The 268,253-nt window shown below is 48.4% G+C and overlaps 7 protein-coding genes and 1 non-coding gene across 11 annotated transcripts; 3 read left to right on the top strand and 5 right to left on the bottom strand.

Moving 5' to 3' along the window:
• Window positions 1-9,107: 9,107 nt before the first annotated feature.
• On the bottom strand, window positions 9,108-27,966 carry SLC6A7 (solute carrier family 6 member 7). The gene is made up of 14 exons (XM_068980420.1): window positions 27,934-27,966; window positions 22,800-22,983; window positions 21,010-21,141; window positions 20,628-20,862; window positions 18,843-18,981; window positions 17,091-17,225; window positions 16,100-16,203; window positions 15,853-15,977; window positions 15,044-15,156; window positions 14,593-14,724; window positions 14,004-14,103; window positions 13,711-13,811; window positions 12,968-13,135; window positions 9,108-9,317 (listed from the first exon to the last, which is right to left on the bottom strand). The coding sequence occupies exons 1-14, from the start codon at window positions 27,964-27,966 to the stop codon at window positions 9,108-9,110; spliced, it is 1,911 nt and encodes a 636-aa protein (XP_068836521.1).
• Window positions 11,286-11,448, bottom strand: LOC138086729 (U1 spliceosomal RNA). Its single transcript, XR_011145434.1, has one exon. It is a non-coding gene; the product is annotated as a U1 spliceosomal RNA (small nuclear RNA).
• An 8,138-nt stretch (window positions 27,967-36,104) lies between the features above and the next one.
• CDX1 (caudal type homeobox 1) lies at window positions 36,105-52,481 on the bottom strand. The gene is made up of 3 exons (XM_068981492.1): window positions 52,037-52,481; window positions 37,124-37,269; window positions 36,105-36,311 (listed from the first exon to the last, which is right to left on the bottom strand). The coding sequence occupies exons 1-3, from the start codon at window positions 52,479-52,481 to the stop codon at window positions 36,105-36,107; spliced, it is 798 nt and encodes a 265-aa protein (XP_068837593.1).
• Window positions 52,482-62,940: 10,459 nt separating this feature from the next.
• On the top strand, window positions 62,941-100,111 carry PDGFRB (platelet derived growth factor receptor beta). Of its 3 annotated transcripts, none has more exons than XM_068979619.1 (23): window positions 62,941-63,304; window positions 78,946-78,991; window positions 80,093-80,416; window positions 80,947-81,213; window positions 81,924-82,051; window positions 82,167-82,338; window positions 83,133-83,325; window positions 84,016-84,131; window positions 85,476-85,599; window positions 86,034-86,245; window positions 88,536-88,630; window positions 89,544-89,676; window positions 90,203-90,307; window positions 90,667-90,777; window positions 91,785-91,944; window positions 92,956-93,116; window positions 93,649-93,767; window positions 94,005-94,127; window positions 94,896-95,007; window positions 95,418-95,517; window positions 96,070-96,175; window positions 97,024-97,256; window positions 98,559-100,111. In XM_068979619.1, exons 2-23 carry the CDS (start codon window positions 78,952-78,954, stop codon window positions 98,734-98,736), a joined length of 3,312 nt encoding a protein of 1,103 aa, XP_068835720.1. In that variant the 5' UTR covers window positions 62,941-63,304; window positions 78,946-78,951; the 3' UTR covers window positions 98,737-100,111. The 3 variants fall into 3 exon arrangements, with proteins under 3 accessions (XP_068835720.1, XP_068835719.1, XP_068835721.1); XM_068979618.1 differs by lacking the exon at window positions 62,941-63,304 and adding an exon at window positions 68,385-68,446; XM_068979620.1 differs by lacking the exons at window positions 62,941-63,304; window positions 78,946-78,991; window positions 80,093-80,416 and having other exon boundaries at window positions 81,003-81,247.
• Window positions 100,112-153,296: 53,185 nt separating this feature from the next.
• On the top strand, window positions 153,297-184,751 carry CSF1R (colony stimulating factor 1 receptor). Of its 2 annotated transcripts, XM_068981464.1 has the most exons (21): window positions 153,297-153,449; window positions 158,156-158,413; window positions 158,836-159,120; window positions 161,137-161,273; window positions 161,938-162,097; window positions 166,616-166,802; window positions 169,512-169,627; window positions 169,760-169,880; window positions 169,956-170,143; window positions 171,738-171,853; window positions 177,283-177,409; window positions 177,548-177,652; window positions 178,087-178,197; window positions 178,880-179,042; window positions 180,952-181,043; window positions 181,146-181,243; window positions 181,820-181,942; window positions 182,012-182,123; window positions 182,723-182,822; window positions 183,655-183,763; window positions 183,852-184,751. In XM_068981464.1, the coding sequence occupies exons 1-21, from the start codon at window positions 153,401-153,403 to the stop codon at window positions 183,987-183,989; spliced, it is 2,895 nt and encodes a 964-aa protein (XP_068837565.1). In that variant the 5' UTR covers window positions 153,297-153,400; the 3' UTR covers window positions 183,990-184,751. The 2 variants fall into 2 exon arrangements, with proteins under 2 accessions (XP_068837565.1, XP_068837566.1); XM_068981465.1 differs by lacking the exons at window positions 183,655-183,763; window positions 183,852-184,751 and adding an exon at window positions 183,540-183,654.
• A 248-nt stretch (window positions 184,752-184,999) lies between these two features.
• HMGXB3 (HMG-box containing 3) lies at window positions 185,000-245,208 on the bottom strand. The gene is made up of 20 exons (XM_068980091.1): window positions 245,074-245,208; window positions 241,860-241,998; window positions 240,805-240,979; window positions 237,061-237,558; window positions 235,389-235,487; window positions 230,053-230,184; window positions 225,582-225,988; window positions 223,371-223,546; window positions 223,136-223,233; window positions 220,558-220,656; window positions 218,846-218,995; window positions 213,530-213,831; window positions 212,896-213,023; window positions 196,419-196,550; window positions 195,310-195,494; window positions 191,229-191,448; window positions 189,898-190,031; window positions 189,028-189,144; window positions 187,134-187,343; window positions 185,000-186,199 (listed from the first exon to the last, which is right to left on the bottom strand). The coding sequence occupies exons 2-20, from the start codon at window positions 241,994-241,996 to the stop codon at window positions 185,732-185,734; spliced, it is 3,867 nt and encodes a 1,288-aa protein (XP_068836192.1). The 5' UTR covers window positions 241,997-241,998; window positions 245,074-245,208; the 3' UTR covers window positions 185,000-185,731.
• A 3,299-nt stretch (window positions 245,209-248,507) lies between these two features.
• Window positions 248,508-250,466, top strand: TIGD6 (tigger transposable element derived 6). Its single transcript, XM_068979584.1, is given in 7 exon segments — window positions 248,508-248,659; window positions 248,728-249,038; window positions 249,345-249,725; window positions 249,728-249,883; window positions 249,886-250,059; window positions 250,062-250,134; window positions 250,136-250,466. Coding segments are annotated over 7 exon segments (1,578 nt in total).
• A 12,330-nt stretch (window positions 250,467-262,796) lies between these two features.
• On the bottom strand, window positions 262,797-266,474 carry SLC26A2 (solute carrier family 26 member 2). The gene is made up of 2 exons (XM_068981459.1): window positions 265,791-266,474; window positions 262,797-264,317 (listed from the first exon to the last, which is right to left on the bottom strand). Exons 1-2 carry the CDS (start codon window positions 266,472-266,474, stop codon window positions 262,797-262,799), a joined length of 2,205 nt encoding a protein of 734 aa, XP_068837560.1.
• Window positions 266,475-268,253: the final 1,779 nt, after the last annotated feature.

Below are 268,253 nucleotides of genomic sequence, written 5' to 3'. Positions count from 1 at the left end.
GCCCAACCTCACAGACAAGGCCCCAGGCCCCAGAAGCCTTGAGAGGGGGAGGGAGAGGAAGGGTCTCTTTACCTATAGACTGTATATGAACCTAGAGTCTAGGGCAGAGGCCTTGGGGCTGGAGAAAGGCGTGGAGGAAAGGCTCCACTGGGGGAAGGGAGGCCACTACCACATTAGAGGCTAGTTGGTTCCCTGACCCCCAGTTGGTCAGGCTGACCCAGGATGGTGATATAGAGGTTTCGGCCCCCTCAGGCCATGACAGGGTGACCAACCATTCATTGCTGACATGAATTTTCAGTACAAAACCCGACAGTCTCATGCAAAACAGATGAGTTGCTCACTGTAGGTCATGCCCCCACCTAAGAGATGTAACTTGAAAAAAAAAAAAAGCACAGTGTTTGAGAGTTGCAAGGTAAGTTTTATTTGGCAGCAAAATGAAGACAATATCCAAGGAGACATTTCCGATAGCGCTGAGAAACTGCTCCAAAGTAGTAGAGGGGGAATCAGTATATATGTGATTCTGGTGAAGGGGGAGCACATGTGATCAAGCACATACTTTTTGCAGAAGGTTTCTGCTAGTCACGAGGAGCACCTGTCACCATGAAGGATGTTGGTGCTTTTCTAGACAAAAGGAGATACAAGAATTGGGCTCATAAAATCAGCACCTAAAAATATCTAACAATCTGAAGACCCGTTCTGCCAGTTTTTCCCAGAGCACCAAGTTCCTAATTTCTGCTCTCCACCCTAAACTCCTTTCAAGGAGTATTAAAAATCAGCAGCTGCAGCAGCGCATGATTTAATCCTTGTAGAGCTAGATCGCAAGTACTGACGGCAAGTGCCAATTTGTATTTGATGAAGGCCTGATTCCACAGGGCCAGGGGCAGGGATGGCGGGGGTGACTTCTAGAGCCAACCGTCCTCTCCAGACCATGCTCTGAGTGCCTGGGCTTCAGAATTCCCGCACCAGCTGCTTTCTGGGTCTATCTTGGCTGCTGGCATGTGAGATGGCCAGAGGGCATTTCTACAGGGCATGTGCGAGGAGCTTGGTAGTAAGGCTGAAAATGGCAAGGAGGTGTGAAGCAGACGGATCCAGGCCCTTCATTTGCACTCTTGTCTTGGAGCCTGGCATGTCAGCGCCAGGACGGCTTGGACCTGAGCCTTCAGGTGCCCTGGATCTCCCTCCTGGGCTGCAGGAAGGACTTGAGAACTTGAGCTGCCATTGCAGACACTCGCCGGAAGGTGGCAGCACAGGAGCAGATTACAGGAGGTCCAGAGTCGTGTGAGTCTACGAAGCTCTGGGAGCGCCAGGTAAACCTCGAGGTATCCTTTACCTCACAGTGCCAGCCGCCATTATTATCTACAAGAGCATGATCTTTTACAGTTCACAGGGTGCTTTCACACCTCTTGCCCTAGTTGGAACAGTCCTATTTTGAAGATGAAGAAAACAAGACTCAGAGGCAAAGAGGCTTCTTGCAAGACAAAGTCAGGACTAGCGCAAGCAGAGCTCCAGGGCCCTGGTCTGTGTTTCCCCTGGGATTCTCAGGAACCCATCCCCCACCCCGCCACCTCTCTTTAACCGCTATCCACTCCAGCTGGTGCCTCATCTCTTATTGTCTACATCTGTAGTCTCCACCTCCTCACTGCCCGTTTACTCCAGAACTCACTGCAGAGGACCGGATTTCTTTTTATTCCTTGCTCAATGCACAGCAACATTTCTGCTCCCTTGAGGACACAGCTGCGATACCTTCTCCGGGAAGCCCCACCTCCTTCCCAGCATGCACTGCGTTAGGTCCCCCCACAGGCTCCACAGGCTTCTCTACCCACTCCCAGCGTGCACTGCATTAGGCCCCTTCACAGGCGCCAGTCTCCTCTACTCCCAGCACGCACTGAGTTAGCTTCCTCCACAGGCTCCGCAACTGCCACTCCCCACTCCCAGAGTGCACTGCGTTGGGTCCACATGTAGGCTCGGCAGCCTCCTCTACCTACCTCACCAGAGCTCACTGATTTGAACTCACCTGAACAAGTGTCCACAAAACCGTGAGCTCCTCGAAGGCAGTCAACACCTTGTCCATGTTGCGGATGCACGCAGCAGGTATCGTCATCCTTGCCGAGGGTAGACCCCTGACAACTGTGTGCTGCTAAAATTGTTCACACCTGACCTCCTTGATATGTGCTCTCTCACGACCCTCGGTTCACCTCTGTGTGGGGCAGTACGATTCTCTGCATTCCACAAATAAGGAAACTGTGGTGCAGAAAGTGAAGACACTGGCCCAAAATGGCCTCGGGAGAGAAGGAGGTGAGATTCAGAATCAGAACCACTCTGACCACCTGCTAGGGCAGGCAGCAGCCGGGCTGGGCTCCAGGGAGGACGCAGAGATGAGCTAGCTTGTCTCCTGTCCCCAGGAATCTCTGACCCCATCCCAGAGAGTGAGAACCAGCACTCAGGGCAGACTAGGGTGACAGCTGGACCTGGTAGCAAGGTTTCAGAAGCCAGACAAAGAGGCAAGAGAGGGTGGCAGCACCTGGGAGTTCTGGGAGGATTTGTATGGATGCTTAGCAAGTTGAGATGTGGGGGAACCGTGCAGGCAAGAGCTGGACTGAGAGCCCTGACTGGTGGGTCGGTTAGGGGAGAAGGGGGCCACAAGTGTCAGAAGGCTGAGAGTGCCCCTGTATCTACCGTGCTGCTTGCGTGCTAAGTTGCTTCAGTCGTGTCCGACTCTTTGACCCTATTGACTATATATAGTCTGCTGGGCTCCTCTGTCCATGGGATTTTGCAGGCAAGAATACTGGAGTGGGTTGCCATGCCCTCCTCCAGGGGTATCTTCCCCACCCAGGGATCGAACTCACATCTCTTATATCTCCTGCATTGGCAAATGAGTTCTTTACTACTAGCACCACCTGGGAAGCCCCCTATCATGCTGGGGGCATGCCTTTCCAGGGCATGGGTGGGTCTCCAGCAATGGAAAAGGTCTTCCCCAAACCAGGGCCATAGTAAATCTTTCAGGGAACATCCCCCAGCCGGTGCTGGGAGTGTTTACAGAGGGCAAGGCGGGGCAGGTCCAGTCCTGTGGGAATGTCCCCCTACTACGTCCTTCCTCCCGGGATGAGCCCCACCCTACCTTCTCCATCTGGGCCTGCCAAGGTCTCCATGGCCACTTCCCTCTGGGCAGCCGTCCCTTCCAGGGCCCTGGGCCACAGCAGGCAGGGAATGGAGTTATCTAGGAGTGGACTATCGCTTCCCTCAGGAAAAAGGGGTGGATTATCATCACTGTATGGCCTTGGGTGAGTTACTTTCCCTCTCTGGACCTCAGTTTCCTCATTATTACACCTATGGGGGTAAACCTGTGGCCCCCAAATATGGAAACTGGGCTGGCTGCTCAGAGTCACCTAGGAAGTTTGCTAAAAATACAGATATTCTAGGCTCCACCCACAGGGATTAGGACACATTAGGACTGGGCAGGGCTCCAGACCACTGTTGTTTTCGTAAGGACCTAGTTTGGGAATTCTGTATCGAGCACCCCCCTTCCTTGGTTCCCACAGTCATACTGGGATTCAGTTATCGGCAGGCCCCACCCAGCCTTCCTGCTTCCCCATCCTGCTCCCCTGACTCAGCTAGATCAATATTGACCATCGGCCCCTCCCCTGCTTCTGACTTCTGTCACCCCAACCCCTGAAACTCTCTGAGACCCTGACCCTGGGGCAGCAGAGGCAAGGTCAAAGCAAGGCTTTTGGCCCAGAGGACCTGTCACACTCCCTGACCCCAATCCAACATCCCCCACCTCCAGCTGGTTTCGCAGGACATACCAGCTCACTGAAGAAACCATCAGGGCTCCTACTCATGAAGTCCATCCTGCAAGTGAGGAAAATCCCTGAATCTGGCTACAAAGAGGTGGCGCTCCCCACATAGCTCTCCATGGCATGGTCACTGACAAAAGGCTGAACTGAGCAGGCAAGGGCACAGAGCTTCCTTCTGCCCACGGCTCTCCCTCCAGTCACCTTTGTGGGGCACAACGAGCTTTTTGTCCAACCCATTCATCTTCCTGATGGGGTCACTGGCCTAGCCTCCAAGGAACGTGCCATGGAGCTGGGAGTTGCAGGCCCTGTGCCTCCATCTTGGCCCTTCTCTGGCTCCAAGCACAACATCCCACTCTGTTTCTTTACCTGGACAGCAAGCTCATGAGAACCATTCCCCCTGGAGAATTTCTACATGCCATGTTTTATGTGGAGCACTCTAATCATTTTTTTAAGCTATGCATCAAGCAGCTCTATTATCTCATTTAATTTCCTGTTATTCTCCCCATCTGAGTCTGAGGACATCTGGGTTCAGAGAGGGCAAGTCTATTCAGCTGGTCACACAGTCAGTGAGCAGTGGAGTTGAGATTGGACTCTGGCCAGCAGATGTTGGGTCCTCCTGGGCTGCCACCCACTTCAATACTCAAAGGCATACAACTCACAGGTGTGGTGGACTTTAGCGGGAAAAGGCTTCCCTCACCCCCTGCCCACACCTCACAAATGAAAAGTAATCCTGAATGGGGCCGCTGGGAGGAGGCCACCATGTGGCCAGAAGGGGCCGGCTGCTGCTCTGTCCTGGGGGAGAAGGTCAGGCAGCAGGAAGTCAGGCGGACATGGAGCAGGGTGCTGATCATAGCTCTGCAGGCGGGAGGCTGCTCCGGACGCCCTTCCAGGGCAAGACCAGCGTCAGCGAGGCCTCAGGCCCCAGAGGGAGCGGTCTGGAGCTCAAGGAGCCAAACTTTCCATGAGCCATTAGCAAAAAATGAGCCTGGAGAACAGTGTCCACCGCAGACCCGGAGACTCAGCAACCCTGGGTCACGTGGAATTCAGAGGGGCTGGGACTGTCTTAACTCTTCCCTGGCTATCCCCAGAGCCGCTGATGCTATACCCATCGTGCAAAGCTGTGAAGTGGCAGTGTGGGTCCCCCAGGCCACACAGCCAAGACAGGCAGAGCTGGAAATGACCCCATGCTTGCATGGCTGAGCAGTGCACCCATCCCGCCCATGGGGCCCTGCTGCTGCCCCAAGGTCCAAGGAGTGTGAAAAAAAAGAGTCTTCATAATTCCATGAAATGGTTTGTCTCAAAAGGCCATGAGTTGCCCTGTGCAGGCTGACCTGGGCTGTCAGAGCTCGCTGGATATAGGGCTGGGTCAGCCCCCATGAAGACTCCAGGAGTCCATACCTGGGTGCTGAAGAGTGTATAGAGGTGGGCCCTAAAAGGATGGGCAGGATTCCAATGGGTAGATGGAGGAGGCACCAGGTCAGGGAGCCTGGACCTACACAGGGAACCATGCAGAGGTGAACTTGGCTGGGGTGGTGAAGGGCAACGCAGGGGGAGGGCCTACTGAGGATCAAACACCAAGATAACCAGTGTGACCCCCAGTGTTATCTCTTGACCCTCACTTGACCTTGGGAATACGGCTGCTCTAACGTGTGGCCAGAAGCCTCTCTCTCCTTTGCCCCACCCCCACCCCCATTTGCTTTCACAGATCGTAGGCTGGAAGTCACTGCATTTGGTCCAGGGCCCCATCTCAGTGCTTCCCGGCATTGCCCAAGGAAACACCTTTGCTGAGGAGTCCCAGAATAGGAATGGAGGGCCCCAGGCCACCTTCCACCACATCCCAGCCAGGCACATTCATTGCCTCCCAGAACCCTCCACCAGCCTCCCAAGGTCAGGGGTCCATAGACACAAAGATCAACTAAGACAGGAAGCAGAGTGCTGAGTAGGTGTGGGGCGCCCTGGGTGGGGCTGCACTCTAGGTCATTCTCCCTGGGGATTCTCAGGCAAGCCCTGCCTCTCTGACTGCTAAGCCCCTAAGTCTTGCAAGCTGTTGGCCTGCACTGAGGGCCCAACAGGAGGCCTTAATTGAGCCATGCTGCTTTATACCTTCCGAATCATTTTTAGAAATGGGACATATTTTGTAAAACTCCAGATTTCACTCTTCTCTTAAAAACCCAGAGTATCTGGCAACCCGGGCCCACACTTCTGAAGGGTAGCTGCTCCTTTAGAGAGACAGACCTTCTTTCCCAGCTCACCACAATCTGCACCAGGCCCTCTTGTCTCTCTAACACTCACTAAGGGTCAGCTGCCACTTACTCTCCCACTCAAACCTACAGCTTTGCTCACCCAGGTTCTCTGCCCAAGTCCCTGTAGGCACTTGGGTTTGGCACCTGCTGGGACACTCTAGGATTCCAGGCTAGGGTTCTACTCCAGACAAGGCCGATGTCTCCTCTCAGGTGAGCACTGTGCTGTCAGGGTTTCCTCCAGCTGTGGGTCCCTGATCCCCAATCGGCTCCCACTGCAGTCGGGGCCTAACTGGCATCTGGTATAAGGCAGGGAGATACGAAGTCAATATGGGGACCAGGATGGGAGTAGTGGGGACACGGTGTGGGCAGCAGAGGGAGCAGAAGTGTGGCACGGCAGGGAAGGCTGTGGGAGCAGCAGGAATGGGAAAAGCAGGAAAGATTGGAAGACTGGGCCAGGGAGGACAGTCCAGGAGCTGCAGAGGCAGGAGGAAGCAGGGCAGGTGAGTGAGGCTGGAGAGGCTGAAGCTGGTGGGGGTCTGTAGAAACCTAGAATGCTCCAAATGCAGACTTGGAATCTAGGAAAAGAAAAGCCTAAACTCTTAGAATCCTCCATTCCTGACTCCCAGGACCCAGGCCTACAGCTCAGTCCTAGAGCCCAGGCTCAGTCCTAGATCAAGTCCAGAGCATGCTTCCTCCAGGCCCAGGGCAGCTCTGAGCAGGCTGGGCACCAGGGGCTCTGTGAGCAAGGCTTGAGCCCACCCCCACCCCCAGGGTGTGGGAAGAAGCCTTCTGAATTGTGATGGCCATTCCTGCATCTTTTGCAAATTAGCAAACCCATCTCTCCCCTACCTAGAGCCCCAAAGGGGGGTGGGGCAGAGGGGGCTCTGACCCTTTGTTAGGGGAAATTTATTAATATCCGAAATATGCAGCAGCCCCTCCTCTCCACCCCAATCAAAGCCTTTGCAGACACCTGGGCCTCGCATTTGAAAGGCCCTGGGGCCCTTTTATATTGGCAAGGTCCTGCCAGATGGGGGTGGGTAGAACCAGGAAATTCTTCCAGCCTGGGAAACCCTTGGGTCCTCCCAGTCCCTCTCTTGGAGCTCTAGCTGCTACTGCAGGTAAGGCTGAGGAAGACTTGGGGAGGAAAGGAGGACAGCCAGCCAGGGAAAAGAAGAGGACTGGTGGGCCCTGGTTTGTCCCCAGCTCTGCCTGTCTCCATGGGGTAGCCTTGAGCAAGTCTCTACCCCTTGGTGGGCCTTGGTTTGTCCACATGTATAATGGGAGACTAAGTGGTCATTAAGGACCTTCCTTATCATCCTTCCTAAGCCCCACCCACCCGCCCCTGCCTTGGACAAATCGCAAAGCTAGTGTCAGGCCAGGAGGGCCAGGAAAGGTGGCAGCTGAGCTTCAGTTTCCTTATCTGTCCACTGAGAACCAGGAAGTTCTGTGCTGCCCACCTTGGGGCTCTCACTGGCAAGGAGGCAATGTAAGGAAGATGACTTCATTGGTGTTTATTAACAATAAGCCAACAGAACACAGATGAGTTGGGGAGACATTGGGAGAGAGAAAGAGCACAGAGGCTGGACAACCACTCCAGGCCGCCCTGCCCCACAGAGGATGCCATGTGCAGGGAAGCTGCTCAGGCATTTTCCCACCCCACCCTCACCCTTCAGGGAAGGAGGGACCCTAGGGCAGCCCCTCCCATGCCTGGGGATTGAAGACGCCAGAGTCTCTGGGTAACCTGTCCCCAGGTCACAGGCCTGGGGTGTCAGTTGCTCTCTGCCTCTACCCTCATGTCCATGCCCAGGGACCCACATGCTGAAGCAAAGCGGGCAGCATTGGGACCAGACAGTCATGCGTGTGAACCAGCTCCAAGTCTCTTAGTTGCCTGGTGGTCCATAGCCAAGGTCAATTCCCCAGCAATGCCTGGAGCTGGTGGAGACAGTGAGGGCTGCCAGGACAAGGAAGAGGGGAGGAGAGGCGCCCTAGGTCCTGACTGACCCCTTGTCTCCACCTCTACAGGGCAGGTCAGGTGCCCCCTCCTCCAGTCCTAAGCATGTCCACGGCTCCCCGCACAGGAGGAAATGGGGTCCAGTGAGGGAAGTTGTGGGGTCCTCCTCCTTCCCCTTCCCTCCACCTGCTTAACACCCTAGCTTAGGCATTGGCCCCTGTGCTCTGTCCTCAACAGGCTTCCCACCTCCACCCTGCGCACTGAGCCAGAAGTATATTCTATCTAAAGCACAGGATCATGCTAACGCCCTGCCTGCCCACGTCCCTGACTCCCCTACTCCCTCAGTCTTCATTCACACCTGAAACCTGTTGAAACCTGAAAACACTTGCTTCTCCCACCGTTCTCCCTTCTCACGTGCCCTTGGTCACTCCCTGGACTGCCTCCTGGCCACAGGGGAGGAAAACGGGGCCATATTCTAACCTCCATACCTCGGCTGGGTGAGCGCCTTGGCCAGAGGCCCTCCCCACCCTGCCCTCCTCTTTTTCTCTCTCTCCCCAAATCTGCCAGGGCCTCAGGCCCTACCTCCTTTAGGAAACTTGGCCTGCACCCGTGACCCCATGGGAATCTTTCTCCCACTTGACTTGCTAACCCTTGATGGGGCCTCACGAACCTTGGGACACCCAAGTGTCCCTGGCAGCTCAAGATTCCGGCTACGCTGAAGTGTATGGGGCAGGCTCCCTTAGGGAAAGAGAGGGGGCTGAGTCCTGAACAGAGATGAGAGGGTGGTGCCAGCTGCCATGTGAGAAAGGGAGCTCGCTGGTTAGGAGGCCTGGGGTCCGGCCCCCTCTGCCATGTGACTTTGAGTAAGTCCCTCCTCCTTGGCCTCAGTCTGTCTGTCTGTGAAGAAAGGGCTGAGCTGGCTCATCTCAGCTTTGAATGTCTGTGTGTGTGTAGGGAGCAGACAGAGGTTTTGGGAGAGGCAGAGTTCACAAGAAGGACTTGCTTTGGGGACCAGCATCACCATGGCAGCCTCCAACAGCCTCAGGCCTCTCAGAACCCCAGAGGGTGTGCAGCTCCCCTCGGGGGCTGGCAGGGCCTGACGTCTGCCTTCTTCCCGTCTCACATCATGGATTCCTCCTCCTCTGCAATCTCACGGTCTACTTCGATAGCCGTGTTCTCGAAGCTGGTGATGCCCCCGTACTTGCGCATGTGCACCATCAATGGCTTGGGTGACTGGCTCCCGGCCAGCGTAGCCACATACATGCCTGTCCGGTTCTCCTCCAGTGATGGGCCCCAATCCATGGCCGGCCGGCTCGCCTGCTGAAGCCGCTGCAGCAAAGCAACCACAGGGGTGAGAACCAGGGCTGGTGGAGTGCTTCTTGCGGCTGAGTACTGGTAAAACCCTCACCAAGTCACCTGGATTAGTCTTTGCAAAAACCTGGGGAAAGGGAGGGGGTGCTGTCACTTCCCCAGAGGAGTGTCACATAAGTGGAGAGAATCCTGCCCTGCAGCTCACAAGTTGGGTGGGTGGTCTTTGGGCATGAAATTTAAGCTCTGCTTCCAGCATCTGTACCTTGGGAACAGGATGCCTTCAAAGGAAGGTTAGCAAGGCACTGAGATAAAGCTCTCAGCAGGGTGCTGGCAACAGAGTAAGGCCCAGTAAATGGTGGCTGCTGTTGTGGTTTCATGGTAGGCAGTCTGGGAGTCCACTCTGGGTCCCTTTCCCTAGATGCTGAGTCTTGAAGAGCTGGGAGCTTTGGTGGGACACCCATGCCCTAGAAGGATGGAGACAGAAGGACCATGCCTCTTTCTCTTTTTAATTTTTTAGTCACAGTGGGTGGCATGTGGGATCTTAGTTCCTTGATCAGGGATTGAACCCACATCCCCTGCATTGGAAGCGTGGAGTCTTAACTGCTGAACCACTAGGGAAATCCCAGAGTGGCCATCTCTGACATTCTGCCTCTGTTTTACTCTGACCTTTCCCTCTCCCAGCCCAGTTTCCATGGAAGGAGGGACCTGACTAAGATGATAACTAAGCCTGGACATTCTAGGGTTCCATCTTCCTCAAACCACATTCCCAAGCTCTCTGCCTGCCCTGCCAGGGAGAAGAGCCGCAGACTCTTCAGAGAAGAAAGACACCAACAGTAAGTGGAGCCATGGGGTATAGGTTCCAAGGGAGATAATGTATGTGAGCCCTGGGCTAAGGGCCTCACACAGCCCCATACCCAAAGCATAGTGATGTCCATTTAGATGTGTTTATTGGAAGCATGTTACCCCACTGATCAAAAACCTGCCAAAAACTTGTCATCTCACTGGGAATGAAATCCAAAGTGCTCACCTGGCCTCCGCGTCTTGGCCCCTCTCTATCTTTGTGATGCTGGCTCCTGCCACACTCTCTCTACCAGCTGTGATCCAGTCTCACTGACCTCCTTGCTGGCCTCAAACATGCTGCCTCCTCCTGCCTCAGGGCCTTTGCACTGACTGTCCTTCTGCCTAGGATGCTCTCCCCTTAGACATCTTAACCTTGACAATTTAGTCAGGTCTGTATCCCCTCCTCAGAGAGGTCTCCCGTAGTCACCCTGGCCTGAACTTCCTTCACTCTCTATTCCTGTATTCTGGCTTGGTTTTGTTTTTAAGTATTATACTTACCACTGCCTTCATATGTTTGTTTATTGTCTGTCTCCTGCATTAAAATACAAGCTCCCTGAGTTTAAGGACTGAAATTTCTTTCCAGCTGCACTCTAGTGTCTAGACCAGGTTTCTCAACCCGAGAGCCCTGCTGACTGTGGTTAGAGAGGAGTTCTGCACACTGAACAGTGTGTAGCAGGATCCCTGACTTCCAGATGCCAGTAGCATTCTTCCTCTAGCCCTGGCCTCTGAGGACAATCAAAAAGTCTCTAGACATTACCCAGTGTCCCCTAAGGGCAAAATCACCCCTGATTTTGAGGCGATTTTGAACTGGCTTAGAACTGAGCCTCATGCGTCCCAGCTCTGTGCTGAGGATGGGCTTATGTAATCCTTAGAGTATCCCTGTGAGAGGGCAGTATTATTACCTCCAGCCCCACAGATACTATCTGAAGGAATGGTTCTGAGACATTAGTTAAATTGGCCAAGGTCGCACAGGGGGGATGTGGTAGTGCTAGTGTTTGAACCCAGGCAGTCTTGACCACATCCTGAACTTGAAAAATACCCTGCTTTTCTGTGTCTCACAGTACTGACTATGTTGATGAGCTTTTTTTCTTCTCACAGCAACCCTATGGGCAGGTATCACTATACTTATTTTTTCCCCTTTTTTTCCTAGGGAGAGCGTGAACTCAGTCCCCCACTACCACAAATTATGCAGTCGAGTTTTCTGCATTTGGGGAAATCACAGGGGTTAGCACATCTGGAGTGTGCTGGATGAACCACACCCTGGAAAACCACCTTCGTGATCATGGCAAGTCCCCTGACAGGTAAGGACACTGCCCTCATTTTAAAGACAGAGAAAGCAAGGTTCAGAGAGGTGCACTCACTTGCTTAGGATCCCAAAGCTGGCAAGTGGCAGCCCCAGGACTCCTATCCTAGTGTGTCAGTGCTGGGAGCCCTGGTCTCTGAAGCTGCACTCCTGAGCTGGACAGTGACTCCTCTGTGGGACTCACAGAGTCCCCAGTGCCCTGGCCCCCCTGCCTGACTGTGGGTGGTGGTGGCAGCGGGACAGGAGGGAGACAAAGCCAGGCTTGGGCACCATAAACTTCCTCCTTCCCTCCACAGACACCCTGGTTCTCAACATGGAGACAAGTCTCCTTTAGTAGCACAGGTGGGGCTCCTGCAGTTCAGAGAGGGAAGGGGTTTGCCTCAAGTCACACAGCAGCTGGAGACAGAGCAATGGCTGGACTCCAGGACTCCCCTGTGGTCTGTGCTATGTGACCACAGTCCACTTCTGCCAGGGAAGGGCTCTGAGCTTCTCTTCAGAAACTGGAAGGTGGGATGAGGGACAGCCAAGGAACAGTGAAGGTGAATGAGCAGGGGGGCAGCAGTGTGCTGGTTAGCAGGCTGGGAAAGAGTGGAGGGGCATAGGAGTCCTGATTCCTAGCCAATTTCACTGTTACAATTATTCCCACCCTTGTCAATTTCATGTTATCAACGATTTGACAACTGGCTCACAGTTTTCCTGAATATTTAACAGTTAGCTCTCATGAAGCAGTGCTGGTGGCTCCAGCACACTTCTGATGGTGGGCGTGTATGTGTGTGTGTCCCAAGGCTGTCTCTGGGCCCTAGCATGCTCACTCAGCCCTGCTCACTCTGACATCCTCTTGCCACCAGAGGACTCCCCGCCCACTGCCTCAGAAGCGGAGGACCCAGCGTGCCGAGGGCACTTGAGGTTCAGAGGGGCTGGGTCTTCAGCAGCCATACAGCATCCTGGCATGTCCACTGACCCACAGAGGGCCCCTCCTCCCGTCTTCTGAGCCTGCAGAATCCCATGCCAAACGGCTTGCACTCTGTATGCTTCCTGGGTCTCCCCACAAAGCCCTGGCCATGGGCAGGGCTCCTGGTCACAGGAAGAGGGTGAAAGCTCATCCCTGGGTTCCCTCAATGTTGCTTCAGACCCGGAGTTCCATAGCAAATCTAGCAACCCAAGTTCAAATTCTGACCTGTGCACAACTCACCATGGGATGGTGGGTAAACCCCTTGTCTTTTCAGGTTCCCCCATGACAGGGGGGCCTTGGCCAAAATTAGTGGTCTCTGGATTGCGCCCCTCCCCTGCCAGAGGCCCCGCCACAGGACAAGACTCTGGCCTCAGAGCATGCCGCAGCCCAAGCCGATCTGAGCTGATTCACAACTCAGGCTACTGGTTAGGGAAAAAATGTTCTTCCCAGTTAAAAGCACCCTGCAGGCCCTGAAAAAGGTGTTGGAGCAGAGATTGTCTGCTCTAGAGGTTGGTCGCAGAGCAGGGCCATGGGGTTGGGGGCTGGGGGCAAGCAGGGGTGGGGCAGACTCACCTCCCAGAGCGAGCCCTCCTCTCGAAGCACGGCTACCAGCATGCCGGCTGGGATCATGAGGCAGGACAGCAGGCCCATCAGGATGCCCAGCAGCTCTGCCCAGGCTGGGAAGCGGTAGCTGCCATACTCTGAGGGCTGGTACTTGACGATGCTATACACCAGCAGGGCCTGCAGGTGGGGGCTCCCAGCATCACAGAGGGCCTCGGGCAGGCCCCAGAGCTTGGGATAGCCCAGGTTTGAGCTACTGTAAAGCCTGAGATAGCTCAGCCCAGGGCCATCCCAAGGCCTGAGAGAGCCCAGCCCAGAGCCACCCAGTCTCTGAGAAAGCCCAGTCTGAAGCTATACCAGAACCTGAGCTGGCCCATCTTTGGAGCCTTTGCAAGTCCTGAGACTGCCCTGTCCAAAGCTGACCCAATGCCAAAGCCTGAGATGGCCTATCCCTGAGCTGCTCCAAATCCGAGGCTAAGAAGCACAGCCTCACCACCCCAGCCCTAAAGCTCTGAAGCCTAAGAAAGCCCCACTCATTCTGCCAATCAGACGCAGGGCCAGGCCCAGCACAGCTACAAAAGCTGGGGACACCACGGGAGAGGGGAGTAGACCGGGATCCTGGTACTCACTCTATCCCCTAGCCCTGACAGAGGTCCACTGAGGGTCAGGGCAGTCCTCCCAGACTGAATGCCCAGAAGGGCCCTGCTCTCACCCCTAAGCCTCCAGCCAGCAGCCCTCCCTTCCACCCTGGTTACCAGGAGCGTGGCTGGGGACAGGAACAGCCAGCAGGCCCTGAAGTAGAAGCCCGGCTTGAAGCCCAGCATCATGTGGATGTCCCGGCAGAACCTCTGGATGCCTGCACGGGGAAAGGAAGGGAATGGCCCCACCCACAGCCTCACAAGCACCATCAGCCCCTCCTCCACCCCCAGCTGCCCCCACTGGAAACCCTGGCCCTTGGGACCAGAGACCCAGTGCAGGGGGGCTCCAGGGTAGACTCCCATTCTCCCACAGCGGGGAGCCTGACTCCGCCTCCCACAGCCCCTCTCACCATACACCCGGGTGACGGCAAGGCACGTGGTGATCACCACCACCATCAGCCCGAAGCTGGCGCTGTAGTCGTCCAGAAGGACCAGCCAGTACATGCCCCCCTGGAACACAAGTCACAGCTCTGGAGTGCCCTCATCCCAGCCTCAATCCCCAGTGCTGCCCCTTCTCCAGGCAGGAAGTGAGCTGGGAGCAGGCAGGCCAGCAGGGAGGGCAAGATGATAGAGCGTGACTGCTGTCTGCCTGCGAGCTCTCTATACACACCATCCGATTTGAGTCTCACAAGCCGATAGCCCATATGTAGACCCCACTTTATCAGTGGGAAAACAGGCTCAGGAAGGTGAAGCCACTTGTCCTGAGGTCACTCATCAGTGCAGGAATAAGGCTTGAAGACTTTTTAGACTCTAAAATCAGAACTCTGGGTCATAGGCCAAGCTGCCTCTTGAGAAAGAGGCTCTGGGGTCGACTAGCTTCCTCCCACAGAGGAAGAAGCAGGTAGCTTGGGGCATGTTTGGCCTGGCCACAGATAGTGCTGCAGGTGTCTGCCCCAGCCTTGCCCACCAGCTGTCCGCCCACCCCACAGCACCACTCACATCTGTCGTGAGGACCAGCCCCATCAGGTACATGGCCACGCAGATGAGCCCCGAGAACACAGCCTTCTTGGGCCGAAGGTAGTACGGGAACTCATCCGTAACAGCTGTCACAATGGTCTCCAAGAAGGCAAACTGCGGGGAGAAGGGGGCTCAGAGTTCTGCCCCCACCACACACATACAAACACACACAGAGAGGTCCATCCCACAGATGCAGATACACACACAACACACACATATCATACGCACATCACACATATCATACAAACAGAAACATCATGTGAAGACATACACAGATACACAGGCACACATCTCACACTGGACAGATACACACAAACATAGATGCACATACAGACAGATGTACCCGCATCACACACAGATAACACGTGCAGCGAGACGCACACACACCGCAGACACGGACCACAAGGCACACCCACTGGCATGGGCAGCTCACCTGGCTGTCCAGGCCGAGAGTCAGCAGCATGAAGAAGAACAGGAAGGACCAGAAGGGTGACAGAGGCAGCATGGTCATGGCCTGCGGGTAGACGACAAAGGCCAGGCCAGGGCCTGGGCCGAGGGCACACGGGGTCAGCAGCCTGGGGAACGTGGGGCCCCACACATGTACTTAAACACACATGATTACTACTTACACCCACTTGCGCCAAACCCAGAGATGTACACTCACTGCACACTTCCAACACTTTCTTAACTCCTAAGACACAGGCCAGCACACTGTCCGTGCTCCATAAACACAGGTTGATTTAAAAAATGAATTAATAATAAGTACATGAGTAAACACAAGACCAAATATAAATCCTCATTTGAATACGCTTATGTGCACAGTCATTTGCACGAACAGTTCCACGTACACACACACACTCAGATACTCCCATTGGCGCAAGACACTGATTCACAACATCATCCAAACCCTCAATGCACTTACACGGGCATCTCCATACAGGGTGTGACTCATCTGGACAAGCAAGGCAAGTTCCTGAGGTGTGACAAAACACGACAGTCTCCTCCAGAAAGTCACTTCTCTCCAGACGCAGGTTGATACATATTCATTTGCACACCCATCCTTTTGCACTTGAACACTCAGAAAACAGCTCAAACACATTCATTTGCATGCATGCTATGCACGTACACACATACACACACCATATCCATCCACAACCTTGCTGGTCCACATATATGCTCACTTGCCCAGCCCAACTGTGCCCGATGCACCCTCCACCCACCAGGGCCAGGCAGCCTGCCCACCTGCTTTGGCTACTTGGTCCACAGGTACACCCAGCTCCTGAGACATGTAGCCCAGCACGGAGAAGATGGCAAAGCCAGCCAAGATGCTGGTGATGGCGTTGCCCAGGGTGACAATGAAGGTGTCTCTGCCAGGAGAAGTCCAGGCACAGGCCGGGGTGAGTGGCCTCCATCCTCACCCACAAGGCCCTCCCCGGCGAGCCACTCTCCTACCCACTCCAGCTGCCGGGGTCCAGGAGGCAGCACTGACCTATAGATATTCTGGTGAAATGTGTTGTAGGAGGCAAAGGTGAGGAGCCCCCCGAAGCCCACACCCAAGGAGTAGAAGATCTGAAGAGCAGCTTCGATCCACACCTGTGGCAGGAAAGGATGCAGAGGGAGGGCAGAGAGGAGAGGTTGGCACACCGTGGTGCCCAGAGAGGGAAGGTGGTAGGGCAAGAGCCGGTTGACAGCCCCAGGGATGCTGTGATGAAGGACCTGGCTAGTGAGTGACCTGGGAGCAAGGCCCGCTCTAACACTGCAGGACTTGGTCAAGTTCCTTCCTCTCTCTGGGCCTCAGTTTCCCCATCTAGGATCTAGAAGATACTCTCTAAGCTTGGTCCAGTTCTGAAGAAAGTAGTGCCTTGTATAAATTTTCAGTAGATGTATACTGACAATCAGCCCCTGTAACCCTTTTACTGCCTCTAGAGTTGGAGGAATCTGGATTTGAATCCCAGTTCCCCCACTTTCGAGCTGTGTAGACTCTTCAGGCCAGTTACCTCTCCAGCCCTCATGTCCCCCATCTGTGCTGAGGGGATAGGAATGGTACCTGTCTCATAGGCTGGTGGTAAGGATCACATGACTACATAATGCACAATGCTAGAGCAAGGGGCAGGCATAGTCATCCACCAACAAGTAAGAATGCTACCTGCCAGGACCATTTTTCTATTGTTATTACTAATATCGTCCTTGGGTTTTACAGTCAGGTCTGGGAGGAAATCCCAATTCTGCTGCTCCCTAGCTGTGTGACCTGCTAATTCTTTTGGGCTTCAGTTTCTTCATCTGTAAAATGGGAGAATAATGTCTACTGCATAGGATCGTGTATAGTAATAAAGGAAAAAGACACACAGTGCCAAGCACGGTGTCTGGTACAGGGGATTCACCATGTGGAAGACCCTCCCCCAACTCCCTTTCCCTGGGGAGTCTTCTTTCCACTGCCTAGCTTGACCCCTCTCTTTACATGCTGGCCTTGAGGGTCTCACCTTGGAAGACAACAGGTGGTGGAACTGAGGGGTGAGATAGAACTGGATGCCCTTCCAGGCCCCAGGGAGGGTGACTCCACGGACCAGCAGCATGAGCAGGATGAGGTAGGGGAACGTGGCCGTGAAATACACCACCTGAGAGACAGTAAATGGGGACAGAAGCGGGTGACCTTCTCTCTTCTCTCCTCCTCTCAGAAACCCCCGTCTTACTGACTCACCTCCCCAACCTTCAGGTAGCCCAAGTTAGAAACAGCCACCATCTGTGATGCTCTCTTCTTTCCCTCACTCCCACCACACATCACTGCTTCCCAGGGCTATTCCCACCCATCCACTCTCTCCAGCCCTGCGCCCTGGTCCAGGCCCCCCACTCCACCCCTCCCCCAACACAAACCCAGCCTGCATGGTCATCAGACATTGGACATGCCCAAACTCTCCTCTGTCCTGTCTCCACCTGTTCCCAAACCTCCAGCTTCACCCCCAGCAAACACCATCAAGTCCCAAGCCCCTCACTGCCTTGGCTTGCACCACGATGACCTCTCCTGGCTTTCTAATGGTCTCCATGCTTTCTAACCTTTCTTTTAATAGTTCTTTTCCTCATGGACAACATCTCAGCACTTTGCAGAGAGATAAGTGCTAATTTATAAATGATTGAGTAAACCACTCAGAAGGTTTCCAACTCCTAAAACAGCTCTATGGCCCTTCCTACCCTCCATAAGCTACAGTGGGCTTTGTCTTCCCAGCTTCTAGCTGGTCTTTTTCGCATAACAGTTGCCTGACTTTTCCACCTGGGGCTGTTTCAATTTCCAGCTCCAGGCCCAGCTAAGTAGAGCACTCCACCCTTCTGCCCAGGGTGACTGGTCCAGAGATGAGTCTAAGACCCATCTATCCAGTGAGACTCAATTCTAGGATTTTTGAAACCTAGGGCAAAGGAGATAGCACCCCACTCCAGTACTCTTGCCTGGAAAATCCCATGGAAGGAGAAGCTTGGTAGGCTGCAGTCCATGGGGTCAGTAAGAGTCGGGCATGACTGAGCGACTTCACTTTCACTTTTCACTTTCATGCATTGGAGAAGGAAATGGCAACCCACTCCAGTATTCTTGCCTGGAGAATCCCAGGGACAGAGGAGCCTAGTGGGCTGCCATCTATGGGGTCACACAGAGTTGGACATGACTGAAGCAACTTAGCAGCAGCAGCAGCAGGGCAAGGGAGAACACTAAGTAGAAAAGATGTATGCATGGTGTTGCTAGGGGCAACCTCATGAAGAATGAAGCCTGAGAAGTCAATCTAGAGGAAAGCATTGCTGAGAGACCAAGAGAACAACATTCCTGATCTGAACCGATAGATCCAGCTGTACCTGAAGCAGACCCTCTGGACTTTCCAACTGAGTGTGATAACTGGCTTCTAGTCCTTGCATTTCAAAGAGCTGTGACTCATGCGCACCCTCCAGGCATTCAACAAACCCTTGCTGAGCTTCTCCAAAGTGCCAAGCACTAGATTAGGATACAAGCTTGAATAACAGATAGGTCCTGCCCTTGGCATATTTCTAGTCTAGTGAGCCAGCCTGGCCGCCATCCAGCCCCGTCTCCACATCTTTCTTCAGGCAGCGCCTCCCCCTTCCCCTCAATGTCCTCTCCCTTCCCCTCTTCCCAGTTGAAGTCCATTCATCCTCTCGGGCTCGGTCCACACCCTGCCTCCTCCAGGAAGCCTCCGCCCTTCCCAGCCTCTCAGGCCTCCAGGGCCTCCCAGCTTCACCTTGCCCGAGGACTTCACACCCTTGAGGATACAGAGGTACACGATGACCCAGGCGAGCAGCAGGCAAAGGCAGAGGTTCCAGCGGATATGCCCGGGACTCCCGATGCCCTGGCTTCCTTGGATGTGGAGGACGTAGCGGCTGTGGGAGACAAGGCTTGAATGTCCTCTGGTCCACTTGCCATGCTCCACAAACATGGGGTGAAGCTGTGGCCAGCCCGCAAGGCTGTCCTAGCTATTCTGTGTTTGATTCCCCTCCATCCTTCTCTGAGCAGCTCTGCGCCCAGGAGCTGGGCCTCCAGAGACAATGTCACCCAGGCTCCTTCCTCGTCAGTCTCCACATGGGTCTGGCCAATGGGAGGCAACAGCCAGAGACTGGATGATGGGTTAGGGTATTTGCACACTTGCGTGTATACATGTGTAAGCATGCACACCTGCACACCATCAGAGGCTCTATAGCACAGCGCTGGCTAGGTGGCCCTTGCTCTGAGGCTTTCGATCTCCCCTGATTCTGATAACACTGCCTCCTTGCCTCAGGGGCGGTATGACTGTCCCTCTTGCTAGTCCCTGGTGCCTCACTTTTCCATGTAGATCCCCGCACCTCTGTGAAGTCCCTCCACTCACCCAACTCCCTTCAGTGAAGCCCTGTGACAGTGCCATCTGCTTCCTGCCTGCTCCCCAAGTGATGTAGCAGCCCACAGCGTTGCCATGGAGACCCTAGGCAGCTGCCAGTGACCATGTCATGTTCTTCAGCTTTTAGTTGCAGACCCAAGCCTGTCCTTCCCCACTGGTCAGACATATTCCTCAGCAGGTGCAGACACTTTAGATTCATTTCAAATGGACAAATGAATGAACTATGTAATAAATGCAGGTTGGAGGCTAAAACATTTAAAAACATGGGGCTCATTTGGGAGAAAACTCCTAAGAGAGTAGCCTTTTGCAGGCAAAGAGTTATGGTTATCTGGTCTGTGTCCTCTGGTCAGCCCAATGGTCCCTACCTAGGAACAAGGCTAGTTTGGAATGTTCCAGAACAGGATCAAGCATCAGGAGGCTTTGATTCTAGTACTGCCTCTGCCAGTAAGTTCTGAGCAAGCCTCCGGGCCTTGTTTTCTCAGCTATAAAGTGGGACTTTGGGACAGGCCAGTGGGCAGTGATGCCCTTCTAACCCCCACCACTCAAAGGGGCTCGTGATGTGGCTGGTTCTGAGTTAACTGTGTCATTCTCAAGCAACCCTTTACTCTCCTAGAGTCTCCTCTCTCCTGTTAGATTAACCCGAGGTGGTCCTGTTTGACCATGGTCTCTGCTAAGTGTTTTGCCTACTAATATAGTCGGCGCTCAATAAACTCAGATTGAATAAATAAACGAGTGACTGACTGATACCATCCTATGAAGCAGGGACTCTCACTACCCCTTGTACAGAGGAGGAAACTGAGGCTCCAGATGTTGACAATGACTGTTATCATCAACATCATTACTATCAGCTAGCATTTATTGAGCACTCACTATCCACCAGGCTGAGCGGCACAATTTATATGCCTTCTTTCCTTTAATCCTCACAGTAGCCTTCAGATACTATCACACCCGATTCCAAGATAAAGCATCACAAACCAAATAAATTGTTCAAGGCCACACAGCTGGTTAGGTGAAGAACTGGGGTTAGAACTCAGAGTCCACCCAACGCAGCAGCTGAACTCAACCTTTGAGGTGCATGTAGAGCCCCATAGGAGCACGGGCACAGTGCTGCCCCCTGTCCCTCCCTGACTGCTGCTGGGCCAGTAGGGGCCTGACCTCCAGTACTCCTCGCTGGGGCTGACAGTGCTGGTGAGGTTGAGGGGCAGGGCCCCGTTGCCGTCCTTGGAGCCTCTGTGCTCGAGGCAGAGGTCCGTGTTCCACCAGTTGCCACAGTGTTCCCAGGGCAGGTTGCTGGTGAGGGAGGCGAAGAGGTAGAAGAGGACGTAGGCGATGATCATGTTGTAGTAGATGGCCACGAGGCCCACGATGAGCAGCATGGCCGCACCGGCGCCTGGTGGGGGGAGGGGCGGCCTTCAGGCCAAGGAAGCCATCCCCTTTCTAGATTTCACCTCCCTCTCTGCCTAGAGGACAGAGAGTAGGGGGCAACCTCCCTGCCTCCCTCAGGCTTTCAACACTGCCCACCCCTACAAGGCCTCACCTTTGAAGAGGGGGCTGATTTTCCAGACGGCCAGGGGTCCCAGACTGGAGAACTGGCCCAGAGACAGCTCGAGGAAGAAGAGGGGGATGCCGCAGATGGCCAGCATGAGGAAGTAGGGGATGAGGAAGGCGCCTGCAAGGAGGAGGGAGGGAGGGGAAGGTCTAGGGATGGGAGGTCAGCTCCCCTTAAAGCCTAGCTCTAGCCCCACCCCCTCCCATGACTGGCAGACACCTTCACTTCTCACGTGGGGCTGGGCACTGCGGGACTGTCTTCTTTTCTGCCAGGAGATCACTGAGGGCCAAGTGGACATATGGGGATTTACTTACCTCTGTAGCCCTAGTGCCCAGGCCAGGACTAGGCTCAGACAGACATTGAGTGAATGAATGAACAAATGAGTGAGTGAATGAATGCATTCCCTGCCAGATAAAGCACAAACTCCTCAGTACAGAAATCAATGACCTTTAGAATCTGCCTCCTGTCTACCTGCTCCTTCCCTCCTCCCAGTGGCACCTCAGATGCTTGTGGCTGCCACCTGTGGTTGCCTGTGCCCAGCATCCCTCTTCCTTTTCTTCTCATATTGGCAGCTAGCTCCTTTACAGGACTGCCTACGACCATATGGCTCTGGAAAGGCTCCCAGTCACACCAGCCAACCCCTGCCCACCCTTCCTGGGCACATATCCCAAGGCAGGCCAATTAGAGACCTTCCCTGCAATCCAACATAGATTCATTCAGAGGGAACAGTTCTGAGGAGGAAGTCATTCCATAGTTGTCTTTGGCCACCCCCGACACACCTGTAGGGAGGAAGTCTGATCCAGGGAAAATGAGGTCAGCACACAGAAAGAAAAAGCCTCGGGAACCAGGGAGAGGGAGGGCAGAGACCACTGTGGACATCCCCGAGTTCCCGGAGCTTCAGAGGCTAGCACTCATCCCATACTTCCCCGTCGTCCCAATTCATCTTGTCCTCGCTTCATCTAGTTTTCCTTGCGTTTCTGTCGCTCTGCCAACATCTGCTTCTTTAAGGAGTTTGGTAGAGACAGGAGGAGACACGGAGTGCTGGCAGGAGCAGATTGGCTCCGGAGATGATAACCCTGGGGTGGAACGTTGGGTCGCCAGCGTGTGACCTTGGGCAAGGAACCTGGCCTCTCCAAGCACAGTGGGCTCATCAAGACAACAGTGCCCACCCAGGTGGTTGTCATCAGGGTTAAGTGAGGCAGGCCTGGGGCCTGGCAGATGGTGAGTGCTCAACCCCAGCTATTGGTGGTGAGACTTAGAATAGCCACTTGATGAAGAAGCAGGGACAGAGAATTTAAAGATGGAAAAGATGTTGTATTTGCAGCTTGAAAGGAAGGAACCAAGAGGCAAAGCTGGATTGAAGATTTAAGAACCCAGGAGTAACTGACTGATGGAGTGAGGTTCCAAGGGAGGTGAGGTGGGAGAGGAAGGGATGCAGAGAATACTGAGAGCGCAGTAACCACTGACAGGCAGATACAGCTGTTTATCACAAAGCGGAGGCAGCCCCCTCTGCCCATCACTAAGGGCCCAGGAAGTGCCAAGGCTTAGGGAGAGAACTGAGTGAGTATCTACCCTGGGGATGAGAGGGGAAGGAAGAGACCGGGAGAGGAAAAGCGATGAGGCCGGGTGAGCGCCTACTTCCAGCCCAGGTCACAGCTTTCAACTAATCAGCCCAGGGTCACATAGGGGACAGTGGCCAAGGTCACTTAAAACCTCACTCCACCCTGAGCCTTGGTCCACTGGCCTCGACACCCCTCATGCAGGCATCAGGCTCATACCTCCTCCATTGGTATAGGCTCGATAGGGAAAACGCCAGACGTTCCCCAGGCCGACACAGTAGCCGATGCAGGACAGCAGGAAGTCCAGCTTGCCTGTCCAGTTCCCCCGGTCTGCAGCAAAGTCCACGTCCAGGTCTACATCGCCCTGGTCGCTTGGGGTCATTAGCAGGTCTGGGGTGACAGGCTGCCAGCAAGAGACATCAAAGAGGTGAGACAGAAAGGCGAGGCCAGGTTGAACTGGGACCCCCCACCCCCACTCCCATCTCGAATAAGAATATGAACTCAAACAGGGCTAACTGCAAAGAACTCTATTAGTTCAGACAATCAGCTGCTCTCACTGTTACCCTGGGCTGACATGTTAGCCCAGGAGCTAACGTTAGCCGAGGAGCTCCACGGCAGGAGCTCCTCAAGATTTCGGGTGACTACAAACTTTTGAGAGCAGCAGGGTGGCTCTGGCACTAAGAAAGCTATCTTAATCTTAGTTTGGCTAACACAGTGGTGAAATCAACTGATGGTCCTATTTTGATGATGATCTTAATAACAGTTCCCATGCGTGAGCACTTATCATGCACTCACTGTGCGAAACATTTTACTCATTACCTGATTTCATTCCCAAAACAGTTCTGAGAGCTAGGTACAAACAGAGGTACTTGCATACTCAATTGTGTCCAACTCTTTGCGACACCATGGACTGTAGCCTGCCAGGCTCCTCTGTCCATGGAGATTCTCCAGGCAACAATACTGGAGTGGGTTGCTATTTCCTCCTCTAGGGGATCTTCCCCACCCAGGGATTGAACCTGTGTCTTCTGCATTGGCAGGCTGATTCTTTACCACTGAGCCACCTGGGAATCTCTGAGAGCTAAGTATTCATCAAAGGGAAACTGAGGCTCAAAGAGGTATCAATGACACATCCAGAGCTTTTACAAGGCTGACTGGTGGGAGAACTAGGTCTCCAGTCCAGGCTTCCTAATGCTGAGGCCCATATCTTCAATCACCCAGTGCCGGAGTTCCGCTACTCCATTCTGAGCGCCGTATTTTAAGAACGATACCAGCAGTTTGGAGCATGTGCACAAAGCAGGTGGCTGGACTGGAGCATGTTCAGGAAAAGCAGTTACAGGAGGACAAGAGGAAGAAGCAGGGCCGTTAGCATAGAAAGGATGGGGCGTGGAGGGGACGTGGGCTCCCTTGGGTTTAGATGTATGCTGTGTGGCTCAAAGAGGCCTGCTGAGGACTGTGAATTTTAGTTCTGAAGCAGGAAGAAGCTACTGAAGCCCCAGTCTGTCTAAGGAAGTTGTGACCTTCCTGTCTCTGGAGGAGAGATGCTTGCACAGAGGGGAATGGGAACCAGCTGTCCCTAAGATATCCTCCCATAATTTGAGGAGGGTGGAGAAGTTCACTGGGCATCCTTCCTTTAGGCTGGGGCTGGGAGATGGAGGCCCTCCTCAGGGTGCTTGGAATCCTGGCCCAAGGGATGTGAGGTAGTGTGTCCGTGAGCTGTCTGGGCTTTGGACCCAGAAGAAAGCCCAGAGTCCCCAGGATGACTATCTAAAATTCACACAGCAGCTCCCAGAAGTGCCTCTGGGAGCAGGGCAGGAGAAAAGGGGCAGCTAGACCTTTTCTGCTTGACTCTGAAAGCCATGTCCCATGTAGAGGAGAACAGAGCTGCAAAGAAGGCAGGTTATCAAATAGTGTCATGGTTTTCAGAGAGGAAAAAGGACCTCCTGCTTCCTGCCGAGGAACAACCATGAGAAACTGTGATTCCACTAGACTGGACGTCAGGAGATGACGATCCTCACCCCCGATCTGTGCCAATTCACTATGCAACCTTAGGAAAGACTCTTCTGAGCCTTAATTTCCCCATATGGACACTGAGGAGATTTCCAAAAACAAATCACTTGAAATGTTTGTAGATGTTTGAGGGAACAAGGGATTTTTTAATCAAAAAAGTTTGGGGAAAGCTGGGTTATCACAAGGTAAAACAGGTTTCTTTGCTGCAGGACTTGTCATATCCTTTAATGGGCCACTGTGCACTGTGACTCTCCAAGTAGGTTCTAGAACAAATATCCTCCAATTCTACTTAAGAAAAGGGTTTCAAGGAGCTAGCATGCCAGGATATCCTTGGCAGAAACACAGATCTAGATAATCTTTAGTTAGTAGTCTTCTGGCTCTGATGGTCTGTGAGGCGAGATTCACCAAGGAGACTTCACTGCAGTGGTCACGAATCAGATCAGGTCCAAGCACAGGGATTCAGCAAACAGCTCCACCCGATTTGTTTTATCTCCTAAAATTGCCCTTCCTGGCACCAGCCCAAGGAGGTGTCTACATACACATCAGGTGACAGAGGAAACTTTGCTGGTGACTTGTCATCTGACAAGTGCTAGCATGAGGATGGTGAAAGGACGGTCCAGGTGTCACAGGACTGGAAGTTTCTGGCTGCGCTGGCAGAAATGTGGTAACAGCATTGGGCCCTCGGTGATAGTGACAGCCGTGGTGGTGATCCCACCTGAGGCTGGCTATCGGCCAGAGGGGCAATGGTGATGGGGGCAGCCTAGCATGATTGTGGGTGACGGTGACAATGAGAAAGAGCATGAAAAAGCTGCTTTTCAAGTAACGGGGCTCTAAGTGTTGAAACCAGTATGTTGCCGGTAATTTCTTAGCTGTGATCTCAGACATGCTGGGGTGAGGGTAGCAGCAGTTCCCGGACCTGTATGAAACCCACCTCTTCCCTCCGATTCCCCTTTCACTCTCCAGCTGAATGGGTTTCAGCCCTCTGGAGCCACTCCCTCCCAGGTGAACTCTAAGAGGGACAGGGTAGCAGCCATTGACACTGGCCCCTGGTATTGGATGGGGAGGCAGGCCTGACACCCTGTGACTCCCCAGTCCCATTCAGGCCAACTGGCAGGAGGGCCCGATAATGAGGTTCCTCTGATCCCTCCTGAGAAGCTGCTGCCCTTTCTGTGTTCACAGAGCGGTCCTGGCTCTCTGTTTCCATGGTGACAAGAGTTTCAAGAGCAGGATGCTGTCAGCTCCTCCCCCAGTCAGAGGGAAACCTGTTTCTGCTCCAGGGACAGAGGATGGGGTCCTCCAAAGCTGAGCCAATCCAAAACCCATGTGGTACCTCCATCCCAACCATGGGGTAGATCCCAGGGGGCTGGCACAGCAAGGATGGAACTAATTGAGAGACAGGAAAGCAACCAAATCAATGGAGCAGGCTGGAAGCTTAATGAGTAGCTTCACATGTCTGCCTGAATGTGAGGCTGCCACCCCTGATCCCCCCACTCCCCACCCAGAGTCACAGAGGAACACAAATCTTAGCTTGCCAGATCCACACCCCTCTTTTAGGGACCAGCAAATATAGTCACCAGCAGCAGCAGGTCTGGGAGAGGTAGGATTTCCCAAGCCAAAGCTCTCATACCTTCTTCAGGATGAGAGAGACAATAGGAATTTGGAGTCTGACTTCATCATTGTACAGACGAGGAGATGAGTTTCAGAGGAGAAGAGGTGAGCTCAAGGTCAAATGGTAAATTAAGGGCAGAGCAAAGCCGGGACCCAGACCCCTGACTCTCAGTTGTATGCTCCTCTCTGAACAACACCATTCCTTTGCTACACTTGGTACTTCCTCACTCCCTGCCCCCTTCTCTTCAAGACCAAGAGAGGGGAGCCTGAGGCCAAGGGCCCCACCCCTGCCCTGTTGGTTTTAGGTTGCTCAGTTTAACCTTCAGGAAAGCAGTAAGTTGCACCCCTCTGTGCCTCAGTTTCCTTGTCTATAAATGGGGGATAATAAGACCCAGCTCCCAGAATTGTTGGAGAATTACTTGAGATAAGGTTTCACACAACATGGGTATTTACATAATGAGTGGCCTTGTGCCAGTGAGGGGTGGGGGCTCTTGTGAGGAGGGAGAGGAAGGAGGAGAGAGTAGGATGGAAAAGAACAGCGGCTGGACTTAAGACGCAAAAGATCCACAAATGACCCTAACAAGTCACTCATGTCAGTAAATAAAAAGAACCCATTTATCACAGTAGTTCCACACTCAGCTGCCCCAGGGCAGAGAGCTTGAATGAGTGCATGTTGGGGGTGAGGGTGTGGCTTGTGGGAGAGAGGAGAGTCAACAATACCAGCTGCTGTGAGTTCATGGTATCCTCCCACCCCAGGACTGGGGGGCCTGCTTTGGTGCCTCTCACTTGGGACCAGCGATGGTCCAGGTTAGACAACATACTTGCTCAAAGTCACCGGGTAAGTGGCATTTGCAGAAACACTACCCATGAGTTTGGACTTCTTGGTTAATACTGGTACTTTTAAGCCCAAAGCCAGAAACTTCCCCCAAGACTCTTCCTTCTTATGCACTTGCAACTTGGCTGGGAGGTCCAACCCCAAGGACAAGGTGGGGAGGGGCTGAGGTCTGTGTCTAGGAATACAGAGACTTGGCCTCCTCTCTCATGCCAGCTTCCACCCCACCTCCTGAGCTATGGGGTCTTGCATTTCTTCCCTCCTTGCCTTTGCCTCCCTTGTGTCCTGCTGAGGGGCAGCCTGGGGTCTCAGCAGGGAAGCTCAAGCTGCCAGGAGAACGAAGCCAGTGGGGAGGAAGGAGGTGGTGGGCGCTGCAGGGGCAGAAGCACCTGCAGGAAACCAGAGTGCCCCTGCTGGCTCCCTGAGGCTGCTTCAGTGTAGAGTGCACAGATAAGGACCTGGTCCAAGCCCCCACCCCCATTAACCCAGCTCAGGGCTGTCTCAGCTATTCCAGCATCCCCCATCCCCCACTCCCCTAATTAGCTCCTGGGGGAAAGGGATGCAGGTACTGGGGAGGGGCGCGTGCCTAGCCCCAGCACCCCTACCTCCCGCCTCCTGTGGCTGCAGACACCTGTTTGCAGAACTTGGCCCAATGAACCCTAGCCTCTCCCCGCCTCCCCTCCCCCACTTCCGCCGTCACACTGCATCCGGACCCCCAGATGGGGAAGGCCACCCCCCCTACCCCGCGCAGACCGTGACCCCGCCCCTCCCTGCAATCCAGCTCAGCCGGCCTCCCCGAGAGCCCTGAGCCAAGTGTAGGTGTCCTCGCCAACCCTCCCAGGGGGCTCGAAAGGGGGCGGGCTTCTGCACCCCTCCCTCAGGGGCGCCCCTGCCCTCGTGCCCTACCTTGCGAAGGTGAGCTCCCTGGAGCTTCTTCATCTTGGAAGGCAGGTCGCTAGGGCTTCCCAGCTTGGCTTTTCCTGAGCGCAGAGAGCGGGCGAGGGAGCAAGAGATCGTGTCGCTGGCCGGCTGCCGCGCCTTGGCCTCCGCGACTCCCGCACACCGGCTGGGGGACCGCGGGCGCAGGCGCTGCCGTCTGCTACGGGCGTGGGGCGCGGGTTGGGCGCTGCAAACGCCCTGCTTCTCCCTGCGCAGCGCCCGAGGCTGGGGAGGGGCGCACCACTGAGCCGGTGTAGACTCCCAGACTGATGGGCTGACTGATGGACAGAGGAGGAGGGGGAGGCGGGGGGGGGGCGGGATGCGCACCCCCGCAAGCAGAGCTGCGGATTGGAGGGGCCCCGAGCGCGTGAGGAGGGGAGCCTAGGAAGGACGCCCTCGGTGTTGAGGCCTCGGCTGTTGCCCCCTGCGTGACCTTGGGCAAGGACTCTGCCCTCTCTGGGCCTCCCTCTCCCTAGGTGGGCAATGAGGGAGACAGGCCATGCACATGAACACTAACAGCCCAGTCTTAGGTTCCAGCATCCCTGTGCCTCCTCTTTTCTGTGTGACCCTGTCCACGTTACTTAAACACTCTGTGCTGTCGCTTCTTTGTCTGGAAAGTGGTAACAACAAACTTACCTTCCTGACAAGAATGTGAGGAATCCAAGAAGTTTGTGCATAGAAAACATTCAGCGTAGGGCCTGGCACGTTGTAGGGGCTCAGTAAACATTTATGGACTTGTCCATATGAGTAGTCCACTCTTGCCAGCAAATGAACAGCCAATAGCCAGGCATTTATTCAGTCACCTGACCTACCAATATTTATTAAGCGCCTAAAGTGTGCCGGATCCTGGGTTAGGTGCTAATATTTTCTCAACACAGTGACCTGGAGAAGAGGTTATTATCCTTATTTAACAGAAGGGGAAACTAAAGCACAGAGAAGTTGAGTTACTCAAGTTCACAGAGCTAGTGAGGGACCTTAGTGACAGAGTGAGGCCTCATGGGCCTTCTAGACTAGTAGTGGTCCTGAACATGCCCCTTTCCTTGGGATGAAAGTGAAATAAGAACTTCGGGGTGAGGGGAAAGAATAGGGCAAGTGCCACTGTATGGTGATGATAGTTAGCGACTTAGATCGTGAGCACGTGGGTTCCTGTTCCCCAGAAGTATGACCTTGAAGATGTTCTAGCTTCCTATCTGTAAAGTGGGCCATCAGCCAGTTTGGGCTTGGCTGACTTCTCAGAGTGTTGTGAGGGTCCAGTAAGCCCACAGGTAGGATGGGAAATTATTAGCTAGGGCTTCCCAGGTGGTGCAGTGATAAAGAATCTGCCTGCTAATGCAGGAGATGCGAGAGACTCGGGTTCTATCCCTGGGTTGGGAAGATCCCCTGGAGTAAGAAATGGCAGCCAACTGCAGTATTATTGTCTGGAAAATTCCATGGACAGAGGAGCCTGGTGGGCTATATAGTCCATGAGGTCGCAAAGAGTTGAAAATGACTGAACAACACGATTATATGCATTGGTTTGTGGAACTGAACCCGTATTTGGTAGCAGGCCCAGCATATACATTACAAATCATGCTCCTATCACTCTCAAAAGTATCCCAGCTCAGGCATTGCCCGACTGGAAGCCAACATGGGGAGGTCTTTGGGGAGAATGAGATTAAGTGTCTGCTGCCTCTCCTCTCCCTGGAGTGGAAGACAGGAAGAGTTTAAAGCGTAGCACAGGATTGAATAAAGGGCCTGGCGGGCTCCCAGGTCTACCTCTCCTCCCCAGGTCCCACTTATTGTTCTTCAGTTGCTGAATCGTGCCTGACTCTTTGTGACCCCATGGACTGCAGCACACCAGTCTTCCCTGTTCTTCACTGTCTCCTGGGGTTTTCATGTCCATCAAGTCAGTGATGCCATCCTACCATCTCATCCTCCATCGGCCCCTTCTCCTCCTGCCCTCAATCTTTCCCAGCATCAGGGTCTTTTCTAGTGAGTCGGCTCGTGGACAAAGTATTGGAGTTTCATCTTCTGCATCAGTCCTCCTAATGAATATTCAGGGTTGATTTCCTTTAGGATTGACTGGTTTGATCTCCTTGTTGTTCAAGGGACTCTCAAGATTCTTCTCCAGCACCACAATTCAAAAGTATCAATTCTCTGGTGCTCAGCCTTCTTTATGGTCCAGTGCTCACATCCATACATAACTACTTGAAAAACCATAGCTTTGACCATACAGACCCTTGTCAGCAAAGTAATGTCCCTGCCTTTTAATATGCTCTCTAGGTTTGTCATAACTTTTCTTCCAAGGAGCAAGCATATTTTAGTTTCATGGCTGCAATTACCGTCTGCAGTGATTTTGGAGTGGAGTGATTTTTAGGTCCCAGCTGCTCCTTTCTTTAAGCCTGGCAGGGCTTTCTTTAAGCCTCACAGGGCAGGCAGGGCCTCTCCAGACCCAGGAAAGAAGGAGCCCCTTAGCCATGAATGTGAAGTGAAGGGGGGATTCACTGAGCCCTACTGTGTGCATTGATGCACTCATATCCAATATCTAAATTTTAGTTCTTTCCAACAGCCTGGAGAGTCAACTTTGTGCTTCCCTATTTTGCACCTGAGGAAACTGTCTTCAAGGAGTGAATTTGTATGCCCAGGGTCACAAATCACTGAATCTTTGAGCTTTGAAGATAAAGCCAGGAGAGCCTTAGGCCATGCCTCAGTCAGTTCAGTTTAGTCACTCAGTCGTTCTGACAATTTGTGACCCCATGGACTGCAACACGCCAGGTTTCCCCGTTCATCACCAACTCCTGGAGCCTGCTCAAACTCATGTCTATTGAGTCAGAGATGCCATCCAACCATCTTATCTTCTGTCGTCCCCTTCTCCTTCTGCCTTCAGTGTTTCCCAGCATCAGGGTCGTTTGCAATGAGTCAGTTCTTCGCATCAGGTGGCCAAAGTATTGAAGCTTGTTTCACCATCAATCCTTCCAATTAATATTCAGGACTGATTTCTTTTAAGATTGACTGGTTTGATCTCCTTGCAATCCGAGGGACTCTCAAGAGTCTTCTTCAACACCACAGTTCAAAAGCATCAATTCTTCAAGGCTCAGCTTTCTTTACAGTCCAGCTCTCTCATCCATACATGACTACTGAAAAAACCATAGCTTTGACTAGATGGACCTTTGTCAGCAAAGTGATGTCTCTGCTTTTTAATATGCTGTCTAGGTTGGTCATAGCTTTTCTTCCAAGGAGCAAGCATCTTTTAATTTCATGGCTGCAGTCACCATCTGCAGTGATTTTGGAGCCCCAAAAAATAAAGTCTCTCAAAGTTTCCATTTTTTCCTCTTCTATTTGCCTTGAAGTGATGGGACCAGATGCCGTGATCTTAGTTTTTTGAATGTTGAGTTTTAAGCCAGCTTTTTCACTCTCCTCTTTCACTTTCATCAAGAGGCTCTTTAGTTCTTCGCTTTTTGCCATAAGAGTGGTATCATCTGTGCATCTGAGGTTATTGACATTTCTCCCAGCAATCTTGATTCCAGCTTGTGCTTCATCCAGCCCGGCATTTCACATGATGTACTCTGCATTTAAGTTAAATAAGAAGGGTGACATTATACACCCTTCATGTACTCCTTTCCCTATTTGGAACCAGTCTGTTGTTCCATGTCTGGTTCTAACTGTTGCTTCTTGACCTGTATACAGATTTCTCAGGAGGCAGGTAAGGTGGTCTGGTATTCCCGTCTCTTGAAGAATTTTCCTCATTTTGTTGTTGTCAAAGGCTTTGGCGTAGTCAATAAAGTAGATGTTTTTCTGGAACTCTCTTGCTTTTTCGATGATCCAGCAGATGTTGGCAATTTGATCTTTGCTTCCAGGCCATGCCTGGGGAGAGGCAAAAGCCAGTGGTTCCTGGATCCAAGGTCCTGTGGCTGCTATCACACCTCTTACAGGATGGGTGGCAGCTTGACTGAACCACTCCCTCTCATTGGCTTGTAGGTTTCATTAGGCTCTAAGCAAGGCACAGAGAAGCATGGGAACAGGGAGTAGAGACAAGGCCTTGGCTCAGGAGCCCTGAAAGACTCGCCTCCTTATTGCTGCTTCCCAGTAGCACCTGCTCCCCGCAGATCCAGCCCTGGAGGGAGCCAGTGCTAGAGGAGGGGAAGGGAACAGGGCTGGGACTTTAGCCATTCTCAAACACATCATGACGTGGCCACCAAGCAGCAGCAGCAGTCACTGGGGCTCACCTTTCACATGGGGAAAGGGAGGCCCCGAGGAAGCAGGACTTGGAAAATCATTCAGTGAAGCAGAGGCAGGTGAGGCCTGGAATCAAGGAGTCTGACCCCACCCAGACTCTGCCCTCCATGTCACAACTTCCTCCATCCTCACCCTCATCACCACAGCCCTTGTTGGAAAAGTCTGTACTTCATACAACAAACAACCCGCCTTCCCCAACATTTTTCACAAGACATTGTCCACATGAGTCAGTCACCTTCTGAAACGCTGGTTTCATGATCATGCAACTGGCCATGAGTTCTGCCACTGAGCACATTTGACAGTTGTTCTCAACACAACCCCCCTCCCCCTCCAAGGGGAAACTTGGGTACCACTTGGCAAAATAACTAGTTAGGAATCCAAACCTAATAAATAATCTATTTCCCTTTTCCCTTTCCCTCTCCCTCTCCTTAATTTTTCTTAGTCTCACATCAAACCAGAAAAATGGGGATATGTACTGGACTTAAAGAAAATGTGAGATGAAAATGTACTTCCTTTTATTATATAGGAATATATTTTTAAATGCATATAAATAAACATTTTTAGTTTGCTTAAATGTTCAGACTTTATCTCTGAAGAGCATGTGTTTTGTTACACCAGCCAGTGGTGACTGTGAAAGATGAGGATCCAGACTGCTAGTCCATCTGGTGAGATTCAGAGAAAGTAGTTCTGGAGCGGCCATACCCTCTGAAGCCGCCCCATCCTACACCTGCTCTGCTCCCAGCTTCTGTGTCCCACTGGTTGGGCATCTCTTCCACTTAGAGTCAGGCTGGCTTCCTGGCTAGAGACCTCATCTCTGTGAATACTCCACTCCCAGCCCCAAGTCCCTCCCTAGTCTTGATCTGTGGCCCTCTCCGCTCAGCCCACACCAGGCTCTTGGCAGTCAGTGACGCAGTCTCGTCCACAAGACTCAGGTTCTCAACACAGTGTTAGGGGTCTACAGAAATGTAGCGCTAACATACATGTTTCGGATGTGCTAGAGGCCATGACTAGGCCCTGAGCCTTGCACAGCCAGGCCAGGCCAGATTTCACTTTTGCCTCCACACTTTCCCCATCTCTAATACCAACTCAGGGCCTGCCACCCAGCCAGGGGGGAAGCATAAAGTCACTATATGCAAAGCAGAAGCAGCACCAGGTCATTCCTGATAGGAAAACCTGAAAACCTCTTAGCACTGGGGTGACTGCAGGGTCTGACAGTACTTGAGGGGTACTTTTCCTGAGCCATTACAACACCCAGAACTCTCTGTGTGGCAGGGAATGTATTATCTCACATGGCAGCTCAAGACATGGCTTGGAAGTTGTCTTAGATCAAAGTTTCCTTTTCCATGAAGCTGAAACAGCAGTTGACAGGTGATGGCCAGCCCAATCTGCAGGTCCCACCCAACCCCTTGACTTCCCAGTAGACAGCAGCTGCAACTCCTCTAGCCTGCCAGGCCTGGCGACTGACCTCCAGCCCCACGGAGGTCTTCCTGTGGCTGGGGACAGGCTTATACTGCCTCAGATCCTCCCAGTCACAATCTGTCCTCTGCCCTGGGGGCAGGGGTAGTTAGAGCATCAATCAGGCCTGCCAGTGTCTCACCCTAGGATATAGCAGCCCTGGGAGCAGGTGGCTAAAACACAGGACTTATTGCATGCCAGGCCCTGTGCTAAACACAATTCTGAGACAGCTTAGAGTATTTTATTTCCATTTGACACATGGGGATGCTGAGGTTCAGAGATGCTAAGTAACTTGTCTGAAGTCTCACAGCTTGGAAGTAGGCAAGCTGGAGTCCAGGCCTTGTGACAACAAACTTGCTAACTAAACACTGAGTCACAGCTGAAGCATGGCCCTCCAGCCCCTCACTCCAGAGCACACAGTGTTCTGTGGGGTGCTGGTAGGTGCTGGTAGGGGTCTCCTCGACAGTGAAGCATGAGGAAGGCTGGATTAAAGAAAATTCAGGGAGTTTCTTTGCTGTGGGACTTGTCAGTCTTTGATGTGTTAATACACCTCTGTGACTATCCCAGAAGGGTTGAGTCTGCAGGATTTCCCAAATTTACTTGACCAGAGCCATTTTTTTCCTTGATGAACAAGCTCCTTTATCTTACAGATGGGAAAATGAGGCTGAGTGGGGAAGCAATTCCCCGAGGGTCACACAGCAAACATTTCTGAAGATCAGAAAACTATATTCAATCCCTGCTAGCCACCCTGCCACCAATCTTCTTCCTCTGCTCCTGGAAGCCTGGTTCTTTCCCCTGGTTCCACCAGGTCCCCATGCCTTAGACGTCCACCATCCTCAGTTAAGCTGTGATGCCTCCCAGGCCACCAGGAGGAGGAGGAGAGAGCAGAGCCCCTGCTCCTCAGGGACTCACGTGGGGACTAGCTCTACCTCGCGCGCTGTCATGTGCCCCAGGGGCAAAGGGCAGGCAGGCAGGCTACACACGGATTTTATGGCTGGGCCACCTCCCAGAACAGTAAACAGAGGGGCAGGCAGCTGGCACTGGATCCCTCTAGGGAGTGAAGGCCCCAGGCAACAGACTCCTCTCCACCTCTGAAAGGGAGCTGAAAATAGCAGCTTTTCTCCAGAGTTTCTAAAAAGTAGACTTCAAGCTCATGTTGCTCATAATCTTTTTTTTTTTTTTAACCATTCCTCCATCTTGGCTTAACAACACCCACGATTTCTATAGGCCACACTTCAAACATCACCTTCTCCAGGAAGCCGTCCCAGATCCTCCAAGATAAGCTGGGAGCTCTCTCTGGACTCGCTGGATGCTCTGCTCCCCTGATATCTAAAGCATAGCTCAGACTGGGAATTCTGGGGGCAGGTCCAGCCATGCCTGGCACGTAGGAGTACCCAACGAATGTCATCTGTTAAACGAAATCCCTGAGTATTTGAAAAATTCGAAAGACTGAAAGATTGAATCTGATGATTCTGCTTACCAAATGGACTTAAAATTTGACATAGTCTCATAGACTTACTCTAATGATGTCATGTTTTGATCTTTCAAATGTGTTTTAAAGGTGACCTTGTTGTATGCCTGCTTAGACTAGGAGGGACTATGCAGTTGCTGAGAAGGATGAGGATGATTTACACTTTTTAAATATTTTCCTTTCATGCTATTTATAATGATTTTTATACATTTTTAAAAAGAGAAAAAAAAGTTTATTCTTGAAGCTGCATCCAAGAGATTCCATTCTCTGTGCAACACACTTGCTCAGTTGTGAGGTCTGTTTGGTTCAGAGAAAGTCCTCTGGGGGCTCTCTGAGGCCTGGTCCCCAAGGGACAGCCTGGTGGGTTGGTAGAAACTTGGTAGGGTAGACTCTGCCCCTATGTCCCCTGCAGGGGCCTCCCCACAATTTGGAAACCCCACTGAGGATGGGTGTGAGGGGATATGCTGTGTAGCTCAGAGAGGATGGTCATCTCTTGCCCAGGCTCAATCCTGTGGGCTTTGTGCTTTGCATCCCACAAGGAGAGGGTTCGAGGCATGTGATGAGGGAGGCAAGTAGACCTGAGCCTGTAGGAAAAGGCAGGTGGCAGCTGACACCCTTCCCTTGGACCCCTCAGGTCATGGTCTGCAAACCATCTTCTCTGGATTCCATCTCCTTTCTCCAGGAGTCTGGTCCGTACAACGGCCTCCCACCTTTGAGCCTATGGAGGAGGAGCTAGCCCCTCCTCACCTTGCCCCCTGGGGATTAAGACTTCCCACCCCAGGTGCCCTTATCCCCCTGAGGCCTAGAATACCAAAGCGGGAAAAGGTTCACTGCACGGATGGGCCCAGGGGATGCAGGGAGTCGGTGGGTGATTTGTCCAGGGTTACTCAGAAGGTCAGTGGTGTGGCTTGGGACTCAGACTCCTGGGCCCCAACAGGAGCCACATGCCCAGCACCTGAGTCCTCAAGGGCCCCAGCCCACAAGGCTGGTCCGGGGGCTATGGCAGATATTCCTCCTTGACAGGCACTGGGGAGGAGGCACCCAGGAGGCTGGCAGAGCTGGGGCACAGGCCCCCCAGGGGTGGCCCTGCTGGGGTGGGGGTGATGTCATGGGCTGGCGGGGGTGGCTGTGGAGGCTGCTGCTGCTGCTTCTTCTTGTTCACTTTGCGCTCCTTGGCCCGCCGGTTTTGGAACCAGATCTTCACCTGTGGGGTCAGAGAACAGAGATGCGGCAGGTGGTATGGAGACTGAACGGCAGAGCAAGAGGAAGAGAGAGGGCAGTGGAGCTCTTGTTTCTCGATGTGGCAGTTGGAGCTTCCCTCCGGCTCCAGCTACCCCAGCTGTTCATGTACCCTGAACATGTTCTCCCCTCCTGGAACCTGTTCCCCTGCCTTTTTGTTTCTGTTTTTTTTTGAAGTACCTGTAATACTTTTTTATTCTGCCCAGCAATATATGGGAGTTGCAGCTGCTCCTCCATCCTTTTACTTTACTTTTTAAGTTTTATTTATTTTTAATGGGAAGATAATGGGTTTACAATGTTGTGCTGGTTTCTGCTGTGCAACATGAGTCAGTCATAAGTATACCTATATCCCCTCCCTTTTGAGCCTCCCTCCCACCCCCAAACCCACCCCTCCACCCCTGCTCCTTTACTCTTAAGATGACTTTTTCTGTAACCCTCTTCTTCTCCATCTTCCAAAGCCATGCTCTAACACCCCTCCTCCAGGAAGCCTTCCCTGTTCTCCCTGTGACTGCTCCCTCTGGATTTAAACAGCACTGATCAAAGCCTGCTGTAGCCTAGAATTAATCAGACCCCCTATGCCCCTATTGGTGCCCAGGGATATTGGGTTTTATTGGCCAGGGGATTTATGGCAGCAGCTCAGTTTCTGCTGTGTTTGTATGATCATGGCCAGGAGACAACCTCTCTGTCCTCCCTTGACTGAGCGCCATAATCTGCCTGGTAGCCTGGAGGCCAGACTTGCAGTACTGCTCCTGTGGCTGAAGTAGGGGCCCTACACACCTGCCGTTCAGTGAGCCCCAGGTTGGCGGCCAGCTCTGATTTCCGCCGGATAGTGATGTAACGGCTGTAGTGGAACTCCTTCTCCAGCTCCAGGCGCTGGTGGTCGGTATAGACCACGCGGTATTTATCCTTGGTCCGGGTCTTACCTGAGAAGCAGAAGTGCCAGGAGGAGAGGTGAGTGGGGAGAGGAGCCTGCAAAAGGCCAAGGCAGGGCTCCCAGGGGGAAGAGCAATCCAGGACCCCTGAAGAAGAACGCTGAGAGAGTAACAATCAGGCTTGGAGACTCCCAACTTGGGAGTCAAGCACTGTTCTCATGCCCATCTGGGGTCCCTAACACTGAGAGAGAGGCTTCCTCGATGGTTCAGCAGGCAAAGTATCCGCCTGTAATGCAGGAGATGAGAGGATGTGGGTTCAATCCCTGGGTCGGAAAGATCCCCTAGAGGAGAGCATGGTAACCCACTCCAGTAGTCTTGCCTGGAGAATCCCACGGACAGAGGAGCCTGACAGGCTACAGTCCATGGGATCGCAGAGTTGGACACAACTGAGCGACTGAGCACAAGGCTCAGAGACAGGATGCAACTTGCCCAGGGTTACCCAGCAATCTGCAGGTGGAGTTGGGGTTTCAGCCAGGTCTGCTGACCCAGAGCCCTCCTCTGACTGCCAGGCCCACCAGCTCTTATGCACCAGTTCCCAGGTGTGGCTGCACAACAGACACATGGGGAACTTGTGAAAAACACAGCTTCCAGAGCGTCACTGAGCATGTAAACTCGAAAGCCTTGGGGTGGAATCTGCATTTTTCACAAGCTCCCCAGGTGGTTCTAATTCAGGGATCCTTGGAGGAACACCTGGCAGCAGGGGTAGGTTGAGATAGAGACATCGGCTGCTCTTCTCTCCTGTGGTGGAGAGAGCAGGAAGGGCCGCCGCAGCCAGAGGCTGGAAGCAGGAAGCTTTCAGAACTGCACTGGGGTATATGCTCCTCACTTCCTGTTGAATGCCTGTTGGTTGCTGGCCAAACAATCAGACAGAAAGTACTGGGGCTGCTGGTTGTTCCCCAGGACCTGTCAGGTTCCTCAAAAGACCCTGGTTCTAGACACGAAGCCCTGAGCTGGGGCTGCACACCAGGGGGCTAGTCTGCTTGGAGCCATTCACACTCCAGCCTGAGCCCAGGCACACAGCAGGAGTGCTCAGGCCAGCCCACAGATATTTACCGAGTTCCTGCTGTGGGCCAAGTCCCTGGTACAGCAAGGAGCTGAATTAAAAGTCCCTGCCCTCCTGAAGCTTAGGTTCTAATGAAGGAAGATGAGTAAAAATAAAAAATATGAAAATTATTGATATGTTAATTGATGAAAAGTTTTTCAGAGAAAAAAGAAGGACTGGGAATTTAGGGAGGAGAGAGGCTATGATTTTGAACAGAGTGGTCCATGAAGGCCTTACCTGGAAGGGGAGCTTGAGCAAGGATCTAAAGGAAGTGAGAAAGAGCGATGCAGCTATCTGGGAAAGAGGTGCCCAAGCAGAGGGAACAGCAGGTGCAAAAGCCCTGAGGTGGGGACGTGCCTGCTGTCTGAAGAGGGAGGAAAAGTGAGAAGGCTGGTGCGCCCAGGATGCAGTGAGCAGAGGGGGTGGGCAGGTCATGCAAGGCCCACAGGCCATGGAAAGGGCTCTGGGTTTTGCTCTGCCTGGGGCAGGAGCCGTTACAGGGTTTTGAGCAGAGGAGACATGAGGTTTGATATAGGTTTTAAGATGCCTCTGGCTGCTGGATAGAGAACAGACTGGTGAGAAAGGGGAAGTGTGGGGAGACCTTACACAAGAAGGTGGTGAAAGGAGAAAGAGGTGGTATCTTGGCTTCCACATGAAACTCAGCCTTGGACCAGGAATTGGATGGGTTAATGTCAGGGATCTCTTTCAGGCTGGGATCAGAGGTCTGTCTGGAGAGACTATTAAAGAGTCATGCTTGGCCTGGGCTGCTGTGAGGGCCTGACTCAATACCAGTGTCCTTTTGTAAGAAACAACACGTGGCTATGACCAGGAGGCACATGCAAGCATTTTCAGACTCGCCCCCGCATCCCACCAGGGCATGGCCGGTCTGCATAACCATCGACCCCCTCCCACTTCACCCAGATGCCCCCACAACAACCTGACCTTCATCTCCGTGGTCCCAGCTCTGGGCCTGCCTGTCCCTCAGCACCCCTGTGCTAACTACCCCCCCCACCCCACACTGTTCCAGCCTCCGCCTTCCCCACCCAGCCCACACAGCTTGGCAGGACAGTGCTGGGCTCCCCAGGAGCCAAATGGTTTGTGGAGAACAGGAGACGGCAGATGTTCCTGGGCTCTTTCCCTTGAGTTTCCTGCCAGAGGAGCAGAACCACACTGGACTCTTCCACAACCACTGACCTCAGCCCATTGCCCGACACAGCACGAGACAGCCCCGGCCCTCAGCCAGGCCTAACCCAGGAAAGGGACCAGGGAGCGGCTGCCGAGGCCTTGGCTCCAGATGGGGCCCCTTCTTGACCTAGAAAATTCAATGCCAGCTCAAAAACAATTCTGCCTAATGCCACCACCGCTGGAACCCAGCAGATCTCTGAACCCACAGCCCCGCTGGGTTCACTGGGCCAAAGCCAGAAAGGGTCATAGAAGTTCAGTCTCCTCCCACATTATGGATGAAGACACTGCCATTCCAAATGGTTATACAGCAGCCAGAGGTCCAAATAACAGAGGCCTTGTAAGCTCTTTTAGTCCAAACTCCATGTACATTCAGGGTTACTGAAGCCCCAGGCAGTTACCAGGCCTGCAGCTCCTCATTCCACCAGATTTGGGGTCCACAGAGCCTGCTATATGGCCCTCTAAGCATTGGCAATAGAAGCTCAAATGGCAGGCCCATCGTCTACTTGTATTTCTGGAAGAGAGGGTTTAGACCATGGTGAGGGCAGATCCCCAAAAGTCCTGGCTGGGCCTGGATGGCCCTCAGGTTGAAAATGCCAAAAAGATTCACTTTTGGCAGTAGCAGATGGAAGCTTCCTGCCCACCCAGACCTCAGCCTGAGAGATTATAAAGACACCCTTTCCCTCAGGCATCCAACCTTCACTCCTATTCTCCCTGATAAGCAAGTGGGCATCCATTATACCCATTTCATAGATGGGGGAAATAAAAACTCAGAAAAGGGCACTTGCTGAGGGTCATCCTGCCTGGTAGTGGTATCAATCTGGGCTCAGGTTTCCTGACCTCCAGCCTGAGTTCTTTCCCCCAACTCTGAGGGCAGCAGGAACTAGGCAAGAGATGGAGTTCTGGCTGCATAGTTACTCCTCTCTGCATAGTTGCACCTCTAGCAAGGCTGCCAGTGAAGACCCAGGACCTGTTGCAGCCTCCTGGACCCAAGAGAGGGGCTGGTGGGCTCAGGAACCCAGAGACCAACTTCTATCTGGGGAAGTTGCTCAAAGCACACAATTTATTGCTGAAAAAATGGCTCTGCCAAAGAACCAAATGTTTGAAATCATACTGTGTGGTCCAGGAACCAGAAAGTCCCGTCTGCTGGCCAAAGGGTGATAACGGGAATGTCCTCCTTGGAGCCCAACTTGGTGATCTCAGCCTCATTTAACATGCACATGCCCTTTGACTCCTGAATCCCTCTTCCAGGGAGTGATCCCACAGAAAACTGCCCAGAGAGGTAGCTGTTTCAGATAGTACAAAAGTTAAGAACAATGTACATGTCTGTGAGTCAGGACTAGTTAATAAGAGATGGTACATCCATGGAGAGGATCATTAGGCAGTCATCAAGAAGAAATTATAAAGCTCTATATGTGCCAACATGGAGCAATTTCTAAAAACATTACATTTTTTAAAAGGCAAAATGGTGTAAATAATATGTTACTATTTTCGTATAAAAATGGAATACATACACACACATACTCAAACATGTTTGTACACCCATAGAGTTCTTTCTGAAAGAATATACAGGAAGCCAGTATCGGGGCTGCCTGGAGAAGGGACTGAAGCCTGGGAAGCCACAGGGAGGAGGGAGTCTTCGGGGTATTTGCATTTTTACCCCCTGAAGATGTGAATTTGTATTTTTAATGACAATCAGGCGCCTTGGGCTCCAGTCCCAACTCTGGGCCAGAACTCCCCACTGCTGTGAGCAACCCTCCTTTGCCCTCCTGTTATCACCTGTGCCACCCTGGGGGCCCAGGAGGGAGGGAGCAGGGAGGTGCGTGACAGCGGTGGGGCAGGGAAAGGGCCCAGGATGAATGATTTACAGGCCTTTGGGACACTGGGCCTAAGAGGGAAGTCCGGACTCCTATAACAGGTGTCTGATGGGGGCCAGGCCACTCCCAGTCACCTAATGAATAACCCTCTGGGCCAGATGCCAGGGCACGTAGGTGGGAGAGAGGGTGGGAGTCCCCCCACCAGCTCTTAGGGGTGAAGCATGGGAGGAGAAGAGCCTTGGATAACTCTCCAAATGAGAGTCTTTCTCTCTGCTCTGGTTGTAGGATGCTAGGAACGGTCCATCCATATGCATCAGGCTGCCATAGAGGTTAGCAAGCTCCCCACCCCTAAAGTATGCACAGCAGAGGCCCTGGAAAGCTCCAGGCTAAATGTCCTGACTCCTGACCAGCAGCCTCAAATGCCTGAGGAACCTTTTAAAAGCACAGATTCTGGCCCAGAAGTTCGGACTCAGGGGGACTAAAATCAGGCTCAGGGATTTGATACTTGAACAGCTGTCCAGGTGACCATGACTTGTGGTTGTTTGGGCAGGCAGACCTCTAGGGCTTGCTGTCCAGCTTCTCACTGGCTGGGTTCTGAGCCTCGTGTTCTGTATCTACAAAATGGCAATAATTATTCTAATAACAGCCAATATGTCCATGTGTCAAGAACTTTGTATACATCTCTCAATAACCTATGAAGCTGTGCAGATGTTAGCCCCAGTTTACAGATGAGAACACTGAGACCCAGCAAGGTCTGCACATCTGCAGGTGGGACCTGGCCCAGGTCTGTCTAGTTTTAGAAACAGCACTAGAACCTATCACCCAGTGTAAGGTCTCCTATAATTAACTGCCACCCTGAGTATATAGGGGATCACTTGAGATGGATGGATGAATGATGCCTAGCATATACCGAACACATAGTAGGCATGCAGGGAAAGGTAGATCCTAATGATTTCCATGGTGGGATAACCATATGGCAGGGATGCTGGGAAATGGATCGAAGCAATGGATTGTATGTTGGATGAGACCATTTATTTATAAGGTCCCTTCCAACTTGGAAGCATGAAGTTCCCAATGTTTGTTGATGCTCTGATTATATTTGTTATTATTGCTGAAAGAATTCTAAGACTGATTTCCCTGTCTGAGAGTCTAGAAACAAAGTCTGCCCAGCTGGAGGGTGCGGGCAGGAGCCTGGCGGTCTGCAGTGGGGCCTCCTCATCCAGCCTGGGCCAGGCAAGGACAGAGTTCAGCCTCTGCCCCCAGGGCAGTGTTGGTGGCTCCCAGAAAATCAAGTGGCCTCTGGGTCAGCACTTCCTTTGACCTCTTCCTGCTGAGACTGTGGCCCTGAGGGATGACACTGCCAGCTCTGGCCCTCAGAGCTTGGAACACAAATCCATGACCCCTCTCTGTGTGGTCCAGCCCCACTGGCCGTACATCAAAATCCCCCACACCCAACAGACATACACAGACACAGAGAAATGCACACAGGCAGGCATGGATGCTTGTTAAAAATACATATTCACAAGCTCGCAGGCCTGTTGCATCCTGGTCTCTCTGCCATCTTTAACAAGCTTACCAGAGGGGATTCTGAATCACCAGCTGAAGTAAGTATGTTCCGGTGCTGTGCCACCTGTGTGGCCATAAATAAGTCCCTTCTCCCCTCTGGGCCTGTTTCTCCGATGCAGCAGCAGAAGGTTTGGTGTCAGCTCCCAGGGCCCTGTAGATTCTGAACTTCTCTGTAGCTCTGAGCCCATGGGCCCAGGTCTGCATCCTTAGCTAATGGATTTAACAAGTGGCTGAACTTCTTTGGGCTTCCCTTCCCCCGGGGGAGCAGAATGGATTTGAAAGCAGTTTGCAAAGGGCAAAGAGCTATGGAGACAACAAGCTGAACCGAGCTATTTGTAGAAGCGGATGTTGGAGGGATCCCTTGGGAGAAGGAGGAATGCCGCCTGATGGGGGCCCTCAGGGCAAAGAACGTTGCCTGGGGGTGGGGAGGCCTGGCTGAGCCACCAGCGGGACATGTGAGGTTCTGCTTGGAACCGTTTCCCCGTGTGTATGACCAGCGGGTAGACTTCTGTCGCCCAGTTCCGTGATGGATGGAAATCCTCCCTGGGCCATGAGGCTCTCTATTGGGCCCGTGATTAGTCCTTGTTTTGGCTGCTCTGCCAGTCCTAGCTGCTCTAGCGCGACTCCTCATTCACTCCTGCTCTTTCCTGGAGCAGGAGTGACGCTAGCATGGGTGTGGGGGAGAGATGAGAGGATGGCCAGACCAGCCACACTCAGGGGCCCTGCAGGCTTGGGCAAGCTTCTCCACCCCACTGTCACCCTCCTTCCTAGGCACTAAGCTCAGTCAGCACCTCCCCCTCCTCCTCCCAGGCTGCCTGTGCATCTTCCCCTCACCTATCTTCTTCAAGGAGGTCCCCAATCTGACTCGACTATGGCAGGCAGTGAAGAGGACAGAAAGTTCATAGTCAAACAGACCGGATGATTCTAACCCGGCCCGGCCATGGGCTAGCATGGGAACCCAGGCAAGTCATTGAATGTTTCTGAATCCCATTACTCCTCTGCGAAATGAGGACGGGCATGCCTCCTTCAGACATGGAAGCTGTGGAGAGTAGATGCGATCATGTATTTAACAAGATATTAATAAAAGCTATCTGCGACAGCAGAGAAAAAGAAAGAGGGGGAGGGAGGAGGGGGATAGAGGGAAAGGAAGAGGCGGAGCAGGGGGAAGAAGAGGATGATGCAGAGCCAAAAAGATGATGACTGCAGATTCAAAAGAGGCCAGAAAATCCTCAGTGGAGAATAAGGGGCACATCGGGAATGGATTACCATGCTAGGAACTCTGGAGACGAATTTTCCTGCGCTGTCCCATATGACAGCTACTGGCCACATGTGGCTACCTAAATTGAAATTAATTAAATAGAATTAAAAATTCAGTGTTTTAGTCATGCTAGCCATATATATAGCAAGTGCTCAGTGGACACGTGTAGCTAATGGCTGTCACACTGGACAGCATAGATACAGAGCCATCATTACAGGAAGTTCTATTGGACAACACAGCTAGACCAAACTCCCAGCAAAGACCAGACGCCCACACCCTCATAGCATATACCTAACCTGACCGCTTGGACTATCTGCAAAGCAGCCTGCCTGTCCTTGCGTTCATCACCCAGTTATATTCTTCCTAGGATTTTCCACAAGTGGCACCAGAAATAGGGGGCACCTCTGGCCTAGAACAGCCCTTCTGAGAGTTACAAGCAGCAACTGCATCCCTCTGTCTTCTGGGCTGAACAACCTGCAGCCTCTCAACTGTCTCCTGGTGGAGTTTCCAGGCCTCTGCCCTACCCTGGCCACCCTTCTCTGGTCTGGAGGTGAGGTCCCTGCCTAATCGTCCACAGGTGTGGGTCCTGAAGAATCACATCTGGGGCAGAGGTGCAGGGAGGGAGGAGCTGTGGACCCCAGCCCTTTTCATGCTCACCGAGGGACCTTAGCAAATCCCTTCCCCTTGGTTCCTGGCTCCCTACATGCTCCATGATGGCAGAGACCATGCATCTTGCTCATTTGGTTCTACAACTGTGCCAGACACACACACAGGGAGTACTTGATGAATCCTTGCTAAACTTAACACAGACTCACTGCTTCCTGGCCTTCTCCTCACAGTAAATGGCCCCTCTCCTCCAGCCACTCAGGCCAAAAGCCTAGGTGGCAATTTCCCTGCTCCCCACATCCCATCCATCAGCTGGTTGGCTTAACCTCCAAAGGACATCCTTCTGTCTAACTCCACTGTTCGTACAGCCTTAGTCACAGCCACTGCTCTAATAGAGAAATGTGTTGTTCTGGGGTCAAAAATACTTGCATTTGAAACACAGTGAGTACTCAATAGATGGCAGTGCATATTATTATTACTATGGGAAGTGCTTGGTGCTTATTTGTTAAATGGTTCATTCCCACTTTCAAGGGTGGGGGTAGATTAAAAACAAACCAGCATAAGAAATAGTTACAAACTGTGATTAGTGTGAAGGAAAGGAAGCATGGAGCTCAGAGCATAGCCTCACACCTCTTACAGTTATTATGATTAAGATGTGGGGGTGGGGTGGCAGGGGGCAGAGAGCCTACTTTATTTAGCTTGAGGAAAGTGTCCTGGAGGAGATGACATCTAAGCCAAGATCTGATGGTTGAGAAGGAGGTCTCTATGTCACTAACGGGGAAGAGTATCCCAGGAAGCCAAAAGAGCATGTGCAAAGGCCCTAAGGCAGAGAGAGTAGCAACAGAGGGCCAGACTCCCGAGGGACCCCGTGTGCCTTGCCCTGGCAGGAATCCCCAGCACCTAGCAGAACAGAAGAAAGACTCAGAGACTAGCACCACCTGCCTGCCTCATGAATGAATGAGGGAGGCACGAGAGAGGCTGAAAAGGCTAGCAGGGTTTTGAGCCCTAGGGTGAGGGGCTTGGATTTGACTTTGAGAGCAATGGGAAGACGTCAGAGCCTGGAGGGTCAGTCTTGGCTTCCACTGACACCTGTTCCCTCCCTCTGTTGATGCTGAGGGGTCTTTGTGGGGCACCCCTATAAGGCTGAGGGGCAAGTATGGCAGGGGAAGGGCTTAGCCTCTTAACATGGTGATGGACCTGACTCCAGACATATATGTTGTTTCCAGGTCCCAAAAACTCTGGGACAGAAACTTGAGAGGCATCTCATGAAGATAATTTCCACCAGTGAGAGAGGCTTGCTGCTAATAAAGCTGTTTTGGTCCTTCAGAACAACTCCCCATGCTCTCGGCAGCAATATCTGCAAAGTGGGGGGAAAACACCCAACCAAAAAAAGCCTTCTGCCACCTTCTAACTGGGTCATTCCCCCCACTTCCCAGCTACATCTGAGAGACGAGGTGTTGAATGGAGCTTCTGCCTGGAGAACCGGTTTTAAACAGCCTGCTGTGCCCATCCTCCCCCTTCAGCCTCTTACAGCTCATCACTGACTGGCCTCCTTTTCCCCACCTGGACTGGAATGCACATGGGGAGGGGGGGTTGGGCTCCCATTCTGAGGGTGTTGCTTCATGTGATAGATGGTCATCAGGCTGTAGAGGCTAGGTTTGAACCCTGGGCAGCAGCAAACCTGGCCGTGTGAGCTTTGGCAAGTCACTTACCCTCTCTGAGCCTCATTAACTCTATCTGTAAAAATGAAGTTAATAATAGATCCTCACACCTCTTACAGTTATTATGAGACTTAAATGAGATCACCCATGCGGAGTTTTTGACACAATACCTGGCACGTGGTAGAGACTCAGCCGATGTCACAGTTATTAGCTTTATCATGAGCTCCTACTATGTACAAGGCATGATGAGAAGGATGAGACTGACTAGGACTGTTCCTTGAGGGGATAACAGATGGTAGATGGCAGAGATCAACAAGACAGTCAGTGACAAATGTTCAAACAAGGATCTGATACAGTGCTTGGAGGGAGGGAACCAAGGAGGGCTTCCTAGAGGAGGCGGCCTTGGAGAAGCAGCATTTGACCTGGTGAAGATAGAGGAGGACAGTTCAGGTCAAGGAACCCACACTAGAGAGGCAGGGTGTATGAGGTACGTGCTCTCATGTACCTGCTAATGACAGGTAGAGATGGTCACAGGCACCAGTACACTGAGCACCTACTGTATGCCAGGCTCAGGGCTGTGTTTTACAGGAACCATTGCTTCAAGGTGTAATCCTGTTATCATCTTAATGTCACAGTGGAAGAAGCTGAGGCTTAGAGAAATGATCCACATCAATTTGACTGCAGCTAATGCAACTTCTAACAGAAATACAATTCCAGGCTTGAGGCTCTGAAGCTGAACTCTTAACCGTCCCAGGTAAGCATTTCTGTTTCTCAACAAACTAATGGGAAAGTGGCTTCAAGAGTGGGTTGGGGCTGGTTCTCAAGAGGACTCTGAAATGGGGCTGGATTTTCATTACAGCAGTTGAACGGTATAAAACGAAAGGGCAATTCCATGGCAGTGGGGAGCCATGGGATGCTCTTGAGCAGGGGATGAGCTTTGAGAAGGTAAATCCAGCAGTGGTTTAGAACAGTGTCCCCCCCAACCTTTCTGGCACCAAGGACTGGTTTTATGCAAGACAATTTTTCCAAGTATGGGCATGGGGAATGGTTCAGGGGGTAATGTGAACAGTGGGGAATGGCAGATGAAGCTTTGCTTGCTCACCCACCGCTCACCTCCCACTGTGCCACCCATCCCTAACAGGCCACATACCAGTACCAGGGGGTTGGAGACCCCTGGTTTAGAGGACATCAAGGTCAGAGCTGACTCATTGAAAAGACCCTGAAGCTGGGAAAGATTGAGGGCGGGAGGAGAAGGGGATGACAGAGTATGAGATGGTTGGATGGCATCACTGACTCAGTGGACATGGGTTTGGGTGGACTCCGGGAGTTGGTGATGGACAGGGAGGCCTGGTGTGCTGCAATTCATGGAGTTGCAAAGAGTCGGACACGACTGAGCGACTGAACTGAACTGAGGGCAGTAGGGGGGCTTCCCAGGTGGCTCAGTGGTAAAGCATCTGCCTGCCAATGCAGGAGACACTGGACATGCAGGTTCAATCCGTGGGTCAGGAAGATCCCCTGGAGGAGGAAATGACAACCCATTCCAGTATGTTTGCCTGGAAAATCCCATGGACAGGGGAGCTGTGGTAGGCTACAGCCTGGTGGGCTACAGCCCATGGAATTACAAAGAGTTGGATATAACTTAGTGACTAAACAGCAGGAGCAGCAGCAGCAGGGTATTGGGGAGAGGCTGAAGGTGAGAGGCCAGGTTGGTGGCTGATGCTATGGGCCAAGGGAGAAGGCCTGGAACGTAGTGGGGGGAAGAGGGTTCATCCCTTCCATGGGCCTCAGTTTCTCTGTCTGACAGCTGAAGAAGTTGGACCAAGATCCAAACCCTGCTACAAGAGTCTTATCACCTGAGTGGACATTTCCCTACTTGTATGGGACTTTAGCCACACCAATGGGCCATTAACCTGTGAAAAACTATTTATTGATAGTGAATCAGAAACTGAACCTTTGTTAGAGGATGATTTATAACATTCCTAAAGAAAATATTTATAGTTGCAAAAGGGGAAGACAAAAAACAAATAGAGCTGCTTGCAGTCATTTCCTATCCTGGCCTCAGTCAAGTGACAGTCATCACTCAGAACTGGCTAATATTTTGTTTATGGACAACATAATAGCCTCTCTCGCACCTTCCCAAGCTTTGTTGCCCTCTCCTTAGGTAAAACTGGCATCTAGGTCCCAGCCTCAGCTCCGCCAATTCTCCAGGTAAGAACAGAGTACTGACCACCCATGGAATAGGGAGAAAGGGGCAACCAGGCTTCCACTGGCATGAGCGGCTCAGCTGGACAGTCGTGGGTCCCATCTCCAGGCTGAGATCTTATCTCTCCCCTCTTCTCCCAGAGCTGTCTTATTGTCCCTCACACACTTGCCCTGTTCATTCATTCAACAGAAAATACTGAGGACCTACTAAATGCCACACACGGAGCTGGGTGCCTAGAAAGCAGTGAAGTGAAAGTCACTCAGTCATGTCCGACTCTTTGCAACAGTCCATGGAATTCTCCAGGCCAGAATTCTGGAGTGGGTAGCCTTTCCCTTCTCCAGGGAATCTTCCCAACCCAGGAACTGAACCCAGGTCTCCCACATTGTAGGCATATTCTTTATATGTAGGCATATTCCTTACCAGCCGAGCCACAAGGGAAGCCCATCCCTTCTCCAGCAGATCTTCCTGACCCAGGAATCGAACCGCGGTCTCCTGCATTGCAGGCGGATTCTTTACCGCCTGAGCTATCAGGGAAACACAGTCATGGGTCAAATAAACATGGTTCTGGACTTCATGGTAGTTTACCTTGGTGGGTTGGTGTGGGACTAGACACCACACAAACACACAAACACAAAGTAAGTAAAGTAATGGGACTAGACACCACACAAACACAAAATAAGTGAGTAATGAAACGAGGCAAAGATCATCACTGGGTATGTGGGGGAGGCACCGACTTCAGCACATCATGGAAGACCTCTCTGAGGAAGTGGCCATGAAGCTAAATAAGACCTGAAAGGTGAGGCAGCTTGCAAGGAGTTTTCCTGGAAGAAGGAATACAGCTAGTATAAGACCTGCCTGTCGCAGCACACATAGCTTTGTAGACCTCAGGAAGAAGTGTAAATTTTGCCCTAAATATAATGGGAAGCCATCAGAAAATTTTGACTGACTCATCCAACATATACCCCAGCCCAGCCCAGCCTCCACCTGTGTGATACTCGAACATTCCCTTACAATCTCCAGGCTTCAGTTTCCCATCTGTATGTCTGGTCTCTAACTGTCCACTCAGATATTCTAGAATGCTGGAAGCACAGAACGCAAAGAGGGGGCAGGAAGGATACCATCAGATCAGGGACCAGCAGCATTGAGGGGGATGGCATGCACTGACCTTCCCTCTGCTGTCCCAGACAACAGCGTTACCCAGGAAACACCCCTGGAAACCCCACATCTTCATTCCCCAGAGGGACAAACAGGCCAAAGAGGAAAGGAGCTTGGCCTCTCTCTCAGGGAGGGTCTGTAACCTCAACCCAGTTCTGCCCCCGCCTCAAGAGCACTGGTCAGCTTCAGACTCCACCTGAGTGGACAGGCAGCGGCTTCTAGCTTCCAAAAGGCAGAGTGGTTCTCACCTGGCTCCAGGGGTGGCCCCTTTCCTTGGGAACCCCCAAACCTCCCTTGGCCTGCCCTTCTACTTTCTGGGAGTGAGGGTAAAAGAATGTCCGCCTTTGGGCAGAGTTAGTCCTAGGCCTCCAATGTGCCCAGGGCAACAGTTTCCAGATGACTTTCCAGACCCAAGCCGAACTGGGTTTGGCAGCTCCAGTGCCCAGAGAGCCGGGATTTGCCTGACATCACACAGCCTGGAAGCTCCTCAGGGCTCCTGCCAGTCCTCTGACTGCCACAGGCCCCTGGAGACCCTCCCCGTCCATCTCCATAGTCGGCTGATGAGAAGGAAGTAGCAGCTGGAATAAAGGAGCAGGACAGTGGACTTTCTTCTTCAGAGAACAGACACAGAACCGCAGGACCCAAGTGTCAGTGGCCCCAGACGCTTTCTCTCATATACTCCAAGGTAAAATTCTCAACTGAGGTTTATGGATAAAGCTTCTAGGGGCCTTTGGAACCCCTGAAATTGTCTGCCGAGTTAGGAAACACTTTTTCTTTTTTCCTAGGGAGAACATTTATGCTTTCCACCACATTTTTCAAAGGAGTCCTTTTGTAACTCAGACAAATGTACAAGACCCTTCTCGCTCATGTCACAGGTGGTAAAACTGAGACCTAGAAAAGATGGCTGATTTAAGGGACTCTGTTGAAAGGATTAGAGCACAGGCTTGGTCACATCCCAGCCCCACCATGTACTGGTTACACAAGTTTAACTATATTTGCCCTACTTTGTCATCTCTCTATGCCATAGCTTCTTCATCTTGAAAATGGGGGTGATAATAGTCCCCATGATAAAGTTATAAGGATGAAAAGATTTTAGGTCAGAGCCTGCTGCATTACTAGGTGCTCTGTAAGAATTAGCTGTTATTATTTAGCCACGGAGACAAGTGGCACAGCTACAGCAGAAACCTCAGGCCTCTGAGGCCTCTGGAGGCAGATAGGAGGTTCTGTGTTCTGGGGACTCTCAAGGAGGTGGTACAGTTGCAGCCAGACCTGTAGCTGCTGATCACCTTCTCCGTAGCATCTGTCCCAGATGAGCTGTCCGTGTTGGGGGACATGGGGGTGAAGAGAGAGAGGAGGGGGAGGTGGGGAAAGCCCAGGCTCACTCCCAGCTGGGGGAAAGGGAGGAGGGGCTGGACATCAAAGGGTGGGCAGGCCAACTTCCCGCCCCTAAGGCCAGGTGGCCTTTGTCAGGACAGGCCAAACACAGTCAGGACAATGGGGTATCATGTTCACTTTCCGGCCGACAGGAGTCACTACCGAGCCAAGGCCCAGCCTGTTACATGACAAAGGGGGGACCTATAAAGAGGTCAGGCCGCCCCTTATTAAAGCTGAGTCTTTGTCCTGCCCTGTCCCCTGCCTTTGAAGAGGGTGGATCCGAGAGGCCTGCCTGGGGGCAGGAGGTTCACAGGCTCAGGAGCCAAACAGCAGCCACCTTCCCAACTGCTGCTGCTGTCCCCTCCCCCAGGGTCAAGAGTTCAGGGAGAGCCCTGGGATGGTAAGGTAGAGACCCTCAACCACCAGCAATCTAACCAAAGAAGGCTCTTTTTTAGCCCAAAGGATATGACCCACCAATCTCTTCATTATATGGATAGGGGACTGAAACCTGGAAAGGAAAGTGACGTGTGTGTACACATATAGTGCATGTCCCAAGGCTGGGATAGGGGTGCAAGGCGCAGATGACCACCTGGACCAGTGCTGCCAAAAGTTTACCCCACGATAAAGGTCTGGGGACCTGTGTTCAGTTCCTACAGGGCGTCTTTCTTCATTGCTTGGGTCTCAGGTTCCCTACCTACAGGGAAAGACAGGTTGTGCTTTCCAATGCTCTGGCAGGCCGGGATTCAGAAGGGGAAAGTTGAGAGAACAGCCTCCAGGGAGAGTGGTCGGGGGCCACGTTCTGGAACCCAAGCAGGGCCACGGCAGAGGTCAGACAGCACCTGCTGGCGCCCAAGGGAACCATTCGGAGGCCCAGAGCGAGAGAGGGATCCTTACCGCTGCCACCGCCGCCTCCAGCCGCCACACTGCGCCGCATCCACTCGTAGGGTGTCCGCCTTTGCGCTCCGGGTGAGGAAGGTGTGCCTGGGCCGCCGAGGGGCTGCGCCAGGAGACCTGGGCCAGGCCCCGGGGGAGTGGGCACCGCGCCAAAGTCCGGAGGGGGCCCGAATGCCAGCGGGGCCGGGCTGGCTGTGGGAGCCGTGGGGCCCGGGCCGTAGGCGGCAGCCCATTCGTCCTTGGGCGCAGAGAAGGGCGCACTCCAGGCTGCAGGGGGCACGGGGCCCGGCTCCACGTGAGAGTAGCCGGTGAAATCAGGGTACTGCGGGGGTCCAGGGGGCGGGGGCGGAGGGCCGTAGGCTTGCGGGCCCAGGCTGAGACTAGCGGGCCTGGCGGGGCCGGGGTACACGGGGGAATCCTTGTCCAGCACATAGCCCACGTACATGGTGGCCGCGAGGCCGCCCGCGCATGCTGGGCCCTGGAGCCGCCGCAGCCGGCTGCCCCGACGAGCAACTGCACACCTGAACTCCCAGTCCTGCTGCCGCCCGCCCCACCCAGGCCTTTTATAGCTCCGGGCCGCCTGCCGCCCCAGCCGAGGCGGGTTTGCATTTCAAAGCGGGGGGAGCCTCCAGGCCGCGAATCAAAGAGGGAAACCCGTCGGGGGCGGGGGGTTCAAAAGGAGACAAATTGCCGCCCCAAGCGGGAGGTGGACTCTAGGGCCAGAGAGGGTGGGGGCGCGGAGGGCGCATCCCGGCGAGCATCGAGGCACCACTAGGTATGGGAGCCTCCTGCAAGGCCCCGGCCCAGCGGCCTTGGGGGCTAGTCCTCCCCGCGGCCTTGTCCTCGCTGCGGCCACACCGACCTCTCCGCAACCCCATCTTACAGGTGAAGAAAAGGGACCTGAGTGGTGGTAGTGGGGCAGCTGCAGGTTAGCGCCACACAGCCGCACCGGGCCTGTGGCGCAGTCGGTAGGGACCAGTTTGAGGTGAAAGGAACTGCTGACTTCAAACAGGGTTCTCGTCTTTAAGGTAGCGGGTCCTTAATCTTTTGGGGGGGAGGAGGGGTCACGACCCCTCTTAGTCTCTCCTGAGAGCTGGGGATGTTTTTCCCCTGGGGGAAAATGCACATATGCACATACGCGAGTCTGCAAACAATTGGGGAGTTCACCTGAGTTGGCTCTCCAGAGGAAGTTCTTAGAGAATTCGGGTAGGAGCACTCTTTCAGAGACATTCTAGGGAACCTTTCACAATTCTCTTGACAACCCCCTCCCTCATCCCCACCCCTGCCTTCATTTTAATGAGAAGTTTCCAATATACACACAAGTAGAATTGTAGAATGACTCACTATAGACCCATCATGAGCTTCAACCGTTATCAAGATTCTGCCACACTTATTTAACTCTCGCCTCCCTTTTCTTGCTAAAGTATTTTAAAACAAATTTCAAACATTGTGTCATTTTATCCCTACATACTTCAGCATGCATCTCTAAAACACATGGACATTTTCTTACATAATATGCCATTATCAAACCTAACAAAATTAACGCAAATTCCTGTGTATTATCTAATACCGGTTCACATTCAGAGTATTTCAATTGATTTTAAAAATGTCTTGTTAATAGTTGGTTTATCCTAAAGCCCTAATCCATTTATTATTATAGCTGGGGACCACTTGGATTTTAAATGTTTCATGCATCTCCCCCCATCCTATCCAATTAAAGACTATCAAACATTTCAGAGCTATGATGGGTGGGGGGACAGGGTGAGGGTAAAAAGTTGAGAGGCCATTAGTGAATTGAGAGTGGGGAGTGAAACTGAGGGTTTGGGGGGAAGGATTCATGAAGAACAGGGCTCTGGATCAGAAGGCCTGTAAAAACCCCTTATGGGGTTTGATCTTCCAGTGTTTCCTGGGAGCCCCCTAAATGTGCAGGGACATGTGACCCCGGAGGTGGAATCAGAGTCTTATCTATCCAGCCTGTCCCTCCCTTGAGTTGCCACACTAGCCAGGGCAGGTCAGCATCATTTCAGGACCAGATAGATATGTCAGGATGAGGATACAGTTCACAGGCCCCAGTGCAAAATGATAACGTGGGATCCCTTATTCAAAACTCATTTTAAATTTCAGGATGGTAGCCGCAGAGTGCACAAGCAAGCACGGCACCCTTCTAAATACTGGGCCCTGAGTGACTGCACGGCTGTCTCAGCCATGAAGCTGGTCTTGGTCAGAATCTTGTTCTTCTGGGACTCTGATGGATACCATAGCCGAGTGAGTGACAGTAAGCCCAGGATGCCCTTTCCTGCTTGGAGGAGCTCTTTTCATTGTACAGCGGGAAACACCAACATCCAGAAAGGAAAGGGGCTATGCCCACCTCTATGCAGCAAAATGAATGCTGTTCATGGAAGAGAGGAAAGAGGGCTTCCTGGGTTATGGCTGACATGGATGAGCTCACTACAGCCTCAGCAGGGAAGGTCAGGAAGTGGACGTGTTGGGGATGGTTTGATCAGAAGCCATCTGAACCCAGGACCCAATCTTTCAAGGGGTTGGTGAGAAACCAGGAAGTACACAGAGAAGGGAGAAGAGACCCAAGAGGACTGGGCTCTGTTCTCTGAGCTGGTGTAACTAGCACTGCTTAGACTGGACTGGAGGAAGAAAAGACCTGGAGCATGGCTTGAAGGGCTGAGTTTGAGGAAGGAAACAGGGCAGACCTAAGACCTGAGGGAGAAAGCTGCAGGCACAGACACAGATTTCAACCCACCCATAGTAAAGTGCTCTCTAAAGGGCCATCTGCCATGAAAGGGCTGCTGTGTGAGAGAGTGAGTTCACCATCACAGAAGGTACACAAGTGATTGTTGGAGGTCCCCAGTCAGGGATGCTGCTTACAGGATGCCTATCCTGGGAAGTGAGAAAGTTGGTGCCCTCTAGGTACCATCTGATTCCAATAATATGTTACCTCAGAGCTAGATGGAAGGCTTAAAGTTTGGGAGTAGGTATAGGAATTCATTTGTTCCTGTATTCCTATGTTTGGTGGTAGTTGCTAAGTTGTATCCAACTCTTGAGACCCCATGGACTGTAGTCTGCCAGGCTTCTCTGTCCATACAATTTCCCAAGCAAGAATACTGGAGTGGATTGCCATTTCCTTCTCCAGGGGATCTCCCCTATCTAGGGATTGAACCTGGGTCTCCTGTATTGCAGGCAATCTCCTGCTTTGCAGGCAGTTTATATGTTTGGAAAATGTGTATTAACACTCCTCCTTTATGCTGACATTGTGTTAGGTACTAGCTGAGGCTCTGTCCTTGGGGTGCTTACAAAATGGGAAGGGGGTGAAGCAGGTATGAACAAATGATCACAAATAAGGGTAAAATTACATTTTGGAGAGGGCCAGGAATCCAGAGAGTTCTCCCAAGGAAAGGAGACTTGGAAGTCTTGCAAGAGGATGTGACATATGGGTCAGGGCCCTGGGGAGCAGGAAAGGGCACTGTGGGCAGAGGGACAGTGTGAGCAGAGGGGCTGATGCTGGGGATAGGTGGTCTTCCAGAACTGGAAGACTGATTTGGAGTTCAGTGATGGTGGTGGGGGCACAAGACGGGGGCAAGAGATGGGTGTGGGGAGAGACAGAGCAAGGCTTGGCAGAACAAGCTTGATGAGGGATATGGGAGGTTGCTATCAAGGATTTTGCATGGTGGGAAGGGGGCTATGGCTGGTGCGTGGAGAATGAGCCAGAGGAGAGGCAGGAAGCCCAAGAGCTACAAGGAAGCTGGGCAGGGGTCCAGGAGTGATGAAGTGTTCAGGACTTGGGTGGTGGCTGAGGGAGGGGGGACTTTCCAGCAAAGCAGGGACTATTTTGCTAGCCAGGGAGAGAGTAGAGTCAGGGCGGCCTGAGCCCTGGGGTTGGGGGTGGGTAGAGATGGGGGGAGGGCTCCATGGCCCCCTTCATTGCCATCCTCTCCCAAGGTGGAGGCAGGAGGTGTCTACCCCTCCACAGACATCTCCTGGAGAGGCCTCTACCCATCTTTCTGTCACCCCATCTTAGGCCTGTTCTTTCTTGAGCCCTGGGTACTGGTGGGACAAACTGGCCTCATTTGCTGGATGAGGAAAGAAAGCAGAAAGCATGGAGAGGTCTAGGTGTCTGGCCCAAGTTACACATGGCTGGGCACCGAAGCTGGATGCCTTTCTTGCTGCCCAGCCCAAGTACCCAAGGGCTTCTCAGCCAGCCCGGTGGATACTCCAACTCACTCCTTTTACAGATAGAGAAACTGAGGCCCAGGAGCCTAAAGAAAGGATTTTTTTCCAGGTTCTCTCAGCAAGTCAGCACTGTGCTGGAATCAGACCCAGGTCTTCTGATGCCCAGCTCAGCACTCTTTCACTTAATCTTTCTGGGGTTGCAGTGTTTACTCTTTCACCTGTGCTGAAATAATAATAATAATAGCATCATTATTTATTGAGCATTAATAAATAATGCCTAATAAATATAAATAAGTAAATAATAATATAAAGCATCATTATTTACTGAGTGCCAGGCATCATGTGAAGTTGTTTGCATGTATCAATCTCATTTCATCCTCACACAACGCAGTAAGGTAGGGTCATTGTTATCCCCGGTTTGATTTGCAGATAAAACAGCTAGAGCTCAGAGGAGTGAAGTTCCCTGCCTGAGCCCACTCAGCAGGTCAGGGGCTTGTCTGAAGTTTTTTCCTCTCCGGCTGAGCTGCCTGGAAGGATAGTGAGCCTGAATGTGCCTCTCCTTCCCACCCAGGGTTTTGCCTAAACAAATACCTAGTTCTTCTTCCTCCTCTGGTTCCTCATGCAAAAGAGCCTCAGCTACCCCCCACCCTCACCCCTATGTGGACCCCTCAATCAGAGACCTAAACTACCTGTCATGTTACATGTTAAGAGGACCCTATAACCTTGTTTAAAACTTTCAAGCTGGGCGTCGGAAATCACAGGTCCTCCCCCTGCCTTGGCCTCTGACTCACCATGTGACCTTGAACCCTGGCCTCCCTGGGCTTCGGTGTCCCCAAGGTGCCCACTGTGGGCTGGTTGCTTTGGACAGCCATCTAGCTGTGGCACTGAGACCCTGTGTAGCAGGAGAGCCCCCACACCCTTGTCGAAGCCTCTTCCTCTGTGACAGCCCCTTATCTCTGGGAGCGGCTGTTTACTGGGCCCCTCTTCCCTCTGGAAGCCCTCCCTCTGGGCTGCTCTCACACACCCAACCAGGGCCTTCTGGGGTGGGGTGCAGAGACAATGGCCTCATAAAGATCTTGGTGATAACTTGGTTTTTAAATGAGGTTAATGGCCCTGAAAGAGAAGAGGTTCTGGGTTCAGCTTCCTGTTGGAAGTGATTTGCCTAAAGAGAAACTGGTGGGCACCAGGGCCAGCAGGAGGCTTACCTGGATTGCTCCCCAGTCCCAGCCCAGCCTCAACCTCACTCTGTGACCTTGGGCAAGGAACGCTCCCTTTCAGAGCTGTTCCTGAGGTGGAAGTGGGGATGGCGACCTCTGCCCACCTCCAGGGGACAGGTGTGAGGCTCATGGGTGTGTGCTGGGGCTCCTGGGAGCCCCTTCCCACTCCTGTTTCCCCTCTCATCACGGTCCTCTCCACCTCCTGCCCCCTCCAGAGGCTGGGGGTGCCACCTGCTGGCTCTGTGAGGTACTACTCAAAGGCTCACTGGGGGCTTAGTCTCAATCATGACACAGGACGTGCTGATTCCTCTCCTCCTCTCAGCGCAGAGACAAGAGACGCAGGGGAGGGAGGCAGTCTCCAGCACACAGCTACTTAGGGAGCAGGGGGACTCGCGAGCCAGAGGTCCAGGGTGGGAATGTGTTCATCTGAAGGAGCACTGTGTTGACCCGTTGTTCAGAGGAGATAGAGGCCGGGAAAGGAAGGTCACCCTGTGAGTCAGAGGTCAAGCACGGACTTGTACCTAAAGCGAGCACACACCCATGAGCCTCACTCCCAGTTGGAACCTCCTCCAGCTTCTGGGATGGACAGAGTCAGGGTGGGGACAGTCAGCCCATAGTCGCATACCGCAGCCTCCCCACTAGACCCCTGCCTCGCCGCACCTCTTGCCCCTGTTAGCCCATCCTCCTCAATGTACCACCATGATCCCATCGATCTCCTATTTAAAATCCTGCACTGGCCCCTGCTGACCCTCAGGACCAAGGCCATACTTTACTACTTCTCCAACCTTATACCCCAGTATGTCCCCTCTCTGTGCCTCAACCTCTCTTTTCTTCCTGTTCATACTCACCAGGCTTTCTGGCCTCCAAGCTTTGGCACATGCTGTTTCTTCTGTCTAGAACACTGTTCCTGCCCCTGCATTATATGTAGCCCTTTAACCTCAGATGCCAGTTGAAATATGTCTTCCCCAGAGAAGTCTCAGCCTACCTAAACAAGAACCTCTATATCCAGCCTGTTATTCTCTGTTTCTTTCATCACTTTCCTTTTTTTTTTTTTTTGTGAGGCATGTGAGATCCTTGACATTAGTTCCTTGATCAGGGATCAAACCTGTGCCCCCTGCAGTGGAAGCATGGAGTCTTAACAACTGGACTGCCAGGGAAGTCCTTGTCATAATTTTTATATTATTAATTTGTGGTTTCCTTAGTGTTTGTTTATGAGCTTTATGAAGGTAGGGCTCAGAGTAGGTGTTCCACTAACTTGAACCGCATGAGAGAAACAGCCCGCGAGGCAGAGGTCCCATTCCAGACCTGCTGTGAGCCCTTAAGAGGGTTCTGGCCTTCTATGTGGCCCCTGTGGGCCCTGTTGGTCTGCTGATCTGTGAGCCATCTGTGTACCAGAAGGACACACCCTTGTTTCCAGGGGCCCTAAGACCAAGGCCAACTGGAGGCTGGGGAGAGGCTGAGATGGGCAAGGTCTTGAAGCCCTTATCTCTGGGAACCCTGTCAAGGCTTGGTAGTGACAGCCTGGCCCAGCAAGAGCAGTTCTAGGAATCTAGGGTGGGAATGTGGCCTGAAGTCCCCACTGGCCCCTCTGCCCCACCAGATAGCCACTATGCTGAGTGTCCAGGAAGGGGAGGGGCAGTGTCCTCTGTGTGCCTCTTTTGGTTCCCTCGCCTTTAGGTACAAGGACCTACCTGTTCAGGGTGTGCAGGAGGGAAAGATAATGCACTGGGAGTCAGGAGTCCTGCCTTCCCGGCCCCTTCTGTCTCTGCTGACCTTGGGCAAGTCCCCTCCACTCTCTGGGGCTCAGTTTCTGTGCCTGTCTGATGGAGGCACTCTTAGGGCTCTTCAAGCCCTGATGTCCAAGATGAGTGTGCCAATGTGTGGGACATGCATGCTGCGTCCTGACCCCAGGCCTGGGGAGCCTGGAGGAGGGGCAGTGCTGGGAGCGTGGGAGAGCCAGATGTGGTGGCTGCTGGCGCTGCCTGAGTGAGTGCTGAACTGGCCTACTGGGAATTCTCCCACTCAGGCGCCCTTTCTGGCCCCCCTCCTTCACCCTACGGAGAGCTTCAGCTTCCGGCTCTAAGGGGCGTGGGTGGTGGCTGAGGAGGGGGGTCAATTCAGCCTGATTCCCTCCTTTAGAGAAGAACATGGTCCTGAGAGTCTAGACCAGAACCTGGGTGCCTGTCCTGGACTCACATCATAGTCACGCTCCATCCCTGGGCCTCAGACATCCTGGGTGTCAAATTGGCGGTTGCACAGGCTTCCCTCCAACCCTGGTGGTGGCAGCTCCCGGTGATGCCGGAGAATCAGGCATCTTTTGTGGAGCTTTCTCACTCTGTCCTAGTCCTTGAACAAAATGCCTTTGGTGCATCACTTACTCAGGCCTCTCAACAACCCCATTTTACAGCTCAAAACACTGAGGCTCTTTGAGCTCAGTTCATGTAATTTGTCCACAGTCACACAGCTAGGAAGTGGCAGAGTTGGATTGGAACTACCCACATCAGAGCCTTGGTTCTTAATCCTTGAGCATGACACTGTGCAGTGGGAAGGGGACGCACCAAACCCCAAGGCCTGCAGCTCCTCTTTCCCCTGCACCCTCTACCTCAGGAGGGGCTCCCCGCACCCCTGCTCTGCCCGCTCAGCCTCCCCTAGCCTCTGCCAAGACAGGATGGTCAGAGGACGGACCCTAGCATCTGGACAGGTGGGAGACGGCTTGTGGCTCGTCCTGTCCACAGTGGGGCTGGGGGCCATGCTGACCACCCCAGTGTGACGGCACTGCTCTGCCCACTGCTCACCCCTTCAGAGTACATAGGGGAAACTGAGGCCCAGGAAGTGGAGGGCTCAGCCGAGGGGTACACAGTGGTGGGCTGCAGCTGGAATGAGGGAAGAACACTATTTCAAGAACAATTCAGACAGTGTACTAAGCCCTTGAGGCACATTATAAATGACAACAGTCTTTTGAGTCATTCCTTGAATTATCTCTATTTTTTCAGAGGAGGAAACTGAGGCTCAGGAGTTTAAATGACTTGCCCAAGATCCTGTAGCTTCAAACTGCTAAAGTTGGGATTTGAAGCAAGCTCTGTCCATCTCTGAAACCTGCCCTGTCAATCATGACCCTTCTTCCTCAACTGTCCAGCCCTCGGTGAGTGCCCTGTGGGGTTCCATGTGATTCTGCATCCCCCAACCCCATCTCAGCTGTGAGGAGGCGTAACAGCCCTGGTGCCTGCCAAGGGTTAATGGTGGTAGGGGCTAAGTGATTCCAGATGGGCTGGCCGGAAACCGGCGGCCGCCAGCTTCCCAGGGGAGCCACCAGCAGCCGCCCCCTCCCCTCTGTGCTGCATCTCTGGCCCCCAGCTGTCCCCTTGCCCTGGGGCCCACCTGCCTCCTCTCCCTAGCTAGAGTCCAGATCTAAGAGACTTGTAGACAGAGCATCCCAAGGGCCCTCCAGCGCAGTGTGCCCATGCTTGCTATGAACAGATGGGGAAACCGAGGCTCAGAGAGGACGAGGTATCTATCCAAGGCCACACAAGACGTGCATAGTTGGGTCTCGGGACTCCCAGACTATCTGGTTTGGGTATTGGGATTTGAAATGCCTCCTTGTTCTCCCCCACCAGCCCCACTGACCTGGTCCTAGCAGCTGGACCAAGGCTTCAGAGGTGAATGGCCAAGGCAGACGCTAGGAGGGGAGTTGTAAAGACTGATGAAATCTGGACAGGAAGGCCTGACTCTGTGGTCTTTGGAGTCCCCGGACTTGCCCTATGACCCCCTTGCCACTGAGCTGCACCAAGCCCCCTCCGTTGGGAGACTCTCATAGCTCCCACCCCATCATGTGGACCTAGTCTGAAAAACCCTTCTCCCTCTGTGTTCTAACCCAGTGTTCTCCTGGGCAGTCCCCACTGGGACAAGACCAAGAAATGAGCACAAGATTGGTGACCGTGGTTGGCATGAAATCCCAACCTCCTTCCCCCATGAACAGACACCTGGGGTGAGGTGCTAGAGGAAAAGGTTGTCGACAGAGGGCAGGATGGAAGGAGCTCTGGGCAGACTCCGTAGGTTTCCACCTGGGACACCTCTCTTTCCCTCTCTGGGACTCGGTTTCCCCCGTGTTACAGTAGTAGGAGTAGGGTGACACAACCCGATTCTCGTTAAAAATGATGCCCTTGGTCAGGAATCTGTGATTAGAGACTTGTTCTGATCTGAGGAAATGAGGGTTGAAGAAATGAAAGGATGGGACTTCCCTGGAAGTCCAGTGGTTAAGACTCTATGCTTCCACTGCAGAGCAGCGGGTTCAATCCCTGGTCGGGAAATTTCTGCATGCTATGGGATGCATGCAAGGGAAAAAAAAAAAAAAAGGAGAGGGTGAGAGGTCCAGGGGCTTCCAGAGAAGCCTTGGCAGACCTTGGGGCAGAGGTTGGAAATGGAACACAACAGTAATGGAAGGTAAATGAGAGTTGGGTCAGGGATAACAAGGAAGAGGGTAGGACAGGAGGGCCAGTCAACACTGCAGTGTGGGTCTTCCAGAGCACCTGAATCTGCCTGGTGTGTACAGATCTGACCCTGCCCTAGCTCTGCTGTAGCTGCGTGAGCTTGTGAAGCGCATCTGACTCCTCTGGGCTTCAGCTCCTTGTCTACACAATAAGGAAATGATTCTTTCCTGGTCCTCGGGGGATTTTGAGATGATAGAGGAAGATGTCTGGAAATCTGAAGTTTGCTGGGTGATCTTGGGCATGTCTCTTTCCCTTTCTGTGCTAATTCACCCCTGGACCTTGATTTCTTCTTATGAGAGATTGATAACCTCAGAAGGGCTTTTTCTCTCTTCTAAGTCACCTTTTCTCAGAAGCCCTTCCTGATTCCCTCAAGCCTCAGGGAGTGCCCCCCTCTTCGGGCACTGTATCTCCCACTAGCTGGGTACCCTGAGGTTGGAGGCTGTAACTTACCACTGCAACCCCAACACCTGGCACAGTGTCTGGCACATAGTAGGTGCTCAGCAAGCTTGTTTAATGAATGAGTGTCGACTGAGTCACGGGGTGGGTTATCAGAGCTCCGTCTGCAGATGGGAAAGCTGAGGCCCAGAGAGGGGACCCACCCCCAGGTGCCACAGCCAGGGGAGGCTACCCGAGACAGGCATCAGGCTAGTGGGCCAGGCCACTCTTTAATAAAAAGTGACTCAGCGGCTGGCTGGCGTGGGCTGTGGAATTTCTAAACATCCCCTCACATCCTGAGTGAGCAGGCTACGGGAGGGAGCAAGCAGAGGGAAACGAGGAAGAAAAACAAGAAACTTGGGGGAAAAGAAAGAGGGAGGGGGAAACTAAAATTGAAAACAGACACACGCGCATCCGCCCTCCCCGCCCCCAGCCCCCCTTCCCCCAGCTGGGCCAATCAGAGGCTGCTCTGCAGCCTTTCCCCCAAAGCAGAGGGGGTGGGGGCAGGGAAGCCCACAGTGGGGTGAGCTCCTGGGGCCGCCAGCAGCCCGCAGTCCCTGCCCGCCCTGTCTGGAGCCAGAGGGAAGGAGGGACGGGGAGGAGAGAGCCGGGCCCCTCTGACCAGCGCCACCAGGCAGCAGCCTGTGCTGAGCGACCCGGGCAGCCAGACCCAGGGCGGCCCCTCCTGGCAGCCCTTCTCCTCCACAAGGATGCTTTGGGAGTGAGGCCACTCCTCACCCCGTAGTCCTTCACTCCCTCCATTCTCCTGAGGCTCTGCAAGCCCACAACGCTCCTCACTGTCCTCCCGCTCTGCCACTGCCCCACTTCAGGTCCAGCAGAGTCCTTCTGATGACAAGGGAGAGTAGGCAGTGAGGAGGTCTTCCTGGAGGGGGTGACAGCCCAGAGCCCAGGACTTTGCCCACACTTCAGAAGGCATCAGCAGCAAGGTAAGCGCTGGGAAGAGGAGGGAACTCCAGCCTCTTGTCCTGTCCCCTTGTCCCAGACTGCGCCTTCTTGGGTAGGTCAAAAAATGGAAAATATTTTTAACAAAACCAGATGGGAAGAGGCAGTGAGACTGTGGGTGACATCTGGGCTGGAGGAACCAGCTCTCTCCTGCTCAGGCTGCTTTTGGGGTGGGTGCCCCTTGCCCTCATCAAACAAATCCCAGGGGTTTCTGGCAGTGAGGGGGGAAGGGGGGGCTTCCAAAGCAAAGCGCTGCCTGTAGGGGGCCGCGAGGAGAGCTGGAAGGAGTATGAGAGGGGAATTGGGAGATGGATCCGGAGATGTATCCATGTATCCGGCCGGATACATAGAAAGAGAGCCTAGCAGGGGACTGGGGACCTCAGACGCACAGCGTCTGTCCCTGGGCCCAAGCCTTGTCCCTAAGAATCTGTCTGGCTTTACGCCAGTCGGCCGCCAGGCAACCTCTCGGGATTTAAATGGATTTGCAAATTTTCCGGATTCCTAAGATGTCCTTCCAAACCCCCAGCGGCTGGGAAAGTGCGAAGGCGAGGGGGCAGAGGCAGGCCCGTCCTCACACAGGCTGGGCTGGGGGTCTGGGATTCAGCAGTCAGATCTGGGGGCCCTGCTGTGAAGAAGGGGGTTGGCTGTTGGGCCCTGTCCTCTGGTCACAGGCAGCTTCTCAGGCCTTCTCATCTTCCTCTTTCTCCACGCCATCCTAAAACATGCATCTGATCACCGTTCCTTCCGTCAGTCTCCCCAGTAGAAGGTACCTATGGAAAGCCCAAACTCCTAACAGCGGCTGCCACTCATCAACACATTGCATGATGCTAGGACCATTTGGCAGAGAAGGCAATGGCACCCCACTCCAGCACTCTTGTCTGGAAAATCCCATGGACGGAGAAGCCTGGAAGGCTGCAGTCCATGGGGTTGCTGAGGGTCGGACACGACTGAGCGACTTCACTTTCACTTTTCACTTTCATGCATTGGAGAAGGAAATGGCAACCCACTCCAGTGTTCTTGCCTGGAGAATCCCAGGGACGGGGGAGCCTGGTGGGCTGCCGTCTATGGGGTCGCACAGAGTCGGACACGACTGAAGTGACTTAGCAGCAGCAGCAGCAGCAGGACCATTCGGAGTGTTTTCTATGCTTGATTTCATGTGTGTTCACCATCAAATCCAAAGGAAAGGACTGATTTTATACCATATTTATGGGTGAGGAAACAGAGGGTCAAGACAGCCACACAGCTGGTAGGTGGCAGAGCTCAGGAGATAGTAAGCTCCCTGCCCATCACACCAGACTTGGGCTTTGTGTTCCTGCCAGTCAGAGCCCAGTCTTCCCAGAGGAATTTTTATGCTCCTGCCGGTAGGCGTGCCCTTCCTCCCTACCTTGCCTTTTCCTTTAAGGACCCTCCTATTCTACCTCCTCCAGGCAACCTTCCTTGGTTCCTCCGGTCTTCCAAGAGCCTGCCATGCCCATCGTCCTGGAGCCTTGTTGCTTGACCCTCTTTCTGTGTTCTGTTTACATATCAGAGATTGTTTGGATCCCAGGCTTCCCCATCCTGTGTTCTGACCCCAGGTCCCCTGGGAAGACAGTGGGACTGAGCAAATGTGGTTGTGAAGGGGAGGAGGGACCTACTGAAGACCTGTGTTCCCAAGGGTGAGCCCAGAACCCAGGCCTCTTATCTTCCTTATCACCCTCTGGGTGCCTTTCCAGAACCTTACACGGTCCTCCCGACATTTTTCTATGTCAAGGGGGGAGTGTTCCTGCCTCTGTGATCCCAAAGTACACAGAAGCCTCTAGTGAGGTCTTCTGAAGTCAGGTATCTTCCCTTGCCTCCAAGCAGCAGGGCCTTGAATCCGCAGCACTTGGGAACATGCAGACTATGTTGGTCACCATCCTGGAGTGCTAACTCTGTGCTGGAACCTCTCAGGCCTTATAATCCCCGTTGTAGGCCTTTAGAATCAGTATTATGATTACCCCTGTTTTGAAGACAAGGAAAACAAAGCTCAGAGAAGCTAAGTGACTTTCCCAGGGTCACACAGTTGGTAGAGTTGGTATGTAGGCTGAAGTCTGCCTGAAACCAAAGACTTAACCTCCTTGCTCCCAGGGAGGCTCTGGTCAGATGAGAGAGTCTCCATTTTCCCGCAGAGCCTGCTCCTGGGTCTAGCATCTTCTCCAGCAGAAAGTTTAGCTCCTGGGTCCATCCGGCCCTGACTTGGTCCTGAGTGAGGAGGGAGACCATCTGGTGAGCCCTCTCCCTTCAGTGGTGATCAGGCAGCCCTCCCTCCTCTGTGGGAAGAAGAGCTGAGACTTCTAATTGCCCACAGATGTGGGGCAGCGGAAAGCACCGTGGATTCAGAGTCAGGAGACCCAGCGCTTGTCCTGGCTCCACTCAAATCCTCTGTGTGGCCAACCTCAGGCCCCCATGTCCTCTTTTTTGCTGCGTCTGCATCTGGAAGGCAGTGGGCATGGTGGGTAAACAACACCAGTTTCCGGCATCTGATGACGCCCCCTTGGCTCTAGCTAACTGTGTGACCCTGGGCCAATGCTCTGCCTCTCCGGGCAACAGGCCCCTCCTCTATGAGCAGTAGGGTGGGACAGAGGGTCTACAAGATAATAATGTAGATAAGGCACTTAGCATGGTTCCTGCATCTCGTGCGGCTGGACCTAACGCCTAAGAGAGCAAAGAGAGCTCCTGTGCTCTCCCCGCCTCCTGTACAGGACGACATGGTTGTGACGTTGGTCTGCACATCGTGAAGGGCTGTAGCCATGGAAGGAAAGGGACCTGGGCGCCATGGCTGTGCTGAAGGCTCACTTTCATCCTCCAGGCGCACCCTGGCTCCGAGACCAGCTGCCTTCTGGGCTGAAGGAGAGAATTCTGGGCGTTTTGCTCAGGTTGGGCTACTGAATGGTGAGAGGGAGAAAGGAATGAGAGGGCCCCAGATGCTCCTGAAACACCCCCATGCCCTATTTCTGGCAGATGGTTCAGAAGCCACAGCCAGTGGACCCTTGGAAGGGGGAGCTCTTCCCCCCTATTTTCCACATCTCCCCCGCCCCCGCCTGTCCATTGGCCATGTCTTCCCAGCATCAGAGCTTGAAACACCTCAACTGGGAAGCCATGTGTGAGAGAGGACAGAACTGGGAGCGGCCTTCTCTAAGCACTTTCATTGTGCTTTTTACATCCATTACCATCACGGTCATGGTTATACTCCTCAGCACTTAGAACAGGTCTGGCCTTCAGTGACTGCTTAATAAATATTTGCGGAACTAATTCAATCATCGCAAACTACCTCAAGGAGTGGACATAAACTCTCCATTTTATAGAAAAAGAAATGCCCAGAGAGGTTAAGAGGTTAAGTCAGTTGCTCTAAGTCCCACAGCTAGGGTATGATGGAGTTGGGACTTAAACCTGGTGTTTTTGACTCCAGAGTCCATGACTGAGAGACTGGGTGGGGCCTGGGCTTTAGCTGTGGGGGCCCCTCAGAGCTCTAAAGGTGGTCATCAGACCCTGGAACCCATCCTGTATGACTGTGGTTGAGTCAGTCCCTCTCTGGGCCTCAGTTTTCCCATCAGTAAAATAAGGATTTTTGAACGAGATGATCTCTGAGTTCCTTCCAGCCGTAAAACAATTCCAGGATTCCAAGCCGCGCCAGCCCAGATTGGCAGCCACACAAGCCCTGTTGTGTACTCAGGGATCATGCATATTTAACTTCACAATGAAAGGGTTTTTTCTTACCCCTTTTCTGCACGTTACAGAAAGCGGTCAGGATCAATGACCACTAATGGAAAATGGTGCCCTATGATCAAGAGGAAGAACTTTCTGACAATCAGAGCCACCTGGAAATGCACGCTGTTTCTTGGGAGAGCTCTGAGTGTGTGTTTCCCCAGCAGCCACAGGCCCATTTTTCTTGGATACTGAGGAGGGAGGGTCAGGAGGACTGCCTGTAAAGGAGTGTGTGTGGATGCTGTGACCCTTTGCTGATTTTTGAACTTCATGTGCTCTGATTTCAAAGCAAGGCTTTGGCCTATGGTAGATGGACAAATGGTGGGGTCCGGAGGCAAGGGAATGATGGATGCAGAGACCCACCTCTAATGGGAGGAGTGTGGAATTCACATACTGTTGCTCCCAGTGTAGAAGCCAAATCTAAGCCCCTCCCAAGACTTCAGGCCCAGAACCCTCAGGCCAAAGAGCTTCCTGAACCCCCAGGCCATGGCCCCAGGACCCCTCTTCCTAACCCCAGCCAAGTGCAGGAGGTTGAAAATCAAAGTGCTTCGTTTTAGCTGCGTTAGCACCCTCTCTTCTCCGCTTCAGATCAGAGCTCTTTAATGTCTCAAGTGCACAAAACCTTTCATCTGCCAGAGGTACCAGCTTCTCTGCCCTGTGATGGAAAGGGTTGTCACTTGGGAGGTGGGGGCAGCAGGACCAGGGGGTCAGACAGTTCCTGAAGGTCAGAGATGAAAAGGACTATGGGGATCACTGTGCTCAACTTCCTTATTGTGTGCCGGGGACACTGAGGTCCAGAGAAGAGGAGACTGTGCCTCAGCCATAGCACTGGGCCCAGGACCCAGCCTACTGGCCTGGACTTTCCTCTGTGCCAGCGCACGTGTTGGATCTTCTCCACCCGTCTCTGTGGCCCAGGGCTCAGGCTCCAGCTCTCACTAGGTTGAGGTCACAGGGCAGAGTTTGGGCTAGAATGGAGCAACACCACCCCAGTGAGGGATGCGAGCCCCTCTGGGTAGTGCTGTGGACCATGGAGCCTTTGATTATATCACTTCTCCATCCCGGCCATAATTTCCTTTTGTGTAAAACAAGGGGGCAAGGGCACAGTTCAGTGACCCCAAAGGTCGCATCCAGCTCCATCCTTAGCCCCTGAGAGCTCCTGCCAGGCTCTGTGTGGCTGTGTCACATTTCATTGCTGTCCTGGCTACCTTCTGTCTTGGAAGGGGAGCCGTAAGGGCTGTGACACCTCCTTTTCCTCCTCTTTTAGCTTCTTTACTCCTGAAGCTGAGCCTAAGTGGTGGATAGTGGGAGGAGGTTCCAGCATCAGCCCCAGAGGAAAGGGCTCAGATTTACAAACCTGTCACGGAAGCCCAGGCTTCTCCTAGCCCAGGGCTTTGGGCATGAAGGTAAAAGCTCAGGGGTGACTCAGTGGACTGTGGGCTATTTCTCTCTTACCTATATTTCTGTTCTTATCATAATAATCTTATCTTATTATGTTCTTATCAGGCTGGGGCCTTTCTGTTGAATGGATAGTAAAAGTGATAAGTACACGGAGAGATGGATAAACAGGTTGGTGGATGGATGGATGGACGAATAGATTAATAGACGGCTCCCCTTTAGTCCAGGGAGCAGGGATGACTTCATAAGCTTTCAACATGTGCAGGCACAAAGGACTTCACGCTTAGAAGGGCCTTGCCTTGAAATGCTTAATAGTATTTTTTAACAAGGGTCCCAACATTTGCATTTTGCCCTCAGCCCAGCAAATTATATAGTTGGTCCTGCCAGGGAATTCAGGCTGGGTTTGAGACGGCTTCATCCTCAAAGCTGGTCTCGCTGCCTCTACTGTCCCCATCCTAATCCACACCCTCCCACAAAATGCCAGGCTCCTCCTGTCACCCCCTCTTGCGGAGGCCTCCCCATAAGTGCTTAGAGTTGCCCTGTTGTCACCCTAGGCAGCAGCCAGCCCCCCACCCTCACTGTCAATACCCTGACAAGTTGGCTCCCCAGTGCCTCCAGGGCAGAGCCCAAGTCCTTACTCAGCACCCTAGTCTTCCCAAAGTGACCCCTGCCTTCCTTCTCTGCCCATCACCTGCCTCTTTGATGAAAAGCCCCAGTTTCCAGCCTCACAGTTCTTTGTTTGCCATCACCCGATGCCACACGGTCTCCCACTTCCTTAACTGCTCATACAGAGCTTCTGTGGAATAGCCTTCCCTGGAGTCATCCCCCAGAGAGCCCAACTCACAGCCACTCCTCCCCCTCAGACCATCCTGTAATCATAACAGTTACCACTGACTGAGGACCTGTCATATGTCAGGAGCCTTTCATCATCTCTGCCCCTCATAGCAATGGAAAAGGGTGTCTCTTTTGCTGTTTTCCAGGAAAATGGGACTCAGGGAGTTAAACTCAGAGAAGTCGCATGGTTATGAGGCAGTGGATTAAGTGGCTGGGATTGCTGCTCCTGGCCTGGCTGAGCCCCTCTGGGTGCTTTCAGAGGCATCAGGCCCTGCCCCCTGGCATCAGAGTCCCATATGTCTGTTCAGCCCCCTCATCACCCTGAACCATCACCTCCCTAGATAGAAAGGGTCACCATTGCCTGCTATCCCAGTTTCCCAGCCCAGGGAGTCCCGAGTCATTACAGGGCAGCTGAGGACCAGAGAGCTGACCTTCCACAGCCATCTGAGCTCATGCTGAGTAAGCATCTATTGTGCACCTGTGTGCGTGCTAAGTCACTTCAGTTGTGTCCCACTCTGTGACCCTGTGGACCATAGCCCACCAGGCTCCTCTGTCCATGGGATTCTCCAGCAAGAATGCCAGAGTGGGTTGCCATGCCCTCCTCCAGGGGATCTTCCCCACCCAGGGATCGAACCCGTATCTCTTATGTCTCCTGCATTGACAGGCGGGTCCTTTACCACTAGTGCCACCTGGGAAGCCCATATTGGGCACCTACTGTAAGCCTAATCCTGTATGAGGAACTTGACGATATCCCCCAGATTGTTAGGTGGGCTTTCTCATTTGTGAAAAGTTGAACTAAGGGACTAAGACAAAGAGCAGGTTGGCAGACAGTGGACTGGGAGTCATTAGCCTTGGGTTTTGGTCCTGGAGGAGGGGACCCCACCCCTGCCCAAGCTGAGCCTACTGACACCCCCAGTAACAACAGCAGCGACCCTTCCTGGCTTTCTCACCACCCCATTTCCCACACAGACCCCTTTGCTGACAAGCCTAGCCTAGCCGGGTCTCAAGGCCAAGTGAGTGAATGAGTGAGTGACTTATTCTCCGTGAGTGAATGAAGAAGAGTCACGTGGCCACTGACTTGGCCGAGGGCTGTGCGCCAGGCCCTGCTCTGTGCATTTTACTTGTATTAACTCATTCGAAGGCCTTGACAACTTGATGACGAGCCCAGACTTTGAGAGAGGAGACCCGAGGCACAGGGAGGCTGAGTAACAGTGAGTGGGAGACTCAAGGTGAGCTCCTGGAGGAAGGGGTGAGAGAACAGATGTGGAGAAAATAAGGGGACTAAGACGGAGTTTTCTCCCCTCTGGCTCTGCCGCGCAGGAGGGCTATGAGGGGAATCTCAATGCTCTGTAATTGGCATCAATTAATGGCAGATTCTTGTTAGCTAGCTGCCCCACCCGACGTGCAGACTCTGGGCTGCTGGGGGAAGGCCGCGTGCTGGTGGGTCAGTCCACACGGCCGAGGCCCGCCTGCCCCCTGCCCACTTGGCTCTGAGAACCCATTCTCTGTGCGGCCCCCACCCCAGCCCGGGGCTGATCCCGGGCTGGCAGCAGCGAGGGGAACAGAAGGTTTGCTTGTCTGCGCCTGCCGCACCCCCCTCCCCAGTCTGAGCCCGGGACCCCTCTCGGGGGCTCCTTTGGCTGCCAGGGCCTGGCGCTCTCTGTTGCCATGGCACCGGCCGGAGATGAGGCTCTGGGGGGCGGTGGGGGCGGGGTTGCAGGGAGGACAGCCGAAGGATGGTGGAGGCCTAGAACTCTGCAGCTGCAGGGGCCCCTGGGCCCTCTGAACAGTGGAAAGGGGGTGCTGGGGCCCCAGCAGGGGTAAGTCTGGACCCTAACTGCAGCATAGCATTGCACCTAGCCCGACTGCCAGGATGCTCCGTCTGAGGCCTTTGGGACAGGGCTTGTAGACCAGAGCCCTGCTGTCCTCAGCAAAGACTCCTCTCCTCAGTGTAGATGCTGACCCCCAGGTTCTGCAGTGATGTCCCAGAAAGGTTCTGAGATCCCGCCTTGCTTAACTTCCAAATTCCTGGGTGAGCTGGAGTAGATCCCCTGCTCAGGACTCTGACCTCTGAGGACCCCAAATACCTGAGAGTTTGACCCCGTTAGGGTGAACTCATGTGGTCGTGCTTCTCTGGGAACAAACCTGTTTCTGGGCAGAAGCTAGGCAGTCCAACATAGCGGTTAAGAATACATGTTTGGAGTCAGTCAGATGGGCCTGAGTTTGACTCTCAGCTTATCATTGGCTTTTATTAATTTGCTGTGTGTCCTTGAGCAAGTTGCCACACCTCTCTGAGACTTAGTTTTTTTCCTCTATGAATAGGAATAATGATTGTACCCTCCTCACAGGATTGTTGTGAGGATGAAACCAAATTCCCAGGTCATGTCATTTAGCAGAGTGCTTGGCTCTGAATTAGTAAGGGCTTTTGTTTGTTTCCACATTGTGGAGCATCAGAAAAATGAACGGGAAAAGAGATGCCCTGCTTGTGGGGACAGGGGGTCATTGACAGTGGCAAATGGAAGCAGGACTAAAGGGCAGGGGATATAAAGAGACAGACGGAGCACACGTAATAAGTTTCCAAACAGCCTGACCCCTGAGGAACCTGAGCTGTTCAGAGTGGAATGGGCCACGGTGAGGTGGCGAGATCCCTATCATGGGAGGTGTGCAGTTGGGAGGCTCGACAATTGCAGAGAGGCTGGGGGGGGGTGGGGGGAGGTGAAGTAGGAGGGCTTATAGCCCATCTCACACCTAAGAATATGATGTGACTGCCTCTTTGTTCCACCGACTTCAGTTTCACCCAGCTAAAGAGGGGAGAGGTTGGAAAACAGAGGGTGAACAAACAAGCCTGATGACTCCTTTATTGAACTCATACTGTGTGTTAGGCACAAGCTTGACGTCTTTGCCGCCTGCCTTAGAAAGGCTGTCACATGGGTGTTGAGCCTGCGTGCTCTGGGATCAGTCCACCCGGGATCGAGCACGGGCTCTACCACTGGTGAACTCTGTGACCTTGGGCAACGATTTGCCCTCTCTGTTCCTTGTTCTCCTTATCTATAAAATGCAGAAGCAACACCAGTGTCATGGATTGTTCTGAGACCATTCACATTAAGGGCCTGGCCCAGGCATTGGGTGATAAGAACTAAATCACAGTTAGCTATTCTTATTTTCAAGGTCTTCTAAGTCCTTGTTCCTTTTTGAGGGGGGCATTGAGGCCCAGCTGGGATCCAGAGGACTCTAGTCCAGGGATCCACTGGGCTGGGCAGAGCCAGGCCACAATGGCCCAGGGGGTGGCCGTGGGGACGAGCAGGGAGGCCAGTGAGGCGCCGGAGGAGGCAGGAAGCGTTTGCTTGGCGGGCGGGTGGACAAGGGTATGTGGCAGGCCTCCCTCCCTCTCTGACCTCCTTCTCAGACCAGTTCCCAGCCTGTGTGGGGACCCAGACCCCCTCCCCTGGGCCCCCAGTGGCCACGAGGCACACACTGAGCGCTTTCCCACGAACTGTTCCAAGTAACTAAGGCTGCTCCCCCTACCTCCAAGCGCCTGCTGCTACTCTGCGGCGGGTGAGGGGTGTGTGGCAGGAGAGGGGGCTCGGACTGGGAAGGATCAGTCCATGTTTTATCAGCCTGGCTCCAGTCCAGACAGATGTTTCGTTTTATTTTGAACTTCCAGAAAAGAGGTCATTTCTTTCCACTGTGTCCCTGGGGAGGCCTCCTGGGGATGGAAGAACAGAGTGAGTGACCAGAGCGTGGGGGCCTTGCTTGGGCCCCCAGGGAGCTGGAAGGACAGCATCCTGCCCCTTCTGTGGTGATGGACTGTCTGTCAGCAGGGCAGGGCGTGAAGGTTCTTACAGGCTGGGCTACGAAGCCAGCTTTTATGTAGGGGGGATGGAGAGCTGTGGAGGCACCAGGGAAGGACATGGTTGGGTGGGGATTTCAGGAAGGTTCCTCTGGTCAGGGGATGAGAACAGACAGGAAGGCTCAGACTAGAGGCGATATGGGAGCATGTGGTACCATGGGGTAGCCAGAGGTCACCAAGCTTGTGCTGGAGAGGGTGGGGTAGGGCCATCAGAGTGATGTTCCATGGAACTGGCACTGTGCTTTCACCCCACGTGGACTTCCAGAACAGCTGGATCCCATTCTAGGCCCCAGCTTAGCTGATTTCTGCTGCTTTGTTTGGAGGCCCTTATAGACACCTGGAAAACAGAAAGGTCCCCTGGGTCTAGAGGCAGCATGGCAGAGAACTGGGCCTGGGTGACTGTGTGGCACCACTGTGTGACTCAGGTCAGGCTGCTCACCCTCTCTGGTCTCCACATGACCCTGAAGTTTGTGGGGAGGTTCAGGGTGTAGGGTGGAATGCTGGACCTTCAGCAGCAGAAGGGGCGTTGGATTGAGGGGGGCAGGTGAAAGCTCCACAACCTCTGCTCAGTTCTAGCTTTCTAACCCCTGCCCATGACTATCTCCCAACCCAATGGACCCTGCTCTCCTTCCTGGCTCCCCGGATGGGGTTCCCTACCCATGCTTCAAGATGGCACCTACAGCTCAGCCCACTTGGGGTGAGCGCACAGAGCCACACCCTCTGCCATCACTCCCATACTCCCCCAACTGCTGGAGGGAGGACTCAGGCTTTGGCTCCAGATCCCTCTTGCCCCCACACACTCCCAGGCCTGGAGCTGGCTGCCTTCTTTGAGCTGAGTCATGACATCCTGGCCAGGGCCCCTCCCCACCACCCCACCCCCATCCCAGCATTTCAACTCAGCGCGGCTACTTCCAGAGCAGGGTCCTGAGAGTCACCCACGTCAGCCCCAGCAGTGTTCTCAGGACAGCCCTGCCCACCCCATGTACAGATGGGGAAACTGAGGCTCAGAGAGGAGCAGGACTGCACAAGCAGGTGACAGAGCTGGGCTAGGACCCATATCCCCTCCTCTCAGCTGGGAATCTGCCCCTGAAGTTTGTGTCTGGGGCTGTAAAGTGTCCGTGGTATATAGGAGGGAGGACCAGACCGCCAGGCAGGAGACTGGAGTCTGCATCGCACTTCTGACAGCGACTTAGCAAGTCGCCTGCTCTGAGTCTGTTTCTAATCCCTGTCTGGCTGGGACACGGCCGGGAAAGTGATATAAAGGTCTGTGTGTGGTGGGCGGGGGCAGTATCCTGTCTGGAGGGAGTGGATAGCAACTGTTGTTCAAACCCTGGGCCTTGAACCACCAGCCTCACGTCAAAGCCAGGGCTGGAGGCAGGGGCTGCCCAGTCAGTTGAACTACAGCGCCCCATTGGCCCACTGAACCTGGCCTGCTAGGTCAAAACCCTGACACTGGTCCCTGTCCTTCTCCAAGCCTCAGTTTTCCCATCTGCACAGGGATGCACAGGAAGAGGGTTGGATCAGATAGATGGTCCCTGAGGGCCTCAGAGCTCTGACATTCCAAGACTCTAACCCCATGACCCTAAGGCCAGGCCTCCCCCTCCCTCTGGCATCTTGTTTATTCAGAGCATCCCTGGCCCGAGACTGCAGGCCTCAAGCACCCCTCCTCTGTGAAGCAGGGCTTCCTCCCATCCCCATCTCACTTGATCCTTGCCTCCAGACTGAGTGTCCCCCTGTCCCTTCAGGTACCCACATCCCCTCCAAATCCTAAAACCAGCTCAGGGCCAGCTCCCACTCCTTCTGTTCTGCCTCATCCTCGTCTCAGAAAAAGATATTGTGCCTCCAACACAGACGCATTCCTGCCCCCTAAGTACTCCAAGCCAGAAATAGGAGTGGGGCTCATTTAGGATCCCTTTCTCCAGCCCCTCTGCGTCCAGTCACCACGTCCTGTCATTCTGGGCTGGATAAGTCTCAGTCCTGTCTGTTTCTATCAGTCCCTGCTGACGTGGGAACAGCCAAACCCAGTAAACACAGTAGTGGTGGTAGAGCCATCTGCCTTGGCTCAATCTCTGCTCTGTGCTCTTAGGCAAGTAAATAAGCACTCCCTGCCTCAGTTTCCCCATCTAAAACAGGGTGATCCTTGTATCTGTCTACCTCATAGTGTTGTCTGAGGAGCAAGTGAGTCAGTCTACGTCAAGTGCTCAGGATAGTACCTGGCGCAGTAAGTGCACAGCGCACGTTGACTTGTGGCTTGTCTGTGCCCACACGTGCCTGTGTGTTCAGGTGAGTTTGGGGTCCCATGGGCACATGCTCTATGCGTGTTGTATGTGCATAGCTTTGCTTGTGCTAAGTACACGTGTGATTTAACCTGCATGTGCGCACGTCACATGGGCACGTGGGAGAGCCCCGAGATGGTGATGCAGGCGCAGTGGAGCCGCATGCCTGCATGTGTGGGTGTGCGCATGTCTGGTGCCGGTGTGCGGGCTGGGCACACACAGTGCCCGCTGCACACGGGTGTGTTTCAGAGCAGTGTGTGAGCGAGCGCGGAGGCAGCAGCCTGTGCTGTGTGCACGTGCTCTCCGTGTGTGAGCCTCCCCCACTGGCAGCCATGCAGGCCCCCCTCCCCAGCCTGCCTGTGTCGTGGGAGCCTTGGGACCCCGAGGGAGGGAAGCTGCTGCTAGCGGATGTGGCCAAGATGGACTGGATTTATTTAGATTAAGGCGGTGGGAAAGGAGTGGAGGCTTGTATGAGCGAGGCTGAGGCTCTGAAGAGGAATCCTCAAGCACGCTTTTTCCTCTGGACTTGAGGTCATACCCTGGACTGAGGGGGTACCTCTGACTCACTGTGAGGAGCTGGGCAATTATCCCATCTCTGGGTGGATCTCTGTACCCCTAACTGAGCCAAAATAGGAAGAATCATGAGAGCGCCCCACACAGCACTCGCCTCACAAACAAAGGGGAGATCCCTGAGCGTCTCCTCCCTCTCTGCTCCAAGGGCCTTCTGAGGCAGGAGAGTGTGGTAGGAAGGGGTCCCTCCTCCCTATGACACCCACTTTGTCCCGGGCGGCTCCTCCCTTGAAAGCAGTCCTGCCCCTGAAGAAGAGAAGTGGCCACAGGCAAGCCCTCTTCCCCGGTATCAGCCACTTGGGCCTTTCTGGGGTTGGCTGGAAACATACAACCTCCGGGAAGCACAGAAGTCTGTAGGCATTGGGTAGACACCTGGAGGTGTCAAGAGTCATCCAAGATGGCCCAGGAGGTTGGGTCCCAGTCCCCAGTCCGGTTCTTCCCCATCCACCAGCTTGTTGCCCATGCCACACCTCCCCTGTCACCTCCAGGGGCCCATATTACGTGTTTATCTGTCTGGAAGTCACCTGAAAAACAGAAGCCCAGAGAGGGAAAGACTCTGTCAAAGTACACACAGCAAATCTGGGACCAGACGGTTAGGGAATTGAATCCATGGAACGAAAATGGGTTATGGATGCTCATTTTGCTCCAGCCTCAGGAATGTTGCCTTTCCTCTCATCAACAACCCCATGTCCCCAGGCCACCCTGGCAGGAATAATAGTGACTAGAACCTTCTCTCTGGCAGTGTTAGAGCAAGGCTGGCTCTCTGAGATGATCCATCCAAACCTATCCCTGTATGGAAGGGGAAACAGACTGCCAGAGAGGGCTGGAGACTCAGTCTCATGGTAGGTCTGAAGTCCCATGTGAAATGCTCATTTCATGGAGGGAGAAGCCAGTTCAAGATCCCTGGTTATCTATACTCTCGCTAAGGTGTCTCCACTCTCCCTGAGTTCCTTTGCCCATCCCATCCCCTCTCTGCAGCCTGATTCTGCCTTTTTGATGTGACTGGGCCATGACTGTCTGTTCAAGAAGGCCCCTCCCAGCTCAGAGCCTCCGGGACTCTAATACCCCTGAGCCCCAGGTTTAGCAGAGAGGAGCCAGGGTCGAGGGCTGCTCACCCAGGGGCCTAGCACACAGCCTTCCAGAGCCAGGCCAGTCCTAGTTGTCATGACCTCCCATCTCCAGGCAAGCTGACCAAATTCCTCCTTTAGAATAATAAACAGTGTGGCCAGCCAGGGGGGTGGGGAGGGGATGGGCAAGGAGGCTGAAATGACCCCTTCCCCCAGCCTCCGCTGCTAATGATTTTCTTTGGCTGAGATCTCTAGCAGGAAGGGGGGATCCAGAGAGGCACCCACTAAGGGGCAGATAGGCCTCTGTGGGGGCTGCTGGCTCCACTGTGGCGCTGCTTCATCCTACCGGAAGAGGTCTGGCAACCAGCTGGAGGGCTGCAGCAGGAGGGGTGGGCGGGGGGCACTGGGGATGCAGCCTCAGCATGGCTGGGCTTTGAGTCTAAAGCATTCGTGGGAGGGGAGGGGGCTTTCAGGCAGGCTGGTCTGAAGGGACGGGGAGAAAGAGGAAGAGGAGAGCAGATTTATTTAGGGAGTTCTTAGGGTGCTGAGCAGAGAGCTGAGACCAGCAGTCCCCAGTCCAGGCCCTTGCCTGTGTCCCATGGTGAATGTGTAAACACAGCCCTGCAAGTGAGCCACTTGCCATCATCCTTTTTTTTTTTTTGAGAGCTGAAGACAGAGGCCACTGAAATGTGATGGTGCAGGAGGTAACCCTGCTGGGGCTCAAAGTCAGATCCTAGCCCTGGATTGCAAACTAAAAGGGATGAGATGAGGGTGGAGTGGGAGCAATCTGGCATGGGCTTAGGAGCCAGGCCAGGCTGGGCAGCCACTCAGGGAACGCACCAGGCCTTCTTGTCTCCTTATCACCTGGTCTCTCCCACATTTCTTGCGCTAGGACCCCCACCCACTCCTGGCCTCCTTCCTGTCGATACTGCGGTCAGAACTTTGCAAACCTGGGTATTGCTGGTTATTTTGGATCCTCGGATGGGGCTGCCAAGGGCAGGGAGAGGGTGAAGACCCATGTAGTCCGATCTGTCTCCCTCTGTGTCCCTGCTTCTCTTTCTGCCTCCATCACTGGGTGATTCCTGTCTGTATCTCTGAGTCTTTGTCTTTCTGCCCCTATCGTTCCAGTCACTTTGTCTCTCTCCAGAACAAGCTCTGCCATGTAACCCTGGGCAAACTTCTTCCCCTCTTAAAGCCTCAGTTTCCCCATCTGAACACTGAAGGTGGGGGTGAGGGGTCTTGGATTCAGTAGTTTGCAAGGATGCCGCGCTGTGTGGTGAGGCCTCCTCTGGGTCCAGCCCCTGGCCCCTCCCCCTGGGCCTCCCTGTGCAGCTTGGGGCTGAGTTAAGGGGGCCAGGCATGGGGGGTGCCCCCCCACATTCCACAGCCCCACTCCCCCGCTTCCCTTCCCATAGCCGCCTCCATTTCCTGTTGTGCTTGTGGAACTGTGGGAGTTCTTTGGGTTCTGGCTTACCCCCTCCCTCTCCCTCAGGCCTTTCATCACACTTTCCTAAATATTTGTCCTGGCAGATAAGAGCCTGGTATTGGAACTGTCACCGGGAGGACAGGCTGTTAGAGCCGGTGGGCCCCTGAACAGTATCCAGGCCAAGACCCCACCCCCACCATACGTACCCAAGGAGAAGTGGGGGGTTCAGTCAAGGCCATCAGAGAAGTAGAGGCAGAGTCAAAGCAAGGTCCAGGCACCCCAAGACTTGGCCCAATTCAGGGGGAGGAGCCCCTTGGGCATGAGTGCCCTCTTGGTGTGGGGTATGGGTAGTCTTTGACTTTAGCCTGATGGATCCAGGGGCTGGGTGGCTCAAGCTGGGTCTTACTCTACAGGACCAGGGCAGAGATGGGCTGTGGCACTGCCTCTGGCTACTCTGAGCCCTGACTCCTGTGTAACTTTGCAGGATACCATGCGGCTTCCGAGCGCCCTGCGAGCTGCTGTCCTCAAAGGTAGGTAGGCTTGGGCAGGGATAGAGGGCCCTGGGGAACCTCTAGATAGGACCCTGAAGCTGGCAGGGTGGTTTATGCTAGCACCAGGACCTGGGAGCCTAGGGACGCTGCTCTGCTCTTGAGCTTTGGTTCCCTGCCTTTCTAGTGGGTCTCAGTGGAGGCCTCCTTCCACTGTCCACCCCTCAGCTCAGAAACTTCAGTGGACCTCTGCCTGTCCAGAGCCATCAGCTCAAATCCTTGGTTTGGCCCTCCATACCACTTGTCCCCTCACCAACTGTCCCCACCCTCTTCCCTAACAGTCACTCTGGTCTCCCGTCTCTTATTGGCACTTACTGATATCAGTCTGGCCTGTCTGGTTCTGGTGAGGGACTCCCCTCCTATTCATGGACCCCTCATTGGCTGTGAGCTCCCAAGTCTGGGTGGGCTTTTTCAAGCAATCAATGCTGACCAGGCAATCAGTGACCAGCCAAAGGTTCACCCAAGGATGACTGACCCACTGGCTGAGCACCCATCCATCTGAACGGGTGCTTATTTTCACCTCCAGGGTTTTCAGCTGCTGAGGCTGGGCGCAAGGCCTACAGCATCCTTCCCCAGGGCATCAGCAGGCAGAGAGAAAACCAATCACTCGACATCCCCAGCACCCTTCAGCCTCCAGGGACCTCAGTCTCTTTCCTGACCTGATCTGGCCCACTCTGGACTATGTTGGCCACCACCTCCCTAAGCAGGGCCATCTCTGGGGCTTGGGGTACAACCTGGGCAGCTGGGGCAGCTGCAGGGAAGAGGCTCAGAAAGTGACCTGGGAAGTAATGCAGGAACTGGGGGCCTGGGAATTGCTTCCCAAGGATTTCCTGATGTCTTTGAGAGAACATGCCTGCAGCCTGAATGCCGCACTGCAGAAGGACTGCAAGGCTGGGGGCCTCTAGGCACTGAGAGCAAGAGGCCAGGAGTCCCTGGGGACTAGACCCTGGGCAGGCAGGTCTCGGAGCCAGGGGTTCCAGTCTCTGTTTTCTGTGGATTAGGGAGGTGTGCTCCTCAGGGTCAGCTGTGGAAAGAGGTGCTATTGCTCTTGTGCCCTGACGTCTGATGCCTCCTCTCCCAAAGGCCAGGTGCTATTGCTGCTCCTGCTGTTTCTGCTGGGACCACGGGCCTCCGGGGGCCTGGTCATCATACCCCCGGGGCCAGAACTTGTCCTGAACCTCTCCAGCACATTTGTTCTGACCTGCTCGGGCCCAGCTCCAGTGGTGTGGGAACGGATGTCCCAGAAACCCCCACAGGAAATGACCGAGACCCAGGACGGCACATTCTCCAGCGTGCTGACACTGGTCAACGTCACTGGACTAGACACAGGAGAATACTTCTGTGGCTACAAAGGCTCCCATGGGCTGGAGGCCAGTGAGCGAAAACGGCTCTACATCTTTGTGCCAGGTGAGGGCCCCTGGCCAGTGCACTCACTGCTCCTCTCTTGCCCTTCTCAGCTGCAGGCATCTGGGGGAGCTGAGAGAGTGCGTTACTGAGATGGTGAAGCACAGCCATCTCAGAAACGCAGAGGAATCAGGGAATCCAGCCTGGCTCAGTCCAGGAGTATGTCCACTCCCACCCCTGGTTCTGGATATTTGTCTGCTGTCTGCCAGCCCACCCCATTCCTGGTTCTCAAGAATGCTGCATTCTCAGCTGGTTCCAGTGTGCACCCCCTTGGCCTCCACATCCCATCTCCCCCATTTGCCAAGTTCCAGGTCACCAGCTGTGCTTCAGCTTGTGACTTACCTTCTTTCTCAGGCTGATGCTGTCCATATCAAATGCTAAAGCTAGAAGGGACCTCTGAGAGCATGCTTCTTCTGTAGAAGGTAGACTGAGGGGCAGAGAGGGGAGAGACTTGTGCAAGGTGACAGAGCAAATCAGGGAAGAGCCAGAAACCCAGCTCCTCTGACTCACGTTCTTGGCCCTGCCTCTGGCAGATCCTTCTGTGGGCTTCCTCCCTGTCGACCCTGAGGAGCTATTCATCTTTCTCACGGAAATAACTGAGACCACAATTCCATGCCGAGTGACGGATCCGAGGCTGGTGGTGATGCTGCACGAGAAGAAGGTGGATGTCCCTCTGCCCATAGCCTATGACCCTCAACGTGGCTTCTCTGGTACCTTTGAGGACAAGACCTACATCTGCAAAACCACCATCGGGGACAGGGAGGTGGATTCCGACGCCTACCATGTCTACAGCCTCCAGGGTGAGCCCCCTTTCTGGCCTGGTGCTCAGCCAAGGCAAGTCTGACCCTCCACAGAGGGAAAGACCTTTTCAGATTATCAAGTGTGCAATTCCATTTTCACTGGATTCTCACTACAGCTATGGAAGGCAGGTATGTTGCCCTGTTTTACAGATGAGAAAACTGAGGCTCAGAAAGAGGATGAAGTATGCTGAAGGTCATGGGAAGCATTAGTGGTGGAGCTGGGCTGTATATACTGTGGTAGGCAAAGGCATAGGCTTTCAACCAGTGGGATTTGACTCCCAGCTCTGCCACTTCCCATCTGAGTGACTTCACACAAGCAAATAATCTCTCAAAGTCGGCTTCTTCCTCTGTAAAATAGGGATAATACAGACCATTTATCTAGGGGGATTATTGTGAAGATTAAATAAACGATAGAGAGTACCTGGTTGTGCTCAGTAAGTTTCTTTTGTACTTAGGTGCCCAGAGAGTACTTTGATTTCAAAACATTTTAGAATGCCAGTTTCATGAGGACAGGAATTTTGTCTGTTGTATTTCCTGCTAAAGCCCTAGTGCCTAGAATAGTACTTGGCATATAGTAGGTATTTAATAAATATTTGTTGAAAGAATGAATCTTCCACACACCGGTCATGCCCTCCCTCTGTGGACCCTGACCCCATCCCTAAGCTGATGTTTGTGACTTCTTCAGCCCTAAGCCACTCTCTTTCCACCAGTGTCATCCATCAATGTCTCAGTGAATGCAGTGCAGACTGTGGTCCGCCAAGGGGAGAATATCACCATCATGTGCATTGTGACCGGGAATGAAGTGGTCAACTTCGAGTGGACATACCCACGCATGGAGGTAATGCCAGGCCGCAAGTTAGAGGAAGGGTCAGGCAGGGATGGATATTTCAGCTTATAGCCTGACTTCCTAGACCTTTTCTGATGCGGGGTGCTTGCCCCAACTGTCCCTACAGAGTGGGCGCCTGGTGGAGCCAGTGACTGACTTCCTCTTTGAAATGCCCCACATACGTTCTATCCTGCACATCCCCAGTGCTGAGCTGGGAGACTCAGGGACCTACATCTGCAATGTGTCAGAAAGTGTGAGCGACCATCGTGATGAAAAGGCTATCAACGTCACCGTGGTCGGTGAGTGCCTTGAGCTTATCCCCAGCCTTCATTCTGAACTGGACCCAGACCTTGTCACAGCCCTGGGGTACTGTCAGCCATGTTCTAATCCAGCTCAAGCCTCAGTGCCAACCAAAGCCCCATTTCCAGGATCAACCCAACCAAAGCACAGTATCAGCTCCAAATCCAGTCCTAATCCCAACCTAGACTTCCCAGCTAGCCAGAACCTTAGCATCAACCCGATTTCTAAATCCCTACTGCTTCCCTGGTGGCTCAGAGGTTAAATCGTCTGCCTGCGATGCGGGAGATCTGGGTTCGATCCCTGGGTCGGGAAGATCCCCTGGAGAAGGAAATGGCAACCCACTCCAGTATTCTTGCCTGGAGAATCCCATGGACAGAGGAGCCTGGTAGGCTGCAGTCCACGGGGTCTCAAAGAGTCTGGCATGACTGAGCGACTTCACTTTCACTTTCACTGCCATTCCAGGCCCAGGCCGCCCCATCCCCAAATTGAAGCAGGCTATAACTCATCTCAGCCACAATCACGCACACCTAAAGAGCACTGCAACTCTAGTCCCGATCTTGAACCCTGCCCCCAAACCAATATCAGACTCAAATTTGGTTCCTGCTCCAGTCCATCTCAGTCCCAACCTGAACCCCCAAGCTCAGGTTCAGTTCCTAAAGCCTGAAGCCCAGCCTCCAGTATGCTGGGCTCCTTGGGTGTACAGCTGATGGCCCACCCCAGGAGCCCCGCCCCCAGGAGGTGCTGCCCCATTGGCTCAGGACACAGCCCCACACCTGACGGCTGCCCCTTGCAGAGAACGGCTATGTGCGGCTGCTGGGAGAGCTGGACCCTGTGCAATTCGCCGAGCTCCACCGCAGCCGGACACTGCAGGTGGTGTTTGAGGCCTACCCGCCGCCCACTGTCATGTGGTTCAAGGACAACCGAACCCTGGGTGACTCTAGCGCTGGCGAGATCGTGCTGTCCACGCGCAATGTGTCTGAGACTCGGTGAGCAGCCACCTGTCCACTCTATTATAATAGTTGTTGTTCTCTGCAGCTGCTAGGCAGCCCACAGCCTTAAGAACTATCGAGGCCCATCTTTCCTGAGAGCCTACTACGTGACAGGCACCCTGCCAGGCCACTGTGCCAGGCACTGGGGGCACTGCCTAGAAGAGAACCAGACAGTTCCATCCTTCCTAGAGTTTCCTCTCTAGAGGGGAAAACAGACGCTGGTCAGATGACCACCCAGATGTTTAGTTGTCCTTGTGATGGGTGGAGCCAGCAGGAAGCAGCCCTGGAGAAAAAGACAGATGACTAGGGAAGAGGGCCAGGCAGGCCACTGCCACCTATCCAAGAATGTGGCCCTGAGGCTGGAGATTAGCAGGCTGACCTGAGGTGCTGTATGTTAGAATAAGGCAGTTCAGGCCTTTCTGAAAGGGATGAAATGTGGCCGAACAGACACAGTGCTTCCCCTCCACCATGCCCTCCACCCCAGTCCTCCTAACCCTCCCTCTTGGCTCACTGGAGCTGCCTATGGGTGGGGATCCAGAAGTCCTGGCACTGCTACCGACAGCCATGTGACCTTGGCAATCCCCTTCTGCTCCCTGGACCTTGTTTTTCTTATCTTTACAAGAAAGGTGGGGGCTTGTAAGAGTTCTCCCAGCTCTGACAGCTGGTCCCCTGGCCTGTCCTCCTCAGGTATGTGTCAGAGCTGACACTGGTGCGGGTAAAGGTGGCTGAGGCTGGCTACTACACCATGCGGGCCTTCCATGAGGATGCTGAAGCCCAGCTCTCCTTCCAGCTGCAGGTCAATGGTGAGGAGCCTTCCCCCCTGCTTTCCTTCCCCTGACCCTCCCACCTCTATTCTCTCTCCATTCCTACACTGGCCATCCACCCAGAGGAGGAGCAGAAGACGGAGTCCAGGACTCAGAGGGCTGGATTCTAGACCAGGCTGCAACACTGACCACTGCTGTATGCACATCCCCTCTTTGGGCTTCAGTTTCCCCAGCTTTACCCAGTGCACGGAAGTCATTGCACTAGACTGGTGTTTGCAGAACCTCAGGCATTCATGTCCCAGTGCCATGATTTTTCCTTCTCACGCACCACGTACACTATACTACTAATTAGATGTTTATTGAGCAGCTACACTATGCCAGTCCATTCAAGGTTCCTGAGGCCCTGCCATGGTAGAGCTTGCATCTTAGTGGGAGGAAGAAGAACATTCAGGAGTGGGGGAGAAAACCAGCAAGCCAGGTACAAACAAGTGCTGTGAAAGAAAACAATAAAAGCTAGGTAAGGAGGATAGAGAGTCCTACGGACTGGGGAGTGAGGAGAGCTACAGTTTTAATAGCATGATCAGGTTGACTGCATGGAGATGACATTTGTGTGAAGACTTGGAGAAGGTGAGGGCATTAGCCAAGTGGCTATTTGGGGAAAGGGCACACCAGGCAGTACGAAGGCAACATTGAAAGGCTTGTGTGGCCAGAACAGAGTGAAAGATAAACGGTGCAGATGAGGTCAGAGATGACCTTGAACGGTGGGAGATGAGATCAGAGCTGAGGTTGGCAGTTGGGGGCCCATGGGAGGATAGATAGTCTAGGCCCTCATGGGCTAGACTATGGACTTTGGCTTTTACTGTGACTGAAATGAAAAGCCACTGCAGGGTTTTGAGCAGAGAAATGACACGATAATGACTTAATGTTTTGTGGACTAACTTCCTAAAAATAAATTTATTTTGACTGAAAATTGAACCTCTCCATTGTAGATGGAAAATCAGCATCACATGTCATAAATATAAAGCAACCACTAAAATAAACTCTGAGAAAACAAAAAAAAAATGCTATTAAATCTTGGCTCCATGTTCTTGCTGGTCCAGGACTCTTATCCGAGGCTTGCCCTCTCTTTGTTAAAAGGGAAGATTAGAAAATCTTAGGTGTTAAAGACAGACTAGCACCCCACAGGCATTCCCTTTGAAGTACCCAGAAGGGGAATCTGTCAGTTTTCACACGTGAGTCCCGGTATTTAACGCTCACCTGCAGTCTGCAGTCCCCCTCCCCCTCTCCCAAGGGAGACTCTGGACCCAGTCTTCCCTGAGGGCCTTGCTCATTGACTGTCTGTTCTGACCTCTCCACCTCTCTGCCTGCTCCCTCTCCATGCAGTGCCAGTCCGTGTGCTGGAGCTGAGCGAGAGCCACCCTGCTAATGGGGAGCAGACAGTTCGTTGTCGCGGCCGGGGCATGCCCCAGCCACACCTCACCTGGTCTACCTGCAGTGACCTCAAAAGGTGAGCAGACCCCCAAGCCTCAGTTTCCCAGGGTACCCACAGCTAACTAGATGGACTCAGTGAAAATCGTCTAGTCTGGAACCTTCCTCTGGGAACACTGTTCCAGGCTAGAGCCGTAGTCTAGAAGACGTGGCTTCTTGGAGATGCTCTGCATGACCTAAACTGTCGCTTTTCCTTGCCTTGACCCTAAGGGTCAAACGAAGGGAGCGGATTTTGCAATCCAGGGTTCCCAAGTCTAGGGTAGGAGCGCCCCTGCTGGTCAGTCGAGAGATCACATGAGGAACCCACTAAGGAGCAGGCCGTGGGAAAAAGGAACTAGACAGGCCCGGCTTCCTTCCACCACCACACAGTGGCGCTGCCTGCTTATGGCCTCAGTTTTCCCACCCGTGTAGGGTGGGAAGGGACTGGAAGTGGACCTGGCAGGTTCTCGGCAGGTGTCCGCGGGAGCTGCCGCCCACGCCGCTGGGGAACAGTTCCGAGGAGGAGAGCCAGCTAGAGACGAATGTGACATACTGGGCGGAGGAGCAGGAGTTCGAGGTGGTGAGCACACTGCGCCTGCGCCATGTGGATCAGCCGCTGTCCGTGCGCTGCACGCTGCACAACCTGCTGGGCTACGACGTGCAGGAGGTCACCGTGGTGCCACACTGTGAGTCCTCCATCCTCTGTGGCCCCTTGACGACCCCTCACCTCCACCTCCACCCTGCTGTACTTGGATCTGTGTCTGTATGCCCATGGCAGGCCAGAGTTGGCGGGGCCAGGGCACTCGGGAGCACTGCGAGTGTATGTTCCTATGCGCTTACACAACAGCACAATATTGGCACACGTGTGTACATCCACGAGTGTATGTGTGTAAACCATGACTATGAACAACTCTATCTCCTTATGTATGTACATTGTATATATGTATACTTGAGCATGCCTGATCCTTGGACATTGGTGTAAACCCTCCAAGTGTAGATTTGTAAAGCAGGTAGTGAAGAATGTCTCATCCTTATATACATGCATAAAGCTTGAGCATGTGTCTGTAAGCATCCACACAAGCATATTTGTGGGTGTAAACCCAGTAAGTATATGTTTGTAAACCGCATACATGAGCATCCCAATCCCTGGGCAGATATGTAAACCCACAAGTGTATGTCTGTAGGTGTGTATATGTGGTACACAATCCCCATATAAGTGTGCAAACAGTGCATGTACAACCCCTGTGCAGCGTGCAAACTGGCATTATGCATGGAGATGCAGCACACCTTTCAGTAAAAGTGTGCAACCCAATCCCCCACGTATATGCTTGCTGTGCCGTGCATGTCTGGTAGTAGGTACACATCCATGCATAATTCTCACCCATGTGAATAGTCACTATGGTGCCCAGATGCTTCTGCTACCTGCCAGTCCCAGTGCGTACATGGACCTGTATGCATAAACTTCATTTATGCACCTGTTTCCTCATCCAGTAAATAGTCACAGGGTCTCAGCTTCTCTCTGGAGAAAGCCCAGCCCTGCCTGTCCTCCTAGTGCCCATGGTCCAGAAAGGACACAGACGAGGAGCTAGGCAACCTCACTGTGAGGGTCAGCTTCTGGGGGGAAAGCCTAGAGGGAGAAGGAGCTCCACCCCATCTATAGGATTCAGAAAAGTATCCTGGTGAAATGAAGCTTTAGGCCAATATCTGAAAGAGAACTAGGAATTAGCCTAGTGAGGAATGGTGCTCCAATCAGAGGGAACAGCCTGTTTAAAAGTCCAGAGGCAAAGTGAATTCAGAGCAATTAAAGAAATCAACGTGGTTGGAGAACAGAGTTTGTATGTATTTAGGGGGTGGGGGAGGAGGGAAAGGGACTACAGGAGAAACCAGAAGCCAGTGTGAGCAGAGCTGTGAAGGTTGTACAGGGTGTTTTGGACACACTTATGCCGGCACTTAGGTAGGTATTTGGGCTTGTATAAGCAGATACTTCTTCACACAGGCCTGCCTTCCCCTACCCTGTGGTGGGGTGGGTGGTGGTTTTAATGCCTTATCTCATCTACACTCCTATACATACCTTCATATTCCTGAGCAAGTGGGCACCTACCGACCAACTCTGAGCAAGGCAGAAGTAAAGCTTTTGTGTGCCATCTGAGGGGGAAGCCATGTACCACCCCGCAGGGAACTGTCATGGCTGGGTGAAGTCCCCTCTTTTTGCTCAGAAGATGTAAGCTCCCTAGAGCTCTCTAGGGAGCAGAAAAGGGCCTGTGGGGGACAGGGGAGGAGGGAGGGAGTTTCCAAGGAACTTCATGGGTGGCCAGAGGGGCAGGACAGGGGTGATGAGGGTCTGGCTGAATGAGGAGGGAGTGGGAAGAAGTGGGTATGTGCAGCAAAGAGGCTGAGGCTTTGAGGGTAGAGGAGACTCAGGGCTTGGGGGGCCCAGAGTTGGCCCTGTATGGTTATCCCTGTTGCCTGGCCCCTTCCTCATTCTGCTTTATGATTGCCATCACGGCGGGTCGGGGTAGGGGAGGGGAAACAGGCTGTTTTGTGGAGTCTGTATGCCTAAGGCTATGGGAGTTCCATTATTGTATCCATCGGCCTCTGTCCTAGCTGTGCCAAGCCCCCATGAGGGCCTAGATTCAGAGGAAAGGTAAACCACAGCCCTGCTCTCAGGAGCTTGTCTTCAATCTGGACCTGCGGCAGACAGGCCAGACTGACCTTGGAAAGGGCTGAGGGGATATGGAGGCCAGTGGTGATCCAGGGGGAGTTACTGTAGGGCAGGGAGTATTTAGGGTGAGGCTGGAGGTGTGGCCCAGAGGGGAAAGGCTGGAGGTCTGACATCATAGGCCAAAGCGGGGATGGAGCTGGTTCCATTCTGGGCAGGATGGGCAGAGAGGTTTTGTGGTACCAGAGGTAGATTGCAGGGAGGGGAGCTGCCAAATGTCCTGTTTGTTCATAAGCATCTCTCATCTCTGCATCCAGCCCTGCCCTTCAAGGTGGTGGTGATCTCAGCCATCCTGGCCTTGGTGGTCCTCACGATCATCTCGCTCATTATCCTCATCATGCTCTGGCAGAAGGTAAGCCCCGCCTTTGCCTAATGGGTTCAGAGTGGCACACCATTTTTTCACATGGACCTCTGCCATCCTCTAGTGCTGCAGGATCTGGCCATGTCTGGGGCCCAGCATGGAGCTCAGGGGATAAAATGATGTAAAGTAATGCAGGGTGTCTGAGCTTCCTCCAACCGCAGCAGCCTGGACCAACATGGGCCTGGTCCAGACCATCTGGAGTGCTCCGACTCTGCAGCGCACCCTACTCCCCACCCAGCATCCTGCTCGGGCATCATGTCTGTCCATCCTAGCCACAGGGCACGAGACCTTCCAGGTGGACTGCCTGGGTTCCAGCATTCTTCCAACTCTCACCCACACTAGGATTCTAGTGAAAGGCATTCTAATCCTGCTAATCTGTCATTTCAGTGGTCTGTACTGCCGTTTCACCATTCCATGATTCTACCACAGGATTGCTGCACTCGATTCTGTCATTCTGAGATTCCAATCCTGTGATTCCAGCATCCTATGATTTCAACATTCTAAGGTTAAATCTTTCTGAGGTTCCCACTGTGACTGACCCGGTATGGGGAGGGGCCATCCACATCCAGTGGAGTGTCCCTGCCTCATGTCACTTTCCAAGGCTACGTGCTCCTCTGTTCCCATCGGAGGAGCAACTGAGGTTCTGGGAGAAGCTGGTGAGGAGGTCCTGATAAGCCTGTGGCTCAGCTGTCAGCTGCTTCTCTGCCACCTCCTCCTGACATCTGTTCCCATGGAGCCCATAAAGGCCTTGGCTCTATTGATAACTTGCTGTATGACTTCAGATCTACTGTATGACTTCAGATAATCTTTTCTGGGCTTCAGTTTTTCTTGCCTCATCTGTTTCATAAGGAGCTGGACCTAGTGGTCCGCCTCTGATGATCCATCCCTGATCTTGATCCTGCAGAAGCCACGCTATGAAATCCGATGGAAAGTGATTGAATCTGTGAGCTCTGATGGCCATGAGTACATCTATGTGGACCCTATGCAGCTGCCCTACGACTCCACCTGGGAGTTGCCACGGGACCAGCTTGTGCTCGGTCAGTCCAAGGAGGCCTCAAGTGGCAGTCTGGGGACTTGAGGCGGGTGGGAACACTGTCTGACATCTGGGCCCAGCCTTGCCATGATTGGCTTGAGACCTAGGGCTGATGTCTTGCCTTCTGTGGCCCTCAGGCCCTACCCTCTGTACAATGAAGGTAAGATGATCCCCCTTGAGACCCTCTAGCCTTTATGTTCTATGATCCAGAGATGCTGTGAGATGAAACCCCTTTGTGGAGAAAGAGGAAGTGCCAGGCCTGTGCTTAGTGCAGCTGGAGAGGCTGAGAGGGTACGGAGAACCTGTGCTCCCCTCTCGGGGCGAGGTTTTCCAGGGACTAAAGAGGGGCCAGAAAGCAGGCAGGACTTAGGTGAGACCAGGAAGGACCGCAAAGCACTGTGATTTTAGGAGCCTTCATGGGAGAAACACCTACATCCAGGGTGGCTTGAGGGATGTCTAACCTGACCTCAGAGAGCATACATGTTGAGATTCTTCATGAGTCAGCAGCTGAGAGATCATCTCTTTCCCAGGACGCACGCTGGGCTCCGGGGCCTTCGGGCAGGTGGTGGAGGCCACAGCTCACGGCCTGAGCCATTCTCAGGCTACCATGAAAGTGGCCGTGAAGATGCTGAAATGTGAGTCCTGGGAGCCCGCCCCTCCCTCCCCTCACCCCCACCTCCCCCCCCTCACCCCCCACCTCCCCCGCACATTCAGGCACTCCCAGAGCAGGCCTTGTGCTGATTCTCAGGGCACAGAAGTACAGGCATACCACAGCCAGCAGCACTCCCGATTCTCCTTTGGGAAAGAGGCTTCCTCACCCTGCCCCCTCCTCCAGGAGCCTCCCCACCCACCCTTTTTCCTTTCTCCTGCCCATGGGTCCTCACCACCCTTGACCACTTGGGTCTAACAGCACAGACTGGGGCAGAGGAGCCAGAATAGGCTCCAGTGAGGCCTCCGTGACTGGGCCAGGCCTGAGGTCCTCTCTCTCCCTCAGCCACAGCCCGCAGCAGTGAGAAGCAAGCCCTCATGTCGGAGCTGAAGATCATGAGTCACCTTGGGCCCCACCTGAACGTGGTGAACCTGCTGGGGGCCTGCACTAAAGGAGGTACAACCCCCTCCCAGAGGATTCTGGGAAAGTGCCAGTGGCCAAGGCCTGGCCCCTCCCTGCCCCCTCCTCAGTCCAAGGACAACAGGACACTCTCACTGGAGGGCCCGTGCCTACCCAGTCCAGTGCCCTCACTTCACAGAGCCAGACGTGTGTCAGATTAGCAAGTCACAGAACCACATCACCTCCAAGACCAAAGCACTCTCCAGGTCACCATTCCTAGCAGTTTCCAAATCAAGGAGTCCTCTGACGTTTAAAACTTGTCACAATCGATTTTAAAAAGGGTAATAAGTAACAGCTCATGAGACACTGAAATGAGCCCTTCCTCTGGAGACCACCAACCGGCTTGCTCACTGAGAGCTGCTTTCACTCGGATTGTAGAATAAGTAAGGTCTCTCCAGCTGAGTGTGTTTATTTGAAACTCTGATTACACGTTAGGCCACACAAAAAAAGTTATCACTACTTTCAGCTGCTTATTGTGAGATTTGGGATTTTCCTCAGTATTGTGCAACCAAAACAAAATACAGAAGTACACTATGTGCGTAGACCAATTTTTGTCTGCAGTGGTCACTCATTTCAAAATGTTTGATTCCACCAGTATCTTCAAACTGCCAAGTCAATGCATTGTGCTTGAATTTAAACAGTAACCTGGTAATAATCAGTTGCCTTTGCTTTATATCCTGGGCTCAAATTTCAGCTTCATCAACAACAGCTAGCCCTATGCTTGCAGTTTGCCAAGCACTGAGCTGAGCTAACCAAAGGCATTATCTCATGAATACTCATGAGGTACTTTGGGGTGGGTATTACTAGCCCCATTTGACAGATGAGGATAGTAAGGCTCAGGGAGACTGCCTTGCTCACAGCCAGGAAAATCCAGGTTTGCCTGGGGCCTGAGCCTGTTTGCTGTTCCACATGCAGCCTGTCGTTAGCCTCATGGCTCTGACCGGAAGCCTGACCCCACCCCGACCCCCTGCTCTGGGACTCTTCCTGAGCCTGTCCTTCTGCAGGGCCCATCTACATCATCACCGAGTACTGCCGTTATGGCGACCTGGTGGACTACCTGCACCGCAACAAGCACACCTTCCTGCAGCGCTGCTCGGACAAGCGCCGCCCACCCAGCGCCGAGCTCTACAGCAACGCCCTGCCTGTCGGGCTCCCTTTGCCTAGGTACCACAGGGAGGCTGGGGTCTGAGTTGGTGGGGAGCCCTGAGGAGCACCTGCTTACCCCTCCTTGTCCAGGACAGGAAGTTGAGGCCAGGGTGGGCAGAGCCGCTCCTAGAGCCAGCCTGCAGCCTGGCCCCCTCGGCCACCCTAGAGGTGGGCATGATAATAACAGTGGTGATGATGGTAGCTGCCACCTGCTGGTTGCAGGAGGTGTGCCAGGCCCTGTACTGAGCACTCTGCAGATGTGATCCCCTTCGACCTCTCACCAAACACGCATCATGGTCTCTTCAATGGGAAACACCTGGGGCCCTCCTGCTCCCGGTTGACCCTCACTGTAGCTCCACTCTGCTCCTCCCTTGCTGCAGCCTTCCCCTCCTCCACACAGCAGTCTCTCCAGTGCCTCCAGGGTAGCTATACTCTTTCCTCTGCTTGTCCAAAAATGACATTTCTTTTCTCTCTTGCTCATTGCAAAAGCAATACTAGTCTATTTCAGAGGCAAGAGTCAGTTAAGAATAGCATTAAGAGATGTTAAAATTCATCCATGTTCTCTTCAACATTTTGATTGGTTTCCTTCCAGTGTTTTTTCTCCCCCTAGAGACACATGTGTACTTCATCCCACAGCTCTCTGGGGAGCTGATGCTGTAGGCAGAGGCATTAAGGTGATTCACTGCCCACTTGCAGGGCCTCATGGCTGGACAGTGTCCTTCCTCTGACCCTTGTCTTTGGGTACTGGAATCGCCCTGGGCATGAGTTCTCTGAGGACACAACCTAGATCTTATCATCATCTTGGCAGCCCCAGTGCCCAGCTCAGGATGGGTCTGAGGTTGGCTGAAAGGGCTCACTACATGGTCGTTCATATTGTGACAGATTGTGAGTGGAGGATGCTTGAGTGAGGGAGAGAAGAAATGCATAAGTGATGGGGCCTTTCTGGCCCCAGTGTTGAGCAAAGGGGCAGGAGGGGGATGAACGGGGAGAGCCTGTGCTACTGTCTCTGTGATGCTCCTCTGCCCCCAGCCACGTGTCACTGCCTGGGGAGAGCGATGGTGGCTACATGGACATGAGCAAGGACGAGTCGGTGGACTATGTGCCCATGCTGGACATGAAAGGAGATGTCAAATACGCAGACATCGAGTCCTCCAACTACATGGCTCCTTATGATAACTACGTCCCCTCTGGTGGGTGCACACAGGGTCCTCACACCTGTGTTGTCATACATTCTTTCCAAACCCTTTCCTCCACCCAGTCTGGCAACACTGCCAGGAAGGTGGCCTTGTGCCCATTTCATAGATGCAGAAACTGAGGCCTGCCACCTGCCCAAAGCTGCTGTGTGGTGGAACCCCAATATCAACCCCCTGTTTTTGGGTCAAGAAATGTGCACACAGCCTTCAGGGAGGAGAGGAGCTTGGGTTGGAGGGGAAGCCTGACCTGCTGGGGCCTCAGGAAAGAGTGGTCTGCTCAGAGCAGGCCCCAGGCTGACTAGTGCCCTGAGGAGCAGGCAGGCCAGGCTGAGCAAAAGTGGCCCGGGGCTAATGCCAAAAGTTTTTTCTGGAAGTTGGAGAATTTAAGAGATATTTGGAAATTGTTTTCCTTTTGGGGAAGCCTTAGAGGATCAGGAGTCTCCTCTCTGGGGCATCCAGCCTCTACGAGCCAGAGGCCAGGGTTCTGTGGCCCTGGGGAGACTCAAGATGTCCTTCTGCTCTTCTCTAGCTCCTGAGAGGACTTGCCGGGTGACTTTGATCAACGAGTCCCCAGTGCTTAGCTACACGGATCTTGTGGGCTTCAGCTACCAGGTGGCCAATGGCATGGAGTTCCTGGCCTCTAAGAATGTATGTGTAGTCACAGTGAGCAGAGTGGGGTCCTGGGGAGGGGGGTCCCCCGACCAGCCAGAGTCCTCCAAGTACGTGACCCGTACAGCGTCCCTCTGGTGGCTGAAGATGGCCAATGCCCCACACCTGGTGGCCCCTCATACCTGACCAGCCATGTATTTTTCACAAAGCCTTGACCTGGAGAGTCTTTCCCCACAATTGCCCCACAGTCTCAGCTCCCATCCCCTCTGACCCCAGTGCGTCCACCGAGACCTGGCAGCCAGGAACGTGCTCATCTGTGAGGGCAAGCTGGTCAAGATCTGCGACTTTGGCCTGGCTCGTGACATCATGCGGGACTCGAACTACATCTCCAAGGGCAGCGTGAGTGCCTCCACCGCCATCCTGGTTCACGTGGCTTTGGCTCACGGGAAGTCAGGACAGGGTCCTCGTGGGCTCTGCCTGCCTGGCCCTGTGTGTAGGGACAGGAAGGGGAGCCACTAGCTGTGCATGGGGAGGGGGTGGGGGTGACATGCCCAGGCCTGTAGGGTGGGCCAAGGGCTCAGATTTTCTGGGCATGGCAGAGGCCAAGGGGCCAGCTATAAAGGTTCTGGGGGAATGGATAGGGAGCAGGCCAAATGTGCTTCTCAGCAGTGATGGCAGGCAGAGGAAGAAGCCCAGATGAGTGAGTGGCAGGTGGTACTCGGATAAAAGGTGACTGTCCTGCCTCGCACTCATGTCCCCACTTTCCACACAGGGACAGAACTGGAGGGACACTAGGCTCCAGAGATGTAAGGCAGCTAGGATGAGAGCTGGGGGACACCTGGGCACATCCCTGCCTCCCCCCGCAGGGGCCTCTGCTGCGGTCAGGAAAGGGATCCTGCTCCCCGAGGAGTCTCAGACCCTGGGGCTCTTCCTCACAGATAGGGGTTGCTGTGTCCCCAGCTTGTGAGAAGAGAAACTCAGCCTCCTGATCCTCTGACTAACCAGCTTTGGGATGGGTGTGGGAACCGTGTATCGGCAGTGATGGGCCCTGGGGGACCAGGAAGTGAGAAACAGCTGAGGTGGGGACTGCCGGGCCTCCTCCTGCCTCCCAGATGCAGAGTGGGGCTCAGCCCCTCCTTGCACTCAGCAGCCTCTGCCCTCCCACAGACCTTCCTGCCTCTGAAGTGGATGGCCCCTGAGAGCATCTTCAACAGCCTCTACACTACCCTGAGCGACGTATGGTCCTTCGGCATCCTGCTCTGGGAGATCTTCACGCTGGGTATGCTTCCGTCATCCTCCAGTGCTCACCCGTACACAGCACAGCGTCCACCCTGAGCGCCCACACCTCCATCCTAGCGGGGCCGTGGGACAGGACTCAGAAGCTCTGCTCTTCTCTTGTTACTGTGTAACCTCGGCAAGTGTCTTGCCAGCTGGATCTCCTTACCTCTGCATCTCAGTATAGATGGACTTGGACAGTGACGCCAGTAAGCCTGGCTCTGGTGCTCTCTGTTCTGATTCCGGGGAGGGATTCAGTCTGTGTCCAGAGCCTGTGAGGGAGCCCACATTTCCCAGTGCCACGATGCCCTCACCGATGCCTGGGCTGGTGTCCCTCTCCCTGTCCTGTAGGAGAGGGTTTCTGCCACTTTCCAGTACCTTGAGCCTGTGTCTCTTGTCTCTGCTCCCTAACAGGTGGCACCCCGTACCCAGAGCTGCCCATGAACGAGCAGTTCTACAATGCCATCAAGAGGGGCTACCGCATGGCCCAGCCTGCCCACGCCTCTGACGAAATGTGAGTGGAGCATCTGGGAAGGTATTCAGGGGTGCAGACAATACATATCCAACTTTACCAGCTTAAGACAAAAATAGATTAGCTCAGAGATGTAGAAAAATTAGGTTTAGCTGGATCCAGTTGTTCACAGACTCATCCACGTCTCTTGTTCTGCCCTGGGGCTCTGTTCTCCTTCATGTTGGCCTCACTTTCAGGCTGGCACCATCCAAATGGTTTCGGCCTGGCTGCTTTCGCCATAGTTGCAGCAGAAGGCCCAGCAGTGGCTGTCAAGGGCTCTGCTGGGGTCACAGGCCCATCTAGAACCAGCCACTGAGCTGAGGGGATGAACCCCTACTGGTCAGACCCAGTCATGTGCTCACCAAGGTGCGGCCAACCCCATGGAAGCACTGAACTGAAGGTGAAGGAGGGGCTTCTCAAGGGAACATGCCGGAGCAGGAAAGGGGAGACCCCTTCCCTGCTCCCCTCCCACCTCTTTTTCTTTACTCCTCACTTTGTCCTGGGAGGTGGCAGGCCCTGAGCCAGAGGCCCTGACCCCTCTGCCCCTTTCCCCAGCTACGAGATCATGCAGAAGTGCTGGGAAGAGAAGTTCGAGATCCGGCCCCCCTTCTCCCAGCTGGTGCTGCTTCTCGAGAGACTGCTGGGTGAGGGCTACAAGAAGGTATGCTGAGACAGGGTGGGGTGGGGACTGGAGAGCACCAGTCCGGAAATAGACGCAGGGTACAGGCTCACTGTGACGCCCTGGTGTTTGGGGACAATCCTTTCCCCTCTCTGGGCCTGTTTCCCCGTTGGTGCCAATAAGGGATGTGAGTGTAGTTTATTTTAGCAGTACAGAATTTCTTAAAGTGAAATCCTACTTGGAAGCTGATTAATCTAAACTGGAGGCAGGGAGCCTATAGCCCCCTCATCCTGCATCCTTCCACTTGCCTTTGCAACCAGACCAAACCCTGGGCCTCCGTCCCAAGTCTGAACAACCCCAGGTGCAATGGCTACTAAGGGCCTGACTGCCTAGACCCCGTGGCAGGCTTGTACACGGCAGCTGTTGCCAGTGGGGCCTTAAAACCCTCCCCTGCCCCACTGCAAAGCTAGTGCGAGGGAGATGCATGTACCCTTTGTCCAGACACAGCCCTTTCCCTCAGTCCATTCCTCAGCCCACTCCGAGCCACATCTGGTTATGTGTCCAGGACCAGGGGTGAGGGAAACAGGCCCCAGCAAAGGAGGCCGTGGCAGGCAGAGAGCCCACGCCTATCCCCTGAAGCAGGGGAGAGTTAGGGTCACGGGTGCTGGTCTGAGTACTGACCCCTCCCCAGATGACCCTCAGCTCACCTTGTCTGGTGAGAGGCCAGGGAGGAGGGTAAATTAGTGGCTTTGGGCAACTCTCCTTCCTTTCTGAGCACCAGGGACCTTATTTACATAATGCTGGAGGGGCTGGCTCAGAATCTACCTGTTAGATGATCCCTAAAGTCATTACCCTCCCTCTGTCTCGGATTCTTCCTGCCCCCTGAGCAGAAGTACCAGCAGGTGGATGAGGAGTTTCTGAGGAGCGACCACCCAGCCATCCTTCGGTCCCAAGCCCGCTTGCCTGGCTTCAGTGGCCTCCGATCTCCTCTGGACACCAGCTCCGTCCTCTATACTGCTGTGCAGCCCAACGAGGGGGACAATGACTACATCATCCCCCTGCCTGACCCCAAACCCGAGGTTGCTGATGAGGGCCCACTGGAGGGTTCCCCCAGCCTTGCCAGGTAGCTATTCCTACTTGCAGCCCAAAGCAGTAGTGTACATAATGTGTGTGTGCACACGTGTGTGTGTGTCTTTGTATGTGTGTGTGTGTCAGTCTGTATCTTCATGCCATCAGACTTGGCTTAGCAGTGAGTTACCTCAGCTGAGTACTTATTCCTGCCAATTGAATAGCAAAAAGAATGGAACTCATTTGACCTTTGATGACCTTAGGTAGAAATGGCAGGCTGGTAAGAGAAAGAATGGCCTGGGACACATTTGCAAAGTATCTGTTTCGTTTAAAGGAACCTCCACAGCCATCTACTCTGTCCCCTCTCTCGGCTGTGACTTAGCCCTAAGGAGAGAAAAGGAAAATCTAATTTGCATCCCTAACACCACATGTATTATTCTGTGGTGATCCCCAACCCTGTGATCTGGCCTTCAGCACCATGCCCTGAGGACCCCAGGGAGCATGGAACAGGGAGGCAGAGGTGTCTACAGAAGTTCAGGCCAAAATTCAGACTGGGGAGAAGATTCATGCTTTTCTTTTGCCTTGGGATGTGAAGTTACAGCATGAGGGGAGGGTTTTGGAGGTAAGGCCAGCTATCGCCTGGCCTAGATGTTCCGCATGTGGCCAGACCTACACCCAAAACAAGATCCACCCTGTGGCGAAATGGCTGGGGCTGCAAACTGGGTTCCAGCTGTATCTCTGCCACTCGCTGCAATGAGACCCGGCCAGGTACCTTTGCCATGAGCCCATCTCTCTACATGTACTAGGAGCACACACAGCACTTAGAAGGCCCTCCCCACCCTGTTTGAGAAGCTAATATTCCAAGGCTCCAAGCAGCCAGTGTACAGAGGAGTTCAGCTGAGTTCAGACAGCTTGGAGTGTGAATGCTGGGGCTCCTCTGAGCCTTCAGACCAGCTGCTTCTCCTCTCTGAACCTCAGATGCCTCGTCTGCAAAATGAAAACAGTAGGAGTACTTCAATTTGGAGGTTGTTATGGGGACTGAACGAGGTCATTATGCGTTCAGGCGTGTGGGAGATGGAGACTGATGAGTGAGCAATGGACTTTGGAGTCAGCTAGATCTGCTCTAAGTCCCCACTCCTATACTTAGCCACTGTGTGATGCAGGGCAATGACATAACCTCTCTGAGCTGCACTTTCCTCACGACGCCTGCCTCGCGTAATCTCTACAAGAATTTTAGTGAGCTAAAGTGTGTAAGGCACATGCAGCCAGCTCAGGTAGATAGAAGGCTCTATGTTAATGCTGTTCTTTCTCTGAGGTTCCCTCCAGCCTCTCACTCACTCGCCCTCCCTGCCTCTAGCTCCACCCTGAATGAAGTCAACACCTCCTCTACCATCTCCTGTGACAGCCCTCTGGAGCCCCAAGAGGAGCCAGAGCCAGAGCTGCAGCCCACCTCCCACGTGGAGCCAGAGCCCAAGTGGCCACCGGATTCCAGCTGCCCCGGGCCTCGGGCCGAGGCGGAGGACAGCTTCCTGTAGGGGCTGGCCCCCACCCTGCACTGCCCTACCCGAAGCTCCCCTCTACCTCCCAGCACCCTGCACCGCCTGGCCGGGCCTGGCCTCCCGTCAGCCAGGCTGCTCCCGTCGGCTGTCCCTTTCCAGAAGGCTTCTGCCCCTGGCACATCATACCCAATCCCTGGGGCTGGCTTAGGAGGCAAGAGAACTGGAGGAGCCGTGACCAGTCCTCTGCCTCTGGAGCACCCATGTGACTCTGAGCCAGGGTTCTCCCAGGGGACTCTGTTTCCCCATCTGTAAGATGGGAATGATGGGCTTGGCAACCCATAGTCTGGGATTCTCACCCTGCCTGACAGATGTGGTGGATGGAACTCTCAAGTTTCGTGAAGTGGTGGATTAACTCTTTTCTGTTCAGCCAGCTGCCCCTCAAGGAGCTGCAGCTCTCTCCTTGCACTTTTTTCTCCAAGAGCTGGGGAAGGGACCCTAGCATCTCCAGCTCCTGGCCAGGCTAGGGCCTGGCCCTGGACCATGTTGCCTCATCCAGAAGCCACCTGCCCTCAGTGCCAGTCTTTGCTTTCCCAGGCCCAAGCTGGTCTGGGGCCTTCTGTGCTTAATTAATGCTGGGGGCTGAGCCAAGTACAGGATACTCTGGCCTGTAGCCCCAGGCCCAGGCACTTAGGGTGCACCTCCCCATAACATGCCATGTCCATGTCTTCCTGGCCCCATGGGTCCAGGGATCTCCTTTCTTATCACTGCCAGTCTTACTCCACTCACCAGAGTCTCCAGGGCCAGATGAGCCCCACATCTCTGATGCATGTGTTGACATGCTTGCAACAGGTGCCTGCACGTGTGGACCAGTATGGCATTGGACCTGCTAAGAGACCTTGGAGGATTCCTTCACCCTCTCTGGGGCTGTTTTCCCTGTTGAAAAATGAGCAATTGGACTCACTGACTTCTGGTACCCTGCCAGCACTAACATTCTAGAGTATTCCAGGGGTTGTACACTTGCCCAGATGAAGCAAAGATAAACACTCCACACCTCTATCCTGGGATCAGCTGGGACCTGGAGAGGCTCCAATCACACATCGCACACTTCCGGGCATTCAGGAACTGGGCCCCTTCCCCAGTCCCCCAGCAGGTCCCAGAGGCCAGCTGCCCAGGCCTTGGCTCTGAGTGATAGCCATGGTCCTGGAAAGCCCCCAGAAGCTGCCCAGAAGGGACGGGGGGGAGACCATGGGATCCCTTTCATGACCCACATGGCCTCTGGCTGGAGCTGTCCTGGGCAAAGGAAGCAGGCAGCAAATCAGAGCGCCTGGCGCAGCCCGCCACTCCAGCACCTGCTGTCCAGGGCTGTGCCGCAGACCTGACGGGCAGTGAGAGGACAAGATGCCTTGGAGGGGGGACCCGAGGAGGGGGTGCAAGGGGTGGGTACTTGGGGGTTGCCTTCCCGCCTTCCTGCTGCCCCAGCCTGAGGAAGGAACCGTGAAGATGGCTTTGTCTGCCCAGGGGTGCTCACCTCATGCCTCTGTCAGCCCAGTGGGCAGTGGTGGGGCCTAGGCAGTGAGGGCTGTGGCCAGGACCACTGGCAGGGGAAGGGCTGGATGGGGTGGGGGTGGGTGGGTGAGGGAAGGTCAGTGACTCTGGGGACCAGCCCCCTGTGTCGGTTGGCACCTCCCTGCCCTGGGACCCCCAAAGCCTGGTCAAGGAGAGGGTATGGGTTCTCACTACGGTACCAAAGATGTAATCACCTAGGTTTACAAGTATTTTTAGGACTCACATTAACACACATTTATATGACAGAAGTGCTATTTTGTACGCCATCAAATTTTCCTCCCTGTGTACTTTTTTAAGAGAAAGATTTTAATATTAAACCTGGTGCTTCTCACTCACAGACTTTGTGGTATCCCACAGGTGTGGGTCCCTGGGCCCAGGAGGAGGCAGGAGTGGGGTGGGGCAGCTGGGCTCACCCAGCCGTAGGATCCCCACATGACCCCTCAGCTCAAGCCTACTCCCATTTGTGAGATGGGGTTTTTCACACTCCCACCCACCCCTCCCTGGTAGTTGGGGGACCTGGACCTCAGGCTTTGGTTTTCCAAGTTGTGGAAGAAGAAGGCTTTTCTGGTGCTGTAGTGCTTGGTTCTGGGTGGGGGCCCTGAGCCCCACTGCCACCCCCACCCTACCCCGCCATGTGCTTTGGCTTTGGCCATTAAGCCAGCCACCCTCCCTGCAACCTGTGGCCCAGATACAAGCTGGTGTGGCTCATAAGAAGCATTCGCTACAGCCCAGATCCCAGGCCCTGGTGACTGGTGATCAGGTCTCAGGTACGGGCAGGGAGACAGACAGTGTGCCTGAGAGGGCAGAGAGGAGGAAGGAAAGAGGAGAAGAAGAAGCAAGGAAGATGTGGGTGAGTGTGGCCACAGCACGGCCAGGGGAGGGAAGCAGGGGCCTAGCTGTGGCTCCGAGAGCAGAGTCTGCCAGGCTGGGAGAGGGGTGCAGACTCACCCCTCATGGCTGTGGCAGCTTAGTGGTGTGTGGGGCTGTCGTGAGCCAGGCGTCTTGGTGTCCACTGGCCAGCTCAGTACTGGCTGTAGGCTCTAAGCAGAGCCCAGGTACAGACAGCCCTGTCTGGGAGACGCGGCAGCAGAATGGGGCCAGGGCAATAGAGCTGCTGGAGCAGAGGGCAGAGCACACAGATCCTGGCCCTCCTGCCTGGATCCTTTGGGACGGGTCACCTGAGGGTCAGCAGGGTTCTGCCTGAGACCTGTCACACCTCACTGTGTGGCCTTGGCCATTCCTTGCTCTCTCTGAGCTGGGGATGGGGCATCTCAGTTTGCTTCTGGGGACTAGCACCTCCTTTTGGAACCACAGGCCTCCCTGGACTGCCTCCAGAAGTCTGGGGCCGTGGCTGCCAGTGGGGAGAGGAACAGAGACGTGAGGCAGCTCTGACTCACCAGCCCAGCCGCCAACTCAGGGGCAGCTGAGCCACCCCCAGGGAAACCCCCCTGCCTCACCTCCCCTGCTGCAGGGCCTGGGGGTCCTGGCCTCGGAGCCCATGACCCCATCTCCCCTGGCTGTGGTAGGAGATGAATAAGCCACACCGGGATCTGCCCTGTAAAGAGAATAATCAGCCACATTCCAGATGGGGATTATCCTTGTCTGTGGGAAAGCCTCCATCTGGTCAGGGGACCTTGATCCCTTCACCTCAGGCCTGCTCCTTATGGGGTCTTGGTGGGTTAGACCAGAAGTAGATGCAGCTAAGACACCACAGAGAGAAGGGAGGACGACAGTGCTGGTGCTGCTTACTGAAGCGTTCCTCTGTGCCAGGATGTCCTATTGCTGCACACATCTTCCCGTTTGCCTTCACATCCACCCTGTGAACCTAGGGCTGCTTCTGTCCCCATATTACAAAGGGGATACCAGCTCAGGAGAGGTTGTGGTGACTTGCCCACGGTTGTCAGGTTGGTACAGCAGGGAGGTGATGGGCGCCTGGGCCTGGCCGAACCCCGGGTCAGCTCTCAGGAGGGCAAAGGGAAGCTTGGGTCCCAGCCCCTGTCTCCTGACTCCAGACCTCTGGGGCTGTGGGTCCCCAAGAGAAAGTGCTGGGGGGAAGACAGGAGCTAAGAGACTCTGAGGGCTAGGTGGATGTAATAAACAAGCATCTGATGGGCTGGGAGCCCACACTCCCCTGTGCAGAGGGGATGTGGGAGCGGGAGGATGGGGGAAACTGTAGCTCCTGTGGCTCTCCCATCCCCACCACTCAGACGGGCCCATGGGAACTGGTGAGCTGGAATTTTCCTCCCAGACGATGAGCCACTTGACTATACAATTCTTCCACCACCCTATTCACAGCCGGGGTCCTTGTTCCTGGAAAAAGAGAGACTGAAAGCTTTTGCTTCCAGGGCCCTGACCCTCAGCTGACAAGGGGCCCCACAGCACCCATTAATGCTCCCTCTTTGAATTAGAGCCCTGTCTCCACAAGCTCTCTTCTCTTTCAGTTTCTCATTCAGCTTCATACACATTTAAAATTGCTTTCATAGACGCAATTATATAATATATGCCTGCATTAACAAGTATCCATTAGCAGATGTATGACAGAAAGAGACCCATGAGACCGTGGCTGTCTCGGTCCCTCATCATTTAGAGTGGGTTCCTCTCTGTAAGCCGATGTGATGTTCACAATAAAGCTAGGCAACAACCCAAGGGAAGACCCAGATGAAAAAGCTAAGGCTCAGAGCCATGAAGTGCTGGTCCAAGGTCACATTGGGAGGCTCATTCCTGCCAGTCTGGTGTCTTTGCTACTGCCTTCCTCAGGGAGATTTGGAGTCCAGTTTCTGGATGCAGAGAGGATAGCAGGCTGAGAAGCCATTGGATCAGGTTGCCAGCCGCCCATTCAGGGTGAGGGTCTTGGAATTCCCTGAGTAGGCTCCTCTTTAAAGGGAGCTTCTGGGGCTTTTTCTGGGCTGTGATCGGTTCCCACAGCTAGAATACCATTAGCCATGACTGCTTTGGAGCCTGATGAAGGGGCCTAGGCCTGGGGCAGGGAGTTGGGCCTTCTCAGGATCCAGCAGGGACTCGGGGACATCACAGAAACCAGACTATCTCCCTGTGGTCCCCTCCAACTGGCTCAGCCTCTGCCCTTCTCTCTGGGCACATTATGGCCTGTGTGTCTGCTCTTTCCAATGGCTTCTTTCCACCTGACAGGGTTGGGGCAGTTCCAGTCTCTTTCTGGTTTAGGGTTTTGTGGGTAATCACTGCGAGGAACTAGAAAGTCACAAACACAGGGAAGTAACAAAGCTTCTGGAAAATCACAGAATTCTCAAGAGTTGTTGTTCCCCTTCTGAAGGTACAAGATGGCAACTTCCATGTCTGAAAATTTTTCTTCTCCATTACTGATCTTCTTGAAGCATACTATGATCTTATCTCTATTTGCTCAGACACCTTCGCTGGCTCCCCATGGCCCAACAAAGTCCAGACATCCTCATGTGGTCGTGAAGTTCCCTCCTGACCTGGCTTCAGCGTCTGTCGCCTCTCCCATGTCTGTGCTCCAAGGCCTGTCTGTCCCTGTGTGGGCCCCAAGCTGTCCAACCTTCCAACAGTGCACAAGAGCTCCCTTCTCTCCACATCCTCACCAACACTTGCTATTGCTTGTCTTTCTGACAGTAGCCATTCTAACAGCTGCGAGGTGATTTCTCACTGTGGTTTTGATTTGATTTCCCTTATGATTAATGATGTTGTACATCTTTTCATAGGCCTGTTGGTAATTTGCAAAAATGTCCATTCCTCTGTCCGTGTTTTAATTGGATTATTTTGCTGTTGAGTTGAATGATTTCCTTACGTTTGGATATTAACTCCTTAGCCAATACATATAATGTGCAAAGATTTTCTCCCACTTCACAGGTTGCCTATTCATCCTGTTGCCTGTTTCTTGTGCTGTGCAGAAGTCCTGCCTCTTCACCTCTCTGGGTGCTGCCCTCACCACCTAGGACACCCAGCTCTCTATGACTGAAAGGAAAAGTCTTGCTCTAACTTTCAGCCCAGTGCAAAGCCACCTCCTCCAAGAAGCCTTCCCAACACCCAGCTAGAAGTGGTTTCTTTGCCCAGTCCTTTGCTTGTGCCTCTGATGGGCCCTCATCAGTCCACTAATGTCCTATGCTCTCTCATCTCCAGGCCTTTATCGTGCTGTCTCTCCTTCCTGGAAAATTCCCACTCCTCTCTGCATCTCTCCCCAGCTCCTTCTCAGTTTAGGCAGACTCTTTCTCGTCCCTTCTGCAGTGCTCCCAGGATGTCTTGCAACTCCACTGCTGTGCTGGTTCGTCTTCACCACTCGGCCATGAGCTCCAAAGGGGAGGAACTGTGCCTGCCACGCTTAGCACCATTCCCAGGGCCAAGCAGAGAGTCGGTGCTTGATAAATATTTGTTGGATGCACTTCACCTGCCATTACTGTCTCACTGAATCTGAATTAGTAACACTTCCTTTGTTTTACAGAAGAAAAAAAAACAACAACCTTAGAGGCCAGGACCTGGCTGTGGTCACACAGCTGTGAGTGGGGAATGTGATTCCCAGTCTGTCTGGCTCCAGGCCAGTCCCCCTCTACCCTTGACCTTTCTGAGAGCCCCAGCGGGCAGTTAAACACATGGGCTCTGGGGCTGAGTTCCTCAGTTCAAATCCAGCTCTGCCACATGTCAGCTGTGTGACCCTGAGCAGAACACTTAACATCTCTGAGCCTGTTTTTCCTCATCTATAACATGGACGAATTAAACCTATCCCCTTAGATGATTATGAGGATCAGATGAGATGACTTGTACAGAGAGTCTAGTCTGGAGATTCTCACAAAGACAGTGTCTAATGAACAGAGGACTCAAGATAGCCCCTCTTTGTGTAATTGCTTTACTGTAATTGTTAATGGCACCCCTTTTGGTCTCAAAGGTTCATGTTTGGATGACAAATCGAGCAACAAAGATTGATGTCAGAGTGAGCACCTGCGTTATAGTACCACTACTGGGGACAGGGAGGGACCTGCAGATAGGAAGCAGCCCTGAGCCTTTCCTTCCTGGGCCCAGAACAGGGCATGGCTGGTTTCTGAAAGTGGAGGACTCCATTCACTCTCTTTTCATTCATTTACGGGCTTCCCTGATAGCTTCCTCAGCGGGTAAAGAATCTGCTTGCAATTTGGGAGACCTGGGTTCGATCCCTAGGTTGGGAAGATCCCCTGGAGAAGGGAAAGGCTACCCACTCCAGTATTCTGGCCTGGAGAATTCTGTGGACTGTTATAGTCCAAGGGGTCACAAAGAGTCGGACATGACTTAGTAACTTTCACTTCACTGCCTGCAATGCAGGAGACCCTGGTTCAACTCCTGGGTTGGGAAGATCCCTTGGAGAATGGAAAGGCTACCCACCCCAGTATTCTGGCCTGGAGAATTCCATGGACTGTATAGGCCCAGAACAAGTCACTGCTGGTTTCTGAGAGCAGAGGACTCCTTTCACTCTCTGTTCGTTCACTCTCTGCATGTTTAATCACTTATTTGTGCATCCAGCACTGACTGAGCTGCCACCACCTGCCAGGCATGGGCCAAGAGCAGACGGTGAGGAGAAACCAGGGCTGGGCTGGGGGTGGAGGGGGTCAGTCAGAGGACGTTACATCAATAATGTCCCCCACTGAGAACAGCCCTTCACTGAGAAGTGCTGTGACCTCAGGGGGCCAGTGTAAGGCAGACAAAGGGAGGAGGGGTGAGTACAGACCAGACAGGAAGGACCGCATAGAGCAGTAAGAGAGCAGGGTGAGTTCCGGAGCTGGGAACTCGGGCTTCAGTCCTGCAGAGAGAGCGGGTAGAGAGGGCAGAGGCACTAAGGCCAGCTGTGGGCAGGTAGCAAAGGCCACTGTAAGCCCTGCTAGAGCATGGGCCTGACCTGCACCTCTGGGCTGGAACAGTAGATGGGAACAAATACCCTTGGTAGCCTAAGACAGACGCTAGAACTCTTCCCATCCTCAGTCCTGACGGGAGTCAAGTGTCCTGATGATGGTCCCTGTGTCCTGGCTTGGCCCCCTCTCCCTGGTGGGGAAACTGCCTGCATGGACTGGGGCTGGGGTTGAGTAGTCAGGAATGTGGAAGCTGAGCTCTCCCTGCCATGGAGCCTAGAGGTGCCAGGACCCCAGAGCCAGGGAGAGACCCTCAGCATGTGCAGGAGTGTGACAGGCCCACACAGTTGCTTCAGGATTTCCTAACATTTGGGCTGACATGCAAATCCTTTGCAAAGTTCCTCTGCCCCAGGAAGCCATGATGTCAGTCTGGAATCCCTGTTCATCATCCTCCTAGCAGCATCACTGAGGCTTCCCCAGCCAGGGGTCTCCCCTACATCACCCCCACTGTGCCCTACAGTGGGCCCAGGGCACTTGCACCCACATTCATGGGTGGTCAGCACCCTCACCGTAGAGAAAGACCCAGGGTCACATTGTGCTTTGTGGCAGTCATTAGCAAAGTCTCTGCAGCCATCTCGGTCACCTGCTGGCTCTGAGACCTGGGGCAAGTGCCAACCTTTCTGAGCTTTGCCCTCCTCATCTGCAAAATAGGGATAATTAATAGAACCAGCCTCCTGGTTGAGAGGATTAAATGAGATAAATATGCCAAGAGCCCAGTGTGGTATCTGGCATGTAAACAACACGTGAACAATGATAGGCCTCCAAATGCCATATTTCTAGGAGGGCAGAGTGCCTTCCTACTCGTCGAGCTTTGGAACACGGCTTTCATTCACAGATTCATACATCCCTCAAACATCTAAACTCAGTGGATCAGAATGTTCAGGTATACCACAGGCTCAGGAGGCAGATATACCCAACCACCTGTGTGATCTCAAGAAAGTGACTTAACTACACTGAGTCTTGGGGTAAAAGGCACACCTACCTGTAAGTGTGGCCTGCAAGTGAGGAAAGAACTGAAACGGGGATGAGTCCAGAAGGCTTGCGATGCATAGGAAGGGCAGGGAGGCCCCTTCGAGTTAGTCCAAGCTGTCGGATTTTCTGGGTGGACAGAAGTAATAGGACACGCAGCCGAGAAGCTTCCTCTGATCTCTGGGACAGGGACACGCTCTGCTGAGGCCACCCCTCAGGTCCACTGTTGACTTCCACTACCCACCTGGGCTAGACCCATCTCTTCTCCACCTCTACACCCTCCACCAGGGACGGGCCTCTGCCAACCCGAGTCAGGGACTCTGAGAACTGCATGAAAGCCGAGTATCCTACTCCAAGACCAGAGACAAACTTCTCCTACATCTTAGAGATTCTCAGGTTTCCACAGTGCCATTCATGAGCTTTCAAGGGCGGTGGCCTCAGACATTAGTATTAGAATTCCCTAGAGAGTCTGTTTCCTGTACAGGTTCCTCCACTTCTAATTCTGCAGGCTTGGGGTGGCCCTGGAATCGGCTTTTTAACAGGTCCCCTTGTGATTCTGAGGCTAGGGTTCCTGGACTGTAGCTGGAGGTACTCTGTCTGCCTGCTCCCAGGAAGAACCGTGGCCTTTGGGATAAAGCCTAAGCTCCTGGCCATATGGTCAGGGACTCTTTGCATTTGGACGTCACCCCTTCCTACCTCTGCCTGTGCAGCACTCCTCTGGCCTGCCATGGGGAACTCGGACTTTTTGTCCCCTCCGTCCTCATGCCAGTCAGTCTCCTGAATTTCCTTTTTGCCTGGATGACTCCTCCAAGGACCGCCTCCAAAGCCACTGGTCTTGAAGCCCTCAAAGACTCTCCATCCTGTCCCCTCATGACATCTGACTATGCTCCTGTCACCACACAAAGGGGCTCCTTCCAACTGGGTGGGACGTGAAAAAGTTAATCACATTGGTGACCCTGCATATTGTTGAAGATCTGACGAGGGTGAGGCTGACCAGATGTGCTGGGAGACCAGGTCCCAGGAGGACAGCTAAGGGACCAAAGTGCTTGACTTAGAGACATGGTGCATCCAGGAGCCCAGGGGAGGTCCCACGTTCCTGGAGGCCTGTCAGGGGACAGGGAACAGAGGTACCTGAGGGTCCTGAGTGCAGAACCAGGAGCAACAGGGGGTGCCCCAAGGAGACAGTTCTGTTCCCTGATAGGAGGCACATGCTGCCGCTTTCTAAGGACTAGAGGTGTGCAGGTGACCTGCCAGGAATGCTATGATTGTATGGGGAGTGGTAAGTAGTAAGTAGTAAAGTCACTCAGTCATGTCCGACTCTTTGTGACCCCATGGACTGTAGCCGATCAGGCTCTTCCATTCATGGAATTTTCTAGGCAAGAGTATTGGAGTGGGTTGCCATTTCCTTCTCCAGGGGATCTTCCCGACCCAGGGATCGAACCTGGGTCTCCCGCATTGCGAGCAGACGCTTTCACCGTCTGAGCCACCAGGGGAGTGGTATGAGTGGATTAACTTGATAGCAGGGAGCAGGAGTCTGGGCCTGAGACTCTGAGAATCCCAATTCTCTCTCCAAAGTGAAAGTGAAAGTGAAGTCGCTCAGTCGTGTCCGACTCTTTGCGACCCCATGGACTGTAACCTATCAGACTCCTCTGTCCATGGGATTTTCCAGGCAATAGCACTGGAGTGGATTGCCATTTCCTTCTCCAGCGGATCTTCCCGACCCAGGGATCGAACCTGGGTCTCCCACATTGTAGACAGATGCTTTACCGTCTGAGCCACCAGGGAAGTCCATCTCTTTCCTAAAGTCTGTGTGTCCTGAGATAAGTCACTTACCCTCTCTGACCCTTCTTTTTCTTATCTGGTGGAGATACTATGCAACACAGTGAGTCCCTGTGGCCCAGGCGTGTATGAGAAAATGGAAATGAAAGTGCCTTGTAGACAATGAGTGGCTCAGCCTTCCTCAGTTCAGTTCAGTCGCTCAGTCATGTCCAACTCTTTGCGACCCCATGAATCACAGCACACCAGGCCTCCCTGTCCATCACCAACTCCTGGAGTTCACTCAGACTCACGTCCATCGAGTCCGTGATGCCATCCAGCCATCTCATCCTCTGTTGTCCCCTTCTCCTCCTGCCCTCAATCCCTCCCAGCATCAGAGTCTTTTCCAATGAGTCAGCTCTTCACATGAGGTGGCCAAAGTACTGGAGTTTCAGTTTTAGCATCATTCCTTCCAAAGAAATCCCAGGGTTGATCTCCTTCAGAATGGACTGGTTGGATCTCCTTGCAGTCCAAGGGACTCTCGAGAGTCTTCTCCAACACCACAGTTCAAAAGCATCAATTCTTCGGCGCTCAGCCTTCTTCACAGTCCAACTCTCACATCCATACATGACCACTGGAAAAACCATAGCCTTGACTAGACGGACCTTAGTCGGCAAAGTAATGTCTCTGTTTTTGAATATGCTATCTGGGTTGGTCATAACTTTTCTTCCAAGCCTTCCTCAGCAAGGTACAAAACCCAGAAACCAGAAATGAAAACACCAACAAATTTGACAACATACAAAGCTTCTGTGTAAATTTCTGTGTAAATAGAGAGCAAAATAGAAAGCTCAAAGAGATGTGGTGGACTGGTAGAGAATATTTTCAACATATCTGATAATAGGGTTAATAGATATAATACAGAATGTAAATAGTGTCAACAAATCAATAAATAATAAGAAAAAGGACATGGATCACGGATATGTGCAGAAGAAAAGAGCCAAAATACATGTCAAAAAAGTTCATTTCACAATCAACCATGAAAATGTATATTAAAATCTCAGTGAAATAACATTTTACTTTTCCTATCATGTTGGGAACATTTTTAAAGATCAGTAATAGCCAATGTCAGCAAGAATGTAGTGAAGCTGGATTTCCCCACACACTTTTGGTGGGAATGCACATTTATGCAGCCTCTTTTGGAGGGCAATTGAACAGTACCTGCACATTTAACTGTACCTACTTTCAGACCCAGCAATCCATCCTCTAGGAATGGATTCCGCTAAAGTGATGTCACACATGCACAATGATTCACGTGCTCAGATGATCACTGCGATGGAGAAAAATCAAGTAAATAAAGTGTCTATTCAGTAGAGGAATGGTAAAAAAATTATGGGATATTCACATCATGAATACAAGCAGCAATTTAAAAACCAAGGAGGTAGGTGTCTATGTACCCTGCATATAGTTAAATAAGCAGGGTGACAATATACAGCCTTGACAGACTCCTTTTCCTATTTGGAACCAGTCCATTGTTCCATGTCTGTTTCTAACTGTTGCTTCTTGACCTGCATACAGATTTCTCAGGAGGCAGGTCAGGTGGTCTGGTATTCCCATCTCTTGAAGAATTTTCCACAGTTTGTTGTGATCCACACAGTCAAAGGCTTTGGCATAGTCAATAAAGCAGGAAGGAAGGAAGGAAGGAAGGAAGGAACGTCACTCAGTCGTGTCCGACTCTTTGCGGCCCCATGGACTGTAGCCTACCAGGCTCCTCTGTCTATGGGATTTTCCAGGCAATAGTACTGGAGTGGATTGCCATTTCCTTTTCCAGCTGATCTTCCTGACCCAGGGATTGAACCCGGGTCTCCCACATTGTAGACAGACGCTTTACCGTCTGAGCCACCAATAAAGCAGAAATAGATATTTTTCAGGAATTTTCTTGCTTTTTTGATGATCCAGCAAATGTTGGCAATTTGATCTCTGGTTCCTCTGCCTTTTCTAAAACCAGCTTGAACATCTGGAAGTTCATGGTTCATGTATTGTTGAAGCCTGGCTTGGAGAATTTTGAGCATTACTTTACTACCGTGTGAGATGAGTGCAATTCTGTGGTAGTTTGAACATTCTTTGGCATTGCCTTTCTTTGGGATTGGAATAAAAATTGACCTTTCCCAGTCCTGTGGCCACTGCTGAGTTTTCCAAATTTGCTGACATATTGAGTGCAGCACTTTCACAGCAGCATCTTTTAGGATTTGAAATAGCTCAATGGTGATGGAATTCCATCACCTAGCTTTTCCATCCTCCATTAGCTTTGTTCACAATGATGCTTCCTAAGGCCCGTTTGACTTCACATTCCAAGGATGTCTGCCTCTAGGTGAGTGACCACACCATTGTGATTATGTGGGTCGCGAAGATCTTTTTTGTACAGTTCTGTGTATTCTTGCCACCTCCTCTTAATATCTTCTGCTTCTGTTAAGTTCATACCATTTCTGTCCTTTATTGAGCCTGTCTTTGCATGAAATGTTCCCTTGGTAGCTCTAATTTTCTTCAAGAGATCTCTAGTCTTTCCCATTCTATTGTTTTCCTCTATTTCTTTGCATTGATCACTGAGGAAGGCTTTCTTATCTCTCTTTGCTATTCTTTGGAACTCTGCATTCAAATGGGTATATCTTTCCTTTTCTCCTTTGCCTTTAGCTTCTCTTCTTTTTTCAGCTATTTGTAAGGCCTCCTCAGACAGCCATTTTGCTTTTTTGCATTTCTGTTTCTTGGGGATGGTCTTGATCCCTGTCTCCTGTACAGTGCCGTGAGCCTCTATCCATAGTTCACAGGCACTCTGTCATTAGATATAGGCCCTTAAATCTATTTCTCACTTCCACTGGATAATCATAAGGGATTTGATTTAGGTCATACCTGAATGGTCTAGTGGTTCTCCCTACTTTCTTCAGTTTAAATCTGAATTTGGCAATGAGGAGTTCATGACCTGAGCCACAGTCAGCTCCCGGTCTTGTTTTTACTGACTGTATAGAGCTTCTCCATCTTTAGCTGCAAAGAATATAATCAGTCTGATTTCGGTGTTGACCATCTGGTGATGTCCATGGGTAGAGTCTTCTCTTGTGTTGTTGGAAGAGGGTGTTTGCTATGACCAGTGCGTTCTCTTGGCAAAACTCTGTTAGCATTTGTCCTGCTTCATTCTGTACTCTAAGGCCAAATTTGCCTGTTACTCCAGGTGTTTCTTGACTTCCTACTTTTGCATTCCAGTCCCCTATAATAAGAAAGACATCTTTTTTGGGTGTTAGTTCTAAAAGGTCTTGTAGGTCTTCGTAGAACCGTTCAACTTCAGCTTCTTCAGCATTACTGGTAGGGGCATAACCTTGGATTACTGTGATATTGAATGGTTTGCCTTGGAAACAACAGAGATCATTCTGTCATTTTTGAGATGGTATCTAAGTACTGCATTTTAGACTCTTTTGTTGACTATGACGGCTACTCCATTTCTTCTAAGGGATTCTTGCCCATAGTAGTAGATATAATGATCATCTGAGTTAAATTCACCCATTCCAGTCCATTTTAGTTCGCTGATTCCTAAAATGTAGATGTTCACTCTTGCTATCTCCTGTTTGACCACTTCCAATTTACTTTGATTCATGGACCTAACATTCCAAGTTCCTATGCATTATTGCTCTTTACAGCATTGGACCTTGCTTCCATCACCGGTCACACCCACAAATGAGTGTTGTTTTTGCTTTGGCTCCACCCCTTCATTCTTTCTGGAGTTATTTCTCCACTGATCTCCAGTAGCATATTGGGCACCTAATGACCTGGGGAGTTCATCTTTCAGTGTCCTATCTTTTTGCCTTTTCATACTGTTCATGGGCTTCTCAAGGCAAGAAAACTGAAGTGGTTTGCCATTCCCTTCTCCAGTGGACCTCATTTTGTCAGAACTCTCCAACATGACCAGTCTGTCTTGGGTGGCCCTACATGGCATGACTCATAGTTTCATTGAGTTAGACAAGGCTGTGGTCCATGTGGTAGATTGATTACTTTTGTGTGATTGTGGTTTCAGTCTACCTGTCCTCCGATGCCCTCTCCCAGCACCTACCGTCTTACTGTGGTTTCTCTGACCTTGGACATGGGCTATCTCCTCTCAGACACTCCAGTGCCGCACAGGCACCGCTCGCTGCTCCAGCTTTGTAATACTTCAAGTGTCTGTAGGATTGGTGGTGATGTTCACTCTTTGATTCTTGACATTTGTAATTTGTGTCTTTTTTTTCTTGGATATTTTATCCTTTTTTTTTTTTTTGCAATGAAATAGCTTTTGGCTTTACTGAATTTTCTCTAACATTTTCTGGGTTTCATTTATTTCTGTTGTTATCTTTCCTTCCTTATAGTTACTATGAATTTAAGTATTCTTTCTCTAGTTTCTTATGTAGAAACTCAGATCACTGATTATGTTTCATTCCATTAAAACAATTTTCTAATTTCCAAAGTGATTTCTTCTTTGACTCAAGGCTAGCTTGTAAGTGTATTGTTTAATTTCCACATGTTTCAATTTTCCAGTTATCTTCCTGTTAATGATTTCAAGTTCAAATTATTAACCTTACACAAGAATTGTGCAAGTTATTGTGCAATATCTGTATGATTTAGATACTTAAACTTTGTATGCTTTTTAAATTTTTAATGGTTTTTCATGTAGATAAGGTATGGTACATCTAGGTGAATGTTCCATGTGTCTGTAACAATGTGTATTCTGCTGTTAAGTGGAGAATTTTATTAATATCAATTAGGTCAAGTTGGAGTATCGTTTGGGTCAGGCTTTCTGTATTCTTACTGACTTCCTATTAATACTTGTATGGTCTGTTAGTGAGAGAGAAATGTCACCACAGATTTTCTGTCTCTTCCAGTTCTATCAGCTTTGTTTCATGTATTTTGAATGTCTATTCTAAGATGTATATACATTTAGAATTATTGTCTGCTTTAATAATTGACTCTTCATTTGTGATATTCTTCAGTATTCCTAGAAATATACCTTGTTCTGATGTCTATTTGTCTGATGTTAATACAGCACTCCAGCTTTTTTTTTTTTGACTACTGCTTACATGGAATATCTTTTTGCAGTCTTTTACTTTTATCCTACCCTCATCTTTTTATTTAAAGTGGTTTTCTTTTTTTAAATATTATTAATGTATAGTTGATTTACAGTGTTGTCTTAGGTGTTCAGCAAAGTGATTCAGATATATGTATGTATGTATACATATATGTATTCTTTTTCAGATCCTTTTCACTATAGGTTATTATAAGATATTAATTGTAGTTCCCTGTGCTAAACAGTAGGTCCTTTTTATCTGAATATTTTGTATATAGTAGTGGGTTTATGTTAATGCAAAATTCCTAATTTATCCCGCCCTTTCCCCTTTGGTAACCATAAATTTGCTTTCTATGTCTATGAGTCTGTTTCCTTTTATAATTAAGTTCATCTATGTAACTTTGGCAGATTTTATATATAAGTGATGTCATGTGGTATTTGTCTTTCTCTTTCTGACTTCACATAGAATGATAATCCCTAGGGCCATCCATGTTGCTGCCGATGACATTATTTCATTCCTTTTTATGGCTGAGTTACATATACACATATAGATAGATAGATAGATAGGTGTGTATTCTTAACAAAACCAGTCCTGATCACCTTTTGGAATGGATGGGTTAAGGAGAGACAAGGGAGCAGAAAACAGGAAAATTCATCCCAGAGCATCCCTGCGTCTGGCCTATAGGAAGTTTATACAGCTGGACACATTTTGATTCTTGCTCACCGAGAATTTTAACCCTCTTTTGTGTTAGCCAAACCAGCAGGGCCTTAGCATCAAATGGCTTTTAAGTATGTCTGTGTCTATGAAGGAAAGTTTGCCATGAGGAACAAAGATTGTGGTGGTGCTAAGGCCACGTGCCATGTGAGGTCTAGACTGAATGTTTTCTACTTGGAAATTTCCCAGATGCCAAGATGAGCTTGTTTTTGATGTCTGCTGGGGAGGTAAAATGTTGTGGTCATCTACCAGGAAGATTAAGCCCCTCCATGCTCAGAAAGGGAGGGAGGGCTTGAGTATTTCAAACTGTATGCTCCTGAATTCCCCTCTCAAAGTCAGCCCTGACTGAGTCTTAGACAATCCCCTCCTCACTTTGGTTTCTTCAAGGGGATACAGCCACCTCCTTCACCTGCCTAGTCATGGGGGAGGTTTTCCAGGTAGTGAGACAGAGTCTGGACTCTCCTAGGCTCCCCTGCAATGGGAAGCCTGCCCTCAGCACTCGGGGAAATTCTTAGGAGCCTCTGACCACACTGGCTACAGTCTCAGAACTACCAGGACTGATTCCTGGGCAGCTGGGCAGCACCCATGACTTGTAGGTAAGTGGGCCCAGGTGCTGCCTATAAAGAAGCAAGTATGCGCAGAGCCTCAGTTGGCAAGTTCTGGGGCTTTGCTTCCCCTCCCATGAACGCAGGGGTTTCCTAGGTGCAGCCAACTTTGCAGGGTCTTGCAGCATCACAGTGGGCCCAATCCGTAAACACTGGGGAGAAGCAGCAGGCATTTGGTGAAGATAGTTGTTACAGGCTCTTCTGGGGTTTTGCTGGCCAAGAAGTAAATTATCTTGAGCACCGCAGTGGAGGAAACCCGGTCACCCAACTGCAGAGCCCAGTCTCTCTAAGGGCTTGGTTTTCTTCAGTGGATAAAAGCCTGGCTGTTCTATATCACCCCAAGAGTAGGTAGGTATGGGCCTCTGCTTGGAGCTGAGGTGCTGACGCGGTGGGAAGTGGGGTCCTGTGGGTGGGGGGGCGGTGGTTCAGAGGAGGGAGATAAGCCCACCTTGCAGCCCTGGCTGGTGGTCGGAAAGCACCAGAGGCTGGGGCAGTACCAAGCGGCAGTCACGGAGTCCCCAGTGGCTGTGCCAAGTGACTGGCAGAGCAGGAGGGTAGGCAGAAGGGAGGAAACTTCACAAGTGTAACCCAGCTGAATACTCTGGAATGGGAAAAAGAAATGGAGGAGGCAAGATGAAGGGCAGAGGGAAGGCTCCTGCATACACAGGGGATGACTTCGCCCTCTGCCCCTCAGCCTCCCTTTGGCTGTATGATTCTCTTCTTTTGTTAAAGCGGTGCCTGCTTGAGGCCTGGCTGGGGGCTCAGCCCATCCACTTCTTGGGGTGCGTGCCTCTCCCTGGCGTCCCTTCCCCTTCCCATGTGCCCGCTGTTCAGTGGTGTATATTTCTTCTCCCAGATGCGGGGCACATGCCCCAAGGGACAGGATCCCCTCCTTAGTCTTAGCTCCTGGCGCTCTTCCTAAGGAGCTGGGGGAGGGGGAGGCACAGGAAATGGGAACTGAGCTGAAGCAGGGGCTGAAACTGGGCTGGGTGAGGGTGCGCCTGGCTCCCCAGCCTTCTTCGGGTTCTAGCTGCTGCTCCCAGGCAAAAGCATGGTCTCCCCCGCCCTGCTTGTGGGCCCCATGGTGTGATGCTGTGTCTGTGTGTTCTACACAAAGGTACTTGCCCTTTCCCTTCGTAACCTACATTTGATGTGGACTAAGCCAGCATAAGGACCTCCCCAGTGGCCTCCTGCAATGCAGGGCCTATAGAAGACTTGGGTTTGATCCCCGGGTGGGGAAGAGCCCCTGGAGAAGGGCATGACAACCCATTCCAGTGTTCCTGCCTGGAGAATCCTTTTGGCAGAGGAGCCTGGAGGGCTACAGTCCATGGGGTCAAAAGAGTCAGAAATGACTGAAGCAACTCAGTACACACCCAGTTTGTCTCAGGGCCTACTGTGCCTCAGGCAAGGCAACATCCATTAAGACAAATTCCCTCAGGGCTAGAAGATCAAGATCCACCCAGGGTGTTTGTGTGCCCGCCCCACTTTTTCACCTCTGACCTATATAATTGAAGGAAAAAACTCACACTTAAAGGGCAGCTCTCTCTGTATGCCTATATATTCACTTTTGGGGAAGAGATCTATTAAGAGAATTAAATGATTTTCTACTTTTCAGGAGAAAGTAGGCATTAAAGAACTTGCAGGTCCATGCTATATCCTGTACTCTGTGCTGTTAGAATCAGGAGACAAGCCTCAACCAGAAGTCCCTGAATAAATTCTACAAAAGGTTAAGGGTGGCTGTATGGGCTGACGGGAGGCCAGGAAGGGCCAAGAGGGCTGACCCAGGAGAAGTTAAACTCTGCAGCTGCCAAGGCTCCAAATGGAAAGCAATGAAGTGAAGTGAAGTCACTCAGTCGTGTCCGACTCTTTGCGACCTCATGGAGCCTACTACACTCCTCCGACCATGGGATTCTCCAGGCAAGAGTACTGGAGTGGGTTGCCATTTCCTTCTCCAGAGGATCTTCCTGACTCAGGGATCGAACCCAGGTCTGTAGGCAGACGCTTTATTGTCTGAGCCACCAATTGGCGTGGAAAGGAAGATACAAAACCTCTGATAACCTTTCTTAAATGTCTGTTAATATGACCCTGTGAATCCCCATGGAACACTCCAATTCTCCTGATGCAAAAACCTGGAGCCAGAAGTTATTGTTTAGCACAGGATTTGAAACTGTAGAGGCTATGTACCTGGTTCTGTCAAATCCTTACACTTACTTACAATTTTATCTGGAAACTTTTGCTGGCTTATATTTCTGTGCTTGTTGAATTATAGGAGATATATCTACAGAGATAGATATATTCTAGATGCTTAACACTCATATATATTTTGCAAATGATTTCTGCCATGTTATGTTTTCATTCTCTTGTTGGTGTTCTTTGCACCAAAATGTTTGTGATGATGTCTAATTCATTTTTTGGCTGCTTGTGTTTTTGATTGTATAGTTATGAAATCACTTAGTCATATGCTTTCTTCTAAGAGTTTTACAGTTTTGCCTTCGAGCCATGTTGAGTTAATTTTTGTATAAGGTATGACCTAAGGATCTGACTTCATTCTTTTGTATGTGGATATTCAATTCTCTTAACACCATTTGTTGAAAAGACTGTTTTCCCCCATTGAATGGTCTTGACATCCTTGTTGATAATCAGCTGGCTGTAGATGTGAAGGGTTTTTTTTTCTGAATTATAAAGTTTATTCTATTGATCTCTGAATCTGTTCTCATGCCAGTACCACACTGTTTTCATTTCATTAGCTTTGAGGTAAGTTGTAAAATTTAAAATTGTGACTCCAATTTCATTTTTTCAAGATTGATTTGGCTATTCAGCATCCCTTGAGATTCCATATGAATTTGAGAATCATCTTTTCCATTTCTGTAATAAAGGACACTGGGGTTTTGATACTGAATTTACTGATCACTTGAAGGTATTGTCGTCTTAACAGTATTAAATCTTCCATTATGTGAACCCAGATGTCTTTAAATTCATTTAGTGTTCTTAATTTCTTTCAGCCGTGTTATGTGGTTTTCAGTGTTTATGTCTTGCATCTCTTTGGTTAAATTGGTTCCCAAATATGTTACTCATTTTGATGCTATTGAAAAACAATTATCTTAATTTTTTTTTTTTCAGGTTGTTCACTGCTTGTGTGTAGAAATACACTTGAGTTTTGTGTGTTGATCTTGTATCCTGTGACTTTGCTGAATATATTTATTAGCTCTGTGGGATGGTAGATCCTTTAGGGTTTTTCTATATATAAGATTATGTCATCTGTGAATAGAGAAAGTTTTACTTCTTCCTTTTAATTTGGGCACCTTTTTTTTTTTTCATGATCGCTCGACTAGGACCCCTAATACAATGTTGAATAGAAGAGGTATGAGCGGGTGTCCTTGCCTTGTTCCTGATGTAAGGGTGTGGCGGGAGAGGGAGTTTTCAGTCTTTTATCATTGAATTAGCTGTGTTTTTTAAATATATATATTCCCTAGTTATGTGGAGGACGTTCATTTTAATTCCTAGGCTTTTGGATGTTTTATTATGAAAGCATGCTAGATTTGTTAAGGGCTTTTTTTCTGCATCAGTTGAGTTAATCATGTGAGATTCTGTTGTTCTGTTGATGTGGTGTGATCAATTGATTTTCATGTGTTGAACAAATTTCTGAGATGAAGCCCACTTGGTCATAGTGTGGCTCTTTATTTTAATATACTGTCATCATTTTAATATGCTGTCAGATTTGGTTTGCTAGTGTTTTGTTGAGTATGTTTGCATCTCTTTTTCTAAGGTATATTGGTCTGTAGTTTTCTTGTGATGTTCTTGTCTAATGGTATCGAGATAATGCTGGCCTCCTAGAATGAGTTGAGAAGTGTTCCCTCATCTTCTATTTTTTTTTTTTTTAATGAGTTCAAGAAGGATCCAGGTTAATTCCTTAAATGTTTGAAGGATCTCACCAGTGAAACCATCTGGTCCTGGACTTGTCCTTGTTGGTAGGTATTTGATAATTGATTCAATCTCTTTGCTAGTATGGTTCTGGTCAGAATTTCTAGTTCTTAATCAGTTTCAGTTGGTATCCATGATTGCAAAAGGCACAAAGCACTTTGCTAAAACATTAAGATTGGGTGAGTGAGTGATAGTCACTTAGTCATGTCCAACTCTTTGCAACCCCATAGACTGTCGCCTGCCAGGCTCCTTTGTCCATGGAATTCTCCAGGGAAGAATACTGGATTGCCATTTCCTTCTTCAGGGGATCTTCCTGACCCAGGGATTGAACACAGGTCTCCTGTATTGCAGCCAGGTTATAAAATCTGTATATCTAGGTGGATGGAAAGAACATCTGGATAGACAGAAATAACAGGGCAAACAGCTTCCTCTGATCTCTGGGACAGGGACACATTCAGCTGAAGTAGCCTAGGCCACCCCTCAGGGCCACTGTGACCTCCAACTCCCTGACCAGCCACATCCCTTCTCTACCTCAATACCCTCCACTAGGGTGTTGAGGTCCAAGTCAGGGACTTTGAATTACATGGAGCTGAGCACCCTGTCCTGAGACCAGACACAAACTTCTCCTACATCTTAGAGATTCTCGGGTTTCCTCAAGACTGTCTGTAAGCCTTGGAGGGCAGTGGCCTCAGACATAAGTAAGCATCAGAATCTCCTGGAAAGCCTATTTCCTGTGCAGGTTCGTACTTTGGGTCTGGAATGGCCCTGATTTGCATTTCAATAAGTTGCCCTGTGACTCAGAGGCTGGGGCTCCTGGACTGTATGTAGTTAGAGGTCCCCTGTCTGTGGCTCTCAGGAAGAACTGTGGCCTGTAGCATAAAGCCTAAACTCCCGGCCACCTGCTCAGGGACTCTCTGCTCTTGGACGTCACCCCTTCCTACCTCTACTTCTGCAGCCCTCCTCTGGCCTGCCATGGGGAACTCGGACTTTTTGTCCTCTCTGTCCTCATTCCAGTCAGTCTTCTGGATTTCCTTCCTGCCTGAATGACTCCTCCAAGGACCAGCTCCAAAGCCACTGCTCCTGAAGCCCTCAAAGACTCTCCGTCCTGTCCCCTCATGACATCTGACTCTGCCCCTGTCATCGCATGACGGGGCTCCCTCCAACTGGGTGGGACGTGAAAATATTAACGTCACATTGGTGACCCTGTGTATTGTTGAAGATCTGACGAGGGTGAGGCTGACCAGCTGTGCTGGGAGACCAGGTCCCAGGAGGACCGCTAAGGGACCGAAGAGCTTGACCTGGAGACACAGTGCCTCTGGGGGCCCAGGGGCGGTGCCACATCCCTGGAAGCCTGTCAGAGCACAGGGAACAGAGGCATCTGGGGGTCACGACAGGTGCTTGTCACGACTGATGGGTGCCCTGAGGGAAGCGCATGCTATAACTTTCTAACAATAGATAGGCAGGTGACCTACCAGGAATGCTGGGAGTGTGTGGGGAGTGGCATTACTCATTGACCCCAGCTGTCAGGAGTGGTAGCCTGGCCCTGAGACTCTGAGAACCCTAATTCCAGCTCTAAGTTTTCCCCAAAGTCGCTGTGTGACCTGAGATAAGTCACTTGCCGTCTCTGACCCTTCTTTTTCTTATCTGTGGCGGAGATGCTAAGTACCACGCTGAGTCCCTGTGGCCCAGGGCTGCCTGAGAAAATAGAAATGAAAGTGCCCTGTAGACAGTTAGTGGCTCAACCTTCCTCAGCAAGATGCAAAACCCAGAAACCAGAAATGAAAACACCAACACACTTGACAACATAAAAAGTAAAACATTGGTGTAAAATAGACATAGCAAAAAAGAAAGTTGAAAGAGACAGGGTAGACTGGTAGAGAATATTCAACATATCTGATGACAGGGTTAATAGACATAATACAGACTATAAATAGTGTCGACAAATCAATAAAAGACAAGTAACAAATGGGAATATTGGCCAAGAATATCTATAGAAGAAATCCGAACAACCAATATACATGTCAAAAATTTTTTTCTCGTTTCTCCATCAACCAAGAAACGCACATTAAAATCTCAATGAAATAACATTTTTCTATCAGACTGGGAACATTTTTAAAGATCAGTAATAGCCAACATCAGCAAGAAAGTAGTGAAGCTGGGTTTCCCCACACACTGTTGGCGGGAATGCACATTTACACCGCCTTTTTTGGAGGGCAGTTGAACACCACCTCCACATTGTACTGTACTTAACCCTGGGACCCAGCAATCCCACCTCTAGGAGTTGATCCTGCTCAGATGATGTCACACATGCACAGTGATTCAGGCACTCTGATGTTCACTGAGGCATTGTTTGGAGAAAAATCAGTTAACGAAAGTGTCCGTCCAGTAGAGGAATGGTGAAAAAAAGGAATATTCACATCATGAATATGATAAGGCAATTTAAAAAACAAGGAGGTAGGTCTCTAGGTACTGACATGGAAAGACTTCTGAGATATATGGTTAAGTGATAAAACCTAAGCCCCTAGCCTAATAAATAGCATATGAGACTATTTTTTTAAAACCACAAACTCTGGATGAATGGACGGATGAACGGACAAATGGATGAGCCTGCATCTGCACAGACCAACATCAGGAAGCGGGTACTGTGTGCGCGATTCAAACCAGTGGCTGTTGCTGGGAAAGAGGCTTGGTTGGGAGAAGGGTGTGGGGTTGCTTCCATTCTGGGGAGAGTAGATCCCTCTTTCTGTGAGACTATGTTACAGTGAGCGCTGTGGGAGCAAAGAGGACTATAGCGGGAGACCTGGGTTCGATCCCTGGGTCAGGAAGGTCCCCTGGAGAAGGAAATGGCAACCCACTCCAGTACTCTTGCCTGGAAAATTCCATGGACAAAGGAACCTTGTAAACTACAGCCCACGGGGTCGCAAAGAGTCAGGCACGACTGAGCGATGTCACTTGTCACTTGTCACCAGGAAGATTAAGCCCCTCCATGCTCAGAAAGGGAGGGAGGGCTTGGGTATTTCAAACTGTATGCTCCTGAATTCCCCTCTCAAAGTCAGCCCTGACTGAATCTCAGACAGCTCCTTCCTCACTTTGGTTTCTTCAAGGCGATACAGCCACCTCCTTCACCTGCCTTGTCATGGGGGAAGTTTTCCAGGTAGTGAGATAGTCTGGACTCTCCTAGGCTCCCCTGCAATGGGAAGCCTGCCCTCAGCACTCAGGGAAACTCTTAGGAGCCTCTGACCACACTGGCTACAGTCTCAGAACTGCCAGGACAGATTCATTGGTGGCCAGGCAGCACCCATGATTTGAGGCTGCAGTTCTGACAGCCCTCCTCCTTAAGAGAACCTTCAAGTGCACTCTGGTCATCTTTGAGACTGCCCATTCTCCTCTGTGGCTTCTTCAGGGAATTCTTACAGCCAAGTTGCACTTTCCTGGTGGCTCAGAGGGTAAAGCATCTGCCTACAGTGCAGGAGACCTGGCTTGAATCCCTGGGTCAGGAAGGAGAAGGAAATGGCAACCCACTCCAGTACTGTTGCCTGGAAAATCCCATGGATTTTACCAGGATTCTACCAGAAGCCTGGTAGACTACAGTCCATGGGGTCACAAAGAGTCGGACCCGAATGAGCGACTTCACTTTCTTTTCACTACTACATTTGCTTGCTGCTTTCCAGAAAGCATGCTAGGAGATGGAACTGGATCTAAAATCCTCAAGTTCTTGTTTTCTCTCACACACTTCTTGAGGCTGTCTGAGTTCCCCCTGCTTTTATGGGAGAATGAGGGAAGGCCATTTCAAGCCTAGAGACTTGAAACCCACAGACTGTTCTCAGCTCTCAGATTTGAAACCTGGGATATTGACTAAGCCTTTGGCTTAGGGGTTGCTTGTTCTCCTGCTCTGTAAACGTGCATTCTCAGCGGCCAGCTAACCCCTCAGGAGCAGCACTAAGGTGGAGAGCAGTTGAGGGGCAAGTGGCCAGCGTGCCCAGGTGCTGCCCATAAAGGAACAGAGTGCTCAGAGCCACAGATGTGTCAAGCCCTGGGGCTTCCCTTTCCCTCCCGTGAACGCACAGGTTTCCCAGGTGCAGCCAACTTTGCAGAGTCTTGTGGACCTGCCTGCAGTCTCTGAGAACACTGCTGGTTGAGATAAGGTCCAATCAGGCATTTGTTGAAGGTAGTTGTTCCAGGCTCTTCTAGGGTTTTGCTGGCTGAGGAGTAAACTCTTTTGAGCACTACAGCGGAAGAAACCCAGCTGCAGAGCCCAGCCTCTCTAAGGACTCAATTTTCTTCTGTGGATAAACTTCTGTCCTTCCTTTATCAGCTCAAGAGTAGGTAGGTGCAGGCCTGTCCTTGGAGCTGAAGCGCTGCCACCCAGAGGGTGGGGTGGGGTGGGGGTTGGGGAGTGAGAGGAGGCGAGCTTGGGGGAGGGGATCAGCCCACCACAGCCCTGGCTGGCAGCCAGAGCACCAGAGGGCTACGCTGAGGCAGCACCAGGTAGGACCCCAGGGTCCCTCTAGAGCAGCTCCCAGTGGATGTGCCGAGAGTTTGGAGGGAATGTCAGAGCAGGGGAGTAGGTGGAAGGGAGGAAACTGGATACTCAGACTGGGAAAAAGAAATGGAGGAGGCAAGATGAAGGGCAGAGGGAAGGCTCCTGCATACACAGGGGATGACTTCGCCCTCTGCCCCTCAGCCTCCCTTTGGCTGTATGATTCTCTTCTTTTGTTAAAGCGGTGCCTGCTTGAGGCCTGGCTGGGGGCTCAGCCCATCCACTTCTTGGGGTGCGTGCCTCTCCCTGGCGTCCCTTCCCCTTCCCATGTGCCCGCTGTTCAGTGGTGTATATTTCTTCTCCCAGATGCGGGGCACATGCCCCAAGGGACAGGATCCCCTCCTTAGTCTTAGCTCCTGGCGCTCTTCCTAAGGAGCTGGGGGAGGGGGAGGCACAGGAAATGGGAACTGAGCTGAAGCAGGGGCTGAAACTGGGCTGGGTGAGGGTGCGCCTGGCTCCCCAGCCTTCTTCGGGTTCTAGCTGCTGCTCCCAGGCAAAAGCATGGTCTCCCCCGCCCTGCTTGTGGGCCCCATGGTGTGATGCTGTGTCTGTGTGTTCTACACAAAGGTACTTGCCCTTTCCCTTTGTAACCTACATTTGATGTGGATTAAACCAGTCGTGTCCGACTCTTTGCGACCCCTTGGACTGTAGCCTACCAGGATCCTCCGTCCATGGAATTCTCCAGGCAAGAGTACTGGAGTGGGTTGCCATTGCCTTCTTCAGGGGATCTTCCCGACCCAGGGATCAAACCCAGGTCTCCCGCATTGCAGGCAGACGCTTTAACCTCTGAGCCACCAGGGAAGCCCCAGTAAACAGAGTAGATAGGTACAATGTTTGACTGGTTTTTCCAAGTTATTTTGCAAAATCAACTTGAAGAAGCAATGTAAAACTATATCCTATACCCAATTTGCCCCAGGGCCTACTGTGCCTCAGGCAAGGCAACATCAAGATCCACCCAGGGTGTTTGTGTGCCCTTCCCAGTTTCTACCTCTGATCTACATAATTGAGAGGAAAAAATCCACACTTAAAGGGCAGCGCTCTCTATATGCCTGTATAGGCCTGAATATTCCCTTTTGAGGAAGAGATCCACTAAGAGAATTATATGATTTTCTAACGGGAGAGAGTAGGCATTGAAGAACACCCAGACCCATGCTATGCCCTGAAAACTGTGCTATTAGAAACAGGAGACAAGCCTTAACCAGAAGTCCATGAACAGATTCTACAAAAGGTAGTGGCTGTATGGGCTGACGGGAGGCCAGGAAGGGCCAAGAGGCCTGACCCAGGAGAAGTTAAACTCTGCAGCTGCCAAGGCTCCAAATGGAAAGCCATACCGTTTGAAAAGTCGTGGGAAGGAAGATACAAAGCCTCTAATAACCGCCTCTCTTAATTGCCTGTTAATATGACCCTGTGAATCCCCGTAGAACACTCCAGTTCTACTGATACAGAAATCTGGAGCCAGAAATTATTGTTTTGTACAGTATTTGAGAGTCATTAACACAATCATAGAGGATATGCGTCTGGTCCTGCCAAATCCTTACACTTTGCTTATACCTGGAGACTTCTGTTGGTTTATAGTTCTGTTCTTTTATAATTAATGGAGAGAGATACAGATATACTCTAAGTACTTAGCCCTTGTGTATGTGGCTTGCACATGTTTACTGCCATGCCGTGTTTTTAGTTTCTTGATGGGATTCTTCATATCAAAGTGTTTAATTTTGATGAAATCCAATTCATTTTTTGGTTGCTTGTGTTTTTGATGACAGAGCTATGAAAGCATTTACAAGTCCAGGTCATATGCTTTCTTCCAGGAGTTTTATAATTTTCCCCTTTATATTTAGGTCTTTGATCAGTTTGAGTCAACTTTTGTTCATGTTATGAAGTATGGGTCTGACTTCATTCTTTTGGATGTGGATATTTAGTTGTCTTAACAGCATTTGATGAAAAGGCCTTTTTTCTTTTTCTAAGTCTTGGCATTTTGTTGGAAATCACTTGACTGTAGAAGTGAAGGTTTCTTTGTGAACTCTCAAGTTAATTCTGTTGACCTCTGAGTCTATTAGGCCAGTACCACGCTGTTTTCATTTCTTTAGCTCTGTAGTAAGTTGTGAAATTGAGAAGTGTGACTCCAGTTTCCTTTTTCTGTTTAGCTTTTTTTTCAAGATTGATTTGGCTATTCAGCATCTCTTGAAATTCCATATGAATTTGAGAGTCATCTTGTCTATTTCTATCATAATGGCCATTGCGGTTTTAACAGAGACTGAATTTATTGTTCACCTTGGGGTATTATCATCTTAACAATATTAAATTTTCCAATCTGTGAACACAATGTCTTTAAATGTATTTAGTCTTAAATACTTTCAGCAGTGTGTTGTGGTTTTCAGTGTTTACATCAGAATCTCCTTCGTTAAATTGGTTCCGAAATATTTTATTCATTTTAATGCTATGGTAAATACAAAATTACTTTAACAATTTTCTTTTTAGGTTGTTCACTGCTCATGTATAAAAATACACTTGACTTTTGTATGATGAACTTGTATTCTGTGACTTTGCTGAATATATTTATTAGCTCTAATATATTTTGGGGGGTTATGGTCTTTTTGGAGTTTTTTGTATATTGGATTATGTCATTTGTGAATAGAGACAGTTTTACTTCTTCCTTGAAGTTTGGGTTCTTTTTATTCCTTTTTCTTCATGACTAGAACCTCCTGTACAATATTGTAGAAGCTGTGACAGCAAGCATCGTTGCCTTGTTCCTGATGTAAGGGTGTTAGTAAGGGAAGGTGTTTTCATTGAGTTAGCTGTGAGTTTTTTATATATGCCTTTACTTATGTGGAGGATGTTCATTTTAATTCCTAGCCTTCTGGATGTTTTATTACGAAAGGATGCTAGATTTGTTAAGGGCTTTTTTGGCATCATTTGAGTTAATCATGTGAGATTCTATTGTTCTGTTGACGTGGTGTGGTCAGTTGATGTTCATGGGTTGAACCACCTTTGCATTTCTGAGATAAAGCTCCCTTGGTCATGGTGTACAATCATTTCAATGTGCTCTCAGATTTGGTTTGTTAGTGTTTTGTTGAGTACGTTTGCATCTCTCTTGTTTCCTTTTCTTGTGATGTCCTTATTTGATGTTGGTATTGAGATAATGCTGGCCTCTGAGAATGAGTTGGGAAATATCCCCTCATCTGTTTTTTGAATGAATTCGAGATGGCTCTGGGTTAATTCCTTAAATGTTTAGTGGAACTCACCAGTGAAACTGTTCCTGGGCTTTTCTTTTTTGGGAATTTCTTTATGATTGATTTTATCTCTTTGTTAATTATGGTTCTGGTCAGAGTTTTTAATTCTTGATCAATTTTGGTTGGTATTCATGATTATGAAATGTTCAGAACACTTTGCTGAAACAAAGTTTAGGGTTATAAAATTTGTATATCTAAGGAGATGGAAAGAATGTCCAGATAGAAAATATTAGGGCAAACAGCTTCCTCTGATCTCTGGGACAGGGACAAGTTCTGCTGAGGTGGCTGAGGATACCCCATGGGACCACTGTGACCAGCCATATCCCTCTCCACCTCAACACCCTTCACCAGGGAGGAGTCCCTGCCAATCCAGGTCACGGACTTTGAATTACATGGAGCTGAGCACTCTGTCCTGAGACCAGATACAAATCTCTCCTACATCTTAAGAGATTCTCAGGTTTCCTCAAGACTATCTGAAAGCCTTGAAGGGCAGTGGCCTTAGACACAAGTAAGCATTAAAATCCCCTAGAGAGCCTGTTTCTTGTGCAGGCTCCCACTTTGGGCCTGGGATGGCCCTGATCTGTATTTCAACAGGTGCCCCTGTGACTCAGAGGCTGGGGCTCCTGGATTGTACTTGGAGGTCCCTGCCTCTGCCAGCTCCACGAGGAACTCTGACTGGTAGTATAAAGCATTAGCTTCCAGCCATGTGGTCAGAACCCTTTTGCAGTTGGATGTTGCTGGTTCCTCCCTCCGCCTCTGCCCCTTTCCTCTGGCTAACCACGGAGAACTCTGACTCTTCACCCTGGGAGGCATCTGATTGAGCCCCTGTCACCACATGAAGGGGCTCCCTCCAACTGGGTGGACTTGAGGAGTGGTTAGTGTCACATTGTTGACCCTGCATGTTGTTGAGGATCTGATGATATTGAGGACGACCAGATGTGCTGGGAGACCAGGTCCCAGGAGGACTGCTAAAAGGCTATTCCACAGCACTGGAGGCCTGTCAGGGGACAGGGAGCAGAGGTTCCTGGGGTCCTGAGTGCAGTGACTGCTGCATGCCCCAGGGAGGCAAATCTGTTCCCTGGTGGTGAAGCATGGGCTACAGCTTTCTAACAAAAGGCACACAGGTGAGCTGCTAGGAAAACTGTGAGTGTGCGGGGAGTGTTATTGGCAATTGACCTGGGCAGCTGGTAGAGATAATCTGGGACAGACCCCAGAGAACCCCAATTCTGGTTTCAATCTTCCCAAAGTTGCTGTGTGACCTGAGATAAGTCACTTACCCTCTCTGACCTTTTCTCTTGTCTCTGGTGGAGATCCTATGCACTTCCCTGAGTCCCTGTGGCCCAGGCCTGCATGAGAAAACAGAAATGAAAGTGCCCTGTAAACAATAGTGGCTCAGTCCTTCTCAGCAAGATATAAAACCCAGAAACCAGAAATGAAAGGATCAACTGATTTGACGACATATAAAGTAAAACTTTTGTGTAAATAGAGATAGCAAAAAAGAAAGTTCAATGAGATGTCGTATAGGTTGGTCAATAATTTTTTCTTTTTTTTAATATTTATTTTTAATTGATTGATGATTGCTTTATAATATTGGTTTGATTTCTGTCATACATCAACATGAATTAACCATAAGTGTACATATATCCCCTCCCTCTAGAATCTCCCTACCACCTCTAGCCCATTCCCACCCCTCTAGGTTATCACAGAACCCCAGTTTGAGTTCCCTGAGTCATAGAGTAAATTCCCACTGGCTATATATTTATGTATGTTAATGTATCTGCATCCATGATGCTCTCTCCGTTCATCTCACCCTCTCCCTCTTCTCCCCCATCCTTGTCCGTAAGTCTGTTCTCTGTCTACGTCTCCGCTGCTGCTCTATGAACAGGTTCAGCAGTACCATTCCTTTAGACTTACGTATATGTGTTAATATATGATATTTGTTTTTCTTTTTCTGACTTCACTCTGTGGAATGGGCTCTAGGTTCATCCACCTTATTAGAACTGACTAAAATGTGTTATTTTTTATGACTTAGTAGTATTCCATTGCAACGAAGATCATGGCATCTGGTCCCATCACCTCATGGGAAATAGATGGGGAAACAGTGGAAACAGTGTCAGACTTTATTTTCGGGGGCTCCAAAATCACTGCAGATGGTGACTGCAGCCATGAAATTAAAAAATGCTTACTCCTTGGAAGGAAAGTTATGAACAACCTAGATAGCATATTCAAAAGCAGAGACATTACCTTGCCAATAAAGGTCTGTCTAGTCAAGGCTATGGTTTTCCCAGTGGTCATGTATGGATGTGAGAGTTGGACTATGAAGAAAGCTGAGCGCCGAAGAATTGATGCTTTTGAACTGTGGTGTTGGAGAAGACTCTTGAGAGTCTCTTGGACTGCGGGGAGATCCAACCAGTCCATCCTAAAGGAGATCAGTCCTGGGTGTTCATTGGAAGGACTGATGCTGAGGCTGAAACTCCAGTACTTTGGCCACCTCATGCGAAGAGCTGACTCATTGGAAAAGACTCTGATGCTGGGAGGGATTGGGGGCAGGAGGAGAAGGGGACGACAGAGGATGAGATGGCTGGATGGCATCACTGGCTCGATGGACGTGAGTCTGAGTGAACTCTGGGGTTGGTGATGGACAGGAAGGCCTGGCGTGCTGTGATTCATGGGGTCACAAAGAGTCGGACACGACTCAGCAACTTAACTGAACTGAGTACTGCATCGTATACATGTACCACAGCTTCTTTATCCATTCATCTGTCGATAGACATCCAGGTTGCTTCCATGCCTTTGCTATTGTAAATAGTGCTGCAGTGAACATTGGGGTACGTGTATCTTTTTCAGTTCATGTCTGATAGGGTTAATAGACATAATTCAGAATATAAATAATACCAACAAATCAGTAAAAGACAGGCAACAGATGGGAAAATGGACCAATATAGAAGAAATCCATGTAGCCAATGAACATTTCAAAAAATTTTTTTTCTCATTTCACCATCAACCTCAGAAATGCACATTAAAACATTAATGAAATAACATTTTTCTATCAGACTGGGAACATTTTTTAAAGATCAGTAATAGCCAATGTCAGCAAGAAAGTAGTGAAGCTGGGTTTCCCCACACACTGTTGGCGGGAATGCACATTCACACCGCCTTTTTTGGAGGGCAGCTGAACACCACCTCCACATTTTACTGTACTTTACGCTGGGACCCAGCAATCCTGCCTCTAGGAATGGATCCCACTCAGATGATGTCACACATGCACGGTGATTCAGGTACTCTGATATTCACTGCAGCACTGTTTGGAGAAAAATCAGGTAGCTAAAGTGTCCAGTAGAGGAATGGTGAAAAAAAAAAACAACTACAATATATTCATCCTGTGAGTACAATACAGCAATTTTAAAAATAAGGAAGTATAGATCTCTATGTACTGACATGCAAAGACTTCTGAGATGTGTGAACAAGTGGTAAAACCTAAGCCCCAGCCTAATAAATAGCATATGAGACTATTTTTTTAAAATCACAAACTCTGGATGAATGGATGGATGAACAGACACATGGATGAGCCTGCATCTGCACAGACCAACATCAGGAAGGGGGTGCCTTGTGCATGATTCAAACCAGTGGCTGTTGCTGGGAAAGAGGCTTGGTTGGGAGAAGGGTGTGGGGGTGCTTCCATTCTGGGGAGAGTAGACCCCTCTTTCTGTGAGACTGTGTTACAGTGAGCATTGTGGGAGCAAAGAGGACTATAGCACAGTGGTGGGAAGCGATTCCTGGCTCTGCTGCCCTCTGCCTGCTCCTGTAACTGCTGGTGGTTGACTAGCAGGTCTGCTAATTGCCTTTGTTGTTCGTTTCTTTCTAAATGCCCTTTTTTCTTCCCTGCCTCTGCCTGGCAAAACCCAACCCTCTCCAGCTTTTCTTGCATAGCATTCAAACAAACAATACCCCACAAATCCGTAATAATGAGACAGTTATTTCTCTCTCAGCTACACCTTGCACAGCTGATCCGGTGGTCTTAGTAGGCATCACTCATGGATCTACAGGACAACTGGAGGTTCTGCTCCAGGCTGGGCTTGGCAGAGAGACCTTAGGTGGTACAGCCCTGCTTTACATGTTTTATTCCTCCCCTAAGAAGCAACCAGTCAGCTCAGTGATGCTAGAAGCATCTTCTTATCTTGCCAGAGATTTGTCCATTTTCTCTATCTTGTTGAAATTACATGCCTAGAGTGCATTACAGTATTCCTTTATTATTTATTTAGTGTTTGTAGGGTTGATGGTAATGACCACTCTTTGATTCTTGACGTTTGTCATTTGTATCTTTGTTTTTTTAATTTTTCTTGGATACTTTATCAATTTGTCTGAATGAAACAGCTTTGACTTTACTGATCTTTCTTTAACATTTTCTGAATTTCATTCATTTCTGTTGTTATCCTCTTTCATTCCTTATAGTTACTATGAATTTAATGTGTTCTTTCTCTAGTTTCTAGTTTCTTAAACTAGAAGCTCAGAGCATGATTATTTTTTCTTTTCATTACAAATAATTTCTAATTTCCCACATGGTGATTTCTTCTTTAACTCATGGGTTGCTTATAAGTGTGTTGTTCAGTTTCTACATATTTCACTTTTCCAGTTGTCTTCCTGTTAATAATTCCAAGTTTAATTCTGTTATTGTGCAATAAATACTTTACATTGTTTAGATATTTAGACTTCGTATGCTTTAAAAATTTTTTTAATGGTTTTTCATATAGATAAGGTATGGTACATCTGTGTGAATGTTCCACGTGTCTCTAAAATGTGTATTCTGCTATTAAGTGGAGAATTCTATTAATATCAGTTTGGTCAGGTAGTTGTATAGTTTGAGTCTGGTTTTCTGTATTCTTACTGACTTTCTACTTGTACTGCCTGTTACTGGGAGAGAATTGTCAGCACAGATTTTTTTGTCTCTTTTTTCAGATCTATCATTTTTGTTTCATGTATTTTGAATGTTCTAAAGTATGTATACATTTAGACTTATTATCTGCTTGGATAATTGACTTTTTTGTCATTATGTGATATCCTTTAGTATCCCCAGAAATAGTTTGTTCTGATGTCTACTTTTTCTTATATTAATTCAGTACTCTAGCTTTTTTTTTTTATTACTGTTTACATGAAATACATTTTTCCATTTTTTTAACTTTTATCCTGGTGGTGGTATAGTCATTAAATCGTGTCTGACTTTTGTGACCCCATGGAATGTAGCCTGCCAGACTCCTCTGTCCACGGGATTCTCCAGGCAAGAATACTGGAGTGGATTGCCATTTCCTTCTCCAAGGGATCTTCCTGACCCAGGAATTGAACCTCGGTCTCCTGCTTTGCAGGCAGATTCTTTACCGACTGAGCTATGAGTGAAGCCCCAAAATGGAAGTTTTAGGTGTTGGCTATGAATTCAGCCTTCTCCTAACACTTTTATCCTACCTATGTCTTTATATTTAAAGTGGCTTTCTTTTTAAAATTATTACTGATGTGTAGTTGATTTAAAATGTGTTAATTTCAGGTGTACAGCAAAGTGATTCAGATATATGCATATGTATGTGTGTATATATATATATTTTTTTTCATACTCTTTTCCATGATAGGTTATATAAGATATTAAATATAATTCCTGTGCTATAAAGTAGATCCCTTTTGTTTATATATTTTGGGTAGTGTGTTTATTAATCCCAAACTCATAATTTATGCCCCCCTTCCCCCTTTGGTAACCCTATGATTCTGTTTATCTTTTGTAAATAAGTTCATTTATTTAATTTTTGCAGCTTTCACATATAAGTGATACCATGTGGTATTTGTCTCTGTCTGACTAGACTTACTATGATAATCACTAGGTCCATGCAGGTTGCTTCCAGGTTGTTCTTTTTTATGACTGAGTTATATATTCAAACACACACACACATACAAATACAGGTATACCAACCAGGATTACCTTGTTGGGACAAGCAGGTAAAGGAGAAAGGAGGATGCATAAAGCAGGAAAACTCTCTACCCTAGAAGGACATACTCTGGTTCTGGCCTAAAGGAAGTTTATACAACTGGACACATTTTAGTTTTTCCTTACTGAAAATTTTAACCCTCTTTAGCATGCTTAGAGAAAAAGGGGAAAATTGAAATAGCACCGTGTTAAGCTGGTTTTGCCTCCTTAAATATGTTGTTGATGAATCAAACCTTTATTTTACGGAGACAACAGAGCCCTGCACGTGTGCAAGATGGGAACCCATGCCTTCAGGGTAACCCCAGAACCAAGAGTATTTAGTCTGTGAAACTCAAAGAATAGAAATGTTGCCACCAGCGTGCTTTACAAAGTTAGAATCCTTCATAAGTAAAATCTGGTTTCGGACAGTGTCCCAGGTAGCTTATACAGACTATTTGAGACTAGCCAATCAGCTTCCAAGCTTGAAATTTCCCTGAACCTTTTTCAGTGGAAGTGAGTGAAAGTCGTTCAGTCTTGTTGGACTCTTTGTGACCCCGTGGACTATACAGTCCATGGAATTCTCCAGGGCAGAATACCAGAGTGGGTAGCCTTTCCCTTCTGTAGGGGATCTTCCCAACCTAGGGATCGAACCCAGATCTCTCTCATTGCAGGCAGATTATTTACCAGCTGAATCACAAGGGAAGCCCAAAAATACTAGAGTGGGTGGCCTATCCCTTCTCCAGAGGATCTTCCTGAGCCAGGAATTGAACTGGGTCTCCTGCATTTCAGGAGGAATCCTTACCAACTGAGCTGTCAGTTCAGTTCAGTTCAGTTGCTCAGTCGTGTCCGACTCTTCACGACCCCATGAATCACAGCACGCCAGGCCTCCCTGTCCATCACCAACTCCTGGAGTTCACTCAGACTCATGTCCATCGACTCGGTGATACCATCCAGCCGTCTCATCCTCTGTCATCCCCTTCTCCTCCTGCTCCCAATCCCTCCCATCATCAGGGTCTTTTCCAATGAGTCAACTCTTCTCATGAGGTGGTCAAAGTATTGGAGTTTCAGCTTCAGCATCAGTCCTTCCAATGAACACCCAGGACTGATCTCCTTTAGGATGGACTGGTTGGACTTGCAGTCCAAAGGACTCTCAAGAGTCTTCTCCAACACCACAGTTCAAAAGCATCAATTCTTCGGCGCTCAGCCTTCTTCACAGTCCAACTCTCACATCCATACATGACCACTGGAAAAACCATACCCTTGACTAGATGGACCTTAGTCGGCAAAGTAGTGTCTCTGCTTTTGAATATGCTGTCTAGGTTGTTCATAACTTTCCTTCCAAGGAGTAAGCATCTTTTAATTTCATGGCTGCAGTACCATCTGCAGTGATTTTGGAGCCCCCCCAAAATAAAGTGACACTGTTTCCACTGTTTCCCCATCTATTTCCCATGAAGTGATGGGACCAGATGCCATGATCTTTGTTTTCTGGCTGTCAGAGAACCCCTTAAATTTCACCCTAAATCCTGGATGAAAAGAGATTTGAGAGCCTTACTTCTTATCTCCTTGCCAGTTGACCTCACAATAAAACTTTGTTTTCTCAAAAGCTAGTGCCATAATATTGGCTTCTCTGCATGTCTGGTACTGAATCCTTGCTGGGTAACACCCAGGAGTAAATTACTGGGTCATGTGGTAATTCTCTGTGTAACTTTTTGAAGAACTCACAAATTGATGACTGCAGCAGCTGCACCATGTTAAACTCTCATGAGGGTTGTATAAGGGTTCCAATTTTTCCACATCCTTGCCAACACTTGTTATTTTCTGATTTTCTTAAAAATTGTGGGCAACCTAGTTGGTGTGAGGCAGTATCTCACTGTGGTTTTGATTTGAATTTTCCTAATGACTAAGGATATTAAGCATCATTTCATGTATTTGTTGGTCATTTGTATATCTTCTTCAGAGAAATATCTATTCAACTATTTTGGTCACTTTTAAATTGAGTTGTCTTTGTTGAATTACAGGTAATATATCTGGAGGAAAATATATATGATACTTAACCCTTGTATAAGCATTTTGCAAATATTTTCTGCCATTCTGTGTTGTCTTGTTACTCTCTTGATATTCTTTGTACCAAAATGTTTAATTTTGATGAAGTCAAATTTATCTTTTTTTTTTTTTGTCTCTTATGGTTTAAGAACATAGCAATGAAAACATTTTCAAGTCCAGGTCATGGATATTTACCCCCCATGCTTTCTTCTAAGAGTTTAACAGTTTTAGCCATGTATTTATGCTTTTGATTCATTCTGAGTTCATTTTTGTATAAGGTATGAAGTAAGGGTCTGACTTCATTCTTTTGAATGTGGATATCCAGTTCTCTTAACACCATTTGTTGAAAAGGCTGTATTGTCCCTAATGATTGGTTTTGGCATCCTTGTTGATTATCAGTTGGCTGTACATGTGAGGGCTTCTTTCTGAACTCTCAAGTTTATTTTCTTGGTTTCTGAATCTATTCTTATGCCAATACCACACTGTTTTGATTTCTTTAGCTTTGTGGTATGTTGTGATATTGGGAAGTGTGAATCCAGCTTTGTTATTTTCAAGGTTTATTTGCTATTTGGCATCTCTTGAAATTTCATATGAATTTGAGAATCAGATTTCTCCATTTGTACATTAAAGGCTTTTGGGATTTTGATAGGGACAGTGGTGAATCTAGATCACTGCGGGGAGTATTGTCATTTTCATTCTGTGCGTGAGTGCTCAGTTGCTAAGCTTTGTTCTGCTCTTTGCAATCTTATGGACTGTAGCCTGCCAGGTTCCTCTGTCCATGGGATTTCCCAAGAGAGAATACTGGAATGGGTTGCCGTGATCCAGGGACTGAACCCACATCTCCTGCACTGGCAGGTGGATTCTTTACCACTGAGCCACCTGGGAACAACATTAACTCTTCCAGTCTATGAATACAAATATCTCCCCACTTATTGAGCCTTCTCAGTTTCCGTCAGAGTGTGTTGCGGTTTTCAGTGTTTATATCTTGTATCTCTTTGGCTTCCAAGTATTTTATTCACTTTGATGCTGTTGCAAACACAGTTGTTTTACTGGATTCATTGCTAGTGTATATAAATGCACTTGAGTTTTGTTTGCTGATCTTGTATTCTGCAACTATGCTGAATACATTTATGAGCCCTAATAGATTGGGAAGGATTATAGATTCTGATAGATAGAGTGCCTGATGAACTATGGACTGAGGTTCGCCCATGCACTCACCATCCCCATGGGAAAGAAATGCAAAAAACCAAAATGGCTGTCTGGGGAGGCCTTACAAATAGCTGTGAAAAGAAGAGAGGCGAAAAGCAAAGGAGAAAAGGAAAGATATAAGTATCTGAAGGCAGAGTTCCAAAGAATAGCAAGAAGAGATAAGAAAGCCTTCCTCAGCAGTCAATGCAAAGAAATAGAGGAAAAGAACAGAATGGGAAAGACTAGAGATCTCTTCAAGAAAATTAGAGATACCAAGGGAACATTTCATGCAAAGATGGGCTGGATAAAGGACAGAAATGGTATGGACCTAACAGAAGCAGAAGATATTAAGAAAAGGTGGCAAGAATACACAGAAGAACTGTACAAAAAAGATCTTCACAACCCAGATAATCACGATGGTGTGATCACTCACCTAGAGCCGGACATCCTGAAATGTGAAGTCAAGTGGGCCTTAGAAAGCATCACTACGAACAAAGCTAGTGGAGGTGATGGAATTCCAGTTGAGCTCTTTCAAACCCTGAAAGATGATGCTGTGAAAGTGCTGCACTCAATATGCCAGCAAATTTGGAAAACTCAGCAGTGGCCACAGGACTGAAAAAGGTCAGTTTTCATTCCAATCCCAAAGAAAGGCTATGCCAAAGAATGCTCAAACTACCACACAATTGCACTCATCTCACACGCTAGTAAAGTAATGCTCAAAATTCTCCAAGCCAGGCTTCAGCAATACATGAACCGTGAACTTCCAGATGTTCAAGCTGGATTTAGAAAAGGCAGAGGAACCAGAGATCAAGTTGCCAACATCCGCTGGATAATGGAAAAAACAAGAGAGTTCCAGAAAATCATCTATTTCTGCTTTATTGACTACGCCAAAGCCTTTGACTGTGTGGATCTCAATAAACTGTGGAAAATTCTGAGAGAGATGGGAATACCAGACCACCTGACCTGCCTCTTGAGAAACCTATATGCAGGACAGGAAGCAACAGTTAGAACTGGACATGGAACAACAGACTGGTTCCAAATAGGAAAAGGAGTGCGTCAAGGCTGTATATTGTCACCCTGCTTATTTAACGTAATTATATGCAGAGTACATCATGAGAAACTGGGCTGGAAGAAGTACAAGCTGGAATCAAGATTGCCGGGAGAAATATCAATAACCTCAGATATGCAGATGACACCACCCTTATGGCAGAAAGTGAAGAGGATCTAAAAAGCCTCTTGATGAAAGTGAAAGTGGAGAGTGAAAAAGGTGGCTTAAAGCTCAACATTCAGAGAACAAAGATCATGGCATCTGGTCCCATCACTCCATGGCAAATAGATGGGGTAACAGTGGAAACAGTGTCAGACTGTATTTTTTGGGGTTCCAAAATCACTGCAGATGGTGATTGCAGCCATGAAATTAAAAGACATTTACTCCTTGGAAGAAAAGTTATGAACAACCTAGATAGCATATTCAAAAGCAGAGACACTACTTTGCCGACTAAGGTCCATCTAGTCAAGGGTATGGTTTTTCCAGTGGTCATGTATGGATGTGAGAGTTGGACTGTGAAGAAGGCTGAGCGCCAAAGAATTGATGCTTTTGAACTGTGGTGTTGGAGAAGACTCTTGAGAGTCCCTTGGACTGCAAGGAGATCCAACCAGTCCATTCTGAAGGAGATCACCCCTGGGATTTCTTTGGAAGGAATGATGCTAAAGCTGAAACTCCAGTACTTTGGCCCCCTCATGCGAAGAGCTGACTCATTGGAAAAGACTCTGATGCTGGGAGGGATTGGGGGCAGGAGGAGAAGGGGACGACAGAGGATGAGATGGCTGGATGGCATCACTGACTCAATGGACGTGAGTCTGAGTGAATTCCGGGAGTTGGTGATGGACAGGGAGGCCTGGCGTGCTGCGATTCATGGGGTCGCAAAGAGTAGGACACAACTGAGTGACTGAACTGAACTGATTCTTTAGAATTTTTCTGTGTATAGGATTATGTCATCTGTGAATGAGATGGTTTTATTTCTTTTTATTTGGATCCTTTTTCTTTTTCTTCACGATCGCTCTGACTAGAACCTCCAGTACAATGCTCAACAGAAGTGATAAGAGCCGGTGTCCTTGCCTTGTTCCTCATGTAAAGAGGTGGCGGAGGGACCTTTCAGCTTTTTGTCATTGAGTAAGCTGTGACTTTTTTGTATATGCACTTAACTGTGTTGAGGATTGTTTTCTTTAAATTTTAAAAGCCATTCCTAGTGAAACATTTACTTTTCCAATAATTGTATTGGGATATAGTTGATTTACAATGCTGTGTTAGTTCTGCTATACAGCAAAATGAACCAGCTATACATATACATAAACCCACTCTTTTTTAGATTCTTTTCCCATACAGGTCATTACAGAGTATTGAGTAGAGTTCCCTGTGCTATACAGTAGCTTCTTATTAATTATCTATTTTGCATATAGTAATGTATATATGTAAATACCAAACTCCCAATTAATCCCTACCATCCCTTTCCCTCTTGGTAACTATAGGTTTGTTTTCTACATCTCTGACTCTATTTCTGTTTTGTAAATTAGTTCATTGTACCATTTTTTCTAAGATTCCACGTGTAGGAGAAATCATATGATATTTGTCTTTCTCTTACCCCACTCAGTACGGCAATCTCTAGGATCATCCATGTTGCTGCAAACGGCATTGATTCATTCTTTTTCTATGACGAGTAATATTCCATTGTATATATGTACCATGTCTTCTTTATCTATTTATCCATCAGTGGACATTTAGGTTGCTTCCATGTCTTGGCTATTGTAAAAGAAACACTGCAATGGCATTAGGGATCATGTATCTTTTTGAAGTATGATTTTCTCTGAATAAATGCCCAGGATTGTGATTGCTGGATCATATGGTAGCTTCATCGTTAGTTTTTTAAGGAGTCTCCATACTGTTCTCCATGGAGCTTCTGTGATGGCTCAGATAGTAAAGAACCTGCCTGCAATGCAGGAGACCCAGGTTCAATTCCTGGGTTGGGAAGATCCTTTGGAGAAAGAAATGGCTGCTCACTCCAGTATTCTTGCCTGGAGAATTCCACGGACAGAGAAGCCTGGCAGGCTATATAGTCCATGGAGTCACAAAGAGTCAGACATTACTAAGTGACTAACACTTTCACTTTTTACACTGTTCTCCATAGTGGCTGTAGCAACTTACATTCCTATCAACAGTGTTAGAGGGTTCCCTTTTCTCCACACCCTCTGCAACTTTTAATGTTTATAGGTTTCTTTGATGATGGCCATTCTGTCTGAGGGCTTCCCTGGTGGCTCAGATGGTCAAGAATCTGCCTACAATGCAGGAGACCTGGGTGTGATCCCTGGATCAGGAAGATTCCCCTGGAGATAGCTACCCACTCCAGTATTCTTGCCTGGAGAATTCCATGGACAAAGGAGCCTGGCATGTTACAGTCCATGGGGTCACAGAGAGTCGGGCACGACTGAGTGAAGAACACTTTCACTTTGATTCTGACTGATGTGAGGTGATACCTCATTGTAGTTTTGATCTGCATTTCTCTAATAATTAGTGATGTTGAGCATCTTTTTAATATGCTTTTTGGCCATTTCTATGTCGTCTTTGGAGAAACAACTGTATTTAGATCCTCCACCCATTTTTTCATTGGGCTGTTTTTTGGATATTGACCTTCATGAGCTGTTTGTACATTTTGAAAATTAATCCCTTCTTGCTCACTTTGTTTACAAATATTTTCTCTCATTCTGAGGGTTGTGTTTTCATTTTCTATATGATTTCCTTTGCTGTGAAAAAGCTTTGAGTTCAATTAGGTCCCATTTGTTTTATCTTTGGTTTAATTTTCATTACTCTAGGAAGTGGACCAAAAAAGATCTTGCTGCAATTTATGTCAGACAGTGTCCTGCCTGTGTTTTTCTATAAGAGTTTTATAGTAGGTAGTCTTATATTTAGGTGTTTAATGCATTTTGAGTTTATTTTTGTGTATGGTGTTAGAGAATGTTCTAATTTCATTCTTTTACATGTAACTGTCCAGTTTTCTCAGCATCATTTATTGAAAAGACTGTTTTTTCTCTGTTGTATGTTCTTGCCTTCTTTGTCATAGATTAAGTGACCATTGCCATGTGGGTTTATCTCTGGATTTTCTATCCTATTCTGTTGATCTATATTTCTATTTTTGTGCCAGTACCCTACTGTTATGATGACTGTGTCTTTATAATGTAGTCTGAAGCCAGGGAACCTGATTTCTCCAGCTGTTTTTCTTTCTCAAGATTACTTTGGCCATTTAGGGTCATTTGTGTTTCCATAAATTGTAAAATTATTTATTCTAATTCTGTGAAAAATGCTATTGGTAATTTCATAGGGATTGAATTGAATTTATAGATTACTTTAAGCAAAACCAATACCCAGCTGTGGATGTGACTGGTGATAGAAGCAAGGTCTGATGCTGTAAAGAGCAATATTGCATAGGAACCTGGAATGTCAGGTCCATGAATCAAGGCAAATTGGAAATGGTCAAACAAGAGATGGCAAGAGTGAACGTCGACATTTTAGGAATCAGTGAACTAAAATGGATTGGAATGGGTGAATTTAACTCAGATGACCATTATATCTACTACTGCGGGCAAGAATCCCTCAGAAGAAATGGAGTAGCCCTCATGATGAACAAGAGAGTCCGAAATGCAGTACTTGGATGCAAATTTCAAAAACGACAGAATGATCTCTGTTCGTTTCCAAGGCAAATCATTCAATATCACAGTAATCCAAGTCTATGCCCTGACCAGTAATACTGAAGATGCTGAAGTTGAACGGTTCTATGAAGACCTACAAGACCTTTTAGAACTAACACCCAAAAAAGATGTCCTTTTCCTTATAGGGGACTGGAATGCAAAGTAGGAAGTCAAGAAACACCTGGAGTAAGAGGCAAATTTGGCCTTGGAATGTGGAATGAAGTAGGGCAAAGGCTAATAGAGTTTTGCCAAGAAAATGCACTGGTCATAGCAAACACCCTCTTCCAACAACACAAGAGAAGACTCTACACATGGACGTCACCAGATGGTCAACACCAAAATCAGACTGATTATATTCTTTGCAGCCAAAGATGGAGAAGCTCTATACAGTCAACAAAAACAAGACCGGGAGCTGACTGTGGCTCAGATCATGAACTCCTTATTACCAAATTCAGACTCAAATTGAAGAAAGTAGGGGAAACCACTAGACCATTCAGGTATGACCTAAATCAAATCCTTTATGATTATACAGTGGAAGTGAGAAATAGATTTAAGGGCCTACATCTGATAGATAGAATGCCTGATGAACTATGGAATGAGGTTCGTGACATTGTACAGGAGACAGGGATCAAGACCATCCCCATGGAAAAGAAATGCAAAAAACAAAATGGCTGTCTGGGGAGGCCTTACAAATAGCTGTGAAAAGAAGAGAGGTGAAAAGCAAAGGAGAAAAGGAAAGATATAAGCATCTGAAGGCAGAGTTCCAAAGAATAACAAGAGATAAGAAAGCCTTCTTCAGCAATCAATGCAAAGAAATAGAGGAAAACAAGAGAATGGGAAAGACTAGAGATCTCTTCAAGAAAATTAGAGATACCAAGGGAACATTTCATGCAAAGATGGGCTGGATAAAGGACAGAAATGGTATGGACCTAACAGAAGCAGAAGATATTAAGAAGAGGTGGCAAGAATACACAGAAGAACTGTACAAAAAAGATCTTCACGACCCAGATAATCACGATGGTGTGATCACTCATCTAGAGCCAGACATCCTGGAATGTGAAGTCAAGTGGGCCTTAGAAAGCATCACTATGAACAAAGCTAGTGGAGGTGATGGAATTCCAGTTGAGCTCTTTCAAATCCTGAAAGATGATGCTGTGAAAGTACTGCATGCAATATGCCAGCAAATTTGGTAAACTCAGCAGTGGCCACAGGACTGAAAAAGGTCAGGTTTCATTCCAATCCCAAAGAAAGGCTATGCCAAAGAATGCTCAAACTACTGCACAATTGCACTCATCTCACACACTAGTAAAGTAATGCTCAAAATTCTCCAAGCCAGGCTTCAGCAATACATGAACTGTGAACTTCCAGATGTTCAAGCTGGATTTAGAAAAGGCAGAGGAACCAGAGATCAAGTTGCCAACATCCGCTGGATCATGGAAAAAGCAAGAGAGTTCCAGAGAAACATCTATTTCTGCTTTATTGACTATGCCAAAGCCTTTGACTGTGTGGATCACAATAAACTGTGGAAAATTCTGAAAGAGATGGGAATACCAGACCACCTGACCTGCCTCTTGAGAAATCTGTATGCCGGTCAGGAAGCAACAGTTAGAACTGGACATGGAACAACAGACTGGTTTCAAATAGGAAAAGGAGTATGTCAAGGCTGTATATTGTCACCCTGTTTATTTAATTTATATGCAGAGTACATCATGAGAAACACTGGGCTGGAAGAAACACAAGCTGGAATCAAGATTGCCGGGAGAAATATCAATAACCTCAGATATGCAGATGACACCACCCTTATGGCAGAAAGTGAAGAGGATCTAAAAAGCCTCTTGATGAAAGTGAAAGTGGAAAGTGAAAAAGTTGACTTAAAGCTCAACATTCAGAAAACGAAAATCATGGCACCTGGTCCCATCACTTCATGGGAAATAGATGGGGTAACAGTGGAAACAGTGTCAGACTTTATTTTTGGAGGCTCCAAAATCACTGCAGATGGTGACTGCATCCATGAAATTAAAAGACGCTTACTCCTTGGAAGAAAAGTTACGACCAACCTAGATAGCGTATTCAAAAGCAGAGACATAACTTTGCCGACTAAGGTCTGTCTAGTCAAGGCTATGATTTTTCCTGAGGTCATGTATGGATGTGAAAATTCGACTGTGAAGAAGGCTGAGCACCAAAGAATTGATGCTTTTGAACTGTGGTGTTGGAGAAGACTCTTGAGAGTCCCTTGGACTGCAAGGAGATCCAACCGGTCCATTCTGAAGGAGATCAGCCCTGGGATTTCTTTGGAAGGACTGATGCTAAAGCTGAAACTCCAGTACTTTGGCCACCTCATGTGAAGAATTGACTCACTGGAAAAGACTCTGATGCTGGGAGGGATTGGGGGCAGGAGGAGAAGGGGACGACCGAGGATGAGATGGCTGGATGGCATCACTGACTTGATGGACGTGAGTCTGAGTGAACTCCGGGAGTTGGTGATGGACAGGGAGGCCTGGTGTGCTGCGATTCATGGGGTCATGAAGAGTCAGACATGACTGAGTGACTGAACTGAACTGAACTTGGGTAGTATTGTCATTTTGACAATATTAATTCTTCCAGTCTAAGAACGTAGTACATGTCTCCATCCATTTGTGTGATCTTTGATTTCTTTCCCCAGTATCTTACCGTTTTCTGTGTTCAAGTCTTTTGCCTCCTTCGGTAGATTTATTCCCAGGTATTTTATACTTTTTGATGAGATAGTAGATGGACTTCTTTCCTCAATTTCTCCTGTTAAGCTTTCATTGTTAGTGTATAGGAATGCGCTAATGTATAGTGTGCATTAATTTTGTATCCTAGAATTTTTGTTTTAATTCACAGTTTTGTAGGTATGTTACCATGAAAGCATGTTAGATTTTGTTAAAGACTTTTTCTATATAAATTGAGATAATCATGTGAGATTCTATGGTTGCTTTATTAATGTGATGTTGATTTTCATGTGTTGAACCATCTTTGCATTTCTGTGATAAATCCAACTTGGTTATAGTGTATAATCATTTTAATATGTTGTCAAAGTTGGTTGCTAGTATTAAGTATCTTTGCATCTATGTTCATAAGGGATATTGGTCTGTAGTTTTCTTTTCTCCTGATGTCCTTGCAGATTGATGGTATTAAGGTAATGCTGGCCTCTTAGAATGAGTTGAGAAGTGCTCACTCGTCTTCTAATTTTTGAATGAATTTGAGACAAATCTGGGCTAATTATTTAAATGTTTGGTAGAACTCAACAGTGAAACTATAAATCTCTGATCGTGGGCTTTTCCTTGTTGGGAGGCTTCGATGATTGAATCCTTCTCTTTGATAGCTATAGGTCTGGTCAGAGTTTCTCGTTCTTGATGGTTTTGGCAGATGTTCATGATTAGTAAAGATTCAAAACACTTTACTAAAATACAAATGTATCTAGAAAATTTGAATAGCTAAGGAGATGGAAATAACGTCCAGATGGACAGAAATAACAGGGCAAACAGCTTCCTCTGATCTCTGGGACAGGGACAGGTTCTCCTGATATGGTCTAGGCCACCCCTCAGGGCCATTGTGACCTCCATCTCCCTCGTCAGTCACTTTCTCCACCTCAACATCCTCCACCAGGGTGGGTCCCCGCCAGCCTGGGTCAGGGACTTTGTAAGACAGGTGTACAGAAGTTAAGCACCCTATGCTAAGACTAGAAACAAACCTCTCCAACATCTCAGAGATTCTCAGGTTTCCTCCAGCCCCATCCGTGGGCTTTGGAGGGCAGTAGGCTCAGACATAAGTAAGCATCAGATTCCCCTAGAGAGTCTCTGCAGGTCCCCACCTCCCACCTCTAATTCTGCAGCCTGGGATGCCCTGAAATCTGTAGTTTAACAAGTCACCCTGTAATCCTGAGGTTGGGGTTCCTGGGCTGTACTTGAAGGTCCCCACCTATACCGGCTCCCTAGCCTCATAAAATACAACACAAGCTCCAGCCACCAAAATGTTTAATTTTGATGAAGTTCAATTTATATGTTTTTTCTCTTTGGTTGTTTGTGGCTTAGCAAGCAATGTTAATTTGTTGACATAGCCATGAAACCATTATGAAGTCCAGGTTATGAATATTTACCCCTGTGCTTTCCTGTAAGAGTTTTACACTTTTAGCCTTTGTAGTTATGACTTTGATCCATTTGAGTTAATTTTGATATATGGTGTGAGTCAGGGTCTGACTTAATCCTTTTGCATGTGGATGTCCAGTTCTCTCAACACATTTGTTAAAAAGACTTTTTTCCCCATTGAATTGTTTTGGCATCTTTGTTGAACATCAATTGACTGTATATATAAAGGTTTCTTTCTGAACTCTCAAGTTTATTCCATTGATGTCTGAATCTGCTCTTATGCGCTTACCACACTGTTCTGATTTCTTTAGCTTTGTAGTAAGTAGTGACCTTGGAGAGTGTGACTCTAACTTTGGGTTTTTCCAGATTGATTTGCTATTTGGCATCTATTGAAATTTCATATGAATTTGAGAATCATTTTTTCCATTTCTATCATAAATACCATTGGAATGTTGATACAGACTGATTTTGTTGGTCATTTCGACAATATTAAATCTTCCTATCTGTGAGCACAAATGTTTTCTGTTTAGTCTTAACATCTTTCAGCAGTCTGTTGTGATTTTCAGTGTTTATGTGTTACATTTTTTTGTTTAAGCTGGTTCCTACATATTTTATTCATTTTGATATTATTGCACATAATTTTTAAAAATTTCCTTTTGGGGTTCACTGCTGGCATGTAGAAATGCACTCGACTTTTTTGTGTTGATCTTATATCCTAGAAGTTTGATGAATGCATTTATTAGCTCTAATAGGTTTCAGAGTATTTTGTATATTCTTTAGGGTTTTTCTGTATATAGGCTTATGTCCTCTCCAAATAGATGAACGTTTACATCTTTTAATTTGAATGCATTTTAATTCTTTTCCTTTGGTTGTTCTGACTAGAACCTCCAGTAAGTATTGAATAGAAATAGCGTCAGTGTCCTTGCCTGGTTCCTGATGTTAGGTGGGTGGAAGAGGACACGGAACTTTCAATCTTTTATCATGGAGTTAACAGTAAGTTTTTTATATAAGCTTTTAATAATTTTGAGGATTTAAAAAAAATTCCTAGTCTTTTGTTTGTTTTATCATGGTAGCAATTAATGTGAGGTTGGTTTTCTTGAGTTAAACTATTATTGGATATGTGGGATAAATCCCACTTGGACATGGTGTGTAATCATCTTAATATGCTGTTAGATTTGGTTTGCTAATATTTGATTATGTTTGCATTTATGTTTATAAGGGATATGTGTGCTTAATCACTCAGTCATGTCCAACTCTTTGTGATCCCATGGACTGCAACCTGCCAGGCTGTTCTGTCCACTGAGATCCTCCAGGCAAGAATACTTCAGTGGGTTACCATGCCCTCCTCCAGGGGACCTTCCAAACCCAGGGACTGAACCTAGGTCTCCTGCATTGCAGGCAGATTCTTTACCATCTGAGCCACCAGGGAAGCCCAAGAGTACTGGAGTGGGTAGCCTATCCCTTCTCTAGGGGAACTTCCCAACCCAGGAATTGAATTGGGGTCTCCTGCATTGCAGGCAGATTCTTTACAAGCTGAGCTACCAGGGAAACCCATAAGGGATATAGGTCTGTAGTTTTCTCATGATATCCTTGTCTGTTGATGGTATCAAGGTAATGCTGGCCTCATGGAATGAGTTGAGAAGTGCTCACTCTTATTTTTTGAATGAGTTTGAAATGAATTAGTTAATTCTTTAATTGGTACAACTCACTAGTGAAACTTTCTGGTTCTGGGCATGTTCTTGTTAGGAGGTTTGATTCAATCTCTTTGCTCGATATAGTTCTGGTCAGAGTTTCTAGTTCTTACCTTAACTTTGGTTTGTGTTCATGATTAGTAAAGGTGCAAAACACTTTGTTAAAACACAAATGTATTTGCAAAATTTCTGTATCTAAGGAGTGTCTTGGTAGACAGAAACAAGAGGGCGAATAGCTTCCTCTGATCTCCAGGACACGGACAGGTTCTGCTGAGGTGGCCTAGGCCACCCCTCAGGGCCACTGTGACCTCAGCCCACTGGTCAGCCACCTTCTCCACATTAACACACACCACCAGGAAGGGGTCCCCAACAGCTTCAGTCAGGGACTTTGAGACAATTGCATGGAAGCTAAGCAACCTATCAGAGACCAGACACAAACCTCTCCTGCATTTCGAGATTCTCAGGTTTCCACCAGCTCTTCAGTGGGCTTTGGAGGGCATTGGGCTCAGATATAAGCAAGCCTAAGAATCCCCTAGAGACCCTACTTCCTGCGCAGTTTCCCTCCTCCTGCCTCTAATTCCACAGGCCTGTGATGGCCTTGGAATCTGCATTTTCACTGGTTCCCCTGTGATTCTGAGGTTGGGCTTCCTGAACTGTACTTGGAGGTCCCCCGCCTATGTTGGCTCCCCGGCTTTATAGGAAACACCTAAGCTCCAGCCACCAAAATGTTTAATTTGATGAAGTTCAATTTATCTATTTTTTGTCTTGGTTGTTTGTGGCTTTGGTGACATAGCCGTGAAACCAATTTCACATCCAGGTTATAAATATTTACCCCTATGCTTTCCTCCAAGTGTTTCATATTTTCAGCCTTTCTATTTATGTCTTTGATCCATTTAGGTTAATTTTTGAACATATATGAAGTATGGTTTACTTCATTCTTTTGTATGTGGATATCCATTGTTTTAATAACATTTGTTGGAAAGACTGTTTTTCTCCCATTGAATGGTAATAGCATCCTTGTTGATAATCAATTGCCTTAAATTCTTTCAGGCGTGTGCTGTGGTTTTCAGTGATTATGTCCTGCATATCTTTCATTAAATTGGTTCCCACGTATTTTATTCATTTTGATACTATTGCAGACACGATTATTTTTAAATTTCCTTTTTGGTTGTTCGCTGGTAGTGTATAGAAATACACTTAAGTTTTGTTTGTTGATCCTGTATCCTGTAACTTTGCTGAATACATTTATTTTCTCTAATATTTCAGAGTGTTTTGTAGACTCTTCAGGGTCTTTCTGTATATAGAAAGAATTCTGTTCTCTGTGAATAGAGAAAGGTTTTCTTCTTTTCATTTGGATGCATTTTATTTCTTTTTCTTTGTGATTACACTGACTAGAGCCTCCAGTACAATGCTGAATAGAAATAGTGAGAGCTGGTATCTTTGCTTTGTTCCTGATATAAGGTGTGGAGTAGGAAGCTTTCAATATTTTATTATTGAGTTAGCTATGAATTTTTTAATATGCTTTTAATAATTTTGAGGATTTTTTAAAAATTCCTAGTCTTTCGTGTGTTTATCATGAAAGTACATTAGATTTTGTGAAAGGCTTTTTTCTGTGTCATTTGAGATAACCATGTGAAATTCTGTTCTATTAATGTAATGTTGATTTTCTTTTGTTTACCCACCTTTGCATTTCTGCAAAGTGGGCTAAATCTCACTGGTAATGGTGTTATTTATTTTAATAGGCTGTCAGTCTTGGTTTGCTAGTATCTGGTTGAGTATGTTTGCACTTATGTTTATAGGGGATATTGGTCTGTAGTTTTCCCATGAGGTCCTTGTCTATTGATGGTATCAAGGTAATGCTGGCCTCATAGAATGACTTGAGAAGTGCTCAGCCATCTTGTAATTTTTAAATGAGTTTGAGACAAATTAGGGTTAATTCTTTAAATGTTTGGTAGAATTCAGAAGTGAAACTATTAGTATCTGGTCCTGGGCTTTAACTTGTTGTGAGGTATTTGATGATTGATTCAATGTCTTTGTCATTTATAGGTCTGGTCAGAGTTTCTAGCTCCTAACTGATTTTGTTGGTGTATATCATTAGCAAAGGCTCAAAACACTTCACTAAAACACAGATGCATCTATAAACTTTATATTATCTAAGGAGATGGAAAGAATGGGCAGATACACTAAATAACAGGGCAGACAGCTTCCTCCGATCTCCTGGACAGTGACAGGTTCTGCTGAGGTGGCCTAGGCCTCCCCTCAGGGCCACTGTGACCTCCGTCCCCCTGATCAGCCACCTTTTCCACCTCTACACCCTCCACCAAGAGGGTCCCCACCAGCCCAGGTCAGAGATTTTGTGACAACTGCATGGAAGCTAAGTACCCCATCCTGAGACCAGACACAAACTTCTCCTGTATCTTAGAGATTCTCAGGTTTCCTCTATCTCCATCCATGGGCTTCTGAGGGCAGTGGGGCCAACATAAGTAAGCATTCAAATTCCCAAGAGAGCCTGTTTCCTGTGTAGCCCCCACCCCTAATTCAGTAGGCCTGGGATGGCCCTGGAATCTGCATTTTCACAGGTCCCCCTGTGATTCTGAGGCTGGGGTTCTGAATTGTACTTGGATGTACCTGCCTTTGCCCACTCACTGACCTTATAGAATACAATCTAAGCTCCAGCCACCAAAATGCTTATTTTTTATGAAGTTCAGTTTATCTATTTTTTTTTCTTTGGTTGCTTATGGCTTTGGTGACATAGCTATGAAAACATTTTCAATTCCAGGTTATGAATAATTACCCCTATGCTTTCTTCTAAGGGTTTTATACATTAGGCCTTTATATTTTGTCTTTGATCCATTTTGAGTTAATTTTTGTATGTAATGTGAAGTCAGAGTCTGACTACATTCTTCTGTATGTGGATATCCAGTTCTCTTAACACCAGTTGTTGAAAAGACTTTTTCAACATTGAATGGTTTGGGCATCCTTGTTGAAAATCAGCTGACTATGGAAGTAAAGGTTTCTTTCTGAACTCTCAAGTTTATTCTATAGATATCTACATCTGTTCTATGTATTTCACTGTGCTGTATTACTAAGAAAAACTTTGGAAATTTATTTTACCTTTTAGGATAGGATGTAGGTATAAGACTTACAGCCCAGAAATTCATTATACACCCCTCATAAAACCACTGCTCTGGAATTCAATTTATTAAAAAACACACTCCAAAAGCAAGAAATACCCACATTCCCAATTTAAAAATATTTACTCTCCTGATTGAAATATTTACTTAACCTGGAAAACCTTATCCATCAGAGGGCAGACAGAATGAAAACTAAAATCACAGAAAACTAACCAAACTGATCACATGGACCACAGCCTTGTCTAACTCAATGAAACTATGAGCCTTGCCGTGTAGGGCCACCCAAGATGGATGGGTCATGGTGGAGAGTTCTGACAAAACATAGTCCACTGGCGAAGGAAATGGCAAAACTCTTCAGTATTCTTGCCTTGAGAACCACATAAACAGTATGAAAAGACAAAAAGATATGACACTGAAAGATGAACTCTCTAGGTCGGTAGGTGCCCAATATGCTACTGGAGATCAGTGGAAAAACAGCTCCAGAAAGAGTGAAGAGATGGAGCCAAAGCAAAAACAACGCCCAACTGTGGATGTGACTGGTGATGGAAGTTAAGTCTGATGCTGTAAAGAACAATACTGCATAGGAACCTGGAATGTTAGGTCCATGCATCAAGGTAAATTGGAAGTGGTCAAACAGGAGATGGCAAGAGTGAACATTGACATTTTAGGAATCAGTCAACTAAAATGGACTGGAATGGGCAAATTTAATTCAGATGGCCATTATATCTACTACTGTGGGCAGGAATCCCTTAGAAGAAGTGGAGTAGCCGTCATAGTCAACAAGAGTCCTAAATGCAGTACTGGGATGCAATCTCAAAAACGACAGAATGATCTCTGTTTGTTTCCAAGGTAAACCATTCAATATCACAGTAATCGAAGTTTATGCCCCGACCAGTAATGCTGAAGAAGCTGAAGTTGAATGGTTCTATGAAGACCTACCAGACCTTCTAGAACTAACACCCAAAAAAGATATCCTTTTCATTATAGGGGACTGGAATGCAAAAGTAGGAAGTCAAGAGACACATGCAAAAACAGGCAAGTTTGGCCTTAGAGTACAAAATGAAGCAGGGGAAAGGTTAAGAGTTTTGCCAAGAGAATGCACGGGTCATAGCAAACACCCTCTTTCAATAACACAAGAGAAGACTCTACACATGGACATCACCAGATGGTCAACACCAAAATCAGATTGATTATATTCTTTGCAGCCAAAGATGGAGAAGCTCTATACAGTCAGCAAAACAAGACCAGGAACTGACTGTGGCTCAGATCATGAACTCCTTATTGCCAAATTCAGACTGAAATTGAAGAAAGTAGGGAGAACCACTAGACCATTCAGGTATGACCTAAATCAAATCCCTTACAGTTATACAGTGAAAGTGAGAAATAGATTCAAGGGATTAGATCTGATAGAGTGCCTGAAGAACTATGGATTTATCACTTTATTACTTTAAATTAGTCATATCTATTGTTTAACTGAACATCAGTAAGGACATGGAATTTTTTTGCTAGATGAAAGTGAAAGCACATTTTGTAGTGGTGTAATCAAAGCCAAAACTTCCCTGGTGGCTCAGTGGTCAAGAAGCAGGCACAGGAGATGCGGGTTCCATCCCTGGGTCAGGAAGATCTCTGGAGGAGGAAATGGCAACCCACTCCAGTATTCTTGCCTGGAAAGTCCAGTGGGCAGAGGAGGATTTTCTGTATATAGGATTATGTCATCTGTGAAGAGAGAAAGTTTTACTTTTTTTAATTTGGATGCATTTTATTTCTTTTTCTTTGTGATTGTTCTAGCTCGGACCTCCAGTATAGTGTTGAATAGAAACAGTGAGGGATGTTGTCCTTGTCTTGTTGCTGATGTAACGCTGTGGTGGGAGGGGTGGGGGCAGGGAAGCTTTCAATGTTTTATCTTTGAGTTAGCTGTGGGTTTTTTTATATATGCTTTTAATAATTTTGAGGATGTTTGTGTACATTTCTAGTCTTTGGGTGTTTTTTTTTTTTATCATGAAAGCATGTTAGATTTTATTAAAGGCTTTTTTCTGTGTAAGTTGAGATAATCATGTGAAATCCTCTCATTGTATTATTGTGATGTCGATTTCCTTGTACTGAGCCACCTCTTCATTTGTTGAATAAATCCCAGTTGATCATGGTGTATAATCATTTTAATATGCTGTCAGGTTTGGTTTGCTGGAATTTGGTTGAGTATGTTTGCAGTTAGGTTCATAAGAGAAATTCATCTAATAGTTTTTTTTATGATATCCTTCTTTGTTGATGGAATCAGTTACTGTAGCCCTCATAGAATGAGTTATGAAGAGCCCAGTCATCTTCTATTTTTTTGAATGAGCTTGAGACAAATCAGGGTTAATTCTTTAAGTGATTTTTTCTTGTTGGGTGGTTTTTATTGATTGATTGAATCTCTTTGATAGTTATAGGTCTGGTCAGATTTTCTATGTCTTTGTTTGTTTTCGTGATTTGTAAAGGTTCAAAACACTTTGCTAAGACAGAAATGTATTTCTAATACTTATAGTTCTAAGTCGATGGAAAGATGAATCATTTTCTTGGATCAATGTTTATTGAGTGGTTTTTTTTTAGATTCTAGAATTAATTTTATAACCATTTGAATAGAAATAAAGACACTGAAATAATCAACTAAAAGTGGTAAATGCAACTGCATCCAGGAAAGGCGGCAGAGGAATGCTGATTTTCTTAGACGTACAGCCGCACAGTTTACCCCTTTGGAAAAGTAAACAGACTCAATTAGTTCAGAAAAAGGCAGTTATATAGCCTGTGATGTTGCTGTTGTTGTTCAGTTGGTAAGTCATGTCCAACTCTTTGGGACCTCATGGACGGCAGCATGCCAGGCTTTCCTGTCCTTTACTATCTCCCGAAGTTTGCTCAAATTCCTATCCATTGAGTCAGTGATGCTATTCAGTCTTATCCTCTTCAGGTTGTCTAGATCCAAATTCCACCTCCATTTGGTAGCTATGTGACCTTGGGCAAGTTTACAGTGTTTGAGCTCTCTGAACCTCAATTTTCCCATTGTAGAATGGGAATGATAACAGTACCTACTGTATAAAATTTTTGTGGGAACAAAAGGGGACAGTGGTATGTAAAGGTTTGGCTGGTGAGTGTCCTGTAAATGGAAGCTTCTTGATACTATCTGTTATCAGGCTTGTCCAGACCAACCTAACTTCCTTTTCCACTTAGCAAGAGCCCACTGCTGCTCTGGAGACCCCATGTGTACAGTCAGCTGCCTGTCTAACACTGGGCATGTCTCTACTCCCAGGGCCCCTTAGAGGCGGCTTCGGAAGGGCTCCGAACTTAGTGGTCCTACCCTTACTCCAACCCCGCCCCCTGGGGGTCATGTCTTTATTTTGTTTTGTTTTGTTTTTTAACCAAGATTTCCAAACTCTGTGGTTGCCTTGCCCAGCTAAAAGAGGAAGAGTGGGATCAGCCCAAGAAGAAGGAGGAAGAGGAAAACAAGACAAACAGCCAGGGCTAGTGGAGAGGAACACATGTCCAGCGGGTCCGGTCCCGTCAGAGCCAGTGTCTGAGGATCCGGCTCTCTGCCCACCCGCGAGCCCTGCATCAGCCTGCCGCTTTCCTGCTGAGGCCATGGGCCCACGGACCCTGCTGATCCTGCTGGTGGCCACTGCTTGGCATGGTAAGAGCAGAACCAGAGCCTCGAGGGGTGGTGGGGGTGACAGGGTTGTGACAGGGTTCCGAGGGAAGGATTCTCTAACCCTCTGCCCCTCACTAGGTGTCTCCACTCCGTGTTCTCATGTCCCCAGCCCTGGACTGCGGGTGTGTGGGTGTCTGCTTTGGAAAGGCAGTGGAGGGAAAGCGGGTATGAACTGGGTGGAAGCAGCCTGGCCAGGGCTGTGGACCTGGCCCAGCTCAGATGGTGACTGTCCATGTGTCCTGAACACATTCCTATGCCCTCGGGGCTCTTTGGTGCCTACCGAATGGTCAACAGCATGTTTTGGGGGCTGATGGACCAGACAAAATGCTCCTCAAACCCCGCTGTGCACACAGATCCCCCAGGGATCTTGTTACAGTGCAGACTCTGACTCTATTGGTCTCAGGTGTGACCTGAGAGTCTTCATGACTAGCGAGTTCCTAGGAGATGCTAGTGCCACTGGTCCAGACCTACACTGAGCAGCGTGGCCCAGAGAGCCCCTCGTGGCTCCGCTGGCACTGCCAGTGTGGGACTCACGAGGCGAATGAGGCAGGATGTGACTTGGAGGGGCCTGAAGAGGCAATGGTCCTTCCTTGGACAGCTTGGGCAAGAGGTCAGAAGGAGAGGTAAGAGGTTAGCCTCTCTGGCCCAGGGCTCAGGAGAGATAAATTTGGGACGAGAGAGTACAGGGCTAGCAGCTTGTCTCAGGGGAGGACAGCGAGGGTCTGCTAGGCTGAAATCCTCCCATACACAGGCTGCGGGGCCTCAGGACAGACAGCTGTGGAGCAGACCCCGCCCGAATCCCATCCCTCCGACAGCATCGGTGATGCAGGATCTCTCGCTAGGAGGGTCCCTAACGGAGGCTGGGGGCTAGGTGCTGGACTCATATCTACAGTAGGCCCAACAAACACATGTTAAGTTCTTCTGGCCACTCTATGCGGGATATGGGATCAAAGCCGTGCCCTCTGCACTGGGAGTGTGGAGTCTTCACCATTGGATCACCAGGGGTGCCCCTAAATTTTCTTGCATGTTTGGAGGAACCCTGAGGAAGGATGGAGATTGTGGGTGGGGTAGGAAGGCAGTGGCATCTCCAGTCTTCCCACAGTCCTGTGGCTGTAGGACCCTGAGAAATAGGTACGTCTGGTCCCTGAGGGGGAGATGGCCCACTGAAGGGCTCTTTTGGGCCCAGTCAGTTCTGCTGGGCTTGCAAGTCTGTCCTCTCTTGTTGAGATGAATTTATGTGTAATAGAAAGCACAGATTCTTAAGCACCTGTGATGAGATTTGACAAGTATATATGCTTGTGTCCCCATCATCTCTGTTAAGATAGACACTATTCCCCTCATCCTAGAAAGCTTTGTGGGTTTAATTTCACTCTTTTGTCCTATCTTCCTGCCCAGAAAATGCCCATGGGAGACTGATGGGGGATGGAGGGGCTGTCCAGCATCTCGCCTCAAAGGAAAGAAGAAATCGGGACTGCAGGCTGGAAGCCTACATTTTCAGTAGACCAGTGATGAGTGAAGGGCAGTTGTGAGAAAGCTGAGGAACAGAATCAGTGCATCCTAGAGGCCAGAAGAGGCTAAGACTCTGGGCCGAGGAGGAGGCTGTGCCCCAAACTTTGGCATGGTGTGGGTGGGAGGGTGGGTGGGTGTGGGTGTGTGTGTGTGTGTGTTGGGGGAGAGGTGGGGGGTGTTTGGGGCACACCCTGGGAGCTGATGATGAGGGGGGTCTCCCAAGCAAGTGGGAGGGGGCAAGAAGGTTTGGGGAGATGAGATGGTGGGGTGAAGGGACAGAAGGGATCTGGCCCCCACCCAGGGAGTAAAGGTTTTCCTTCCCTCCAGTCAAGCCAGCAGTGGGCAGCTGGAGCGGAAGCTGAGGGTGTCAGCCCTGTCCTGCATGAATACTCGAGACAACAGGACCAAATAAGATAATGCTTCTCTGACTACACTTCCAGGAGGCCGAGGCTGGAGTTAGAGGACAGGGGAGGGGTGGAGGAGGGAGAAGGCGCCTGTGAGACCCAGCAGGGGCAGAAGCAGAATACAGAGTCACAGACTCTGAGACCGCAGGATGTTACAGGCATAGGCTGTGACCTTTAAAAGTTAGCACTTCAGCTGTCAGAGTGTCAGGATCAGAGAGGAGAAGTAACTTAGCAGCAGCAGCAGCTGAAGCAGTAACATAGGACAGGAGAGCTGACTCAGCCAGAGGTTGCATATCACCTCCTTGAATCCTCCCAAGACCTCTCAGATGTGGAAATTCAGATTATTCTCATTGAAAGAGTAGCCTGAGGGTCAGAGGTTAAGCAGCCTTCTTAGTTAGCAGGGGAGAGCCAAGTTTTAGACCCAGGTTGGCATAGCACAGTGGTAAAGAATCCTGCCAATGCAGGAGATGCAAGAGACTCAGGCTCGATCTCTGGGTCAGGAAGATGCCCTGGAGGAGGAAGTGGCAACCCATTCTTGCCTGAAGAATTCCATGGACAGGGAAGCCTGGTGGGCTACAGTCCATGGGGTCGCAAAAAGTCAAACATGACTGAGCGACAACTGGCTGACGTGAGCCCACAGTCAAGCTCTTCCCCCCAGTCCCGCACCCCCACCCCGATGCCCTGCGTGGCTGCAGCAGTAATAGGCTAGCACCTGCTCTGTTGGAACTTGCCAGCAGCCTGCCAAAAATGATGCTTGCCCCTCTCCCTGGGGGTCAGCAGCACAGGGAAGCCTGGCTACAACCCCCAGGCGTCGGCTTCCGCAGTATTCCTCTGGTCACTCCATCCTTTATGCGGATCAGAAGCCTGCACATCTCTGAGGTGTACAAAATCAAAGCATAAATTAAGTCATCCTGAAATAATTTGACAGCGAGGATCTTTCTGATTCTGGGGTTTGTGGTGAGGGCAGGGTGCAGTGGGATGGAAAGACCCATTTAAGAAGCTTCTGTGCAGTACTTCCCTGGTGGTCCAGTGGTTAAAAATCCACCTTCCAATGCAGGGGACGTGGGTTCAATCCCTGGTTGGGGAACTAAGATCCTACATGCCGCTAAGCCCACACACTGCAGCTTCAGAGCACTTACGCTGCAACGAAGGAGCTCACGTGCTAAAACTAAGACATAATGCAGCCAAATAAATAATTACACTTTTTTTTTTTTTAAGATGAAGCTTTTGTGCAAGATGATGAAGAGACCCTGAATTTGCCTGGTTCCCTCAGGGTTGGGATGTCCGTGGCCCCATCACTGGGACAGAGAGAATGGAATCAGTAGGGGGGTACTTAGTAGGTCAGTGGCAGTGCCGGGTCCCGCAGCCTGGGACATGCCAGTGCCCAGCAGGTGGTACCGCCTGTTTCGCGGGGTGAGGGGTTCTTTCCCCTAAAGGGGACAGTGGCCAGGAAGCAGAAGTGAGAGCCTCCCTGGGAGAAGGACTGCAGGCTGAGCGGAAATGGGGGCTAGGCTGGGTGCCAGCAATGTGTTTCCGCCTGCACAAGCTGGAGGGCGCCTGGCAGCCCGTCCATGTCCTTGAATCAGCTCTCACTTCCCTCCTTTACCCCTATTTTAGGCCTTGGAAAAATGCTGACACTGCAGAGGCAATGGGCCTTCTTCCCGGAGGGCCTGAGATGAGTTTCAAGTTCTCTTTTCTCCTTCAAGAAAATTTTCCTTAAAAGAGATGGTCTCCCTAGTAAATACAGCAGTGCTGGGATGTTAGGGTGGGCTCCTGGGGGTAGACTAGATGGTAAATAGAATGGCTAACCTTGGCTGAGTTATTTATATTTGGTGACAGGTGACGTTCTAAAGCTTTCTGTGCATTTAAATCTCCTGACATCCCAATAAATGGGTATAATTTTGGTCCCCATCTTATATGGGGAAACTGAGGCACAGAGCCTCTGAACCTCCCCACTGTGCTACAGACCAGATGTCCAGTGATGAGAGAAGGCACAGCAGAAGACTCTGAACTCTGCTATGCTAAGATCCCACATCCCTTTTCTTCTTCTTTTATTTCTTTAAAATATTTTTTTAAAGTATATGCAGTTTTATTTGTTTTTGGCCATATCATGTGGCATGTAGAGGAGTCAAACCTGTGCCCTCTGTAGTAGAAGCTCAGAGTCTTAATCACTGGACCATTAGGGAAGCCCCTTTTTCTTCTTCCTGGTGTGAATTAATTCAGAGCACTTTGCCACGAACATTCTATTCATCTGTTTCTTCCTTGCCTGGAGAATCCCAAGGACAGAGGAGCCTGGTGGGCTACAGTCCATGGGGTTGCAGAGAGTCAGACACGCCTGAGCGACTTTCATTTTTGCTTGTTTGAAACCCCTTCTTTGAGCTAGGTGCTGGACTTCGTAGCAGGAATGCAGGCCATTTATTACATCAGGCTGAAAGAGTCCACTCCTGGGGAGAATGATGCAGTCATGGCCAGGAAGACTGAGGCCAGAGGCCAGGGTAGCCCCCATGGGACAGTGGCTGGGTGGGAGGCCAAGAAAGCCCCCAGTCCCCTTCTCTCAGAGACATCAGAGACGTCAGTCCATCACAGAAGGTTTGGGGCAGGGCCTGAGTGACTGACCGGAGAGGGGCAGGGACTTGTTCGAGGTGGTCCTACAGTTCGTAGCTGAACCCCAGAACCAGCAGCACCCTGCCAGAGCAGCACCCATGTCAGAGGCAGGGTACAGCCAACGGGATGTCACCTCAGCCCTCGCTTCTGTTTGCCACTTCCCATCACCAGGTCAGGGGGTCCCGGTGATAGAGCCCAGTGGCCCTGAGCTGGTGGTGGAGCCAGGCACAGCGGTGACCTTGCGATGTATGAGCAATGGCAGCGTGAAGTGGGATGGCCCCGTTTCCCCCTACTGGACACTGGACTCTGAGGCCCCCAGAAGCATCCTCAGCACGAACAATGCCACCTTCCTACACACGGGAACGTACCGCTGCACTGAGCCTGGAGACCCCTTGGCGGGCACTGCTGCTATCCACCTCTACGTCAAAGGTGAGGACTATGAGCCCCCTCCCAAAAGGACTAGCCCAGCACGGCCCACCAGGAATGGCCAAGAGGGCTGGGCCCTGACGTGAGCCATCATAATAGGCCAGCTCCACGTTTACTGAGAACCTGCCACGAACAAGGACCTGTGGCAGTGCTTCTAATTTCATTCCTCACAGCAACCCTGTGAGAAGGTTCTTGTTTCTGCCTACTTTCCAGATGCTCAGAGAGGCTGAGTCATTTGCCCAAGATCACACAGCATTAAATAGTGGGGCTGGACCTGGCCCCAGTGCCCCCAAGCATCAGCTGAGCCTCCCCGGTATTATGTGACCTCAGGCAAACGAACAGCATCTCTGAGCTTCACTGTCACCAATGTCCAGGGGCCTGGTGGAGGGGGGGCTGTTGTAACCCTGTATCTCCATGCTCCCCAGACCCTGCTCGGCCCTGGAGGGTCCTGGCCGAGGAAGCGACAGTGCTGGAGGGTCAGGACGCGCTGCTCCCCTGTCTGCTCACTGACCCGGCACTGGAGGCGGGCGTCTCGCTGGTGCGGGTGCGCGGCCGGCCTGTCTTGCGCCAAACCAGCTACTCCTTCTCGCCCTGGTACGGCTTCACCATCCACAAGGCCAAGTTTATTGAGAGCCAGGACTACGAGTGCAGCGTTCGGGTGGCTGGCAGGGTGGTGAAGTCCCTCAGCATCCGGCTTAAAGTTCAGAAAGGTGCGTGGACAGGGCCGACCTGAGAGCTGGTGCCTGGCTGGAGGGGAAGTAAGGGTGGGTGCTTCGTTTCACCTCTTCCTCCCAGTCATGCCTATGGCATCCACGGGGCCTGCTGAAGCAAGGCCATGAGGTGTGAGGTGCTGGGAGGAGAACCACATGTGGGCTGGTAACTCAGCTGGCAGGGCAGTCTCAGGTCATGGAACAGGCTATGGAAAGCACTGAATTGGGCGGTGGCGTCGAGTGTGGGCGTGGGGGGCTCATGGAGACAGTGCCGTTTTATTTGAGCGGAAGTGTGAGTTATGAGAAGGTGGAAACAGCAGAGGAACCGCAGGTCCACAGTCGTGAGCTGGGAGCAGGCTTCAGGTGTTCCAGGAATGGAAGGAGGACCCGAGGCTCTCCCACCCCTTCAGACATGGGTTCCTACTCGGGGCCCCCCAGGTGCTGGGTGCTGAGCGCAGGAGAGGGGGCCACCATGAGCAATGCCATGGGGGCTCAGGATGGCAGGCGCATGGGACGCCTCAGCATCGGCATCAGTGGTGTTGAAGTCTCTCTCCTGTCCGCTCCCCTCTTGTTTATGCTGGGCTGGTAGATGGATTCTGGTTTCTGGGAGGACTGGTGTGAGTCAGCAGGACCCCAGGATCAGAATCTGAGCCTGAGACAGGAAGCAAGTGCCTGTAATGAGGCCAGGGTCAGAGTGGCAGGGCTGGCCCAAGGCCCTGAGCCCACAAAACCTGTCCAGGAAGCCAAGGGAACTCACTGTGTGTGCAGAGGAGCCAGGCAGGACCTTTCCCTGCAGCCCACCTTACAGAGGGATCCTAGGGCCCTCGTTTCGCCATGACTCTGGGACATGAGCGCGCTCCTTAGCATCTGACCCTGAGAAACTGAGTTAGGTTATCTTTCAACACAGCCAGAGATGTTAATTCATAGGCTAGGGCTTCCCTCGTGGCTCAGTTGGTAAAGAATCTGCCTGCAGTGCAGGAGGCCTGGGTTTGATTCCTAGGTCAAGAAGATCCCCTGAAGAAGGAAATGGCAACCCACTCCAGTATTCTTGCCTGGAGAGTCCCATGGACAGAGGAGCCTGCCAGGCTACAGGCCGTGGAGTCGCAAGGGTCGGACACGACTGAGCGATTAAACCACTACTGCTGTTTTAGGCCCTGGGTTAGCTGTGCTTAAACTAGGCATACCACACTAGGGATACCACCTTCATTTACTGGGGATGGCAGATGAGAGAGAAAGCAAATAAATGTGATGAACAGGAAACCAAACTGAAGAGGTTTGGGTAGGGGAGTCCATGGGAGTCTCCAGGCAAGAATACTAGAGCGGGTTGCCATGCCCGCCTCCAGGGGATCTTCCCGACCCAGGGGTCGAACCCAAGTCTCTTACGTCTCCTGTATTGGCAGGTGGGTTCTTTACCACTAGTGCCACCTGGGAAGCCCAAAGCTAATTCAGCTAACCTGTGACAGGAGGCCCCTCTGAGGAATGTTTGAGCTGAAGATGTGAAGGGTGAGAACAACCAGTCAAAGTGTGGTTGTTGCGTAGATCAGGCATTCCCAAAGGGAGGGGCAAGGGCGCGTCTTTGGGTGGGAGGGGCCACGTGGCTGCAGAACAGTGAGGGGTGGCAAGTGCATACAGGTTGGGAGCAGGGTCTGGGGAGGTATGAGGGACTGCAGATTTTAGTCTGAGAGTGATGACAAGCCACGGAATGTTAGCACAAGAGAGGAGCGTGACCCAATCTTCCTTGTAAGGAGCTCACGTTGGCTGCTGTGAGGAAGCAAGGAGGCCTTCCAGGTAGCTGCAGGAGTCCAGAGCAGAGGGAAAGGGTGTGACTGGGGATAGGCGCTGGTGATGGAGCCAAGGGGACTATTCAAGGTCCATTTAGGAGATGGGACTTGTTGCAGGGAAAACTGAGGTGTCATGGCTGCCTCCCAGGATTTGGGAAGGGAGCCTGGGCCCGTGGCAGGAAGCAGAGTGGCAGCTCTGGCCTGGGTGCTCATGGGTGCCTTCCCCTGACCTCAGTCATCCCAGGACCGCCGACCTTGACACTGGAGCCTGCAGAACTGGTGCGGATTCAAGGAGAGACTGCTAAGATCGTGTGCTCAGCCAGCGACGTTGATGTCAACTTTGATGTCTTCCTTCAACGTGGAGACACAAAAGTCAGTACCTGGGGGTGGGGATGGGGTCCTGCCTGTCCTCCTGGCACTCCAGGCCCCACCTCAAGCTGGCACTGGGAGCTGAGGGCATGGCTCAGGACTAGAGAGGGGAGAAAATCACCCAAGGTCTCACTGCTGGTCAGTAGATGATGCAGAAGCAAGCCTCAGGCTCCTGCATCTGCACATGTGATGGGAGAGGGAGGAGGCAGTATTCCGTCCTCTTGACCCATGACCTTTGCCCTAGCCTGTAGACAAGAGGCACATGTCAGCTCACTTCTGACTTTGCAAGGGGTTCCAAGGCCACCTCTGAGGCCCAGGAATGTAAGGATTATTTCTGAAAAACTCTAGAGAGAGGAACAGGGGGTTTTCTCAGGAGGAAATGGCATTAGGCCACTTCTAAGAACATACTTCCTCCCCATGCCTTCTGCATGCCAGGCATAGCCCTATGCCATTTGCATTCTCCATCTCACTTACTCTTCACTACAGCCCTGTAGTGAAGCATGGGCCAGTGTTAGGCCCAATTTGCAGATGAAGAAACTGAGGCTCACAGTTCAGCCGCTGCCCAAGGAAAAGCAGATAGTAATCCTTAAAGGCTGAGAATTAGAACCCAGCTCTTTCTAATTCCTAAATCACCTCTGTGTACCATTTCTGTTCCTTCTGGATGCAGCTTGCAATCTCTCAACAATCCGACTTCCGTGACAACCGTTATCAAAAAGTCCTGACCCTCAAACTCGATCACGTAGGCTTCCAAGATGCCGGCAACTACACCTGCGTGGCCACCAATGCCCGGGGCGTCCACACTACCTCCATGGTCTTCCGGGTGGTAGGTGAGCATTGGGGTGGTGGGGGAGGGTCAGCATGGATCCTGGGGTGAGGGGGTGCATATGGGGATTGAGAAAGCGGGAGCTGATATTTAAAAAAGGAGCTGACACTGTTAGAATAGCTCGCTAGAATCTCCCTTTTCTCAGCCTGGCTAAGGAGCCATGTCTGTGTCAGCCCTCTGATTCCTTCTCTCTCAGAATCCTCCCTCTCTCCCACCTTGGAGGTCCCACAGTACACAGCTGCATCTCATTCCAGCATCATTTTGTTGTGTTTTGGGACTGATGTCCAGTAGCTCCCTCCTAGACTTTGCTGTTCACTCATTCATTCATTCCTGCATGCCTGGGACTCATACCACATGGGCATGTGAACAGACAGCAGGCACCTGGGCGCGCATGGGAGACGCCTGAGGTGTCCTGGGGACACCAAGGGGGCTCCCCAGCAAAGGCTTGGGCTAAATGGACTCTAAGCTGGGGCCAGAAGAATGGAGGCGGGTTAGCCGGGCAGACGGGAGGGGAAGAAGCGGAGCAGCACTTCTGGCACAGGGGACAGCATATGCAAGGCCCAAAGGCAAAGAGAACAAGAGCGCCTGAGACACCCAGAGGCGCCGACAGCAGCAGCGACGCGAAGGGGTCGGGGGTGGCCACAGGAAAGCGGGGTGAGCGTAGTGTCCGAGAGCAAGTTGAACGGGTAGCTTGCATCATCTCTGGTGGGCGGGCGTCAAAGGTCTTAAGAGGAGAGTGATGGGATCAGATGGCAGAGAGGATGCGGGAGTGGTGGCCAGGAGCCCGTGGTCCTGAGCCACATTCCAGCCTGCCTCCACCAACGACGTAGGTAGGTTGCTTAAACTCTCCCCATCTGCAAAATGGGGATCCTAACAGTAACTGTCTCATAGGTTTGCTCTGAGAATTCATTGAATGTGTCTTAACTAACTAGGGCAGGGTCTGGCACAGAGTAAATGCTCAGTGTGCCTGAGGAGATGTCATTTGAGAAAGCTCTGCCCTGTGTCATGTGGATTGGATAGGAGACTCAAGGCTGGAGACCCATCAGGGCAGTTAACACGGTGTTCCAGGCCAGAGATGGCAAAGGGTGCTGGATTATGGTGGGGACCCCGGAGAGTCTGTTATCCAAAACAATCTAGGAGGGACAATGGCTGCTGGGACAAAGCAGAAAGGAGCCGAGATGACCAGAGTGATTGGGGAGGAGGCAGCGACAGTCCCTGGGCTGAGAATCCAGAGCAGAGGGCAGCTTCTTCAGGATGGGGACAGGTTCAGAGCGCTTTCAGTTTGGCCACACCTCATGTATTAACCTGGGAGCCTGAGGGGAGGCGGGAGGGCGAGCCTAAGAATCATTACCCTCACAGAACAAGTAATACACCAGGCTTGCAGGAGCACCTAAGCTCTGTTGTGGGCCCATTCTGTGCTGGCAGCTCTGAGGGCTAAGGCAGGAGAGGAGAACAGTGAACTGTCTCCCAGTTATGGATTCTAATCCTATCCGTTTTGTAGTGCAGACCTACAGCAGTCACTCAACGGATGTTGTTTTCCTTCACTCTTTCCGCTAGATCCTTTTTAATGTGGGGGATCCTGTTACAAATGAGAGAGAAAATGCCCTGCCCACACGGAGTTTGTATTCTAGTTGGGAGAAGACAAGCAATAAGCAAAATAAATTATGAAAAAGACAATTGGATAGGATTTTCAGTTTAAAACCGGGTGGTCATCAAGGAAGACTTACTGGGAAACTGACATTTGAGCAAAGACTTGAAGTTGGTGAAGGACCAAGCCATGTAGAATCTTGGAGAAGAGAGCTGCAGACAGAGGGCAAGCAGTGTTCTTAAGGTGGGTCCAAGCTCACCACGTGCAAGGAGTAAGTCAGCCAGTGTGGCTGGGTGGAGATTGAGAGGAAGTGTAGTACATGATGACATCAGAGGTGAAGGAGAAGGTCCTGGGAGGCCAACGTGAGGCCTGGGCTTTCCTTCTTGAGAGAGAGGGGATGCAACTGGAGGGTTTGAGCAAAGGAGTGACATGATGTGACTTGAGGGTAGCAAGATGTAATATGGCTTTCTGGTGCTTTGTTGAGGATTGTCTATTGGGAGACGAGGATAGAAGCCAGGAAACTGTTAGGAAACTCCTGCTACTAGTTTGAGCCAGAGGTGATGGTGGCTTGATTAGGGAGGGATATGGTGGAGGTGATGGGAAGTGGTAGGAGTTTGGATAAATGAATGGCTGGCTGGCTGGCTAAGGAAGAAAGAGAGAAGAAAACAGCCTTCAAAGCCCTCCAAGCTTACAAGCTTGGAGAGAGAAGACAGCTACCTAAAGGGAGGGCATGAAGTAGTGTGGTGGTGGCGGCTGCTGAATCGCTAACTCGTGTCTGACTCTTGCAATCCCATGGACTGTAACCCGCCAGGCTCCTCTGTCCATGGGAGTCTCTAGGCAAGAATACTGGAGTGGGTTGCCATTTCCTTCTCCAGGGGGTCTTCCAAACCAGGAATCGAACCCGGGTCTCCTGCACTGCCGGCAGATTCTCTACCAACTGAGCTACGAGAGAAGCCCGAAGTGGTGTCGATGTGGTGCCTAATGACTGTACGATCTCAAAGGGCCGCAGCGGGCATCCTGCCAAGTGAAATAAATCAGACAGAGACAAGTGCTATGTGACATTGCTTATCTGTGGAATCTTAAAAATACCACAAAGGGACTTCCCTTCTGGTCCAGTGGTTTAGATTCCTCCTTCCAATGCAGGGGCTGCGGGTTCAATCTTTGGTTGGGGAACTAAGATCCCACACGCTGCAGGATGCAGACAAAAAGTTAAAATAAGTAAAACTTGGGGGAAAAGATCCTTTAAATATAAATAAATTAAACATTTTAAAATACTACAAACTAATGAATATCACAAAAAAGAGGCTGACTCTCAGAGAACAAACTAGCCGTTACTGGTGGGGAGAGGGAAGGTGGGAGGGGCCATATAGCAGCAGGGGATTAAGAGGTAGAAACTTTTATGTATAAAATAAATAAGCTACAAGGATGTGTTATACAACACAGGGAACATAGTTAATCATTTTTAACAACTTTAAATGGAATATAATTTTTAAAAATTGTGAATCACTATATTGAATAGCTGAAACTTAACAAATATTATACATCAACTATACCTCAGTTTTTAAAAAAGAAAACGGATCCAGAGGAGGGAGCACTCCTTTAGCCTGGAGCGATGGGTGGATTCTCCCTGCTGGAGGAGTCTTAGAGAATGAGAAGGATGTAAATAGAAGAAAGGTGGAATATGGGGTTCCTGGTGGAGGAAATGACTTGAGCAAAGAGCCCAGGTTGGAACTACTGTGGGGTGTTCTGGGGATATGAGAACACCAAGGTGGGTGGAGAATTGTGTGCGTGTCTGTGTGTGCACATGTGTGTAGGAAGAGGGGCCACAGCTAGATGGGCATAGAGAGACCTAACTGGGAAGAGCCTTGAATGCCAGGCTGAATAGTGGAGGTAATGGGGAATCAGAGTGGGCTTTTTGAGCAGGAACATCACAGGGTAGAAGAGTGAATTTTGGATTTCGTAGACTTGAGGGCGAAAAGGAGCCCTGAGAGATGATCCAGTCCAGGGAATTTTTACAAAGCCTTGGAGTTTTAAGAAGGCATTTCAGAGGCATCCATGAGTGGCATGGAGAATCCGTGGATGGGGGTGACTTTCCTTTGCCTGCAATTCAATCAGAGCAGCTTGATTTTTAATTCATGCAACATTTAATTAGAAGGAACCAGTCAAGAATCTTTCATGTATAGGTAGTAGAAATCAAGTCAAACTGACCTCACCAAAAGAGGATTTTATTGGCCTTATAGCTAAAGCAAAACAAAACAAAACATGGTTATGAGCTTCCGGGACAGTTGGATTTTGATGTTCAGATGTGGACAAGAATCTACTGTTTTCCATCCCTCGGCTCTGTTTTTCTTGTGGGGCAGCACCAAGCTTGGAAACCCCAGTGGAATGAAAGCTTCTGTTTTCCTCCAGTTCCAACAGAAACCATAGGAATGAGTGAGTCCATGGCAATCATGATCCAAAGGGCACAGATTACCCTGAGTGGCTGGCCTGGGTCACATGCCCACTTTAGAACTGGATATGGAAGTTGCACTGATTAAAGTTCTACCAGAAAAAGGGGAAATATAAACTACTACCAGAAAAGGGGGCAGTTTTAGCTGCTAGAAAACATTTTATACAGTTATGACAAGATATTCTACTAATCTCTTTATTACATAAACAAAGAAGTAGAGGTGCCAAGGAAGATAGGAATTTGCCTAGCTTCTTTCAGGAACCTGGAGATAAGTTTAAAGCCCGGGGCTTTTGAGAGGGGCGGGAGTGGTGGGAAAAAGATGAGAGGGCAAGTTTTGGTTGCAGGCCGGGTCTGCGTGACTGCCACAAGCTAGGTGCCCAGGGAGGGTCCCGCTGAAAGACTGGATGCACGGGTGGATGGCCAAATGGACACACAGACGGACCTCTCCCCACTCACTCCAGACTTCTGTGCACTCTGCTTTCCAGACAGTGCCTACTTGAACGTAACCTCCAAGCAGAACCTCCTCCAAGAGGTAGCCGTGGGTGAGAAGCTCGAGCTCAGAGTCAAGGTGGAGGCCTACCCAAGCCTGCAAAGTTTCAACTGGACCTATGAGGGTCCCTTCTTTGGCTCTCAGCCAAAGCTCAACTTTGTAACCACCAGCGACACATACAGGTACCACCCACTAGCTCCCATCTGCATGGCCCGAGAGAACACTTTAACCCAGAGTCAGCACTCTTGGGTCCTGTCTCAGCCTTGACTAGGGGGTGAGTCCTTGCCTATTTCTAGGTCTCCGTTTTCTTGACTAGGTAGAGCCTCAACGTCAGTCATCTGTGTTTGAGATGTAGATGAAATCAGCATACCCTTTGTGCTGTATCCTTGGGAAATTAAGCACTGTCCTCAAGAGCTCTACCATTTCTTGGGTGTGCGCATTCTGACGGTCACCCAAGGTTTCCTGAGCTTATTCATTTTCCTCTTTTGTGACTAATCCAAATGCAGAAGGCCATCCCCATGATTTCCACTCAGAGTCATACTCCTGATGGCAATTGCACGAGGTATCTAGAGCCACACACACAGGTTTGGGGGACTAGAGGGAATTAATATCTCTCAGTCACAGATACATCGAAAGTTCTTTAAAAACCTGTGGCCATCCACCCTTGAGAATTTCTCACCAGCTACTCTTCTCCGCTGGATCAAAACTCTTCTTATAAAGGTCTGTCTGCCTGTGCACGCCCCCACCCTCCACTCCCAGAGTCCTGCAGAGCATTTTAGAAATGTCTTTTTGTCTCCTGTGGACTCTCTCCTCAGGGTCTCACTTTCCTGCCCAAAATGACCTAGGCAGTTTCTAAACAAGAGAGTTTTTTCCCTAAGGAGGAACACTGATAACAAGTGTGAAAATAATCATTTCTCTACCCTGTTCTATTTCTAAAATTTTTCCTGGAGTAAGGAAATAGCAACCCACTCCAGTATTCGCACCTGGAAAATCCTATGGGCAGAGGAGTCTGGCGGGCTACAGTCCCTGGGGTCACAGAGCCAGACACCGCTGAGCATGCGCACACTCCATCCATAGCTGCTTTACAGTGTGGTGTTAGGTTCTACGCGCAGCAAAGCGAATCATCTGTATGTATACACATAACCCCTGTTTTTTGGACTTCTTTCCCATTCAGGTCATGACCGCAGAGCAGTGAGCAGAGTTCCCTGTGCCGTACAGTAGCTCTCATTAATTACCTGTTTTATACATAGTATCAATAATGTATATATGCCAATCCCAATCTCCCAGTTCACCCCATCTCCCTTTTCCCCCATTGATATCCATGTTTGTTCTCTATGTCTGTCTCTATTTCTGCTTTATAAATAAGACCATCTATACCAATTTTTTCAGATTCCACATGTATGTGTTAACATACGATACTAATTTTTCTCTTCCTGACTCACTTCACTCTCTATGACGGCCTCTAGGTCCAGCCACATCTCTAAAAATTACCCAACTTCATTCCCTTTTATGGCTAAGTAACAGTCCATTGTATATACATACCGCATCCTATCTATTCCTCTACCGTTTGAATGAGAGAGAACAGGTCCATTAAAGACAGCAAAAACGTGAATCACATGCAATCACATCTTCTCCCACAACTGTGATGAACAGCCCTAATTCAGTTTTGAACCATTTCCTGCGATGTCTAAGTGCAGCCTCAGAGTCCTTCTCAATAGCGTCTTCAGGCTATGTCTCTACCATAATTGGCTCGGGAGAGGAGACCTGTTTGCCACCTCTGCGGTAGGTAGTCCCCAGACATCTTCCAACTCCCAAACTCTCCGGAGTTCTCTTTCTAGCTCTGGAAGCCCAGACCTCTTCGATTCCTGGATTCTTGTTTGTTGATCAACAGAATCAACAAAGACGTTCCCTTGTCCTCGTCTTCTTCTTCCTAGTTCCTTTCTTGTCCTTTCCAGCCAGGATTTCTAGCTCCCTCTTGTCTAAAGGAGAAGTTCTGAACTGGAGTCTGCAGACACCTGGTAGGGCGCTGATCCATGGATATGTTTCAGGGGTCTGTCAGCAATAGGGACACTGTGGAAAGGAACCAGAGAGGTGCCCTTGAACTCGGTAATCTGGGGCCTTTCAGCGCAGGGCACCAAACTGAGCCCACGTGGTAGGTGTGTTCATGGTGATTTGGACTCATGCAAAGAGTTAAATTCTTTCCATTTAAGAAGTAGGTATTAGTTATCTCAAGAACTGACACAGGTAGAGGGGTTCTCTATGCCGACGAACTGACTGAGTAAACACCATGGGTTTTAGTCTAGTAATGGCTGCAGATATTTTCCAATGAAGGGGCAAGTGTCTGCAATGAGTCAGGCTCTCTGAATACAGGTCCCTCACGCTCACAGAAAAAGAAGCAAAGGAACAGAAAGGTTAAGTATCCTTGCCTAAGGTCCCACAGCTGGGAAGTGGCAATACTAGGACTGGAGCCCTGGTCTCTGGAGCCCCCTGGCTGCATCCTGCCTCCCGTCCCTTTCAAAGCCCCTCCTGGCAGGGCTGGCACTTTGGGGATAGAAGCTGATCAGGTACTGGCGTTTTCAGTGAGGACTGTTTAGCCCAGTGATGGTGGTGAAAGTAGATACATTCAGTGAGGCTTGTGAGGTGCCTCCCAACATTGGCACTGTACAGACACCGCCTCCACTAAACCTCAGAACCAAAGTGCTTTGCGGATGAGAGCGGCAATTAAGAAAATCGGGTTGGTGGTTTTTCCATGTCTCAGTGGACCCAGCCTGGGTACCTGGCTCAGCCAAGGCCTTCATGCCCCAGACCCTTGACCAAAAATAAAACCACCCCCTCTAAGGTGGTTGTCGGAACCCTCTCCTCACCCCAGATGGCCTGCTCCTCCCACACAGATACACCTCCAAGCTCACCCTGCCTCGCCTGAAGCCCTCCGAGGCCGGCCTCTACTCGTTCCAGGCTAGAAACGCCAGAGGCGAAGATACCCTGACCTTTGAACTCACCCTTCTATGTGAGTAGAAGGGCTTGGGGACAGAAGGTCCCTGGGGCGGCCGAGATAGACAAGCTGGGGGAGGTTGGGCTGGGGCAGAGAAGGCTGAGGGTGGGCGGTCAGGCGAGGAGACTCAGGCCCTCTCCACCTCAGACCCCCCGGAGGTAGAAGTCATGTGGACCCTCATCAATGGCTCCAAAGCCCTGCTCTGTGAAGCCTCAGGGTACCCCCAGCCCAATGTGACGTGGGTGCAGTGCAGCAGCCACACCAACAGGTAAGTGACTTCCCTCCTCACCTGGGCTCAGGGGCTGGGCACCCCAAAGCTCTGACCACATTCTGTGCTTCCCAGATGTGATAAGACCCACGTGCTGGTCCTGGAGGAGCTGAACCCTGACATCCTGCGCCAGGAGCCCTTCCACAAGGTGACCATCCAGAGCCTGCTGACCCCTGGGACCTTGGAACACAACAGGACGTACGAGTGCAGGGCCCAGAACAGCATGGGGAACACCTCCGGGGCCTTGGGGCCCATCTCTGTAGGTGAGCCTTGGACCCCTGCTCCAGGCTGTGACAGGAGGGGTGCCTGGGGAACTACCCCCACCCACTCCTGGGAGACAAGGGCCAGAGTTTCAGCGCCGAGCGGATCCCAGCCGTACCGAGTCTAGCTTTCCATGTGCGACTCTAGGCCCCTCGTGACCAAAGGCGGCAAGATGGGCAGTCTAGAACCCAGAGGGCTGGAAGTAGGAGGGGGAGAAGGGCAGAGGGGAAGCAGAGATCTAGACAGAAAGCAGCCTGAAGCGGCGGCAGCCTAATCTGGCCCCTCTGCTCTTGCTGCTGCGCTTGAGCTGACTCATTAGTTCACAGGTGTGTATTTGAGACTCACAGGGGAGCAGGGCCTCCCCCGGGCTTAGAATCTGGTGACGGGGACAGGCGACTAATGAACACAGTCCCCACCCCCAACCCAGGGCTAGCCTCGCCGGCCTTTCCCATCCCTCCCAGACTCCCTTCCATCAGAGACACAGTCCTATCCACCCACGGCCGCTGTGCGGTGGGGGTGGGGGCAACTGCCGCAGCAGCATCGTCTGAGGAAGACTCATCCCTCTCTGCACTGCACAGAGGCTGCATGTGGGTCAGTTTTTTGATTCTGAGCAGCCCAAGACTGTACAGGGCCACAGCACCCTCAGGCCTCTGAAAAGCAGGTTTGGCACCCACTGTGTGCCAGGCCCAGAGAGGACAGTCTGGGGCCTCCGCCTGGATCCAAGGGGCTTCTGGTGCCCTAGCCTTGGAGTCCCAAATTCACATGCGCTACCCTAGTGGCTGTGTCTCAAGCTGGTGGGCCTATATTACAAATAAGAAAGCCAACATCTTGGCTTACACTGCGCCAGGCATCATGCTAAGCCCCTTGCAGACATTATTTCAGTGCACTCGCCCAAGCCCCGGAAGTCGCTTTAATACAGTTTGCCTTCCCTCCTGGGGCATGATGAACCCAAGTCTTCAGGAGTAGTCACAGGTTTGCTCTCACACCTCATAAGAGGTAGAAGTGAGGCTGAGTCTCAGGTTCATGCTGCTGATCTGGCCAGGGGGTGGAAATTAGGTCCTTCCCAACACATCAAGGGAACTGGGGCTACTGATGTGGGAAGAGGAGACCTGGGTCCATGAGCCTGGCTTTCAGACTCTTGGAGGGCCATGTGGTCCCAGAGGGCACTTGGGGACGCTGCAGGGACCTCCTGGGGAGGCAGATTTCAGTCCAACCTCTAGAAGGTCTCTCCGTCCAAGCTGGCCAGAGGTGTAGGTAACGAGCCTCCACACTGGGGGAGGGTTCAAGTCGTGGCTGAGCCCCAGAGGCTTCTTACACAGGCAGGGGGTGGGTTGTATGATCTGAGCGGCTCCCCCGGCTGCAGAGGCTATGAGTCTGGGCAGGGTTTAGAGCTGGGTGTGAGCAGGGCTGGAGGTGGGTCCTTGCCCCTGGCTGGGGGAGAGTCTGCAAGCTTCCTACTGAGAGGACACCTTGTTCAGTCAACAAGAGTTTGGGGGGCACCCACTGTGTTCCAGGCCACGGGCCTGTTCCAGTGGGGCATGGGGTCTCAAAGGCCCCATCGGCCGGCTCACTCCCCTGGCCCGCCCCTTCGTGCAGGAGCCTCCATGCAGCCCCTCGATGAGCCCCTCTTCACACCGGTGCTGGTGGCCTGTGTGTCCATCATGGCCTTGCTGCTGCTGCTGCTGCTGCTGCTCTTCTACAAGTACAAGCAGGTGAGCCTGGGCGGGGCGGGGGCAGCCAGACCCTGGGGCAGCACCGCCGGGCTGTGCGGGTCCACCCAGCATAGCCACTCACCTGGCAGCCGGCCATTCACCGACGAGAGCTCTCTAGTGGGCGCCTGCTGTATGTTAGTGTGAGTGGCTGCCTGATCAAGACTCAAGCCTCTGGGGTTCTGCTCTCGTAGGCTTCACTGTCTAGTGCAGGAAATGGCTTCTACCACGAAAGTGAGGGTGTGGATTACAGAGGAAAGATGCTACCAGGACAGCCGTGGGAGTCGGGGAGAGGGCAGAGGTGGGATCCTCTGCCAGCTGGGGCTTCCAGGGGCACAAGAGGGGCCCCAGGGGCCAGGCCTGCGTCTCTGTCAGGTGGCAGGTAAGTTAATGGAGGGAAGGCCTGACCATCATCATCCTCTTCATTATTTTTTAAAAACTTATATTTGGCTGTTTCAGGTCTTAGCTGCGGCGCCCCAGCTCTCTGGACGCACCTCTAGTCGAGGTGCGTGGGCTTACTAGTTTCATACCCACACTTAGTTGCTCCACAGCGTGTGGGATCTTAGTTCCCCATCTAGGGATCGAACCCACGTCCCCTGCATTGGAAGGTGGATTCTTATCCACTGGACCGCAAGGGAAGTCCCCACCCTCTTCACTGTGTGTGCTAAGTTGCTTCCGTTGTATCTGACTCTGCAATGCTACGGTCTATAGCCCGCCAGGCTCCTCTGTCATAGGATTCTCTAGGCAAGAAGACTGGAGTGGGTTGCCATGCCCTCCTCCAGGACATCTTCCCAACCTAGGGATCCAACCCAGGTCTCTTATGTCTCCTCCACTGGCAGGCGAGTTCTTTACCTCTAGCACCACCTGGGAAGCCCCTCCTCTTCATTATTTAATATTAATATGAGTCAAGTCTGCTGTTAATTGCACTTTGACGTTTAGTACCCTGCCTGTCACTTTGAGGGCTCAATCAGTGGTTGAGCAGTGATTTGAGGGGCATTTTTATGACATTGTTACCTGTACCCTCTCATTTACTGCCCTCAGCAGCCATCGTGTGTGAGCAGTATCACTAACCCCATTTTACAGAGTTGGAAGCTGAGGTTCCAAGAGGTTGAGACAGATGCCCTAGTCTGCAGCTGGCTAGTGGCAGAGGCTGGTTTTGAAACAGTCATTTTCAAAACCATTTTGTAAAACATGAAATCATCTTATTTCACCCTCACGACAATCTGGAGGCAGGGACTAGAGCAGTCAGGATTCTACAATAAGGAAATGGGCTCAGCAAGGTTGAAGGACCTGCTCAAGAATTCTGGTTGCTTCCTACCCCAGAGCCCACGGTCTCCACCACTTAGCTGCACTGCCTGTCTATATGAAAGACCATTTCCGGTACGGTTGGGCACTGACAGGGCCAGGCCAGAAGGCTGCGGGAGGCCAGAAGTGGAGGGATGGTTTCTGGCTGGCAGGGAAGGGAGTCTGCTTGGAGGAGGTGGCCTGGCGTGGGTGAGACTGGCCATGGAGGAGGGGGCAGGCAGCCAGGGGAAGAGGAGATTCAGGGCAAGGGTGTCTCTGGGGAGAGGGCAGTGTACACAAAGAGTGGGGAAGACCACGGGGAGCACTGGAAATACTGTTGCCTGGAAGGGGCACGTTGGATGTCTGGACCCCATCCTGAAGGTTCAGGAGATGTGAACAAGAGAATGAAGTGAGTTACAAACGAATAGCGCACCTGTGAGCCCCTTGCTGCCTTTCCTTCCCCGCACCTGCCTTGGGGGTTTTAGTGTAAGCAGAGGTGGATGCTGTGTCGGGGGTGCCCAGAGGCGCACAGGGTGCTCAGCACCCAGCATGAGGGCGCAGCTGAGCACAGCCTCCAGAATCTGGGGCTCCAGGCCAAGTCTTCAGGGATCTGGGTCCACCTCTGACGCTGGCCGTGCGACCTTGACTGGCAGACTGCAGGCTGCAGGCCACTCAGCAAGATCCTGGGCTTGGACAGCGCTCAGAATGGACGCTGAACACGCCGGGCCCAGGAGGAAGTTGGCTGGGGAACCGAAGTTTGCTCACGCATTTTGGGATTGGAGGCCTGTCTGAGGTTGGGCATCTCCTTGACTACACGCCCAAAGTGGTTGTCGGGCACTGCTCGCCCACCTCCAGGGGGACAGGACTTTAGTCACTCTCGTGGCCTCCCGTTCCTTCTCTGAGCAGCTCTGTTGCAAAGTTCTTCCTTATATGGAGCTGAAAGCTGCCTCCCTGTGCCCCACTGAGCTGCCTCCCCAGCCCTGCCGAGATTCCAGAGAAGGGCCCAGTTCCCCCTCCAGCCCTTTCTGCCTTGGACTGCCCGGCCCCCTTGGTCAGTTGTTTGGGGACACTCTACCTTCTCTTCAAGGGACCATTTTTGGAACGTGTACTCCCAGGCACCTCTTATCCCATTTAGGAAATTGAACTGGCCCCTGAGCCCACCCGAGAACAAGAGAAGGAAGGCATCCCAAGGGTCAAGATGGCCATACCCTGACGTGATGGCCATGCCCAAGGGCTTACAGTCCAAGTGTCTTTGCTTTGCCCCTTGGGGTTCTGAGCCTCGCCCCTTCCCTGGGGAGCCAGCCTGGCTTGTCCTCACTAGCCAGGCCTGAGGGGAGGGTGGCCCCAATTGGGGGAAGGGTTGCTTCTGTCCCAGGGCTGAGTCATCACCTCTCTGGCCCCCAGAAAGACCACAAGGGAGGCTGAGGGGGAAGAGAAAAGGGCAGGAGTCAGCAGGCTAGAAGCAGGAGGGACGTGCGGAAGAAAGGATGCCAGTGACAGGGAGGAGCAAAGGGGATGGTGGGAGGGGCAGTGGGGAGGCTAGAATTCTCGGGAATGAGGCGCATAAAGGGGATGCATAGGAGGGTCCCTAAGATTTCTGGTGAGAACTGTTCAGATCTTCCCCTTCCCGAGACAGAAAGCATCCTCCCACTGAGACAGCAGGCCTGCATGAGGAGTTGTGGGGACTTTGATGATTCCTTGTCCACCTCGGTCGGCAAGGGGAAGTGGCCAGGGCCCGTTACAAGGAATAAGTGAGATGACGCACGTTGAGTGTGGAGCCCAGCGCCCACTCACAGGAAGTGCTCTGCAGGCACGCACTGCCAGCATTCTATTCCGAGGCCACCCAGAGGAGAGACCCCTCTGGGCAGGAGCTCCCAGGAGCTCCACAGGAGGAGCCATGTGTAGGCGTGGCAGAGGCTGGGCAGAACTGGAGGCCGCCTTCCAAGAAGAGGGGTGGGGGCGCCTGAGACAGGGGGGAGAGAATGGTGTCTTCCTCCAGCAATCAGGTCTGGGATTCAGAGGCTGAAGTCCCAGCCAGACAACCTCGCTTGCCTTGATCGCCCTCCCCTTCCCCACTCTCCTCTGCCCGGCTCGGGGTGGAGTGGGGAGGGGGCTGACTCAGGCCCAGCTGCAGGGCCAGAGGAAGGAGAAGTGGCAAGGAGGAAAAGATAGCTTCACCGCAGTGGCTGCTGGAGATAGAAGTGGCCAGGAGAGGAAAGGGAATCCTTCCTGGTGCTGTCTCTGTCCTTTGAGTTGGAAAGGCAGCCACAGGCAGGGCTTGAATCCTCTGACACTCAGGAAATCCTCCTGTCCCATTTCAGACTATCTGCTATAACTCTACCATGGCTGTCCTGACATTTACCTGTAGTCTCTCGTTCTGAATCAGAACCTGGAAGTTCTTCCTTAGGTCTAACTGCAATCTCTCCCTCCAAACTACCGTCTGGACGTTCTTCCTGATGGCTACCTAGGAGGCTTCAGTCACAGGCCGCCCTCCTCCCAGCACCTACTTGAGCTCCCCCCACCTCGAGGAGGGTGCCCCATGGAGGAGCCCAGCTGCTAAACAACACAGCCCAGCTGGCCTCCATGCCGCACGAGTGACCGGAAAGAGAGTTGGACTGCTGACCCGAGGCCTCGGTGTTCTCCAATGCTCCACCCCAGCTTCCACTTCCCACCTAAACTCTGTCTTCCATCAGCACTTCTCGTGGGCACCCCCTGGCATCATGCCCCCATGCAGCTGCCACCCTGGGCAGGAACAAGAGCGGCAGCCACTCCCCCCCAGTTCAGGCTCTGCCACCGGCTGGCTGGTTGGAGCAGCATGGAGAGCCTGAGTGGGTGCGCCAGCTGCTCACTGTTGTGTGTGCGGGGTCTCTCTCCATCTGTCCTTTAACTTTGTAAAGTCCGACGCATCACTCATCTGCATCAAGCCTAGGAGGTTTCTCCTGGCATGGAGAGAATTCACTCAGTGACTGGCTGCCCCAAGACTTTCCTGCCTTCAGAACTGTGCCCGCTCGCCTCCAGCCACGTGGCACCTCTAGTCCCTCAGCCTCTCCAGGATCTTTAGCACCTCCACACCTCTGTCCCCTCGCTGCTCCCCTGGCCGGCACCCTCTCACCTCCCCGGGGGCCCCCCGCTGCTCCCCTGGCCGGCACCCTCTCACCTCCCCGGGGCCCCCCCTGACTTGTCTTCCAATGTCCCCAGCTCCCTCTGCCCTCTCGCCCCGCTGTATTGTCTCCATCGAGCCATCTGAAAATCTATTTTTTTTTACATTTTGTATTTGTAGTCCTACGTATGTATGTATTTGAGTGGAATGCCTGTCTTAGCCACTAGAATGCAAACTCCAGGGGACAGGAACTCTGTTTTGTTCACCTCTGAATCATTGATGCCTGAAACAAATATGTGCTCAGTGAAATATTTAGATGGGAGTAAAACTCAGCCTTAAAAGGGGAGGAAATGTTGATATAGGCAACCACGTAGGTGAACCTTGAAGACGTCATGCTGAGTGAGACGAGACAGTCACAAAGGGACAGATTCTGCATGATTCCAATTAAATCAGGTACCTGGGACGGTCAGATGCACGAGATAAGTGGGAGGTGGGAACGGGGAGCTGTTGTTTAGTGAGGACAGTTTCAGTTTTTCAAGATGGAAAAAGTTCTGGAGATTTGTTGTGCAACAGTGTGAATGTACGTACCACCACCAAGCGGTATGCTGAGAAATGGTTGACTTGGTGAATTCTGTTATATGTATCTCACCACAAGTGAAAATAAAATAGCTGATACTTGGATGGGAGGGTGGATGTGTGAATGGACCTACAGTTTCACCCTCCCTGCTAGCTCAGGAATTATCAAATTATCAGAGCTGTCAAGACCCTTAGACATGGTCCTAAATCTTTCAATATACAGTTAGGGAAACTGAGGCCTGGCGAATGGATGGTCCCTTGGTAAGGCCAAGCCAGACAAGGACTGGGCTCTTGGTACCATAGGCGTGGGGTGACACGGCCCCTCTTGCCAAATTGCGGGCCACACACCCACCTCCTTGCGCTGTGCAGTGGGACCGCCCAGCCCCTGTCCTCCTGGGTCAGGATGATGTCCCAGACCCACCTGGCAGGCCCGGCTGACCTTCCTCCCCTTCCCCGCCCCCGCCCCCTACAGAAGCCCAAGTACCAGGTGCGCTGGAAGATCATCGAGAGCTATGAAGGCAACAGCTACACCTTCATCGACCCCACCCAGCTGCCCTACAATGAGAAGTGGGAGTTCCCCCGGAACAACCTGCAGTTTGGTGAGCCGGGGTCTCTGCACCCGCCACACCCTTCTGTCACAGGGCCGGAATGGGTGGCGGGGAGCCTGTGGGCCTGTAGAGAGAGGCCCGTCTGGCACCCCAGGACCTGAGAAGGCTGTGTGTGTGTGTGTGTGCCAGGTAAGACCCTTGGAGCCGGAGCCTTTGGGAAGGTGGTAGAGGCCACGGCTTTTGGTCTGGGCAAGGAAGATGCTGTCCTGAAGGTGGCTGTGAAGATGCTGAAGTGTGAGTGCAGGAGGGGTCCGGGGGTGGGGGAGCGGGTAGGAGGCGGCGGACACCACCGGGACGGTTTGTCCTGTGGTCACGGGGCATTGCCCGCATTTTCGGCCTGTCAGAGCCTGGGATCAGGCGTGAAGCCGCTCTGTTTCCTTTGTGAGCTCCAGGCTCTCTCTCATCCTGGGTGTAGAAGGGCTTCTGACTGAACCCCAAAGGGGCTGGGATGAGAGGCCACCCTGGGCTCTGGCTTGGCCCCAGCTTGGCCCAAACCAGTTCAGTGACACGCCACCTCTCCTCTCTCCCCCAACTCTCATCTGTATGTCGTTTACTCTGCTTCTTTCGGCTTGATTACCTTGGGTGCTCCGGGTGCCCCCTGCTTTGCTCCGTGTCTCCTGTGTGTGGCCCTCCACGTCCTGCCCTTTCTCTGTGGCCCCACCTCCCAGCCACGGCGCACGCTGACGAGAAGGAAGCCCTCATGTCAGAGCTGAAGATCATGAGCCACCTAGGCCAGCACGAGAACATAGTCAACCTCCTGGGAGCCTGTACCCACGGAGGTGAGGGGCCCTGGCAGGCATGCGGGGCCACGATCTTGAGTGTCTGAGAGCCCCAGGGCCTCACACCATCCATCTTCCCCTTCCCATCCCCACAAAGTGAAGGTAGGATCCCTGTCTGGGCATCCCTTGAATTCCTAGGCCAGACGCCTGGACTGGTCAGAAGCTGCTTGTGGATGACAGGCAGTTCTGGGAGCTCTGACCAGTGGCTCTCAGACATGTGGGGACATCAGAGTCACCTGGAAAAGGAGCAAAGAATGCAGATCTCCGGGCCCCACTCCAGGGAGTCTGATGCTGCAGGTCTGGAGTGAGGCCCTTCAAACCTAACTTTAAGCCCCGACTCAAAGAGGCTGGGCACTCACTGCAGGGCCCATAGAAGTGTCCCAGGATCCGTTGGGATTCAGCCCACCCCATTCTCTTCTCCTATAGCAACTGTGACTTATATGGAACTGCCTTAGTTTTCCTTTGAAGAAAGAATTCTTCAGCTAGTTTTTTGGAGGGCCCTCTGCTCTAGACAGATGTGGTCACTGAGGCCCAGAAAGCATGGAGGGCTGCTTACAGACAAGTAGGATAAGAACCTGTGACAGAGTCACAGCCCAGGTTCTTACTGCCCTTTCCCCACATTCTCGTCCGGGTGGGGTGGTGGATTAAGGGTGCACTGACCCCACTCTCTTGGCTGCTCTAGGCCCTGTCCTTGTCATCACGGAGTATTGTTGCTATGGGGACCTGCTCAACTTTCTGCGAAGGAAGGCTGAGGCCATGCTGGGACCCAGCCTGAGTCCAGGCCAGGATCCCGAGGCAGGCACCGGCTACAAGAACATCCACCTGGAAAAGAAATACATCCGCAGGTAGTATCCTGGCAAAGGCCGGGACTGGGAGGTGGGACCCTGTGTCTGTTCCCAAAGTCAGCTCAGGGTTGGGTGGCTGTGTGGGCTTCACCCTCCCGCTCGTGCTATGGGGAGTAGCCATCAGTACTATGTGGGCACTTTAGTTTGTCTCCTACTTATTCCTATTGTCCAAGGAATATTTGATCCCCTACTATGTTCTGGAAGGATAGCAGGCAGAGATAGGCAGCTCACAGTCTGGTGGAGTCAGGTGTTAATGAATCATTTTATTGTGCATATAAGATCTATTCAGGGCCCTAACTAGAGACGGGCAAGTCTTGGGGATAATGGCCCTATTTCTCCCATAGCACCCATCCCAATTTTGAGTAGCCATGGGGAAGCGGGATAGAGTCTGTTCCTTGTTGGATGAGAAGGTATCATCCAACACAAAGTATCACAGCATAGCTGTGGCCAGGTCCTTGGTCCACTCGGGCCTGTTTCCCCAAGAAGCCATCCAGGCTGAGCCTCTTGAGTCTCTGCTCTCTCGCTCTGAAATGCTGTGATTTCTGGAAGCCACCCAGAGGGAGGGGGACAGAGCCACATGGGGAACCACAGAGAGGAAGTGGCGTTTTGTGTCACACACGAGTCAGGGGCAGAGGCGGAGCCTGGTTGGGCCCTGCTGCTGCCACCTCGTCCAGTGCTCACCTAAGCCACGCCGCTCTCCTGCATGCCTTGGACTCAGGGCCTGTGAGGCCTCTGGGCCAGGCTGCTGGGAGCTGCTGCAGGATCAGGAGAGGGTATACACTGAGCTATTTTACCACTGTCAGCTACCCAGCCTGGGAGAAGGGGAAGGAGACCATGCCACTCTATCCAGTGACCTCAAGCACACGGGCTGGCAGGATCTGCTTCCTCTTCGGAGTTTCTGACACCCTTTGGAGAGGGTGGCTCATGCTGGGCCTCAGCAGGCTGGGAACTCAGGCCAGATCAACTTGAAATGAGAACAGAAGTCAAGTGTTAGCTTCCATTTTCACGATTTCAAGAGCAAGTGGCATGTGGACCAATCCTGCTAATGGGATCCCAGGCTACATTAATAGAAGTATAGTTTCTAGACCACGGGAGAGAATAGTTTTTCGATGGTCAGACCATAAATAAAACACTGGATTGTTTTTCTGGGAACACTAGAGTAAGGACGTCATCACGGTGCGCATCTCTATCATAGCAGGGGGCTGGAGGTGAGAGGTCCAGGCTCCTATCTGGTTGAAATATTAGAAGCTACCCAATCTTAACAGCTACCCAGAGCACAAGCTCATGGTCTTCTGCGAGCTGTTAGGAATGTACAATCTAAGGCCCCTCCAGACTTGCAGAGTCTGAACCTGCATTCAAATAAGATTCTCCAGGTGATTCACAGGCACATGCATTAGTTTAAGAAGCTCTAGATCAGGCCTCCACTCTGGCTGCACACCAGAATTGCCTAGAGAAAACTGCTAAGTGGGAATGACTGTTTGGTCCCTAGTTTCCAGTCTTTGGTCTGAGGGGTCTGAGTATCTGGAGCTTCAGGGTGAAGTCAGAAGGGAGAGACACAGTGCAGACAAGTGGACTCAACAGAAGGGGCCCTGGGGTAAGATCAAATCCTTGCTGGGCATTCCAGGAAAGAGGGAGACACTTCTTGAGGACAGAGCAAGGCCCAGGAGGAGGGACAGCCTGGGGCCAGACTAGCATCAGGAACAGTGGAGGACCTTCTAACAGGCAGAGCTGCCAAAGACGCAACAGGCTGTAAGCTTCCTTACTGGACGGCCAGGCAGAGGTCGCTGATCACTTTAGAGAGTGGGTCAGAAACTGAAGTCCAAGTTGACTCAGGGCCCTTCCTCTCTGCTGAGTGGCTGGGCGAGGCCTGAGCTGGGCAGCAGAAATAATGGGCCCCTCTCCTATGCAGGGACAGCGGCTTCTCCAGCCAGGGCGTGGACACCTACGTGGAGATGAGACCTGTGTCCACTTCTTCGTCAAATGACTCATTCTCTGAACAAGGTGTGAGGAGGTGCTGGGGCTGAGGGAGAGGAGAGGGGTTGCTGGGGTCAATGCAGGGCAGGGAGGTCAGCGGGGCCATCCCGATGCCTCTACCCGCCCCAGACCTGGACAAGGAGGACGGGCGGCCACTGGAGCTGCGTGACCTGCTCCACTTCTCGAGCCAGGTGGCCCAAGGCATGGCCTTTCTTGCTTCCAAGAATGTAAGTCTCAGAAAATGGGTCCCTCTCTGTGGTCACCCAGCGGGGTGGGGGCAGCTGAAGCCGTGAGGCTAGATGGGTGAGGACACGGGAGAGAGAATGGAGTTTGTGAAGCGGGCCATGCTCCTCACAGCAGAGACTGGAGTCTAGAGCTGGAACAATGGCTCTGCCACTTGCTGTGTGGCTTTGAGCAACTGCCGAACCTCTCCGAGCCCAGGTTTCTACACCTATAAAGACATGCAATCGTAGGATGGCATGAGGGTAAGATAAGGTTACGTGTGCGCAGATACTTAGGGGAGGGTGGCAGCCGCTTGTCCTGTTAGCTGCTCCAGACCACCCAGCTTCTGAGGTGGCTCCTGCTGCTCTCAGCCAGAGGGCCAGTCACGGCGGTTTCTCAGCACTGCCTGTCTGACCACATGACATTTTCCCCAACTTGGGTCATGGTACTGGAGCCAGGGTACAGGAGCAAATATGATGGCCACTGCCTCATCCGCCAAGCCCTCTGGGGCCCTGGCTGCTGCCCCTGCACCCTGGGGTCAAGCAGGGAGGGGCCAGGACTGACCCTCAGTGCCTTCCCAGTGCATCCATCGGGACGTGGCGGCCAGAAATGTGCTGCTGACCAGCGGCCACGTGGCCAAGATTGGGGACTTCGGTCTGGCTCGGGACATCATGAATGACTCCAACTACATCGTCAAGGGCAACGTGAGTGCTGGGAAGGCTGGGGAGGGGTGGCGACCCTGGGCCCAAGGTGACCGGGGTCTGCTGTGCCAGGCTCGCCTGCCTGTGAAGTGGATGGCGCCAGAGAGCATCTTTGACTGCGTCTACACCATTCAGAGTGACGTGTGGTCCTACGGCATCCTGCTCTGGGAGATCTTCTCACTCGGTGAGTTGCTGGCCCGGTCAGGCTCAGCGTGGGGCTGGCTGGTGCTTGGTGACCCATGGCACCTGTACCTCCTGGGGGATGCTGGCCCAGAGGCTTGGAGGTCAGCGCAGAGCAAGGGCTGCTGAGGGCGCAAGGGTCGGGGAAGCATCTTAAAACCAAGTATTGTGGCTCCCAACGTAGGCTGAGCCCCTCCACCCCGACAGCACTCACTCCAGGCTTTTCCTCGCCTGTCTGCTTGGACAGTTGCTGCTTCCTTGAATGCCGTTTCCCCTTGTCTGAAATGTGCATGTCCCTGAAGACCCAGCGCCCATCTCTGGGGCACCAAGACAAGTACTTGGGCTCGGCCCGTCAGTGTGCTCCTCCACCGACCAAAGCCTGTGCTGCAATTCTGCGGGTGTCATGAGACCTGGGCGAAGGCTTTCTACATCCTAGAAGTCTATAATAAGCGGGACACCTTTTGCAGCACCTGGCCCGTAGTAAGCGCTTAAGGGGAGCTGCTGTTTGACTACCACGTCCAGCTGGGACCTGCCACCCAGCCCTGCCAAGATGTAGGGGACGGCGGGTGCTGAGCCTCTTTTCCGTGATCTTGCCTTTTGCAGGGCTCAATCCCTACCCTGGCATCCTGGTGAACAGCAAGTTCTATAAGCTGGTGAAGGATGGATACCAAATGGCTCAGCCCGCATTTGCCCCAGAGAACATGTAAGCAAAGCACCCCAGGGTTTGGAGGAAGTGGACGGAAGGGGGTGTGGCCCGTCTTTCCAGTCCAGTGTTCTAGGACAGGTCTCCTCCCGCCCACAGTGGACCAATGCGGACCCCTTTCAGCAAGTTCAGGGTTTCCATGGGTTTTCCAGGTAGCATGGAGGACATTCTCAAAGAGGGATCTTAACGGGGCTGACCCCAAGACAGATGATGAATGTTTAATTCGGACTGCCATTATGAGCCCAAGAAGGCTCTTCTCTTTTCTTCTGTCCCGGTTGCCAGCCTCTTGCTCAACACAGCCACCAGCCACTGCAGTCTCTAACCGCCTCCCGACAGCTGGCTCCCTGCCCTCACCACAGCCCTTCTGCAGGCCTCCTGGCCCGTCTCGCCCACTGCGTCTTTCTCCAGCCACTGTCTCCCCACAACTGCTCCCTATGCCGCCCAGGCGCTCCCTGCCAAGGTGGATGCAAACGGCCCACTAACCAGCTCCTCATCCACTTCAGTACCACCACCAAGCAGCCACTTAAACCTACCTGCAGGCAGCAAGGGTACCCCTTTGTGCCAAGAGCTTGGGCAAAGTAGCATCCTCGAGCTTTTTCTCTCAATTTTCAGGCCCATTCTGACAAAAAGCCCCCTTTCCCAGGGTTACCGGAAAGATTAGATAAAGCGCACCAAGGACTTCGCACTGGTCTTGTGCTAAGCTCACTTCTGACTCAGTTTCAGGACGTCTGCCAGGCAGGAGTGAGTGTGTGTGTGTGTGTACACGTACGTGTCTGCACACGTACGTGATGACTCCCAGGCCCACGAGCTGCTGCTTCCTCTCCCGTCTCAGATACAGCATCATGCAGGCCTGCTGGGCCCTGGAGCCGACGCGCAGACCCACCTTCCAGCAGATCTGCTCCCTCCTCCAGGAGCAGGTTCAGGTGGGCAGGAGAGAGCGGGTGAGTGGGGCCAGACTCACGGTGGGCGGCTTGGTTAAAGCTGAGCCTGACCCTGTGGGACTGACCATCCCCTGGCCTCTGCACCCAGGACTACAGCAATCTGCCGAGCAGTGGCAGCAGCAGCAGTGAGCCGGAGGAGGAGAGCTCCAGCGAGCACCTGACCTGCTGTGAGCAGGGCGACATCGCCCAGCCCCTGCTGCAACCCAACAACTACCAGTTCTGCTGAGGAGGGGGCCACAGGGAAGTACTGCCCTCCCCGCCTCCAAGCTCGCACCTCCTCCGTGGATGGGGCACCACAGGGAGAACACACAGACTCTGCCCTTCGTCTTTTCCCTCAACAGCCTGGCCTAGCCCTGAAACTTGGGGGATCTACAGGAGGCTGACGAGAGCCCCACTCCCAGGGCCTGGGCCATCACTGCCAGTCGGGGACTGGGGCTGAGCCCCACCCCACCCTTCCAGTTCTCAAAGCTGTGGCCTCAGCTTCACTGTGCCAACTGGGAGAACACCCAGCTCATTCTTAACCTGTTCCCACTTCTGGGAACCACCTCCCTTCCATCCCTCCTGTTTCAATGGAAACGGACAGATTTGGTGATTGATTGAAGTTCCCAAGAGCTACCCAAACACTGAGACACCAAGGTTCCTTGGGCCCTGGCAGAATGGAGGAGACACCTACTGAGTGGCTCGATGAGAGCAGACAGATGCTTACGGCTGTGCTCAGGCCCTGGGAGCAGGCTGGCTCCTTTGCAAGAACCTAATTAACTGTCCCCTTCTGCCTCTAGGCCTCTCTACAGCCCCATCCCGCCCTGGGTCTGGTACTGCTGCAATGAGCCAGGTGGCAGCTAAAAGCTTGGGAGTGTTCTGTCTGGCCCCCACCATACTGAGGTGGAAGGCAGGGGACCCGTGTGGCTGGCCACACCAAGCAAGCAGCACCCGCTCCAGGTTGACTCATCGTAACTAACAGTTACACTGTGGAATGTCCCTGTCAGCATTAAACTAACCCCATTAACACAACCGGCCTCTGTGTCTTTGTGCCCTGCAGACTTCCAGGGACCTCCTCCGTCCTTCCACAGTGAGTGACCCTCCCCAGCACCTCTGGGGCCCAACCACACTGTACCCCACACAACGAGACTGGAACTGACTCTTGTTGCACCCAAACCATATAATTTAATAAACTTTATTCTGGTCAGGGAAGAGAGAGGGGGGAAAAAGCCATCTATCCCACTCCTCTCAATAAATTAAGTAACACGGCCAGTTCCCGTGCCCTAAGCAAACCATGGGCACTTGAGCCAGTCCTGCTGTTTCCGTACGACCCAGTCTGCTTCCCCTTCACAGAAGGGAGTTTTCCTACTGCCGCCGGGTCATGCCATGATCACGGGCCACTTCCTCTTTGGGGGAGGAAGGAAGCTGCAGCAGCAGTGGCCAGGAGAGGAGGGGTCCTCACAGGTTGAGGCAGAGGAGAGTCCTGGAAGGGAGCACTAGCTCGCCCCTTCAACCCGCTCAGCTGCCCCCAGATGCGGGTGCAGAAGAACAGGACAGAGATGCACGCCTCCTCTAGGAGAATGACGAGCCCTCAGAGCTAAGGAAGGCCCCGAGGCAAAGGCAACAGGCTGCAGGGGAGAAAAACGGCATCCCCGGGCGGGAAGGGCAGCCTCGGCCCAGCCAGGGCCTCCACCCCGACCCGCAGGCGCCCCAGGGAAGCAGCAGTCTCCCCGCCTTCTCTCAGCCTCCCCATCTCTCTAGTGGACACATGGTGCCACCCACGGTGCCTCTGGGTCTAGTAAGGAGCGTCCTGGTGCCTCTCTTGACCGCTGGAAGGCTGAGAACCAAGGACCCCGGGCTCCACCGAGCTCAGGAAATGGAAGCTCTTTGGTCAGTCCCAGCCTCAGAGGCTGGTCCCCTGGATGGATGTGCCTCGGGCAAGGGTCTTGCTATGGCTTGAGACGTGCAGTCCCTGGGCAAGTGCCCGGCTTACTCTGTGGCTGTGGCCCTGTCCTCTTCCTCCCCGTCCTCCTCCGCCTCCGTCTTGATCTGAGCAACCCCAAGGCGGTACAGGGTGTCACGGATGACCACCTCACCAGGCTGGCAGCTCTGCACAATGTCGTGGATCTGCCGGTTGACAATCTCACGGCTAGTGAGGAAGTCCATGAGGCGGTTGTAGAGGTAATAGTGGGTGGCATTGTCAAAGGCGATGGGCCGCTGGCGGACGCTGTGTGGTTTGCTGTCTGCAAAGGAGGCCAGGATGGCTGCATAAGGTGCCAACTCAGGACACAGGGCCAAGGAGTGGTGTCCAGCGCTGGGGTCGCCAGGGCTGGGCTGTGTGCCTGCGTGGACGATGCGCCGTGTGGCAGTCTTGGTGACCGGGTGCTGGACAGAATGCTCAGCCTCTGTCATGTCCACTGTATAATGCTGGTCCAAGAGTTCTGGGCAGGACACACTCTAGAAGGGAGATAAAAAGCCATTGTGATGAAGGGAAGGTTAGGGTCCAAGTTGTGAAGGATGGAGTGAAAGCTGTGGGCTCAGCCAGCTCTGTTTCAATCCTCCATTACCACAGGGCAGGCACATCTCTTGGGGTAAGTCCCCCGTTCCTCCTCCCCAGGCCTCCGTTTCCTCATATGACGAGGGGGACATTAACAGGAGCCACCACCCAGAGCAGACGCCGATTACCAGAACTGCTCTTATTCTGTGTCTAATCAGTTCTACCCAGGGTTGCAGGGGAGGTTCCCCCAGAGATTCCGATGTCCTTCTGCAACGCCCCTCACCAACTCATGAGCGAGCAAGGCCCAGGGAGTAATAAGAAAAAGGCAAGTGATGACAATGATGTCCCCTTCCTCCTACCAGTCTATTGTCTTTTCCAGCAAAGGGCACGTGCCTGTGCTAAGAACCAAAGCCTGAGGCAACGCACTAAGACACAGAGGCCAGAGCTCTGCTATTAATCTGCCGTGGGACTCTCAACCGGTCCATTTCGCCCTCGTGGCCTTACTTTCCCCTTTTAGTTAGAGGAAAGAGGCTGAGGAGGTGCCTCTAGATCACAACACAATGAATGCCAGGCAGCAGATTCAGGCAAAGCCAAAGTAGGGCTGCTCTGGGCCGTTAGTATATCCTCGCAGAGTGGCAATTTTCTAGGCTCATCTGCAAGGTAATCCCTTTGACTCCCACGATACCTGTGTTTTTACCCTGGGTACACTAAATGACATGCTGTGACCTCACACACAAGGTCAGTAGAGATTTGTGGCATAAATACTGGTTCCAGAGTACTGAGACAAAACACTGGTGGAGAAAAAAAAGATGCTGGATGGTTCACAGAAGACCTGCCCAAAGAACCAGGGGGTGAGGCGTGGTCAGCCTTGTGGGATCCCAGAAGGGAACGTACCACTGGCGGCTCCGTGGGGCTAGAGAAACAGCCCTGATTCCTCCCCCACATCTGGCTGGTCAGCTCTGGGTAGCAGAGGTCAGCACACAGGGCCACGGGTGTGGCCATGTCAACCACGTACACGGGAGGCCAATGGCGAGAAGAGACGAGCAGATCCACGTGGTCAAGGGCACTCTCACCCCGCACGAGATACTTGGAGCCGCAGACCACCTGGTGGAGACGGACGGCACAGCACAGGGTGAGGAAGACTCTGCAGACGGGGCCCGCTCAGCTCCTCCCAGGATGGTGAACAGCAGGTTCCACGGCTCAAGTCCCACCATCCTATAGGAGCCCATGACGTGCCACTTCCCTCCTGCTTCTGTCCCACTTCACTCCCACACAGGAGAAGAGCATCCAAGCCTCAAATGAGGCTGAAACACACCCTCCACCTCCCCAAGACGTTGGCTCCAAACCCCCCTCGATATCACACCCCTAAACCCCATCTAGTCCGACGGTTCCCAAGCTGCATGGTACCTGCAGCTCAGAGATGGTTAGAAGTGAAAGTTCCTGGGTTTCCCTCCGAATCCACAGAATCAGCCTCTGGCAGTGGAATCTAAACACCTGTATTACAAGCAGCCGCCTACTAGACCCTGAGGAAACTGTCCAGATGGGCACCTCTGGTGAAGGCTACACCTCCACCAGCAGGATCCCCCAAATGCCAGGCTACTGCCGGGCAGCTCTGTGTCCGCTTTCTGTCCACTGTGTCCAATTCTGCCTCTACCTCCCTCCCTCCACAGCAGTGCTGGCTATCGCCTCCAGGTAGTATCACTGGCCCCTCACAGTGCTAAGATTTATAGCACTCACACCCGTGAGTCCTTCTCGTGAGATGGATGCCAGTCACATAACACGATGCTCAGAGCAGGCTCTGACTTGTCAGGGGTTATAAAAAAGGGCTGATGACCTGACTCCCTTTTGATGGCCAGTCCTCTGCCCACTCTGAAGGCTTCGTGAAGCTGTCTTCCCCATTCATCACTCACTTTTTCAGGAGGTTTCCTACCCTGGCATCTTCTTGGTTCGGGATGACTGTCACACAGGGTACAACCTTCCCAGAGGTATCCTGGCAGACACCCATCCTGTGCACGCTCTCTACAGATCTAAGGAGCAATCTTCTGAGAACCCAAACCAGACCATTTCCATTCAAGCCATCCAAAGGGCCCCTCACCACTCTTGGAAGAAAATCCAAACCGTTCCTCTGGCCCACCAAGCGCTACAGAATCTGGCCTCCAGTGACCCCTCCCACCCCCCTCCTCGGCTCACTAGGCTCCCCTCTCAGGACTCAGTGGCCACACCCCTCCCCCAGCTCACATGGGGCTCTCGGCCTCCTCTGGCTGCCCCACCAGGCAGCAGGCTCCTCTCAGATGCTTTCTATCTCCGATCCTTGTCTCGTTTCTGCAGAGCCGTTGCCACGAGCCATGAAAAAGTCGCTGAGTCACATCCAACTCTTTGCAACCCCACGGACTGTACAGTCCATGGGATTCTTTAGGCCAGAAAACTGGAGTGGGTAGCCGTTCCCTTCTCCAGGGGGTCCTCCCAACCCAGGGATGGAACCTGGGTCACCCGCATTGCAGGCGGATTCTCTGCCGGTGGAGCCACAGCCATGGTGACTTTGTTCCTCAGTATGAGGGCACTGAGGAGGAGCGAGGGCTTTGCCACTCACCCTCGCACTCTCCACCGCTGATGCAGAGGCCAGCACACAAAAGCGCGTTTAGTACTCACTGGCGATAACCAGGAGGAGCTGTTCCACAGTGGCCCAGCGACCTAAGTGCCAGCTCCAGGATGAGCTGGAGGGAGCAGATCCTCTGTGTGGCTAACTGCCATGAGCAAGTCCACCCCGAGTTCCTCGCCATCCTCTTACCTGGTGGGGGCACACCTTGTAGACTTTGCCCCCTGTAAGATGAGGTGGGGGCTGTCGAGCTCTGGCTCCATTCTGAACAGATTCGTAGAGGGCCAACAAAGAGAAGCAGAGCTGCTCCTAAGCAGAAGGACAAGGTTAAACGGTGGTAAATGCTCAGGGACCAGGCTTGGTCCACAGCAACGAATGCTTGCTCAGGGCGAATGAATCAACTGGTAAGGCCAGAGCGGGCCTTGAAGCCTCGCCAGCCCAACGTCTTGTACCTAAAGGTACAGATGGGAACACCGAGGCCCTGGAAGGACCAGGTGACAGACAGAGCCAGCCACACTGCTCAAGCTGCCAGGCTCTGAGGCCTGGGTTCTCCTACTACTTTTTACAGGGCAGGGAAGGCATCAAAGAGGAGCCAACATTTGGATCTGAACTTAGCACATGGGATTTTTAAGCGCGAATTACATAGTATGTGGGTAAAATACACACACATTCATGCATACTCTATGAACGCTATAGCACTTGTTTCCTAAGAGCCTAGAGAGGCGACAACCAGACACTGCAAACATCATGACACTGGTATTTTGGTTACTGTCACTTTGCAAATGAGGAGAATGAGGCTCAGTTTATCCAAGGTCACACACAGTCAGCGGGAGAGCCTGGATTCTTGAACCGAGTCTGGACCCACTATCTTCAACAGAGGAACTGCCTGGATGCAAAGGCCTCACATGCAAGGCCTGACCCGGCTGCTGGCTATCTCCCAGGCTCCCCTGCCCGCCAGCACCCTCTGTCCCAAACAAGTACCCAGTCACAGGGATTTGTATTCCTGGTCAGAAAAACTGCCCACCAGAAAGTCCCTGTCCCCAGCACCGCCTCAAGACCCACCTTGGAGTCTTCTGCCCTGAAGGGGATGTCACACTGCCTCAGCAGGCACTGCAGCTCCTCCTCGCTGTAGGAGCCAATCTCCTCAAGCTTACACGCGCCCTCCTGGAGCAGCCGCACCAAGGCACTGCCGTTGCCTGCAAGAGATGACGAGCTGATGGGAGGTGCTGCTTCAGCCACCGAACACCCTAGGAAGTCATTCACACCTGATGGACAAGCAGGGGGGCTAGTCCACAGTCGAGCAGGCTCTGCCCCAAGCACTGCCTGGCGGCTGAGAGAGGGGAACTCAAGGCAGGCCTTAGGGTGTTCCACAGACGCCTGAGGTCTCTCGGAACCGGCCTTCTGCCTCTGAAGGTCTAGGGGAGATATCCAGCAGAGCACTGGTGCAGAGAGCCCCCCAAATGTCGGCTTTTAACCTTTTAAGGTTTTTCAAAACCATGATCTCAGATGGTTACCACACCGCAGTAACACCGCAGGAACAGCAGCTCTCATTCTAAAAATGCTCTTGATACGCTACGTTCCTGAACCTGCTGATCAACAGAACTATGTGGGGGCCTTACTTATAAAATCAATTTAGCAGGCCATAGTAGAGCTGGACACGACTGAAGTGACTTAGCAGCAGCAGCCAGGATTTTAAAAATGAAATAAAACAGCATTTGTTAAGAAAAAGGACGGTTTTATGAAAGTTGTGTTACTTACAGACACATACACATGTGCTACTTAAAAGAGCAGCACACTGAGGAACAATGTAGAACCTACTGCTTAAACAAGAAACTCCACTATCAGCTCAATTAACCGTCACAACATCATGGCCCTCTGTAAACAAAACAACAGAGGCTAGGGCAATGAAGAGATGCGGCAGAGGCCACAAGGCTACTAAGTGGCACAGCTAGGAATCAAACCCAGGTTGTCGGAAACCGACGTTCTGAAAGGAGCCACCTGAGGGCTTCTCAACATGTAAGCACAGACTACCTGCAAACCCACCTGAAAGACCTGTTGAGCAAGCCTGCCTCCCCCTACATCTGTTGATGAGAATCTGGGTTGCAGCCCTGACCTCAGCATTTTTCAGAGGGTTCCCACTGTTCAGTGCAGGGCATGCCAGAAGGCTACCAAGTTCTGTGGGTCGGTCCTAGACAATGTGGCTGACAGCTCTTCAAAACTCTGCACATGACTTGATTCTCCAGGGGATTTTGTCACAGGTTGTCACTATCTTTCCAGAAAGCTCTCTGGGTGGCCTTGGCCCCCTCTCTACCACTCATGCTGTCTGGCTACAAACAACCTTCCAGACTCCACAGGACCGTGCCCTGACCCCAGGCACCAGCAGGTGGCCTCACCAGGTACTGGCTGCACGTCCAGGCTCTTGTCTTTCTCGGTGTTGACGACCACAGCTCCTCTCATGAGTGGTGGGAAGAAGGGGGCAATGACGGAGGCGTCAAACCTGGTGATGGGGATGCTGGCGGGGAAGGCCACCTGCTCAATCACCTCTGTCTCCATTGTGGCCCAGAAGTCCTCCACGTTGACCTCATTAGATGCCAGGAAGTCAGGCCAGGTGAACTAAAAGATCAAACAAAAACAGTCAAAACATATGAGTCACACAACATTAGCAACACAACATACAACAGCCTACCGTCTCAACACAGGCTGAGCAGGGGGAGGGAGAGCGAGAGCCATGTATCTCTGTATCTGCTGGGATACCCTCAAATTTAACATCTTAGTGTCTTGCCTCACTGCTCCCTCCCACACCACTGTGTTCCCCAAGACCTAAGTTCCCTTTGCATCTCTGCCTGTCATTTTCGCTGCCTCGCCAGCCTATCATGTGCCAGACACTGGCTAATTAACTACTACTATACAAGTCAGAGGGGGCCTGAGGTAAGACGAGACCACCAGAGTGAGGGACAGAATGAGAATGTGAACAAAGATCTAGTGCCAAACCCTTAATCCCTATGCCTGGCTTGCAGGAATCATGAGAGTAAAATTTAGCGGCACGTGCCCACTTTCAAGGCCCTGTTGTTTCCTCCCTCCCCACGAAGGTCCTCCCGACATGCAGTGATCTCCTCTACGTGCAGCACGTACCATCCACTGTAGACATCTAGCCTTGTGCTATTCAATTCTCCTTCTGTGAGCCCTCTGATGCGACCCCAAAGTAAGACCCTGATCCTAGTACCTCATCAGAGTCATTTGTGTTCCTCAGCAATGCTGATACCTGGGCTCCATCTCCACCTGGATGAACTAAATCCCTAAGTTTGCATTTTTAAAAGTGTCCCTAGGTGAGTGGTTCTCGAGGTGTGATCCCTGGATCAGTGGCAAGAGCACCACATGGGAACTTGTTGAAAATGCACATGTTCGGCCCACTCCCCATGCACTGAAGCAGAAATCCTGGGGCTGGGACTGGCAAGCCTCACAGCAGGAAGTTTGCAAACCACGGTCCACTGTAATTCTTAGGACCACGAAATCTGAGAACCACCGCTCCACACGTGGACAGTCCAGATGGTTCTCCTCCACACAGTCCCCAAGGGGAGGGGTCAACTCTACAATCGCCTCATGGACAACTGCATAGTTGTTTTCTTTTATACCTTCCTGTTTTAGCTCACAGACTTTAGAACACCCCCATCCCATTCTCCTCATATGCACTATCCAACTTTGCATCCCACATGCAAAAGGGAGAAAACTAAGTCCTGGTCTCTAGAAAGAAACAGCCAGAAACCCTGAAAAGAAGAGACACGCATATGGAAAGTGAAGGCAGCGCGACTCCATTCTGTGAGGAAAGAGCTTTGGTCGGGCCAGGGCAGGTGCCAAGGAGGACGAGGACACACGAGCTTTGCAGGAAGGTGGACTTCTCTCTACTCTGGAGCAAAAAGTCAAGCAGTCTGTGACCACATGTGTTTCCAAAACTGGAGTTCAGGGTCCCAGGAAGTGCTGGTGAATATGGCTGTGCTTAAGAGCTCAGACTCTACAGTTAAGGAGCCAGATCAAGGCCAGGTCTCAGCACCACCCCTTCCCGGCTGGATGAGCTTGGAAGGGCTTCAGTCCCTTCATCTACAAAAATCTCACCGGGCTGAGAAGTCAGTTAGAAAGTAAAGCACAGGACAGAGTAAGAACCTGACATATGTGATAAAATGCTCAACAAATCATAGCTGCATTACTAGTAACATTTCCACCAGACAAGCAGATTTGAATGAGTCTGGAAAGAGGCACTTTGGCGATAGTAATACAAAAGCAATTCATTTTGCCTACAAGGAACACTCAGAAGGCTCCAGAAGTATTATGCCAGTTTTCATATATCTTATTATACACCACCCCCCTAAAAATAGAACTATTTGATCATATACATACTTTTTTTTTTTAATTGAGAAGAAAAAGAAGAATATGCATTAAATCACTAATACACTCAGCTGGTCAGGCGAAAACACACCAGAGCTTTTCTTCAGAGGTCCTGAACCATGCCCAGTGGAGTGAGCTACACCTCTAGTGCACAAAGACTCACACGGCAGAGTTCAGAGGTGGAAAGCCTGCACCCACTTGCGACTACCAGCACACTCACTGGGCACCCCAACCCTGTGCAGGCAGACCAGCCCTCTCAGCACGATGATAGGGAGCGCTTTAAAAAATTCCCAACACCAGGTTAAAGGATTTTCTCTATTAGTCTCAATTTGCAACAAGTTTTATCACAAATGGGTGATGAACAAAAATGAAAGCCTTTTTAAGACATCCAATGAAATAATCATATGCGTTTTCTCCTCTAAACTGTTAAGTATTCAACTACATCAGGATATTTTCTAATGTTGACATAATCCTCCTTTCCTGGGATAAACTTAAAGTCATGATTTTACTTTACACGTTGTTAGATTTGTACTCATTACTCTACTCGTTATTAGATTTGCTATTATCTTATTCAGGACTTTGGTATCGATATTCCTGTGTACCATCAGCCCAAATTTTCATCTGATATTAAATGTTTGATTTTGTTTTCAGTTATATGGCCTTATGTCTTATGGAAATTATTCCACTTTTGCAATTCTTCTATGACTGGAATCTTATTTCTTGGATCTTTGTTAAAATCAATATATTAAGTCATTTGAATTTGTTGTTATCTTTGTGTGACATTTTTCAGTTAAGAACCTAAGTCAGGTCTTCCCTGTTGGCTCAGTGGTAAAAAATGTGCCTGCCTGTCAGTGCAGGGGAGACAGGTTCAGTCCATGGCCTGGGAAGATCCCACACGCACGGAGTAACTAAGCCTGTGCGCCACAACTACTGAGCCTGTGCTCTAGAGCCCGGGAGCTGCACCCACTGAGCCCACAGGCCCTAGAGCCTGTGCTCTGAACAAGAGATGCGACCGGTCCTCACTCACTCAGTCATGTCCGGCTCTCTGCAACCACATGAGCTGTAGTCCACTAGGCTCCTCTGTCCATGGGACTGTCTGGGCAAGAGTACTGGAGTGGGTTGCCATTTCCTCCTCCAGGGGATCTTCTCCACCTAGGAACTGAACCTGCATCTCCTGAGGCTCCTGCATTACGGGTAGATTCTTTACCACTGAGCCGCCAGAGAAGCCCACAACAAGAGAAGTCACTGCACCGCAACTACAGAGCAGCCCCTGCCGCCGCAACTAGAGAGAGAGCCTGCACAGCAACAAAGACCCAGCACAGCCACAACTAAACAAACAAAATTACACACACATATATTCAGACGGGCCACTCTTTCTCAAAACCCTTCACTGGCTTCTCCATTTCACTGAGCAAAAGTCCTTACAATGGCCTGGGCTGCCCAAAGCCTCTCAAACCTCACATATCCTACCCCTCTCTCCCCTGCTCACAAAGAGCCAGCCACATCGGCCTCCTTCCTCAACCATGCCCAGCAAGCCCACCTCCGACTCTGTTCTCGCTGCTCCCTCTGCCTGAAAGTTTCCCCTGCTGAAATCTACATGGGCTTCAGAGTTCTATTCTGATGCCCCTCTATCAGAGAGGACTTCCCCGATCACCCTCTTTAAAGCAAGAACCCCTTCCTTCCTGCCACACTGCTCTCATCTCCTACCGTGCCTTATTGTTACTACGTTACTTTTAACTAATATATATATAAATAGTATATTAATATGCACAATTATTAATGTTTGTTTCCTATCTGTGTCATATCAGAAAGGGAGCTCCATAAGCACAGAAACTCCACGGGTTTACCTGTCATTTCCCAAATGTCTAAAAAGTACACCTAGTTCACGTTTAATAAATTAGTTGAGTAAGTAACAAATGCCTCCATTTCCATCTAGCCTTTCTTAGATGAAAACGTGGGCAGTGGCAGGAAAAGGCTCCTCGCCTTACTCTGGAAAGAGCCAGAGCATCTGCTCCAGGGACCTCATGCAGGAAGACGGCTGCCTAAGTGTAAGGAGGCTCTAACAGTGGCCTGTGGAGGCCAAGGGGCACTCACTTCCACACTCTTTAGTGCCAGCACATTGTTCTCACTCCTCTGTGCAACTTCCACTTTGGGGGCCACTCCACAGATGCCACAGATCATGTCATTGTAGTCTCGGACAGTGAGGCACTCGAAAGCCCAGTAGCCATTGCATAGTAGCTCCTGCAACTGGCTCAGCTCCTCCGAGGTAAGAGTCTTCTCTGGAAGGAAAGCAAGAGCTCTGAGAAGTTCACAGAAAAAGATCTGGAGGCCACGGGGGATGAGCAATGGCCAGGAAGAACAGCAATTCTCTAAGAATGCTTCTCTCCTAATAACACCTAAGAGGTGCTGTATTAACCACTGGAGTGTCAAGCACCTGGGCCTTTAGGTGTTCAGGCAGCAACTCAAAGGGCAACTGCCATCAGAGTACTGATGGGTGTACCCAGCACCCACTGGGACCCAGATGCTGTGCTGAGAGCTTTGAATACATTCTCTCATTTAACTCACATCTTTATGAACCAAGAGCAGTTATTATCTTCACTGTGAAACTTAAAAAAGCTGAGATTATAAAGAATAACTCACTGAAACCCACACTGCCACTAAGTAGCAGAGGCCAGAGTCAAACACAGACCATCTGACCCTACGACCTTTGCTCTACTCCATCTCACCTCACAGCAAGGAAGGGACAGGGGGCTGGATTCTATAGGAATGAATGGAGAAGAGTAAACAGAAAGAAATGAGGGAAGCAAGGGGAGAAATCATTTCTAATAATAAAGAGTATGGTGCCCATGCTCAGGTCTCAGTGTGAGCTTTGGAAATGGGGGCAGATCTCCAGAAACTGTGTATTCAGAGTGAACTTGATTAGCATGTACTAAGGCCAAGTCTATCTATGACCAAAGAATGAGCTTCTACAAAGTCTGTTCAATCTTGTGCTGAAAGCTGCTGGACCCATGGGAAGACTCATGTTTTCCAAAGTTAATTCAGCATTTGTAAAACTCAAGAGGAGGACTGTGTTAGGAAGTCAATGTCTCCTTTTCAAAATATCAGACTCTCCTCCAGGTAATTTTTTCAATAGAAGTCCATCACTGAAAATTCCCAGGGAGTCTAGGACTAACCTTGGGAAAAGGGAGGAAGCCAACCTTTACCTGTCTGCTCCTGTACTGACTTCAGAAGAGTGCTGATGGACACTCTGGGGTCCTCTCCCAGCTTGATCTGGTTTCGGATTGCAAAAAGCAAGTCCAGGCTCACTAGCAGCTTATTTCCCACATTAAAGAGACCTGCAGATTAAAAAGTAGCAACAGAGAAATTCACTGTTAACAACATCCACAATGGCAAAAAACTGGAAACTAACTAGGTGCCCATCAATGGGGAACATTAAAAAAATAAACCAAGGTACATTCATAAAATGCAAAGCTAGAGGTCACCTGCAAGTTGGTAACCGACAAGCAGCTGTGAAGGAAACTGTTTAACTGGATTCCATTGTACCCGGAGCACCACATGTACTTCGTAGCATGCTGGGGTTGCTCAGAAAAACTGTATGGAAGATGGCAGAGTAGAAAGACGTGGCTCACCTCTTCTTATGAAGACACCAAAATCCCAACTAACTACCAAAAGAAACGTTGAAACCTATCAGAAAAGACATCCAACATCCAAAGGCAAAGTAGAAGTCACAACAAGATGGGAGAGGGGAGCAATTGCTATAAAATCAAATCCCAAATCCATCAGAAGGTTGACCCACAACTGGAAAGTAATTCTATCACAGAGGTTCTCCCACAGGAATGAAGTACTGAGCCCCACGTCAGGCTCTCCAGTCTGGCAGTCTGGCAATGAGAGGAGCAGCCCCAGGAGTACCTGGCTTTGAAGGTAGTGGGGATGGCACGAATTCCACAGGAGTGGGGGAAACAGAAACCATCCTTATAGGGCTCACACAAGATCTTGTGTGCATCAGGACCAGGGAAAAAGTAGTGACCTCTAAGATACTAGAGGGGCTTCCCTGGTGGCTCAGACAGTAAAGAATCTGACTGCAATGCTAGAGACCCGGGTTTGATCCCTGGGTTGGGAAGATCCCTTGGAGAAGGGAATGGCTACCCACTACAATATTCTTGCCTGACAAAATCTCATGGACAGAGCTGCCTGGTGGTCCACAGTCAAGGCTGTGTATTGTCACCCTGCTTATTTAACTTACATGCAGAGTGCATCATATGTTATGTACTCTGCCCAGCCTGAAATGCCAGGCTGGATGAAGTACAAGCTGAAATCAAGATTGCCAGGAGAAATATCAATAACCTCAGATATGCAGATGATACCACTCTTATGGCAGAAAGTGAAGAGGAACTAAAGGGCCTCTTGATGAAAGTGAAAGAGGAGAGTGAAAAAGCTGGCTTAAAACTCAGCATTCAAAAACGAAGATCATGGCATCTGGTTCCATCATTTCATGGCAAACAGACGGGGAAAAGCAGAAACAGCAACAGATTTCATTTTTGTGGGCTCCAAAATCACTGTGGATGGTGATGGCAGGCACAAAATTAAAAGATGCTTGCTCCTTAGAAGAAAAGTGTCAAACCTAGACAGCATATTAAAAGGCAGACACATTACTTTGCCAACAAAGGTTCATATAGTCAAAGCTATGGTTTTTCCAGTAGTCATGTATGGATGCGAGAGTTGGACTATAAAGAAAGCTGAGTGCCGGAGAATTGATGCTTTCAAACTGTGGTGCTGGAGAAGTCCCCTGAACAGCAAGGAGATCAAACCAGTCAATCCTAAAGGAAATCAATCCTGATACTCACTGGAAGGACTAATGCTGAAGCTCTAATACTTTGGCCACCTGACACAAAGAGCTGACACAATAGAAAAGACCCGACACAATAGAAAAGACCCTGATGCTGGGAAAGATTGAGGGCAGGAGGAGAAGGGTGTGATAGAGGATGAGATGGATGGATGGCATCACTGACTCAATGGACATGAGTTTGAGCAAACTCAGGGAGATAGCGAAGGACACAGAAGTCTGTGGTGCTGCATTTCATGGGGATTGCAGCGAGTCGGACACAACTTAGCAACCAAACAACATGACCCAGCAGTCCCAGTCCTGGGCATATCGTTGTTGTAGTGAAGAGGCTCTTTAGTTCCTCTTCACTTTCTGCCATAAGGGTGGTGTCATTTGCGTATCTGACATTATTGTTATTTTTCCCAGCAATCTTGATCCCAGCTTGTGATTCATCTGGCTCAGTATTTCACGTAATATACTCTGCATGTAAGTTCAACAACAATATACCTAGGCATACACTTGGAGAAAACCATGGTTCAAAAGGATATGTGCACTCCAATGTTCACTGCAGCACTTCCAAGACCTGGAAGCAATCTAAATGTACATCAACAGATGAATGACCAACATGCGGTACATGTGTACAACGGAATACTACTAAGTCATTAAAAAGAATGGACTAGGACTTTCTTGGTGGTCCAGTGGTTGAGAATTTGTTTGTCAATACAAGAGACACAAGTTTAATCTTTGGTCTGAGAAGATTCCACATGCCACGGGGCAACGAAGCACTCATGCCACCAACCACTGAAGCTTGCGTGCCCTAGAGACCATGCCCCACAACAAGAGAAGCCACCATGATGAGACGCCCGAGCACAACAGAAAGGGGCACCACTCACTGCAACTAGAGAAAGCCCACATGCAGTAACGAAGACCCAGTGTAGCCAAAAAAAAAACCAAAAAACACAAAATATGCCATTTGCAGTAACATGGATGGACCTGAAGATTATCATGTATGTGAAGTAAGCCAGACAAAAAAGTAAACATCAAGATATTGCTTCTATGTGGAATAAAAAAAAATGTTAAAAATGAACTTATTTATTAATATAAAACAGAAACAGACTCAGAGACTTAGAAAACGAACTTGTGGTTATTACCAAAGAGGAAAGGAGTGAGGGGAGGGATAAATAGGGAGTTTGGGATTGATATATACACACTACTATATTTAAAACACATAACCGGGACTTCCCTGGTGGCCCAGTGGCTAAGAATCTGCCTTGCAATGCTGGGGCCAAGAGTCCAATCCCTGCTTCGGGAACTGAGATCCAACATGTCATACAACAACTAAGCCCATGTGCCGCAACTACTGAACTGCGCCACAAGTGGAGTCCACACGCTACAGTGAAAGACCCCTCCCAAAACAATGATGGTGCCACAGGCCACAAGCAAGGCTCAGCACAGCCAGAAAATACGCATGTTTGAAAAAACAGACTAGAGAACCAACACGCACCTACTGGCGGCACAGGGCGCTCTGCTCAATACTCGTGAGAACCTAAATGGAAAAAGGACTGACACCTGCATGCGCATGGCTGGATCACTCTGCTGAACACCCGGAACTAACACAGTCTAATCAACTATCTGCTGCTGTTTAGTTGCTGAGCCATGCCCAACTCTCCCGTCCACAGTCTGTAGCCTGCCAGGCTCCTCTGACCATGGGACGTCCCAGGCAAGAATGCTGGAGTGGGTTGCCATTTCCTTCTCCATTTCCTTCTACAGACAATCTTCCAGACCCAGGTATGGAACCAGCGCCTCCAGCATTGGCAAACTATATTCCAATATAAAATAAAAATTAAACAAACAAGAAACAAACATGAAATATTGCCTTACCACCCAATTCAGTCCTTATCACCAAAAGGATTACCATTCCTCCACCTCTCACAGTTATACCATGAGGAAAGGCCAGGAGCATCTTTTAGCCCAGGGATATATAGGGAATATAAAAAAGGCTAATAACATCACCCCTATGTCAAATCCTGGGACCAAAGACCCAGAATAATTTAAATGCAGCTAATTTACGATGAATAAAAGAGGGTGCTTTTACATGCGCACAAAATGAACAAAAGCAAATTTTGGCATATGATTCCCAATAATGAACGGTATAGAGGAGAGGGAAAGACCTTTTTAAACATGATACCAAAGGCTGAGACCACAAATGAGAGGGTCCAAGTTCTGATCACATAAAAACTTAAGGAGAAAAAAAAAGAAACACTACACACACAAAAATCCAACTCTCATGTCCAAAAAAACCAAATTTAAAAGACAACTAATAAACTGGTGAAAAACTCCATCAACAAAACAACCACAAAGAATGAAAATGTTTACAAAAGAAATTCATGAAAGAGATTGAAAAACACAGAAAACATATAATCTTCCCAGCTGTCAAAGAAATACAACAGGAGGAGAGTGATCAAGATGGTAGAACAGCAGGGCATGGAGCTCACCTCCTCCTACAAATGATCAAAAATACATCTACAAATGGAACAATTCACGCAGAACATCTAAACACCGCAGAATATCTGAGACTTCCAAAAGGGCAAGAAAAACTCCATATAACCAGGGAGAACAAAAGGGCGGGGGGGTGGGGGTGGGGAAAGAAGGGAAATCAGGATGTGACCTGTGCCCCAGGGAGGGAGATGTGAGAGAGGAAAGGTTCCTGCACCTTGCGAAGTCCCAGCACTGGTGGGGAAACCAGCCTGGAACCAGGAGGAGCTTAGATGCCTCAAGGGGAAAGCACAGCAGCCAGTGTGAGGAAGGCAAATCGGAGACTGACTTTGCACAGGTGGTCAGTATGGCCTCCCTGCACTCTCCTGTCTGAGATGTTAATCCACCCGTGCAGGCAGTGGGTGGTGCTGAAGCTCAGACTTCAGAGATCACATCTGGGAAGAAGAATGGGGTTGGCTGCATGGAGACAGTCTGAAGGGGCTGGAGTATGGTAACTGACTGTGTACATGAAAGAAGCCTGGGCCTCCCAGTGAGGCGAGAGACCACTGTTGGGGGGGTACACAAGGAGAGGGGCAGGAGCACCACAGGGGCGCTTCTTTCCCCACACATGCTATCAGACAACAGGACACTCTATGCAAGCTCCAGGAGCCAGCATGAGCTGCCGCTGCCACCACAAGCTCCAGAGGCACGCAGGCCGCCCCTACTGCTCAGACATGCATGAGCAGGCACCAATCACTGGCCCTGCTGGCATGCGGCCCCAGGAGCACACGTAGGCCACTATACCTTAATACTCCCTATCATAAGGATGACGGCAAGCATGGGCTAAGGAGAGAGGTGACAAGCATCCAAACTAACAGCAACAAAAGTATTAAACCCATAGAGGCTTATACAAGGATGCTCCCACATACAGTGTTCCAAGACTATGGTAGATAATTGTTTCTCCTAAACTCATACAGTAAGAGAAATATAAGTAAAATGAACAAGCATAGGAACCATTCCCAGTTAAAAGACCAAGAGAATCCCCCCGAAGGAACAAACAGTAAAAGATGCTTTCCATCTGAAATTGAGTTCAAAAAAGAAGTAATAAAAATTCTGAAGGAATTAACAGAAAGGCCATCGACAGAAACAGATTACTGTAAAAAGGAACTAGAAATTATAAGGAGCAGCCAAGAAAAGTTAGAAAATTCATTTGCTGAGACAAAAGATGAGCTAAAGGCAATGAACAGCAGAATGAATAATGCGGAAGAGTGAGTAAGTGATCTGGAAGGCAGAATAATGGAAATCATCCAGTCAGAACAGGAGACGGAAGGGGAAACAGAAAAGTATGAAAGCAACATAAGAGACCTATGGGATAATCTAAAGCATGCTAATCTATGCCTAATAGGGATTCTAGAAGGGAAAAGATTGAAAATGTATTTGAATAAATTATGGTTAAAAACTCTCCAAACCTAAAGGAAGAAACAGATAACCAGATACAAGAAGCAGAAGGTCCCAAACAAGATGAACCCAAACACACCTATGCCAAGACAATAAAAATGGCAGGGAGGGAAGGGACATGGGTGTACCTATGGCTGATTCTTGTTGATGTTTGACAGAAAACAACAAAATTCTCTAAAGCAATTATCTTTCAATTTAAAAACTGGCCAAAAAAAAAAAAAAAAGGCAAAGGTTAGAGGATTCTAAAGGCAGCAAGAAAGCAACCAAGTTAATCCCAATGGAATCCTCCCCATAAGGCTACTGGCAGACTTCTTTACAGGAACTCTGAAGGTGTGAAAGTGAAAGTGAAAGTTGCTCAGTTGTGTCCGACTCCATCATCGATACAGTCCATTAAGTTCTCCAGGCCAGAATACTGGAGTGGGTGGCCTTTCCTTCTCCAGGGGATCTGGAGGAGACCCAGGGGTAGAACCCAGGTCTCCCACACTGTAGGCGGATTCTTCACCAGCTGAGCCACAAGGGAAGCCCTAGGGAGTGGCAAAATACATTCAAAGCAACCTAGAATATAAAACCCAGCAACATAATTTCTTAGGAGAATAAGAATTTCTCAGACAAGCAAATACCAAAAGATTATAGCAATACTAAACCTACCATAAAAGAAATATTGAGAGATCTTCTCTAAATAGAAAGCAAGAAGGTACAGATGTCACAATGGGAAAGCAAACCACAAAAAAATCCATTTGTGAAAGTGAAGATAAACACAAGGAACAGCAAAAGGATAAACAAGAAGATGTAAAATAAAATGTGGAGGAGAGGAGTAAAAACATTTAGATTCTCTCTCTTTTTTTAAAAGAATGTGTTTGAGCCAATATGACTATCAGTCTAAAGCAAGTAGATATAGGAAGGGGTTAATATACCTGAAAAACATGGCAACCGTAGATCAAAAGCATACAAAAGATTCACAAAAAACAGAACACAAGCATAAGACAAAAGGAAATCATCAAGCCACAAAATATGATAAAAAGGAACAAAGAAGAAACATAGAGCCAATAGGAAAACAGGGTTTAAAATGGCAATAAATACATATTTTATCAATAATTACCTTAAGTGTCAATGAACTACATGCTTCAATCAAAACACAAGGTGGTAGATTGGATTAAAAAATGAGCCTACAACATATTGCCTATAAGACCCACTTTAAGGCAAAGCATATACACAGATTTAATGTTAAGGGATGGGAAAAGATATTTCATGCAAACAGAAATGACAAGAAAGCAGGGGGTTGCATACTCCTACCAGATAAAACAGGCTTTGAAACAAAGGCCATAAAGAAAGCTAGACCTTATATAATGATAAAAAGGGTCATACAAGAAGAGGATATTACATCCATTAACATATATGAACCCTCTAAAGGAGCACCTAATTATATAAAGCAAACATTAACAGACATAAAAGGAGAAACTTACAGAAATACAATAATAGCAGGAAACTTTTAACACCTCATTCACATCAATGGACAGATCTTCCAGACAGAAAATCAGCAAGAATACAGAAATCCAAAATGATACAACAATCATTAGACTCAATTATTTCAGGATATTACATTAAAAAAAACAAGAATACACATTCTTTTCAAGTGTACATGGAACATTCTCTAGGACTGACCACATACTAGGGCACAAAACAAACCTCAACAAATTTAAGAGTATAAAAATTACTTCAAACAATCTTCTCTTCTCTAATCTACAATAGAATGAAACTAGAAAGCAACCACAGGAAAACAAATAAGAAAAAAAAATTACATGGAGAATGAAAGCATTTTACTAAAAACAATGGATCAAGAAGTAAATCAAAAAGAAAAATTAAAAATGCCTTGAGACAAGCAACAATGAAAACACAATCATACAAAATCTATTGGATGGAGCAAAAAAAGTTCTTAAGAGCTAGGAAAGCTCACAGCTATACAGCCCTTCCTCAAAAAACAAGAAAAATCTCAAATAAGCAACCTAAATTACCACCTAAAAGACTCAGAAAAAGAAGAGCAAGCAAAGCCTAAACTCAGCAAAAGGAAGGAAGTAATAAAAGATGAGAGAAGAAATAAAACAGATTAAATAATAGAATGAAATCAATAAAATCAAGTGCTGGTTCTTTGAAAGGGTAAACAAAATTGCCAAACTTCTGGCCAGGCTCACCAAGAAAAGAGAAAGAACCCAGATAAACAAAATAAGAAATGAAGAAGAAGAAATAGCAACTGATACTGATGAAATACAAAAACCACAACAGAATCCTACAAACAGTTATATACCAACAAATTTGACAAAATAGAAGAAATGGACAAATTTCTAGAAACATACAGCTCACCAAAACTGAATTAAGAAGAAATCCATAATTTGAACAGATTGATTACTAGAACTGAAATAGAATATGAAGGAAAAACAAAAACAAAAACAAAAAACTCTCTACAAACTAAAGTCCAGGATCAGATGGCCCCACAGGCAAACAATACCAAACACATAAAGAAGAACTTTTACTGACCCTTCTCAAACTCTGAAGCAGAGGCAACACTCCCAGAGATATTATATGAAGCCACCACCACCCTGATACCAAAACCAAACAAAGGTTAACGCCAAGAAAGGAAAACTGTCGGTCAATATCCATGATGAATGCAACAATTCTCAACAAAAACACTAACAAACCAAATCCAGCAATACATAAAAAAGATCATATACCATGACCAAGAGGGTTCATTCCAAATTCACAAGGATGGTTGAATATACACAAATCGATTAATATGCTACACCACATCAGCAAAAGAGAAAAAAACACGTAATCATCTCAACAGATGCAGAAAACACACTTGACAAAATTCAACATCCATTCATGATTTTAAAAAGAGGACTCTTAACAAAATGCATATAAAGGGAACATATCTCAACATAATAAAAGCTATTTATGATAAACCCACAAACAATATAATACCCAACAATGAAAAGCTGGAAGCCTGCCCACTAAAATGTGGAACAAGAAAGACAAGGAAGCCCACTCTCACCACTGCTATTCAACATAGTATTGGAAGTCCTAGCCACAGCAATCAGACAAGAAATAAAAGGTATCTAAATAGGAAGGAAAGAGGTAAAACTGTCATCACTATATGCAGATGACACGATGCTATACATAGAAAACTCTGAAGACTCCACACAAAAACATTTAAAATTGATAAATGAATTAAGCAAGGCAGCAAGATACAAGATTAACCCACAGAAACTGGTTGCAGTTCTTTACACTAACAGTGAAGTAGCAGAAAGGTAATGTAAAAAAAATAATACCTTTAAAAACCACACTCCCCCAAAAATAAATAAAATACTTAAGAATACTTTCACCTAAGGAGGTGAAAGACTTCTACACTGAGAATTATAAAATATGAATAAAGGAAACTGAAAATGATTCAAAGAAACGGAATGATATCCCATGCTCTTGGGTTGGAAGAATTATTATTAAAATGGCAACTATCCAAAGCAATCTACATATTTAATGTGATCTCTGTCGAATTACTCAGGATATTTTTCACTAAAACAAATAATCCTAAGATCTATATGGGACAATTAAAGACCTTGAGGGAAAATAACAAAGCAGGAGGCACAACCCTTCCAGACTTCAGACAATACCCCAAAGCTACAGTAATCAAAACCGTGGTATTGGTACAAAAACAGACATACAGATCAATGTAACAGAATAGAGAGCCCAGAAATAAACCCACATACCTATGGTCAAGGGAGGCAAGAATATAAAATGGGAAAAATCTTCAGCCAAGTGGTGTTGGGAAAGTTGGACAGCTGCATGTAAATCAATGAAGTTAGAACACACTCTCATGCCATGCACAAAAATAAACTCAAAGTGGCTTACAGAGTTAAATGTAAGACACTATAAAACTCCTAGAAGAGATCACAGGCAAAACATTCTCTGATAGAAATTGTACCAGAGTTTTCTTAGGTCAGTTGCCAGGGCAATAAAAATAAAAACAAAAGTAAACAAATGGGATTTAGTCAAATTTACAAGCTTTTGCACAGTAAAGGAAACCACAAACAAAAGGAAAAGACAACCTATGAAACGGGAGAAAATATCTGTGAACAATGTAACCAACAAGGGCTTACTCTCAAAGACATACAAACAGCTCATGTAGCTCAACAACAGCAACAAACTAAACCACCCAACTGAAAAATAAGCAGAAGACCAAAATAGACATTTACCAAAGGTGACATGCAGATGGCCAACAGGTACATGAAAAGATGCTCAACATCATTATTAGAGAAATGCAAATCAAAACTACAATGAGGTACCACCTCACATCAGTCAGAATGGCCATCATTAAAAAGTCTACAGATACAGAATGAAAGATCAAAAAAAAAGAAAGGAAAAAAAAGGGTTATATACAGTAAAAGCTGGAGACAGTGTGGAGAAAAGGGAACCACCCCCTCCACTGGTAGAATGTAAACTGGTGTAGCCACTATGGAAAACTAAAAATAGAACTGCCATATAATCCAGCAATCCCACTTCTGGGCATGTAACCAGAGGAAAACATGGTGCGAAAGAATACATATACCCTGCAGCAGCAGTATTCACAACAGCCAGGACATGAAAACAACTGAAACAGGCAGCAGAAGGATGGACAAAGAAGAAGGATGGATACACACACACACACACACACACACACACACACACACACACACAGAATACTACTCAGCCATAAAAAAGAACAAAATAATGCCATCTGCAGCAATAAGGATGCGACAAGAGTGAAGTAAGTCAGAAAGAGAAAGACAAATACCATACGGTATCACTGATATGTGTAATCTAAAACAGCACAAATGAACCTACATATGAAACAGAAACAGCTTCAGACATAGAGAACTGACTTGTGGGGGAGGGGGTTGGGGAGGGATGGACTGGGCATCTGGGGTTAGTAGATGCAAGCTATGACATAAAGACTGGATAAGTAACAAGGTCCTACTGTAAAGTACAGGAAACTATATTCAATATCCTGGGATAAACCATAATGGAAAAGAATATAAAAAAGGATATATATATGCATGTGTATGACTATGTCACTTTGCTATAGAGCAGAAATTAACATTATAAATCAACTATGCTTTAATAAAAAAATAAGTTTAAAGAAAAGCAGTTTTATAACAGTTTCTATGTATCAAATTGACAAAGCTGAAAAAATTATAACGATGCAGAAGCGAAAGGACTTCTGGTTCACGATGGCAGAGTAGAAGGGTGTGCACTCATCTCCTGCAAGAACACCAGAACTGCAGCTAGCTGATAAACCACCATTGACAGGAGGAAGCTGGAACCACCAAAATAAGATACCCTACATCCAAAGACAACGAAGAAGCTGCAGTGAGATGGGAGGAGGGGTGCAAACACAATATAATGCAATCCCATTCCTGCTTGGTGGGTGACCCACAAACTGGAGTACAATAATACCAAACGAAGTTCTCCCACTGTGGTAAAAGTTCTGAATTCCACGTCAGGCTCCCCAGCCTGGGGGTTTGAAAAGGGCCTGGGAACCCCCTGGCAATCTGGCCTTTAAGGGCAGTGGGATTTGATTATACGACTTCCAGAGAACTGGGGGAACCACAGACTCCAGTCTCGGAGGGCACAAACAAAATCTTGCCCACACCAAGACCCAGAGGAAAGGAATAGTGACCCAACAGAAGACTGAACCAAAACTACTTGCTAGAGTTGGAGGGTCTCCTGTGGAGGCATGGGTTGGCAGGGGCTCACCACAGGGACGGGCGCTGGCGACATCAGACCAGGAAGTTCCCTTTGGCATAAACCCTCTTGAAGTTCACCATTAACCCTACCATAAAGCCTGTAGGACCCAGCGCTGGGTCAAACAACTACCAGGGAGGGAGTGCAACCCCACCCATCAGCAGATAATTGGATTAAAGCTTTACTGAGCAAGGCCCTGCCCACCAGAGCAAGACCCAGTTTTCCCCACTGCCAGTCCCTCCCTTGAGGAAGTTTATACAAGCCTCTTGGCCTCATCCACCAGAAGGCAGATGGAAGAGCAAAAAGAAGCACAGTCCCACAGCAGCTAAAACAAAAACCATATTACAGAAAGTTAATCACAATAAAAAGCAGAAAGTTATGTCCTAGATGAGGAGCTTCCCTTGAAGCTCAATCCACTCCTGCCGGCAGTGCAGGAGACCCTGGTTCAATTCCTGGGTTGGGAAGATCCCCTGCATAAGGAAATGGCGACCCACTCCAGTATTCTTGCCTGTAGAATCCCTGGACAGAGGAGCCTGACAGGCTACAGTCATGAGGTCACGAGAGTTGGACATGACTTAGGGAGGCTTCCCTGGTGGCTCAGATGGTTAAAGAATCTGCCTGTAATGCAGGAGACCTGGGTTCAATTCCTGGGTTGGGAAGATCCCCTGCATAAGGAAATGGCGACCCACTCCAGTATTCTTGCCTGGAGAATCCCCATGGACAGAGAAGCCTGGTGGGCTACAGTCCATGGGGTCACAAAGAGTTGGACATGACTGAGTGACTAAGTACATGTCCCAGATGAAGGGACAAGATAAAACTCCAAAAAAACAACTAAATCAAGTGGAGATAGGCAACCTTTCAGAAAAAGAATTCAGAATAATGATAATGAAGATGATCCAGGATCTTGGGAAAACAATGGAGAAGATGCAAGAAATGTTTACCAAAGGTCTAGAAGAACTAAAGAACAAACAGAGATGAATACATACACTAGAAAGAATCAAAAGCAGAATAACTGAGGCAGAATAAATGACCTGGAGGACAGAATGGTGGAAATCACTGCCACAGAACAGAATATAGAAAAAAAAAAAAAAAAAGAGTGAAAAGCAATGAAGACAGCGTTAAGAGACCTCTGGGACAACATTAAATGCGCCAACATGCGCATTATAGGGGTCCCAGAAGGAAAGAAAGAGAAAGGACCTGAGAAAATATTTGAAGAAATAACAGCTGAAAACTTCCCAAACATGGGAAAAGAAATAATCAATCAAGTCCAGGGCATGATAAACCCAAGAAGGAACACATCAAAACACATACTAATCAAACTGACAAAAGTTAAAGACAAACATAAAATATTAAAAGCAATAAAGGAAAAATGACAAATAACATACAAAGAACTCCCATCAGTCTATCAGCTGATTTCTCAACAGAAACTCTACAAGCCAGAAGGGAATGGCACGATATATTTAAAGTGATGAAAAGGAAGAACCAACAACCAAGAATACTCTACCCAGCAAGACTCTCCTTCAGATTTGATGGAGCAATCAAAAGCTTTGCATACAAAGCAAAAGTTAAGAGAAGTCAGCACCACCAAACCAGTTCAGTTCAATCGCTCAGTCATGTCCTACTTTGTGCAACCCCATGGACTGCAGCATGCCAGGCATCCCTGTCCATCACCAACTCCTGGAGCTTGCTCAAACTCACGTCTATCAAGTTGGTGATGCCATCCAACCATCTTATCCTCTGTTGTCCCCTTCTCCTCCTGCCTTCAATCTTTCTCATAAGTATGCATAATGTATATATTTTAGAAAACTTATGAATTTTTGCCTAATTAAAAAATTTATGACATTTTGATTCCACTTGACTTACCATGAACAGAATGCTATATTTAATTTAAAAGAGTAAATGTGCAACAAACACTGAAGGTTTAGTTTATAGCACACGGAACTACAGTCAGTATCTTGTAATAGCCTATAATGGAAAATAATTTCAAAAATATTATATGTCTATATGTGTAACTGAATCAACTCGCTATGTACCTGAAACACTGTAAGTCAACTATACTTCAATAAAATATATATATTAAGAAAAAAAAAACATTCCAGGAAAGAAATTATAATGCTTATCTACTGAAGTTCTTAAGGTTAATAAGTGAGTTTTACAAGGTCACTGAATAAAGTTCAGTAGATAAAACCCAATTATGTTTTTATACTAGCACCAAACAGTTAGAAATTGAACCATGTCATTTAACACTGAACAAAATTAAATGCCTAGGTATAAATCTAACAAAACACCTGCAGGACCTATATGCTAAAAACAATGAAACACTGATTAAAAAATAAAAAAAGAAAACCTAATCAAATAGAAAGATAGACTATGTCATGTATTAGAAAGAGTCAATATTTTTAAGCATATCAAACTTCTGCAAGCTGGTCTACAGATTTAACACAATTCCAATTAGAATTCTAGCAGGATTCTGTAAATACTAACAAGCTGATTCTAAAATTCATATGGGAATGCAAAGAAACAAGAGTTAAAACAATTCAGGAAGAACAAGGTTGGAGAATTTATACTACCCAAATGATAAGAGCTACTAAAAAGCAACAGTATTCAAGACACGTGGTACTGGCCAAAGAATGGACAACATAACCAATGAAAAAGAGGGCAGAAATAGACCTAGAAATACATGACTATGGAGAAGGGAATGGCCACCTACTCCAGTATTCTTGCCTAGAGAATACCATGGACAGAGGAGCCTGATGGGCTACAGTCCATGGGGTCACAAAGTCGGATACGACTTTGCCTGTGTGTACTGAACTGTAACTTCCTCCAATTTTAAAGGAAAACTGGAGAAGGAAATGGCAACCCACTCCAGTGTTCTTGCCTGGAGAATGCCATGGACGGGGGAGCCTGGTGGGCTGCCGTCTATGGGGTCGCACAGAGTCGGACACGACTGAAGCGACTTAGCAGTAGCAGTAGTATACATGACTGTTTTTCAATTAAGTAGCAAAGGCAATTCAAAGCAGAAAGGACTACTTTTTAACAAATAGTGGAATAAATGGATGTCCACATGGAAAAAAAACCTCAATCTGGATCTCACACTTTACATAAAAATGAATTCAAAATGGATTACAGACAAATGAAAACCATAAATTATAAAGCTTTTAGCAGAAAACACAGGAAAAATATTTATGATCGTCACCTAGATAAAGACAGTAATAACATCAACACAATTGGTAAAACAAAATTTGATGAATTTGTCTTTATCACACTTGAAAATTTTTGCTCTGTGGAAGATTCTGTTGGGAGAATGAGAATGTAAGACACAAACCATAATAAAATATCTGCAAATCACTTATCTGACAAAGGATGTATATGAGAGTATATAAAGAACATTCAAAACTCAACAGCAAGAAAACTACCCAGTTCAATGAGCCAAAGATGGAACAGGTACTTCACCAAAGACATACAGATGACAAATAAACCCACAAAAAGATGGTCAACTTCATTAGTCTTAAACTGAGACCACACTAAGTTATTACTACACACACCTATTAGAATGGCTGAAACACACACACACACAAAATAGATAATACCAAGTGCTGACATATGAAGCTAATTGGAATTCTCACCCATCATTAGAGGGAACACAAAATGGCACCAACATAGGTAACCGGTTTGGTGATTTCTCATAACTAAACATACACTTACCACATGACCCAGCAATGTGATTCCTAGGGTATTTACCCAAAATAAAATGAAAATTTAAGTTTACACAAAATCCTATACGTGACTATTTACAGTTATGAATACAACTGTCAAATTGGTAAAAATCCAAACATTCTTCAAGGAATGAACAGACAATCAAGTGTGGCGCTCCTCACAATGCAAAGCTACTCAACAATAAAACGGAAAATCTACTGATAAACAGAATGACATGGATGAACTTCAAAGACATATATATATACACACACATACACATATAGTAAAAGAAGCCAGACTCAAAACACTGTTCACTACAGATTTATATGACATTCTGGAAAGACAGAAATATATGGAATGAAGAAACTATCAAACGGTTGCCAGAGGTTAGGGGCAAGGGGTTGTTGAAAGAGAATGCCTTGGGGATGATGAAACCGTTCTTCATACTGACTGCGGCGGCAGTTACAAAACTCGCTGCGTTTGTCAGAGCTCAGAGCTGCACCACAGCAAAGTTTACTGCATGCACATACGGAACATAAGCTTGTATTAGAATAAAGAGAGGGAGGCCCAGGTGCCATACGCTGAGACAGACTGCAGGGAAATGGCACTCTCACTGGTGAAGTAGTGCAAGCTCAGTCTGGCAATACAAGACATTAAAAGCATGAATTCCAAATAAGGCACCTTAAGGTTCTGAAGACAAGGAAAATAAGAAATACTCCTTAATCTTCAGCACTCGGTTCTACATACAAAACTCAAGATTCAAATTCTCAAAATGGTTGGTACATGGTCAGTGTTCAATGAATGACTCTGATGAATAGAGGAAAAGGGTGAATATACAGCAATTCCACTTTTGGGCATTTGCCCGAAGGAAATAATTAAGGCTGTACACAAAGACTTAACTATAAAGAGAACTCTTAAAATGGATCACGGTCATATATTTCTCCTTAAAAATGGTGATGCATTTTGCCACCTGCCAGCATAAAAGGATACCCATGATACATTGCTAAATTTAAAAACAACACTCCAAAACAACATCCAGCACAACTCCATTTTTGTTCAAAAAAACTATTAAACCTATAAAACCTACACCTTCTTTTATTCTGTAGGGATGAAAAACACATCTGAAAGACTACAGAATACAATGCTGAATATTAATCTCATAGCAGTAGGATTACTATTGATTTTTAGTTTTTTCCTTTTATTTGTCAGCGTTTTGTTTTTTCCACAACGAAGATCTGTTATTTTAAACTTAACTTTGTTTAAAGAGCCCTAATAAGAGAGTCCTAACACTTCAGAGATAAATATAATCTTCTGGGGCTGGGCTAGCCAGGAGGAAAGACGTCCTCTTCCTCAGAAGCCTCATCTGAGAGAAAATCCAATGCTCACAGGACCAGAAGTCTGACCCACAGAGGCTGTTCTCAAACATGTCCTTTGAGGATAAAGAGGCTGGCACCCACCTGTATAGATGTCCATGAAGCTGTGCAGGGCCAGACAATGGGGATTCAGACACATCTTCACCTGAGCAGTCACGACCTGCAGCCAACTGGCTGTCAGCAGCCAGCACTCCTGGGGCCCCGCCAGAGAGCTAGTACCAAGAATATTTGAAAAAAAAAAAAAAAGGAAAAGCAACTTTTTAATGCAGTTCCTAGGCTCAGTGATCAACAGCAAACTCAAGACTTTAAATGTAGTAGGAAATGAAGGTGTTCGACCTTGTGCTTCAAGGATTTTCTTAGGTGGGTGTTCCCCCTTTGTTGGAATTGGGCTTATGGAATCACCCCTAAAGTTAACATAATTCTGAACTTATTATCCAATTTAACCAACACTAATGAACTCCCAAATCTAAGCATTTTACTGGGCAGCCCAGAAGTAAACTAAATCCTAAGTTGGGGACAGTATCATTTCAATAGAAATAATATATAATCACTATTATTATTATTTTATTTTTGGTGATTGCAAAAGGAAAGGAAATCTGAGAAAAACTGAAAAGAACATCTGCAAAGGTTATAGCCTTAATGGTATCTGAAGAAAGGGTGATACAGGTTGAGTAAGATGGGGCAGCTAGGGGAGGGTAAATCTGAAAGCGGTGCTTACTTTTGTCCCCCTTTGAATAATGGGCTGCTACAGAGAAGGCACTGCGTGGATGGAGACTCATAGTAATTCGACCAAGAGGTTTGCTCAATGGTGACCGTCTCCTCACTCACGTTGGACAGGACGAGCCGAGAGCTATTAAGTTCATGAATCAAAGAGAAGACCTCGGCCAGCTCTGACTCATTCTCGGGAATCTGCAGGACTTTGCGCAGCAGCTGCAGTGTTGATTGGCGCTGGATCTCCCTCTGGGCTGCGCTTAGGGGCTCTGTGGCACTTAACACATCCGGGAGTGGTGAGCTTGCCTCCTGGAAGAAAGCAGATCCGTCACGAAACACCATCGAGGGCACAAAAGAGGCGGCCACGGGCTAAAACCACGAGAGGGCGTTGAGTGGCAAAGGGAAGGGCTTACGACTGAAGTGGGAAACCTAGGTCCCTAAGCCACTCAAGCTAGTAACTCACTTTGTGACTCACAACAGGAGTTTTCTCTCTCTGGCACTATTTCTCTACCAGTAAAATAAAAGGATTATATACCCCTCTTGGTAATGGTTTCAAGATTCTGCTCCCATGCACTGGCTGTGAGGTCTGGAGGATAACAGACCAGGGGTTCAGTTCTGGATATGCCACTGAAGAGCTGTAAATGGGTAACCCCCTCAATACCTCCAAAAATGAAGGATCAAAATACTAATAATCTCCTAGAGTTGTTGCAGAGTAAATGAGATAGTGCAAGTAAAGCACTTAGCATGCAACAAAAACTCTCTGAATGGTAGTTTTGATGTGTAAACGGGCACCTGTAGAGCTTAAAGCATTTATTTTTAATACTGTGTGGCTTCCGAGTACAAGGGCACTTTATACACCAGTCAGAGGCTTCCAGGAAACAAGGTTCTGAAACGCTCTCTGAAACAGGTCCTTCCTACACCCGTCCCTTTTCAATGGCGGTCCTTCCCTGATCTGTGCAAATGCAGCATCAATCACTCGCTCCTTCTACTGTCCACTCCTTTACTGCGTATTTCACTTTCTCGTAGGTGGTAAGCCATTGTTCTCTCCCCTGCTTATTTACTGAACTTCTAATACCACCACTGAGGGCACACAAAAGATGCTAACTCATATTTGCTGGACATATTATATGCTGTTTCACAGAGGTTAAGCGCATAACAACAACTTATTAACTCAGTATACCTTTGACAACTCTTGTCTTGCTATCTGTAATAGTTTGGTTACCTATCTTTCCCCCCAAGCTAGACTGTAAGCTCCTCAAGGGAAGTGGGCATGTCTTATTCATCTTTGTATCCCCAAAAGCTGACCCGTAACAGGCTTTCAATACATGCTTGCTGAAAAAATGAATTTGAATGAATGGCTGTAGAAGAGTTGAGTGACACTAGAATGAGTTGCCCCAGGATTCTGTGTGTTCTTTCTCATTTATGACTTATGCTGCACCACAGGTTGGAAGATCGGTTGGAAAGCATACTATCCTTTGGCTCTGAAACACAGATCAAAGATGGAAAGGGAAGAAGATCATTCCAGCCCATAGATACTGCAGTCTTAACTATAGCCACTGGTGACAAACTGCATAGGAAATGTATGCTCACTGGGGGCTCCAAAGAGAAGGCACATAAACTTAAAGGTCCTTGGGTTTCTGAACAGTGTTTTGTGGAAAACAATTATTTTGTTTCTCTAAAATTTAGAGAATTAGAATGTGAGGGAATGTATGAAGATGAGGGTCATGGGGGTAGGCAGCTACCAACTCACTAAAGAAAAAAGAATATAAAAAAGAGTTGGACTTGAAATCAATTGCCAAAAGGTCCCCAGATAATTCTTATCTGACCAAGAAAAGTTAGGTCACTTCACCAGTAAGAGACCAACACCCATTTTCATAATGCAAGCCACATCGACAGCTAAAGGAGTTCAGACCATCTACCTACACAGGACTCAATTCCATTCCACGATCACTGACACATTATATATGCAAGCTGCAGCATTAGAAATATGGGGGCTGGCAATTCCCTGGGACCAGTGGTTAGGACTGTGCTCTCACTGCCAAGGGCCTGGGTTCAATCTCTGATAGGGGAACTAAGATCCCAAAAGCCACATGGCCAGAAAGAAAAAGAAGTATGGGCCAACAGATTACACTTGGCTGACAAGTGATTGTGGTCTTATAGGGAACTAAGAGGGTGTCAAGACAGGGTGTCGTCAACATTTTCTATTTGTTTCCTTAGAATCTTGTTTTTGTTTTAAACTTTTTATTTTGTATTGGGGGGCAGCCGATTAACAATGCTGTAATAGTTTCAGGTGAACAGGGAAGAATCTTTATATCCAAAGTTTTACAGAGTTCTAAGCAAAGTACTGATGTTGAAGCTGAAACGCCAATACTCTGGCCACCTGATGCAAAGAACTGACTCATTTGAAAAACCCTGATGCTGGGAAAGATTGAGGGCGGGAGGAGAAGGGGACGACAGAGGATGAGATGGTTGGATGGCATCACTGACTCAATGAACATTAGTTTGGGTAAACTCCGGGAGTTGGTGATGGACAGGGAGGCCTGGTGTGCTGCAGTCCATGGGGTCACAAAGAGTCGGACATGACTGAGTGACTGAACTGAAGCAAAGTACCCAGAACATTTGAATTTTTTCACTTATTAGATCATAACTTATTTCCATTTTATAGACTAATCTTAATCTTTTTTATGCAGCATTAATAATTTACTATTTATTAGTAATTAATACTTAATTATTGTTCTGTCACTAAGTCATACCCGACTCTTTGCGACCTCATGAGCTGCATGCAGCACGCCAGGCTTCCTGTCCTTCAGTATTTCCCTGAGTTTGCTCAAACTCCTATCCATTGAGCCAGTGATGCCATCCAACCATCTTATCCCTTGTCACCCCGTTCTATTCTTGCCCTCAGTCTTTTCCAGCATCAGGGTCTTTTCCAATGAGCTGCCTTTTCATATCAGGTGGCCAAAGTACTGGAGCTTCAATACCAATGAAAATTCAGGGCTGATTTCCTTCAGAATGGACTGGTTCAATCTCCTTGCAGTTCAAGGGACTCTCAAGAGTCTTCTCCAGCATCACAGTTCAAACGCATCAATTCTTCAGCACTCAGTGTTCTTTATAGTCCAACTGTCACATCCAAACGCGACTACTAGAAAAACCACAGCTTTGACTAACAAAGGTTTGCCAGTAGACCTCTGGTGGCAAAGTGATGTCTCTGCTTTTTAATACGCTGTCTAGATTTGTCCCAGCTCTTCTTCCAAGGAGCAAGCGTCTTTTAGTTTTCTGGCTGCAGTCACCGTCCACAGTGATTTTGGAGGCCCAGAAAATGAAATCTGATATTATTTGTGCATTTTCCCCATCTATTTCCCATGAAGTGATAGGACCGGATGCCATTATAATTTATTTCAATGGTAGACACAAGTTATTTCTAATTTTATCTGTTGTAATTACAGAATGTGTGATGTTCCAGACGGGCTTTATTTCAGATATTTTGTTTAATTCTGGGAATATGTATTCTAGTATTTGTCAAAAGTATCTGTTCTGAATTTGAGTCCCAACACTTGTCAAGAACCATATAGATGTGTGTTTGTATGTGAGCACCAAAAGTTTTACTCTGGAAACTGACTTAAAGAAATAGTTCAAACAAACAAAAAGTTAATCTGGGGTATAAAATTTTAGATCTAAATCAGTTTTCTTTATATTGCACTGGAATTATCCCTGTTTACAAAATAACATTCACTTTCTTGAAGGAAAAAAAAATGGTGTGGTCAATGTGATGTGAAGAGGAGCGTATCAACCACATGGAGAAACCAGAAGGAAAAACTCACTGCCAGCAGAGGGCGCCCTGTGTAACAGGACATGACAGGAGGCATGGAAGCATCTACAAGAAGTTCTGAGACTCCTCGAAGCTCAACTCGTGTTTTCTCTAGCACTCATGGCCCCAAGAATAGAACGCCCAGATCTAATCCACCTTGCCTACTTTGTTTTACTGATGGGGAAACTAAAATTCAGGATAGGGAAAGCAAGCAACTTAGGGTCATTTCCAGGCAGGTCTCTCAATTCCTATTCTGTGTTTTTTCCTTTTAGTTCCACTTCTTTTTTTCACAATAACCTCAGAATACTACCTCAAGCACAGAAACAGACCGACGATTAGGAGTGAGATTCACTGCCAGAAAGCCCCCTCCCGTCCATACAGATAGAAAATTTAGCTTGAAGAAGTCCTCCCTAACCTCTCTAGTTCTGTCTGCTCCCAAACCCCCTGATCTCCTGACATAACCTTCTGGGCCTCTCCATGGCTCAGGACATTCAGTATGACCCTCTGCCTGAAAAACAAACTGCCTAGTCTTAGCATTAAAGATCTTCCATGATACATGGTCCCAATCTTTTAAGACTTCTTTTCCATACTCCTCCCCATACACTCTCTCCTCTAACCCAATGGAACATCAGACTGCCTACCCCTTCATCTCTACTCATGCCTATCCTTGAGTATATTGCACACCTTTCTCTCCCACCCACATACTGCACATCTTGTGAGGTGTGGGTTAGATCTAGAGTGGGGGTCGGGGGGGGCTCCACCTTGGATCCTGACTTGTTCTGTGAGCCATCCTCTTTCCCTCCAAAGCATATGAATTGATCTCTCTTTTTATGTTTCTCCCAGTCATTCTGTTCACTGTCTTAGGTAGGTACTCTTTCTGTTCACTTAAAAAAAATTCCTATGTGGAAATTCAGAGGTCCTGTGAAACTGCCCATTTTCCCTGGTTCTAGTAAACAAACAAACAACAAAAACAAGACCTAAGGAGCCAAGTGGAATGTGTTTTACTATCCAGCAGGTTGGTCCCACTTCAGGGAGCAGACCTGCCAAGACTGCTAGAAGTAAAGCGCTGTGGTTGGCCAAATGCTCTGCAAGGAACCTGAGTAGCAGCAATCTCATCTACAAAGTCCTGAGGCTGGCACTATGTATTTACCAAGATTCTATTTACAGGCCCTTCAACAACCTCAGAGCTAAAATGACGTAACCTTTCCAACCCCTTCTACTTCAGAATCCTCACTAAGGCCTGTGTTGGCTATTTTTTTCTCCTGTGAATGAACTCTTGGTTCACTGAGCTAGAAGATTCTTGGAGATCAAGGTATCTGATAAACTCCCTTATCTTAGCGAAGAGGATAAGGAAGCCCAGAAAGAAGGCACTTGCCAGGTTCAGAACCTAGAACCTGGCTCCAGTTCTGGTGCTAACTACAGTATGTACCAAGAAATCCTTTTACTTCTCCTAAAGCTGAACTGCCAACAGAGCCCTGTCCAAGACTGGGGGATGTGTTTGGGGAAGGAACTCACGAGAACCTTGGTGGTTTTCTCAGTTCGGTCTTTGGCAAGGTTAAAACCACAGCTGGGACAAATCCGAGGTTTATGCCGGTTGGTGTAGACATAGCTACAAGAGGGATTCTTGCACTTTCCCCGACCTCGTGATGTAGCCAGGCCCAAATCCTAAAAAATAAGACCATATTTCAATTCTACAAGTCAATTTACACCTGTGCAGAGCCAAGAATCAGGATGACCTGCTACTGGTAAAACAGAGGAGAGTGACAATTACAAAACCAGATTTAGACCAGCTCTCAAAGAGCCTTGAAAGTATCTTGAAACAAGATACTTTTTCTGTGGTTATCCCCTTTCAGTCTTAATATAGCCTGAACAGTTCTGCCAAGTCCTCCTATCTGTGAAACAAAGATGAATCTCAAAAGTCAGAAATTCAAATGCCTTCAGGGTCCAGGCAATCAGCAGTGAAGCAGGTCTGTTCTAACAGAATGCCAGGGGGACCAAAGACTTCAAGCTCCGTCTGAAGAAATACTGTGACCTGTGGCCTCTACAAGCTCACAGCTCTGGCACTAAGGCTCTTACAACAAGCTGCAGTCTAATCAGCCGAAGAGAGGGTCCTGGGCAGTCCCCACCAAATGGTGCCCCCGGTGGCCTCCCATAGCCACAGGGAAGAGACAGTGAAGGGATGGACAGCACAAAGAAGGGAGTGATTAGGCCTTTGGAAAATGAAGCCTGAGCAGCCCTCCAGGATAAGAGAGCCCTCTTCCCAAGATAGGGACAGAAAAGGCAATGACCCACCATACTATGTTGTCTTGTTCCTACTGAATGCCCAGCACAGGGCATGGCACAAAGAATGTGCTCAATAGAAATTTCGGAATTTTTAAAAATCTTGAATTTAAAAAAATCTAGCTGCTTCCTCAAAATCTGTGCGTCTCACTCATCCAGGGAAACTGCCAAAGGTTACCTGGCTGGTTTGGTACCTTAAGGATCAACAAAATTAGAGAGTATTGAGCAAGAGAAGCCCCAAAACATGCTTTCTAAGCCAACAGAGTATTTTACAGACAGTGAAAACTGAGGACCAGAGAAGGAAAGAGCCTCCAGGTCAGACGGCACGCCAGCAGTAGAGCCAGAACCGCTTTTGGACTAGGTCTTTCGACATCTACTGTTTATTTCACTGCTCCAGGCTGCTTAGCCTGCAAAAGAATGACCCCAGAGCCACACATTCGTTTTGGGGGATGTTAATATGTTATGTTAAAAATAAAAGCAGGGGAGGGAAAACCTTGGTGGGAAACACCAGGTTGAACAAAATAAGTTGCTTTTACTAAAGCACTTCTGAAACCCTATCAGATACTAGTACTGAATGTGACTGTTATAGGGAGAAAAAAATACATTTCTCAAACTTGCATGTAGAGCACTAAAAGGTCTAAAGATGGCTGAATGCTGAAGCTGGACTGAATTCTCAGTGACCTTCCCGGAGAACTACTCTCAAGAGAAATATCTTGGTCAGCTGGCCTACACTTCATGGATCTCACTTGGGAAAAACAAGAAACCTAGCTGATTCACTCAGTAATCACTATGATTTGTTCCAGTGACAAGATGTTTAGAATCAATGATCAAGCCCTCACCCTACTCTCACTCCCAAGTACCACTCCCCACCCCCCTCAGACTCCTACTCACCCTCCACCACACAACCAAACCACCCCTGTGTCCGCCCATCACTTAGTTCCACTTACCAGTGTGACAGTGCAGCTGTACTTATATGGAGGAAACATATCGGGCTTGACCTCCACAACTTTCACCTGAGATGTCCTGTTGGTTTGGCCATTTGATAGCTGCAGATCAAAACAGATTACTTAGTGCTCCTGAACCTCAGGCAAGCTCCTGAGGTCCTATGTACTGGAACAGCTTGAGGAAACAGTTGCCCAGGAAGTTGTAGAGCTATGCTCCAAATGAGCCCTCTGGGATGCAGGTCAGCAGTCCCCAGCCCACCAAAGGTTGAATGTCGCTTTCAACTCCAGGGGTTGCCACATTCCTTTGCACAGCTTCCAACACTGCATATTGGTAACACTATAAATCAGATTTACAACTACTATCAGGTGAGAAAAGCATATAATTGCTCTATACACAAATATGTGGTTGAATTATGCTGACATAAAGAAGTCTGTGGAATTCCCCAGCAGTCCAATGGTTAGGATTCTGCACTTCCACAGCCAGGGGCCTGTGTCTGATCCTTGATTTGGGAACTAAGATCCCATTTTTTTTGGCATGGCCAAAAAAAAAAAGACATCTGAAAGATTATTCACTAAAATGCCACAGGTTGAGAGGAAGATAATGGTTTTTTCCCATTTTACCAGTAGCTATAAATTTCTCAAATGTTCTACACAAAATGCAAAGAAGATGAAGGAAGCATTCTAAATTAAAAATAACTATTCTGTAATAATTTAATTTCCAGAATATAAGATTTCATGGAACTTAACTGGTTTAAGACAGAGAAGGCGATGGCACCCCACTCCAGTACTCTTGCCTGGAAAATCCCATGGACAGAGAAGCCTGGTAGGCTGCAGTCCATGGGGTCGCTAAGAGTTGGATACAACTGAGCGACTTCACTTTCACTTTTCACTTTCATGCACTGGAGAAGGAAATGGTAACCCACTCCAGTGTTCTTGCCTGGAGAATCCCAGGGACGGGGGAGCCTGGTGGGCTTCCGTCTATGGGGTCGCACAGAGTCGGACACAAGTGAAGTGACTTAGCAGCAGCAGCAGCAACAAAAGCATTTGCGGCTTTTTACAAATACTGAATTTGCAAATGAAAAGGAAACTACGGAGAAGATTGGCAACTTACACACATAAAGGAGCTCTAAGGCCTTGGGATCTAGGAAGTCACCGAAGCAGACTCATTACCATCCTTCTAGACTCAAAGACCACACATGCACCCAGAGGTGTCACCACTACTGAGTGAAAACAGACCAACCTTCAAAGGAGAAGCTGACTGATACCCTTGTTGGGACAGACTTAGAACTATCACATAAAAGCAGGTACCTGACAGCACAGGGAAAGGGAGAAGGCAGACTGATGTTCCTATTCCAATGTGGTCCGTTTTGGGGCTTTCAATTTCAAACTGAGGGGTCATGAAATTAATTTAATGGGCTGAAATCAGGATTGTGAAAAAGAAATGGAAAAATGACTGCATTTAATATGGGCATAGCTTCATTAAGCTTTTAATGTGTAGATGTATGTACGTCTACTGATGTAGAAATGTGTTTATTACTGATAGGCATGCTCAGAAAAAACTGCAACAAAAAATCTAAGAAAAAAGGTGCTTCAACACATGCAATTTTGACACCTGGTAATAAATCTTTAACAGCTTTATCATTAAATGGAATGAACTGTACTGGCTGCATGCCAGTGGATGAGATGGTTGGATGGCATCACCAATTCAATGGACATGAACTTGGGCAAACTGGGAGACAGTGAGGGGCAAGGAAGCCTGGCGCGCTGCAATCCATGGCATTGTGATGAGTCGGACTTGACCTGGTGAATGAACAACAAGCCAGTATATGGAGAAAGAGCCATTCTTTTAGGTTTGAAAGATTACATTTAAAACATAAACACAGACAAATGCAGCAAAGGACTCGAGGGCTGAAACAGTGCACACCACTGTCAATAACTGGTATTTCTAGGTGACAGGATCCTAAGACTTATTTCCTTTCTGCCTTACCTGAACTTTCTACAGCAATCATGCATTCATTTTTTTCTAAAAAGATATGACAACTAAATGCAGTATCTAATCCTAGACCAGATCCTGTACTGAAGCAGAAAATGCTATAATGGACTTAACTGGGTAAAACTGACAAAACTGGAATACACATGAAAAAATATCAATGTTTCATTCAGTAGCAAAATACTGCTATTTTTAGGAAAGGCACAATTAAGCATTAAAGAGTAAAAGGCCACGTTACCCTTAAATTATGACTATTTTAAATACACACACACACAATGGGGGAGGATACATGAACACAAATTATAATGCAAAATGGGCTAATACGTTAACAGTAGGTGACGTTAGAGAGTGCACAGGTGCTCTTTGTACTACTTTTATTCTTACAATTTGTTTTAAATTGTTTCTAAAAAGAAGTACACATAACAAGAAATTTAAAAAATAGACAAGTCATTCATGCTAAACCTACTCCCAGAGCTCTACCAGTGTAATAATGGAGGCTTTTTGCCTATGGCTTTGAGACACTCAATGGAAGCCCTGTTCTCAGAGCAGCCAGTCCCCCCAGGGAGCTCCCCCTCTGGGGAATGGTCTTACCTTCACCTCACCAGTGCTAGATGGCTGCTGGATGGGCTGGCCCAGCTGCTTCAGCGTGCTTGGCTTCAGGCCACAAGTCCTCACAGAGGGAGTCTTATCTGAGACAATCAGGAGCCAAACTGGTGACTTAAGTGCATTCAGAGTGGCCCTAAGTCTCTCATCTCTATGCTCAACCCCAACTCCTGCCCCCTTCCCTTTCAACAGTCCCTCTTCCCGGGTCTGTCCCAGACCTTACCACTCAGAGGGAAGGCCTGCCTGGCCTTGGGCAGTCCCATGCTGCTGCCTCGGCCCACATTAGCTGGGGCTGGAAGAATTGCTCTCATGGGTCTTGCTGCAGCCAGTAATGATGGCTTGCCCCGCGCTCTGCCTTTAAGCTCTGGGGCTCTGGGCATAGGAGTGAGCAGGTCAACTCTGAAAAAAAAAAAAAGGAAACTTTCCTAGAAATTCCAGACCAAGGGGAAGAAAATCCAAATGCTATCTCCAGATAGCACTTCTTTATTAGAGGAATACTGTCCTGGTTAAAATGTCATACTTTAGACATTAATTAAACCATTAAGTAGCTCTGTAACCCTGGGCAGGAAATCCCACTTCTGTTTACCTTAAGTTTCTGATACATGAAATGGGAAAGTAATTACAGGTACTTTCATGGGTCATTATGAAGATTTTTTAAAAGTGCAAAACCATGCCTACGGTGAGGAATTATCACCAGCCAAGGCAGTTGTAACATCTAGTCCACCCCTAGTCAGCTTAAGTATTTACAGTGTATCAGTCTCCCACATGAGGGCTGCTGAGAGGCCCTGGAGAACAAAGTCTGTGTTTCCTTCATCTCTGTGGCTCCAATTTGAGCATAAAGCCTGTCCACAGGAGGCCTCAATACACCTTGGCTGCCCAAAGCAAAAGTGCACAGCGTCCTTCTCTAAAGACACAGAACCATCTCAGAGTATTGATATATTGTTAAATTTTAAAAGGCAATGAGTCAAAGTATGTATGTTATGCTGCCATTTGTATAAAGAAAGGTGGGGAAAAAAAATAGACACACACACACACAATTGACCTTGAATAGCATGTATTAGGGGAACTGACCTACACGTACTCAAAAGCTCACTGATAACTGCACAGCCCTTTCTCCATATCCAGAGTTCCCCAACCCACTGCACACCATGTAGTACAACAGAATGTATGTGCTGAAAACAATCCGTATGTAAGTGGACCCACACCATGCAAGTCCATGTTTGTTCAAGAGTTAACTCCTATGTACAAACATCACATTTTCCCACCTTTCTTTACACAAATTTAGCACACCATATATATTTTAATATCGATTTTAAAAACAATATTATTATAAACACACACACACACTCCTATCTGTTTATATATACTTAAAATTATCTCTAAAAACACAGAAAGTTGGGAATATTGTCTGTGGTAAATGGGAATGGAGCACTGAAGGATGGGACAGAACGATTTTTTTTCAGGATATATTTCTTACATCTTGGAGTTTGAACTAAGTATATTTTCTATTCAACAATAAAAAAATTTCATCATAATAATATAAGCCAGAATTTCTAAACCATGACAGTACTAACATTTTGGGCCAAATAATTCTCTGGCACAAGAGGCTGTCCTGTGCAGTGCAGAATGTCTAGCGGCATCCTTGGCCTCTATCAGTAGATGCCAGTAACACTCTCTCCCCAACTGTGTCAACCAAAAATGTCTCCAAACACTGCCACAATGTCCCCTGGAGCACTGTGCCCCTTTGAGAACCACTGATATAAACAAATAAGGAATTTCCATTTTAAGATGACAGTTGCCTTTGGAAAGCAGCTACATAGAGCATCCAGTTAAACCTCTAAAAAAGGGAGGAAAAACAGCCGATACTTATGGACCTCTCCTATCTGAAAGCTTTACATGTGATCTTTTTCAGGCAGTATGGTCAGGCATTGAAGATATGATTTTTTTTTTTTTTAGAAGACTCAACTCAAAATTTTCCAGAGGGGGAGAATGGGTATGCAGTGTCTGTGCCCAGTCAAACAGAAGCTCAGGAAAGAGTCACAATCAGAATTTAGTTCTCTGACCACCAGGACAGGAATCTTTACATAAGATGCCTTAATAATGCCTCGCTTTCCAAATGTAGGGGCCAGGATTGAACACTAGGTCTGTAACACTGCCCACAGTCTGTACTAGCAAAACTCTACAATAAATGCTTTAGGGAGACTGACTGAAGAGATGTATAAGGACCAGGAACAGTAGTGAAAAGACAGCAGAGTATAGGAGAAAAGGCAAATCAATGTCTCTCAGACTTGGTTTCTGTATCCAACATAGAAACCATGAATTGGGCTCTGTTGCCTGTCTCAGGAATGCTATAAAGACATGGACAACACACACACTGGGCACTTCACAAGCTGCTGTTCTAAACGCAATGCTATATATAAACACACTGGGTTACCCTGTAGGCTTTTTAGGAGCAGGGAGTGAACCGGAGGTGCTGGTCCCCTCGGCTGGCGGTGGCACATCTAGTCCAGGACTGTCATTTTCAGTTGTTCCCAGAGAGACCTCAGGCTTGACCACTGGCGTCTTAATGACTGCTGTACCATGATTCCCAGGAGTTTCCTTGACCAAAACATGGGCATCTGAGATGATCACTTCCTCCCACTCATTCTCCTCACCCACTTCTCTTGGAGGAGCTACACTGAGAAGCTGGCTTACAGCTTCTGAGTTCTCCAGAGTCAGTTTGGAAGCGTTTTCCTTAGCGGAATTTTGCTCAGTGGTGACAGGCTGCTGATTTCTTTTAACCACAGAGCCTTTGGAGGAGACACCAGAAGTCAATTCCACTTTGACTTTGGCTGGCTTTTCCTAGAAAAAATAAGAAAACCTTTTATGCATGTGGCATTTTACAGACGACAACACATTTACAAATATTCTCTCATTTGATCCTCGTAACAATAATGTATGAGCAACAGATAAGAAGTTGAGGCTGAGAGAGGAAGAGGCTGACTTCAGGTCCCAAGTTTTACAAAACTGGCCTGAACCTAAGTCTTCTGATTCCCGTTTCCTTTCGCCATAATATTCAAGGCTATAGTTGGCATAAACCTATTCTTCTAATAAATTTCTTAATGACATGTTTCTTTAGGTTTCAGCAAACAAATACTGGTATTTTTTTTACTTCAACCTCTGACTGTTCAAGGCCTACTTCTTAAAAAAATTTCTTAACAGTGGTTATGTCCAAAATTGATCTCAGAGGTTTTTTCTTCCACATGAATAGTGAAAGGCACTATAAACTAGAAGACAAACCACAAAAGCTGGGTTCTGTCTAGGCTCTGCTTCATCATAACTGCTTATGTCACCTGAGGCAAGCTTCATCTGATTCCTCATTTCCCATTATGGAAGAAGAGAGCTCTTTGGTCAACGGCAGGAAGACAGCCTTTTGGGAGACTTAATTGTTCATGGAGGGGCGGGACCCCTCTTTGCACTTTTCAGGAAGCTCAGTACCTGTGGCCAATGCCATTAAATTTCAGTATTGTCTCCCAGTCATTGACTATCAAAAAACCCTTACATTTCTTAAGTCCCTCTGGGCCACACGGTGCCTCTGGCTAAGAACCAACATAGATAACCTTTAAGAAATCTCCAATAAAGCATTCTTAGGTTTTAACATGGAGAAGGAAATGGCAACCCACTCAAGTACTCTTGCCTGGAATATCCCATGGACGGAGGAGCCTGGTGGGCTGCAGTCCATGGGGTCACTAAGAGTCGGACATGACTGAGCGACTTCACTTTCACTTTTCACTTTCATGCACTGGAGAAGGAAATGGCAACCCATTCCAGTGTTCTTGCCTGGAGAATCCCAGGATGGGGGAGCCTGGTGGGTTGCACAGTCGGACACGACTAAAGCGACTTAGCAGCAGCAGGTTCTAACACACGATGACAAACCATGAAGACAAAAAACATTCTTAGTAAATTGTACTCAGCTTCCTGACTGCTCAAGAGGGAAGTCAGCAGAAAAACAGGAAACATGTTAAACCAAATCCTTGAGATGAGGTATTTGAGCAAAATGTTGCCCACTAAGTAGGCTATAGACAAAAATTCTTTGCAGGAAGACTGAGTAATTTAAGCAAACAGAGCAAAAAACCTGAGCTAGTGATCTCACATTTCCTTCACCCAGCATACCCTTTTTAGATGTCACTTTCTTTCAAGATGGAAGACAAATACTACCAGTTCCTCATGCAGAGACCTCAATTACTGCTATAGGAGTGAGGCCTTGAGCTAAAGAGCCTTATATACCATCTTTTGTTCCATCCAACTCACTGGGAACTGTGCCACATGTTTCTTGGGCTAATTTTAGCCAGTATGAACTCCAGAACAATATAAGAAAAGGTGAGTCATTTCCTGACTGGCATGGACATATTTGGAACTTTCAGAAACTATTTATACTTGCTCCTTCAAAAATCAGAACTCAAGAAATCTTAAGATTCTGCAGCTTAACAGCACAGCAATGCCTGCAGTCTGGTTTAGTGGAAAAGACAATAGCATAATTAACAATGTCAATGTAACAAGTCATTTCTCCTCAATCTATTTTTCCTCAGCTAGAAACTGGGAGTTGAACTAGCTGATAACCAAAGTCACTTCTATCTCTAAAATTTTAAATGCATTTATGCTACAATGTTATCCTTTTTCTTCTCAAAATTACTTATTCTGTTCCAAGGAGACTTAGAAATCACACTATATGCTCTTTACATGGTAATTCTTTTTTAAAAATATTTACTTATTATTTATTTGGCGGCATCGGCTCTTCATTGCAGTCAATAGGCTTAGTTGCCCCCAAGGCATGTGGGATCTTAATTCCCCAACCAGGGATTGAACCCGTGTCTCCTGCATTAGGAGGTGGATTCTTCACCACTGGACCACCAGGGAAATCCCTACATGGTAATTCTTGGAAAAATCTTGGAGGAAAAAAATCTCTGACTTAGCAAGTAAAGACAGGAGACAAGTAGCTAAGAAAAAAAATTTATGCACGTCATGAGTTCGATCTCAGAAAGAGAATGGCTTAACAGTTATTTCAATAAAAGGGGAGGGGAGAAGACAAAATGAAAAAGCAAAGAAAGCCAAAGTCAAAACAGAATCTGAAACAGATTGTGCACAGGATCGGTTAGACTCACGCAAAAGCACAGGAAACAAGATCATCTGACAGACCTGCTGTGCATCAGTGAAGAAGGACCAAGGAGAAGTCCAACTGCTACCCAATTCTATCTTCCTACTGCAGTTGGGGAAGTGTATTTTGGGAGAATAATTAGGGTGGGAATAAATGAAATGGCTTCACAACACAAAAACTCCACAAAGCCCTAGGTATTTCCTGCCCCTTGAAGTGTTAATGTTCACAGTAATAACAAGAGACAATTATACTGCTGCCAACAATGGGAGCAGTGAACCCCTACAGAGGACTGAATATATAATTACACTAGAAATGAACCATCCACTTTGCATGGATAATTTCATCTGACCCCTCCAACAATCCTACTGATGTAGGTAATATTCTTAGCTTCTATTTACAAATCAAGCCTAAATCAAGAACAGAAATGTAGAATGACTTTCCCAAGGTTACAACGTTAAATACCTGAGTAGGGGTTTGAACTGAGGAAGCTGACTCCAGAATTATATTCTTAATTATTAACCTATTCTGTCTCCAAAACTGGTGCTATCCTGAACTTCAATACTTAGCCAGAGGGCAAAAGTCACTATCCTGATAATTTTCTAAGAAATGTTCTGTGGAAAATGCCCCAAAGGAACTTAGTAAGTATGATACTATGTAAGTTTTCTCTACAGAGAAAATAAGTCTGGACCATGAGTTGAAACACATGATGAACACAATCCTAGCCTAAACTATTTTCACAAAAACAATGCCTTCTCTTTCCTTTTCTATCTACCCAAATTCTATTGCTCTTTCCAAATCATCTCCTCTATAAAACAGCTTCTATTTTAGTCCTTTTGTCCCTAGATAATTTATAGTCTCATATCAAAAATGTGGCAAGTAGGTATGATTTATAGTCAGTGCCAAGCACACAGCAGGTAACAAAAAACATGTTCTGAACTGAACATCACAGGGGCATAGCTCTAATGCTCATTTATTTACCGAGCACCACTTATTTGGAGACAGAAGTACATATTTGGAAAGTTAAACTATGGCAGAGCTTGAATACTGGGTTAAAGACCTCCACTTGTAATAGAAGCTATAGGAAACTAAGTGGGCTTCCCTGGTGGCTCAGACGGTAAAGAATCTGCCTGCAATGTGGGCGACCTGCGTTTGATCCCTGGGTCGGGAAGATTCCCTGGAGAAGGAAATGACTACCCACTCCAGTATTCTTGCCTGGAAAATCCCATGAACAGAGGAGCCTGTTGGGCTACAGTCCATGGGATTGCAAAGATTCAGACAATACTGAGCAACTAACACTTTCCACATGACACTAAAAGGACTCAAAGCTAAGGAATGAGATGTGCCCTGTGTGTATGAATAGTTAGGCAGTTAGTGTGGAGGGTGGATTGCTAAAAATGTGACCCTAACAGGAAATGAATAATTTAACATAGTATAGTCATTCATGGAAAACTATGAAGCAATTAAAGATAACGTTTTTGAAGAATATTTAACGATATGGTACAGTGAAAGAAAAAAGACAAGATACAGAATTTCTATACCCACGAATAAAGACTAGAAAAAATCTTAACAGACACTGAAATCTTAACAATGGCTTTTCTTTGGATGGAGGTTACGGATAACATTATATTCTTTCTTCTTAAAAAGAAAGAAACTGACTTATTTGTAGCATCAGAAAAGTTAAATGAATATTAATTGAAGTCATCTATTCTTAAGGGGAATAGTAAGGTTACTCTGTGGGGTTTCCAAAGCAGTGATGGCCAATGGACTCTACCTTTGGGATCCACTTCCCTCCGAGGAAGTTACCACAGGTGGGGCACTTGGGTGGCTTGTGCCTGGTGACGTATGTAAAGGAGCAGCCTGGGCTGGTACATGTCCCATGGCCCCGCCGTGTGTATGTAGTAGTCTGTAAGAATAGAGAAGGAAAGGTCAGAATCAACAGCGCAACCTAATCTCTCTCAGATCCTGATGACTATTAGAACCCCAACAATGGCAGGAGGATATCAGCTTGCAAAAAATTAGCCAGCTCATGGTCTTAAAAGGTCAGAACTGGAAAGGCCCTAAAATACAACTAATTAGTTCACTTTTTAGAAATGGAGAAAGTGAATGCAAATGAAGAAAAACAACTGCCTAGGGTTACAGAGTTAGGTACCAGAAGAACAAAGATTATGATAGCTACAATTAATTAATTAAGTGAAGTACCACACAGTGCTAAACACTCTATCGATGTCTCATTTAAAGTTCTCAGCAATACTGAGGTAGGTATTACTACTACTGAGGTTCAGAGTGGTTAGATGCTTTGTTTCAAATCATGAATCATGTGGTGACTCAAGGACAGAGCCAGGCCTAGAAGACAGATCTTTTTGATTCCTGGTCAAAACTCCTTCCATGCATCCTGCTGCACCCTACGGCTCTCCATACATCAAAGCACTTGCTTCATCTTCATTCTTATTAGTTAAAAATCAGAGAACCTAGAATCTAGGATTCCAAGATATAAAAACAGTCCAGTCACTAAAAAAATGAGAGGGAACTCCAGTTGAAACCAGGTCCTTTGACACTCAACAGAATTTGATTATTTGTATACATATATTCAATCACTGGCTCATATAATCTCTGGTGATTTCCCTTTGAACAGAATGTATTATATTTCAGCTACAAATAGAAATTAGCCATGCTCCATTTCTTGATTAATGCTGGAAAGAAAACACTTCCCTGTCAGATCTGTTCGGTCACTTATGAATGGTTTACTCAGTTACTAATCCCTGTCTCCCTAGCCTGGCCAGAAAGCAAAAACCTCCCTTAGGAAACACCAAGCTGCCTCTAGGCTGCCTCTGGCCAGAACACCTAAGGAAAAAGGGATATGATGGTGATAGCAAATCAAGGATGAGTGTGAAGTTGTGTGGCACCAGGAAAAAGGATTTGGGTTCCAACTCCGTCACTGACACACTGAATGAGCTGGGGGTAATTCATCTTTGTTCTTGGGCCCTTGATTTCCTCTTCTGTAAAATCACCTGCCCTTTCTGCTTAATGGGTATAACTTGAGGAACAAAAAGTTTGTAAGACTATTTTTAATGGAAAATAAAACATTTGTCTTTTCTCTGACTGTGGCCCCACACAGAATAGTCATTCTGAATACATTCCCAGAGAAAAGTTAGTTCCATAAATAAATCACCACCAACCTGGAAACACTCCTAAAGAGCAGCGTACAGAAATGACTTTAGAAAATAATGCCAGTGTTCAAGGCTGATGTTGCCTTCTTAAGTAGTTCTAGAAGAGCTTGATTTAACATTTATTAGACCATGAAAGAACATTAATTTCCTGAAGAGGAAAGGTTCAGGAAAAATAATTTACTACAACTTTCTGACCTAATAAAATATTATTTATCTGTAGTGGGAATTTTAAGAGGAAAAGGCAGACTATGACAAGTTAAATATATGTACCTAAAAGAAACCAAGATACGTATCCTAAAAAAAAACCAATACAGTTACGAAGACAAAGTTAATGAGCCACAGACCAATAAATGAGATAAAATAGATTCATTAAAAATATTCAATTTGGAGTTCCCTGGTGGTCCAGTGGTTGAGAATCCACCTGCCAATGCAGGGAACACAGGTTCAATCCCTGGTCCGGGAAGATTCCACATGCTTCGGGGCAACTAAGCACACGTGCCACAACCACTGAGCCCGGGAGCTGCAACAACTGAAGCCCGTACACTCTAGAGCCCTAGCTCTGCAATGAGAAACCTGAGCACCACAGCTACAGAGTAACTCCCACCCACCGCAACTAGTAAAAGCCCACATGCAGCAATGAAGACCCAGGGCAGCCAAAAATAAATAAATCATTAAAAAAAAAAATTTAAGCATTTCAAAAGAAAATATAATAAAACATAACCAAAACAATAACAAGAAGAGGACATATTTAAACCAAATCATATTAATAATCACATTAAATATATAGTGCCTAAATACTAAATACCTAAATTATAAGGCAGAGACAGTCAGACAGGTCTTGCTCTTACAGTCAAACTATATGTTGTCTACCAAAAAGGTACTTTAAATACAATGCTACAAAAAGGTAGAAGGATGGAAAAAGATATAGCTTGTTAATAACAATAATCAAAAGAAAGCTTGATACCAGACCTAAGTAGATTTCACGGGCAACAGTGTGAGAGATAAATGCCACTTCTTAATAAAGAAGCAATAAACTTATCCAGAGAATTTAACAACTCTAAACATTTATGTATTTAATAACAGTCAAAATACATGACACATAAACTAACAGAACTGCAAAAAGAAACATATAAATCTACAACGACTGGTGGATGCTTTCTTAGTAGTTGACAAACAGTCGACAGAAAATCAGTAAGGATCTGAAATGTACAGAACATTCCAACACCAGATTACACACTCTTTTCAAATGCACTTAGACCATTTACCAAGAGAATCCATACTCTGAGCCATAAAATAAGCCACACTGAATTTAAAAGGATTCAAGTCTTATACAAACTACAAAGTTCTAATCACAATGGAATCAAATCAGAAATCGATACAGAAAGATATCTGGAAAATCCCAAATATTTGGAAAGTGATACACCTCTAAATAACTCATGGGTCAAATAAGTTAGAAAGCATTTCGAACTGAATAAAAATGAAAATATACCCTACCAAAATTTGTGGGATGCCACTAAAAGTAGTGAAAGGGAAAGGGAAAGGGAAAGTCGCTCAGTCGTGTCCGACTCTGCAACCCCATGGACTATACAATCCATGGAACTCTCCAGGCCAGAACACTGCAGGGGGTAACCCTTCCCTCGGAGAAGGCAATGGCACCCCACTCCAGTACTCCTGCCTGGAAAATCCCATGGACAGAGGAGCCTGGTGGGCTGCCATTTATAGGGTCGCACAGAGTCAGACATGACTGAAGCGACTCAGCAGCAGCAGCAGCACCCTTTCCCTTCTCCAGGGGATCTTCCCAGCCCAGGGATCGAACCCAGGTCTCTTGCATTGCAGGCAGATTCGTTGCCAGCTGAGCCACAAGAGAAGCCCGAAGTAGTGCTTGGAGGCAAATTAAGCACTAAGCAGCTATATTAGAAAAGAAAGTCTCAAATCAATAACCTCAGCTTCTACCTTAAGAAACTAGGTAAAACCAAATTAAACCCAAAGCAAGCAGCAGAATGATAATAAAGATCATGGCAGAAAAGAGTGAAACAGAAAGTAGAAAAACAATAGAGAGGATCAATGAACCCAAATGTTCCCTCTCTGAGAGCAGTAAAATCAATAACCTCTAGCCAAGTTTATCAGGGAAAAAGAAAGACGACCCAAATTACCAGTGTCAGTAATGGAGAAGGGAAATCACTACATATTTTATAGACATTAAAAGGACACAGGTTCCTCAAAACTTTAAAGACAATTACCACATGATTCAGCAATGCTGCCCTTAGGGTATTACATCCAAAAGAACTGAGAAGAGAGACTCAAACAGACATTTGTATACCAAAGTTCATATCACCAGTACTCACAATAATCAAAAGGCAGAAATAAACCAAATATCCAGCAATGTTTATGAACGGATAACAAAATGTAGTATACACACAAAATGGAATATATTTTAGCCATAAAAAGGAATGAAATTCTGATACATGTCATAAGACAGATGAACCTTGAAAACATGTTAAATGAAAAAGTCAGATTAAAAAGGTAGTATTTGAATGATTCCACTCATTTGAGGTACCTAGAATACACAAATTCCAAGAAATTAAATAGCTATTACTAGGGCCTAGGGTAGAAAGCAGGGGCAGGGAATGGGGAGTAACTGTTTAATATACACAGTTTCTGATTGGAATGATGAAAAAGTTCTGAAAATGTATAGTGCTGACGACTGCATGACACTGTGAATTGTACACTTAAAAATGACTAAAAGGGTAAATTTCATTACATATATTTTACCAGTTTTTAAAAATTATTTGAAAGACAAACTTTCAAAGCTTACATATATTTTAAGAATTGGACTTGCCATTATAAACCTTCCCACAAAGAAATCTTCAGGCCCAGATGAGTTCATTGGTAATTCTAACCATTTAAGGAAGAAATAACGCCAGTACTATACAAAACTCTTTCAAAAAATAGAAGAGCAGAAAATATTTCATAGCTCATTCTATGAAGTAAACATAACTTTGAGACTAAAACAAAAAAAACTGTATAAGAAAATTGAGACCAATAATATCCCTCATGAATATAAATAAAATTCTGAACAAAATGTTATCAAATCCAATCCAATAATATATTAGAAGGATAATATATCATTGCTAAGTGAAGTCTACCCCAGGAACACAGCGTTAACATTCGAAAAATACTATTAATCATACTAACAACAACAAAAACCCAATCATCTCTAAAGACACACAAAAATCCAATATCCAATCCTGTTAAAAACTTCCAGCAAAAGTAACTTTCTAAACATGATAAGGGTACCTATGAAAAACCTACAGCTAATGATGAAAGACTAAAGACTTCCAACCTAAGAAGACAGACAAAGATGCTGGCTCACACCACTTCTACTCAACAGCATGCTGGAGGTCCTTCACAAAACCCTACGACAGTCTCAGCCCACATGCTGCAGTATGTGACGGAAAGAACAGTGAGAATCTAAAGACCTGGGTCCTTGTTCTGCCTTGTTTCGCAGCTCAGTGACCCTGAATCATAGAACAAGCCCTTTTTCTTCTTTGGACCTTTTCCCTAACCTGCACAATAACAGTATTGAATTCCATCAGTGATCTCTCAAGTTTTCTACGTCTATACTTCAGAAAATATGATAAAAGCCATGGAACCTATCCCAAGAAATTACTTTTTCAAAGAGAAAAATTTGTATGTAACTTGAGTTCAAGGATCCTGTGGAGCTCTATTCACAGACCCACCCCCCACCCCCTCACCCCCAGTTAAGAATATCTGAACCAGAAAATCTCTGAGATTTCTGCCAGTCCCCATGTCCTAAATTCATAGAACAAGCCCTTTTTGCTAAAAGGCAAATTGCTAAAGTTCATTAGCAATTTTAGAAAACTACCTGAAAGAGAATTCTTACGGAGCCATAATCTCCATCAACTCCCCACATACTAACCAGTTTGATGGAGGTGGGGTTCTCCACAACCGAGTAGGCAGGAAGAGGCAACATAATGAACTGTGTGGCTGGCGCAGAGGAGCTACTCTCACCAGAATCCTGCGGGTACAGGGAGACAAGACAGTTTTATTGAGATGGAGTGAAGAACACCCAGGAGCACTCGTAACACTGAAGACAATCAAGTCCAATAACCAGAGACAACGTGCTTACCCAACGGAGGCATCAAGAAAATGTATGGACCTACAATTGTCTCAAAATAAAAGCTCAACTAAGGACAAAGGAAACCACTACCACAGGGAATGTGCTATCCTCATTTTACAAATGAGAAAACTGAGGTTAAGATACTTAAGACTCCTAAGATCACATAAATAGTCAAAGAAACCAATTCTTGTGACACTGTCAAATGTTCTTAGGAACCTATTCAGTTCAGTTCAGTCACTCAGTCGTGTCCGACTCTTTGCGACCCCATGAATCACAGCACGCCAGGCCTCCCTGTCCATCACCAACTCCCAGAATTCACCCAAACTCATGTCCATCGAATCTGTGATGCCATCCAGCCATCTCATCCTGTCGTACCTTTCTCCTCCTGCCCCCAATCCCTCCCAGCTTCAGAGTCTTTTCCAATGAGTCAACTCTTCACATGAGGTGGCCAAAGTATTGGAGTTTCAGCTTTAGCATCAGTCCTCCCAAAGAACACCCAGGACTGATCTCCTTTAGGATGGACTGGTTGGATCTCCTTGCAGTCCAAGGGACTCTCAAGAGTCTTCTCCAACACCACAGTTCAAAAACATCAATTCTTCGGCACTCAGCTTTCTTCACAGTCCAACTCTCACATCCATACATCACCACTGGAAAAACCATAGCCTTGACTAGACCTTTTAATCAGGCCAATGGCATGCTTCATTACCATAAACAGCACTGCGGCAACAAATAATAAAATTTATGCCTGGCAAGGAATCCTTCGGAGGGCTATCTGCTCTCACCTGTCCAGGCTGTAGCGGCCACTGCACGCTGGTCCTCTTAGATTGAGCAGGACAAGTACCTCTCTGAGGATGCCATCCTACCCAGGATGACAGACAGCCTGGTGGCAGCTCCTCAACTCTTCACTTCCAGGGTCGACGCTGTGGAATCACTGAAATCACTGCTATTTCCCCTCAACTGGGCATGACTAGAAAGCCACTGGGAAGAGATTTCCCCCTTCTTTCTCGGCTATTAGACTGATCAACCTGGCTGTGAAAAGAACTTCCTTCTTCTACTTACTCTGTGCCCAAGACGACCATTTACAATCCTTCCTGAACAGTTTTCAAGATGCTATTATGTTTGCTGAAACAATCATATGGGAACATAAAATCCTAACCAATGCTAACAGCCTAACAGATCCTGGCTTTGAGTCATGGACAGGCCAAATTTCATTCCCATCCCTCCTGCTAATGTACCTTATCTCGTGTGAAGAAAACACTGGCTAAACTGAGCAAGAGGAGATGTGAGTGCCTAAGAAACTGAAGAGGACTTTGGACCAAGCCTACGGGCAAAAAGGTTCAAGAGGACTGCAGTCCAACTCAGAAATGCCACACCAATTCCTAAGTACCACCACTCCAGAATCACACTGCATGGGTCTAGCTGCCTTTTTAACTCTCTCAGGTAAAGCTCAATCACAGTACCTGTCACTTACCCTCATGACTGTTACTACAGACATACTCTCCCCCACCTGCGGGTGGGGCACAGCCAGGCTTCCAGTGGTAAGGTCTGATGAGCCGTTCACTAAGGTCTCTTCAATAACCAGGCTCGTCTGATAAGGTTGGTGGCTCTCCCCTACCTCCAGGGAAGCCTCATTTAAGAGCACATCCTGGCCGAGGATCTCTGAGGTGGCGATCTCCTGTACAGCACCAGGCTGGGCAAGGGCTCCCACATCCTCAGCTAAGGCCTCCACAGCCAGGCATTGTTCCGCCATGCCTGCATGGCCGGGCACTGTCTCCAGGGCAGTGTTGGACACAAGAGATGGTCCTTTGGGGGACATCTGGTTCTGGGCCACACACAGCTCTAGCTGAGGGCAGCTCCGCTCCTCCTGCAGGCTGCTCTTGGGGATGATGATGTAATCTGAGCGAGGGAGGATCTTGCGGAAACCTGGGATGTCCGGAACCACAGCAGTCAGTCCAGAGAGCTTAGAGTTCTGATGATGAAGAAGAAACAAGGAGAGATAAACAGAGTTAAGACCACATGAAATACACGTATAAGCTTCCCACCCCAACCCCCACCCCCCCACGGAAGAACCAGAAAGATTCCATTCTCTTGACCTATGACTTAGATAGGGTCAGCCTCTGCCAACAGCAATGTCACACTTTATCCAACGTAACTGACTCACTTAGTCACAAAGGAGACAGAAAGTGGATTAGATTCTATAAGGGGCACTGATCTTGGCATCATGCAACTGTGAGCTGAAATCCCAGATCTGGTGGAGTCTTGAACAAATTCTTTCCCCTTTTTAGGCTTTGCTGCCCTATCTGTAAAACAAGGGAACTGAATCTGGCTATTTATGAGTTCTTTTCCAGCTCTGACGCTTTAGGATTTCAAGTTAGCTTTAGATGCCAGGATGTATAACGGAGATTTAGATGCCAGGACGTATAATGCTCAATGAAGCACTTAAAGCATAAGATATAAACCAATAGGCCACTTTGGATCTCAGGGAAGCAAGGAAGAATTCTGACATCACAGCATCTCCCAGACTTGCAAAGAAGGCTTCACAACAGAGTGTGTATAGGGAAGGGGTTGTATCATAAGGACCTGAATATACTAGAGGAGGTGGGAGAATATAAACATTAACACTGACCTAGGAAGGTTTAGAAAATACTTCTTAAAAGCAATACTATTAAGTTAGGTACTATTGTCATCCCCATTTCTCAAATGAGGGAACTGAAGGAGGGCAAACTTTCCCAAAACACACAATTAGTGAGTAGTAAGACTGAGACTCCAGGCCAGGTCTTCTAGGGAGCTAGAAGACCAGGTACTAGAACACTAGCAGCCACAGCTCTGCATGGCTACCTGGAACCAAGAAAAAGGTGCTTGTGTTTTATTTTTTCAATTTAAACTGGAAGTTACCCAACAAGAAAAACAGACAAGTTCAAAGTGAACAGGAAGTGAGAACGGAAATTAAATTGACCCCAAACTAATTTTAGAAGCATCATTTAAAAAGAACTAAATCAATTACAAAAGGATCTTTAAAAAAAAAAAAAAGAAGTGGATGAGACTCTTAGGTTACAAAAGAAGCACTCAGGTGAAATTTGAAAGGAAACTGTCCAAACCCATGATGGAGCCTGTACTGGAGAGACAATGAAGAAATGACATTCTCAAGCCACTCTGTGAAGCCGACAGGTCAAGAGAACAAAGCTAAACGGTGGCAAATACAAAGGCTGGTCTGGACTTTATCAACAAATCCAAGCCCAGAGAAACCAGGGCAGCCTGAATGACGTTCATCTTACACACTATAAGGAATGACACTGCAACCGCAGGCCCCGCAACCTGGCAAGAGACCTAAAGAGCTGCAAGGGACATAGCCCACCACAAGGTCTTCGGCAGGTTCCCACAGTACAGGCAGGAGGCTCCCACCTGCACACCAGGTAATTGGGGAGAGGTCAAACAGCACATACAATCTTACCCAGTCTTGGCACACCCCAGACGCTCACTGAATGTCACCTTTTCTTGTTATATGGTCACTGGACGTTTAATCTACTAAACAGTGGTATTTACTGACCAAGTCAATATGTTCCAAGAACTCAGCCAGGTGTTTTACATTATCTATTTTAAACATTGCAAACAGATACTATTATCCCCATTTTACAAATAAGGAAAGCAGGACTCAAAGCTTAAATGATTCTTTCAAGGTTACAGCTAGTTAATATTAGAGCTAGTTTATTCATAATAATCTTGGGGATAGTGGTGGAGATGACGGTTGATACAAATTTACATATGGATAAAAAATCATTATAGATGATCTACTTAAATTTTTTAAGTCTTAATAAGGACCTATAACAACAACCAGTTTTAAAAGCCATGTCAGGGGACTTCCCTGGAGGCCCACTGGGTAAGACTCTGTGCTTCTATAATAAAAAGCCTGGGTTCGATTCCTGGTCTGGCGAACTATGATCCCACATGACCAAAAAAATGAAATCTCTTTAAAAATTAAAAACCATATCATTTCAGGATTAGGTAAAATTTTCTTGTATCATGGGCAAAAAGTTTGTGACTTTATAATGGGGAAACCAAAGAAAATATGTGTACTTTTCCCAGACTTCACCTCTCCTCCTCCACAGGGATTGTTTCCTAGACTCAGTTTACAAACAAATCATCCAGAGGAGGAGTAGAGTGGCATGTCCCAGATGGTAGGTAACACCGAGCTCTTCTAAGAAGAGAAATGCCAAGCCAACAAGGACAAACTAATCTAAACGGCGGCCAGTGGCAGGTGGGCTCCACTAAAGGGGACACAGCCTGTTTGCTATGACACGGTCATTGTGTTCCTGAAGAACTTTTGCTCTGTACGATCAAAAAAGTCAGAGACTCTTGTTTCAACTGGAAAAAAAGGAGTTACGGTGAAAAGGTTTCAGCTTACAATAACAAGGTTATTCTTCCTGCAGGAATTTTTGTTTAAAAAAAAAAGCAGTACTAATAGCTGTCAGTACATTTTATTATTATGAACGATAATAACAAAATGGCTGACAGACACAAACCAAAGAGCTTTCTTGCTTATTCTTTAATGCAATCGTTCAAAGCCTTAGTCCCTTCTGTGAACTTCAGCTTTAGCCTTACACTTTTCATTCAATAGTTCAATACCAGTGCTAGAACATGTCTTATATAAAACAGCTGTGTCCACCTCTAAACTCACAAGCCTAATTGCTGATTATGGAATAACTGACAGTGGTCAACACAACACAAATTAATAACATTTACACTCAACTGATAACATGAAAATCCACGGTGTAGGGAAAATGTCTGTAGAAGCTACTCGATGAAGGGAAAGGAACACTTAACTACTCAAGGACGAGAGGCTCCAAGTTTTGCTAAAATTCAGAAAAGGAACCTGAGGCTCCCTGGAGACAATGTACGGCCACAAGCAAAGGGTACAAGAGAGTGTGGGGCATCATCGGAATAGAAACAGAGAGGGAGTGCCCTGGCAGTCCAGTGTTTGGGGCTCAGCACTCTCCACGCCACAGCCCAGGTGCAACCCCTGGTTGGCTTGAGATTCTGCAAGCCATGCGGCGCAGACAAAACAAGAAAGAGACAATATCAGACTCAAGAAAGGTAAAAATGACTCAACTTTAAAGTTCTCTCAAGAGAAGAAAATAGGAGAACAAGAGGTTGGATTTCCCAAGCCTTACCACTAGAGCAATGGAGGCATTAGCTGAAGGGGGGAAACATTACTTACAGGATCCAGACCTTCTTTCTCTAGTTTGGCTTTCTCCAGGTAGTAACTCCTCTCGGCCACACTGAGCAGCCTCCAGCTCTCACTAATCTTCTTATTGATCTCAGACTGAGGGAGGTGGGGGAGCTCCTGCTGCACTTTCAGGTAGATGTCGTAATAGTACAGAAGGTAAGCGGACCTGAGGAAGCAAGGACTTCGTAAGGCTTCCTCTCCCTCAACCAGTAAACTCTACAATATTTGAGTAGTGAAGAGTTAAATACAAAACCCAGCTTTTCATTTCAAAAGCATTTCTGTAAACAGAGACTGAAGCAAAGAATCATTTAAATAATATCCCCAGAGGGTAAATGACAGGAGGTTTCTCCCTCCAGAAACCTGGAAGCAAAGGCTTATCTGGTTTCACCACCACCACTTTTTCTGCCGGGATGACTGACTTTAAATCCCAATATGGGCAAAAAACAGATACAAATGTTCTGACATTCCACTTTTACGAAAAGGTTAGAGGACTGACTACCACTCACATCCTCCTCATCTACACAGCCTTTGGTCATCTCTCTGCTAAACAGCACCTAGCTGAGGCCGAGGGAAGCAAGCAGGCCTGTCGAAGTGACCCAGAGCTGGGGGCCTCAGCAAGAAGTCTGGGGAGCTCACAGTTAAGGAGGAGATTAGAGCTACAACCTGGATATTCTTTATAGGTATCATTGGTGCTACTTATAATTCCATACTTTTATTGATGCCCTAATTAAATATTTAGACAACAGTAGTATTAATAATGCAGGATGTGGTTCTCTTGTACAGAGCTCTCCACCATTTGTATGCCTATTTCCTGCTACAGCCTAGAAACAGGACCAAAATTTGGAAAGGAATGACAACTGCTGACATCAACTGGCCACTTCCTACTCCCCAACTCCCTCTCCCCCCAACCCCACTACCACCATCAGGAGACAAGAAATGACATGGCACTCTCAATGAATCTGGACACACTAAAGTCTTCTTGTTCAACAGAGCTCTCCAAGCAGATTCTGTTTATAAATGCCAGCTACCAAAATGTGTTGGCTAACCTGGGTTTCTTGGCCTTTTCTCCATGTATTTTGTACTTTTTCTTCTTCTTGGGTGGCCCAGGGGAGGTATAACAGTAGGCTTCCTCAATTTCCTCCATCACGACAGTTACCTCAGTACCATCATACGATGCATCCATGGCTAGAGGAAAGTCAAACACAAACAAGTGTCAAGAATCTACCTGAAAGAGGACAGCAGCCTCCCAATCCCATGATCCCTTATCTCTGCCAGAGCCTTAAGACTCAGTCATGTCCCAAACTCAGCAGATGGATCTTAAGCATCACCTGGGGGACTTACTAAATATACAGATTTTAGGATTCCACCTCAGCCTTCTAATCAGAATCTCTAAAGGGTATGGCAATGTATCCTTAACAAGATTTTTGTGCCATGTGCTTAGTTGTTCAGGCATGTCTGACTCTTTTTGACCCTTTGGGCTGTAGCCTGCCAGGCTCCTCTGTCCGTGGGAACTTTCTGGCCAAGAATATTGGAGTGGGTTGCCATTTTCCTCCTCCAGGGGATCTTCCTGACCCAGGAATTAAACGCTCGTCTTCTGTGTCTCCTGCACTGCAGGCAGATTCTTAACCTGCTGAGCCTTTGGGAAGCCCTTCATGCTGAAGCTCCAATACTCTGGCCACCTGATGCAAAGAGCCAACTCACTGGAAGAGACCTGATGCTGGGAAAGATTGGGGGCAGGAGGAGAAGGGGGCAACAGAGGATGAGATAGATGGTTGGACGGCCTCACCGACTCAATGGACATGAGTCTGAGCAAACTCCGGGAGACGGTGAAGGACAGGGAAGCCTGGCGTGCTGCAGTCCATGGGATCGCAAAGAGTCGGACATGACTCGGTGACTGAACAACAACATCCTTAACAAGGGCCCCAGGTGATTCCTCTGACTAGGCAAATCTGGGGTCATGAGCTTAGCCCTTTCACTTATATTCACTCATCAGACACTCAGTAATCCTTCAACTCAATGATTTATTAGCCCCATATTATAAGAATTCCATATGGTAACAGGTAAATACTTGGCCAGGAGTCAGTTCTGGATGCTCCCTCATGTTTCACGCCTTAAGTAAAATGCTTCATTGATTTTCATTCATTCAAACGTGTAATAAGTGCCAATATGTAGGAAGTTTCTTTACACTCTGCCAGCTTGTGTGACTTTGGACAGGTTCTTCAGCTGCTTTAGGTTCAATTCTCTCTTTTTAAACAGTAAAAAGCAATGTCTCTCCCACCTTACCACAGATTTATAGTGATAAGGCTCAAGGAACAGTCAAGTGCCATACAAAAAGGATTTATTATTAAAGATGAATAGTCTGTGACTGAGATGCTTAATGACCTGCCCAAAGGGACACTACACCCAGGGACTTGAAAAGCAGGTTTTTTTTAAACTCAAAAATTCAACTGTGAGCCTTCTTCCATTATACTACACTGCTCCCATCTCTATTAGCAACATTCTAAATCAGCACTGTTCTATTAACATTTTGAAATGATCTAAATGTTCTTCATCTGTGCTCCTCCAATATGGCAGCTACTTATAGCTACTGAGCACCTGAAATATGGATTGTGTGACTGAAGAACTTGAATTGATTTCATTTTGTTTAATTGTAATTAGTTTAAATAGCCACATATGGTGAGTGACTTACTGGTGTAAACAGTAATCTGACAGACAGACATTAACTCTCCAGAACTAGTTTAAGAAACAGATAATCTACTAATAGCCTTTCCTAGGGAAAGGAAGGCATTACAAAAAAATTCAATGACTAGTTCAAGAAGAGTTAGTTTATTTGTGGCCACATCCTAAATTGGAGTTTTACACACAGACTCAATCCTTGGATGCAGAAAGGTTCCCAGAAACTTCATTTTACGAGAAATAACATAGTTGCTCGGGAAAATCTGTGAGAAGATAATTTAGGATTCTGGGAAGGAGGAGCTGTGTAAGTAAACACAGAACTGATATACGTATTACAAGGTCCACTCACATCTCAATTTAGAACTCACTCCACAAATGATGAAGTATCTGATAAGTTATAATGAGAAAAAGCACTGCATGTTGAGTCAGGAGACCTGGATCCAAGTCTAAATTCTAACCATGCAATATCAGGTAAGTCTATTCCCACCCTAAAATTCTGTTGTTCCTCAAGTGAGATGGAAGAGGCTGAAATCTGTGGCTCCTAACTTTGAGAGGCAAGAATACCTTTGAGAATCCTGTGAAAGTGGAAATACCCTCTCCCAGAAAATGTAGATAAACATTTCACTTTTAATTTTTAAAGATATACCAAAGGCTAAGAATGCACTATTCCTAAAGTTCTTTCTACTTCTGTACCACCTCTAAATGATTTCTCTTACCACTAGAAAACATAACAACCCCCCACACCACCCACCCCCACCCTCCTCCGCCCCAAAAAACCCCAGCCTTCTGTTACAGCACAACTCTGGAGGAGAACATAACCCACATTCGGCTGGGTCAGAAACAGGCTAGTGCCTTCATCGGGTAAGGGACCTGAGGGTTCAAATCAAGGCTACATGAGGATATGCTTTTTTTTGCCTTCAATAATTGACTCCTCAGCCCTTGAGTCTTACAGAGAAAAGCAATAACTGCAGGAGAGCTTCTGTAAAGAATGACATACAGGGTTTTAGCACGCAGAGCAAAACAAGTTAAAAAACAAAGTCATACAAACACATTGAGGGTTAGGGGCAGGAAGAGACTACCCTGGGTTTTGGCTTGTTTGACTAGCCTGGCTTAAGCCTGGGTTCAAGAGTTGTTTTCAGATCCTAGTCCCCAGTACAGCAATGCAAAAAAAAAAAAAAAAAGCCAAGATAATATAAAGGGTAAAACCAAGGGCTCTGGACGGCAGAAGATCAGGGTACTAATTTAATTCAGGCACTTTAACAGCAGGCGCGCAAAGTTCTATGACCTTGAGCAATCTACTCTCACTCTCGAAGCCTCAGTTTTCTCCTCTTGTAAAAGAAAAGGAAGGTAATACTTGAAATACGTGACACACTTTGTCCCATCAAATACCCCTCGGACCCTCATTAAACGGCTTTGACAGCACAGCTGTGGGCCATGGTTGGCCTATGAGCCTTAGACGAATGCGGGAGGAGACTAAGGCTCACTGCTCCTACACTGAGGAGGAGGCAACAGCGCTTAGAGAGCCGCAGCTCCCAGCTGTGGGCGCCCAGCTCTCGCAGCGTGGCGCTCAAGGGCGGGACTTACCTGGAGAAGCGTGCAAGCCGCGCGGCTCACATTCCCGGTGGCGCGCGGCCAGGGGGCTCGACGAGGGGGCTGGCCGGCGCACTCGCGCTCCGCGCTGTCGGCGAGAGGCGGCTCCAGTCGTGGCAGTGGCAGCAAGGAAGTGGAGGCGAGGACTCGCGCGCGCATCCCGGGGGCTAGAGGAGCCCCGGCCCCGCGGCGCCGCCCGGCGACACACGGCGCGGAGTCGCGACAGCCCCTCTCGCTCCCCTTCCTCGGAGTCGCGATATGGGGTCGTAGAGGGAGGGTGTGGAAGCACACGTTCGCCCCGCAGGCTCTTCAATGACGCCTGCCTAGGGCCCCGGGGGTCAAGCCCCGGGAAGCCCGAGGAAGAAAGCAGGGACACGGGCGTCACCGCGGCACTGGCTCAGCCGCAGCAGCGGCAGCGGCGACGGCGGCAGCAGCAGCAGCAGCAGCAGCAGCAGCAGCAGCAGCAGCACACCTCAGATCGTCAGGGAGACCCGTCCCGGCGGCCCTCGCGGCGCACCGGAAGCGGCCGGCGGCGCGTGACTGCGTGCGACTCCTCGCGCAAGCGCAGTAGTCCATCTCAGACTGAGGGGCGGGCCCATAGAAACTGCTTAGAAACTCAGAAGGGGATTGCTAAGGAGGACGGACTGCTTCCTGCTAGAGGTTCCGGGAGGCGGAGGAAGCTACGGCCGCCCGCGGTGGAAGCCCTCAGCCCCTCGGGTGTTGCTGTAGGGCGTTCAGGTAAATGGGGCGGGGCTGTGCCGAGGGCGGGGGTCGAGGCCCCGCCTCGCCTGTCAAAGCCAAGTCGGGCCAGGGGAGCCTCAGCACGCTCCCCGAACACGGCGTTCGAGGCATGACCCCATTCCTGCTCTGTCACCTCTTGTTCAGGATAGGTTTGTTACTTCTTAGCGCGTCATCAAGCCGTCCTCCTCACCCAGTGATCTGCCTGCAATCCGTCTCTCCCACCGTCCCACGCACAGTAATGGTTGTGACTGATTCAAATGGAACTGAATGACATGTGCAAGCAAATAAGAATTGTCCCTTCCTGCCGATGTCACTGATCGTCCTACATTTGTACAAGTCCCTGCACTCTTCAGTTCAGTTCAGTCGCTCAGTCGTGTCCGACTCTGCGACCCCATGAATTGCAGCACGCCAGGCCTCCTGTCTGTCCATCACCAACTCCCGGATTTGCTTATTTTCTTCTTATACCACTATCACCTTTCTCCATCTACCACTGTCACCAGCCTTCTCCTAGTCACCTGCCTGAACTGATGCAGTTTCTTCCAATCTCCTCTCTTTCCCCTTTACAGTCTATTCTCCACACAACATGCAGACATATCTTTTTGTACTGTAAATCTGATCAGGTCACTCTCTGCTTAAGACCCTCCAATGTCCTCTTGTTTACTTAGAATAAAATTCAAGCTTGACCTCCAAGGTCTTGATTTGGTTCTGAGTCATTCTCCTTCCACATCTCTTCTCAGTACTGGTATTGTTCCCAGAACAAGCTACATCGCGCTCTGTAGTATGCAGAATGCTAGCTTTGTACTGAGCCTCCTTGGGTTTGAATTCCAGCCCCATCACATATAAGCTTAAGCATGTAAAGTATTAATAACAAGTTATGTTTACAAAGAACCAATAACTGGCACTCATTTCTGTAAATGGCATCACCATTCACTCGATTGCTAAGTGCTCAAGCCAGAAATCTGGGTGTTATCTTGACTCCTCTTGCACCAATCCATCAGGAAGATCTGAAAAAACATTGTCCCAAACTGACCACTTCTTACCATCTCCATTATTAATCTAAAACAAGCCACCATTATCTCACATCAGGGGTCCTGCAACAGCCTCCTAGTCTCCTTTTTCTCTGACACCCTTCCATTACATTCTTCACACAGCAGTCATCTTTCTCTTTGCTTAAAATCCTTCAGGAGTTTCTTGTTGCATTCAAATTAACATATCCCAACTATATATAGCCTACTAGGCTAGCCTGTATTTATCTTCAGAGTTAGGGCCACCTCTTAGGAAAATGTACTTTACCCATTAGGTACTCCACCTTGCAACCAAAAGACTTTCTAAAGTGCAAATCTGATCATGTCATTCCAAAAACAAACAAACAAAAACCCCCAAAACTCTAAAGGCCTCTTACTATCCCAAGATCCTTGTTTTCTTCTCCAAAGACACTCCCCCCCTCCCCGACAATGCCTTTTTATTTTCTACAGTACTTCATTGCTTTTACACAGTTCCTTCTATGTCATGAATTCCTTTAACTCCCAACATCAATCTTGTTTCCTCTTAGAAGTACACTGCCCATCTCTGTCCCGCTTCTTTGTTGATCATCCCACTTCTTTGTTCTTCCACAGTACACTGTAGCCTCTATTCAAGTACTCCATACACTCTCTAGTTTTGTCTTCCCTGCTTCCCTAGTAATGTTCTCAGTGGTAGGCACTATGCTGCATTCATCCTTGTATGGCTGACATCAAGTATAGTGCTTAGCACAAAGAGGATGTCATGAATGGATAGACATGCGTGGAGGTAGTGGCAGAAGTCTCACAGCCTAAAGCACAGCAGCTTCTCTTGTTCTCAGAGGATTCTCATGATAAAAGGTTTAAGCAGGCAGTTACCAAAACTGCTGCTGCTGGATTATTTCCTTCATAGCACATATCACACTCTAGATTAACAAATTTTTCTGTTCAATTATTATCTCCCTAGATCACATTGTATATTTCATAAGGGCAGGAACCTTGACAATGTTGTTCATCACTGTATCCTCACCACTAGGCACCTGTAATTATTTATTAAATGAATGTGTGGCTACCAGAAACATCTTCCCACAGTGAAAAATCCTTCCAAACCATGACGACAGAGCTATAAAGATTTCGCTGTGGTGGGATTTCAAGCAGGACTATAGATTGACAGTAACAGCACTAATCTGAGTCAAGAAATCTGAGCTATATGAATTTGGGTAGGCCCCTTCCCTGGGCCTCAGTTTCTGCATCTATGAAATGAGCCTGATAATAATTCCTTGGATTTATATAATGCATTGCTATTTGCAGAACTATTACCATCTATTATTTCAGTCTAGTCTCATAGCAGAGCAGACACAGTTATTATTTTTATGAAGGCTCAGAAAATTTGAGGAAACTTGACTAGATCTCTTCTATTTCAAACATTCTATTAATATGGTGAATCTGTATAAATAATCTCTACAAAAAGTCAGTAGCATGAATCCCATCTTCTCTTGACTTTGGCCTTATCATTTTTTAATATGATTTTAAAAATCTGAACTCATCTTTTAGGGGGAATCCAGTATCTTTGGTTCCTGATAAGCACTCCATTTTGTCTTCTCGGTTTTCCACACTTGCAGCAAAACAAGCCAAGAGGAGGAACGGACACAGCCTTGGTAGTTGTGGCCTGACCCTCACTCTACAGATATGGGAAACAAGGGACACAGGAAGCATCCACAGTTCTCCCTGGAGGAGAAAATGAGAGTTGTGGAAGCTGTAGACTCAGGCAAGAGGAAAGGCAATGTGGCAAAAGAATTTGGCATCATTCCTTCTACTCTGTCTACATTCTTAAAATGAAAGTCACTCAGTCGCGTCTGACTCTTTGACACCCCATGGACTATATAGTCCATGAAATTCTCTAGGCCAGAATACTGAAGGATCATGCCAAATTTGAAGAGAAGATGCAGGAGGCATGTATGGGACTTCAGCAGAAAAGGATACGGAGTGCTTTTTATGATGACATTGATAAGACTGTTTTTGCCTGGTTTCAAGAAATCCATGCCAAAAATGTTCTTGTGACTGGTTCTGTCATTCAGAAAAAAGCACTAAACTTGGCCAATAAGGTTGGCTATGACAATTTTCAAGCAAAAGTGGGCTGGCTGAACAGAATTCAGGATTGCCACGAAATTTCTTTGAAAGCAGTCTGTAGAGGGCATAGTGAGAGACTAATGCAAGGAGATCCAACCAGTCCATTCTGAAGGAGATCAACCCTGGGATTTCTTTGGAAGGAATGATGCTAAAGCTGAAGCTCCAGTACTTTGGCCACCTCATGTGAAGAGTTGACTCATTGGAAAAGACTCTGATGCTGGGAGGGATTGGGGGCAGGAGGAGAAGGGGACGACCAAGGATGAGATGGCTGGATGGCATCACGGACTCAACGGACGTGAGTCTGAGTGAACTCCGGGAGATGGTGATGGACAGGGAGGCCTGGCGTGCTGCGATTCATGGGGTCGCAAAGAGTTGGACACGACTGAGCAACTGAACTGAACTGAACTGAACTGAACAAGTGGCATGCAGAGGAAATTGTAAAACTAGTTGCTGACTTCAGCCCAGATGATATCTTTAATGCTGATGAGACAGGAATGTTTTTCCAGTTGCTTCCCCAGCACACGCTTGCTGCTAAAGGGGACCATTGTCAAGGGGACAAGAAAGCGAGGCAGCGGTTGACAGCACTCTTTTGTTGCAGCGCTTTAGGAAATGAAAAAATGAGACCATTGATTGTTGGTAGGTCAGCCAACCCACACTGACTCAAGAATGTCCATTCCTTCCCCTGTGACTACTGAGCCAACCAGCAGGCATGGATGACACAGGTTATGTTTAATGAATGGCTGATGCAAGTGGATGCCAGGATGAAGCAGGCGAACACTGGATCCTCCTGCTGACCGACAAGTGCTCTGCTCACAGCATGCTTCTTCCGTGCTTGGCAAGGACTCAGGTGTGGTATCTGCCCTCAAACTGCACTGCCGTCCTGCAGCCACTGAATCTTGGCATAGTTCATACCATGAAAGTGCGGTGCAGGAGCCACCTTTACAACTGATCCTCCTCAAGTTCACCAGCAGTGAGGATCAAGAAAAAGTGGACATCAAGCAGGCTGATGGCATGATTGCTGCAGCATGTTGGTCAGCCAAGCGGTCCACAGTGGTGAAATGCTGGCAGAAGGCAGGCATCGTCCCTGTGGAACTGACAGATTCTGACAGAGAACAGCCACTGGTGAACCAGGTATTGCCACTGAAAAGTTGTGGCACTTGGTGGCTCTTGCCACCTGTGTCCCAAATGAATTTCCAAGACTTTGTCACTGCAGACGATGACCTCATCATCTCTCAGGAGCTGTTGGACACAGAGGTCATCCAGGACATGGGAGCCAGAAAAAGTACTGATGAAGCTGGAAGTGAAGATAAGGGGGAGGCATCTTTGCCACAGCAGCCAAAAATCACCATCACAGAGGCCATCTCAAGAGCACAGAAGCTTAAACGGTTCCTTTCCACTTGTGCAGGTGTTCCTGATGCCATTTTTGGACAGCTAAATGGCATAGATGAATATTTAATGAGAAGAGTGATACAAACTCTTGTTGATTCCAAAATTACAGATTTCCTCCAAACAAAATAATATAGAAATTAACTGCTTCTTTTAATTCAGAGGATGTAGTTTACAAGAATAAATTTCTTTAGATAGGAATATTGAACTTAAATTTTGAGCAATATGACAACATTCCAGTTTTCTGAAATAATCAGGAAGCTTTCTTGAATGGAATTTGGGACCCAAGGGTTTTCATTTCTACCAAGTTCCCAGGCGATGCCAATGCTGATGTGGTCCAAGGTCCATGCTTGAGAACCACTGGTCCTGCAGGGTTCTACCGCTTCTCTTTTTAACTGGCCATCTAAATACCCCCAATCACTAACTGTCAAAAAAAAAAGCATCAGCCGTTCTTACTCTAGAACTGTAACTCCTTCCTGCTGATCTAGTAACTCCAGAACCTTCTTAGCTATTTTCCTGAATGCCCTACCGAGTATTCAGTAGGTACATCTATGTCAAAAGAATTACCAAGAGCCATCTAGCCTATCAAAGCATCTTTTAGTACTTCAGGATTATTATCAGTAGGGTGCCAGAGTATAGGGAAATAAAGTGCCTGAAAGAGGAGACATGCTACAACCTGGAAAGCATGGTAATACCAGTGTACCTCTAAAATCCAGGCAAGGCGTGAGGAACGTTTATGAGAGAGATGACCTGTGTGAGAATGTTTGGATTATTCGGATAATCCACGGTGGTCCTCTGCACACCAGTGAATAACCCAGCCTGGACCATGTCATTAATACAAGGGCACACTGTTTGCCTTCACTACAATTACTTCATTGCTGTTGTTGTTCAGTCACTAAGTCGCGTCCAACTCTTTGCGACCCCATGGACTGTAGCCCACCAGGCTCCTCTGACCGTGGGGTTTCCCAGGCAAGAATACTGGAGTGGGTTGCCATTTCCTTCTCCAAGGGATCATTCCAGGTCAGGGATCAAATCTGCATCTCCCACACTGGCAGGTGGATTCTTTACCACTGAACTACCAGGGAAGCCCGTAAGTCACCCTTATTCATTTGCGTTTGTTCTTCAAAGAGTCTGTTAAGAGCAAAGTGAAGTTATTTAAAACTGTATAAATTTATCATAAAATTTATATAAATATACCACTGTAAAGCAAGTATCCTCCAATTAAAAATAAAAAATAAAATTATATTAAGTTTTTCTCCTATAAAAAGGCATGCTTAATATCCTCTGAAACCCTAGTATCTGTTAGTCATGAGTTAGATAAGTGTCAGGTTCATTTTTAGAAGGTACACGCAATACCTGTTACTGTTGTAGTGTGGTTCCCTGCCACAAGTTAATTTTATGGCTATTTTAGAAATCCATAGCAATTTAGTGATTTTTCTTCCTGTAGTTACTTAATTGAAACAGATGTATAAAGCAGATTAATCATAGAAAATACCACTTCCATGTTGAACAAAAGAACAAACACACACACACAGCAGATGCTTAAATAGATGTGTTTTTTTTAAAAACCTTATTATGGATATTTTTTCCTTTTAACAAACTAATAATATAATTTGAATTGAAGTTATTATACATATTTTAAATTATTAACTCATAGGAGAGGAAAACAGTGTCTTCTGGCTAAGTCCTGTGGTTCTGTCTCACTGTCAGCACCTTAATTGCTCTCATCATGTGTCAGGATTACTCATGAAATTTCTAATTTCTTCTCTCATCTTTCTTCCCGAAGTCCATTTTGCACATGTTAGAACTCTTTCCCCTCCCCAATTATCTGTAGTGGCTCCCAAAGGCCTACAAAAGCAGAAGACTGTTTAGCTGAGTTCTAGCACCCTCTGGAGTTGACTACAACCTGCATCTGCAACTTGGCTGTCAGCACAGCTTAGTGTGTGAGGCCCCCACCGTGGGCCGTTGTCTCCACTCCACGCCATGTCTGCCAGTGTGCCTTTGCCTGAATGCCTCACCCTGCTCTCTACCAAGCTGGGCCTCACATGTTCTTCAAGCTCTAACCAAAGTCATCTTTCTTTTAGCCCTTCTTGAAGACTCCAGCGCCTGTTCCACCTTTCTCTCCCTCAACTCCTCAGCACTGCTGTCTCTATCATTCAGTTAAGCACTTAAATGTTTTGTCAGCATTCTTAAATGTTTGTCAACATCACTTAAATGTTTGTCAACATACAGTAGCCAGACTGTAAGCTTCACGAGAGCAGGAACCTCTGCCTTTGTAACCGTAAAGGTGCCTAGCACTGTTCTGGGAACATCAATAAACATCAGTAGGCACATCAGTAAACACTGGTGTATAAATTAATGTCAAGTAATGTCAAAGCCACCTTATTTTTAAAGCTGCAAGAAGCACTGATCTTACTAGAAAATGATTTGGAGATAAGATAGGGCTGCCATCTATTTTAAAAGGACTTGCAAAATTTTTCCATGAGTCATCATTCAAATATTATTCCAGTCCAGGTTACAATCTATTCTTTGATTATGAAGAATTCTAATACAGAATTAAACCTATTTCCTTGCACAGAAAGTCACTGCTGGAATCTCCATTTCTGTAAGATAAGACTTTAGTGTGAAAGGCTTTGTCTCAGTGCTTTGTATATAGTAATATTCAGTAAGTATGTGCTTAAACGTGCTCTTTAAAAAAAGAAATCTCACATTCTTGACTCATTTAACATATCATATGAATTATATCCAAGCAGATGGAAATCAGACCCAGAAGAGCTTTTGCAGTCTGGTTTATGTCAGGTGAAACTTGGCTCCTCTTGGATATTGGGGGTTTTTGTTGTTGCTGTTGTTGTTTTGCCTTCTGCAATGTGGGATCTTAGTTCCCTCACCAGGGATCAAACCTGTACCCCCGCAGTGAAAGCGCAGTTTAAACCACTGGACCACCTGTACAGTCCCCAAATTAGAGGGGTTTGACACTGTTTTAAACTAAAAAAGGTTGATGCTATCCCTCCTTGGTCTGCTGTCTTCATCAGGCCCTCTCTGGCTTCTCTCTGACTTTCTGCTCCCTCCAACCCCACTTGAGGATATAGTTTTGTCCCACCTGACCAATCCATTTTGTAAGCCACCATTCTGGGATTACGGACCTACCTCAATTGTCCTGTCATGAGGATAAAAAAGTGTACCTGTAAATGCTGTCTGTTGTCATCACTTGCTTCCCAAGTGGCGCAGTGGTAAAAAATCCACCTGCCAATACAGGAGGCACAGGAGATGCAGGTTCGATCTTTGGTTCGGGAAGATCCCCTGGAGTAGGAAATGGCAACCTGCTCCAGTATTCTTGCCTGGAAAGTTCCATGGACAGAGCCTGGCAGGCTACAGCCCACGGGGTCACAAAGAGTCGGACACAACTGAGCGCGCACACACACACACATTGTCATTACTATCCACCCAATTTGGAACCTAACCATCTAGAGGCAAGGACCTGCCTTACCACTAAAATATCTTGGGGTTCAGTGTTCCAGAACCACCCAACCTGAGCAATAGATAAAACTCAATGAGTTGTCTTTGCCCTATTCCTATGAAGGGCTCTTTCATTAAAAAGGAAGAAAGCTAAGGGACTTTCCTGGTGGTCCAGTGGCTAAGACTCCATGCTCCCAATGCAGGGGGCCAGGGCTCGGTCCCTGATAGGGGAACTAGATCTCACATGCTGCAACTAAGACCTCAAGCAGCCAAATAAGTATTTTAAAAATTGATGTGTAAAAGAAGAAAGCTAAGACTTATTGACTGCATATTTATGTCAAACATTGTGTCACTTCTTATCATTTAATCTTTCCAACAAATCATAATACCAAAGGATAGATAGTTATCTTCGAATTGGGATGTGGTAGAGGGCTACCAAGGGGTAGCTCAGTTGGTAAAGAATCTTCCTGCAATGCAGGAGACCCTGGTTCGATTCCTGGGTCAGGCAGTTCCCCTGGAGAAGGGATAGGCTACCCACTGTAGTATTCTTGGGCTTCCCTTGTGGCTCAGCTGGTAAAGAATCTGCCCGCAATGCAGGAGACCTGAGTTTGATCCCAGAGTTGGAAAGATCCCCTGGAGAAGGAAAAGGCTACCCACTCCAGTATTCTGGCCTGGAGAATTCCATGAGCTGTAGTCAGTGGGGTCACAATGAGTGACACAAATGAGCAACTTCACTCACTCACTCAGAGCATATTCCTGCCACCAGAGGGCAGAGGTGGGCTACATGAGGGAGACAGTTCAGACAACTGAAGAAATTAGGAATTTCTTGGAATTTCTCTGACATAGCAGAGACTGAGAAAGTAGAGGAGGAAAGGGAGAGGAGACACAGGATGTGGGACTTGTTCAAGCAACTGATTTAGAAATACTATAGCTTGAGCTTCCCTGGTGGCTCAGTGGTAAAGAATCTGCCTGCCAATGCAGAAGACACGGGTTCGATCCCTGGTCCAGGAACATGCCACACGTCAAGGAGCTACTACTAAGCCCATGTGCCACACAGCTACTGAGCCTGTGCTGCAGAGCCCTTGCACTGCAACTACTGAAGCCTGTGTGTCCTAAAGCCCATGCTCCATGACAAGAGAAGCCACAGCAATGAGAGGCCTGCATACTGCAACTAGAGCAGCCCCCAATGTCCATATCTAGAGAAGTGCAGCAAAGAAGACCCACCACAGCCAAAAATAAATAAAATTATTTTTTAAAAAGAAATAACTGTACCTCAGACTACCCAATCCACCCCGTTGTACACATTTATCCCTTCAAATATTGATAACCACATGCCACATAATTGACTCTGGGCAGATAATTGACTCTGCAAATAAGCCAGTGTTAGAGAAATAGTCACCCATCAATATATCCATGCTTTCAATAATCACTGAAATGTTGCACCTTATGAAATACCCACTGCTGACCTGAAAGGCACAGAGAATGAATTAAGTTCATGACCCTCCCCTCAAGCAGTCCAGGAAGCAGAGGATATCAATGAGAGGGGAAAAATAATAATAGAGTTGTAAAGGCCATTTTAGAGAATAATCAGAGAATTTACAGAAGTACAGAGATAGAACCCAAAGGAGCCCCTGCATGAGAAGAGGAATTCAATAGGAATTGTTGCTAGGAGCCAGGGACATTTAATATGAAGTGTCTGAAGAAAAGAGTAGGGAGTTGTGTATATGGGGCTGGGACGCAATCCCTGGCGGAAGGAACAGCCTTCTATAAAAAGGCCTCAGTATTTAAAAACTGGCCCATTTGGGAACAGCTAAGGTTAAGGTCCGTCTAGTCAAGGCTATGATTTTTCCAGTGGTCATGTATGGATGTGAGAGTTGGACTGTGAAGGAGGCTGAGTGCCAAAGAATTGATGCTTTTGGACTGTGGTGTTGGAGAAGACTCTTGAGAGTCCCTTGGACTGCAAGGAGATCCAACCAGTCCATTCTGAAGGAGATCAACCCTGGGATTTCTTTGGAAGGAATGATGCTAAAGCTGAAACTCCAGTACTTTGGCCACCTCATGTGAAGAGTTGACTCATTGGGAAAGACTCTGATGCCGGGAGGGATTGGGGGCAGGAGGAGAAGGGGACGACGGAGGATGAGATGGCTGGATGGCATCACGGACTCGATGGACGTTGAGTCTGAGTGAACTCCGGGAGATGGTGATGGACAGGGAGGCCTGGCGTGCTGCGATTCATGGGGTCGCAAAGAGTCGGACACCACTGAGCGACTGAACTGAACTGAACTGAACTGAACTGAAGGTTAGAGGCAGGGATGTCAAGCAAAGGATGTGTGGTAGGACAAGTGACTGGAGATGCAAACAAGAACATAGTTTTTAAGGTCCTCTTGGCTAAAGCATTAATTCTGAACTTACCCTAAAAACACTGGAGAACCACTTACAAGTGTCAAACTTCATTTTTGTAGAAACTAAGAACTAATGTAAAGGCTGAGCTGCAAAGATAAGGTAAACTAGTTAGGCTGTGACATCATCCCAAAGAAAAATGATACACATTGAGGGCAAGGAAGAGGTGTTGGACTTCAAAGACTCTTGTCAGGTAGATGGCTTTGGTGTGAGAGATGAAGAGGAATGTTCTAGAATTTCCCAGGATTCTGGCTTGAGTACCTAGCTCATGCCATAATCAAGAAAGGTTAAACAGGAGGTGCTTGGAGATATATTGCTTATGAGATGCCCGTGGGATCCAGGTTGAACTGTCCAGGAACAGCTGTGGAGATTTATACACAGATAGACATGCTGGTTAGTGTTTAGAAATGTCAGGCTAGAAATTATGTTTGGCTGGCATTTGCATACATATAAGGGGATTAAAGCCGTAAATGTGGATACAGTCATCTGGGGAGAGCTTACAATGCAAGGTGTTTATGATATGAGGGTCCATGAACCAGCCTTTTCCTATAATCATCTGTGTATACATGCACATGTGGCATTTCTCCAAGAAGAGCCATACTTGAATCAGTTACAATGGATCTGGAAATTCAAACTTTAAGCAGTAGTGCTATATGAGGAGGAACAAGGCCAAGGACACAAGCACTGAAAGGACCGACAGGACAGCAGAGCCCTCCAAGCTGGTTAGAGATGCTAGAGAATGAGTGTGAGGCACCGCAGGGGCTCTGGATCCTAGATGCTGCGTGCAGACAGAGTGAGGGCACACTCCTTCACCCTGTGGGGTAGGTACGAGCTTAGGAGCAGAATGCCCAGGGCTACCAAAGCACTGCCAAAGGAACACTGAAAACTGTCCTTAACCCCATACACACACTCCTACTTCTTCTCCACAGTGGAGAGGCAGACGAGGGGGGACATTCCAAGAGGCTCTCAGCAGGTATGGGGAGGGGATGGTGGTACAGATTTGTCCTTACCAAGTGGTATGTGCTCCAGTTAGGAACTGCACTCCCACTTCTCTCACTTAGTTGGTATAAGGTGTTAGCTGCAATCTCAGGAGGAAAATGTGCTTCAAAATTCAGTGTTAGGACAGGAGTAAAACATAAGCCAGATTTGAGTTTTCTGATTTCAACACAGTAATGATCAGGAGTCATGCAACATAAGAACTGGCAGACTCTTTGAGCAATCCAGTCCTCTTCCCCTACTTCACTGATAGAAAACTTGAGTCCCCAAAGGGGACTCAGGACCCCAAAGCAAAAAGGAAAGAACTAGGCTTTTTTATGCTTTAAGATTTTCTGTAAGGACAAATACTTTTGTCTGGTGGGAAAAATGATGACTAAATCACACTCCAATGTAAAATGGTATTTTAAAATTCACTGGTGACCTAAATGTGCTTAGTTAGAAACACTTCCCTCTTGCACTTGAATAATTTATACACAGTAATATTTTATTAGCATAACAATTTATTAGCAGACAAATGACACCTCCAGATCTCAACACATACAGGATCTTATTAATAATCATCACAAACAGATCCCAGAAGAAAAGGAGCTGCTATTAACCAATCCCCCCCTCTATTGAAATAGGCTGTAATCCATCAATAACTCATCCTCAATCCATGGAGGATTAAGTATAATTTATGTGGAGTAGTATCAGCGCACTTGTTTTGTTTAAACAGATATACATACATGGTATAAAACACATTCCCAAAAGTCATTAGCCTTGAATAAACTGGAAAAAAAAAAGCAGTATACTGTTTTAGTGAATAGACAAGACTCAGAATTTAAGTTCATTCAGCTCTAATCCTAATATTGTCTTGATTTGTATACAAAACTGAAAGGAGACCTAAAAAGGTAGCATTTTATATAGATTGGTTTGTTCACACTAATTTGATGAATCATGGCAGCATCAGAACTCAAACAGTAACTCCAACTGATTTGAATTGAAAAGGCAAGAGCAGTTTCATTCCAAGTAACTTTTTAGGGATGGGGATTGGGGTGTGGGAAGAAAACTTTACTAAAATAAGTTTCTTTAAACTGCAGTTAGAGATCCTTTGTGCCTAAGGATGCTTGTCTGTTTGCCTAGTAAAAACCCTTTGTTAGAAATTCTGTCATTGGTATTTTTAGTAAGATTACAATTATTTGCCCAATTTCAGAGTCATAATTCAAGTCCAAGAAAGGTTATTCAAAGTTCCAATGTAGATTTATAAATGTGGTGGCTCCAATGTAGGCATCTAGTGTCCTTCATTATTCCAGTTTTCATAATTTAATATCTCTTTCCAATTTTACATCACTAGGAGAAAAATACCAGAAAAAAGTCTACTATTTGGCATAATGCTTATTTTACTTTCCTAACTGTATTAACATGTTTACTTTAAAATTTCAAGTGCAAAACACTTGTTTAAAAAATAGTCCTTGTCAAGATAAAAATTACCTTATAGAAATAAATTTCCCTCACTTATATGTTTAAATTCTCCATTTTAAAGTTACTAACATCTTTTTTAAAAACCTAAAATTGTATATAGTATTTCAAAACTATTTTACTTTAATAATGATAATAGGCTATGATAATAAACTAGTTGGTATATTATTTTGGCCTACTGCATAATTTTCATTCTTGTTATTAGCACTTGAATGATTCCATTCATGATTTCTAAAATCTTTATACCACAAGAAAAAAAAAAGCCAAATTAGTTCATAGCCTAAAAGCTTTCTAGATCTAATTTCTTCCTTTTCACAGTTCTTAAAGCACAGTTTCAAATAAGGCATCCACTAGAACAGATAAAACAGTAGAGGAAAAAAAAAGAAACATCAAAGAACAGAAAAATTAAAAGTCTGAATCCTATCGATTGGATTCTTACCTTGTCACTGTGCAATCATCCCTTGAGCAGAACAGGGGTGTCCTTGTTTGCCTCAGTTGCCTGCCTTCCACTCAGACATCAGTCCAGGTTCAGCTTAGGCCCTCCATAAAGCACCTCCAAGTGCTGCCGTGTGTTACTAGAAGAGTTAGCATATAGCCCACCTACTGGACTTAGTATTTAAGTCCCAGCACCTGGCCCGCGCCCTAAACTCCTGCATAGGTCCTCAGGAAGTATCTGAGGTACTGTCTACGTTGATGTTATGGCTCATCTATAGGAATACATAGAGGAAAACAAGAACGTGACTATGGAGCACAAAGCTTGAATTTATCGTTATAACTTCTAGCTTTAAGTTTCCAAAAAATTCACTACAACCCTGTTCTCACTTTTATATTAAGCTCAGGGCTAACACCACACATGTTCTTAAAGTGACAAATTACTAACAGAATACCCCTGCAGAGAATTATTTTTCTTGTTAAAATGTGGTCATAACATTAGAATAGTCTGATGAACTCATCTAATATATTGACAGTTTAAAGATCACCATTTACCATGCTATAAATTTACCAGTAAATTTTGGCTTCAGTGTCTACTGATGTTTAAAAGCTATTTCAGTTTATCCAAATTTTGTTTTCCTTTGCTCCTTAAAAAAGTTAACTAGACATCTTTCAGTTTTACTGATATCAGAGGCTACAGTCACTCAATCTAGAGTTATCTACAGTAGGTCAACCCCGGCTTTGGCCTCAACCTTGGCTACTGGCTCTTTCACTTTGGCAAATCTGTGCACTCCCCTTCTAGAAGCAGAATCCAGTTCTGAGTCTGCTCTCAAACTAAGCTGTGGCTCTTAATCCTGGTCTCCCTACTTATGGACAGTCAAGTCTGAAGCTAACCAGGGGTTGAATCCTATTCATCTGAGGCCCTCATCTCCCTTGCTTGGTCAGAGATCATCTTTTTAACAGTCTATTCCCTTCGCCTCTCTCTTGAATGTTACCCTTTGACTCTAGGTGAACTCTACCCCTCTGGTTGTATGAGTTTTAACCATCAAGAGTGTACATATATTTCGATTAAATTACCATTTTAAGATATTCAGAATTTTGTACATTCATCAATAAGCAATACAAATATGCGTCAGTTAGACTCTAAAGTTCAGAGTAAGCAAGACATTTTTGTGTCAATAAAGTATCACCTCATCAACTAAATCAACCAAACCTTTGAGCAAGAAAGCAGATTCCTTTGGCTTTGGTTATAGGCTTGATTCCTTTAAATACCAGCAATCAAAAAATCTTAACATGAAAGTACAGGCAGATTTCAATCCAAGCAGACAACGTAAGATTTAAATTCTAGTGTATCTTCAGTATTTTTACAAATGGCTTCCAAAAGTAGAATCTCTTATTCGGTCGGGTAGGTAGGAGAAAAGCAAACCAGAACACAGATTCAAGAATCTGCTAATTACATAAAGTTCCAGAATTGTTTATATCTACATTTTGGGCAGAAATGGGAAGTAAAGGTCAAAGCCTGTTATTCTGTTCTTTTAAGAGATTTTCTAAATTCTTTGGAATCTTTTCTAATTCCCCCGTGGTAAGGTTTGCTAAATTATAAAGTCATCTTGAACATGTAGTCATTACTCTATCACACGGCATTAGGTATTTACCATGATCTGGACTCAAACTTGGCTCGGGTAAGGTACAAGACCGGGTTGAAAACAAATGACAACCAAGATACTTTGATTTTACTATTCCCTTTCGTCTAAGACTAGAAAGACAGAGCAAATATTTGCTACAAACAATAAACAAAAGAGACACAAATACAAACAGCAGTTAATATTTCTGCAATTCAAGACTTAAATTCTAAAAGGATGTCAAAACTCTAAGGACACTATTACATTTAATCATGATGTCAATCACCTCAAAGAGAGAAATCTAGCTCCTGAGAAACTGCTTTGTTTTAATGATAGAAAGGCGTTTTTCATGTAAACTGATGGGCAGAGCTCTATCAGAAAATCAACACTTGCAGTTTATGGAGCCAACAAGAAAGATGTTTAAGTCTCCCACTTCGGTAGATGTGTTATACATAGAGTTTGTTTCTCATAAACACATTTTTTAGAATGTAGGAATGGGTTAAAAATGATTTTGCACTTTTGTAGTTTTTATCTTGTTTGTTTAAAATGGTGTGCTAAATGTTTCAGTCTCATATAAACCATTTTCCTAATCCTAAGTTTGGAAAATCTGTTTTTTTCCCTCACCCATAAAGGTCCAGATACAGAACTATAAGCTTTCAAGGTTGGACATACTTTTCCAAAGGAAATATTTCTGTACCACAACTAGTGACCAGGTATGATAAATAGTACATCCCCAGAACCTGGGTTGTATGAATATGATGCTTCTAAATCCTTTTACACAATAGTTTTAGGTGGCCCATAAAGCAAAAAGTGGTCACTGTCATCAGTATTTATTATACATCAACAGGGTGCATAGCGGTAAGCATTAGCTTTGTTTTCACTAAAACATCTACAATTACTGATGTTCTTTTGGAAGCATTCTGTCACTTCTGTGCATTTTTCTCCATTGGTCACAATAAATTTTTTCTTACAGAGTAAAAATGAATAGTAGCTTCTCAAATATGAGAAAGACTGTCAATTCCCAGCTGACTTGCTAAACATGGGAAGGAAAGAAAAATTCACTACTAAATAAACAAATTTTTAAAGGAAGTTGTCAATCATTCCTTTTTTGCAATCTGTCCGGAACAGTTTGCCTCAAGGTCACTTAAAAAGCTACAAGAAATTGCCAAGTCAGCACTGTGCCTTTTCTCTGGCAAACTTGTCAATCACTGGCAATCAGACATAGAGGTTTAGAACAGATTCCATGGGACACACACTACATGAAAGTTAAAACAGAGCTTAATGGCAGATTAATACTCAGAAACAAGGAGACAGGAATCACAGAAGAGACAGGGAGGATTCTCACTATGTTGACTGGCATGAAGAGCTCTTTTCTCACCTACTTACCCTAAACAAAAAGGCTGACTAAAAACATCAAATGTATCACACCACAAGCATTCTGTATAATGTGGGACTGGCTGCTAGGGTTTCACAAACCTGCTCTGCCATCGGACTCCTGATAAGACTGTGCCAGAGAGGAACGATACTTTCCTGTAAAAAGCCAGAGATCCGACTGCCATCTGGAGAGCAAAGACAGGGGATAGAGAAGTTCAAGTGAGAACAAGCTTGTCTAGTTACTACCCTGCACTCCAGAAGCTTCTTGACTTGCTGTTACAAGAGAAGACATAGATTCTTTCCCTACTTCCTTTCTCCTCTCTCTCCAAAGAGCCATGCCAGACAGGCTCCAGCTCCTCTTATGTACATGCCAGCTTTACCCCTTTACCTCCTGAAGAAGCAAAAGTTCACATGCCTGTCTCCTAAAACAGGACGGTAATTAGGTTTGGGGCTACTTTACAGTTCAACAGATATTTAATTCCAAGAATATCTCATATTTGAGAGAAAACTTAAAACCACATTTTCTTTTTTTGATTCTAACTAAAAGCTCTGCTGCATTTGTGTATTTACAAAGGCCATCAACTTCAAAGGAAGAATTCTGCCTAGCCTAAAGGTTAAAATTTCTTGTGTGCAGCAATTTCCAGTTCCACAGTATAAAATGCTACACACTTGAAATTTTAACCTGTTGGCTAGATGGGATTCTTCCTTCCATCTACCTTCTCAATCAATCACTGGAAAAACTTGGACCATTGGGAACATATCTCTCTTTTTGATTCTGAGAGTCTTCTGCAAAAGTCATGGCTTCATATACACTATAAAAGAGAAGGTTTTCTTCATCCTTTTTGCAGTACTCTCCCCTGGCCAGGGAGTCCCTCACAGAGGGATTGCATTGAGCCAGCAGAACCTGGATGCCAATAGCTTCATAATCTCTGCGAACTTCTTTCAGTGTATGGATCCCTGCTGTATCTAAAAACTGTATTGCACTACAGTCAATCACTAGTGTATGAAACTCTAAGGGATCATGGGAAAGTTGCACTGAAACTTCGTCCTGGATTCCACTGAGTGTTACTGTTTCCCTTTTGATCTTTTTCTTTGCTGCCTTCCTCTGAGCTGCTTTTACTAAGACTGGGTTGAGAGTTTTTTTGTATAAGACAGATTTAAAATATTCTTTGTTTACGTAGTAGAGAGGGGCCACAAAGCGGAAAATCTTGATGCCTGACTTGGCCTGAAGGTTCTTGTAGGCAGACATGGACTCAAAGACTTCAGAATCTTCCACCAAGCCAAGCAATGAAGACTTTGGCTTCTGAGTGCGGAGGATAACACAAAACATAGAAAAACAAACCCCAGTAAGCAGGCCTATTTCAGTACTGATCAGTGCAGAGGACAGCATAGTAACAAACCAGATAACTGTGTCCATTCTGCTAATCCTCCACATCTGGGGCAGATCCTTAAATTTACATAGGGCTCCCCGGAGATTTACAATAGTGATCACACCAAGGACACTTTTCTGCAGGCAGAAGAACAAAGGAGCTATGACCAAGAGGACCAACAAAAGAACCAGAGCTGTCATCACACCAGAAACCTGAGTTTGACAGCCTGTGGATTCTTTCACCAGTGTCTTTGCAAGAGCTGCGCTAGTAGTGAAGCTGTGGAAGAAGGAAGGGATGATATTGCAAAAGCCGATAGCGTACATTTCCTGATTAGCTTTGACTGTGTAGCCATGTTTCTTGGCAAACATCTCAGAAAGTGATACAGTGATAGCAAACCCAATGATAGCAATAGCTATTGCATCTACAGCCACTCTAGGAATTAAGTTCCAGTCAGGTGCTTTGGGTGGCATAAACCCAGTGGGAATATGCCCAGCAATACTGGTGCCATATTTCTCAGAGAGTTTTCCAAAATGAGAGGCCAATGTGGCTGCCACAACAACAAAGAGTTCAACAGGAATCGGTGCCTTAAGCTTGGACTTGAAGCGCTCATTGAGTTCTTTGGTTGGCAAAAGAACCAAAAGGCACAAAAGGCTGGTGATGAGATCACAGATATTGGTCTCATGGATGTTTCTGAAGATATGTATCCAAGTAGTGATGAGTGATCCCACTCCACCACTTCGAGGAAGGCTGAGTCCAAGGAGGTACTTGACTTGAGATGTAAGAATAGTGAAGGAGGCACCAGTGACAAACCCACCCAGCAAGGCATCGGAGAGGTAGACTGAGACAAAGCCCACTTGAAAGAAGCCCATCGCTACCTGGAAGAAAGGATATACAAGTGTTAAAGATCAATGGAAAAGACCTTATAAATCCTATATTCCCCTAGTATTTCTTTGTGTGGAGGCACTCTACCTGAGAACTACAGAATGTCACAGCTAGAAACAAAAACACAATCATTTATCAATTCTCTCATTTTACGAAGAGAGGGCTCATTTTACTGACACTCAGAGGCCTGAACAAGTTGCCCAAGGTCACAGTGTTACTAACTAGCCCAGACAAGAAGTCAGGATTCCTACTTTCTTGCTCAATGTTTCTTAAACTTGAATAAGGTTCAGATTGCTTTGAAAAAGAAAAAGTCTCCCAAGGATCTATGAGAAATCATAAAGATGCAAACTGGAAAAATTCTAACTTTTTTATTTTTCTTTAAATCACGTATCATTACTGTAAAAGTTTTTACTGATAAAACAAAAAACTAGATTCACATCAAAATGGAATCACACTTTAAAAATGATTATAGAACTCTCTTTAATCTAACTTCAAACTGAGAAACGATTTTCAGCCTGTGTACATGTGGGTATGCCATACTGCCTTCCATGTTAATTCTACATCCTCAAATATACAGTATTTTATTTCTTTTTCCTCTTCCCAATCAATTCTTCCTCAAAATTCTATTGTACCCTTTCTCATTCTTGGTGAGGCATACTAACGAAAAAACAAAAATGAACTCTGAGGACACAGCTCTTCTGTTCACCAGCCTCTTCTCCCTCCCCTCTTACCCAGGCACCTAATAGAGTAAGCTACTCTTCTGTGTCCCATATTGGTTCTAAATGTCTCTAACAGAGAAAAGGGTTAATGCTGGCACTGACTCCTGAATGCCAAAAGGCACAGGCATGATGATAATGGCAGATCAGTGGATTCTGTGGAGACCCAAGAACTTCATTTCTAATCCTTCTCCTGGATGACAGTATGAAATAGAGGTCCCCAACTTGTTTCCTCCCCAACAGTCCGAGAAAACTACAAACTTTAGCGAGTGTCACTGACTAGAGCAGCAATTCTAAAAGAAAGGGGGAAGTCACCTACAGTTTAAAAAACTTGCACTCTTCCTCTCCCAACCCCAGTCACCTTCTTGCCTGTTAGTGCTGACTCTGCCAATAACCAACCACAAATAACTTCAAGCAAATCTGATAGTTCTTGATATACAAAATTAAGAAGTTAAACTAGGTGGTCTGAGGTCCCTTTCTGGTCTAAATTTTTACAACCAAATAATTAAATTCTGGCTGACTGACATTCACTAGTTAAAAGGCAGGCTGAAGTTGAGAAAATAGAAGCAGCCTTATCTTGCTTGCGGAGTCAAACTAGTGTTTAAATTTTGGCACTACCTCTTCCATAGCCTGTGCACTCAATAAATGACAGCTTTAATTATTATGATTGCTAAGATCCCTGACAGAACTAAGACTTCATGTATAGTGATTTCTTTGCCAGAAAGAATCACTTATTCCATCGTTTCTTACCTGATAAACTCCAGCCACAAAGGTTACAGTGCTGCCAACTGTAATTGCATAGCAACTTCTGTCACATGTCTTGTTTGACATCTGGTTTACTAATGAGCTCTCATTTGAAGCGGCATGGACAGTGTCATAGCCAGCTATGTATAGTTCTCGGTCAACTACTTCACCAATCATAAGGCACAGTATTCCAAAAATGCCCACAGAGATGTGACGGGAGGTACCCAAAATGAAATAAATGAGGCTGGCAAAAAAAGATGTGTACAGACCATAGATAGGTTCTTGGCCAGCCAAGAGAGAATAAGCAATGGATTGGGGCACCAATAAGATGCCCACAATCAAGCCAGACATCATATCTCCTAAAATGTTTTTCTTCAGATCATATTTTGGGAGCCACTGCAAAACAGGAAGGAAACCAAAAATGGTATTTTTGGCTTTGGTTGAACTACACTGGCAACTCTTCTCTAGTTTTTTGATAACAAACTTCTTGAAGTTATTATCTGATTTCTCTTGAGGCTCCAAATAGATCCTAGGGTGTCTAAAAAGATTACTGGACTCAAACTGCCAGAAGTCATTACGTGATTCCTCTTCATGCTCCACATGGATCCCAGATGGAGCTCTGTACTGGTCATTTCCTTTAACTGAGTCCTTGGGTGAAAGGTCATTTTGCTCTTCATTTTTCAAAGACATTTCTGGAGACAGATGTTTCAGCCTCCTATTCCAGAGAAAACAGCAGGGTTAACTTATTATGTAATTCTCAGTACTCACGTATTTTAATAGTCCTACTTGTCATGGATGAGAGTTAAGAGGAGTTCAGTTTGGGGGTAGGTATCTTTGAAACAAACCACCAGCATGGGGTGGACTGATGGGGCAAGTGTCTGATACACGCTCTGAAAGGTTTTGGTCTATTCATTCTACTTTGTTTTAGTATAGAGTCACATCTGTCCTGTGTGCAGGATCTATAAACATGCAAAGACAGATTTGCTTTACTATTCCAGGTACATACTCTGAAACATAAGCTGAATGGAGGATTGATGGTGCCCAACATGTCAACTTGGAGGGCAATCCAGGTGACCCTGCATCTCTGGGTCCTAAAGCACAAAACCAGTGCCATACGACCTGTCACTAAAAACTATAGGAAAACAAAAAAGGTAGAAACAAGTAAACAGAGAGGAGGGATGACAACAACAAGAAAAAATAAATCTTGTAGTAAAAGAGAAGGAAAAAGAAACAAGCCTTCAGAGGAACAGAGTGTCAACTGGCAAATACTTCACAAATCAGTGTCTTTGTGTTAGCTGTTTGCTTAGCTTAGAATGGCCATCCAACTCTCGCCTATCAAGATCCTAACCATTTTAAAAATCCAGTTAAAAATTCTTTGTCTTCTTCAAAGCACTGACCAATCTTCCTCAGCCCAAATGAATCTTAATCAACTGGCACTTCACAGCTGCATTACAGTACTAACCACATTCTTATATTAAGGAAGAGTCTCCTCAGCTCCTGGGTGAAAAGATATCTTGTTCATCTTTGTAATAATCAACAATGTACAGTAACTGTGAGAGAGCAGGCTTACAAAATGTTTGAATGAAGGAAAGAATAAATGAATAAACAAATTTATGAGTGTGGCCAATAAGAGGTAAAATAATATTAAATAAAGGACTCAGGGAGTTTTCCATTTCAGAACTGACAAAAAGATAGGCCCTTGTGAGGTTCCATAAGCCTAATATTGCCAAGACGCCATAACCCAGGACCCATGACCCATTCAAGAACATAGTATTTGTAAAAGCAACCCACGTTAATTTTGTTTAGGATAAAAGGACTATAGCTGGTCATCCCACTGAACAAGAGTAAAATAACAAGTTACATTGATGGTCTTGTTAAATAAACAAGGAAGAAAAGAACAGATTTAGATGACTACTTACCCTGAGCAAGTCAATCAGATTGATGAAAACACACAGCAGCTCTTCATTCCTCAATGCAACTGGTCCATAACTTTCTTCTCACTTTCTACTTTCAGGCCAAGCTTGCTTGAGTGCATTCCCTATGTCATTCTATTTTGGAATAGCTCTTAGTGATTTCTGGGTCAAAAGGCTTTTCCAAACCTAAGGTATGCAAAAGAGGCATAAGAAAAACTAATAAAATTCAAATCTTGCCCTATATGACAGCTAGCTGGAAAGGAAAAGGTAAAAATTAATACTAGAAGTGTGACAGAGTAAGGAAATTGTAAGGAAGAACTGAGATGATATACGAAAAGTGAGAAACACAGTAACAAAGATAATGAATGCCTCTGACAGGACCATCAGACCTGACAAAGCGAAAGAAAGAATTGATGAAATTGAAGATAGGTCAATAGAAATTACCCAAACTAAAACAGAGAAAAACAGAATTAAAAAAAATCAAAAACAATAAGAGAACATTCAAGAGTGGTGGGGTGTAATAAATAACCAAATTTATGCATAATTAGAATCTCAA

Source organism: Capricornis sumatraensis, chromosome 9 (assembly GCF_032405125.1).
Source record: "Capricornis sumatraensis isolate serow.1 chromosome 9, serow.2, whole genome shotgun sequence".
Classification (NCBI taxonomy): Eukaryota; Metazoa; Chordata; class Mammalia; order Artiodactyla; family Bovidae; genus Capricornis; species Capricornis sumatraensis.
Note: the sequence above shows the minus strand (reverse complement) of the source record. Positions and strands in the feature narration are given on the sequence as shown.

Coding starts and splice junctions, on each gene's coding strand:
- SLC6A7 (XM_068980420.1), bottom strand. CDS start 27,966: ATGAAGAAGCTCCAGGGAGCTCACCTTCGCAAG. Junction 21,142..22,799: donor AGCCTATACCAATGGAGGAG/GTATGAGCCTGA, acceptor TCCTCCTTGCAG/GCGCCTTCCTCATCCCCTAC. Junction 20,863..21,009: donor AATCAGCCCCCTCTTCAAAG/GTGAGGCCTTGT, acceptor TCCCCCCACCAG/GCGCCGGTGCGGCCATGCTG.
- CDX1 (XM_068981492.1), bottom strand. CDS start 52,481: ATGTACGTGGGCTATGTGCTGGACAAGGATTCCCCCGTGTACCCCGGC. Junction 37,270..52,036: donor TGGAGGCGGCGGTGGCAGCG/GTAAGGATCCCT, acceptor TCTGCTTCTCAG/GTAAGACCCGGACCAAGGAT. Junction 36,312..37,123: donor TGGGGCTCACTGAACGGCAG/GTGTGTAGGGCC, acceptor CTGACCCCACAG/GTGAAGATCTGGTTCCAAAA.
- PDGFRB (XM_068979618.1), top strand. Junction 89,677..90,202: donor ACGGGACCAGCTTGTGCTCG/GTCAGTCCAAGG, acceptor TCTCTTTCCCAG/GACGCACGCTGGGCTCCGGG. Junction 95,008..95,417: donor CTGGGAGATCTTCACGCTGG/GTATGCTTCCGT, acceptor GCTCCCTAACAG/GTGGCACCCCGTACCCAGAG.
- CSF1R (XM_068981464.1), top strand. CDS start 153,401: ATGGGCCCACGGACCCTGCTGATCCTGCTGGTGGCCACTGCTTGGCAT. Junction 158,414..158,835: donor TATCCACCTCTACGTCAAAG/GTGAGGACTATG, acceptor CATGCTCCCCAG/ACCCTGCTCGGCCCTGGAGG. Junction 177,653..178,086: donor GGCTGTGAAGATGCTGAAGT/GTGAGTGCAGGA, acceptor CCCACCTCCCAG/CCACGGCGCACGCTGACGAG.
- HMGXB3 (XM_068980091.1), bottom strand. CDS start 241,996: ATGGATGCATCGTATGATGGTACTGAGGTAACTGTCGTGATGGAGGAA. Junction 195,495..196,418: donor GTCAGTACAGGAGCAGACAG/GTAAAGGTTGGC, acceptor CTTTCCTTCCAG/AGAAGACTCTTACCTCGGAG. Junction 186,200..187,133: donor GCCCCACGGAGCCGCCAGTG/GTACGTTCCCTT, acceptor TCTCCCTTCTAG/AGTGTGTCCTGCCCAGAACT.
- SLC26A2 (XM_068981459.1), bottom strand. CDS start 266,474: ATGTCTTTGAAAAATGAAGAGCAAAATGACCTTTCACCCAAGGACTCA. Junction 264,318..265,790: donor TTGTGGCTGGAGTTTATCAG/GTAAGAAACGAT, acceptor CCTTTCTTCCAG/GTAGCGATGGGCTTCTTTCA.